Source organism: Podarcis erhardii (assembly GCF_964252035.2).
Source record: "Podarcis erhardii genome assembly, chromosome: 18".
In the NCBI taxonomy this organism is placed as follows: Eukaryota; Metazoa; Chordata; class Lepidosauria; order Squamata; family Lacertidae; genus Podarcis; species Podarcis erhardii.
The window spans coordinates 5,148,049-5,378,570 of record NC_138516.1 but is presented as its reverse complement, the minus strand read 5'-3'; the positions used below and the strand labels follow the sequence as shown (position 1 = coordinate 5,378,570).

At 45.3% G+C, this 230,522-nt stretch overlaps 11 protein-coding genes and 3 long non-coding RNA genes across 19 annotated transcripts; 8 read left to right on the top strand and 6 right to left on the bottom strand.

Moving 5' to 3' along the window:
- The first annotated feature begins 2,781 nt into the window (after positions 1 to 2,781).
- LOC309333045 (uncharacterized protein) lies at positions 2,782 to 21,720 on the top strand. The gene is made up of 6 exons (XM_081846490.1): positions 2,782 to 2,844; positions 10,501 to 10,637; positions 13,102 to 13,381; positions 15,321 to 15,503; positions 19,163 to 19,221; positions 21,499 to 21,720. Exons 2-4 carry the CDS (start codon positions 10,611 to 10,613, stop codon positions 15,500 to 15,502), a joined length of 489 nt encoding a protein of 162 aa, XP_081702616.1. The 5' UTR covers positions 2,782 to 2,844; positions 10,501 to 10,610; the 3' UTR covers position 15,503; positions 19,163 to 19,221; positions 21,499 to 21,720.
- A 2,692-nt stretch (positions 21,721 to 24,412) lies between these two features.
- LOC309332790 (bone morphogenetic protein 4-like) lies at positions 24,413 to 35,094 on the top strand (the record flags this gene model as incomplete). The annotated part of the gene is made up of 5 exons (XM_081845959.1): positions 24,413 to 24,707; positions 30,170 to 30,312; positions 31,632 to 31,754; positions 32,059 to 32,257; positions 34,647 to 35,094. 5 exons carry the CDS (start codon positions 24,413 to 24,415, stop codon positions 35,051 to 35,053), a joined length of 1,167 nt encoding a protein of 388 aa, XP_081702085.1. The 3' UTR covers positions 35,054 to 35,094.
- A 9,076-nt stretch (positions 35,095 to 44,170) lies between these two features.
- Positions 44,171 to 49,053, bottom strand: LOC309332893 (potassium voltage-gated channel subfamily V member 2-like). Its single transcript, XM_081846218.1, has 2 exons — positions 47,684 to 49,053; positions 44,171 to 44,807 (listed from the first exon to the last, which is right to left on the bottom strand). The coding sequence occupies exons 1-2, from the start codon at positions 48,932 to 48,934 to the stop codon at positions 44,277 to 44,279; spliced, it is 1,782 nt and encodes a 593-aa protein (XP_081702344.1). The 5' UTR covers positions 48,935 to 49,053; the 3' UTR covers positions 44,171 to 44,276.
- Positions 49,054 to 52,290: 3,237 nt separating this feature from the next.
- Positions 52,291 to 66,330, bottom strand: CD320 (CD320 molecule). Of its 2 annotated transcripts, XM_081846461.1 has the most exons (5): positions 66,092 to 66,330; positions 59,517 to 59,951; positions 56,340 to 56,399; positions 53,848 to 53,990; positions 52,291 to 53,149 (listed from the first exon to the last, which is right to left on the bottom strand). In XM_081846461.1, the coding sequence occupies exons 1-4, from the start codon at positions 66,144 to 66,146 to the stop codon at positions 53,866 to 53,868; spliced, it is 675 nt and encodes a 224-aa protein (XP_081702587.1). In that variant the 5' UTR covers positions 66,147 to 66,330; the 3' UTR covers positions 52,291 to 53,149; positions 53,848 to 53,865. The 2 variants fall into 2 exon arrangements, with proteins under 2 accessions (XP_081702587.1, XP_081702588.1); XM_081846462.1 differs by lacking the exon at positions 56,340 to 56,399.
- A 4,360-nt stretch (positions 66,331 to 70,690) lies between these two features.
- Positions 70,691 to 101,301, top strand: LOC309333085. Of its 3 annotated transcripts, none has more exons than XR_014152362.1 (4): positions 70,691 to 71,302; positions 78,073 to 78,253; positions 79,678 to 79,800; positions 101,169 to 101,301. It is a non-coding gene; the product is annotated as an uncharacterized lncRNA (long non-coding RNA). The 3 variants fall into 3 exon arrangements; XR_014152363.1 differs by lacking the exon at positions 101,169 to 101,301 and adding an exon at positions 87,016 to 87,109; XR_014152364.1 differs by lacking the exon at positions 101,169 to 101,301 and adding an exon at positions 86,895 to 86,976.
- Positions 74,317 to 81,370, bottom strand: LOC309332900 (vomeronasal type-2 receptor 26-like). Its single transcript, XM_081846236.1, has 6 exons — positions 80,329 to 81,370; positions 79,239 to 79,530; positions 78,137 to 78,946; positions 77,198 to 77,425; positions 76,077 to 76,203; positions 74,317 to 75,783 (listed from the first exon to the last, which is right to left on the bottom strand). Exons 1-6 carry the CDS (start codon positions 80,553 to 80,555, stop codon positions 74,885 to 74,887), a joined length of 2,583 nt encoding a protein of 860 aa, XP_081702362.1. The 5' UTR covers positions 80,556 to 81,370; the 3' UTR covers positions 74,317 to 74,884.
- On the bottom strand, positions 85,853 to 108,648 carry LOC309333076 (vomeronasal type-2 receptor 26-like; the record flags this gene model as incomplete). Its single annotated transcript, XM_081846531.1, has 6 exons — positions 107,759 to 108,648; positions 102,336 to 102,627; positions 101,233 to 102,042; positions 93,703 to 93,930; positions 87,044 to 87,170; positions 85,853 to 86,751 (listed from the first exon to the last, which is right to left on the bottom strand). Exons 1-6 carry the CDS (start codon positions 108,337 to 108,339, stop codon positions 85,853 to 85,855), a joined length of 2,937 nt encoding a protein of 978 aa, XP_081702657.1. The 5' UTR covers positions 108,340 to 108,648.
- Positions 108,649 to 112,744: 4,096 nt separating this feature from the next.
- LOC309333087 lies at positions 112,745 to 115,198 on the top strand. The gene is made up of 2 exons (XR_014152366.1): positions 112,745 to 112,921; positions 114,647 to 115,198. It is a non-coding gene; the product is annotated as an uncharacterized lncRNA (long non-coding RNA).
- Positions 115,199 to 116,333: 1,135 nt separating this feature from the next.
- On the bottom strand, positions 116,334 to 136,132 carry LOC309333075 (vomeronasal type-2 receptor 26-like). The gene is made up of 6 exons (XM_081846530.1): positions 134,848 to 136,132; positions 128,078 to 128,369; positions 126,975 to 127,784; positions 119,489 to 119,716; positions 118,397 to 118,523; positions 116,334 to 118,123 (listed from the first exon to the last, which is right to left on the bottom strand). Exons 1-6 carry the CDS (start codon positions 135,429 to 135,431, stop codon positions 117,225 to 117,227), a joined length of 2,940 nt encoding a protein of 979 aa, XP_081702656.1. The 5' UTR covers positions 135,432 to 136,132; the 3' UTR covers positions 116,334 to 117,224.
- A 7,993-nt stretch (positions 136,133 to 144,125) lies between these two features.
- Positions 144,126 to 199,340, bottom strand: LOC309333074 (vomeronasal type-2 receptor 26-like). The gene is made up of 7 exons (XM_081846529.1): positions 199,253 to 199,340; positions 161,997 to 162,695; positions 155,227 to 155,518; positions 154,124 to 154,933; positions 146,638 to 146,865; positions 145,546 to 145,672; positions 144,126 to 145,272 (listed from the first exon to the last, which is right to left on the bottom strand). The coding sequence occupies exons 2-7, from the start codon at positions 162,578 to 162,580 to the stop codon at positions 144,374 to 144,376; spliced, it is 2,940 nt and encodes a 979-aa protein (XP_081702655.1). The 5' UTR covers positions 162,581 to 162,695; positions 199,253 to 199,340; the 3' UTR covers positions 144,126 to 144,373.
- On the top strand, positions 154,339 to 200,978 carry LOC309332907 (vomeronasal type-2 receptor 26-like). 3 transcript variants are annotated; one of them, XM_081846249.1, is made up of 7 exons: positions 154,339 to 154,474; positions 155,652 to 155,772; positions 172,474 to 172,589; positions 195,985 to 196,276; positions 198,063 to 198,284; positions 199,246 to 199,372; positions 200,059 to 200,978. In XM_081846249.1, the coding sequence occupies exons 3-7, from the start codon at positions 172,570 to 172,572 to the stop codon at positions 200,955 to 200,957; spliced, it is 1,560 nt and encodes a 519-aa protein (XP_081702375.1). In that variant the 5' UTR covers positions 154,339 to 154,474; positions 155,652 to 155,772; positions 172,474 to 172,569; the 3' UTR covers positions 200,958 to 200,978. The 3 variants fall into 3 exon arrangements, with proteins under 3 accessions (XP_081702375.1, XP_081702374.1, XP_081702376.1); XM_081846248.1 differs by lacking the exons at positions 154,339 to 154,474; positions 155,652 to 155,772; positions 172,474 to 172,589 and having other exon boundaries at positions 195,897 to 196,276; XM_081846250.1 differs by lacking the exons at positions 154,339 to 154,474; positions 155,652 to 155,772; positions 172,474 to 172,589; positions 198,063 to 198,284 and having other exon boundaries at positions 195,897 to 196,276.
- LOC309333119 lies at positions 158,584 to 218,720 on the top strand. Its single transcript, XR_014152399.1, has 2 exons — positions 158,584 to 158,876; positions 218,388 to 218,720. It is a non-coding gene; the product is annotated as an uncharacterized lncRNA (long non-coding RNA).
- On the top strand, positions 196,383 to 197,456 carry LOC309332789 (vomeronasal type-2 receptor 26-like; the record flags this gene model as incomplete). Its single annotated transcript, XM_081845958.1, has 1 exon — positions 196,383 to 197,456. Exon 1 carries the CDS (start codon positions 196,632 to 196,634, stop codon positions 197,454 to 197,456), a length of 825 nt encoding a protein of 274 aa, XP_081702084.1. The 5' UTR covers positions 196,383 to 196,631.
- Positions 203,562 to 211,358, top strand: LOC309333077 (vomeronasal type-2 receptor 26-like). Its single transcript, XM_081846532.1, has 6 exons — positions 203,562 to 203,876; positions 205,381 to 205,672; positions 205,965 to 206,774; positions 207,493 to 207,720; positions 209,884 to 210,010; positions 210,283 to 211,358. Exons 1-6 carry the CDS (start codon positions 203,650 to 203,652, stop codon positions 211,179 to 211,181), a joined length of 2,583 nt encoding a protein of 860 aa, XP_081702658.1. The 5' UTR covers positions 203,562 to 203,649; the 3' UTR covers positions 211,182 to 211,358.
- Positions 218,721 to 230,522: the final 11,802 nt, after the last annotated feature.

Here is a 230,522-nt window from a genome sequence, read left to right as displayed (position 1 = left end):
CAAAGTTGCTGAACTTTTTTTTTTTTGCAATTTTACCCCAAAGTTGCTGAACTTTTTTTTTTTTTGCAATTTTACCCCAAAGTTGGATTAGGATTTTACCCCACAACATGTATTGCCACGGGAGCCGCATTAGGCCCCCAAAACAGACTTTGGACATGCCTGCTTTAATCTCCTTTCAAACCATCTACTACTTGAAAGCATCCCTCCAGGGACTTGAGAATTTAATGAGTTTTCAAGTGAGGGCTCCTGGAGAGAAGCTTGCCCTTTCCTCCTTTGATCTTCCCTCCAGACTTGTCTCCATCCCATCTCAGGTGCCTCAGAGGTGGTGCCTCCAGAGACAACACTTTCCTGCTACTTTCCAAGCCCCCTTTTGCCCTCTCTTGGCCGCCTCCTCCGCTTAACCCAGAAGACAGAGATCCCTATAGCAGAGAATCTCCCAACCCAGAAGGATGCTATTTCTCTCCTGGTTCGTTTGTCTCTCCAGCTCTTTCAGTAAGTCTTCTTTCCCCCTTCCTTTTGGGGTGTGCTGGGTTCAGGGAGCCTTGGGGGGACGCCTTCGCAAGTGACACATGCACAGGGCCGGATTTCGGTTTGATGAAGCCCTAAGCTGCTGAAGGGAATAGGGCCCTTTAAGAAGGCTGATCGCTGAAGAATGGATGCTTTTGAATTATGGTGCTGGAGGAGACTCTTGAGAGTCCCATGGACTGCAAGAAGATCAAACCGATCCATTCTGAAGGAAATCAGCCCTGAGTGCTCACTGGAAGGACAGATCGTGAAGCTGAGGCTCCAAGACTTTGGCCACCTCATGAGAAGAGAAGACTCCCTGGAAAAGACCCTGATGTTGGGAAAGATGGAGGGCGCAAGGAGAAGGGGACGACGGAGGACGAGATGGTGGGACAGTGTTCTCGAAGCCACGAACATGAGTCCGACCAAACTGCGGGAGGCAGTGGAGGACAGGAGGGCCTGGCGTGCTCTGGTCCAGGGGGTCACGAAGAGGCGGACAGGACTAAACAACAACAACAAATATGTCCAGCTGACCTTTGTCAACAACATATTGTCGCTGTTTTTCTCTTTGTTGAAAATAAGCTATATGGCAGTGGTGGCCAAACTCAGCCCTCCAGATGTTTTGGGACTACAATTCCCATCATCCCTGACCATTGGTTCTGTTAGCTAGGGATCATGGGAGGTGTAGTCCCAAAACATCTGGAGGGCCACCACTGCCATATGGTAATGTATGGACCTAAGCCATTTGCACATAACAAAATACGTATTTTACCAAAGTTCTTGTTGAACTGAAATACAATTAGAAGAAGTATATGAATAGTGAAATACAATTAAGAAGTATATGAACAGTGAAATAATTGTTAAGCTCTAACTTAAAATGATTTTTTTTATTCATAACAAACTTAATAATGCAAACACATTGGCATTTGGCAATAACAAAAGTTCCTTGAGAAACACAGTTTACAAAGGCCCATAATCTAGTCTCTAGAAACTTGCTAGAACATGAAATAATAATAGGTGTAAATATATGGTGCAAATTACTAATAATTATAAATAGCAGAATGTAGGCACCCTGTATATAGAAAGTAGCAAACCAGTGATGGAGCAGGCGGGGCCCATGACTTACATCATAGGAGCCTACACAACACAAAACACTGTTGCTGTATATATGTTTTATTTTATTAGTTTATTATCTTATATTTAGGAAATGTACAGGGACTGGTTGCATGGCAACATGTGTAAATGGCTTTAGATTCCTATGAGGTCCACAAATTACCATATAGCATATATTTAACACAAAAAGCAGCAGCAATTTGTTGTTGACAAAGGACAGCTGGACATATAAAGGGCCCCATTACCTTCAGTAGGGACGCGGGTGGCGCTGTGGTCTAAACCATGGAGACTAGGACTTGTTGATCAGAAGGTCGGCAGTTTGAATCGCGACGGGGTGAGCTCCCGTTGCTCGGTCCCTGCTCCTGCCAACCTAGCAGTTCGAAAGCACGTCAAAGTGCAAGTAGATAAATAGGTACTGCTCTGGCGGGAAGGTAAACGTGCGCTACTCTGGATCGCCGCTTTTCGTGCGCTACTCTGGATCGCCAGAAGCAGCTTAGTCCTGCTGGCCACATGACCCGGAAGCTGTACGCCGGCTCCCTCAGTCAGTAAAGCGAGATGAGCGCCGCAACCCCAGAGTCATCTGCGACTGGATCTAACGGTCAGGGGTCCCTTTACCTTTATTACCTTCAGTAGCTTAGGGCTCATCAAACCTAAATCCAGCCCTGTATGGAAGAGATCACAAGAATTGGAAGTTGGAAGGGATCATAAGGGTTCTCTAAGCCAGTGTTTCCCAACCTTGGGTCTCCAGCTGTTTTTGGACTACAACTCCCATCATCCCTAGCTAGCAAGACCAGTGGTCAGGGATGATGGGAACTGTAGTCCAAAAACAGCTGGAGGGCCGAGTTTGGGAAACACTGCTCTAAGCCAACTCTAAGCCTTGGGATTAAGAGTCTTGTGCTCTGCCGACTGAGCTGTTCGTTTAGTTTCCCTTAAGCAGCTGTTCTCAACCTGTGGGTCCCCAGATGTTGTTGGACTATGACTCCCATCACCCCTGAGCTCTGGCCTTGCTAGCTAGGGGTGATGGGAGTTGTAGTCCAACAACATCTGGGGACCCACAGGTTGAGAAAGGCTGCAAAGGCTTTCCTGGGGGTGAAGCTGGCGCAACCTGAGTGTTGTGATTTTTAACTCCAGGCATGAGAACCGCCAGCGAGCTCAACGAAGGAAGGAATCTATTTGCCAAGCACGGATGCTGCAAGAGGCGAGTGCGGTCCGTCTACATTGGACATGGTGAGTCGTCTGGAAAGCCAGGTTCTCCTCCAGCTGCTCTGTCTTCTGGTTCCCTCTGCTTGTTTTGTTTCAAACTTTCACATCCTACTTTTCACCTCACACCGTACACTTTGAAGGACGTGAATCCGTGGAGCTATAGCTCGCGCCTAGCGAAACTACAGTTCTCATTTTTTTCCGGGGGAAGAAGACTGTGTGCTTTAAATGCATAGTGTGGATTTGATCTCTGGCTTTAAAGAACATTGGAAGGCTTTGAGGTGGTCGCAACCAAGGAAACAGCCTTGAGAGAAAAATGGGTGAATGAATGAATGCCAACATTAAAAATATTGGGAGGTGGAAAAACAGAACAGGCAAGGAGGAGGCAAATATATCGCCCTAATTGTTACAAATTTAAAAATACAACAATTCATGAATCGGTGTCACTTTTAACGGCTGGGCGAACCGAAGTGGTACAGTAGTTGAACATGGAGGTGAGTTCGAATTCCCACTCTGCCCTTAAGCTTGGGCCAGTCACTCGCTCTATGCCTAAACCCCCTCACAGGGTTGATGTGGGAATTAACGAAGAAGGCGGACAACCATATAAACCACATTGAGCTCCATAGAGGAAAATTTGGCATGTTGTAGATGCAATCAAGGGACCCGGGTGGTGCTGTGGGTTAAACCACAGAGCCTAGGACTTTCCAATCAGAAGGTCGGCAGTTCGAATCCCCACAACAGGCTGAGCTCCCGTTGCTCAGTGCCAGCTCCTGCCCACCTAGCAGTTCGAAAGCACCTCAAAGTGCAAGTAGAAGGTAAATGGCATTTCCGTGCGCTGCTCTGGTTCGCCAGAAGCGGCTTAGTCCTGCTGGCCACATGACCCAGAAGCTGTACGCCGGCTCCCTCGGCCAGTAAAGCGAGATGAGCGCCGCAACCCCAGAGTCGGCCGTGACTGGACCTAATGGTCAGGGGTCCCTTTACCTTTTAGATGCAATCAAGTGATCGATGGACCTGCCAAATAAAGTCAAACCACTGGTTTAGATGCATACGATCTGTATATAAACTGTTTTCCACTTATATAAACCTCCCCCCCTTTTTTTCTACACTTTGTAGCAAGCTCCCCCCCCCCCCCGGCCTGTAGTCCTCTAGTCAGGGAAAGCTTACTTCTCAGAGCATGTCTACTCAGGAGTAAGCCCCACCGATTTCCCTGGGACTTACTCAAAGGTAAGTGCGCATAGGATCACGGCCTTGAACGATGGTGGCACGTGTAATCGCATCTCTTACACTCCCGCGCTTTAAATATGTGTGATATTCCGTTTGCTTCTCTGTTCCGGTACAGTATTTTTGTTTAGAATAAATGGAAGAAGAGCAAAAGAGCGATCAAATGCAGAAATAATAATAATAATAATAATAATAATAACAAAGTCCGAATCTTGACATTTTTAAGGCTTCGATCTTCCTTATCCAGAACCTATAGAAACATTTCCTGTATAAAGGTGAGAGCTGCCAGCTGTTGCTTTGACATCTGCATTGCAGATGTCAGAAATGCAAAAAACAATCAAAAACAGAAAAAAACACCAACCCCTCCAGGTCTTCTTAAGAATCAGGTGTGAATTCAGACCCTTTGGGTTTGTTTATGGGGGGTTTTGAGGCAGGGAGCAATCTTTGCATTTCCCTCATCCTATATTTGTGCGTTTCGTTCTTCCTGCCTAAGTGCAAGACCTTACGTTTGTCCCCGCTGAAATTCATTTTGCCAGCCTGAAAACGCAGGTCTCCCATCTGTTAATCATAGAATCATAGAATCCTAGAGTTGGAAGAGACCACAGGGGCCATCGAGTCCAACCCCCTGCCAAGCAGGAAACACCATCAGAGCACTCCTGACATATGGTTGTCAAGCCTCTGCTTAAAGACCTCCAAAGAAGGAGACTCCACCACACTCCTGGGCAGCAAATCCCACTGTCGAACAGCTCTTACTGTCAAGAAGTTCTTCCTAATGTTTAGGTGGAATCTTCTTTCTTGTAGTTTGGATCCATTGCTCCGTGTCTGCTTCTCTGGAGCAGCAGAAAACAACCTTTCTCCCTCCTCTATGTGACATCCTTTTATATATTTGAACATGGCTATCATATCACCCCTTAACCTCCTCTTCTCCAGGCTAAACATGCCCAGCTCCCTTAGCCGTTCCTCAATCAAGAGAAACTTTATGTGCCTCAGCCAACGGCCGTAGCAACAAGAGAACATTGTAATATACACGGAAGAAAATGGAAATTAAATATAAGAACACAGTTTAGGGTCCTGAGTCGACAGTCTGAAGATTCTGTCTGGAAGTTTCCTCCAGTTCAGAGTTGATCAGAGATGGGCTGTCATTCCTTTATGCCAGTGATGACCAGACTTGGCCCTCCAGCTGTTTAGGGACTACAACTCCCACCATCCCTAGCTAACAGGACCAGTGGTCAGGGATGATGGGAACTGTAGTCCCAAAACAGCTGGAGGGCCAAGTTTGGCCATCACTGCTTTATGTTGTGTATCTTTGCCACCAGAAGATGGAGCTAGCCCAAAGGATAAGGGCAGCCTTTGTACCTCTGTCTCCCAGCAGCCAAGATTTAACTACTACTTCTTTGGCGATCCCTAGTAGCTGAGTAAGATTGTCTTCCATGAACACGGTTTTAACAGTGAGTCTGTAAGTGACTGTGGAGGCCAATTCTGGATCCACACGTCCTTCCACAGTGGGGACATAGGTTTCTGGGCGGGAGTTGATCCCGATGAGGGTTTGCCAAGCGTGCCTTCCTCTTAGCACGTTTCTCCTTTGCGTTCTGAGTTTGAGTGTCTCCAAAGCCCATGACGCCTTTGGTAAAGGCTGTTCTCCAACTGGAGCGCTCACAGGCCAGTGTTTCCCAGTTGTCTGTGTTTATACTACATTTTAAAAGATTTGCCTTGAGAGAGTCTTTAAGCCTCTTTTGTTTACCACCAGCATTACGCTTTCCATTTTTAAGTTCAGAATAGAGTATTTGCTTTGGAGAATGATAATCGGGCATCCACCCAACATGACCAGTCCAACGAAGTTGATGTTGAAGAATCATTTCTTCAACACTGGTGATCTTTGCTTCTTCCAGTACACTGATATTAGTTTGCCTGTCTTCCCAAGTGATGTGATTTTTTCGATGAGTTGTGAAGTTGTTGTGCAAGTACAGTTCCACCAACTTTGAAGAATTTGGCAGGTATTCCATCAGACCCACTGGCTTTGTTGTTTTCCATTTGGTTAATAGCTGTACACAACTCTCCCAGATTTGGAGATACTGCAAGCTCATCTCTTAGCACGTTTCTCCCTCTTGTCCTGAGTTCGAGTTTCTTAAAAGCCCATGACACCTTTGGCAAAGGCTGTTCTCCAACTGGAGCGCTCACAGGCAAGTGTTTCCCAGTTGTCGGTGTTTATACTACATTTTGAAAGATTTGCCTTGAGACAGTCTTTAAACCTCTGTTGTTGACCACCAGCATTATGCTTCCCATTTCTAAGTTCGGAAGGGAGTACAGTGGTACCTCAGGTTGCATACGCTTCAGGTTACATACGCTTCAGGTTACAGACTCCGCTAACCCAGAAATAGTACCTCAGGTTAAGAACTTTGCTTCAGGATGAGAACAGAAATCGTGCTCCGGTGGTGTGGCAGCAACAGGTGCTTCAGGTTAAGAACAGTTTCAGGTTAAGAACGGACCTCCGGAACGAATTAAGTACTTAACCCGAGGTACCACTGTAGTTGCTTTGGAAGACGATAATCAGGCATCCGAACAACATGGCCAGTCCAACAAAGCTGATGTTGAAGTATCACTCTGGGGTTGCGGCGCTCATCTCGCTTTACTGGCCGAGGGAGCCGGCGTACACCTTCCGGGTCATGTGGCCAGCAGGACTAGGCCGCTTCTGGCAAACCAGAGCAGCGCACGGAAACGCCGTTTACCTTCCCGCCGGAGTGGTACCTATTTATCTACTTGCACTTTGACGTGCTTTCGAACTGCTAGGTTGGCAGGAGCAGGGACCGAGCAACGGGAGCTCACCCCGTCGTGGGGATTCGAACTGCTGACCTTCTGATCGGCAAGTCCTAGGCTCTGTGGTTTAACCCACAGCGCCACCCGCGTCCCCATTGGTAAAACACAGATAGATAAATTAAGGATCTTTACAATTTTATAATATGCAGAGAATAACATGTTGAGAAACCAGAGAGAGCAGTTGAGGGAAGTCCGGGGGGGGGTGATGGAGGGGGGGTTTTTTGGGGGGTGGGGAATGCGGTGGGGAAGGAGGATGATATATTTTTGATAAACTGTTATATTGAAATTCCTAATTAAAAATATTCACAAAAAGAAAAGATAACAACAGGGCAACTGACTTTTGGGTTTGGTGGCTGTGCGTCAGTAAACGAGGGGAATTAAGACTAAGAGAGCTGAGCGGGGGGGGGGGTGCTTGTGTAATCTCACTGTATACAAGTTGTACAAGTGACAATAACGTATTTCAATTTGCAGGGGGTTGGATTAGATGACCCTCGGGTCCCTTCCAACTCTACATGTTTACGATTCTTTTCCCCCCAATTTTTTTATTGATTTTCCAAATTTATAGCAGACATAACAACAAAGAAGAAAAACATTACAATATAGAAAAGCAAACAGACAGACAAACAAACATTTATCCTAACTGTTATAGTTCCATTTTTGTTATCATTGTTGGGTGACTTCCACAAATCCCCCTAACTGAGTTTCCATATAGCTCATTGTAGCAGTTTTCCAACACTATTTTCCTATAAGATTTACTTGTTCAATTAACATCTTTCTTTTCATTTTAACTTCTATCCGTAGTATTATACAATTTCCCATATTTAAATCCCAGGCCAATCTGTTACTCACAAGTAATTCTATTTAAGTTATCTTAACATATTTAACTAAATAATCTTTAAATTTCTTCCATTCTTCTTGATATTTCAAGAAGTATTTCAATCTGCTGGGGGGGTTGGACTAGATGACCCTCGGATCCCTTCCAATTCTACAAGCTTATGATTCTTCGAAAGAACGCGTCCCCCTCCCGAAGCTACACACCAGGCCCTTCAGAGGAGGTACAACCCCATCTAGAATAAGCGACTTGCCTATATCCCAGACACACACACACACACAAAAAGCACCTATCTTCCAAAGACTCCAGTACAGTTTATTTTCTCTGCTAACATCTGGTGGCCTCGCTCCAGCAGTTGCAAGCTCTTTTTAAAAAATCCACATTTTCAGCAGAAAGCAAAGCCACATATTCACGGCATTTCAGAACACCGTCTTTTATAGCGCTGCCCTGAATTGCTTAATCACTTTGTCAGATTTATGCCCCCCCCAAAAAAAAGGAGGATGAAAACTGTACATTCGCTTAGCTGGTATTTTTTGGCATTAGCCTCCTTCATAATAAACTGAAAGGGCAGCCTTAGAAGCAAGAAAACCTTTACTGAGAGATGTGCTTGCAAGGTCATATCTACTCCCCAGGGCCCCCCCCCCATCTGATCCTTTTGTCTATTTGACACTGCAGATTACGGTCTCCCACTGGTTTGCTAATCTAATACCCTGTACTGGTCTCACACCCTATTAACACAGCTAAGAGAGTGAAAGGAATGGTAAATAGTGATTGCAAACTGGTCTTAGGCGAAATGTCTGGATGTCTTTTGTTCGTTTGTTTTAATAACTATTTTTTATGTTTCAGTTACAGATAGGTAGCCGTGTTGGTCTGCCATAGTCAAAACAAAACAAATTCCTTCCAGTAGCACCTTAAAGACCAACTAAGTCAGTTCTTGGTATGAGCTTTCGTGTGCATGCATTCGTGTGTGTATCTGAAGAAGTGTGCATGCACACGAAAGCTCATACCAAGAACTGACTTAGTTGGTCTTTAAGGTGCCACTGGAAGGAATTTGTTTTGTTTTTATTTTTTATGTGTTGTACATCATTCTTTTTAACCTTGTCCTTCAATCGAAGTGCATTTCTTCCCCCAAGAAACCTGAGAACTATAGTTTCACCCTTGTTTAATAGGCGCAATTCGGGTATTGATGCAGCACTCAGTTGAACTACAGAACTTACTCACTCAGGAAGCAGTGGCTTGGGGCAGACCCTCCAAGTGTCCCTGTTTTCCAGCGACAGTCCCGGATTTACACAAGCCGCCCCGGTTTCTGATTTGATCCCAGAATGTCCCGCTTTTCCTTAAAGGTAAAGGTAAAGGGACCCCTGACCATTAGGTCCAGTCGTGGTCGACTCTGGGGTTGCGGCGCTCATCTCGCTTTATTGGCTGAGGGAGCCTGCGTACAGCTTCCGGGTCATGTGGCCAGCAGGACTAAGCCGCTTCTGGCGAACCAGAGCAGCGCACGGAAACGCCATTTACCTTCCCGCTGGAGCGGTACCTATTTATCTACTTGCACTTTGACGTGCTTTCGAACTGCTAGGTTGGCAGGAGCAGGGACCGAGCAACAGGAGCTCACCCCATCGCGGGGATTCGAACCGCCGACCTTCTGATCGGCAAGTCCTAGGCTCTGTGGTTTAACCCACAGCGCCACTTGAGGCCCCTGCTTTTCCTTAGGACGTTCCTATTTTCATTGGAAAAATGTTGGAGGGTGTGGAGTTATGCAATCTTCGAGCCAAGGAGATAAGTAATTATACAACCTTTAGAAGATATCTGGAAGCAGCCCTCTATAGGGAAGTTTTTAAAAGTTTAATGTTTTATTATGTTTTTATACGTTGAAAGTCGCCCAGAGTGGCTGGGGCAACCCAGTCATATGGGTGGGGAATTATTATTATTATTATTATTATTATTATTATTATTATTATTACCCCGCCCTCCCCAGCCAAGGCTGGGCTCAGGGCGGCTAATACCAAATATAAAAACAATTGATTAGAATACAGCTTAAAAACAAAATTAAAATACAACATTAAAGCATTAAAATGCAGCCTCATTTCAGTGGAACTCAATCAAAAACTTTTTGGGGGGATAAAAACATCAAGTCTTCACCAAGGCTAACTATCCAGACTGGTCCTACATGGGCTAGATGACATCACAAGGGATCGTTGCCTTAGGAGAGACGAGAAATTTTCAGGGACGATTCATCACACCCCGGCCAGCACCTCTTTAATTTTCTACCCCCGGGCAGGAGATATGGAAGTACAACCAGTTGTACCAACAGGCTAAAAAACAGTTTCTATCTGTGGGCTGTTAGGCTGCTGAACAGAAAAAAATATAGTGCAACTGACTTTCGGGGTTGGTGTGTTGTGCGACAAGCACACAGAGTACAATGAGATTGAGTGTTTGTGTTGGAATGAGGGAAGCTCGGTTAATTTCATTGTACACGGGTTGTACGTTGACAATAAAGGTATTACAGTGGTACCTCTGGTTGCGAACGGGATCCGTTCAGGAGGCCCGTTCGCAACATGAATAGAATGCAACCCAGAGCGGCGCATCTGCGCACGCACGGGTTGCAATTCGCCGCTTCTGCGCATGTGCGCGATGTCACTTTGCGCATCTGTGCATGTGTGAGTGGCGAAACCTGGAAGTAACCCTTTCGGGTACTTCTGGGTCGCCGTAGGACGCAACCTGAAAAAACGTATCATGAAGCAAACGTAACATGAGGTAAGACTGTGTTGTTGTTGTTGTTGTTATACAAACATCCTTTCCTTTGTTTTTCTACCCAGATCTCTCTGGCAGCCCGGTGAGCATCGACCTGGGCCTCTGCCAGCCGCACTGTGGTGGCACCCGAAGAAAGAGTGCAACAGGTTTCACCGGCATCTCCCGCCAATCCTCCATGCTGGACTTCCTCAAAAACAAAAAGGTACGGCGTCTGTTTTTGTTTTAAGAGCACAGGAAGCCAGTGGACACTGGTCCGTTTGGGCGACTTAACAACCAGAGCCCTGGCCGACATTTTCCTCCTCCTTAGTGGAAAACTCAGCAGGCAGCTCTGACACCACCTGGTGCTCTGCCGCTCTCGAAAAGAAACTAAAGGAAAATATCAGGGCAGGGGGTTGACCATCGCTGACACTCGGCAGCTGTATAAACGACGTACGTTTGAAGCACACCAAAGAACCCTGGGAACTCTAATTTGTTGGAAGGGAGTTAGGGCAGGTGGAAGGGAGCCCAACTACTGTAGGAAAAGGAAACTTCTGACCCTAAACCTCCGCTGACCCTAAACCTCTGACCCTAAACCTTGCGGGATATCTTTGGAAGATGCCCAGCACCTCACACTTTCTTCTTCTTCTTCTTCTTCTTCTTCTTCTTCTTCTTCTTCTTCTTCTTCTTCTTCTAAATTTATTTATTTGGTTTCTCAAATTAAAGTTTTACAATCACATATCCAACATGCAACATAAAAACAAGGTTCCATTGAATCTCCCGGACATCCCTCGTCCCCTTTGTGGGTCCTATTCTTTAGTCATTTCCTCCTGCGTCTTTTATAATACAATCCAAATCTTTTAGGTAAAGGTAAAGGGACCCCTGACCATTAGGTCCAGTTGTGGCCGACTCTGGGGTTGTGGCCCTCATCTCGCTTTACTGGCCGAGGGAGCCGGCGTACAGCTTCCGGGTCATGTGGCCAGCATGACTAAGCCGCTTCTGACGAACCAGAGCAGTGCACGGAAACGCCGTTTACCTTCCCGCTGGAGCGGTACCTATTTATCTACTTGCACTTTGACGTGCTTTCGAACTGCTAGGTTGGCAGGAGCTGGGACCGAGCAATGGGAGCTCACCCCGTCATGAGGTTTCGAACCACCGACTTTCTGATCAGCAAGTTCTAGGCTCTGTGGTTTAACCCACAGCGCCACCTGCGTCCCATTCCAAATCTTTTACATCTCTATTATATCCAAAATTCAAATTACAAGTGTTATTCCAATCCTATTAACGATTTTAACTGTTTACAGTGGTTTTTAATGTAAGCTATAAATTTCCCCCGTTCCTTATTAAAATTTTGTTCTTCCCGATTTCTGATTCTTCCGGTCATTTTAGCCATTTCAGCATAATCCATCAACTTGATCTGCCATTCTTCCCTGGTAGTGACTTTTATCTTCTTTCCATCTCTGGGCCAATAACATCCGTGCAGACGTGGTCACATACACAAATAATCTTTTCTGCTCCATTGGGATTTCAGCACCTGGAATTCCTAAAAGAAAGACTTCAGGTTTTAAAGCTAAAGTTATTTTAAACATTTTTTTCAGTTCATTATATATCATTTCCCAAAATTCTTTTACTGCCTTACACACCCACCACATATGATTAAAAGGTGCCTTCTTTTTTCTTATGTTTCCAACATATATTTGACCCTGTTTTATACCTCATATAGTTTTCTTTCAACGTATAACATGCTGTATGGGGATATGGGAGGCGCTGTGGTCTAAACCACAGAGCCTAGAAGGTCAGCGGTTCGAATCCCCGCGACGGGGTGAGCTCCTGTTGCTCGGTCCCTGCTCCTGCCAACCTAGCAGTTCGAAAGCACCTCAGAGTGCAAGTAGATAAATAGGTACCACTCCGGCAGGAAGGTAAATGGCGTTTCCGTTCACTGCTCTGGTTCGCCAGAAGCGGCTTAGTCCTGCTGGCTGCATGACCCAGAAGTTGTACGCCAGCTCCCTCGGCCAATAAAGCGAGATGAGTGCCGCAACCCCAGAGTTGGCCACGACTGGACCTATTGGTCAGGGGTCCCTTTACCTTTATAACATGCTGTAAATTTCAAATCCCAATTCCATAACTTCTCCCATGCTGTAAATTGTATATATAACCCGAAAAGCTTAGCTTTCCCTCTCTTCTTCTTCTTCTTCTTCTTCTTCTTCTTCTTCTTCTTCTTCTTCAAAATATATTTATTTATTTTTACAGAAAAAAAGAAGAAAGGTCAAAGAAATACATAACAACAAAACCAATCACAGACATACATCAAAATAAAAAAACAACAAATTAAAAAAAAACTCCAATTAAATTATTAATTATTAATTATTATTAAATTAATAATTATTATTATTAATTATTATTAATTATTATTAAAAAAAAACTCCAATTTTTAAATTCATGTTTACAAAATTTACTTTCTTGACTTCCTCACGCCTCCTTTTTTTGTGTTCCTCTTTGTCCAGTCAGATACAGCAAATCCTTACCCTCTTTCAAAACTCATTTCTAATTATTAAAATCACTTCTATTATGTCTCCGATCTTTCCGCTTTATGTTGAAACACCTTTAACATATTGTTTACTCTTGACATAATATAACTTTAATCTTTCACCCCTTTTCAATTACTTTCTTCTTCTTGCTCTTCCTTCCAGCTACAGGAGAGGGTCCCCAGCAATTTTTCAGGATTCGAACCCTCCACCAGGTTGGAGCATTCCTGCCCGGCGAATTACCGCTGCAAGCCCAGTAGCGTCCGGGTGCAAGAGCTCCTGCTTCTGGAAGGCGTTCGACAGGTGGAGGTCATTGAGGGCTGCCAGTGCATCGCTAGCCCATCTGAATGTCTCCGGCTGCCGTCCCTGAAAACCTTCTTCCCAGACTCCCCTCTGGAGCAGACCCTGGACGTCGGCAGGTGTTCCAATCCAGAACATCCCAAAGGTAACGCGAGGCAGAGGTGTTGTGGATTGGAGCTCCGGGACTTTTTTCATTATTATTTTTAAAATGATATTTATTAGAAGTTTCAAAAATTACAGAAAAAAGCAAAGGAGAGAACAACAAGAAATTAACAAAACATACATAACAGTACATCAATAAAGGAAAAAACACACACACATAAAAACCAATACACCAATAACAATTAAAAAAAACACATCCAATATTCCATATCTCCATCCTTCATTTACTTGTTTCATCGACCTCCCCACACCTCTCTTTTTGTATTCTAGTTTAGTTATTTGTTTCAGCAAATTCTTTCCATCTTTCTCAATTTTTATTGAGTGATTTGTCTTAACAATCTAACCTATTAGTTAACTCAGCAAATCCTTTCCATCTTTCACTATATTCTGTCATTCAATTTACCTTAATTTATTTTAACCTTATCTTACCATAAAATACCTTAAAGCTTAAAACTTAATATTTATTTGTACATAATTCCTTATATCATTTCTACTAAAGCCAAATATTTTCATTCCAACATTTTTACACTAATTTTACACTAATTCCCAAAATAATTTTTTTAAAAATTTTTCTTCCAATCTTCCTCCAGCGTCTCTTCTTCCTGGTCTCAGGTTATGTCAGTCCTTACTGTCCAAGAGCTCTGGGACTTTTTTCAGAGCAGGAGCAAGGATGTCATCTGTCGGGGAAACCAACAGGGCTTAATAATAATAATAATAACTTATTATTATTATTATTATTATTATTATTATTATTATTATTATCCCACCCATCTGCCTGGGTTTCCCCAGCTACTCTGGGCGGCTCCTAACAGAATTAAAAGCACAATAAAACATCAGACACTAAAAGCTTCCCTAAACAGGGCTGCCTTCAGATGTCTTCTAAAAGTCAGATAGTTGTTATTTCCTTGACATTTGCTGGGAGGGAGGTCCACAGGGCAGGTGCCACCACCGAGAAGGCCCTCTGCCTGGTTCCCTGTAACCTCACCTCTCGCAGTGAGGGATGGAGGGGTGGAGATGGAGGTGATCCGGAAATGACAACTAATCCAGAATGCGGCAGCTAGACTGGTGACTGGGGGCGGCCGTTGAGACCATATAACACTGGTCCTGAAAGACCTACATTGGCTCCCAGTACGTTTCCGAGCACAATTCAGAGTGTTGGTGCTGACCTTTCAAGCCCTAAACAGCCGAGTATACCTGAAGGAGCATCTCCACCCCCATTGTTCTGCCCGGACACTGAGGTCCAGCGCCGAGGGCCTTCTGGCGGTTCCCTCCCTGCGAGAAGCCAAGTTACAGGGAACCAGGCAGAGGGCCTTCTCGGTGGTGGCACCCGCCCTGTGGAACGCCCTCTCACCAGATGTCAAAGATAACAACAACTACCAGACTTTCAGAAGACATCTGAAGGCAGCCCTGTTTAAGGAAGCTTTTAATGTTTGATGCATTACTGTACAGTGGTACCTCGGGTTAAGTACTTAATTCATTCCGGAGGTCCATTCTTAACCTGAAACTGTTCTTCACCTGAAGCACCACTTTAGCTAATGGGGCCTCCTGCTGCTGCCACACCGCCGGAGCACGATTTCTGTTCTTATCCTGAAGCCAAGTTCTTAACCTGAAGCACTATTTCTGGGTTAGTGGAGTCTGTAACCTGAAGCGTATGTAACCTGAAGCATATGTAACCCGAGGTACCACTGTATTTTAATATTTTGTTGGAAGCCACCCAGATGGGCGTGGCATAAATAATTAATTATAATTATAATTATAATTATAATTATAATTATAATTATTATTTCCCTCTCGGATCTCTTTTCAGAGGGGCTTTTCTGCCTGCCCATGGATTTCGACTCTGTTCTGATAATTATAATTATATAATTATAATTATATAATTATAATTATAATTATTATTTCCCTCTCGGATCTCTTTTCAGAGGGGCTTTTCTGCCTGCCCATGGATTTCGACTCTGTTCTGATGAAGACCCCAAACGGGCACAGTGCGGTTCAGATCCTGGGGAGCTGCCGGCTGAGGGAGTCCTGTTACCGGGTCTCCCACATGGAATACTACTTTGAGGAGGTCCCTCAACTCTGTGGGAGAAAAACTGGAGCTGATTAAGGTGCGAATGCTGCTTCTTCCTGCTTCTATTGCAAAGCCCACTCACGTTAAAAGGGTGGACTCCAACTCCCATCCGGCCCGGCCAACCAACATGATGATGGAAAGCAAGTCTCCTCTTCTCTGGGCTAAGTCTATCCAACTCCCTCATCCGTTCCTCATATGGCTTGCTTTCCAGACCCTTGATCATCTCGGTCGCTCTCCTCTGAACACGTTCCAGCTTGTCAATATCCTTCTTAAATTGTGGTGCCTAGAATTGGACACAGTATTCCAGGTGTGGTTTGGCCAAGGCAAAAGAACAGCCTTAAGATATTTGGAGATGGCTATCACATCTGTCATGGTCTGGTTCATGGGCGATCGAAGTCCCAGCTGGGGGCATCGGGAACAGGGGTAAGATGGTGGGGTAGGAGCAGGAACAGGGGTCCAGAAGCTAAGTTAGAAAGCCAAGAATCCGAGGGTCAGAGAGCTGGGAGTCAAGAAGCCAAGGGTCCAAGGGTCAGGAAGCAAGGAGTCACAAAGTCAGGGGTTTGAGGATCAAGAAGCAAGGAGTCACGAAGTCAGGAGTTTGAGGATCAAGAAGCAAGGAGTCACGAAGTCAGGGGTTTGAGGATCAAGAAGCAAGGAGTCACGAAGTCAGGAGTTTGAGGATCAAGAAGCAAGGAGTCACGAAGTCAGGGGTTTGAGGATCAAGAAGCAAGGAGTCACGAAGTTAGGGGTCCAAGGATCAAGAAGCAAGGAGTCACGAAGTCAGGGGTTTGAGGATCAAGAAGCAAGGAGTCACGAAGTCAGGGGTTTGAGGATCAAGAAGCAAGGAGTCACGAAGTCAGGGGTTTGAGGATCAAGAAGCAAGGAGTCACGAAGTTAGGGGTCCAAGGATCAAGAAGCAAGGAGTCACGAAGTCAGGGGTTTGAGGAGCAAGAAGCAAGGAGTCACGAAGTTAGGGGTCCCAGGAGCAAGAAGCAAGGAGTCACGAAGTCAGGAGTTTGAGGATCAAGAAGCAAGGAGTCACGAAGTCAGGGGTTTGAGGATCAAGAAGCAAGGAGTCACGAAGTCAGGAGTTTGAGGATCAAGAAGCAGGGAGTCACGAAGTCAGGGGTTTGAGGATCAAGAAGCAAGGAGTCACGAAGTTAGGGGTCCAAGGATCAAGAAGCAAGGAGTCACGAAGTCAGGGGTTTGAGGATCAAGAAGCAAGGAGTCACGAAGTCAGGGGTTTGAGGATCAAGAAGCAAGGAGTCACAAAGTCAGGGGTTTGAGGATCAAGAAGCAAGGAGTCACGAAGTCAGGGGTTTGAGGATCAAGAAGCAAGGAGTCACGAAGTTAGGGGTCCAAGGATCAAGAAGCAAGGAGTCACGAAGTCAGGGGTTTGAGGAGCAAGAAGCAAGGAGTCACGAAGTTAGGGGTTTGAGGATCAAGAAGCAAGGAGTCACGAAGTTAGGGGTCCAAGGATCAAGAAGCAAGGAGTCACGAAGTCAGGGGTTTGAGGATCAAGAAGCAAGGAGTCACGAAGTCAGGGGTTTGAGGATCAAGAAGCAAGGAGTCACGAAGTTAGGGGTCCAAGGATCAAGAAGCAAGGAGTCACGAAGTCAGGGGTTTGAGGAGCAAGAAGCAAGGAGTCACGAAGTTAGGGGTTTGAGGAGCAAGAAGCAAGGAGTCACGAAGTTAGGGGTCCAAGGATCAAGAAGCAAGGAGTCACGAAGTTAGGGGTTTGAGGAGCAAGAAGCAAGGAGTCACGAAGTTAGGGGTCCAAGGATCAAGAAGCAAGGAGTCACGAAGTCAGGGGTTTGAGGAGCAAGAAGCAAGGAGTCACGAAGTCAGGGGTTTGAGGAGCAAGAAGCAAGGAGTCACGAAGTTAGGGGTCCAAGGATCAAGAAGCAAGCAGTCACAAAGTCAAGGGTCTGAGGACCTAGGAGCAAGGAGTCAAGGAGCCAAACGCAGCAAGCCAGGGAACGTGTTGCTGTGGCAAAGAGCTAAAGGGAAATGCTGACCTTATATCCCTTCCCGGCTCTTGCCACCAGGTGCTGTGAGTCACCAGTCAGCCTCACCTGTGTGGCTGCACCTTGCCTCTCCAGAACAAGCTTAGGAAGCCCCCAGTCCTGCGAAGCCCTACTGGTCACAGGGCCCGGCTCCTGCAAGCACTCCTGACAATATCTCCTCTCAGTCTACTGTTTTCTAGGCTAAACATACCCAGATCCTTCAACCGTTCCTCATATGGCTTGCTTTCCAGACCCTTGATCATCTTGGTTGCCCTCTTCTGCACACCTTCCAACTTGTAAATATCCCTCTTAAACTGGACAGCCCAGAATAGAGCGGGATACTTTTCATAGAATCATAGAATCCTAGAGTTGGAAGAGACCACAAGGGCCATCGAGTCCAACCCCCTGCCAAGCAGGAAACACCATCAGAGCACTCCTGACATATGGTTGTCAAGCCTCTGCTTAAAGACCTCCAAAGAAGGAGACTCCACCACACGCCTTGGCAGCAAATTCCACTGTCCAACAGCTCTTACTGTCAGGAAGTTCTTCCTAATGTTTAGGTGGAATCTTCTTTCTTGTAGTTTGGAGCCATTGCTCCGTGTCCGCTTATCTGGAGCAGCAGAAAACAACCTTTCTCCCTCCTCTATGTGACATCCTTTTATATATTTGAACATGGCTATCATATCACCCCTTAACCTCCTCTTCTCCAGGCTAAACATGCCCAGCTCCCTTAGCCGTTCCTCATAAGGCATCGTTTCCAGGCCTTTGACCATTTTGGTTGCCCTCCTCTGGACACGTTCCAGTTTGTCAGTGTCCTTCTTGAACTGTGGTGCCCAGAACTGGACACAGTACTCCAGGTGAGGTCTGACCAGAGCAGAATAAAGTGGCACTATTACTTCCCTTAATATTCCTTCTTATTCCTTCCCTCGATTTGGACGCCATGCTAGCCTAGACTTTCATTTGCCTTTTTTTGCTGCTGCATCTCACTGTTGGCTCACATTAAGCTCATGGTCGACTAAAACCCCTGGATCATTTCCACACGTCCTGCTGTCAAGCCAGGTTCCCCCAGCCCCTCACATCCTATTATTGTGCCTCTGTTTATTTCTAAGGACCTTACATTTGTCCCTGTTGAAATTCATTTTGTTAGCCTGGGCCCAGTCTCCCAATCCTTCTTTTTAAAAGACATCTGAAAGCAGCCCTGTTTAGGGAAGTTTTTAATATTTAATGCTGTATTGTTTTTAACACTTGATTGGAAGCCGCCCAGAGCGGCTGGGGAAACTCAGCCAGATGGGCGGGGTATAAATTATTATTATTATTATTATTATTATTATTATTATTATTATTATTATGTCAGCTTGTATCTGGATTTTATCTTCTGAGCTACCCCTCCCAGTTTCGTGTTATGCGCTCAGCTTTTAAGGACTCTCTTTTTCTGTGTGCTGTTTTCTGCAGCGATCAAACTCCAAAATAATAATTTCTCTGGGAATGATGTGTGGCAAAATGTGCCCCCCCCCAGTTTTCCTGTTGCAAAGACAAACTGTGTTTTCCTTCTTCCATGGTGTGGGTGGGTGATCCTAGGTAGTGTATTTGTGAATGACACATATCCTTTTGAATTCCCACCGCCCTGTCAAAGACAGTGGGAGACTGGCAAGTGATTTCCCCTTCTCCTTTTGTCTTTCAAATCTTCCAGGAAATTGATGTCGGAAGATGCTTAGGGCAATGTGACCATGGAAGTCCCTGCCTGCTAAGGTAAGCACAGCTGCCCCAAAGGTGTGAGCACAGGTGCTAGGTGCACAGCCAAAAAAAACATGACAAATGGCAACACCTGAGAGCTGAATCCAAATAGATTGTTCCTGTTAATTTCTGTGGATTGGGCTCAGCGACAGACGGGGGGGGGGGGGAGGTTTCTAGAGGTGTAAAATGGATCATTCATTCAGTACACACCCACCCACCCACCCAACCCAATGCTGGGCTCATCCACACTTGCGCTGGCCAGGGATTATGAACTAGGGACCCCAACACTGGGAACCCCTCCAAACCTGTGCCAAAGGTTTATATATGATTATACGATACGATAATCTTTATTGTCGTTGTCCCATACAGAACAACGAAACTGGAAAATATCTACATCAGACATTCAAAAACCAACAAGCCTGCTATCCCAGCCTGGTTAGCCCCCTAAAAACTCTGATACCCCATAATTAAATACAATATACTCAAACAGAGACTACCTTACACTGCGTTTAAAACCAGAATCGCATTTGGATAGAAACTGTTTCTCAGACGGCTAGTCCTAGTCTTTATAACCCTGTACCTTCTTCCAGAAGGCAGAAGCTGAAAGAGATCATTATAAAGCACATAAAGTATGTATAATTATAAAGTACATAATTATATGTGCGCTAAACATGGTGAGACGTAAAGAAAAGAGAGAGGAAAAGAAAAAGAGAAACGGAACCCGTGTGGAAAGGAAAATAAAGGGGGACGGACTCCCAAAACTGTATATACTTTGCAAGGTTTTAATTGTACCTCACCAGATCTTAACCTATTACAGTATTTGTAAGAATGGGTTCCAGATATCGTATAATTATTTGTCCATGGCAACTCTGTGGTTATATGCAAGTTGTTCGTATGTTGTGAGTTGGCAAAAGTCTTCAATCCAATTGAAGGGAGCTGCATTTTTTATTTTTCCAGTTCATCAGTATCCGTCTTTTTGCTGTGGAAAGGGCACCTGTGCTTGCCCGGGATTATGAACTATGGACCCCAACATTTAGGATCCCCTCTAAATCTGTGCCAAAGTTTTGCAGCCGTTTTGCAGCAAAACACACTCCCATATTTATTTATTTTTTGCAGTGTTCTGTAAGCCAAGTAATTGATACATGAAGCACAGGGTCCGTAGTTAACACCCCCCAAAATGCAGCAGTGTCCATATCACCTCAGACCTGTGTCAATGTTTTGCAGCGTGCTTTAGCACTGAATCAGAACAAGTGACAGGGTTTTTCATGGATTGCTGTTGAACGCTCCTGAGGCGGCACAATTCTGAGAGAAAACCCTGTTGAATTCAGCGGGGCTTGTGAATATAAATTGCCATCATCCCTGCGCCCTATGCTAACAAGCTATGGTTCCTGGGATTCTTTGGGGGTACGATACTGCTTAAAAATGCACAGTGCAGAGTGGGGGGCGCCACCACCGAGAAGGCCCTCTGCCTGGTTCCCTGTAACCTCACTTCTCGCAGGGAAGGAACTGCCAGAAGGCCCTTGGAGCTGGACCTCAGTGTCCAGGCTGGACAATGGGGGTGGAGATGCTCCTTCAGGTATACTGGTCCGAGGTCATTTAAGGCTTTAAAGGTCAGCACCAACACTTTGAATTGTGCTCGGAAACATACTGGGAGCCAATGTACAGCTCTTTCAGGACCAGTGCTATATGGTCTCGGCGGCTGCTCCCGGTCACCAGTCTAGCTGTCGCATTCTGGATTAGTTGTAGTTTCCGGGTCACCTTCGAAGGCAGCCCCACGTAGAGCGCATGGCAGTAGTCCAAGCGGGAGATAACCAGAGCATGCACCACTTTGGTGAGACAGTCTGTGGGCAGGGAGGGTCTCAGCCTCTGTACCAGACGGAGCCGGCGAGTTGCACGCCAGGGATTGCAGTCTGGACTTGGTTTTTTGCACCAGTGGGAGCCTCTGGATCGGGCCCCATGTAGAGTTGTAGCCTTACAACACCTGGAAGGAGCCAGGCTGGTTTAACAGGACGCCCTAGCCTGAAGTTGGCTCTCACAGCCAACTGTGTGGTGTAGTGGTTAAGAGCGGTGGACTCGTAATCTGGTGAACCGGGTTCGCTTCCCCGCTCCTCCACATGCAGCTGCTGGGTGACCTTGGGCCAGTCACACTTCTCCAAAGTCTCTCAGCCTCACTCACCTCACAGAGTGTTTGTTGTGAAGGAGGAAGGGAAAGGAGAATGTGAGCCGCTTTGAGACTCCTGAAGGGGAGTGATAAAGCGGGATATTAAATCCAAACTCTTCTTCTCAACGCAGGGACCCTCAAAGCCAAGGCATGTGCCTTGTCTGGCGCGAAGACACCTCCAGCTCCTGCATCCCTCACCAATACGAGACTAATACCTTCCGGAGCCAAAGAGGGGATCTGCGCACCGTCTTTGCCGTCCGAGCTTGCAAATGCGGGGTCTTAAAGGGTCTGGAACGGGCGCCCCCCGAACGAGGTTGAATTTAACAAGCCAAAGGGAGGAGGATTCCGCTAGCCAACGTCTCCCCCAGATGTAGTTTGTCAGGAGGCGGCGAATACATGAATAAATGGGGTTTTTTTGGGGGGGGGTAGGTTTCAGTTATTTCAGCCTTCAAGACTCAATAGTGCACCTGCTTATAAGTGGCTAGAATGATCATTGCACGTTTTGGGGAGAGGTTTAGACGGGGCCAAGTTTCCTGTTTGGGATATTGTCCTGCTGGGAAAACTAATAAGCTGGACCAAAGGAAAAAGGATGTTTTAGGACCTGTTTGGTCGACTTTATTTCCTCTCTAAGCAAGGAGGGACATAACCAAGGACAACCCCCCCCCCCTTGACCTATGATCAAATATGCCTGAAATAGTGACTCGGGGCATTTTAATACTTTAATAACAATCCTTTGGGTATAACTGGCTCCATGTTTTGTACTCTTTAACCATTGTTGTTGTTGTTTAGTCGTTTAGTCGTGTCCGCCTCTTCGTAACCCCCTGGACCAGAGCACACCAGGCACTCCTGTCTTCCACTGCCTCCCGCAGTTTGGTCAAACTCATGCTGGTAGCTTCGAGAACACTCCTTGTGCCCTCCATCTTTCCCAACATCAGGGTCTTTTCCAGGGAGTCTTCTCTTCTCATGAGGTGGCCAGAGTCTTGGAGCCTCAGCTTCAGGATCTGTCCTTCCAGTGAGCAATCAGGGCTGATTTCCTTCCGAATGGAGAGGTTTGATCTTCTTGCAGTCCATGGGACTCTCAAGAGTCTCCTCCAGCACCATAATTCAAAAGCAGCAATTCTTTGGCTGGTCTTCATGGTCCAGCTCTCACTTCTACACATCACTACTGGGAAAACCATAGCTTTAACCATACGGAGCCCATCTAGGAAAAGAAAAAACTCTGATATGAAACCTCTGCTGCCTTGTGGTACATTTTTGGGAGATGAAAAGGCTCAGGAGTGAACCCTACACAAATCTGGAGCGGAGTCCCTAAGGCGGTTTGTATGGTACCTTGCACCAGCAACTCCTGCAGCCAAGCTGGGGCCAAACGTCTTGCTCTGCTTTCCTTTGGACCCCAACAGTAAGGCCGAGAAAGGGGGGGGGGTCTTGTCGTTTGAGCAGCCCAAGACCACCATGCACACTGCCTAGGCTTCCACCCCGGGGGAGGCCACTGCTGTAAATGTATTTTAGATGCGCCGTTTGGATGCAGGGCTGGGATCAATTTCTGCCTGAAACGCTGGCGAGTCTCTGTCAGTCCACGCAGGCAATCTTGGACCTGGGTGGACACACAGCATCATTAGGCCTTGATCCAGGACCACGAGGACTAGGATGTCTGTGGAGACTAAAAGATACTGAGCTGTGTGTAGCGAGGCTAGCTTCCTCTGCTTCTATAATAACGCAACAATTGTGGGAATAATATTTTGCACATACAAAACTGTATTGCTCAGCCAAATTCAGGTTATAGGCAAAAAGCAGAAAAGGAAGAGAAGGAAAGCTGCGAGTGCACAATCTCAGAAGCATCTATATTTTTTTAAAAAAATCCTTATAATACGTCAGGTGGTTCTTATCTCTTATCTCTGGGAGCGTCTCCACCCCCATCGTTCTGCCCGGACACTGAGGTCCAGCGCCGAGGGCCTTCTGGCGGTTCCCTCATTGCAAGAAGCCAAGCTACAGGGAACCAGGCAGAGGACCTTCTTGGTAGTGGCGCCCGCCCTGTGGAACACCTTCCCATCAGATGTCAAAGCGATAAACGACTACCTGACATTCAGAAGACATCTTAAGGCAGCTCTATTCAGGGAATTAAAAGCACAATAAAACATCTTAAGGCAGCCCTGTTCACGGAAGTTTTTAATGTGTGATATTTTGGTGTTTTTTTGGTCTCTGTGGAAGCCGCCCAGAGTGGCTGTGGAAACCCAGCCAGATGGGCAGGGTACAAATAAATTATTATTATTACTACTACTACTAAGCGTAAGGGTGGACTCCTGAGGTTTTCCTGAGTTGGGAGGTTTCCGCCGCAAACTCTGCTCCCTTGAGACATGGCTGGTTTGACCAAGCAAGACAGCAAATACCTGATTTTGTTGATGTTGCTGAGGGTGACAAGCAATTTAAGTATCGATCCCTCGGCCTTTCATACAACTTTACAGGATAATGTAATAGTGTGTGGTGTTTTGATGGGATTGACAACTGGCTTTCAAGCATGTTTTCATTCTCTGTCGCTCTATGTGTCTCTGTGCATCTATATCGAAATCCATGATGTATGCTCTGTTTTGCGGGGAAATAAGGTTGCTTGGCTCCCCCTTTTTTTTTCTTGCTTGTGTATTAGCCTTCCCCCTCCTGCCTTCTTGCAGAAAGGCTGCCTTAATCCCCACCTTAATGGCCCCATTACACACCCGTTAGCCTCCCAGGGAGAGCAAACCCAGCCTTTGCCTACTGAATAAACTTTGGCAGCTGGTTTCCCTTCTCCTTCCTGCCAAGCCAGGTAAATCCTCCTCTTTTCTGGAAAGGGGTGTCAAAGGGAGAGAAACCACAACCCTCCCAGAAAAGGCTTGTGTGTTCCTTCGCACCTTGTTAGCGCCGCAATTAGCCCTTCCTGAGTGGCCCATTAGCAGGGGGACCTAATCCATGGAGCTCATTGTGGGGGCAAGAAATGGGCAGCAGCTTTGGTTATAAGTGCAGCCTTGTAGGGGAGCCAAATGTAAGGAGAGGTTAGAGGGAGAAGAATCAGCCATGTTCTACCCCCAGCAACTGCTTCTGCTTCTCCTGGCATGGATGCCCACCTTCCCTTGCAGACCCTCATCTCCTGCCCATCTGGAGGCAGGGGGCTCCGAGGGCACAAGAGCCCAGGCCCTCAAGAGGCTGCTGGAGGTCTTTGGCATTGGGGACCCCCCTCAATCTCCCCAGCACATCATCCGGCCTCCCCAGTACATGGTGGACCTCTACAACACGGTGGCCGATGACGATGGAGTCACCAAAGACCCGGACATCTTGGAAGGCAATACCGTGCGCAGCTTTCTGGACAAAAGTAAGAAGGGGCATTGGCAAGAGGGGTGCCAGGGTCTCTGGGGCACAAGGCAGGCTTTCTTGGAGGGGTTTACAGGAGGGAGGTGATGGGCGGTTGTTGTTAGGGACCCCACCAAGGGCTGCAAACTATACCTCCCACCCAACCCCTAAAAGCAGTGCCTTTAGGATGGCTATCTAAAGCCCAGCGTGGGGAACCTTGCACCCTCTGGATGTGATGAACTACAACTCCCATCACCACCATCCGTGGGTCTGTTGGAGCTGATTGAAGCTGCAACTGAGCAACATCTGGAAAAGCAAAGGTTCCCCACAGCTGGCCTAAAATCTGACACCTTTCCTTGTGATGAAGGCATTTGGCCTGTTTTATTTTATTTTATTTTTGCTTTTCAGGTTTATACATTCCATTAATTTTACAACCATTTTAACATTTCCAAACTCAACACTCTCCCCCCTCTTTCTGCGGTTCCTTAAATTTATTCTTAATATCTTTTCTGCATATCCAAATTAACTTAATTTGCCCATTTATTCATCTACTTTAAATATGTACTCTTATGAAACTGCAGGTTATTACAATAATCCTGCCAATGTCCTTATCTGTTTACAATTTATCTGTCAATATTCACTAACCAATTTCCATTCTTTTATAAATTTTTGTTGCCTTGATTTCTAATTCCTCCGCTAAGTATTTCTGCTTCTTCCATAAGTTTTTGTATCCATTCTTCTTTTGCTGAAACTTCTGATTCTTTCCATTTTTGGGTGAGTAACATTCTTGCCGCTGTGGTAGCATACATGAATAATTTTGTATATAGTTTAGGTAGTTCTGTCCCTGCTGGGTTTTGATCTTCGCACAAACCCCTCCTTCAGTTTTTCTGAAGGACTCCAAAGCTTGCACACTGTTTTGTAAAAATTCAGCACAGGTGTGCGGATGGTGGTATTCTTATGCAAAAAGCAGCACTGCCTTTCCTTGTTATTGTCAGTATCTTTATATTTTATCCAGATTAGGAAATGATTCCTTGGAGCCAGGATAGCTCACTTGGTTAGAGGGCTGCCGCTGATAAATGCCAAGATTGCAGATTTGATCCCCATATGGGAACGCTACATTTTCCTGCATTGCAAGGGACTTGGACCAGATCAGATCTTTCCAAACTTTTCACGTTGAGGACACGATTTTTTAGATGTGCATCATTTTGCAGCACAATAACTCAGTTTCACTAACGAACCAGTGATTCACTTACAATTGCAAACATGCATTTTAGCTTGCAGAGGGGGAACTGTGAGTCAGTTGCAGCAAAAATAACAGCCTTCTGGCACGTGTTATCTTTCCAAAATATTTCACATTTAACGCACCCTAAACGTATTGGGTTGTATCTACTCAGAGTCAACCTTTTAAAATTAATGGACCCAAGTAATTTGTATCTGTTAATTTCAGCAGGTCAGCTCTGACAGGGCTAACATCAGATGCAACACATTTCCTCTTATTTTTAGGAGTGGGGGTGAGGTTAACGTCAAAATAAGTGTTGAAACTCATTCTTTTAAATGTCCACTTTCTGCACTCAAGTTATGTCCAGGTAACACAAAAAATAAACGTAGTTGTGTTGGCCCCATCAAATAAATTCCATATTGGGACATTTCTTTACCAGGTCATCAAAAAATGTTACATGACCAGCATGCAAGCTTTTGAGTCCCACAGAGCTCTTCCTCAGGCGAGGTGAAGAGTTCTGGAGAACGTGAAAGCTTGCACACTATTCCTGTGTCAGCCTTTTCGTCAGCCTAATTTAGGAATTTTTATTATTATTATTTTTTTACCAACAACCAAAACACACTGAACCCCCCCCCCCAGGCGGCTGATACATTGGGTATACATAATCAATAATAACATATTCAAATCAACCGTATGTACAATTCTATATACCTTAACACTCCTCCCTCCACAAGGTTTATTTAACTTTTAACATTTTAGTTGCCCCAAATTGTTCAAACCTGTCCAAATAATTCAATATCTTCTCAAACCAATCCTCCTCACTGACCTTAAACCATTTCATTTTATGTATCTTCTCAGTTAGATATTCTAAGATTATAATATTATTCAGTTTTTCCCTACATTGGTTCACCCCTAGCTCTTCTGCATTTTTCCAATTACTCACTATAACCTATCTGGCTGCAATTACCATCAAATTTACCCATTTACATTCCTCTTTTCTTTCTAACTCGGTGCTACCTCAGGCTAATAAGAACCATTAATTTAGATATTTCCACCTTCCTACCCACAATTCCCAATATTTCTATACCAATCTGTTCCCAGAATTCATTAACTAACGGACAATCCCACCAAAAATGACTAATTTAGGAATTGCCCTAACATGGATTTTTTTTCCTCTGCAAACCACCCTTTAACGTGGAACGTAGGAGGCAATGCATGGCTTTGTTAGGTTTGTTTGTTTGTTTGTTAGGTTTGTTTGTTTGTTTGTTTGTTAGGTTTGCATGTTTCTGTAGCACCTGGAAAGAAAGGAGACTCTCAATATTCAAGTGCTGGATTAAACCTACTCAATTTTCCTTGCAGAAATTTGGGCATATGCTGCTCTCTCTCTCTCTCTCTCTCTCTCTCTCTCTCTCTCTCTCTCTCTCTCTCTCTCTGTTTTCTCTCCACAAGTGGCATTTTCTTTTTTTCAAATTAAATTTTATTAGTATTTTCCACACAACAACAACACAAAAGATAACAAAAAATAATACACAACACACAAAAATCAACATTCGAAAACTAAAAAAAGCAACAACAACAACAAATCCATATCTTACAAGTTAATATTATAAACACTAAAACAACAACAAGACATTGACTTCCACCAATCCCACAGCACCTCCTTTATCTCTCATTGTGTCTTCCTGTTTTCTTTATCATCTCTATCCTAACATCTAGATATAAATCCTTCTTTCATATCCTTTCACTTCACAAGGTTATTCCAGACTTAGCCAGATTTCTCCCCTCGAACCTTGACTTTTGAGGTATCCATTTAGGCACTCCCATTCTTTTTCAACTTCACTTTTCGGTTTTTGTCTTATTACGTCTGTCAATTTGGCTAATTCTAAGTATTCGGAGAGCTTACATAGCCCCTCTCCCCTAGTGGGTGACGGATTCCCTTTCCAGTACTTAGCCACCAGGATTCTTGCTGCAGACGTTGCGTATAAGAAAAATTTAGTTTTGTCTCTTGGAATATTGTCATTTTAAATTCCTAAAAGGAATGCCTCTGGTCTTTTACTATATGATATTCTTAATATACTCTGGTTTCTCTTCAGATCGTATAAATCTTTCGCCTTTCTTCACAAGTGGCATTTTCAAGGCTTAAAGCAGGCTTGGTCCCGACCTCAAACACACAAAAGCACTGGCACAATGAATCCACCTGGCTTTTGTTGTTTGACCTGGGATCAGGACCCTCGATACACTTCCTTTGGGAAAATCCTTTCCGTCTTGACATTCACTAGGGCTGATTGGAGCAATCCTTCTTTCCGTGCCATCTGCAAAGTGTTAACCTGTGCTTCGGAATGGTGGGGGTTCAGGGGAGCTGAGTTCGAATCTCGACTGAGCCCTTGATGCATTTACCAGTTGTCCTTTATTCAGTTTCTCTCTCATAGAATCATAGAATCATAGAGTTGGAAGAGACCACAAGGGCCATCGAGTCCAACCCCCTGCCAAGCAGGAAACACCATCAGAGCACTCCTGACATATGGTTGTCAAGCCTCTGCTTAAAGACCTCCAAAGAAGGAGACTCCACCACACTCCTGGGCAGCAAATTCCACTGTCAAACAGCTCTTACTGTCAGGAAGTTCTTCCTAATGTTTAGGTGGAATCTTCTTTCTTGTAGTTTGGATCCATTGCTCCGTGTCCGCTTCTCTGGAGCAGCAGAAAACAACCTTTCTCCCTCCTCTATGTGACATCCTTTTATATATTTGAACATGGCTATCATATCACCCCTTAACCTCCTCTTCTCCAGGCTAAACATGCCCAGCTCCCTTAGCCGTTCCTCATAAGGCATCGTTTCCAGGCCTTTGACCATTTTGGTTGCCCTCCTCTGGACACGTTCCAGTTTGTCCGTGTCCTTCTTGAACTGTGGTGCCCAGAACTGGACACAATACTCCAGGTGAGGTCTGACCAGAGCAGAATACAGTGGCACTATTACTTCCCTTGATCTAGATGCTATACTCCTATAGATGCAGCCCAGAATTGCATTGGCTTTTTTAGCTGCCGCGTCACACTGTTGGCTCATGTCAAATTTGTGGTCAACCAAGACTCCTAGATCCTTTTCACATGTACTGCTCTCAAGCCAGGTGTCACCCATCTTGTATTTGTGCCTCTCATTTTTTTTGCCAAAGTGCAATACTTTACATTTCTCTCTATTAAAATTCATCTTGTTTGTTTTGGCCCAGTTCTCTAATCCGTCAAGGTCGTTTTGAAGTGTGATCCTGTCCTCTGGGGTGTTAGCCACCCCTCCCAGTTTGGTGTCATCTGCAAATTTGATCAGGATGCCCTTGAGTCCATCATCCAAGTCATTGATAAAGATGTTGAATAAGACCGGGCCCAAGACAGAACCCTGTGGCACCCCACTAGTCACTCTTCTCTCTCTCTCTCTCACCCACTGCTTCCCTTTTCTGGTTTTGAGCCCTGAAATCCTGCCTATGAGCTACACCGAGAGAAAGGTGGACTTCACAGCTGAGCCGGGATCTGAACCCAGATCATCACGGCATCAGCAGGTTTGCGGGGTGACCTTAGCGGTTCCTGCTCAGCTAAGCCTCCGGCGGCTGCTATTTTATTTGCTGGAAAGCGCTGCAGAAAAAAAGGACTTTCCCAACATCTTTGTTTACCCCTGCTCTTTAGCACTGAATCTGAGCAAATGGCAGTTGAGTGTGGACGAGCCTTGAGAGCGACAAAAGGACATCCCCCCCCCAAAAAAAAATTATTAGTTTTCACAATATTATAAACAAACACACACAAAACAAACAAACAAAAATCATAGCCTTATTGAAAATTACAGTTATTAACTTTGTTAAGTGACTTCCTCGCTTCCCCTTGGTTGAATTTCATTGCATGTCCTTTTAACGGTTTTCCAAATCCCAATTTTTATGAAATTTAACTTAAACATTAACATCCTTAGATCTCCACCTTTTGGAATTAAACATATTAATTCATCACTTAATATAAATAAAATCCTAAGCCCACTAAGTAAGCAAGCTGTTTCCAGTTAGTTTAACTTAGCAAATTTAACTAAATAATCATTAAATTTATTCCACTCTTCCTGATACTCCTCTTCCTTCTGGTCGCGGACTCTTCCGGTTAGGTCGGCTAGCTCCGAAAAATCCATCATCTTCACCTGACATTCTTCTTTTGTTGGTAATTCTTGGGTTTTCCACTTTTTAGCTAACAAAATACGACAAAAGGACATTTTTAATAACCTTCCCTTTCGCCTTCTCCAGCTCACGGTGACCAGATGCGATTCCTCTTCATCCTGTCCAGCGTGGCAAAGAACGAGAGAGTCCTCACTGCTGAGCTACACCTCTTCAAGCTGCGGGCGAGGGCAGCCGATGGACCTCTTCCCAGAAGGCAACACTTCTGCCAGGTAAATGGCCAAAGCCTTCCCCGAGAGCTCCGCTCTTTCCATGCCCAGAGGCACTCTTGACTTCTGAAGACCCAGTTGCCGGGAATCGCACTCCCCATAGAATTTGGGACAATAATGGTCCAGTCTTCCTCGTGTGCTGAACTTTAGAAGCTTCCAAGTATCTAGAAAAACAAAAACCCTTCAAAATGTGCCCTCGTTAATTTTTGGCAGCGAGCTTGGACAATATTCATGATTTTTCACAGTACCTTTGCGCTTGCTTAAAAGTTGTTCCCTATATTTTTACTCCTTGCCTCGTTTTCTGTTAATAGCTGAAATTACTCGGCAGTCGAGCAGAAACAGGAAACTTATTTTTGTTTTGCTAATTTACTGTTTCAGCACTTTCCATCTTTAAATTCTGTTCTCTACAGTACCGCTGATATTCTTATTTGGTGTTTCATTTTGGTTGAAGGACTTTTCTGGCAGAAGTCAACATGGTACACTTAGCCCTTGAAATGAAAGGTCAAGTTGTCTGGTCTTTTAATAATCAACGCCTGTCAAGTGAGCAGACGCATTAATTGAAAAACATGGCGAAAGCCAATATTTTAAAATGTTTTTATTTTATTTTTTAAAAAAATCTCTTAGGCTGATTGGTCTGGCAGCCTAAGAGAAGTGTGGCTTTGGGTATCTATGGTCCGAAAAGCTTTGCAGAAAAAATATTCCAGACATGTTTATTGATTATGATAAGGAGGAGTAGGCAGTCCGTTCTCCCATATAAAATAAAAGAGACTAGGGCTCTGCGGGACTTGACATCTTTCCGCAGGGCCTGCAAGACAGAGCTGTTCCGCCTGGCCTTTGGTTTGGACTCAGTCTGACCCTTCTGTTTCCCTCCCCTTAGGGTCTTGATCTATGGGCTACTTTTAAAATGCAGCTGCATTTTAACCTATATTTTAAATCAGTTCCCCTCCCCCTTACATTTTTACTGTGATTTTATAGGTGTTAGCTGCCCTGAGCCCGGCTCTGGCCAGGGAGGGCGGGGTATAAGTAAATTATTATTATTATTATTATTATTATTATTATTATTATTAAACAACTGTTGACATCCGAATCTTCTTTCCAAGCCCTGGGGGCTGCCGCCGCTGCCCCACAGAGCTTTGAAAGAAGTTGCAAATGATGTTTCCAGAGAGCATGTGCAGAGTGCTTTTTCCCACTGCCGCACCTCGGGGTGGGATTTCCCGTGGGCTCGATTCGAAGGGACATTTACAAACTGGAGCACTCTGGGGCTGGTGTGAGCAAGTCCTGGTTCCTTTGGCTTACCTAGCTCTCTCTCTCCATCCTTTCAGGTGAGCATTTATCAGGTCCTTGACAAAGACAGCATGGATACCCCTGAAGGAAAGAAGCTACTGTCTGCTAAACTCCTTGCCGTGCAGGGAACGGGCTGGGAGGTCTTCGCTATCACGCAAGCGGTGAGTTTGTTTGTTTCTTTCTCTCTTTTTTTTTACTGTTTTATTAAATTTGCTTAGTAACACAACATTATTATATGTATTCTATAAAACAAAGAATGCAAGGGTTAGGGAGTGGTGCGACCGCATTGGGGGTACTGTGTGCAGTTCTGGTCTCAAAAGTGGAGACTGTAGAGTTGGGAAAGAGTTCAGAAAAGGACAGCTGAAATTATCCTCCCCTCTGCCACCGGGCGCGGCTTGGCTTGCTCTCTCGAGCCACACGGCTCTCTGCGTGCAAAACATTAACCGGTCTGACGTGACGTTGCAGGTCCGCTCCTGGATGGACGAGGAGAGCAGTAACCAGGGGCTGTTGGTCACTGTGCGGTCCCTCGGTGGAGCACCCCTAGACGATGGAGCCGTGCAGTTCGCGTCGGGCAGAGACCACCACGAGAGCAAAAGGCCCATGCTGGTTTTGTTCACCGACGACGGGCGTCGAGGGGCCCTGTTGCCCAGCATCCCCTTCCTAGGTGAGTAAAGAAAGATGTGTTTTGTCTATCGGTGTGGCAGGATCAAAGACATTGCTGTAATAAAAGGGGACATACAAGACTATAGCATCTGTAGTGAACTTGGAATAATGCACTCCCCCCCCCCAATTTTTTTTATTCATTTTATAACACAAATGAACAACACAAACAGAAAAGCCAACAATACAAACAAATTCTTGTCTTGTCCTTTCCTGCCTAAACATTGTTAGGTGGGCTTCCCCCAATCCCCCCTATCTGATTTTCATTTTACCTCATCTTTAGCAGTTACATATATCGTAATTTCTAACCATTTTTTTGTTTATCGCACTTACTTTAAGCATAAAAATCTTCACATTTTATTCCTTACAGATAATACTATTTTAAAATACACCATCTTCTGCTTCTAACCCTACTGCCTATATCCACTTCCAAAGCTATTCTAAGATTTAAATGTTAACATATTTTTTTCAAATATTCCTTAAACTTCTTCCAATCTTCTTCCACCGTCTCTTGTCTCTGGTCTCTGGAGTCAGTTCAGCAAGTTCCATATACAGTGGTGCCCCGCAAGACGAACGCCTCGCAAGACGGAAAACCCGCTAGACGAAAGGGTTTTCCGTTTTGGAGGCGCTTTGCAAAACGAATTCCCCTATGGGCTTGCTTCGCAAGACGAAATGTCTTGCGAGTTCCTGCGGGTTTCCCCCCCTTCCCCCCCTTTTCCTAAGCCGCTAAGCCGCTTATCAGGTGATCCGCTAAAAGCCGCTAAACCGCTAATAGCGCTAATCCGCTAAGCTGTCAATGGGCTTGCTTCGCAAGACGAAAAAACCGCTATACGAAGAGCCTCACGGAACGGATTAATTTCGTCTTGCGAGGCACCACTGTAGTCCAAGGAATAATGCACTTTTATCGCCTAGTTTCCATCGTACGCTCATGTCCTCCACACCCCTTGACACTTGAAATATCCATTTTCAGGACACACCTTATTCCCGTGACTGTGATTTTTCAGCACCCACCCAAGAGTGGCTCCGATGGTCAAGAAGGCAGTTTTCTGCATGCATTGTAGAGATAAGGGAGGGGAATGTCGGGTTCATCCACCTGGGAAGGTAGATCATCTAGAACAGCCTTTCTCAACCTGTGGGTCCCCAGATGTGGTTGGACTACAACTCCCATCATCCCTAGCTAGCAAGGCCAGAGGTCAGGGATGATGGGAGTTGTAGTCCAACCACATCTGGCACCCACAGGTTGAGAACCGCTGATCTAGAAGGAAAAGTCTGGTCCTAAATCTGTGCTGCAAGAAGAAAAAGCTCAGGTGTAAACCCTGGGCCTTCACAAATCCAGAGCAGAGTCCCTAAGAGGGTTGTACAGCTCCTTCTGGCAATTTCTGCAGCCAAACTGGCGCCAAAAGTCTTGCTCTGCTTTCCTTTGGTCCACATCAGGGAGTCCGAGGGGTGGTGGGGTCTTGTGCCCCAGGGAGGTCATTTTGATGTTTCACCTTCGGAGGTGCACTCCATTGTCTCTCAAGACAACACTTTAAACTTTATTTTGCAATGTGGCACTTTTAAATGATTGCCCAGCAGCTCTGTGAGAGGGTGGCATCTAAATGTTTCCGGAAAGATAAGCAAACATTGGTAATTTTCTCAACTGGCCGTTCATGGTACTCATGGCTGTTCATGGAGGCACAGGTTAATTCTGCGTCCAGGGCAGCTGTCTCCCAGCTCCATCTGGTACGCAGGATGAGACCCTTCCTGCCCGCAGACTGTCTCGCCAGAGTGGTGCATGGTCTGGTTATCTCCCGCTAGGGCCACTGCAATGCGCTCTACATGGGGCTACCCTTGAAGGTGACCCGGAAGCTACAATTAATCCAGAACGCAGTAGCTAGACTGGGGACTGGGAGTGGCCGCTGAGACCACATAACACCAGTTTTGAAAGACCTACATTGGCTCCCAGGACGTTTCCGAGTACAATTCGAAGTGTCGGTGCTGACCTTTAAAGCCCTAAATGGCCTTGGTCCAGTATACCCGAAGGAGCGTCTCCATCCCCATTGTTCAGCCCAGACACTGAGGTCCAGCGCTGAGGGCCTTCTGGCGGTTCCCTCCCTGCGAGAAGTCAAGTTACAGGGAAGCAGGCAGAGGGCCTTCTCGGTGGTGGCACCCACCCTGTGGAACGTCCTCCCATCAGATGTCAAGAAAATAAACAACTATCTGACTTCTAGAAGACTTCGGAAGGCAGTCCTGTTTGGGGAAGTTTTTAATGTTTGATGTTCTATTGTGCTTTTAATATTCTGTCGGGAGCCGCCCAGAGTGGCTGGGGAAACCCAGCCAGATGGGCGGGGTATGAATAAGTAATTATTGTTGTTGTTATTACTACTACTCCGATCTCGTTCTCTCCTGTTTAGAATCATCCGATCAGAACACGGCCCTCCCTGGACATCTGGCAGGCCCCAAATCCAACGGCACGCGGACCCCTCGCTCGGTGGACAACCAGCTGCCTTGCCAGAGGCTCCCGCTCTCGGTGGACTTTGAGGAAATCGGGTGGTCCGGCTGGATCATCTCCCCCCGGGGTTACAACGCCTACCATTGCAAAGGTTCCTGCCCCTTCCCGCTGGGGGAGAACATGAGGCCCACAAACCACGCCACCGTCCTCTCCATCATCAACGCCCTGAAGCTGAGCCAGGAAGTCAGCGGCCCCTGTTGCGTGCCGGACAAGCTGTTCTCCATCAACCTGCTATATTTCGACGACGACGAAAACGTGGTGCTCAAGCAGTACGACGACATGGTGGCGGGGAGCTGTGGCTGCCACTGAGCCACACGCCTCCGTCGTGTGGGAATGTTCAGGGAGGCAGGAGAGGATATGTTGTTTATTAATATCCTTCCTAACTTGGGCTAGCAGAGTTTGGGGGTTGTTGTTTAGTCCTTTAGTCGTGTCCGTCTCTTCGTGACCCTCTGGACCAGAGCACGTCAGGAACTCCTGTCTTCCACTGCCTCCCGCAGTTTGGTCAAACTCATGCTGGTAGCGTCGAGAGCACTGTCCCACCATCTCGTCCTCTGTCGTCCCCTTCTCCTTGCGCCCTCCATCTTTCCCAGTATCAGGGTCTTTTCCAGGGAGTCTTCTCTTCTCATGAGGTGGCCAAAGTCTTGGAGCCTCAGCTTCAGGATCTGTCCTTCCAGTGAGCACTCAGGGCTGATTTCCTTAAGAATGGATCGGTTTGATCTTCTTGCAGTCCATGGGACTCTCAAGAGTCTCCTCCAGCACCAGAATTCAAAAGCATCAATTCTTCTGCAATCAGTCTTCTTTATGGTCCAGCTCTCACTTCCATACATCACTACTGGGAAAACCATGGCTTTAACTATACGGACCTTTGTTGGCAAGGTGATGTCTCTGCTTTTTAAGACGATGTCTAGGTTTGTCATTGCTTTTCTCCCAAGAAGCAGGCGTCCTTTAATTTCATGGCTGCTGTCACCATCTGCAGTGATCATGGAGCCCAAGAAAGTAAAATCTCTCACTGCCTCCATTTCTCCCCCTTCTATTTGCCAGGAGGTGATGGGACCAGTGGCCATGATCTTCGTTTTTTTCGATGCTGAGCTTCAGACCATATTTTGCGCTCTAGCAGAGTTTTACATTCCCCTTTTAAATGCACAGTGGATAGCTGGTTGCAGGCTTGTTTAAGCCTCTCAATACCTCGGGTTACAGACGCTTCAGACTGCGTTTTTTCAGATTACGGACTGCCGAAACCCGAAAGTACTGGAACGGGTTACTTCCGGGTTTTGGCGGCCGCGCATGTGCAGAAGCGCCAAATCGTGTTTTGTGCATGCGCTGAATTGCCAAATCGCAACCTGTGCATGCACAGATGTGCAGACGCGGGTTGCGAACGCTGCGGGTTGCGAACGTGCATCCCGCACGGATTACGTTCACAACTTGAGCATCCATTGTATTAGGTTCCTGGTAAGTTCCCTTATATCCCTCTTAAAAGAATAAACGCGCCACAATCTTGTGTAACGTATACAAAAAAAGTTTACTCTCATCCTCAGTTCACAGCTGGATCCCTGAAGGCAGAGTTAGTTACAAATACGTACATGTGGATCTACCCCATTGGGGTTTAATCCTGGCAGTCACTGGAGTTCTCACAAGGAAAGGAAGATGGAAAAGGAGGAATCAAAGAGAGGGGGTGTGCCTTGCCCTTTTGTTACCTGGGCAGGTAAAGCCACGCCCACCTCTAGTCACATGCAAAGGAAGTATGTCCCAGCCAGGAGGAAACAGGAAGTTCTTGACTGGCTGGACCAAACTTTCCCCTGCATGGCCACTCTAGGAAAACAAGGAATGTCGTACTTGACTACTCCTTATGTATCACATCCCTCATGTTGCTCAGCATGGGCGGTGTCTCACCATTGGTGGCCCCATTAGAAACGCCTGTCCTCCAGGCCTGATGTGGTCCCGTCGCCAACCCCTGCATGCAACCTCCGTTCTCCCAGGCTTGTAGGGAAAGTCAGCATTCTGGAATTGAGGGTTGTGCATTGATAACCCTGCCATTGAATGGAATTTCCTTTTTTGGGGAGAGGTGAGGGAAAGCGAGGAAGGAGTGGGTGGGTATAAAGCAAAAAGAAGTTAGTTGGAAAACGTGGTCTCAGGCCAAAGGATCTTCTCAATACAGAATGTACTATACTGTAAATATCCAAAGTGTTAATATATAAATATATATGTTTGTTTGTGTGTGTGTATGTACAGATGATGTTGTTTTCAGCTACGTCAGACTCAAAAGAGTAGACCAGCTGAAGCCAAAGGAATTAAGCGAGTCACACCCAGATGGGTCTGGGTCTAGAATCATAGAGCTGGAAGGGTCCCGTGGTCATCTAGTCTGACCCCGACACGCGGGAATCTCTGCTAAAGAATCCTTGGCAGATGGCTAGCCAACCTCTGCTTGTTGACAACCGATGGAGGAGAGCCCATCATTTTCTGAGGGCCTACTCTGAGCAGGATTTAGTTGGATACAAATACTGGATGTTCCCTGTACAGAGACACTTGTAAATATTTGTAAAATATTTGTTATGGCTTTCATTATTATTTTGGCGTGTGCCGTGTTTCATGTGGTACTGTTTTCCTATTAAAGACCAAACTAGACTTTTTCTTCTTCCCTAAATAGTATTCTTGTCTTAAGTGGGGGTTGAGACAGGCGAGAAGGTGATTCACCAAGATTTGTGAAACTGCAAAGGTAAATTAAGATCTAAATCCAAACTGAGGGGTAAGGTAAAGGTAAAGGGACCCCTGACCATCAGGTCCAGTCGCGGACGACTCTGCGGTTGTGGCGCTCATCTCGCTTTATTGGCCGAGGGAGCTGGCGTACAGTTTGACTAAGCCGCTTCTGGCGAACCAGAACAGTGCATTGAAACGTCGTTTAGCTTCCCGCCGGAGTGGTACCTATTTATCTACTTGCACTTGGTGCTTTCGAACTGCTAGGTTGGCAGGAGCAGGGACCGAGCAACGGGAGCTCACCCCGTCATTGTGGGGATTCGAACTGCCGACCTTCTATTCAGCAAGTCCTAGGCTCTTGGTTTAACCCACAGCGCCACCCGCGTCCCTAAACTGAGGGGTAGTGTAATGGCATGTCAACAGCTGGTGTCCCGTGACTGATTTATGGCCAGCCCAGCCCTTTCGGTGAGCCCTATTTGCTCACCTAAATAAATTCAAACAGTGCAACAAACCAAAAAATACTAGAAACATAGAACTGTAAAGTTGGGTGGGGTCACCCCAGGTCATCTAGTCCAGCCCCTGCAATGCAGGGACCACAGCTAAAGAAACCCTGGCCGCCACCTTCTGAAAATGGTCAGGAAGTTCTCTGGAATCTCCTTTCTCGCAATTTGAACCCATTGGTTTGGGTCTAGTCCTCTGCAGCACAAGAGAACAAACTTGCCGCATCTTTCACTCAAAAGTCCTTTAGATATTAGAAGCTCTTTAGATATTAGAAGAGGGACGCGGGTGGCGCTGTGGGTTAAACCACAGAGTCTAGGACTTGCCGATTGGAAGGTCGGCGGTTCGAAACCCCGCGATGGGGTGAGCTCCCATTGCTCGGTCCCAGCTCCTGCCAACCTAGCAGTTCGAAAGCACCTCAAAGTGCAAGTAGATAAATAGGTACCACTCCGGCGGGAAGGTAAACGGCGTTTCCGTGCGCTGCTCTGGTTCGCCAGAAGTGGCTTAGTCATGCTGGCCACATGACCCAGAAGCTGTACGCCGGCTCCCTCGGCCAGTAAAGTGAGATGAGCGCCGCAACCCCAGAGTCGGTCACGACTGGACCTAATGGTCAGGGGTCCCTTTACCTTTACCTAGATATTAGAAGATGGCTTTCTGTATCACCTCTTTTGTGATGTTTCCCATTTAGGCTATCATATTACTGCTGCTCAGAGGGGCTTTCAGTGCAATGAAAGCTGGACAGAAATCAAACCAGAACATTTGTGGGATTTCCACTTAAAAAATATTACGGGGCTTTATTATTATTATTTTAGTAACTTATTACCCATAGGTCTCCAAGCAGCTAGCGACACATTTTAAAAAATGAATACATTATACCATTAAAAGAATTCATTCCAAAAACCTTCTGTTAAGAAAAGCACCCATAGCAGCCACAGGAGAGCTGAAGAAGATTTTTACAACACAACCCCAGGCATGTCTACTCAGAAGTAAGTCCCTCTGGGTTCAGCAGGGCTTACTCCCATGTAAGCGCAGCTGCAATCATTTCAAGTGTATTGTTTTGGGAAACATTCTCCTGAAGAGGATCAACTCCATGCTTGCTTACTTGAAACCATTGAATTAAATGGGATTGCTTTCTGAGTAGACCTCCTTTAGGTAGCATTGCTCTGAGCATCTTAAATATAGCCAAAGCAGGGTTGATGTTGTCTTTGTAAACTCCTTTGTAGGGGCAGTGTAAAAATATTTTAAATAAAATAAAATATATAATAACGCAGGCAGATAAGCAGTGCTGTGAATCTTGCTCCACCCACCCAGAATGATTCTTTCTTCTTTAGCAAGAAGTCTCTGTACATGCACAGATTGCAAATGAAGCAAAGATTTTGCAGGCGCTATAAATAGTTGAAAATGGGATAGCATCATGAGCAGAAATTGCCATGGATGCAGGGGGGGGAAAGGAAATCTGGAGGGACCCAATGTTCTGGCTTCTTATTCCACTCTTGGACTATAGCCCCTCAAAGACAGTACTGGGGAAGCTTCGCAGAACAAACTGAAGCAGAAAAAAGTGCAATGTTTTTGTGACAAGACTACACTGCAGAATTCACCCGCAATAAGTGGTTCTGGTGGGCACAGAGTCCCAGGCAACAGTGCAATAAAGATAAAGGTAAAGGGACCCCTGACCATTAGGTCCAGTCGTGACCGACTCTGGGGTTGCGGCGCTCATCTCGCTTTATTGGCGGAGGGAGCCGGCGTCCAGCTTCCCGGTCATGTGGCCAGCAGGACTAAGCCGCTTCTGGCGAACCAGAGCAGCGCACGGAAACGCCATTTACCTTCCCGCCAGAGCGGTACCTATTTATCTACTTGCACTTTTGGTGTGCTTTTGAACTGCTAGGTTGGCAGGAGCGGCAAGTCCTAGGCTCTGTGGTTTAACCCACAGCGCCACCCGCACCCCTAACAGTGCAATAAGGTTTACCATATTTCAAACAGCGAGAATCCGGACAGAAAAGTTGTTGCACTTTGGCACTGCCAACATGGGACTGCCGTACGTTTGGATTTTCCCAGAAATTTGACCAATTTCCGCCAGGACGCTACTGCAGTATTCTGGGTATATCCAGAAGATTCTGGGCGTATGACAACTTTAAATGAAACACTTGTCAAACAACAATACAAGCTTAATTTAGAAGAAATCTTTACGGCAGGAGCAGCAACAGAAAACAGTTAAAAAGAAGAGGGGGAGGGCAAGGAGGAAAATGAACAATTTTAAGAGAGACATAAAAGATCCTGGAATTGAACCCAGAGGATGTGACTTCTCCCCCCCCCCCCCCGATTCTTCTCCTTCACCTGGGAATTAAAAGATCCTGGCAACCTCATCGTGGTCAGGCTCTCCGGCTCAGAAACCCTGACCTGTCGAGACATTTAATCATTTAATCCTAGATTAGCATGCTTGCTCCAGCTTGCTCCTTCTCTCAGCCAATGCAGACTTTAGCTTGCTGCTGCGAAAGTTCCAAAATGTTTGTATTATCGAGACCAATCACTTTCGAGTCTGTTTCAGTGGCTCTCTGGGATGCAGAAGGTGATCAGAGTTCCTTGCTGGTTTGCATTTAGCGGCGATTCTAAGGTCGCACTGTGCGTATTGGGAAAAGTGCCATTTCCAGGACTAACAATGTGCCTATTAAGTGACTAGGTGAAAGGGGGTTAGATGTGGGTCTTGGGGGCTGGACGACCCCTGCAAGAGAGCATTGCCAAAGGGGTGAAATGCCACTATTTACATTTTAACTCCAGGGTTTCCCAAACTTGAGTCCCCAGCTTTTTGTGTGTGTACTACAATTCCCATCATGGGACGCGGGTGGCGCTGTGGATTAAACCACAAGAGCCTAGGACTTGCCGATCAGAAGGTCAGCGGTTCGAATCCCCGTTGCGGAGTGAGCTCCCGTTGCTCAGTCCCTGCTCCTGCCAACCTAGCAGTTCGAAAGCACGGATTGTAAGGTAAAGGTAAAGGAAACCCTGACCATTAGGTCCAGTCGTGGCCGACTCTTGGGTTGCGGCGCTCATCTCGCTTTATTGGCCAAGGGAGCCGGTGTACAGCTTCCGGGTCATGTGGCCAGCAGGACTAAGCCACTTCTGGCGAACCAGAGCAGCGCACGGAAACGCTGTTTACCTTCCCGTCGGAGTGGTACTTATTTATCTACTTGCACTTTGACGTGGCAGGAGCAGGGACCGAGCAATGGGAGCTCACCCTGTCGCGGGGATTCGAACCACCGACCTTCTGATCGGCAAGCCCTAGGCTCTGTGGTTTAACCCACAGCGCCACCCGCGTTCCTGCATTTTAAGTTAGAGCTTAATAATTATTTCACTATTAATATACTTCTTAATTGTATTTCACTATTAATATACTTCTTAAAAAAGGGACACGGGTGGCGCTGTGGTCTAAACCACTGAGCCTAGGGCTTGCTGATCGGAAGGTTTTTGGTTTGAATCCCCGCGACGGGGTGAGCTCCCATGGCTCTGTCCCAGCTCCTACCCACCTAGCAGTTCGAAAGCACGTCAAAGTGCAAGTAGATAAATAAGTACCACTCTGCTTTTGCCAGAAGCGGTTTAGTCATGCTGGCCACATGACCCGGAAGCTGTCTGCGGACAAACGCCAGCTCCCTTGGCCAGTAAAGCGAGATGAGCGCCGCAACCCCAGAGTTGTCCGCGACTGGACCTAACAGTCAGGGGTACCTTTACCTTTATACTTCTTAATTGTATTTCAGGTCAACAATTACTTTGATAGATTACATATTTTGTTTTGTGCAAATGGCTTTAGATACCTATTAGGTCCACAAATTACCATATAGCATATATTCAACACACAAAAAAGTGAGAATTTGTTGTTGACAAAGGACAGCTGAACATATAAAGGGCCCCGTTACCTTCAGTAGCTTAGGGCCACATCAAACCGAAATCTGGCCCTGAGCTCAGCCCATTCATTTTTCAATGAACTACAGGTCTCTGGGTCCGGCTGCCAGCAGACAAACCATTCCTCCTTAGTCCCTTTTATCATCCAGCCACTTTGCTGTGGTTCAACCACCATAGAATCATAGAATCATAGAGTTGGAAGAGACCACAAGGGCCATCGAGTCCAACCCCCTGCCAAGCAGGAAACACCATCAGAGCACTCCTGACATATGGTTGTCAAGCCTCTGCTTAAAGACCTCCAAAGAAGGAGACTCCACCACACTCCTTGGCAGCAAATTCCACTGTCAAACAGCTCTCACTGTCAGGACGTTCTTCCTAATGTTTAGGTGGAATCTTCCTTCTTGTAGTTTGGAGCCATTGCTCCGTGTCCGCTTCTCTGGAGCAGCAGAAAACAACCTTTCTCCCTCCTCTATGTGACATCCTTTTATATATTTGAACATGGCTATCATATCACCCCTTAATCTCCTCTTCTCCAGGCTATACATGCCCAGCTCCCTTAGCCCTTCCTCATGGCTGACTTCCTCAGCGGAACAAGGGGTGCTGTCGATTTTTGGGATGACGACCTATGCACAAAATTTGCTGTGGCCGCTTTTTTGGGGTGGCTGTCTATAAGCATCTTGTGTCCGTTCTAAGTCCTGTTGGCAGAGACCCCATGCCAAGTGAAAGGTCTTTTCATCCTTGATTTTATTTTTAGAAAGTTAAGACCCCCACCCTAGACACCTCTCTTCTCCAGACCCGTTTACATATCCATCTTAAGTTGTTGCGATACTCTCTCTCAGCTTTATATCTAAGCTTCTAGTCCCCAAGGACCTAAAAAAGTGAGATTGGCTCGGGAAACATAACATGCAAAATTAGTACCTGCTCCCTCACTGCTTGTGATGGAATTATGCATAACATATGGGTGCCTGCTTATGAGTTTGGAGGAATTATTTTCGGGTTCTGTGAGTGTATTTCATTGCAGAGGCAAGCAAGCCCCTCATCTGCACTGCACATTTTAATTTTTAAATTTCTGATTTATTTGCTTTTCTGATAACCTTCCACATCAAGAAAGCATAAACAAAAAAAGATGCAACAAAGAAAAACCTTTCAAAGATTTAACAAACAAAAAAAAATCAGAAAACATTCCTTGACTTCCTGTCCTCTCTTTCCATGGTTCTTTTGAACCCCTTTCTTCCTTGTGTTTTCTTAGTTCACCCTGTCTATCGCAACCGCTTTTATATACTTTATTTATTTCTTACCCTGCTGAAAATTTTACCATCCTGCTAGGTAAATTGTTTGCTTGTAATACTTTCCCCTATATTCTATAAATAGCACCCAGTCCTCTTTATATCTTTCATCATTTTGGTTTCTTATTCTAGAGGGCATCCCTGCCAACTCTGCATATTCTAACTGTTTAATATGCCAGTCTTCTTCGCTGGCACTTTATCTGTTTCCCATTTTTGCACTGATAATATGCGGCCGGCCGCTGTAGCATATAGAAACAAAATTTCTCTCTTTATTGGAAACTTACGTTGTTAATAACCCCAGCAATAATGCTTCTGGGTTTTTAAGCAAAATATTAAAACATTTTTTAAAATTCAGTATACGGCAAATCGTTTCCCAATAATTTTGAATTATTTGTGTTATTGGGTTGTTGTTTTTATTCCGATGGCATATGTTGTGATCTATTCTGTGAACCATTCTGAGACCTCCGGGTATAGGGCAGTATATAAACTCAAAATATAAGAAGAAGAGTTTGGATTTGATATCCCGCCTTTCACTCCCTTTAAGGAGTCTCAAAGCGGCTAACATTCTCCTTTCCCTTCCTCCCCCACAACAAACACTCTGTGAGGTGAGTGGGGCTGAGAGACTTCAGAGAAGTGTGAGTGGCCCAATGTCACCCAGCAGCTGCATGTGGAGGAGCGGGGAAGCGAACCCGGTTCACCAGATTACGAGTCCACCGCTCTTAACCACTACACCACACAGATGGCCATGAGAGCCAGATTCAGGCTAGGGCGTCCTGTTAAACCAGCCTGGCTCCTTCCATGCAAGCAGCCTGCAAAGGGGAGGAGAAGAAGAAGAGAAGGAGGAGTTTGGACTTGATATTCTGCCTTTCACTCCCTTTAAGGAGTCTCAAAGCGGCTAACATTCTCCTTTTCCTTCCTTCCCCACCACAAACACTCTGGGAGGTGAGTGGGGCTGAGAAACTTCAGAGAAGTGTGACTAGCCCAAGGTCACCCAGCAGCTGCAGGTGGAGGAGCGGGGAAGCGAACCCGGTTCCCCAGGATTACGAGTCCACCGCTCTTAACCACTACACCACACGGGCTCTAATAATAATAAATAAATGTGGCCCTTTGCAAACGGAGAATACCCTTCTAAAAAGACCACAAAACCCTCTCTCCGCCTGCTTCTTCTACTGGCTCCCTCGCCTGGCTTGAGAGGGCGGCCGCGGCGATGGCTGAGGGGTGGGCCGCCCTGACGGCGGAGCGAGGTGGGTGTTGAGAGCCTCTGGGTGGGCATGGTGAGGCTGCGGTTGGGGAGCGAGGTGGTCTGAGCAGTGGACGGGAGAATGGGGCATTTGGGGGTGAGGGTGCCCCGGCTGGCGGGTGACGGGGTGCCCCTGATGGACGGGATGGTACCCGTGGCGGGCATGGGCCTGATGCGAAGCTTGCTGGCCGGGGATGATGTACTCAGCACAGCAGCACTCGTTGAACTTCCTCCAGGCTCTGGCCCTGAGGTTGAGTTTCCGCGAGAGCTTGAGCGACAGGGTGGTCTCGTTCTCGTGGGACTTCAGCTTGGCGTAGTAGTCGGAGAACTTGTTGTAGAGGATGGAGATGGGCATCCCGTTCAAAATGATGCCAAAGGAGATGCAGCCAAAGGCCACCATGCGCCCCAGAAATGTGTCCGGAACAGTGTCCCCGTAGCCCACTGTAGAGAGGCTGACCTAGAGAGGAGGAAGAGAATGACACAGAACCGAAACAGGATTGGGCCTCGTTTGCAAGCAGTGAAGATGCACGCCTGCCTTGCGGCTCATCGAGAGCATGCCAGAAAGTCCCCGGATTCCTGCACTGCGAGGTGGTACCCTTGGGGACGCGGGTGGCGCTGTGGGTTAAACCACAGAGCCTAGGACTTGCCGATCACAAGGTCGGCGGTTCGAATCCCCGCAATGACGGGGTGAGCTCCCGTTGCTCGGTCCCTGCTCCTGCCAACCTAGCAGTTCGAAAGCACGTCAACGTGCAAGTAGATAAATAGGTACCACTCCAGCAGGAAGGTAAACGGCGTTTCCGTGCGCTGCTCTGGTTCGCCAGAAGCGGCTTAGTCATGCTGGCCACATGACCCGGAAGCTGTACGCCGGCTCCCTCAGCCAGTAAAGCGAGATGAGCGCCGCAACCCCAGAGTCGTTTGTGACTGGACCTAATGGTCAGGGGTCCCTTTACCTTTACCTTTACCCTTGGGGATCCGTTCCAAGCCTGCAATTCTATGAGACAATGCACCCTAATCAGCTTGGCTTGTTCCCTGCCATCTCGTGCCCTAAGCACCCAGTGAGCTAAGCCTTTTTATGCCCACACCGCTAGATAAAGGTAAAGGACCCCTGGGGTTGCGGCGCCCATCTGGCTTTCAGGTCAAGGGAGCCAGCATTTGTCCACAGATAGCTGTCCGGGTCATGTGGCCGGCATGACTAAACCGCTTCTGGCACAACGGGACACCGTGATGGAAACCGGAGCGCACAGAAACACCATTTATCTTCCCGCCGCGCAGTGGTACCTATTTATCTACTTGCACTGGTGTGCTTTCGAACTGCTAGGTTGGCAGGAGCTGGGACTGAGCAATGGGAGCTCACCCTGTTTGTGGACTCGAACTGCTGATCTTCTGATTGGCAAGCCCAACAGGCTCAGTGGTTTAGACCACAGCGCCACCTGCATCCCTAGACATTTTTTGCTCAGCATCCCTTAAGCACGAAGCAGATCGCTGGGGTCTGCAGGAGGCAGGGGCATAGCGTGCATTGCCCGTGCCCGGGGCAAGGCTGGGGGGGCTAATGGTCCGATTCCACACGATTAAATCAGGAGCAGGGGGAGCTGTGACGGGTGGGCAAGAGCTACTCATCCATCACCTGACTGACCCATGTCAAAGGTGACCCACAGGCTTAGGGTGTCAGGGACTGGTAGGCTGCAGAGGAATGCTGGGAGGAACCAGCTGGGACCCAGCAAGGGAAGAAGTTTCAGAGCCCGGGGAGTGGGGGTGAGTCAGCAATGAGTGGTCACAGAAGACTGTGAGAAGGTTTGGAAGCTGAAGGGGCAACAGGGCTTAGTGAGCTGGAAGAGTCTGTGACAGATATAAGTCCAAAATCAGAGGCAGAAGCTGAAGCAGGGGAGGAGGGACCCAAGAAGCAGAGATGAGTCAACCTGGTGAAAAGACACAGGTCTCTCTCCCTCCTCCTTTGTGTCCCAGAACCAGCAGAGGGATGAAGTGAGAGGAGCAAAGACAGGTACGCAGGCACAGTCTCTGATTGCTTGGGGGGGGGAAACCCTGGAGAGGAGGAGACTGATGGCTTGGGGGGGAGAGGCAGGGACCTTTAGCCTCTCCTTTAAATCAGAAGCAGTGAAGGTCCTGTGTGAGTGCCTGGAGGCGGTTGGAGGATGGATGGCGGCTAATAGATTGAGGTTGAATCCTGACAAGACAGAAGTACTATTTTGGGGGGACAGGGGGCGGGCAGGTGTGGGGGATTCCCTGGTCCTGAATGGGGTAACTGTGCCCCTGAAGGACCAGGTGCGCAGCCTGGGAATCATTTTGGACTCACAGCTGTCCATGGAGGCGCAGGTTAATTCTGTGTCCAGGGCAGCTGTCTACCAGCTCCATCTGGTACACAGGCTAAGACCCTACCTGCCTGCGGACTGTCTCGCCAGAGTGGTACATGCTCTGGTTATCTCCCGCTTGGACTACTGCAATGCGCTCTATGTGGGGCTACCTTTGAAGGTGACCCGGAAACTACAACTAATACAGAATGCGGCAGCTAGACTGGTGACTGGGAGCGGCCGCCGAGACCATATAACACCGGTCTTGAAAGACCTACATTGGCTCCCAGTACGTTTCCGAGCACAATTCAAAGTGTTGGTGCTGACCTTTAAAGCCCTAAATGGCCTCGGTCCAGTATATCTGAAGGAGCGTCTCCTCCCCCATCGTTCTGCCCGGACACTGAGGTCCAGGTCCGAGGGCCTTCTGGCGGTTCCCTCACTGCGAGAGGCCAAGTTGCAGGGAACCAGGCAGAGGGCCTTCTCGGTGGTGGCGCCCGCCCTGTGGAATGCCCTCCCATCGGATGTCAAGGCGATGGACAACTACCTGACATTCAGAAGACATCTGAAGGCAGCCCTGTTCAGGGAAGTTTTTAATATGTGACATTTTAGTGTATTTTTTATCTCTGTTGGAAGCCGCCCAGAGTGGCTGGGGAAACCCAGCCAGATGGGCGGGGTACAAATAATAAATTATTATTATTATTATTATTATTATTATTATTATTATTATTATAGGGCAGCTGTCTACCAGCTCCATCTGGTACACAGGCTAAGACCCTACCTGCCTGCGGACTGTCTTGCCAGAGTGGGGCATGCTCTAGTTATCTCCCGCTTGGACTACTGCAATGCGCTCTACATGGGGCTACCGTTGAAGCAGCACCCAGCAGGGTTAGACCCCGTGACCATCGGCTGACGCCACCCAGTGATTGGCAGCGGGGCGTAATTTGGGGGAAACGGCCAAACCGGAACCCCCTGCAAGAATGGAGGTTCCCCTAGCCGTGGGGCGGGTAACCAGAGGCACTCTACTCACCGCTGCCCACCACCAGGCACTAGGGATGCTGGTGAAGTTGGTGCCGGGGACGTCATGCTCCACGGAGTGCATTAGCGCCGAGAAGGTGAAGACGCCCATGGCAATAAAAAGGAGGAGACAGCAGACCTGCTGGTAGCACTGGCGGATGGTGAAGCCGAAAGCCCGCAGGCCCGTGGAGTGGCGCGCCAGCTTGAGGATGCGGAAGATGCGCATGAGCTTAATGAGCTTGAGGACCTTCCCCAGCTTCCCGACGCTGCGCATCTTGTGCAACTCCTCGTGGTATTCCGTGTCTCCCTCGCCCAGGTTCTCGAAGAGGAGCTGGATGTAGAAAGGGAGGATGGAGACCAGGTCGATGGCGCTGAAGGCCGCCCGCAGGAACTGCTGGCAAGAGGAGGCGGAGATGAGTCTCATCAGGTACTCGAGGGTGAAGAAGATGGCGCAGACGGTCTCCACACGCTCCATGCACTTCTTGCTGGTCTTGTGTTGCATCTCCTCCACCGTGCTGAGCGTCATGCCCACGATGGAGACCAGCACACAGACGCTGGACATGATGGCGATGATCTTGGCAGGAATGGAGGAGAAGGGGTTCTCCACCAGGTTCCAGATGGCCTTCCGGAACGTGCCCAGGAACATGCCCTCAAAGTTCACCTCGCTCTCCAGCGGCTCCAGCTCCGCTTCCAGCTCCCGTTGGACCTTCAGGTATTCGGCCATCTCATCCTGCTTCTCCTCAAAGAGGATACGGCAACACCTTTGGGCGTACTTTATGTGGACGCCCCAATACTCGATTTCCTCCACAAAGTTGGCCGGGCAGAGTTCCTGCATGATCCACATGACGCCACTGCGGTAGAAGTGGAAGACGTAGTGGAAGATGAGGGGGTCTCGGTCGAAGAAGTATTCATTCCTCGGGACCGAGTAGTCGTCGCAGAGCTGCAGCTTCTTCATGGGGTCGGTGGCGACGGCCAGCTGGCCGATCCTGGTGACAGGGTACCTGGCGGCCACTTTGCACGCGATCTGGAAGCACTTCCCGCCAACGTTGAGGTTCAGGAAGTAGCGGTTCCTCCGGGGAGGGATGCTCTGGCGTTCCTGGGCCCGGTCGGCCACATTGTGCATCGACCCCCATTGCTTGACCAGCCTCTCCTGAGCAAAGGGGATGTGGACTTCCTCCTCTTCGGGAGTCAGGCAGCATTTCTTGTAGTCGCCGATTTTCAAGTTGGCCGAAAGGCTGGATCGCCTGTTTATGGGCTTCCTCATGGCTGTCGAGTGGTGCTTACAGATTGCGGTCTCCAGGCTGCTAGGAGAAGTCCAGTTCTGGGGCTCCCTGGTCCTGCTCCCATTCAACGAGTGCTTGGGTCAAATGCCTCCTATCAGCTACTGTGTGTGCACAGTCTGGCTTAACCCCCTGAGCCTTCTCCAACCCCCCCCCCCCCGCCGCTTCTGCGACAGAGACGCTGGGTGTATCTGGAAGAAGCTATGCCCAAGCTTCTTAAAACGTTAATAAGCTTATGGGGTTAACCTTTCAAGTTAAGAGGCTATTTTTGGAAGCCGGGTCTTCCTTTGATTTATCAGACGTTCCCATCTCCCACGATGGGCACTCTATCCTTTAAGTGCTTTTGATCCTTGCAAAAACTTCCAGTACATAAAACCTGCCCCCCAACCTGTTGGACTTTAAAGCCAGGTGCAGAGAACCTCTTGCTCTCTGCAAACTTTTTCAGCAGGGGGCCGGTCCACTGTCCCTCAGACCTTGTGCGGGGCCAGACTATATTCTGAAAAAAATAAAATAAAAAATGAACGAATTCCTATGCCCCACAAATAACCCAGAGGTGCATTTTAAATAAAAGCACACATTCTGCTCATGTAAAAACACCAGGCAGGCCCCACAAATAACCCAGAGGTGCATTTTAAATCAAAGGACACATTCTACTCATGTAAAAACATGCTGATTTCTGGACCGTCCGCAGGCTGGATTTAGAAGGCGATTGGGCTGGATCCGGCCCCCGGGGCTTGGTTTGCCTACCCATGCTTTAGAACAGCCTTTCTCAACCCCAGATGTTGTTGAACTACGACTCCCCTCACCCCTAGCTAGCAAGGCCAGAGCTCAGGGATGATGGGAGTTGTACTCCAACAACATCTGGGGACCCACAGGTTGAGAACCGCTGCTCTAGATGCAACTTATCCCTGGCCATCCGCCATGCTAGCTGGAGCTCATGGGAGTTGGATTTCAACAGCACAGAGGCTTCTGCTGCCTGTCTGCCTTCAATCAATCAATCAATCAATCAATGCAGGAAGGGGCAGCAGTATGACAGCTGTCAGGTGTCAGGGATCTGCCCAACCAGTCACAATAGTTATGCGCGACTTCCAGTACCATAGAGTTGGAAGGGAACCCAAGGGTCATCCAGTCCCACCCCCTGCAATGCAGGAAGCTCCTGCAGCCAATGGGAAGCTGTGTGCGCCTCCTCCGTGCCAGAAGGAGCACCGGAAATGGCGCCTGCGCATGTGTGCGTGTGTGCTCCGGCCCACCGTGGAATCTGTGGGACCGTGAACTGGCCCAAGCCACAAAAACTTTGCAGACCCAGATGTAAAATATGAAAGGATTTATGGTATGCAAAATGAACCACGGAAAGAGAAGGGAATGAATTATTATTATTATTATTATTATTATTATTATTATTATTAACACCCCGCCCATCTGAGTTTCTCCCAAACAAGTGTTAAAAACAATACAGCACTGGCTGCCTTCAGATGTTTTTTAAAGATAGGATAGCTGCTTATTTCCTTCACATCTGAAGGGAGGGTGTTCCACAGGGTGGGCGCCACTATTGAGAAGGCCCTCTGTCTGGTTCCCTGTAACTTCACTTCTTGCAATGAGGGAACCGCCAGAAGGCCCTCAGAGCAGGACCTCAGTGTCCGGGCTGAACGATGGGGGTGGAGATGCTTCTTCAGGTATACAGGACTGAGGCCGTTTAGGGCTTTAAAGGTCAACACCAACACTTTGAATTGTGCTCGGAAACGTACTGGGAGCCAATGCAGATCTTTCAGGACCGGTGTTATGTGGTCCTGGCGGCCGCTCCCAGTCACCAGTCTAGCTGCCGCATTCTGGATCAATTGCAGTTTCTGGGTCACCTTCAAAGGTAGCCCCACGTCGAGCGCATTGCAGTAGTCCAAGCGGGAGATAACCAGAGCATGCACCACTCTGGCGAGATAGTCCGCGGGCAGGGAGGGTCTCAGCCTGCATACTGGGTGGAGCTGGTAGACAGCCGCCCTGGACACAGAACTGACCTGTGCCTCCATGGACAGCTGTGAGTCCAAAATGATTCCCAGGCTGCGCACCTGGTGCTTCAGGGGCACAGTCACCCCATTCAGGACCAGGGAATCCCCCACCCCCTGTCCCCCCAAAACAGTACTTCTGTCTTGTCAGGATTCACCTCAATCCTCCAACCACCTCCAGGCACTCACAGGGAAGTCATTGATTAATGTCTAAATGAATATTTTGATATGAATTATATCATCATATATGAGGTGAAGCTTAGAGGCTGGTCAAGGGGTTCTGTTGCACTGCAGCAACAATCCATCCCTAATCTGTCTTAGTCCGCTCCCTCTTTTCAAGCAAAACTCCTCCCCTCATCGTAGAAATAAGGGAAGAATTGCACGCTGAGGGGAAAGGTGTTTCGCATTATTTCCAAAATTATGCAGCAATCCCTCCCCCCACGCAATTCGGTCCTCACCTTATTATCATCAGACCCACATTTAAACAACAACTTTAAATTGCAGGGATTTAGTTTAGTGTTTGTAACCGTCAGCCCAATTAACGATAGCCCGATACTGGAAATCCTCACTGAAATCTGATTAAATAATATCTGGAATTCTCTCGGAATGCCTTAGTCGCCGCAGAAGGGTGATTAAAGGAACATCAGGGAGGGACACTTTTTTTGAGACTTGGTTTCCTTCCTTTATAAATGAGACGGAAGATAACTTGGATTCCACCTTCACAACACAAGAATCTCTGTGGATAGATCCCAGTCTCTCTTCTTCCTTCTTCTTCCCAGAACACCCTGCTAAAAACTGTTTTCCTGTCACCTCACACCCAGTTACCCTTACAGTGCCAGCACGTAGCCTGGCTAGAAGTACGACCATCCTCAAAACATCCTCAAAATGGATATTGTAGAATTGGAAAACACTGAGCAACATGGTATTATATCTTTGTTTTGCTGAGTTGTTATGAAATTGTTAATGTTTTGCTCTGTTTTACGCAAAAAATAATAATATTGTCGTTTCTTTGTTCTAAGCCATTTTGGGCATGGTTTATTTGTGAGAAAGCGGCATACAATTAAACCGAATGAATGGGGGGGGGGAAAGAATCTCTGTGGAGAGACTACCAGAAATAATAATAAATAATAATAATAATAATAATAATTTATTATTTATACCCCGTCCATCTGGCTGAGTTTCCCCAGCCACTGTATTCCTTGTGTACTTAATAATAAATCCCTGGGCAAGTTACTGCAGTTATATGTAGTTTAGCTCTTGTATTAAAGTGAAAAACAAAACAAAAAAATGTATTGGCAAGATGGGGAGAGAGAAATAAGAGAATAAAAGCCAAAACTCCCAAGTTATTTTTTCTCCAAAAAGTTTTTTTTTAATCTTTTACAAGTTTCCAGAGTTGATTCTGTGTCAAACGCTTAAGCAACGGAGTTGTTCCAGCTGGACATTTTAGAAGATCCTTTTGGGACATTTTAGGACAACCTATGGGGTTTTATCCCCAACAGCAAACTGGGCTCCCCCCCCCCTTTGGCCTGATTCTCACAAGAGACGGAGGCAGCCATGGAGATTTGTGCAAGGGAAAACACTGTGCTTGCACGAGGCAAGGTGACCGGGATGATTTAAAAAACCGTTTTTTGCCACACAAGGATGCTCGCTGCGGGCAAAACTAGCGTGGCAAAGGAATGTGCCATGGCGATTTTCTTCTGTTGCTTTTCACCACAATTGGTGGGAAAAGAGAAGCCGAGTGTACTGGGGAAAATGTAGGGAAAGGTTTTAGCCAAACGGCAAATTGCCCAGTATAGAGGAAAAACAACCTAAAACGGCAATTCAAATATGCATTTGATGCAGTTTCCACCAAAGCCTACTGGATAATAATGCTGTTTTTATTAATGCGTGCCCCACATTTTCCAGTACCCTTTTGAGCCTCTGTTCATAGCTGCAGTGGCTAAACTCAGCAGCTCTTTGCCATGGAAGATCAAGGAGCCAGAGAGCAGAAATAAATACGTTTTGAGATGATGAGGACCAGCGACAGGGAGGTCTCCCTTGAGAAAGCGATTGACCTTCTAACTCGGATGTGCACCTGAAGTTCTTGACTGAAGGCACCTCTTGAAAGGTGGCGGGAGCAGCAAGAGCAGCAACTAAAAGGTTGGCCGTTCTTCTCAGAGGATGTGTTGAATCAGACGCCACGCTTCAGAAGGCAGGCCAGCTCTGGAGATCATAAATGAAATTATCGGTAAGAGTCAGAATCCATGAAACACCAATCATTTCTTAATTGAGGGGAAATCTACCGTATTTTTCGCTCTATAGGACGCACTTCCCCCCTCCAAAAATGAAGGGGAAATGTGTGTGCGTTCTATGGAGCGAATGCAGACTTTCGCTGAAGCCTGGTGCTCACCGACCCCTCTCACTCTCCAGGCTTCAGGCAGCTATCCGCAAGCCTTCGGAGCAGGAGTTCCCGCCGGGCTCCGAAGGCTTGCGGATAGCAGCCTGTTCTGGGGGCCGGGGTCGGGGGAAGATCAGGCTTCCCCAGCCCCGCAAGCCCCGGGAGCGGCGGCGAGGTTGTGCGCAATCTCGCCGCTGCTCCTGGACCTGTTTTGGGGGCTTCCCCCGGCCCAGCCCCGTGGCTATAAACAAAGCCGCGCGCAGCAGCTCCCAGCTGGAGAGGTTGTGAGTGGCTAAAGAGGAAGCCAAGACAGCCAGCGGGATGGAAGAGTTGGAAGGCGCCACAAGGAATGCAAAAATCTGTTGCCCAACGTGGGCTCAAACCTACAATCTGAGATTAAGAGTCTCATGCTCTACTGGCTGAGCTGGGAAGAGGGTTCTAGGAAGAAGCAGGTTTAATAAGGGCACTGGCCTGCAGGTGAAGAGGGGGGGGGGAATGAGTCAAATGCGTAACTCAGGTGTACCTCGAAGGAAGGAGTCTCTCAAGGCTGCTGTTTTGCGATCAGCTGCTCTGAACCGTGATCCCACTTGAAGCTTACCAGATGTCTCGCTTTCGCACGGCTCCAGGCAGAGGCAAAAACAGCAGCCACCACAACAGCCAGGAATGCTACGGAATGAAGGAGAGAGGGGGATGATGATGATGATGATAATAATAATAATAATAATAATAATTTATTATTTATACCCCGCCCATCTGGCTGGGCCTCCCCAGCCACTCTGGGCGGCTTCCATAAAAACCAAAAATACAGTAAAATATCACACGTTAAAAACTTCCCTGAACAGGGAATTATATAATAATAATAATAATAATAATAATAATAATAATAATAATAATAATTTAATATTTATACACCGCCCATCTAGGCGGCTTCCAACGGAATATTAAAATATGAAATAATATGGCATCAGTGGTACAGTGTTAAAAAATATGTAAAAAATGTAATAGAAAAATGGTGGAAAAATAAGGTTATATTATGTCAAAGTAAACAATATGTTAAAGGTGTTTAATTATAAGGAGGAAAGATTGGAGACATAATAGAAGTGATTACAATAACCAGAAATGAGTTTTGAAGAAGGGTAAGGATTTGCTGTATCTGATTGGACAAAGAGGAATACAAAAAAGGGAGGCGTGAGGAGGTCAAGAAAGAAAGTTTTGTAAACATGAGTCTGAAAACTGGAGTTTTTGTTTTTAACTTTTTCTTTTCTTTTTACTTTTTTATGTGGTGTACTGTTTTTGCTGTTTTGTGTTGTTTTGATGTTTCCTTTGTTTTTGGAAAAATAAATAAATATATTTTTTTTAAAAAATGAAGGAAAATAAAATAAAATACAATACAATAACCTATTAAGCATTAAAAGCTTCCCTAAACAGGGCTGCCTTCAGACGTCTTCTAAAAATCTGGTAGTTGTTTTTCTCTTTGACATCTGGTGGGAGGGCGTTCCACAGGGCGGGTGCCACCACCGAGAAGGCCCTCTGCCTGGTTCCCTGTAACTTGGCTTCTCGTAGCGAGGGAACTGCCAGAAGGCCCTCAGCGCTGGACCTCAGCGTCCGGGCAGAACGACGGGGGTGGAGACGCTCCTTCAGGTATACTGGACCAAGGCCGTTTAGGGCTTTAATGGTCAGGACCAACGATTTGAATTGTGCTCGGAAACGTACTGGGAGCTTCAGTGCCAGGTGCAACTGCAGTAGTGGCCAACAACAGCTTTCCCCGGTGGACCAACTGTCCCCCACCCCAGTTTTCGGTGTGTGGATGTGCACAGCATCAGTAAGGATGGGGCAAAGGAACCAGGTGTACCCCACTCCCTTTAACAGCTCCCCCCCCCAAAAGGCAGCTGCATCACTATGGCCACGGTATGGCTTCCTGTGCAGGAAAGATCATTGCGAATAAAATATTCAAATGGCTGTTCTCCCTGCCTGAAACAGGACACACGGTTTCCGCTCTGTGGGTGTGCATGCGGTACGTTTGCAAACAAAGTGTCTGCATATGCAGGGTGCCAGCGATTTGGCCCCGAGAGGATTAGTCAATGATGGAGATGACAGAATATTTAGAATTAGCCAAACTGACAGATCTAATAACAGAAAAACCAATAAGCGAAGTGAAAAAGGAATGGGAGTGTCAAGCCAAGGTTCGAGGACAGAAATCTGGCTGAGTCTGGAATAACCTTGTGAAGTGGATAAGGATAAGAAAGAGGGATTTATATCTGGATGCTAGGATAGAGATGATAAGGAAAACAGGAAGACACAATGAGAGGTAAAGGAGGTGCTGTGGGATTGGTGGAAGTCAATGTTTGTTTTTCTTTTCAGTGTTTATCTTATTAACTTGTAAGATATGGATTATTATTATTTTTTGAATGTTGGTTTTTGGGTTTTGTGTTTTGTTATTTTTTGATATTTTTTGTGTTGTTATGTGGAAAATACTAATAAAATTTATAATTAAAAAAAATAATAATTAATAAATAAATAAAAATGATGGAGATGACACCCACCCCGCCAAGTCAAAAATGGTTAGCCACCTTTGGCACAGAGCAGGGCTGGGAAACCTACCGTATTTTTCCGTGTATAGGACTAGGTTTTTTTAACCAAAAAGTTAGGTTTAAAATTGGGGCTTGTTTTATACACAAGAAGCGCTGAGGGGTGTTTTCTTAATTTGGAGTCCCCCCAAAATAGGAGGGAGTCTTAGACATGGGGGCGTCTTATACACGGAAAAATATGGTATTTGGCTCTGCAGGCCAAATATTGATCAGGATTGGTGAAAGTTGACAGGAGGGTGGGCCTGACGCTGCAGAGGTTCAATCCTGTTATTGGCTGCAGAGAACAACCTGCAGGTGCGAGACTGGAATACGTGATTTGGGGGAAATGGCCTGGTGGGCCAAATCCGGCCATCTTAGGTTTCAATAAGAAATGGCTCACTATTAAACACCAAGCAGATAGAAGAATGCTTTTGCCATTACGACTCACCGATGATGGAAAGAACCACCAAATCCGCAGGCATCGCATTTCCAGGGATAGGCACGCCATCTTAGAAAGGCAGGCAAGAAGGGGAAGGGGAAAAACATACCATATGCAGGTTAATTTAAAAAAAAGAAGATTGAGTCTCATGTTGCAAGATGGGGTTTAAACGTGGGTTCTGAGACCCCAAATAGGACCCTCCAACTTCTAAGCTTCTAATGCAGTGGTACCTATTTATCTACTTGCACTTTGGCGTGCTTTTGAACTGCTAGGTTGGCAGGAGCAGGGACCGAGCAACAGGAGCTCACCCCGTCATTGTGGGGATTCAAACCGCTGACCTTCTAATCGGCAAGTCCTAGGCTCTGTGGTTTAACCCACAGCGCCACCCGCGTCCCCTTAACTATCTACCTGTTATGAAATAATAAATAATTTTGATCAAGCTAGAAAAACAATATACAGTGGTGCCCCGCAAGACGAATGCCTCGCAAGACGAAAAACTCGCTAGACGAAAGGGTTTTCTGTTTTTCAAGGTGCTTCGCAAGACGAATTTCCCTATGGGCTTGCTTCGCAAGACGAAAACGTCTTGCAAGTTTGCTTCCTTTTTCTTAAAGCCGTTAATACCCGGGGAATCCGCGCTCCGCAAGACGAAAAAATCGCAAGACGAAGCAACTCGCGGAACGAATTAATTTCGTCTTGTGAGACACCACTGTATATATACATCTAGGTATTACCGAAATGTATACCTACCGTTTCACTAAAGGACTTTCAACTTTGTGCGCTCACTTACCAAAGATGCGCTGCGCCAGTGGTGGCGCTTGTCATTCACAACGGCGCCGTGCACGTGAAATTAATTCTTACATCAAAATATTATGTTACGTATTGTAACTGCTATGCTATGCTTCAAGTGGCAGTGGACTCAGCGGCCCCTTTGACACATCTGATTTTCTCCTAAGTAGGTGCTAAACAATATTTATAAGTTTAAGTGTAATGGTGTTGTAAGTGTACAGTGGTACCTCGGGTTACATACGCTTCAGGTTACATACGCTTCAGGTTACAGACTCCGCTAACCCAGAACTATTACCTCTGGTTAAGAACTTTGCTTCAGGATGAGAACAGAAATCATGCTCCGGTGGCGCGGCAGCAGCGGGAGGCCCCATTAGCTAAAGTGGTGCTTCAGGTTAAGAACAGTTTCAGGTTAAGTGCGGACCTCCGGAATGAATTAAGTACTTAACCCAAGGTACCACTGTATTGTAAATAAATGAGCAAATAAAAAAAGTTTGTTTCTTCTTTCGTAAACAAGAGATAAGGCGTAAGCGTTGTGTCTGACATAAGCATAATAAAAGTTAATTTGGGGGCTAAACTAAATTTGGGGGCGCTGGGTGGATCTGTGCACCGCGGCGGCGCATATGCTAAAGACAGCGCTGCCCACACCCCTTTCCTTGAAACTCCAGGGAGAACTATGCCAGCAAAGAAGGTGCGGCGGTCATTCCCTTTTGGCAGAGGCAAGGCAGGGAGATAAATGGAAAGTACTCCCGGGCAGCACAGGAGCACCACAGACAATAAAAGGTCTCATCAAAACTTGGCAGCAACAGCAGCAACAGCAATACCAGCACATTGCACCCAACACAAGCTGCAGTTTTATAGCACCTGTAAAACAAGGCTAAGCAGGGTCTGCAAGAGCATTTTGCAGCGTGGAGCGATTCAGGTTCAGGGTGCCGGCCAGCCCCAACTTCTTCCAGGAGATTCCACTCCGAAAAAAGCTTGTTTTGCATTGAAATCCATTTTCATATTTTAACTGTTTTATGGGACGCGAGTGGCGCGGTGGGTTAAACCGCCAGAGCCTAGGACTTGCCGATCAGAAGGTTGGTGGTTTGAATCCCCGCGACGGAGTGAGCTCCCGTTGCTCGGTCCCTGCTCCTGCCAACCTAGCAGTTCGAAAGCATGTCATAGTGCAAAGTAGATAAATAGGTACAGCTCTGGCGGGAAGGTAAACGGCGTTTCTGTGCGCTGCTCTGGTTCGCCAGAAGCGGCTTAGTCATGCTGGCCACATGACCTGGAAGCTGTATGCTGGCTCCCTCGGCCAATAAAGCGAGATGAGCGTTGCAATCCCAGAGTCGGCCTCGACTGGACCTAAGGGTCAGGGGTCCCTTTTTATGTTTTAATGCATTGCATTCCTTGGTTTTACGGTTCTATTTCTCTGCAAACCACTTTGCGGTTTATGGTTACAATCAAGCAGCGTACAGATTTTGTGAAATAAATAACACGCATAAATAAATTTCTGTGCAGGTGGGGAATAAAGGCCCTAGGAATCAAAAAGAAGTTGATGACACATAGTGATAATAATCATTAGGAACTGTGAGCCTCAGAAATTCAGTGCATGGCCATGTGCCCAGTGTACTTCCCTCACAAAACTTTGTATTTAATAAGATCACGACACAATGGTGCTTCTTATTTAGGACACTTTTATGTTGCCAATACTAATATACAGTGGTAGCTTGGTACTCGAACGGCTTGGCTCCTGAACAAATCGGCTCCCGAACGCCGCAAACCCGGAAGTGAGTGTTCCAGTTTCCAAACGTTTTTTGGAAGCTGAACATCCGACACAGCTTCCGATTAAGAGCAGGAAGCTCCTGCAACCAATCAGAAGCTGCGCCTTGGTTTTCGAACGGTTTCAGGAGTTGAACGGACTCCTGGAACGGATTAAGTTCGAGAACCAAGGTACCACTGTACAGTGATATTTCCCCTACATTCCAAATACCGTATTTTTCGCTCTATAAGATGCACCAGACCACAAGACGCACCTAGTTTTTGGAGGAGGAAGCAAGAAAAAAAATATTCTTAATCTCAGAAGCCAGAACAGCAAGAGGGATCGCTGCGCAGCGAAAGCTGGGATAGCTTCTGGGATAGCAGCACAGCCTGCATTCGCTCCATAAGACGCACACACATTTCCCCTTACTTTTTAGGATGGAAAAAGTGAGTCTTATAGAGCAAAAAATACGGTAATTTGTGGTGGTGTTGGGGGAGTCAAGGACAACTTTATATTTAAAAAACCCTTTTAACGTGAAGCAAGCAGAGGCAAAGGGGAGAAAGCAAAAGTATTCTGGGTCAGCTAAAGGAGGGGGTTACGGTAGAGATGGTTGCCAGGATACCTGTTTGCCCCCTAAAGCAGACTGATGCACAACTTACCTGTCTGAGTGGCTGGTGGCGTTACCGAAACCGTTGGGAAGTCCAGAAGGCAGCCTCGTTCATCCCTCTCGTCCGGACAATCAGAATGGCCGTCGCACACAAACGCCAGGGGGAAGCACTCTGCCCCCGGTTCGCACCGAAACTCATCCTTCGGGCAGGCTGGCGAAGTCGTGTCTACCCAATGCCCGCAGGCGTCTAAGGATTCGTCGGAATTGTCTGGGCAATCGCCATGGCCGTCACAGATCCTCTCCAAGGGCAGGCAAGGGCCGTCGCTGCCGCACCGCCTCCCGCGGGGTCCGCACGAGACGTTGGCGGCTCGACAGCCTCTCTCATCGCTGCCGTCGCTGCAGTCCCGCTTCTCGTCGCACCGCTGGCATAGCGGAACCTGTCCGCCTTCCTTGCACCGGAAACTCCCGAGGGTGCAAAGGAAACGTTCTGAATTGTGAAGGGAGAGACACACAAACAAACACACACACAAGAGAGTCATTTGGGAGACCCAAAAGGATGGTCAAGAACATCGGAGCAACTCCACAGCTCAGCTATGAAAGAGGCAGGATTTTAAAAGGTAAAGGTCCATTAGGTCCAGTCGTGACCGACTCTGGGGTTGCGGCACTCATCTCGCTTTATTGGCCGAGGGAGCCGGCGTACAGCTTCCGGGTCATGTGGCCAGCAGGACCAAGCCGCTTCTGGCGAACCAGAGCAGCGCACGGAAACACCGTTTACCTTCCTGCCGGAGCGATACCCATTTATCTACTTGCACTTTGACGTGCTTTCGAACTGCTAGGTTGGCAGGAGCAGGGACCGAGCAATGGGAGCTCACCCCGTCGCGGGGATTCGAACCGCCGACCTTCTGATCGGCAAGTCCTAGGCTCTGTGGTTTAACGCACAGCGCCACCAGCGTCCTTTAGGCAGGATTTACAAACACTCAAAAGCCTGCTTGAGATCACTTTATTTTTCTCAGCGCCTGCTAAGAACGTCCTTGTTTAGTTCAGCCGCTTAGAAAAGCTGGTGTGCATTTCGGAAGAATGGCAAATGCAAGTAATGGACTATATGGAATTGGCAGAAATGACTGGCAGAATCCGAGACCTGGGAGAAGAAGCGGTGGAAGAGGACTGGAAGAAGTTTAAGACCTATCTGCAGAAATACTGCAAGGTTTATGAATGCTAAAATGATGCTGGATATAAAAATAATATGGCATTGGTGATACAGTGTTAAAAAGTATGCAAAAACGTAATAGAAAAAGGGTGAAAGATTAAAGTTATATTATGTCAAGAGTAAACAATATGTTAAAGGTGTTTAAACATAAGGAGGAAAGATCGGAGACATAATAGAAGTGATTTTAATAATTAGAAATGAGTTTTGAAAGAGGGTAAGGATTTGCTGTATCTGATTGGACAAAGAGGAACACAGAAAAGGGAGGCGGGAGGAAGTCAAGAAAGATTGCTATGTAAACATGAATTTAAAAATTGGAGTTTTTATTTTTAATTTGTTTTTTGTATTCTGATGTATGTTTGTGATTGGCTTTGTGGTTTTGAAATTCTTTTGTTCTTTTGTAAAATTAAATAAATATATTTTAAAAAAGAAAAGAAAAGCTGGTGTGCATTTCAATCTGCTTCAGCTTTTTAAACTTCTTGTTATGTTTTAATATATTGTAAATCCTTCCCATAACTGGACTGAGCTGGACCATCAAGAAGGCTGATCGCCGAAGAATGGATGCTTTTGAATTCTGGTGCTGGAGGAGACTCTTGAGAGTCCCATGGACTGCAAGAAGATCAAACCCCTCCATTCGGAAGGAAATCAGCCCTGAGTGCTCACTGGAAGGACAGATCGTGAAGCTGAGGCTCCAGTACTTTGGCCACCTCCTGAGAAGAGAAGACTCCCTGGAAAAGACCCTGATGTTGGGAAGGATGGAGGGCACAAGGAGAAGGGGACGACGGAGGACGAGATGGTGGGACAGTGTTCTCGAAGCTATGAACATGAGTTTGACCAAACTGCGGGAGGCAGTAGAAGACAGGAGTGCCTGGCGTGCTCTGGTCCAGGGGGTCACGAAGAGTCGGACACGACTAAACGACTCAACAACAACAACAACAAAATCCTTCCCGATCTTACCTTTTTTGCAGTCCTTAAAAAAAAACCCTATCAAGTGGCATGAAAGTTTTTGTGAATTAAATGAATAAATAAATAAATGGGTCACACCAAGGTAATTTGAGGCGACTTACCACATATAAATGAACGTACCTTGAAGCCGGCATAAAAGCGGGGGAAACACCCACACAAAGAAAAATAAAAAAGTAAAGGATGGCAATATTTCACCAAATCGAGGAGACAGATAATTGAGACCCAAAGGCCTGGTAAAAAAGAAATGTTTTGGCTTAAAGCCTCACTGGGGAGAGCGTTCCACAAATGGGGAGCCACCACTGAAAAGGCCCTGGGTCATGATAAAATAAAAGCACATAGAGGCTTTACTAATCATTTGGTGAGAAAGGCCCTATTCGAAGTTTGGGAAAGAAATAAAACAATAGTAACAGCCAAAGCTCCCTGGTGACTATCGCCTATAGAGTCATCAACCATGCATAGAAATAATATGAAAGACAGTTGGCTAACATATAGGGGACTCGTAGAACTGTTCTCATGTTGCCACTCTCTGGAATTCCTTATCACAGCTTATTTTTATGGGCGAAGAAAAAATATCACACGTTATTAGAACTGGACAAAAGTTTCAACCACAGTGGGGTGGGGTGGTTTTTTTTCTCTGGGTACAATCAGGATTATTTTTTTCCGACGCCCCTTGTTGGAATTTTCTTATCGAACAGGATTTTGGCTGCACATTCGTTCATAATAGGAGCAGCGGGGGTGCTTTTTGGTTCAGCATAATAAAGGTTATATATTCAGTACCCCTAGGTGGGATTTTTATTGGAACTGGGTTTGAATAGAGGGCTTTAGCTGCGCAGAAATAAAAATAAGCTCTGAAATATCACAGGAATGAAGAAATAGCAAGATTGTGGCTTAAGTGCCAAGTAGGTTTTTTTTTTGGCAGGAAAAGAAATATCAGTAAATGATGCCAATGAACAGGGAAGGGTCAGGAGACCTAAAACAAGCAGTGACCCACCCTTATGTATGTATGAATACACCGGGGGTTGGGATGGGTGTTGTCAGGTGGGCTGTACCCAGTAATTCCCAGTCAGAGTAGACCCACTGATAGACATAACATGAATTCCTGCATTGCAGGGGGTTGGACTAGATGTCCCTCGGGGTCCCAATTATTACAATTTCAGTTAAAATGGAACTGCTCTGAGCAGGTGTAACATAGGACCTAGCCTAAGGAGATGCAGGACCTGGGTTCAAATCTACACTTGGCTCCCCCCCCTCCACCTCTTTCCCCTTATTCTTCCTAACGTCTCAACAAATGAAACCGATTTGTTAAAAAGAAAAAGAAAAAAAGTGTAACGTGGAGAAAAAATACGAGAGAGAGAGACATTGCACATACCTTTGTAAATCAAGAAAATCTTTAATACAAATACATTTTTTTAAAAAAAATCAACACTTGGCCATGAAACTTGCTGAGTGACCTTGAGCCAAGTCACTCTTGCTAAGCCTAATCAGTCGTGCCAAAGAGCGGGGAGAAAAATCGTTTATTCGGCCTTGACCTCTCCCATGAGGGATAATTGCATTCATTAAATTAAAAAGACTGGCTGCAAGTTTGCTCAAACAGCATTTGAAGCAGGCAGCTTCAACCCAAAGACTCCCAGGATATATAGCACCTCCGAAACGGGTGAACTACAATTCCCAGTACCTCGACAAAGGTGCACTACAGTTCCCAGGGTATATATTTTGGGGGGGGGGGGAAGCCATGTGCTATAAGATGTACAATGTGGATGTGCCCAATTACTTCCTCTATAGCTTGATGGTTAATGCTTAAGGATGCATCTAGCTTCAGTTCTACTCTCGCTGAAATTAATGGAAAATATCGACGTGTGCCTGTTGTCTTTGTCCATGGAGTTTTCTTGGCAGGGATACTGGAGTGGCTTGCCGGTTCGTGCTCCAGGTGGATCACGTTTGAACAAAACTCTCCACTATGACCTGTCCATCTTGGGTGCCCTGCTCGGCATAGCTCATAGCTTCTCTGAGTTATTCAAGCCCCTTCGCCACGAAGGATAATATGGTCTGAAGCTCAACATCAAAAAAACCAAGATCATGGCCACTGGGCCCATCACCTCCTGGCAAACAGAAGGGGGAGAAATGGAGGCAGTGAGAGATTTTACTTTCTTGGGCTCCATGATCACTGCAGATGGTGACAGCAGTCACGAAATTAAAAGACGCCTGCTCCTTGGGAGGAAGGCAATGGCAAACCTAGACAGCGTCTTAAAAAGCAGAGACATCACCTTGCCAACAAAGGTCCATATAGTTAAAGCTATGGTTTCCCCAGTAGTGAGGTATGGAAGTGAGAACTGGACCATAAAGAAGGCTGATCGCCGAAGAATGGATGCTTTTGAATTCTGGTGCTGGAGGAGACTCTTGAGAGTCCCATGGACTGCAAGAAGATCAAACCGATCCATTCGGAAGGAAATCAGCCCTGAGTGCTCACTGGAAGGACAGATCCTGAAGCTGAGGCTCCAATTCTTTGGCCACCTCATGAGAAGAGAAGACTCCCTGGAAAAGACCCTGATGTTGGGAAAGATGGAGGGCACAAGGAGAAGGGGACGACAGAGGACAGGATGGTGGGACGGTGTTCTTGAAGCTACCAGCATGAGTTTGACCAAACTGCGGGAGGCAGGGGAAGACAGGAGTGCCTGGCGTGCTCTGGTCCAGGGGGTCACGAAGAGTCGGACATGACTAAACGACTAAACAACAAATTCAAAAGACTGGCTGCAAGTTTCCTCAGACAGCATTTGAAGCACGCAGCTTCAACCCAAAGACTCCCAGGATCTATAGCACCTCTGAAACGGGTGAACTACAATTCCCAGTACCTCGACAAAGGTGAACTACAGCTCCCAGGGTAATTTTTTTTAGGGGGGGAAAGCCATGTGCTATAAGATGTACGATACGTATGTGCCCAATTACTGCCTGTATAACTTGATGGTTAATGCTTAAGGATGCATCTAGCTTCAGTCCTAACCTCGCTGAAATTACAGTATAATAATAATAATAATAATAATTTTTAAAAAAAATTATTTATACTCCGCCCTCCCCGGCCAGAGGCGGGCTCAGGGCGGCTAACAACAGTAAAATTACAGTAAAAACATTGCGGGGGGGGGGGACCAATTTAAAATACGGGTCAAAATGCAATTTAAAATGCAGTTCTGAATTCACTCCACAAATATCTCAACAATAAAACGTCATTGTTTGACTTGCTTCCATCGAGCAAATTTGGAGAGAATTCTTCCAATTTTTCTTCTTTTTGCAATTTTCCTTTTTCTTTTCTTCCTTTTTTCTTTTTTTTTATGTGTGTGCTTATCTGAAAAAATATGTATTTTGCTTGTATTTTGTAATACAGTGGTGCCCCGCAAGACGAAAAGAATCCGTTCCGCGATTCTCTTCGTCTAGCGGTTTTTTCGTCTTGCGAAGCAAGCCCATTGACGGCTTAGCGGATTAGCGCTATTAGCGGCTTTTAGCGGCTTATCGGATCAGCTGATAAGCAGCTTAGCGGCTTAGAAAAAGGGGGGGGGAAGGAAAAAAACCCTGCAGGAACTCGCAAGACATTTTCCTCTTGCGAAGCAAGCCCATAGGGAAATTCGTTTTGCGAAGCACCTCCAAAACGGAAAACCCTTTCGTCTAGCGGGTTTTCCGTCTTGCGAGGCGTTCGTCTTGCGGGGCACCACTGTAGTTGGTAAATATTGACGTGTGACCATTATGTTCTCCTCTTGGTAGAACTTAAGTTGGCTAGGCCCCTGACGGTGGGAGTTCTGTTCTCCATTCATCCATGAAGCTGACTGGGGCCCATTTGGGCTTTACTAGCTTAATAATAATAATAATAATAATAATAATAAAATGAATAAAAATATTTTTTTTATTTATATCCTGCCCTTCCCAGCCGAAGCCGGGCTCAGGGCGGCTAGCAACAATAAAATAATATATAATAATAATAATAATAATAATAATAATAATAATAATAATAATATGTGGCCAACCTCACAGGGTTGTTGTGAGGGGGTGGGAAACAAAAATGGGGCAAAAGCAGAAAAAGTTACCCCACCCATGGAGGGAGAGTGGGGTATAAACACATAACACGTGCCCCCAAATTCTAGCATTATAATTCCCGTGTATTAATAACAAAAACGCTTTATTCTTGTTTATTTCTCTCCTCAGCCTGAAGGTACAGGCCCCGTCTCCATGGCAACCCCAACGAGGCCCCGCCCACTCCCCCGCAACCAATAAAAGGGCGGGGTCACAGGGAGAGGGGCGGGCTCAAGCGAGCGTCCAATCGGCGCCTTTCCGAGAGCCGAGGAGCGCCTGGCCAATCGGCGCAGGCGGTGGAGGTGGGCGTGGCCTGAGTGGAGCCCCCCACCACCACCACCACGTGCGCCGGCATTCCAGCCCAGAACGGGGCTCCTCGCGCATGCGCGGGTTGTGCTCACCTGCGTCTATAGCGGCGACCGTGAGGAGCAGCGAGAAGAGCAGCGCCCGCTCCATGCCGAGAGTGTCCTCTGCGCCTGCATTGGAGTCCGCCGGGGGAAAGAAATACCGCCTGGGGAGTGACGTCACCCGGGCGGGTCAGCTCGCCCCGCCTTCTCGCGCATGCGCACGCGGGCGGCGGGCCAAAAGGGAGCGGCTAAAACTACATCTCCCGTCAGCCCCTTCGGGCAGGGACAATGGCAGGGGGAGATGGGAGTTGGCCGTGGAGCCGCTTCCGGGTTCCTTGGCACGTGCTGTCGGATATTTGTTTTAGCCTTCCATTTATTGATTGATTGATTTTATTTTATTGCATGTATAGATTTGATTGATCGATTATTGCATATATAAATATATAAATAGATAAATAGATTTCCTCCCCCTTTTTCTTTTTCCTTTCTCCTCCTGTGATGAGGCTGCATTTTAATTGTTGTAATGTTGTAATGTATTTTAATGTTGTAATGTATTTTAATGTAATGTATTTTAATCTTGTTTTTATTTTATTTTTTATTGATTTTGATTCATTATATCACATCATACAATTAAAACAAAGACAACATACAAAACAGTCACACAGAGAAAAAATACATAAAAAAGGAAATAATAATAAAGAAAAGAAAAAAGAAAAAAAGCATCATCTGACATAAGACACCAACAAATTAACTTACATTAACTCACACAACACTAATTGACTTCCCCCTTTTTCTTTTTCCCTTCTCCTCCTGTGATGAGGCTGCATTATAATTGTTTAATTGTTGTAATGTTGTATTTTAATCTTGTTTTTAAGTTGTATTCATTCAACTCGTTTTTATTATTGGTTGTTTGCCGCCCTGAGCCTGACCTTGGCTGGGGAGGGCAGGGTATAAATAAAATTTATTATTATTATTATTATTAATTATTTGTTTTATTTATTTCACTAATTATTGCATTTATAATCCTACTTTTCCTGCAAGGAGCTCACGGCGGCGTGGATCAGGCATAGGCAAACTGTGGCCCTCCAGATGTTTGGGACTACAATTCCCATCATCCCTGACCGCTGGTCCTGTTAGCTAGGGATGATGGGAGTTGTAGTCCCAAACATCTGGAGGGCCGGAGTTTGCTTATGCCTGGCGTGGATGGTTTATCTGCAAGCAGGTGAAGGAAAAGTGCAACCGGATGGTCGCCCTGCAGGTTTTTGGTTTTTCTTTGCGAGTGGGGGGAGTGTTGACATAGAAGTAGATCACTCTCGCGGCATTCCGAAATGGAACCAGGGGAAATATTGTTTTGTTTATTGGGTGTTGCATTCAACTTCAGACCCACTCAGAACCAGACTGACTGAAATGAATGGATCTGACTGGACTTAAATGCTACTGGTTTCAGTTATTCCACTCCGGGACTGATTGAGTGAAAAAAACACAATGGAATAATCTTATGATCAAAGCCGCCTCTGTTTTTGTACTCAAGATCACTCTACCTGTTAAGTTAACCATTGTTTCCAACACAATAGCTGTATTATGATGTGAATTTCATAGGAAAAAATACAATCTGACAGGAACAAAAGCAGTTGAAAAAATAAAATACACATCCCAGAATACTTGGCTGAAGGTTACAAACCAGTCTCTGAAGCCCTGTAAATGATTACAAGAAATTCAGATTACGTTTACATGTCAAATAGTGGCAGGTCCCGGTGAAACATGGGTTCATTTGGTGGCATTCACAACCTTTGTTTTGCATTCTCTTTGTTTTGCAGGTCAGTTCCCTTGCAACATCTAATTCATTGTGTAGCCTCTTGAGAATGTATTTTATGTGAGGAACCCTTTAAATTAGACTTGGACTTAGACTTGGTACACCCCCCCCCTTTTTGTCATATTTTTTTCTTGTTGTTTAGTCGTTTAGTCGTGTCCGACTCTTCGTGACCCCCTGGACCAGAGCACGCCAGGCCCTCCTGTCTTCCACTGCCTCCCGCAGTTGGGTCAAACTCATCCTCTGTCGTCCCCTTCTCCTTGCGCCCTCCATCTTTCCCAACTTTAGGGTCTTTTCCAGGGAGTCTTCTCTTCTCATGAGGTGGCCAAAGTCTTGGAGCCTCAGCTTCAGGATCTGTCCTTCCAGTGAGCACTCAGGGCTGATTTCCTTCAGAATGGAGAGGTTTGATCTTGCAGTCCATGGGACTCTCAAGAGTCTCCTCCAGCACCAGAATTCAAAAGCATCCATTCTCCGGCCATCAGCCTTCTTTATAGTCCAGCTCTCACTTCCAAACAACTACCTGACATTCAGAAGAGATCTTAAGGCAGCCCTGTTCAGGGAAGTTTTTAACGTGTGATATTTTACTGTATTTTTGGTTTCTATGGAAGCCGCCCAGAGTGGCTGGGGAGTCCCAGCCAGATGGGCGGGGTAAATAAGAAATTATTATTATTATTATTATTATTATTATTATTATTATTATTATTATTATTGCGGAAACCATAGCTTTAACCATACGGACCTTTGTTGGCAAGGTGATGTCTCTGCTTTTTAAGATGCTGTCTAGGTTTGCCATCGCCTTTCTCCCAAGGATTCAGGCGTCTTTTAATTTCGTGACTGCTTTCACCATCTGCAGTGATCATGGAGCCCAAGAAAGTAAAATCTCTCCCTGCCTCCATTTCTTCCCCTTCTATTTGCCAGGAGGTGATGGGACCAGTGGCCATGATCTTAGTTTTTTGGATGTTGAGCTTCAGACCAATAGCTTAGGGGACTGAAAATCTGTGGCTCTGACCCCTCCCCATTTTAAAGGCCCCTTCCAGCTGAGGGGAGGGGGCGGCTTGCTTCCTGGCCTCTCCTCCCCTCTGGGTTGAAATTGGTGGGGGGCCTGATGCCCTTACTGATCCATGGGGGGGGGGCTTATAAATGTGACTCTCCCCCCCATTCTGAAATCAGGGAGGTTGTAAGCGGAGAAAAGAAAGGAGGACTGACTTCGCCGGCGGCGCCCTGAATTTTGATCCTGTGTTTTGTTCGCCGACTCTTTGCACATGTTGCAGACCTGCACGTCTGTAGCTCAACCCCGTGCAGCGTAGCGTACAGCGATCCCCTTCGTTTCCTCCTTTTCCCCATTCATAAAGTGCTTGACCAATCAACAAGCGCCCTTCCTGACAGCGCCCTCTTTCCTTTGCCAATCCGAAGCGCGGGATCAGGAGAGGTTGCGAAACATCGCCCTCTAGCGACGACTGCGCTGGTACTGCAGCTGCCAAAGCAGGGAAGGGCGAAGAAGCCATGGACACCAACGGGCTGCATTGGAGCGACCCTCCATTGAGGAGGAATCTGGAGAAAGAAATCAGCAGAAATCCTTCCCGGGACGGGTTGGCATCCTGCCCAGGCTGCTTCTTCAGGGGGAAGGTGGCCATCCGAGGAGGGGCTTGGGGCTGAGCCTGGCATTGCCCTAATCTCTGAAGCTTATGGTCACGTCCCCACCTGCCCTATTGCATAAGGGTTAAGCCCTCCATCCTGACTTTGGAGGGTCGGACACAAACCCATCCAGGAAACAATGTCCTCCTGGTCTCAGTGTACAGTGGCACCTCAGGTTACATACGCTTCAGGTTACAGACTCCGCTAACCCAGAAATAGTGCTTCAGGTTAAGAACTTTGCTTCAGGATAAGAACAGAAATCGGGTTACGGCGGTGCGGCGGCAGCGGGAGGCCCCATTAGCTAAAGTGGTGCTTCAGGTTAAGAACAGACTCAGGTTAAGGACGGACCTCCAGAACGAATTAAGTACTTAACCCGAGGTACCACTGTATTGGAATGCCTGGAAAGACAAAGGGGGGGGGGGGTACTTGACATGGTCTGGAAGGTCCGAGATGGCAGGTATTTCTCTTTATCTTACATTTTTGATTGACACAGCATCAGTTTTCACCCCAGTACCACACCTGTTCTATGCCATGTTCACGGCATGTGTGTGATGCTTCCAAGAAGGTGTTGGGGGTAACCTGGAGAAACTTTTAAAAAGGAGGAGTCCCCATTGTTCGGGGCTTCTCTCTGCATCTTCTATGTTTTATTCGGGAGTCATTGTTATCAGAAAGTTTTTCCTGATGTTGGTTTGGAAGCTCCTTTCTTGTACCTTTACAATAATGTTCTAAATTTATATACATACAGTGGTACCTCGGGTTACAGACGCTTCAGGTTACAGACTCTGCTAACCCAGAAATAGTACCTTGGGTTTAGAACGTTTCTTCAGGATGAGAACAGAAATCGTGCTCCGGCGGTGCAGCGGCAGCAGGAGGCCCCATTAGCTAAAGTGGTGCTTCAGGTTAAGAACAGTTTCAGGTTAAGAACGGACCTCCAGAACAAATTAAGTTCTTAACCCGAGGTACCACTGCATATATAAACCAATAGCAAAAGATTCAGATGACGTTAAAGAATGAGTTTATCAATCAGAACAAAGTGAATGGTCAGAAATAACGTCTCAACTGCGAAAAGAAGAATGGTTGGTGTAAACCCGAAACCAAGTTAATAATTGCATTTCAGTGGGTCTTCTGCTTTAGGTTTCATTCCAATCAAGGTGAACACAACCCACACTACGCCACTGAAGAACACACACACACAAAAAGGGAACTTGTTAATTTAACATTTATTTCTATGAGGAGGAGTAATTCTGAGGGGTCAAACAAAGAAATAATAAAAACAAGTGACAAAAAAGTTATTTTTATAATGACGAGTTTTGTGGCTCCCAGTTTTTTTTCCTTCGGAAACGGGTCCAAGTGGCTCTTTTTGTCGTAAATGTTGCAGACCCCTGCACTAGATTTAATGAACACTCATATCAGAGTGCCCTGTAAATGGATAGCCATAGTCTTTATATACTAACCTTTTATGCTCTTCCACATCCATTTAATGCTCTGAAACCCTTCTTTTAGCTTCTTTTAGACTTTTATATATACTTTGTGTTTTAATACTTTTAAGCTTTCCAAAACATTTTACAGATTGGAAATGACTGTACCCCACCCTACTGAATGCTGGTCTACTACCGTAATAAAGATTTGATTGATTGAAATGAAGTATCCTATAGTAATGCAGTGATTGGACACCAAAACAATATAATACAGGGTGATTCATAATGAAATATACAGTTTCCAGATCCTGTAAGACAGGCACCGACACGGAAAACAGCTGCGAACCGTGAGGTAGATGTACTCATAAAGTTAGTGTCCCGCGACTGAGGGAAGTGATGGAGGTGAGAGTGCGCGTGTCACATGACTAGTCAGGCGAAATGGCTGCGTCTGCAGTGGAGAAGGCGTTTTGTGTTCTTGAATTGAGCAAAACGGAGTTTGTTGTGCAACGGCACTTGCAATTGTGATGTGTGTCATGTGACAAAGGGTGCACACATAGAACATCTGTGACTGTTTCTAAAAAAAGTTAAACATTCCCCTACAATCCTGTTACAGATAACAAAAGATATTACATTCTTCTTTTTTGTAGTGTGTTGAAACTGTATACTTCATTATGAGTCACCCTGTATTATAATATAATATAATATAATATAATATAATATAATATAATATAATATAATATAATATAATATAATATTAAATATGTCATACTTTTTCGTGTTTAAAACGAGGAAAATGGGATCCCTCCCATTTTCTTAATATGGGGTGTCTTATGCACGGGGGCATGTACTACTACATGGGAAAATACAGTAATATGTAATAGAATAATATAATGTAATATAATAGGTAAAGGTAAAGGGATCCCTGACCATTAGGTCCAGTCGTGGCCGACTCTGGGGTTGCGGCGCTCATCTCGCTTTATTGGCCGAGGGAGCCGGCGTACAGCTTCTGGGTCATGTGGCCAGCAGGACTAAGCCGCTTCTGGCGAACCAGAGCAGCGCACGGAAACGCCGTTTACCTTCCCGCTGGAGCAGTACCTATGTATCTACTTGCACTTTGACTTGCTTTCGAACTGCTAGGTTGGCAGGAGAAGGGACCGAGCAACAGGAGCTCACCCCGTCTTGGGGATTCAAACCACCAACCTTCTGATCGGCAAGCCCTAGGCTCTGTGGTTTATTGCCTTCTCCAGCTCTACTCTCCCCACCTCCTTTCACAATGACTCTGCCAGATTGGCGTAGGCAGCCTGCCACTCCCGTGAGCGCCGGAGTTCCCTCTCCCCTCTTTCCCCGCCTGCCTCGCCCGCCCCTAACCCTATTCCTTTTTTAAAAAAATAATTTTTATTAAATTTCATATTTCCAAATTAAACACATCAAATCAATTAGTCCAAATTATAACAATACATATCATATAATCCAATTGTTTTCCAAATTGTAAATTTTTGTGGGGGGTACCCATGCTTCTTGATTGGCAGGAGTCCAATCCTCGAATATTTGTTCTGCTTCCATATTAAGAATGATGTTTCCAGTCTCCTCTTCTCAATACTTGTCATTACTCATTTTCCTTTCCATTTTTCTCCGATATGCTCCGCAAGTGGGTTGAAAAAGACAGTCTTATTTGTATTTCTGTGTGGGCTTTGTGCTGCTCTCTCGTAAATCACTCTCCTCCAACAGTCCTTTCCGTTCGAGCAAGTAATCGCCATTTTTATTGTTCCGATGAAATACAGTCTAGAAACTCGCTCTTTAGCTTTTCCGACCTATTGCATCGTAAATTAGTCTTTTTGCAGGAGGGCTGCCCCTTCCAGTTCGCAATCTCCTCGAAAATAATATATCTTCGGCTCGCCCTCCCCAAAACCAACTCCAACAACACAGGTCTCTTATCAAGTTTCCATTCTTACTGCGTCACAAGAGAGAGCCCTTCTTTCTTTCCAAATCCTTCACAGAGTAAAACCTTTAAGTTCATAATTATTCGCACACAATTCATTTTTAGTCCCATTTGCAATTTATTTCTGTGACAGATCTTCAGAGGGAGGGTTATTAGTAATCACATAGAGCAAAAGAAATAAAAAGTCATCCCCCCCCCTTAGTTCCGGCATTCCAATCCACATACCATATTTGTAGTACTTGGATGTAATCTTCCTTCTCAGTCCGTCTCAGTCTTCTTCCTTTCAGTGGTAAAATTGTTAGCAGATAAAAACCTCCTGCCTCTCTTGAAGCATGTACGTTATCTTTCCCATTTTTTTTTCCTTCTAAGCAACGCAACTAGTTTCGCTCCTGGAAGCAGCTTCGGAGGAGTTCTGAGGCCCGCCAAGGGTTAGGCACCTCCTTCTTCCGAACTCGGGGGTGATTTATGGCAACAGCGGGTGAAAACGGCATCTCTCCCCCCTGGAGAGATGAAGGGAGACTGATATACTCCCCATAATCAGCCTCTAATTACCTCGTGTGAGCTGGATAGATATTACCGTATTTTTCGCTCTATAACACGCACCCGACCATAGCACGCACATAGTTTTTAGAGGAGGAAAACAAGAAAAAAAATATTCTAAACGAAACAGTGGATATATGATTTTTGTGGTTCATGCTGTGACCACAGACATGTGATCTGACGGTGAGTTTGGGGTAGCCCAATGCAAAAATCCTGAGGATCCATGTGGATCCATGCTTTGTAACCACGTTTTAAGTGGGGAGGGAAGGAAAAGCACTCAAGGGACAAGGAACACGTGTGGGATGAGTGGAGAAGGATGCTGTTAATAATGCAGAAGAGGGGTATAAGAGGAGAAGGCTCCTCTCCTCTCCCGCTTTGCTCCTTTAAAGCAAGCAGGCTCTGCTTCTCTCCCTCCTCCCCAGCTCGCTGAAAAACTTTGCTGCTATTTAGCCAGCTGAGTGGGGAGAAGAGAGGGACAGAGAGCCTGCTTGCTTTAAAGGAGTCAACCGGACAGGAGCCGCTTACACTCGTGTAAGCGGCTCTTCTCCTCTCCCGCTTTGCTCCTTTAAAGCAAGCAGGCTCTCTGTCCCTCTCTCCTCCCCACTCCGCGGCTCTTCTCCCGCTTTGCTGTTTAAAAGCGAGCCACGGAGGAGGGAAGGAAGGGGAACCATGGATCCTCTGCTCACGACTGCAGCAGATCCCCCCGCCATCCGTAGGCATTCGCTCCATAACACGCACAGACATTTCCCCTTACTTTCTAGGAGGAAAAAAGTGAGTGTTATGGTGCAAAAAATACGGTAATATCCGCCATCTTCCAAGGCGCCCCCTAGCGGCACCCCGCCCCTAACCCTATTCCTAACCCTGGTCAATGCAATAAATTCATTGGATCCCAGTCACGGCTTGGCTAAGGTCAGTTGCTAGTCTTTGGAACAGGGAGCAGAGCTTACACAGTACAGAAATTAAACCAACAGACTACGGAAGATGTCTTAAATGAATTTCTCCGTTTATTGATATACAAAGCTTAGGAGAACGAAATGATGTGAAGTGAGCTTATGAATGATAGCGCATAAATGCGGGAAATGGAGCATAGAAAATTGAATACATAGAACTAGCATAACCAAACAATATTGTGGAATATTAGAATTGATATGGTTAATAGGTAGTCATGAGAAAGCAAACAGACTCAAAAACCTAACTCCTCTCCCTCCAGCCTATCTTGTTGTGAGATAAATGTAAGTTCCCAAAACACAAAATTATTAAAAGATAATAGTTTACAAACTAAGGGCAGTAGACCAGGACTCATTGTAGTCCTTGGCAAAGCAAGGTATCAAAACATTTCCTCCCATCTTACGGTTCATGTGAACAGGACTACACAAAACCTGGGCTAAGAAGGAACATAATCTCTTTCAGAGATGGAAAAGGAGGAACATGGAGGAGTAGCTGTGTTTCCTTTAGGCACTTCTGTGCATCGGGAACATGGAATGTTTTAAGAATCAGATGTCCCCTTAATTTCTGGTTGTCAGGTGCTCCTTTGTGTTCAGATCAGGCCTCAGCACAATCATGTAGCACTTGGGAAGGAAGATGCAGCCCAGAAGCCCAGCACTGGAGGCCAACATAGAGAAGATCTGAACGGCCACCATGTACTTGCCCTTGGTGCTCAGGTAGGTGGGCACAAAAGACACCCAAACACTGCAGAAGACCAGCATGCTGAAGGTGATCAGCTTGGCTTCGTTGAAGGAGCCAGGCAGCTTCCTGGCTAGGAAAGCCACCGTGAAGCAGGTGGCAGCCAAGAAGCCCAGGTAGCCGAGGGCAACGTAGAACATGGCCACAGACCCTTCGTTGCATTGCAGGATGATCTCTTCCACCTGGGAGCGCATGTCGGGCTCTGGGAATGGGGGAGAAGAGCCCAGCCAGATGGTGCAGATGAGAACTTGCCCCCCAGAACAGGAGATGACAATGGAGTTGGCCAGACTCTTGCCCAGCCATCTCCTCACCCTGTTCCCGGGCTTTGTGGCCAGGAAGGCCAGCACCACCGTGATGGTCTTTGCCAAGACAGAAGAAACAGCAACTGAGAAGATGATGCTGAAGGCTGTTTGTCGGAGAAGGCAGGTCTCTTTCCTTGGGCGCCCGATGAAGAGGAAGGAGGACCAAAAGGAAAGCAGGAGGGAGACGAGCAGGATGTAGGAGAGGTCCCGGTTGTTGGCTTTGACTATGGGAGTGTCCTTGTATTTAATGAAGATTCCCAACACAATGCCTGCTGTTAAGGACAAGAAGAGGGCAACGGAAGCTAACACCATTCCCAAATATTCTTCATAAGCCAGGAAGGTGATAATCTTGGGGACACATTGATCTCTGTCCTTGTTTGAATGGTGATCTTCTGAGCATTTGTTGCAATGTTCTGCATCTGGGGAAGAGGAAAAAGAATGGCTGCAGCATCAGTTACATCCCTAATGATCGGTGCTCTATTACGTTTTGAAGAACTCTATTAAGTTTTGAAAAAATCCTAGAGATTTCTTCCTTATGATCTTTCCTTTCAACTCTCTTCCAGGATGTAATGAAGGCGATTTATCCTAAAGAAGTTGAGGAAGGAGCCCCATTCCACAATGTCTGCAGAAATGTCACAAAAAGTGGGTGAGACTGGATTTCTGCCCTGTGTTTACTCTCTCCAGGAATTCCTTCCCCCTTGGCGTCACCCACCTTCCTGGGCGGAGAAGGTCCCTTCCGCACACCGAGCACAAGCATAGCAGCAAATGGGCTTTCCTTCCAGAACCATCTTGGCATATCCAGGCTGACATCTTTCTGTACACCTGGAACGAGGCACGGCCTGACCAGAAAGAGAAGAAGGTGCAACAAAGAGGAACAGTTAGGAGTATTTGTGCGTGTGTGTAGTTCACACATAGAGTGAATTCAAACGGATCTCTGGACTGCAGCCTTTGACGCCCTCATCAGGGTCCTTTCCACCCCCCACTGACCATTGGGGTGACCAGAATATCTTGTTCTTCATAATTAGTTCAGGACAACTGAGGTTTGCGCCACAGAACTCCGTTTCTTCTTCTCTGTTTACCTGCTTCCCTGCTTAATAAATCTTCAAAGAAAATGGCAATGGAGTCTGAAATGTGATTTCCCCAAATTTCATGATTCTGATAATCTCTCAACCACTAATTAAGACACATTTAATATGACTTTTCCAAATATTGGTTTCCCTCACTCTGTTCTTGAGGCATGCAAGGTTTCCTCTTATTGCTGATGAATGTCCTAGTTATTTCTAGTTCATGTGCCATTCCTTAACATTAACCTTATATTACAATAGGGTTTTTTTTTTAACTTCTCATCCTTCACCAACAGCTGTGCACTTCTCAATTTCTGCACATACAATAGTTTAACATTTGCAACATCTACAAGTGAGCTTACTCCATAAATTTAAAATATCCACAATAAATCAGTAATTATCATTTCTAAAATAAATTACTTTCCATCCTTCGGCATGTATGAAAACCCAATAGTTCACTTTTACTAGGGGCTTTCCCTTTTCTTCTTATCTACGTAGTCCTTTCTGTCGAAGATTCTGTCCAGAATTCTTAAATTCTCAGTCTGGCTCGGAAATAGATAGTGTTTTTCTAAGGACCTCTGGGCTCTATCCTTTCTTTGAGCATCCCAAATTCCCCTTCTAGCTTAGCTGCTGTGGAAAGAAGGAGTGTCAGTTGCAGCTGTTATTGGACGGTCAAGACACCATTGGTCAACCTGATTTAGTTATTTTGCAGCAGTTGTTCAAGGAAAGCTGGAATCTCCTAGCCTCCCATTTCCGTGATTCCCCTTACCTTGTTGAATTTATTGGGCCACTCAATGGCTTCTGGGTTAATGGTGAACTTTATGCTAGCAGATGTCTCTCTCCTTATATTCCCAATTTTCACAATGTAATGAGACTTATTGGGAAACATCACCCAGTTCACAATATCAAAGTCTGCTGGCAGCTCCCAGTTCTCATCCAAGCACAGCCTTCCTCTGGATGTATTCAGACACCGGATTTCTCTTAAGAAAGGGTGAAGCTGGAATGGCAGGGGAAAACATCAGCATTAAGAAACCTGGAAGCCAAGATGGATATCTCAGTCCTACTCACTTCAACCTCTTATGATTTGGGGCTGCGTGTATCTCATGTAGACTGGAATTCCTATTCAGCCATTTTTATTACTACAGACCCTGCAAGTGCCCCAATTTTCCAGGGATGTCCCTGAATTAGAGACAGTTTTTCATTTGATCCTGGAATGTCCCACTTTTCCTTAGAATGTCCCTTTGTTCATTGGAGAAATGTTGGTGGATGTGGAGTTATCCAACCTGCAAGCCATCCAATTCTGTATCAGAAATTTTAATATGTTTAATATTTTAGTATGAATTTCTTTATTTTGGGAGCTGCCCAGAGTGCTGAGGCAACCCAAAAAGATGTGTGGGGTATAAACAGTGATATATTTCTAGCAAAAAAGGTGCCGAAACTCACCAGGAATACCTCCGCTGCGAATGGCAACTGTATCCACCTGAAAGGTGCCAGAACTGAGTTTGAGTGAGTCCCAAGCCCCAGAAAAAAAGCCCTGGGTATCTACAGTAAAATTTTCATTATGGAATGGGATGTCCCTATCAGAGAAATGTTGGGCAGTATGCTACTATTACTAATACCAATACTAACTATGATATTTTACAGGTCTATCCCCAGTCAAGATCAGCATCTGTGTGGACTGCAGTTTGCAAAAAGGGGAAGGAAATACCTGCCACGGCTGTAGCCTTTGGGGTCCCCATTGCTCTCCTTCCTCCACCATCAGCCTCCTCTGGGATCTCGATGAAAGTGAAGCATGCAAGGCCTGAGCCACAGCCTGAACATTGATGTAAGTGCCATAGCTGTCTTGGGACAGGGCTCTCTCACGCTCCTCTTGGGGCAATGGCTGCAGTTTCTCCTCCTCTTTGCATCTTACCCTGCCTTTCACGGACGACAGATGCTTTGAATATGAACACTGAAACGCTTGATTAAAATAGTCCCCAAGACTGGTCTGCAATTTATAGTTGTCACCTTTGCTGCTCCTTATTCCAGTCTGAATTGCAAAGGACAGAGAACCATGGAGGTACTGGAATAAATTTGGAGGGATGTAAATGCCAGTTCTGATTTCTAGCAAAGCTGTTGTGATCCAGACTTTTGCCCCTATTTCCTTCTCATATACGATGTTTATTGACAGGAGTAGAATGATGCCCATTACATTGGTTACATAGTAAAAAAATACCCCAACTTGTCTCCATAGGAAAAAAGGTTCCCCAGGCCTCATAAATTGATTTAGCTCATTTTCTGATACTCTTTTTGATAAAGCAATGCAGATCCCTCTGCTGAGCATCAGAGGTTTCACAGCGCTCACAAATCTTTCTCCACTGTCATTGTCTGGAGCGAAGAGGCCAATCCACGTCCATCCAAAATACAGGAGCAATTCAACAATCCCCTGGTACTGACTTTCCTCTTTGGGAGTCATCCGGTAGACAAAAGGGAACAGGGTTTTACCTTCGAGAAACTGGGCAGTGAAGCCATAACTGATCTAGCAAGGAAAGCAAAAGATCACCAATTTATTTTAGTTTCATCATAACGGGTATTTAATCATATGAAATGACTGGTATCTAAATCTCTGCTGGCTGAGGCTGATGGGAGTTTTAGTCTGAAACATCTGGAGGTGTCAAGTTGGTGAAGGCTCAGTTTTGAAAAAGTGATGTTGGATCCATAGCTCAGGATTTTCCCATTTTGAAAAATATCCCCACTTGACCCCTCCAAAGAGAAAATAGAATTTTACGAAGTTGAAATTCTCTTTCCCTCCATGCTCTCCCACTACTTACCTGTGGGATTTTGTAGATGCCTGACAAGGCTGAAATCACTCTTGAGATGAAAGTGTTGCCTCCTTCAAGAACAGCCAGCGGGTGATTCTGTTCTCCACAGTGATAATTGGGAATATTGCATCCACTGCCTGCAAGCAGCTCTAGCATGGCGTCCGAAGTCATCCTTGCATCGAAATAGTTCTCATAGAGGTTGTAGCCCAGGGTGATGTTGGGTAAGAGCCTGAGATCCTGGTTGATCTCTTGGATGGTGAGAAGGAAAGACAACATGTACCAGTAGATCCTAGATGACTTCCTGCAATAAATGAATCCTTTAAAAAGAGTGAAACTGGTGTTCATATTAATGGGGGTGGGGACATTATATGATCCAAAAAGATTAATATTTGTTTGTTTCATTGTTTATCCATCCTTTTGCATTGACATCAAACCTTTTCCTCACTAGCATAAAATAAAAATTTGGAAATCTCTGCTCCATAACCGGAGCTTTGATGCAGACAGCACATAGAACTGTTCAACAGTGGAACAGACTCCCTCCGAAGGTGACCATGTGTCATGGATGCTTCAGGTGAGATCCCTCTGGGTTCCTTCCATCTTTGCAATCTATGATTCTTTTCTACTATGGTTTTATGAGTAAGAAATGAAGGTGCCCCTCAAAAATTGTGATATACTGGGAAGTTGCTGCAAAGGCTGCTTTTTTTGCAGTGGTCTTTGGCTTCTTCCAAGGGGCTAGACTATAGGTAGATAAGAGACAATTTTATTGACGGTAGAGAAGCACCAAATACCTCAGTCCCCTTTTAGTTACATATGTTGCCTGGTGGCTTGCAGGTTTGAGTGTGTGGTAAAATTATAATTTTGTCCATATTCTGGATCAGAAACTACACGAATGAGCACCCCCCCCTTTACTAGAATCTTTTATTAGACACCTCTCCCCAGCTCCCAGCTCCTCGAACAGCAAGCCCAATGGTCAGGGCAGGGTAGTCCTGCAACACCAGCCCTTGGCTCCCCAGCCCTGAGAAAGGGGCTGTTTCCTTGATAAATAGGAACCATTACAAGGACTGGAGGACCATGAAACCATCTGCATATAAGTACATACACTTCATTCCTGGCGAAGGGTGCCTGAGAAAAGTTGTATGGAGTGTTCCTATAAAAGCGTTTTGGAGATATGATCCCACTGATGAAAAAGTGTCCAGGCCGGTAGTAATTGCGAGCATCTGTTTGATCCCTGACCAGATTCAAGGGGCATTTCGCCTTGTGGTTCCCGCAGACTCCAAAGGGCATCATGAGTAGCAGAAGCTGCAACAGAAGGAGCAGGGATCTCATTCTGGCTCTGCCTCCTCCTCTCTCCTCTTACCTGCCAAGGAGGCAAAGCAGAAGAACCCAAACACTCTTTCAAGGCCAGACTGGGTGGGCTTTCCCAATCTGGGTGGTTGTCAACTCTACCTTCAGAACTTGGAAGCACAAGGCAGGCACACCCCTCTTTCTCCAGCTCTGCATCTTCACTCAGTCTGTCTCCAACACAGGAAATATTCTCAGCACCAACGTTTTCTTTCGCAGTCACAGCGCAATTAATATTGTCATGCTGCTGTTTCTTTCCAAGGCTCATGCAATCTCCCGAAATATCTCCTGAGCTTTCACCAGATGAGATGACTATAATTTTGATTATTCCAAGTGGAATAAGTTTCATCACAATAACTTTCTGGAGTCTTGAATGGCTCAAGCAGCAGGTGCAGAGCTGGAGAAAAACATGGTGCACAGAAGTCAAGGGGTGTGTTTGGAAGTTGGAAGTTTGGCCTGAACTTTGCTCAAGACCACAAAGAAGGAGCTGGATCCGACCATGGACTCTCCTTCCTTGGATGTTTTGAAGCAGAGGTTGGATGGCCATCTGTTGGGATTCTTTAGCTGAGATTCCTGCATTGCAGAGGGTTGGACTAGAGGACCTTGGGGTCCCTTTCCAAGTCTCCCATTCTATGATTCATTGGGGGGTTTTAAGAAGAGGTCGGACAGTCAGGGATGGACAGCAGCCAGATGAAGAAGTCCTAGCGTCGTATCCCAGGCATCCAAACCCTTTTAAAATGTAGGGTTTTTGGGGGAGGGCAGAGGCTGTTATTGGGTTGTAGTTTTTATTTGATTATATATATTGTGGTTTTTTTATTTTGATTTTGCTCTCTGAACCACCCTGAGGCCTCCAGGCATAGGGCGGTATATAGATTCAACAAGTAAATAAATATGAAGGAATAAATGGAGAATGCTGAGAATCCTCTGTACTGTGAACGGGATACATGGTGGTGGGATCTTGCTTCCTGGAGGCTGCTAGAGACAGAGACTGGTGGAGCCTGCGATGGGGAGGGTTTTCTCAAGCCCATCTCTGGCCACTTTGGGTGGGTCTGGGCTGCTAGATTCCTGCCGCTCCCTTCTGGTTCTCCCCCGGAAGGGAAGTAGCGCCTTGGTGGCTTCGAAGCCACTTCAAGTGAATTTCCACCCCATCTTTGAAAGGCTTCTCCAACAGAGGGGAGCTCCCTGGGGTTGGTTGAGGGGAGAAAGGTTGCTTTGAACTTTCGACTCTCCCTTCCCCTTTGACATGTTTGGGGGAAGGTGAGCTTCTGTTGCTCCTCATCTTTGAGCAGAGACTTCTCTACTTATAAACAATTGTGTGTGCAGAAGCCAGGTGTGATCGAAAAGTTGGTTCCATAAGTATTTCTTTTTTACTTTTATCTCCTGCCGGCAAATGGTGAAAGAACGGCAGCCTCTGATTGGCTGAGGTTCCAGGAGGGAGAGTTTAAAAAGAGAGGCGTTGGAGGGAGACAGGGAGTTGGAACCAAACTATAAAGCTGAAACCTCTGAAAACAAATTGAACTACCGTATTATTATTGAAGTAACCTAAGTTTCTCCACTTGTATTATACTACCTTGTTTTAAAATAAATCTTTATTGTTATTTTAAAAACATCTGCTTGAGACTCCAGCTCTCTGGTTATCCCCCACACCCAGGTCCCCTACAGAATACTCCGGGATAGTTAGTGTGATGGGATAATGAGCTGCTTGTGCGTAAAAGCTTGATCCCTCTGGGGTTTGGCTGGTCATCCAAACCGATGCACTAACGGAGCCCCCAAAGCATGACTCCGTCAGTCGCTGGTAGAATCTGACAGTGGGAGTCTACGGAATTTACGCCAACATAAAAGCTGTTTGACGGACATGCGCCTTCGTGACTCTCTGCGTGACAGTTTCCGGCGAAGGGTGGGAGTTCCCAACGGGGGTCCCGTTACCTCTCCACTACTCTCACTGGAAGCATCCCAGAGCCTCCCCTCCGCTGTGACTCCTGCACTCCCCCTGCTGGTTCCCTCTTCTGCTGCAGATTCTCTCCTATTCTCCTGGAGCCTGTCCACCACCTGTCTCTCCGATGGCAGTTCCCTGACAGTTAGCATTTGTTTTAAGGGTTGTTCAGTGAGGTGGGGGCAATATATGTAAGAAAGAGCAGGCATTTCGGCGCGAGCGACAACTGAGGCGCCAAGCCTGTTGCACCAGGCTAGCATTCTAGCAGTTTTATTATTCTTTATCAATTTATTTATTAATAGATATATTTTTAAATATTTATTTAAGTTTCCAATTTATACAAACATAAAAACCACAAAAAGAACAAAAAGAACAAGTAATACACAGAAAAAAATAGAAAAATAGAAAAATACCTAAAATACACAATTAAAACAAAACAAAACAAATATAATTCCCATCACTTATTTCCATTACCTTATATCTCGGACCTCCTCTCACCTCCCCCTTCTGTATTCCAGTTCAAGTCTTATTTCAGCAAATTCTTATTTCAGTCCCCAACAAGTGTTCATCAATTCAATATCTTATTGTAACTTAATATAAATTATTTTAACCTATTACTCAACCTTTGCATTACAGCTGGTAACCACTTAATTTCAGTCCAACATCATTCTAACATTCATTAATTTTGCAATATTTCTGTAAATAGTCTTTAAATTTCCTCCAGTCCTCTTCCGCTGACTCTTTTCCCTGGTCTCGGATTCTGCCGGTCATTTCTGCCAATCCCATATAATCGATCATCTTCATCTGCCATTCTTCCAGAGTGGGTAAATCTTGTGTCTTCCAATATTTTGCGATGAGAATTCTTGCTGCAGTTGTCGCATACATAAAAAAAGTTTTGTCCTTCTTTGGCACCAATTGGCCAACCATGCCCAGAAGAAAGGCCTCTGTTTTTTTCAAGAAGGTATACTTAAATACCTTTTTCATTTCATTATAAACCATCTCCCAGAAAGCCTTAATCCTTGGGCATGTCCACCAAAGGTGAAAGAATGTACCTTCAGTCTCCTTACATTTCCAACATTTGTTATCGGGCAAATGATATATTTTTGCAAGCTTGACTGGGGTCATGTACCACCTATAAATCATTTTCATAATATTCTCTCGTAAGGCATTACATGCCATAAACTTCAAACCGGTGGTCCATAACTGTTCCCAGTCAGCAAACAACATCTTGTGCCCATTTAATCATAGCTGACTTCACTGCTTCGTCCTGAGTATTCCATTTCAGCAGCAAATTATACATCTTTGACAAATTCTTTGTTTTAGGTTCTAACAATTCTGTTTCTAATTTCGATTTTTCCACCTGGAATCCAATTTTTTTATCCAATTTATAAGCCTCCATTATCTGATAATAATGAAGCCAGTCTCGTACTTTACTTTTTAATTTCTCAAAACTCTGCAGTTCAATTTATTTATTAATATTTACTTCTTTCTTACTTACTCATTTCATCTGTTTCATAAAATCCACGTACACAGGGCTAGGCCAATAACTCCCAAAGCGCTTTACGTAAAGATAAGGCAGGACAATCCTAAAAAAGTTTACAAACTTACTTCAGAACATACAAAAAGTTAAAATAATAAAACAAACTCAAATTACCTCAACTTCCTAAGAATCTGGGTGGATCCTTAATAAAAATATATTTTTAAAAACAATAAATTTAATAAAGTCCCCATAGATATTCTAAAACACCTTTCTTCTTATACAATTGGGAAAAATAAGTACATAATTTATTCTTGACTCCCCACCTCTCCTTTCTCGATGTTTGTTTTTATTACTCCTTTTTATCAGATGTTTTAAAATATATATGCTTTTATTATGTAAGCCCTGATGTCATATTTCAATAATCCTCTGCCTTTGACTACATGTATGGATGATGGTTTGACAGATAATATATCCGTGGTCTGCATTCTTCCTTAAACAATCCATCATTTTGGATGGTAATTTTAGCAGGTAATTTCGCCACTTCAGCATATTCCCCCAGTTTCATAAGCCATTCCTCTTTGGTGGGGAACTCTTTCCATTTCTGTGCATATAAAGTTCTAGCTGCTGTGTTTGCAGACATACATAAACTAGTCAGCTTTCTCTGGACCTTTATTTATTAATTTTATATTGCACCCTTCACTGGAATTCTACAGGTTGAATTGCTATAAGACTGAGAGCTTAGTGAGCTTTCCACCAATTTGAAGTGTTGAAAGTTTAAGTAGGATGCAATCTTGACTTATTAACCTATTCTAAATGCTTCATCAGTGGCTGTTCTGCCAATTATTTTCACTTCCCATCTGATCTTGGTTTTCCTCTATAAATGGGGACCTGAATGGGAGGAACCTGAGTTGGAGGAGGAGGAGGCCTCTCGCTCTTCCTTCCTTACTGAGCATAAGATGCCACCTCTTAAAAGGTTTGGCAGGCAGGGAATACAACTATTTGGCATCGTCTCATTGATTCCCTCCAATGCTAAACTTGTTGCTGGCTCATTCGTAATCTGGTGATCCACTCAACATCAGTGCACAATGTGTCATATCCTGGACAACACAATAAAATCCATTGTACTCCAGTCAAGGCTTGGCTAAGGTCAGTTGCTACTCTTTGGAACAGGGAGCAGAGCTTACAGAATACAGAAATTAAACCAGCAGACTACGGAAGAGAACTTAAATGATTTTCTCAATTTATTAATATACAAAGTTTAGGAGAATGAAATGATGTGAAGTGAACTTCTGAATGATGCAGCATCCCTTTACAAAATGGAGCACAGGTATTTGAATATCTAGCAATGACATAACTGTAAAGTATGGTTGAATATCAGAATTGATATGGTTAATAGGAAAGCAAACAGACTAAAAAACCTAACTCCTGTCTCCCTCTAGACTATCTTGTTGTGAGATAAATATAAGTTCCCAAAACACAATATTATTAAAAGATAGTAGTTTACAAACTAAGGGCACTAAACCAGGACGCAAAGCAAGGTGGCAAAACATTTCCTCCCATCTTCCTGTTCATGTGAACAGGACTACATAAAAGTTGGGCTAAGAATGAACATAATCTCTATTAAAATATAATAGTTTACAAACTACGGGCAGTACACCAGGACTCATTGTAATCCTTGGCAAAGTAAGGAACCAAGAACTTTCCTCCCATCTTACGGTTCATGTGAACAGGACTACATAAAACCTGGGCTAAGAAGGAACACAATCTCTTTCAGAGATGGAGAATAAACAGCATGGGTGAGTAGCTGTGTTTCCTTTATGCACTTCTGGACATCAGGAACATGGACTATTTTAAGAATCAGATGTCCCCTTAATTCCTTGTTGTCAGGTGCTCCTTTGTGTTCAGATCAGGCCTCAGCACAATCATGTAGCACTTGGGAAGGAAGATGCAGCCCAGAAGCCCAGCGCTGGAGGCCAACATAGAGAAGATCTGCACAGCCACCATGTACTTGCCCTTGGTGCTCAGGTAGGTGGGCACAAAAGACACCCAAACACTGCAGAAGACCAGCATGCTGAAGGTGATCAGCTTGGCTTCGTTGAAGGAGCCGGGCAGCTTCCTGGCTAGGAAAGCCACCGTGAAGCAGGTGGCAGCCAAGAAGCCCAGGTAGCCGAGGGCAACGTAAAACATGGCCACGGACCCTTCGTTGCATTGCAGGATGATCTCTTCCACCTGGGAGCGCATGTCGGGCTCTGGGAATGGGGGAGAAGAGCCCAGCCAGATGGTGCAGATGAGAACTTGCCCCCCAGAACAGGAGATGACAATGGAGTTGGCCAGACTCTTGCCCAGCCATCTCCTCACCCTGTTCCCGGGCTTTGTGGCCAGGAAGGCCAGCACCACCGTGATGGTCTTTGCCAAGACAGAAGATACAGCAACTGAGAAGATGATGCTGAAGGCCGTTTGTCGGAGAAAGCAGGTCTCTTTCCTTGGGCGCCCAATGAAGAGGAAGGAGGACAAAAAGGAAAGCAGGAGGGAGACGAGGAGGATGTAGGAGAGGTCCCGGTTGTTGGCTTTGACTATGGGAGTGTCCTTGTATTTAATGAAGATTCCCAACACAATGCCTGCTGTTAAGGACAAGAAGAGGGCAACGGAAGCTAACACCATTCCCAAATATTCTTCATAAGCCAGGAAGGTGATAATCTTGGGGACACATTGATCTCTGTGCTTGTTTGAATGGTGATCTTCTGAGCATTTGGTGCAATATTCTGCATCTGGGGGAGAGAAAAAGAGTAGCTGCAGCATTACTTACATCCCTAATGATCTATGTTCTATTACGTTTTGAAGAACTCTATTACGTTTTGAAGAAATCCTAGAGATTACTTCCTTATGATCATTCCTTTCAACTCTCTTCCAGGATGTAATGAAGGCGATTTATCCTAAACAAATTGAGGAAGGAGCCACATTCCACAAAGTCTGCAGAATTCTCACAAAAAGTGTGTGAGACTGGATTACTGCCCTGCGTTTACTCTCTCCAGAAATACCTTCCCCCTTGGCGTCACCCACCTTCCTGGGCGGAGAAGGTCCCTTCCGCACACCGAGCACAAGCATAGCAGCAAATGGGCTTTCCTTCCAGAACCATTTTGGCATATCCAGGTCGACATCTTTCTGTACACCTAGAACGAGGCACGGCCTAACCAGGAAGACAAGAAGGTGCAAGAAAGAGGAACAGTTAGGAGTATTTGTTGGTATGTAATTCACTCATAGAGTGAATTGAAACGGATCTCTGGACTGCAGTCTTTGACCCCCTCATCAGGGTCCTTTCAACCCCCCACTGACTATTGGGGCGACCAGAATATCTTGTTCTTCATAATTAGTTCAGGACAAGTGAGGTTTGCACCACAGAACTCTGTTTGCTCTTCTCCGTTTACCTGCTTCCTTGCTTAATAAATCTTCAAAAAAAATGGCAATGGAGTCTGAAACGTGATTTCCTCAAAGTTCAGGATTCTGATAAACTCTCAGTCACTAATTAAGACAAATTTAATATGACTTTTCCAAATATTGGTTTCCCTCACTCTGTTCTTGAGGCATGCAAGGTTTCCTCTTGTCACTGATCTATTTCCCTAGTTGTTTCTAGTTCATATGCCATTCCTTAATGTAACGGTATAGGGTGGTTACTCGTGTGTAAACTGCCTCCACTTCAATTAGATCGATTGCTCAACCATGTTTAGGGTTAGAGCTCGCCCTCCGTGACCTGCTAGTCACTTGCAGAATCCGTCAGTGGGCTTTTCTTGAACCTCTTCCAGCATAAAAGCTGCTTGACCCCAAGTCTCTGCCTATGTTCTCTGCGCGGAACGCGTCTGCGCAAGTAAGGGGAAGGCAGGGGCGTGCCAGCACTCTCTCTGCTACTTTCGCTTGAAGGGTCTTGGAGCCCTGACACTGCTTCCTCCATCTCCCTCTCCTCTCTATTGGTGTCATGCTGAAACCCTTCCCCTCTGCTGGTTCCCTCCCCGGCGTCGCTCTGGTGCCCTGCCTCCGTTTCTCCCTTTGATGTCAGTTCCCTGACATCCACCTCCCCCCCAGGACCCCCTCCACCCCCGGCCTGACCCGGAGACGTGACCTTGTCCCCATCTTCCGCCGACGATGCAGGGAAACCTCGAAAGGAGCTGCCGTTATCGTCCGAGGACTCAAACCCCGCTTCCCACCCGCTCCGATTTCTAATGGGAGGGGCTTCCCAGTCTGATTCCTCCTCCCCTGACGATTCTCCTCCTTCCTCTTGGGATGCTGGAAAACCCACAAAGTCCTCCTCCTCATCGGTGGTGGCAAATTGTTCCTCACAGAATCTCTCCAGGGGTTTGGGCTTCCTCGGATACCTGTTGTGGAACTCTTCCACCAGATACTCATCCTCTATTTCCCCTTCTGGAACCCACGTGTTTTCTGACTCGGGTTCACCCTCCCAAGCCACTAGGTACTCCACCTGCCGTCCCCGCCATCGTGAGTCCAGGATCTCCATTACCTGGTGGTGGTGTTCCCTTTCTTCCAGTGGTGGGTGTGTGAATCCCTCTCCTCCTACCCCCCGGATCCCCCGCTCCCCCCTGTACGGCGAGAGTAGTGACCTATGAAATACCGGGTGGATTTTCATGCTGTCCGGCAACTTGAGCCTGAATGCCACCGGGTTGACTTGGTGTGTCACCTCAAATGGTCCCAGCCGCTTCGGCCTGAGTTTCTTACATCCCCCCTTGAAGGGCAATCCTTGAGTGGATAACCACACCCGGTCCCCCACCCTAATGGTCTCCCCTTCCCGGCGACGCTTATCTGCTTGCCTCTTGTACTCCTCCTTGGCCCTGTCTAGATTCATCTTAAGCTGCCAGTGCAGTGCTTCCATTTCTTCCACAAACTGCTCTGCTGCGGGCACGCTCCACCCTTCCTCCCCCCTCCCGGGAAAGGCCCTGGGGTGACACCCATAATTAGCCAAGAACGGGCTCATCTCCGTGGACACATGCTCCGCATTGTTATACGCAAACTCGGCCAGAGCTAGCTTATCTACCCAATCGTTCTGTCTCTCGTTGACGTAACAGCAGAGATATTGCTGTAATATGCCGTTCGCTCTCTCTGCTTGCCCGTTAGTCTCCGGGTGCCTTGCCGTCGAGAATCCCACCTCCACCTGCAATAAGTTCATGAGCCTCCTCCAGAACCTCGAGGTAAATTGTTTCCCCCGATCGGAGATAACCCTCGAAGGAGTCCCATGCAACCTGAATATGTGATTGACGAACAGCTGTGCGGTTTCCTCTGCTGTCACCACATGAGAGCATGCTATAAAATGGCACATTTTGGTTAGCAGATCTACTACTACCATGACTGCTGTCTTACCTCTGGATTTGGGTAAATCTGTCATGAAATCTATCGACACCACCTCCCAGGGTCTTCCCGGTGTGGGCAAGGGTTCTAGTAACCCTGCCGGGGCTGCCCGCTCTCCTTTGGCTCTTTGGCAGCGGTCACACTTCCGTACATACTCTCGTACATCTTCCCTCACCTTCGGCCACCAAAACTCCCTAGTGACCAGTAACATAGTTTTGTGTTGCCCAAAGCGCCCCGCTGTAGGGTTGTTGTGAAGCTGTTTGAGCACCCTTTCCCGTAGCCCCCCCCCCCCGGGCACATACATTGCTCCCTTGTAATACAGTAACCCTTCCCTTACCTCGAAGTTCCCCCGGTCTCTGCCATTTTCCCTTAATTCTCGGATTCTGGTTTGGGCAAATTCGTCCTGGCGAATCAACTCGGTCAGTTCCCATTTCCCAACCAACGCCCCCCCCCCACAAACCCATCGTTCCTCAGGGAACACATGTCGAGCGTCTGGTGGTCTTTCTCCTTCCGTGTACTCCGGTTTCCGTGAAAGCGCGTCTGCTCTCATGTTCTCTTGTCCTGGCACGTACTTGATCTCAAAGAAGAACTTGGAGAACTCCTGTGCCCACCGAATCCGTCGCTGGTTTAGTACTCGCGCTGTTCTCCAGTATTCCAAGTTCTTGTGGTCAGTGCAAACCTGGATCTTGTGCTGAGCCCCTATCAGGAGATGTCTCCACTGGCGAAACGCGGCATAAATAGCTAACAGTTCACGATCATACACCGTGTAGTTCTGTTCCGATTCGTTCAGCTTCCTTGAGAAGAAGGCGCACGGCCTCCATGTGTGTTGGGCCGGTCCCGGCTGGAGCAACACCGCTCCTATCGCTCTGTCCAATGCGTTGGTCTCTAGCCTCATCGGTTTCTGCAGATCCACGTGCAGGAGCTGTTCCTCCGAGGCGAACGCCTGCTTTAGCCCCTCGAAGGCACGTTGGGCACCTTCCGTCCAGACAAACTTCTTTTTGCTACTGAGACAATCCGTTATGGGGGCGGATAAGTGGGCGAAGTACTTGATGAACTTCCGGTAGAAGTTGCTGAACCCAAGGAACCTCTGCACATCCTTCCAGGTTTTGGGGGCCTTCCATTCCAGCACCGCCTGCACCTTGCCGGGGTCCATGGCTAGGCCTCTGTCTGACAACCTGTATCCCAGAAATTCCACTTCCTTGGCGTGAAACTGGCACTTTTCCAGCTTGACCCACAGTTGGTGCTCTTGTAGCCTTTTCAGCACTTCCCTGACGTCCTGGACATGCTGTTTTTCATTGTCCAAATAGATCAGGACGTCATCCAGAAATGCTACGCAGTTCTTGTACAGCAGGGGACCCAGCACATGGTGCATGAAGCTTTGAAAACAGGCGGAGCCTGACTGTAATCCAAATGGCATAACTAAGTACTCAAAGGCCCCCAGGGGGGTGAACATGGTGGTTTTCCATTTGTCCCCCTCTCTCATCCTAATCAAATTGTAGGCTCCCCTAAGGTCCAGCTTGGTAAAAATCTTACCCTTCCTTACCCTGGTCAGAATATCATCAATTCTAGGCATTGGGAAGGTCACGGGTTCCAATACGAGGTTCAATTTTCTATAGTCCACGACAAGCCTCGGCTGATCTGTGTTTTTCTTGTCCACAAAAAACACAGGGCTGCCCCCTACTGCCTTCGATTCTCTTATAAACCCCCTTTTCAAGTTCTTGTCTATAAAGTCTCACAACTCCTGCACCTCTCTGTCGGACATGGCATACAGCTTACCCACCGGCAGCTGCGCCCCCGGGAGAAGGTTGATTTGGCAGTCGAAGGGCCTACGTGGCGGTAGCCTGTCCACTTCCCTCTCGCTGAAGACCTCTTGTAAGTCTGCGTACTGTGGCGGCACCTTCGCTTTCTGCTTCAGCGTGTTTGCTGCCACTCTGGCCAATCTCACCCTGGGCTTCTCCCCTCCTAGACAGTGTTCCAAACAGTGGGCTGACCCAAATGTGACTGTGCGTTGGTGCCACGCCACCACTGGCTCATGTAGCACTAGCCAGCTCATCCCCAGTATTATCGGGGGTCCCGCCAGTGTGGCCACGTGAAAGGCAATGGTCTCTGTGTGCCTGGACACACTCATTCTCATTGGCGGGGTTTGGTGGGTCACCTCCCCCCCTAGTAACTCCCTGCCATCTATCGTGGTCACTTGGAGCGGGAAATCCAGTGGCAGCAAGTGGATCTGGTGCTCCAGCACAAACTCCTTATTAAAAAAATTACAGGAGCTGCCTGAGTCCAACATTGCCTTCACCTTGATTGGGTGTCCATTTGGGAGTTCTAGCGCCACCTCTATCGCTATAGAAACCTTGGGTGGGTCCGGTTGGGGCACTTCAATTAGTTGTTCGCTTGGCTGCTGCGCCCCCCTGTGGGCAGTCAAGCGCTGGCGTTTTCCTACACCTATGCCTCTGCCCCCTCCTCCTCGTTTCCAGCGGCCCCCACCATCCCTTGCCAAGCCTTTCTTTGTGGGCAGACCCTGGCAAAGTGTCCTGGCCTCTGGCAGAGGAAACATTTCTTGGAGTTTTTCCCAGTCTTTGCCTCCCTTTTGACTACTTGGTGGGCGCTCGGAACCTCGCGTGCGCGCGCCCCATCAATTTCCATTGGCACCACGTCATCGGAAGGCTGCCTTGGCATCTCAGGAATGCGGTAGTCGTGGCAACGCTCCCCTCTCCCTTCCCGCCTTTCCAAAGCGCGCGCTTCCTGGCGAGCGCCTATCGCCAGCGCAGCTTTCGTCAGCTGATCCATAGTCTCCGGGCGGGGCGCACGGGAGAGCTCATCCTTAACGGCTGGGGACAACCCTTCCTCAAACAGCATCCGTATGGGCGAGCTGTCCATATCCCATTCGAGCCTGTGTATCAGCATCGCAAAGCGGGACCAATAGTCTCTAACGGAAAGGTCCCCCTGCTTACATCTCATCAGCTCCCGTTGGGTCACGCTCTCCCCCAATTGGCTGGAATACATCGCGTCCATCGCCTGAAAAAACTTCCGGACGTCCTTCATGGTGGGGTTATGCGCGGCCATTAGGGGTCTAACCCATTCCCTCGCACTGCCCTCAAGGTGCCCCACGATATAAGCCACTTGCACCGCCTCGTCAGCAAAATCATCATGCTGCAGCTGCAGTGCGTATTCAATTTCTGTCCAGAATCCATTATATTCTTGGGGTTTTCCCCCAAATTAGTGTACCAGTCCGGGTACCTTCTTTGCTACTGGGGTGGGTCTCACCTGCGCGTTCTGGGTGCGCCTCTCGTCCAGCCGCACCATCAGCAATGCTACATGCCGTTCCAGCTCCTGGTTCCTCTTCACCAGGTCCTGCGCCCCCGCAGCCGGCTCCGCTGCCCCGGCGCCTCCAGTCTGGCTCATGTTTCCACTGCTTACTCATGAGTAACAGCAAGAGACTGGCGGATTGCTGTAACGGTGTAGGGTGGTTACTCGTGTGTAAACTGCCTCCACTTCAATTAGATCGATTGCTCAACCATGTTTAGGGTTAGAGCTCGCCCTCCGTGACCTGCTAGTCACTTGCAGAATCCGTCAGTGGGCGTTTCTTGAACCTCTTCCAGCATAAAAGCTGCTTGACCCCAAGTCTCCTCCTATGTTCCCTGCGCGGAACGCGTCTGCGCAAGTAAGGGGAAGGCAGGGGCGTGCCAGCACTCTCTCCGCTAGTTCCGCTTGAAGGGTCTTGGAGCCCTGACACCGATTCCTCCATCTCCCTCTCCTCTCTATTGGTGTCACGCTGAAACCCTTCCCCTCTGCTGGTTCCCTCCCCGGCGTCGCTCTGGTGCCCTGCCTCCGTTTCTCCCTTTGATGTCAGTTCCCTGACACTTAACATTAACCTTATATTACAATAGGGTTTTTTTTTTAACTTCTCATCCTTCACCAACAGCTGTGCACTTCTCAATTCCTGCACATACAATAGTTTAACATTTGCAACATCTACAAGTGAGCTTACTCCATAAATTTAAAAATCCACAATAAATCAGTAATTATCATTTCTAAAATAAATAACTTTCCATCCTTCTGCATGTATGAAAACCCAATAGTTCACTTTTACTAGGGGCTTTCCCTTTTCTTCTTATCAACGTAGTCCTTTCTGTCAAAGATTCTGGTGTCTTCATTGAGGACCTCTGTGCTCTATCCTTTCTTTGAGCACCCCAAATTCCCCTCCTATCTCAGCTGCTGTGGAAAGAAGGAGTGGTGGTTGCAGCTGTTATTGATTGTCAAGACACCATTGGTCAACCTGATATCCTGATATGGTCATTTTTCAGCAGTTGTTTAAGGAAAAACATACTAAGCATCTCCTAGCCGTCTCCCTCTGTGATTCTTCCTACCTTATTGAATTTCTTGTTCCACTCAATGGCTTCTGGGTTAATGGTGAACTTTATGCTAGCAGACGTCTCTCTCCTTATATTCCCAATTTTCACAAGGTCACGAGACTGATTGGGAAACATCACCCAGTTCCCAATATCAAAGTCCGCTGGTAGCTCCCAGTTCTCATCCAAGCACAGCCTGCCCCTGGAAGTATTCAGACACCGGATTTCTCTCAAGAAAGGGTGAAGCTGGAATGACAGGGGAAAACATCAGCATTAAGGAAATGGGAAGCCAAGATGGATATCTCAGTCCTACTCACTTCAACCTCTTATGATTTGGGGCTGCGTGTATCTCATGTAGACTGGAATTCCTATTCAGCCATTTTTCTTACCACAGACCCTGCAAGTGCTCCAATTTTCCATGTCCCTGAATTAGAGACAGTTTTTCATTTGATCCTGGAATTTCCCAACTTTGCTTAGAATGTCCCTATTTTCATTGGAGAAATGTTGGCAGATGTGGAGTTATCCAACCCACAAGCTGTCCAATCCTGTATCGGGAATTTTAATATGTTTAATATTTTAGTATGAATTTCTTTATGTTGGGAGCTGCCCAGAGTGCTGAGGCAACCCAAGAAGACGTGTGGGTTATAAACAGTGCTATTTTTCTAGGGAAAAAAGGTCCCGGAACTCACCATGAACACCTCCCTCTAAGAATGGCAATGGCACCCACCTGAAAGGGGCCAAAACTGAGTTTCAATGAGTTCCGCCTTTAAAAAGCTCTGGATATCAACAGTAAACACTGGTCAACAACAAAATTTGTTGTCTGCATTTTTTCAGTTGATTTAGAACGAATCTGATGCACTGAATCCAAAAATCACATTGGTTTTGCTCAATCAGGTCAAGTTTTTGAGCTATGTCCACATGTCATTTTTTTTACGTTTTTGTTCACATGTACGCTTGTCTGGAGCATTTTAGAAGAAGTTGGTGGGGGTAAAATGCCATGTCAAATAATTATTTTGATTGGAAATGATTATTTTAATGACAAGAAGTATTCAGGTCCAATAGTTCTGGGTGATTATGTTGAAAAGGGATCAGTTTGAACTCATAAAACCTTGAAATCTTCCATAAATCGGTGCGGCAAAGCATAAAGTTATTTTGGTATTAAACTTGGTGACCAGGATAAAGCTTGGGCGCCACACATGGTGTGCAAGGCATGCACCGAGACTCTACATGGATGGACCAATGGCAAGAGAGTCTGAACTTTGGAATTCCCATGGTTTGGAGGGAGCCGACAAACCATGTCACTGTCTGCTACTTCTGCACTGTTGATGTGACTGGGATCAACAGAAAGAACCGGAGCAGCCTCAAGTATCCTGATCTTCAATCAGCACGTCGTCCTGTAGCTCATTGTGATGAAATTCCAGTGCCTATCTTCGGAGAACTTCCTGACATTAGTGACGAAGATGCCTCCAGTGTTGAAGGACATGAAGAAGTGGTTCTTGAAGATGATGCTCCACATCCATTTTCCCAAAAGGAGTTGAATGATCTAGTTCGCGACCTCAGCTTGTCAAAGGACTCTGCTGAACTGTTGGCATCCAGATTGAAGGAAAAAAGCCTCCTCTCTGACAGTGCTCGCATCAGCTTCTTCCACAATAGGCATCAAGAGTACCTCCATTTTTTCTCGGAAGAGAAGGACTTGGTGTACTGTGCAGATATTGTGCAGCTTCTTCTCAAGCTTGGAGTGCCACAGTATGAACCCAAAGATTGGAGACTGTTCACTGACAGCAGCAAGCGATCACTGAAATGTGTTCTGCTAAACAACGGCAACCAGTACCGATGTTTTCTGTGCATGTGGGATAGTAGGGACCGTGCTCAGCATTACACGAAGAAAGACTGGCCTGTGCGGGAGGAATTGGTGCCTTGCAAAGAAAGGAACGTCATCAATGACCCTCTGGTGGACAGAGACAGAATACTCTTCCCACCGCTGCACATCAAGCTTGGCTTAATCAAGCAGTTCACCAAGGCTCTGGACAAGGATGGTGACTGATTCACTTACTTGTGCCAGGCTTTTCCAGGATTGACCATGGAGAAGTTGAAAGCTGGCACCTCAGATCCATCACCTCATCAGAGATCCAGAGTTTGGAAACTCAATGAACGAAGTGGAACTGGAAGCGTGGAAGGCATTTGTTCTGGTAGTGAAGAACTTTCTTGGCAACAATAAGGCCAGAAACTACGCAGAACTTGTCAACAACATGCTGACAGCTTTCAGAAACCTGGGCTGCAACATGAGCGTCAAGATGCACTACCTATTTTCACATATGGACCGGTTTCCTGAGAACCTGGGTTCAATGAGTGACGAGCAGGGGGAGAGATTCCATCAGGACATGAAAGAGATGGAGACCAGGTATCAGGGTCGCTGCGACGCAGTCATGATGGCTGACTACTGTTGGACTCTGAAGAGAGACCTCCCTGCCGCTGAGCATTCCAGGAGTTCCAAGAAGTTCAAGCCCTGAAGTTTGAAAAATGGTGAAGCAACATGCAATTTGCGTGTACTTACCTTTATCAATGCCCACCATTCAGTTTACAGTAATCGATGTTTCTATGAGGTAATCAATATATGTTGTTGGAAGAACATTTTTTTCTCTTAAAAACATATTTAGGATGATATGTGTTGACAAAAATCAGCCGATAATGCCACAAAAATGTAATCGATTTTGTCACAAGATCTGATTTTCGTTCAAATCAACATAGCACAAAAACCTGACCTGATGGAGATAAACTGTCAGGGAACTGCCATCGGAAAGGCAGGTGGTGGAAGGGCTCTCGGAAGCTAGGAGAGACTCGGCAGCGGAGGAAAGCACCAGCAGGGGGAGAGAGGGAGTCCCGAGAGATTAAGGGAGTCATGTTTAAGGGGCTCCGCTAAAGACAGAGTGTTGAGAACCATGCCCAAGCTCTGAGGGATCTAGCTTTACGCACAAGCAGCTCATCATCCCATCACAGCAATCCGACAGTCCTTGAAAGCCGCTTGTGCAAGGAGAGGCATCATGAGAACCCAACAGGAGCCGGAGTAGCAGGAGGAGCTGGAGCGGGTCCAAGCCTGGAAGAAAGGTACAGGGTGTTGGAACTCCAGCTAGCGCTGCAAACGGCGAGGCTCGAAGAGAGGCGGGCTCAGGATGCAGACAAGGGGAAAACCACCCCACTCACCAGGAAGGTGCCAGGGTTGGTGCAAAAGTTTGGGGGTGATCCCAGAAATTATCAAGCCTTTAGGACAGAGATGCAATATGCCCTCAATCTGCAGTTTGATGACTTTCCCGATGAGGAATCCAGAGTGGCGTTTGTCATTGGGCATCTCGAAGGGGGGGCAAAGGACTGGGTGAGGCCCCTGATGGCAGCGAATAATGACGCTCTAAAGGACTCGAGAAAGTTTTTTCGCGCCATGGATCTGATGTTTTCCAGCGAGATTGAGCAAGGGGTGGTGCGCAGACAGTTGATGGCGTGTAAACAGGGGAACCGATCCGTCCGAGAGTACTGGACAGAGTTTACCATGTTGATCCATAAATTGGGGTGGGACCTGTCTGCGGACCCGATACAAATGCTGTTCGAAGAAGGGCTATCCTCGGCGGTGAAGAATGAACTCTCCTGCGCGCCCAGGGCGGAGTCTATGGACCAGCTGACTAAATCCGCACTTGCCATAGGAGCGCGCCAGGAGGTGAGAGCCTTGGAGAAGCGGGAAGGGAAAGGGGAACGTTGGAGTGATTTCCGCATTCCAGTGATGCCAGAGCAGCATTCCCCGCCAGTAGAACTGATGGAGATTGGAACAGCGCGCGCGCGCGGAGTTTCAAACACCAACGAAGGGCGGAAGAAGGAGGGAAAGAGCGCCAAGAAATGTTTCCTCTGCCAACAGCCAGGTCACTTTGCCAGAGTCTGCCCTCAAAGGAAGGGATGGCAAGGAATGGCGGGAGCTGTTGGGGGGGGGAAGAGGAGGGGTTAAGGAGCAGGTAAAAGCCAACGCCTGGTTGCCAGCATCGGGGCACAGCAGCCAGGCCAAAGATCAGTGAATGTGCCCAAGCCTGAACCCCCAAGACCGGCGCTTGTCGTAGAGGTGGTGCTAGAACTACCAAACTGGACCTGAGGGGGGCGTATAACCTGATACGAATGAGAAAGGGAGACGAATGGAAAACTACCATATTCACCCCCTTGGGGGCCTTTGAGTACCTCGTTATGCCCTTCGGTCTACAGGCGGGCTCAGCCTGTTTTCAATCATTCATGAATCACGTCCTGGGACCTTTACTTTACAAAAACTGTGTAGCATTCTTAGATGACGTATTGGTGTACTCAGAGAATGAGGAGCAGCATGTGCGGGACGTAAGAGAGGTACTGAGCAGGCTGCAAGCAAACCAGCTGTGGGTGAAACTGGAGAAGTGTCAGTTTCATACCAGAGAGGTGGAATTCCTGGGGTACCGTTTGTCAGACAAGGGATTGGCCATGGATCCCGGCAAGGTTCAAGCGGTACTGGAATGGAAGACACCGAGAACAAAGAAGGACGTGCAAAGGTTCCTGGGGTTTGGAAACTTCTATCAGAAGTTCATCAAGAACTTCGCCCACTTAACGGCGCCCATCACTGACTGTCTCAGTAGCAAGAAAAAATTTGTCTGGACGGAAGAGGCGCAGCGAGCGTTCGAAAGGTTAAAGAAAGCGTTCGCGTCGGAAGAACAGCTTTTGCATGTGGATCTACAGAAACCGATGAGAGTAGAGACGGACGCCTCAGACCGAGCGCTAGGGGCGGTGCTTCTCCAGCCGGGGAAGGATGCGTCGGAATGGAGACCGTGCGCCTTCTTCTCACGGAAGTTGAATAAATCCGAGAGGAACTACACTGTGTACGACCGAGAACTGCTCGCCATTCATGAAGCGTTCCGGAGGTGGCGACACTTGCTGATTGGAGCTCAACACAAGGTCCAAGTGTGCACTGACCACAAAAACCTAGAATATTGGAGAACGGCCCGAGTACTGAACCAGAGACAAGTGAGATGGGCCCAGGAGTTCTCCAAATTCCATTTTGAGATTCGTTATGTACCAGGACCAGAGAACGTCAGGGCGGACGCTCTCTCCCGAAAACCTGAGTATTTAGAGGGGGAGGGAGTGCCTGAGAAAAGACATATCATTCCCGAGGACCACTGGGTGTGTGGGGCGGCATTGGTGGGGCAAAGGGAACTGGTAGAGGGTACCGAGAACGATGAATACGCCCAAGAGAAACTCAGAGAACTCAGGGGGACAGGAGAGAACACAGGGGGGTTTGAGGAAAAGAACGGGGCGTTGTATTACAAAGGGGCACTGTACATACCCGATGGGGAACTGAGGGGCAGAGTGCTCAAGCAGTTACACGACAGCCCCACAGCAGGGCATTTTGGGCAGCACAAAACCATGTGGTTGGTTACAAGGGAGTTCTGGTGGCCCAAAGTGAGGGAAGATGTACGCAAGTATGTAAGGGGGTGCGACCGCTGTCAGCGGGCAAAAGGGGAGAGGTTGGCACCTGCGGGGTTGCTAGAACCATTACCCACGCCAGAACGACCATGGGAGGCAGTATCCATAGATTTTATGACGGATCTGCCACGATCCAAAGAGAAAACAGCTGTCATGGTAGTGGTAGACCTATTAACCAAGATGTGCCACTTTGTAGCCTGCTCACATGCGGTCACGGCCGAGGAAACTGCCAAGTTGTTTGTAGAACACATTTTTAGGTTGCATGGCGCCCCCTTGAGGGTGGTTTCCTACCGTGGGAAACAATTTACCTCCAGGTTCTGGAAGAAGCTTATGAGCTTACTGCACGTAGAGGTCAACTTTTCGACTGCCCGACACCCAGAAACAAATGGGCAGGCAGAAAGGGCAAACGGTATCCTACAACAATACCTGAGGTGTTATGTTAATGACAGGGAAAATGATTGGGTCGAGAAATTAGCTCTGGCCGAATTTGCCTACAATAACACAGAGAATGTGTCCACAGGGATGAGTCCCTTCTTAGCTAATTATGGATGTCATCCAAGAGCATTTCTGGGGGAAGGAGGGGAAAGATGGAGTGTCCCGGCAGCGGAACACTTTGTGGAAGAAATGGAAGCCATCCATAGGCAGCTCCAACTTAACTTAGAGAGGGCCAAAGAAGAATACAAGAAGAATGCAGACAGGAGAAGAAGGGAAGGCGAAACCATAAGGGTGGGGGACCGGGTGTGGTTATCCACCCAAGGCTTGCCGTTCAAAGGGGGTTGTAAGAAATTGAGGCCCAAACGACTGGGGCCATTTGAGGTCATACAACAGGTCAATCCGGTGGCCTTCAAACTCAGGTTGCCTAACCATATGAAACTGCACCCAGTATTTCACAGGTCCTTACTGTCACCGTACCGAGAGGGGCGGGAGTTTGGGGGACGTGAGCGGGAGAGCCCTCAGGGACCAATCGTAGAAGAAAGGGAACGCAGCAATCATGTGGCAGAAATCGTTGATTCCAGGTGGAAAGGCAATTAGGTGGAGTATTTGGCAGAATGGGAAGGGGAACCGGAGTCAGAAAACACATGGGTACCGGCAGAGGAGGTAGATGACGAGGTTTTAATAGAAACGTTTCCCAAGGAAACCGCAGCCTGTGACACGGTTCGGGAGGGAACACTTCGGCACCACCGACGAGGAAGAGGAGTTCGAAGGGTTCCCAGAATCAGGGCTGGAAGAGGGAGTAGACTCCGACGAGGAGGAGTACTCAGGGAGAAGAGACGGTAGTCGGTGGAGAGAGGTGTTCGAGTCTTCTGACGATGAGGGAGGTTCTTTCCGGGGTTTTCCATCCTCACCACCCGTAGAGGAGGGGGCGGGAGGGGGTGAAGGGGGCCCTGGAGGGGAGGTGGATGTCAGGGAACTGCCATCGGAAAGGCAGGTGGTGGAAGGGCTCTCGGAAGCTAGGAGAGACTCGGCAGCGGAGGAAAGCACCAGCAGGGGGAGAGAGGGAGTCCCGAGAGAAAGTGAGTCAGAGGGATGGCTCAAGGAGTCTTCCAGCGAAAACAGCGGCGAGGTCTCAGGACCTCCATTAGGTACACCCACTCCTCGCCGGAAACTGTCGCGCCGAGAATCCCGAAGACGCGTTTCCGTCAAGGAACTTTTATGTTGGAGTAGATTCCGTAAACGCCCACTGTCGGATTCTGCCAGCGATTAAGGGAGTCATGTTTAAGGGGCTCCGCTAAAGACAGAGTGTTGAGAACCATGCCCAAGCTCTGAGGGATCAAGCTTTACGCACAAGCAGCTCATCATCCCATCACATAAACGCATGCCATTCCCTGATTCAGCAGTGCAAAAATACCCTAAAGCAGTTGTAGAAATCTAGACAACATTCAAAAAGTAAAAAATTGTCGCCCAGTGATTATCGTTATGGAGTGGGACGTCTCTATTTTCATCAGAGAAATGTTGGGCTGTATGCTACTATTACTAGTACTAATAGTAACTATGTTATTTTACAGGTCTATCCCCAGTCAAGATCAGCATCTGTGTGGACTGCAGTTTGCAAAAAGGGGAAGGAAATACCTGCCACGGCTGTAGCCTTTGGGGTCCCCATTGCTCTCCTTCCTCCACCATCAGCCTCCTCTGGGATCTAGATGAAAGTGAAGCATGCAAGGCCTGAGCCACAGCCTGAATATTCATGTACGTGCCATAGCTGTCTTCGGACAGGGCTCTCTCACGGTCCTCTTGGGGCAATGGCTGCAGTTTCTCCTCCTCTCTGCATCTTACCCTGCCTTTCACGGACAACAGATGCTTTGAATATGAACACTGAAATGCTTGATTGAAATAATCCACAAGATTGGTCTGCCCTATATATGTTTTACCTTTGCTGCTCCTTATACCAGTCTGAATTGCAAAGGACAGAGAACCATGGAGGTGATGGAATAAATTTGGAGGGAGGTAAATGCCAGTTCTGATTTCTAGCAAAGCTGTTGTGATCCAGACTTTCGCCCCTATTTCCTTCTCATAGAAATGATGTATTACCACGATTTCTATGATACTCACTGCATTGGTTAAATAGGAAACAAAGACCCCAACTTGTCTCCATAGGAAAAAAGGTTTCCCAGGCCTGATAAATTGATTTAGCTCATTTTCTGGTACTCTTTTTGAGAAAGCAATGCAGATCCCTTTGCTGAGCACCAGAGGTTTCACAGCGCTCACAAATCTTTCTCCACTGTCATTGTCTGGAGTGAAGAGGCCAATCCACGTCCATCCAAAATGCAGGAGCAATTCAACAATCCCCTGGTACTGACTTTCCTCTTTGGGAGTCATCCGGTAGACAAAAGGGAACAGGGTTTTACCTTCGAGAACCTGGGCAGTGAAGCCATAACTGATCTAGGAAGCAAAGCAAAGATCAGCAATTTATTTTACTTTCATCATAAGATTTTTAATTATCTAAAATGACTGATATCTATCTAAATCTCTGCTGGCTGAGGCTGATGGGAGTTTTAGTTGGAAACATCTGGAGGTGTCAAGTTGGTGAAGGCTCAGTTTTGAAAAAGGGATGTTGAATCCATAGCTCAGGATCTTCCCATTTTTTAAAATATCCCTGCTTGACGTATCCAAAGAGAAAGTAGAATTTTATGCAGTTGAAATTCTCTTTCTCTCCATGCTCTCCCACTACTTACCTGTGGGATTTTGTAGATGCCTGACAAGGCTGAAATCACTCTTGAGATGAAAGTGTTGCTTCTTTCAAGAATAGCCAGCAGGTGATTCTGTTCTCCACAGTGATAATTGGGAATATTGCATCCACTGCCTGCAAGCAGCTCTAGCATGGCGTCCGAAGTCATCCTTGCATCAAAATGGTTCTCATAGAGGCTGTAGCCCAGGGTGATGTTGGGTAAGAGCCTGAGATCCTGGTTGATCTCTAGGATGGTGAGTGGGAAAGGCAACATGTGCCAGTAGAACCTAGGTGCCTCCCTGCAATAAATGAATTCTTTAAAAAGAGTGAAACTGATATTCATATGAATGGGATGGAGGAAACATTATATGATCCACACAGATTGGTATTTATTTATCCTTTTGCATTAATATCAAACCTTTTCCTGTCTAGCATAGAACAAAAATTTGGAGATCTGCTCCATGACCGGAGCTTTGATGCAAACAGCACACAGAGCTGTTCAGCAGTGGAAGAGACTCCCTCCGAAGGTGACCATGTGTCATGGATGCTTCAGGTAAGATTCTTCCGGGTTCCTTCCATCTCTACAACTCTATGATTCTATTATATAGCGGTTCTATGAGTAAGAAATGAAGGCGCCCCTCAAAATGTGTGATATACTGGGAAGTTGCTGCAAGGGCTGCTTTTGCTGCAGTGGTCTTTGGCTTCTTCCAAGGGGCTAGACTATAGGTAGATAAGAGACCATTTGATTGAAGGAGGAAAAGCACCAAATACCTCAGTCCCCTTTTAGTTACATATGAGGCCTGGTGGCTTTCAGGTTTGAGTGCATGGTAAAACCTATAATTTTGCCCATGTTTGGATCAGTGACTCCACCAATGAGGACACACCCTGGTCTGTGTTATTCCATATAATCATTTTATTTGAAGCATATCGTTCCACCCATAAAAATCCACCCATTTTCAAGTGTTTCTTAAAACACTTCTAATTATTTTTTTAAAAAAAGTGACAGAAAGGCAAAAGTGCTGGGACTGGAGGAGGAAACCTTTAATGTAGCCCATGGTGGGCTGTAGGTCTCCTGTGGTCTTGCGTCAAGAGAACTGGGCTAAGGTTGTTCACAAATGATCCAAAAAGAATAAACATAAACTAATTTTGGCAGCTTGGAAATTGCTTGAGTTTCAGGATAAAGAACCCCCTGGGAAGAGAGGGAACATTCTTTTCTGAAGCCCAACTGACATGGACAGGAATTGACCAAATATGGATAACTAGAGGTCTGGCACCTAAGACGAGAAAGGTGGAAATCTGCCCAAAGACCTGCTCCGACCATAATGCTGTAAAGATGGACATGAGACTAATACCAACCGGCTCCTTTAGATGGAAGATGAATGACAATTTGTTTAGAGATCAGGAGATTATTAAGAAGGCCCAAAAAGCTTTGAAGGATTATTTTGAGATAAATTTGAACACCACGGTGGAAAAAAGAATTATCTGGGACGCAAGCAAGGCGGTTATGAGGGGGTTTCTGATACAACAGAACGCTGTAAAGAAAAGGGTACAAAATGAGAAAAATATAAGATTTTGGAGAAAATTAAAGAATGTGAGAAGAAGTTAAGATCGAGACCGAAGTCACAGCCGATTCTGAGAGAAATTAAACTTTATCAAGCACAATATTCTAAATTGATAAATCAGGAAGTAGAATGGAAAATTAAACTAATGAAACAAAGATCATTTGAATCGGCTAATAAATGTGGAAAACTGTTAGCATGGCAGTTGAAAAAGAGACAAAAATTAAATACAGTTACAAATCTAGAGATTGAAGGAAGAAATATTCAGAAACCTGTGGAGATCAGAAAATGTTTCCAGAGATATTTCAAACAACTGTACACTCAAGGGCCGCAAAATGAGGTTGAGATAGAACAATTCTTGATAAAGAATGGACTACCAAAGTTGTCACAAGAAAATAGATCAATCCTGAATTGTAAAATAACACGACAAGAAATTGAAGAAGCCATTCAGAATATGCAATTGGGCAAATCTCCAGGGCCAGATGGGCTTACCTCCAAATACTATAAGATATTGAAAGATTATTTGATACATCCATCGATGGAGGTTTGCAATGAAATTATGGAGGGGAGGAAGGCACCGGAATCGTGGAAAGAAGCTTTCATCACGTTGATACCCAAATTGGAAACTGAAAAGACACAACTTAAGAATTACCGTCCCATCTCCCTCCTAAATGTGGATTACAAAATATTTGCAGACATTTTAGCAAGTAGATTTAAAAAAGTTTTAAATGATGTAATTCATAAGGACCAGGCAGGCTTTCTTCCAGGTAGACATTTGTTTGCCAACACAAGGAACATTATTGATATTTTGGAACTTTTGCAAACAAATATCAATATAAAAGCTGTGTTAATTTTTATAGATGCGGAGAAGGCCTTTGATAATATTTCATGGAAATTTATGAAGAAAAATCTGGAAGGGATGGGAGTGGGACGGGGATTTGAAAATGGGATAGATGCAATCTATTCAGAACAAAAGGCTAAATTGATAGTTAACAATGTGGTGACAGAAGAGTTTAAAATCGAAAAAGGAACACGACAAGGTTGCCCTATCTCTCCCCTGTTATTCATTTCGGTCCTGGAGGTGCTCTTGAATATGATTAGAGGGGACCGGTTGGTTGAAGGAATTCAGGTTGGAGCGAAACAGTATAAACTTAAAGCTTTTGCAGATGACCTGGTTTTGACTCTACAGGAGCCAGAATCTAGTACGAAAAGGGTGTTACAACTGATTTATGAGTTTGGTTGGGTGGCGGGATTTAAATTAAACAAGCAAAAAACTAAGGTATTGGGAAAAAAATTGACAGTTACAGAGTCAGAAAGGTTTCAGAAAGAGACAGAGTTAAATGTGGTTAAAAAAGTAAAATATCTAGGGGTGAACATAACAGCAAAAAATCTGAGTTTATTCAAGGACAATTATGAGAAGTGTTGGTCAGAAATTAAGAGAGATCTAGAAAGTTGGTCAAGACTGAAACTTTCCTTGTTAGGCCGAATTGCTGCTATAAAAATGAATGTATTGCCAAAAATGTTGTTTCTGTTTCAGACTTTACAGATTGTGGATAAAACGGAGTGCTTTGGGAGGTGGCAAAGAGATATTTCCAAATTTGTCTGGCAGGGCAAAAAGCCCAGAATTAAGTTTAAGATATTAACTGATGCTAAAGAAAGAGGGGGCTTTGCCCTGCCAGACTTAAAGTTGTATTATGAATCAGGAGCTTTTTGCTGGTTGAAAGACTGGCTGCTTCTCGAAAACACTGATGTATTGGATTTGGAAGGTTTTAACAATGCTTTTGGTTGGCATGCATATTTGTGGTACGACAAGGTTAAAAGTCACAAGGCTTTCAAGAACCATATTGTCAGAAAAGCAGTGTTTAATGTCTGGACAAAATATAAAGACTTACTGGAAAACAAAACCCCAAGGTGGCTATCACCATTGGAGGCTAAGGCCTGGAAAAGACTCAATATGGAGGCCGAATGGCTGAAGTATTGGGAAATATTAGAAAAAGATGGAGATAATTGGAAATTGCAGAGTCTGGAGAAAATGAAGGATAAAGTGCGAGATTGGTTACATTATGCTCAGATTAAAGAGGTTTTTAAACTTGATAAAAAGTTAGGATTCCAGGTGGAAAAATCGAAGTTGGAAACAGAATTGTTAGAACCTAAGACTAAGGTACTTTCAAGAATGTATAACTTGCTGTTAAAATGGAACACACAAGATGAAACGGTCAAATCGGTTATGATAAAATGGGCACAGGACATTGGGTATAATATCATGTTTGCTGACTGGGAAAGGTTGTGGACCATCGGGCTGAAGTTCACTGCATGTAATGCTTTGAAAGAAAATGTTATAAAAATGATATACAGATGGTACATGACCCCAGTCAAACTTGCAAAAATATACCATTTGTCTGACAATAAATGTTGGAAATGTAAAGAAACTGAAGGAACGTTCTTTCACCTCTGGTGGACCTGCCCTAGAGTTAAGGCTTTCTGGGAAATGATATATAATGAGTTGAAAAAGGTACTTAAGTATACCTTCCCTAAGAAACCAGAGGCCTTTCTTCTGGGTATTGTCGGCCAGAAGGTGTTAAAGAAGGACCGAATATTTTTCATGTATGCAACAACAGCAGCAAGGATACTTGTCGCCAAGCACTGGAAAACCCAAGATTTACCCACGCTGGAAGAATGGCAGATGCAACTGATAGATTATATGGAATTAGCAGAAATGACCGGCAGAATCTGAGACCTGGGAGAGGAGGCAGTGGAAGAGGACTGGAAGAAATTCAAGGCTTATCTACAAAAATATTGTAAATTGTATGAATGTTAAGAAGGATGCTGGATTATAAACAACATGGCACCATTAAGCTAGTTGAAATGAATTTGAAGATAAGTGAAATTTATGAAAAGACAAATTTTGGATGAATATTAGGTTAAAATTAAGTTTTTAAGGTTTGGATAATGGTATCTAAAATTAGGGACACAACATTGGAAAATTAGAAAATAAGAATTCAAATAAGGTGATAAATTGCTGGCTAAATTTTTATAAATTAGGAACGCAGGAACGGGAGATGTGAGGGAGTCCAAAGAAGTGAAGGAAATATGCTTATTGTATGTTATATGTTATTTTGTTTTTTTCTCTTTTATTGTATTAAGAAAATCTTTAATAAATATTTATATATAAAAAAAGGAAATTGCTTGAGTTTCATGCCTCCCTCTGGGATAGGAAACAGGTACCTATGGATTCTAAGTGAAGAAATATCAACATCTCACTACTTAGAAATGAGGTCAGTTGTGTTTGTGAAAAAAGGAATAATTCCTTTTCACATTTTAGAGACCTGACTCCACGAACAAGGAAGTCTCCTGATTCATATTATTTTATTCACCATTCCAATTAATCAGCCACCAAACGTCACCCAGAGGATCTTAAATTCCATTTGTAAAACTGTAGCATTCCCTAACGACAGTTTCTGAATTGTCCAAATGGAATAATATTGATTGAAACCCTTGAGCCTTGGAAATTGCCTGAGTTCCATGCCATCCTGCAGGTGGGAAAATTCAGTGCATCCTTTTGACTCCTGACCAGATTGATTGGCATCCTTGCATTCTACTAAAAGCAACACAGAATCAAAGGTAGGAGAGTGTTTCACTAAGGAAGACCCAGGGAACAAGGAAATGGGAGAGGTTTGGGTGGAATCTTTTAGTGGACCCCCCAGCTCCCATCAGCCCAGCCAGCAGAACCAATGGTCAGGGCAGGGTAGACCTGCAACATGAGGACAGCCTTGGCTCCCTAGCCCTGAGAAAGGCACTCTTTCCTTGATATATAGGAACCATTACAAGGACTGGAGGACCATGAAACCTATCCACATAGGATTTTATATACCTCTCAGCCCTGGCGAAGGGTGTCTGAGAAAAGACGTATGGAGTTTCCTTATAAAAGGATTTTGGAGATATGATTCCAGTGATGAGAAAGTGTTCAGGCCAGTAGTAATTGCGATCATCCGTTTGATCCCTGACCAGATTCAAGGGGCATTTCGCCTTGTGGTTCCCGCAGACTCCAAAGGGCATCATGAGCAGCAGAACCAGCAACAGAAGGAGCAGGGATCTCATTCTGGCTCTGCCTCCTCCTCGACTTACCTGCCAAGGAGGCAAAGCAGAAAAACCCAAAGACTCTTTCAAGGCCAGACTGGGTGGGCTTTCCCAATCTGGGTGGTTTTCAACTCTACCTTCAGAGCTTGGAAGCACAAGGCAGGCACACCCCTCTTTCGCCAGCTCTGCATCTTCACTCAGTCTGTCTCCAACACAGGAAATATTCTCTACACCAACTTTTTCTTTCCCAGACACAGCGCAATTATTATTGTCATGCTTCTTTCCGAGGCACATGCAATCTCCCGAAATATCTCCTGAGCTTTCACCAGATGAGATGACTATAATTTTGATTATTCCAAGTGGAATAAGTTTCATCACAAAAACTTTCTGGAGTCCTGAATGGCTCAAGCAGCAGGTGCAGAGCTGGAGAAAAACATGCTTGATTCTAGCCGATCCCTTCTGATGAAACTGATGGAATATGATGAAATGTCTAGACTCAGAGGACAAAATTATTGATTGTTTTTTTACGATCTTTATCTACTCATTCAGAAATACACAAACATATTGTTCTGTAATGAAAGAAACACTTTACACAAAAAGAAAATAGAAAATAGAAAAGGGGGAAAAGAAGAGAAAGGATATCGAGAAATAGAAAAAATAGAAAGAAAGTTAAATGAAGAATCTTAAAAACTTCAGGGAAGTTTTTAATCTGTGATATTTTAGTGTATTTTTGTCTTTTATGGAAGCCGCCCAGAGTGGCTGGGGAAACCCAGCCAGATGGGCGGGGTACAAATAATAAATTATTATTATTATTATTATTATTATTATTATTATTATTATTATTATATAACAAAGACATACAGTTTTTTAAGAACTACAAACCATCAGCGACATTATTATAAACATATATTTCCATCAAGAAGTCCTTTTATCTCCACCTTATCTATTTCTCCTTGCTACTCTTACTTTTCTCATTTATGTCTAATCTCTGGTTTTATTCCCAGATTTGTTAATGACTTCCTTCTACCTCTATAAGGTTCTTAATTCCTCATTTCTTAAAATTTCTGTGTCTGTTCTTATTCTACAAAAGACCATTCTCTTAACTCTGTGGAATTTAGTCTATGCTCCACCAAGAGTAATCATGGGAAACATATTTCATCATGTAATTTTAATAAATTTCCCATTCTTTTTCCTGAATGATTTCTTATTGATTTTCTTAGTTTTGCTAATTCCAGATATAAGTTTCATCACACTAACTTTCTGGATTCTTGACTGGCTCAAGCAGCAGGTGCAGAGCAGGAGAAAAACAGGATGGACAGAAGTCAAGGGGTGTGTTTGGGAGTTGGAAGTTGGCCTGAACTTTGCTGACAAGGACCAAAGAAGAGACCTGCAGTTGGATCCGACCATGGACTCTCCTTCCTTGGAGGTTTTGAAGCAGAGGTCGGACAGTCATCTTTTTTTTGGGGGGGGGGGGTGGAGCGTGTTATTGGGTTGGTGTTTTTATTTTGATTATATATATTGTGGTTTTATATTTTGATTTTGTTCTGTGAACCACCCTGAGGCCTCCGGGCATAGGGCAATATATAGATTCAAGAAATGAAGAAATAAAAATCAATCAATGGAGAATGCGGAGAAATACCATCCTCATTAATGTGAACGGGATACATGGTGGTGGGATCTTGTTTCTTTGAGGCTTCTAGAGACAGAGACTGGTGGAGCCAGTGATGGGGAGGGTTTTCTCAAGCCCACCCTCTGGCCACTTTGGGTGGGTCTGGGCTGCTAGATTCCTGCCGCTCCCTTCTGGTTCTCCCCCTGAAGGGAAGTAGCGCCTTGGTGGCTTTGAAGCAACTAAAAGTGAATTTCCACCCCATCTTTGAAAGGCTTCTCCAACAGAGGGAAGCTCTCTGGGGTTGGTTGAGGGGAGAAAGGTTGCTCTGAACTTTCGACTCTCCCTTCCCCTTCGACACGTTCTGCGGAAGGAGAGCTTCTGTTGCACATGGAGCCAACTCGCTCCTCATCTTTGAGCAGAAACTTCTCTACTTGTAAACAATTGCGTGTGCAGAAGCCAGGTGTGACGAAAAAGTTGGTTCCATAAGTATTTCTTTTTTTACTTTTATCTGCTGCCAGCAAATGGTGAAAGGGAGTTGGGCTGTTGAGGTTGGTGTGGTTGGTTGAGTTGAGCTGGTTGAGGAAGGAGGTTGGGAGTTAGGTAGGGAGATAGGATAGGAGTCAGGTTGAAATACAACGAGTGTTGAGGAGGCAGAGTTGGCTCTGGAGAAAAGGTCCCCTCCACTGTACAGTGAAGGACTGAGTGTAGTGTCTGAGTGTAGTGTCCTGCGGGAGTGATAGGACCAGATCTTGCTGGGAGACTGAGGGTGAGACAGAAGTAGGAGCTGAGGTCTACTTAGGTCAAACTCGTCTGGAGGGGAGAGACTCTTCTGAGGAAAGAAGAGACTTCCAAAACCCAATGAAGGAAGGGTGTGTGTGTGGTGAACCCTTAAGACTATTACTGAAAGTCCCTCAGGGGCTGGATTTGTTAAAGGGGTGGGTAACTGAAGGAAAAGAGGGACGCGGGTGGTGCTGTGGTCTAAACCACAGAGACTAGGGCTTGCCTAGGTCGGCGGTTCGAATCCCCACGATTGGGTGAGCTCTCGTTGCTCGGTCCATGCTCCTGCCAACCTAGCAGTTTGAAAGCACGTCAAAGTGCAAGTAGATAAATAGGTACCACTCCGGCGGGAAGTAAACGGCGTTTCCATGCACTGCTCTGGTTCGCCAGAAGCGGCTTAGTCATGCTGGCCACATGACCCAGACATGCTGGTGACATGACCTGCGGACAAACGTTGGCTCCCTCGGCCAATAAAGCGAGATGAGTGCCGCAACCCCAGAGTCGTCTGCGACTGGACTTAACTGTTAGGGGTCCCTTTACCTTTAACTGAAGGAAAGTACCGCCTTAGAAAGGAACCAAACTATAAAGCTGAAACCTGTGAAAACGAATTGAAGTACCATATTATTATTGAAGTAACCTAAGTTTCTCCACTTCTATTATACTACCTTGTTTTAAAATAAATCTTTATTGTTATTTTAAAAACATCTGCTTGAGACTCCAGCTCACTGGTTATCCCCCACACCCAGGTCCCCTACAGAATACTCTGAGATAGTTAGCATTGGTATTAAGGGTTGTTCAGTTAGGTGGGGGCAATATATGTAAGAAAGAGCAGGCACATTGAGGCGCCAAGCCCGTTGCACCAGGCTAGCATTCTAGCAGTTTGATTATTCTGTATCAATTTATTTATTAATATTTACTTCTTTCTTACTTACTCATTTCATCTCTTGCATAAAATCCACGTACCGCAGGGTTAGGCCAATAACTCCCAAAGCGCTTTATGTAAAGATAAGGCAGGACAATCATTAAAAAGTTTACAAACTTACTTCAGAACATACAAAAAGTTAAAATAATAAAACAGACTCATAGTACCTCAACTTCCTAAGAATCTGGGTGGATCATTGTTATCAGAAAGTTTTTCCTGATGTTGGTTTGGAATCTCCTTTCTTGTAACTTTGCAATAATGTTCTGAAGTTATATACATACAGTGGTGCCTCGGGTTACAGACGCTGCAGGTTACAGACTCCCCTAACCCAGAAATAGTGGTTCAGGTTAAGAACTTTGCTTCAGGATGAGAACAGAAATTATGCTCCGGTGGCGCAGCAGCAGTGGGAGGCCCCATTAGCTAAAGTGGAGCTTCAGGTTAAGAACAGTTTCAGGTTAAGAACAAACCTCCAGAACGAATTAAGTTCTTAACCCAAGGTACCACTGTGTATATAAACCAATAGCAAGAGATTCAGATGACGTTAAAGAATGAGTTTATCAATCAGGTACCAATCAGAAGAAAGTGAATGGTCAGAAATAACGTCTCAACTGCGAAAAGAAGAATGGTTGGTGTAAACCCCCGAAACCAAGTTAATAATTGCATTTCAGTGGGTCTGCTTTAGGTTTCATTGCAATCAAGGCGGTGAAATAATAATAATAATAATAATAATAATAATAATAATAATAATAATAATAAATATTGGTTTCCCTGGCCACTCTGGGCAGCTCCCAACAGAATATTAAAAGCACTATAAAAATCACAGCCACAACATGCATTTAAAGCATTTTGGGAGCTCTAAATTGCAAGTAAAACAAGTGGCGGGTGGCCAACGCCATTTTGGCGACAGTTGTCCAGGGCGCAGGAGCCGCTGGAGGTCGGGAAAAGGGGGAAGCCGTTCTAGGTGCCTCCAAGGGAATGAGGAAAAGGACGAGGTCTCTTTGCGACTTCCTTGGTTATGCGGGTTTATTAGTATAATAATTGGTTATTATCAGTTTATTAGCAGGCCAGGAGGAAGGTTGCGCAGGGCAGCCTGGGAAGGGCGAGGGAAAGGCTGGGAGGAAAAGCCTTCTCTCTTTCTCCCTCAAGTTTATATGGAAGAATCCAAATACGTTTAGAGAAAAATAAAATGATAAGAAACAGGATCCTTGTTTGTGAGAAGAAGGGGCAGGAAAGCATGCTGGGAAGAAGGACATGAGGGAAATGAAATGAAACTTAACAAAGCACAATTTATCATTAAAGCTAATAAGTGAAACCTAACAAAAGACACCTTCAAATTTATTTATTCAGTTATATATTGGAAAATGGGTAAATTTCAATTATAGGAAGCTGGATCCATGTTTGTGAGAAGAAGGGGCAGCAAAGCATGCTGGGAAGAAGGATGTGAGGGAAATGAAACCTAATAAAGGGTAATTTACCAATAAAGCTAATGAGTGAAACCAAACAAAAGACAATTTGGGATTAATTTATTGAGTTATACATTGGAAAATGAGTAAATTTCAACTACAGGACGCAGGGTATTTGTCTGTGAGAAGATGGGGCAGCAAAGCATGCTGGGAAGAAGGACGTGAGGGAAATGAAACCTAATAGAGGTTAATTTATCCATAAAGCTAATAAGCGAAACCGAACAAAAGACACCTTGAGATTGATTTATTTGGTTATACACTGGGAAAACGAGTAAATTTCAATTTTATTCATGCTGGGATTCAACCATTGGCCTGACGGAGCTGGCAATGCATGCTGGGAAGTCTGCCCCCCCCCCAGTGTGGACCGTGCTGGCGGAGGCTGGCAGGAGTTGCAGGGCCTTTTGAGGGTGGCCCCTTCCCCTCTGAGCCTGGCTCCATGGCCCTTCTGCCTCTGCCTCCGCGAGGGACACCAGCCGCCTGCAGCCCATCCAGCTGCACTCTGCACGCCCTCAGAGGCCGGAGAGGCTGGCAGGGGCAGGGCCCCCAGGAGAGAGAGGGGCCCCTGGGGGGATCTGCACTCTGCACGCCCTCAGAGGCCGGAGAGGCTGGCAGGGACGGGGCTCCCAGGTGAGCCCGGGAGAGAGAGAGAGGGGCCCCTGGGGGGATCTGCACTCTGCACGCCCTCAGAGGCCGGAGAGGCTGGCAGGGACGGGGCTCCCAGGTGAGCCCGGGAGAGAGAGAGAGGGGCCCCTGGGGGATTTGCACTCTGCACGCCCTCAGAGGCCGGAGAGGCTGGCAGGGACGGGGCCCCCAGGTGAGCCCGGGAGAGAGAGAGAGGGGCCCCTGGGGGGATCTGCACTCTGCACGCCCTCAGAGGCCGGAGAGGCTGGCAGGGGCAGGGCCCCCAGGCGAGCCCGGGAGAGAGAGGGGCCCCTGGGGGATCTGCACTCTGCACGCCCTCAGAGGCCGGAGAGGCTGGCAGGGACGGGGCCCCCAGGTGAGCCCGGGAGAGAGAGAGAGGGGCCCCTGGGGGGATCTGCACTCTGCACGCCCTCAGAGGCCGGGGAGGCTGGCAGGGACGGGGCCCCCAGGTGAGCCCGGAAGAGAGAGAGAGGGGCCCCTGGGGGGATCTGCACTCTGCACGCCCTCAGAGGCCGGAGAGGCTGGCAGGGACGGGGCCCCCAGGTGAGCCCGGGAGAGAGAGACAGGGGCCCCTGGGGGGATCTGCACTCTGCACGCCCTCAGAGGCCGGAGAGGCTGGCAGGGACGGGGCCCCCAGGTGAGCCCGGGAGAGAGAGACAGGGGCCCCTGGGGGGATCTGCACTCTGCACGCCCTCAGAGGCCGGAGAGGCTGGCAGGGGCAGGGCCCCCAGGAGAGAGAGGGGCCCCTGGGGGGATCTGCACTCTGCACGCCCTCAGAGGCCAGAGAGGCTGGAAGTGGCAGGGCCCCCGGGTGGGCCCGGGACAGAGAGGGGCCCCTGGGGGGATTTGCACTCTGCACGCCCTCAGAGGCTTCGTAGTCTAAGCTCAGGGGGCTCTCTGAGCCGGCATCTCTCTGGGGGATGAGGGGTTTCTTCCCATGGGTCAACATCCTTCTTAAATAGTGGTGCCCAGAACTGGACACAGTATTCCAGGTGGGGACTGACCAAGGCAGAATGGAGCTCAATCTTGTAAGCCACTGGGATTAGTAGCAATAAAAGTAACAATAATCACAATAAGAAACATAGTAATATTAGACTTGATTAACGAATGTTTTTAAGAACATTGTTCACACATATTTGTACTGCTTAGCTCTGTGTGCATTGCAATCACTTATTCATTGTTGTTCGTAGTAATTTTAAGTGCATTCTTAATATTACAATCAAGATGCGATACTTTTAAAATGCATATTTTCTTTAAATATAAACACAGAAATACGGTAAATGAAGCTCTCAATTCATCGGATGATGACCTGTGCCACAAAGAGGGAACCAGGCAGAGGGACTTCTTGGTGGTGGCGCCCGCCCTGTGGAACGCCCTCCCAGCAGATGTCAAGGAAATAAACAACTACCTGACTTTTAGAAGACATCTGAAGGTAGCCCTGTTCAGGGAAGTTTGTAATGTTTGATGTATTTATTGTCTTTTTAATATTCTATTGGGAGCCACCCTGAGTGGCTGGGGAAACCAAGCCAGATGGTGGGGTATAAATAAATTGTTGTTGTTGTTACACTAGATTTAATGAACACTCATATCAGAGTGCCCTGGAAATTGAGAGCCAGAGTCTTTTATATACTAACCTTTTATGCTCTTCCACATCCGTTTAATGCTCCGAAACCCCTCTTTTAGCTTCTTTTAGACTTTTATGTATACTTTGTGTTTTAATATTTTTTAGCTTTACGTTTTACAGATTGGAAATGACTGTACCCCACCCTACTGATGCTGGTCTACTACCGTAATAAAGATTTGATTGATTGAAATGAAAAATCCTTTAGTAATGCTGTGATTGGACACCGAAATAATATAATACAGGGTGATTCATAATGAAATATACAGTTTCCAGATCCTGTAAGACCGGCGCCGACACGGAAAACAGCTGCGAACCGTGAGGTAGATGTACTCATAAAGTGATGGAGGTGATAGTGCGCGTGTCACGTGACTAGTCAGGCGAAATGGCTGCGTCTGCAGTGGAGAAGACGTTTTGTGTTCTTGAATTGAGCAAAACGGAGTTTGTTGTGCAACGGCATTTGCGATTGCGATGTGTGTTGTGTGACAAACGGTGCATACATAGAACATCTGTGACTGTTTCGAAACTACTTTAAACATTCCCCTACAATTCTGTCACAGGTAACATGAGATATATTATATATTTTTTATAGTGTGTTGAAACTGTGTACTTCATTATGAATCACGCTGTATAATAATATAATATAATATAATATAATATAATATAATATAATATAATAATATAAATAACATACATACATCGTACTTTTCCGTGTATAAGACGGGGAAAATGGGATCCCCCATTTTCTTAATATTGAGTCCCCCAAAATAGGGGGTGTCTTATACACGGGGGCATCTTCTACACGGGAAAATACAGTAATATGTAATTACTATAATATAATATGATAGCTAAAGGTAAAGGGACCCCTGACGATTAGGTCCAGTTGTGGCCAACTCTGAGGTTGCGGCGCTCATCTAGCTTTATTGGCCGAGGGAGCCGGCGTACAGCTTCTGGGTCATGTGGCCAGCAGGACTAAGCCGCTTCTGGCGAACCAGAGCAGCGCACAGAAACGCTGTTTACTTTCCCGCTGGAGCGGTACCTATGTATCTACTTGCACTTTGACTTGCTTTTGAACTGCTAGGTTGGTAGGAGCAGGGACCGAGCAATGGGAGCTCACCCCGTCTTGGGGATTCAAACCGCCGACCTTCTGATCAGCAAGCCCTAGGCTCAGTGGTTTAACCCACAGCGCCACCCGCGTCCCAATATTATATAATATAAAATAAAATATAATATAATATAATATAATATAATATAATATAATATAATATAATATAATATAATATAATATAATATAATATAATATAATATAATATAATATAATATACCTTCCCCCAAATTAATATTTCATTATAATTAATATTAGTAATAATAATGAAATAAGTCAAGCCAGAGGCTCCTCCCAGCTCTGCCTTGCCCTGCCTAGTGGGCGTGACCACTCTCCACTAAATCCCGCCCCGCCTCTCCCCGCTTTCCACTGCTGCCTTTCGTGACCCATTGCCTTCCCCAGCTCTACTCGCCCCACCTCCTTTCACAATGACTCGCCCAGATTGGCGTAGGCGGCCTGCCACTCTCGTGAGCAGTTCCCTCTCCCCTCTCTTCCCGGCTGCCTCGCCCGCCCCTAACCCTGGCCAGTGCAATAAAATTCATTGGATCCCAGTCAAGGCTTGGCTAAGATCAGTTGCTACTTGTTGGATCAGGGAGCAGAGCTTACACAATACAGAAATTAAACCAACAGACTATGGAAGATGTCTTAAATGAATTTCTCAGTTTATTGATTTACAAAGCTTAGGAGAATGAAATGATGTGAAGTGAGCTTATGAATGGTAGTGCATAAATGTGGGAAATGGAGAATAGAAAAGTGAATACATAGAACTGGCATAACCAAACAGTATTGTGGAATATTAGAATTGATATGCTTAATAGGTAGTCATGACAAAGCAAACAGACTCAAAAACCTTTTAAATCTTTTAAAAATTATTAAAAGATAATAGTTTACAAACTAAGGGCAGTACACCAGGACTCATTGTAATCCTTGGCAAAGTAAGGAACCAAGGACGTTCCTCCCATCTTACGGTTCATGTGAACAGGACTACATAAAACCGGGGCTAAGAATAAACATAATCTCTTTCACAGATGAAGAATGAGCAACATGGATGAGCAAGTGTGTTTCCTTTATGCACTTCTGGACATCAGGAACATGGACTATTTTAAGAATCAGATGTCCCCTTAATTTCTGGTTGTCAGGTGCTCCTTTGTGTTCAGATCAGGCCTCAGCACAATAATGTAGCACTTGGGAAGGAAGATGCAGCCCAGAAGCCCAGCACTGGAGGCCAACATAGAGAAGATCTGCACGGCCACCATGTACTTGCCCTTGGTGCTCAGGTAGGTGGGCACAAAAGACACCCAAACACTGCAGAAGACCAGCATGCTGAAGGTGATCAGCTTGGCTTCGTTGAAGGAGCCAGGCAGCTTCCTGGCTAAGAAAGCCACCGTGAAGCAGGTGGCAGCCAAGAAGCCCAGGTAGCCGAGGGCAACGTAAAACATGGCCACAGACCCTTCGTTGCATTGCAGGATGATCTCTTCCACCTGGGAGCGCATGTCGGACTCTGGGAATGGGGGAGAAGAGCCCAGCCAGATGGTGCAGATGAGAGCTTGCCCCCCAGAACAGGAGATGACAATGGAGTTGGCCAGACTCTTGCCCAGCCATCTCCTCACCCCGTTCCCGGGCTTTGTGGCCAGGAAGGCCAGCACCACCGTGATGGTCTTTGCCAAGACAGAAGAAACAGCAACTGAGAAGATGATGCTGAAGGCCGTTTGTCGGAGAAGGCAGGTCTCTTTCCTTGGGCGCCCGATGAAGAGGAAGGAGGACCAAAAGGAAAGCAGGAGGGAGACGAGGAGGATGTAGGAGAGGTCCCGGTTGTTGGCTTTGACTATGGGAGTTTCCTTGTATTTAATGAAGATTCCCAACACAGTGCCTGCTGTTATAGATAAGATGAGGGCAACGGAAGCTAAAAACATTCCTAAATATTCTCCATAAGCCAGGAAGGTGGTAATCTTGGGGACACATTGATCTCTGTCCTTGTTTGAATGGTGATCTTCTGAGCATTTGGTGCAATGTTCTGCATCTGGGGAAGAGGAAAAAGAGTGGCTGCAACATCACTTACATCCCTGATGATCTGAACTCGATTACATTTTGAAGAAATCCTAGAGATTTATTCCTTATGGTCATTCCTTTCAACTCTCTTCCAGGATGTAATGAAGGTGATTAATACTAAGGAAGTTGAGGAAGGAGCCACATTCCACAATGTCTGCAGAAATCTCACAAAAAGTGGGTGAGACTGGGTTTCTGCCCTGTGTTTACTCTCTCCAGAAATTCCTTCCCCCTTGGAGTCACCCACCTTCCTGGGCGGAGAAGGTCCCTTCCGCACACCGAGCACAAGCATAGCAGCAAATGGGCTTTCCTTCTAGAACCACCTTGGCATATCCAGGTCGACATTTTTCTGTACACCTGGAACGAGGCACGGCCTAACCAGTAAGACAAGAAGGTGCAACAAAGAGGAACAGTTAGGAGTATTTGTTTATATGTAACTCCCTCATAGAGTGAATTCAAACGGATCTCTGGACTGCAGCCTTTGACCCCTCATCAGGGTCCTTTCAACCCCCCACTGACCATTGGGGTGACCAGAATATCTTGTTCTTCATAATTCGTTCAGGACAACTGAGGTTTGCGCCACAGAACTCTGATTCCTCTTCTCCATTTACCTGCTTCCCTGCTTAATAAATCTTCAAAGAAAATGGCAATGGAGTCTAAAATGTGATTTCCCCAAAGTTCAGGATTCGGATAATCTCTCAATCACTAATTAAGACAAATTTAATATAACTTTTCCAAATATTGGTTTCCCTCACTCTGTTTTTGAGGCATGCAAGGTTTCCTCTTATTGCTGATGAATGCCCTAGTTATTTCTAGTTCATATGCCATTCCTTAACATTAACCTTATATTACAATAGGGTTTTTTTTTTTAACTTCTCATCCTTCACCAACAGCTGTGCACTTCTCAATTTCTGCACATACAATAGTTTAACATTTGCAACATCTACAAGTGAGCTTACTCCATAAATTTAAAATATCCACAATAAATCAGTAATTATCATTTCTAAAATAAATTACTTTCCATCCTTCTGCATGTATGAAAACCCAATAGTTCACTTTTACTAGGGGCTTTCCCTTTTCTTCTTATCTATGTAGTCCTTTCTGTCGAAGATTCTGGTGTCTTCTCTGAGGACCTCTGTGCTCTATCCTTTCTTTGAGCACCCCAAATTTACCTCCTATCTCAGCTGCTGTAAAAAGAAAGAGTGGTGGTTGCAGCTGTTATTGACGGTCAAGACACCATTGGTCAACCTGATATCCTGATATGGTCATTTTTCAGCGGTTGTTTAAGGAAAAACATAGTAATCATCTCCTAGCCTTCTCCCTTTGTGATTTACCCTACCTTATTGAATTTCTTGGGCCACTCAATGGCTTCTGGGTTAATGGTGAACTTTATTCCAGCAGACGTCTCTCTCCTTATATTCCCAATTTTCACAAGGTCATAAGAGATATTGGGAAACATCACCCAGTTCACAATATCAAAGTCCGCTGGTAGCTCCCAGTTCTCATCCAAGCACAGCCTGCCTCTGGAAGTATTCAGACACCGGATTTCTCTTAGGAAAGGGTGAAGCTGGAATGGCAGGGGGAAACACCAGTGTTAAGAAATCTGAAAGCCAAGATGGATATCTCAGTCCTACTCACTTCAACCTCTTATGATTTGGGGCCTGCGTGTATCTCATGTAGACTGGAATTCCTATTCAGCCATTTTTATTACTACAGACCCTGCAAGTGCTCCAATTTTCCAGGGATGTCCCTGAATTAGAGACAGTTTTTCATTTGATCCTGGAATTTCCCAACTTTGCTTAGAATGTCCCTATTTTCATTGGAGAAATGTTGGCAGATGTGGAGTTATCCAACCCACAAGGCGTCCAATCCTATATCGGGAATTTTTATTATGTTTAATATTTTAGTATGAATTTCTTTATGTTGGAAGCTGCCCAGAGTGCTGAGGCAACCCAAAAAGACGTGTGGGGTATAAAGAGTGCTATTTTTCTATGGCACCCACCTGAGAGGTGCCAAAACTGAGTTTCAATGAGTTCCGCCTTTAAAAAGCTCTGGATATCAACAGTAAACACTGGTCAACAACAAATTTGTTGTCTGCGTTTTTTCAGTTGATTTAGAACGTATCTGATGCACTGAATCCAAAAATCACATTGGTTTTGTTCAATCAGGTCAAGTTTTTGAGCTATGGCCACATGTCATTTTTTTACGTTTTTGTTCACATGTACGCTTGTGTGGAGCATTTTAGAAGAAGTTGGTGGGGGTAAAATGCCATGTCAAATAATTGTTTTGATTGGAAATGATTATTTTAATGACAAGAAGTATTCAGGTCCAATAGTTCTGGGTGATTATGTCGAAAAGGGATCAGTTTGAAGTCATAAAACCTTGAAATCTTCCATAAATTGGTGCGGCAAAGCATAAAGTTATTTTGGTATTAAACTTGGTGACCAGGATAAAGCTTGGGCGCCACACATGGTGTGCAAGGCATGCACCGAGACTCTTCGTGGGTGGACCAATGGCAAGAGTAGTCTGAACTTTGGAATTCCCGTGGTTTGGAACGAGCCGACAAACCATGTCACTGACTGCTACTTCTGTGCTGTTGATGTGACTGGGATCAACAGAAAGAACTGGAGCAGCCTCAAGTATCCTGATCTTCAATCAGCACATCGTCCTGTAGCTCATTGTGATGAAATTCCAGTGCCTATCTTCGGAGAACTTCCTGACATTAGTGACGAAGATGCCTCCAGTGTTGAAGGACATGAAGAAGAAGTGGTTCTTGAAGATGATGCTCCACATCCATTTTCCCAAAAGGAGTTGAATGATCTAGTTCGCGACCTCAGCTTGTCAAAGGACTCTGCTGAACTGTTGGCATCCAGATTGAAGGAAAAAAACCTCCTCTCTGACAGTGCTTGCATCAGCTTCTTCCACAACAGGCATCAAGAGTACCTCCATTTTTTCTCGGAAGAGAAGGACTTGGTGTACTGTGCAGATATTGTGCAGCTTCTTCTCAAGCGTGGAGTGCCACAGTATGAACCCAAAGATTGGAGACTGTTCACTGACAGCAGCAAGCGATCACTGAAATGTGTTCTGCTAAACAACGGCAACCAGTACCGATGTTTTCTGTGCATGTGGGATAGTAGGGACCGTGCTCAGCATTACACGAAGAAGGACTGGCCTGTGCGGGAGGAATTGGTGCCTTGCAAAGAAAGGAACGTCATCAATGACCCTCTGATGGACAGAGACAGAATACTCTTCCCACCGCTGCACATCAAGCTTGGCTTAATCAAGCAGTTCACCAAGGCTCTGGACAAGGATGGTGACTGATTCACTTACTTGTGCCAGGCTTTTCCAGGATTGACCATGAGAAGTTGAAAGCTGGCACGTCAGATCCGTCAGCTCATCAGAGATCCAGAGTTTGGAAACTCAATGAACGAAGTGGAACTGGAAGCGTGGAAGGCATTTGTTCTGGTAGTGAAGAACTTTCTTGGCAACAATAAGGCCAGAAACTACGCAGAACTTGTCAACAACATGCTGACAGCTTTCAGAAACCTGGGCTGCAACATGAGCGTCAAGATGCACTACCTATTTTCACATATGGACCGGTTTCCTGAGAACCTGGGTTCAATGAGTGACGAGCAGGGGGAGAGATTCCATCAGGACATGAAAGAGATGGAGACCAGGTATCAGGGTCGCTGCGACGCAGTCATGATGGCTGACTACTGTTGGACTCTGAAGAGAGACCTCCCTGCCGCTGAGCATTCCAGGAGTTCCAAGAAGTTCAAGCCCTGAAGTTTGAAAAATGGTGAAGCAACATGCAATTTGCGTGTACTTACCTTTATCAATGCCCACCATTCAGTTTACAGTAATCGATGTTTCTATGAGGTAATCAATATATGTTGTTGGAAGAACATTTTTTTCTCTTAAAAACATATTTAGGATGATATGTGTTGACAAAAATCAGCCGATAATGCCACAAAAATGTAATCGATTTTGTCACAAGATCTGATTTTCGTTCAAATCAACATAGCACAAAAACCTGACCTGATGGAGATAAACTGTCAGGGAACTGCCATCGGAAAGGCAGGTGGTGGAAGGGCTCTCGGAAGCTAGGAGAGACTCGGCAGCGGAGGAAAGCACCAGCAGGGGGAGAGAGGGAGTCCCGAGAGATTAAGGGAGTCATGTTTAAGGGGCTCCGCTAAAGACAGAGTGTTGAGAACCATGCCCAAGCTCTGAGGGATCTAGCTTTACGCACAAGCAGCTCATCATCCCATCACAGCAATCCGACAGTCCTTGAAAGCCGCTTGTGCAAGGAGAGGCATCATGAGAACCCAACAGGAGCCGGAGTAGCAGGAGGAGCTGGAGCGGGTCCAAGCCTGGAAGAAAGGTACAGGGTGTTGGAACTCCAGCTAGCGCTGCAAACGGCGAGGCTCGAAGAGAGGCGGGCTCAGGATGCAGACAAGGGGAAAACCACCCCACTCACCAGGAAGGTGCCAGGGTTGGTGCAAAAGTTTGGGGGTGATCCCAGAAATTATCAAGCCTTTAGGACAGAGATGCAATACGCCCTCAATCTGCAGTTTGATGACTTTCCCGATGAGGAATCCAGAGTGGCGTTTGTCATTGGGCATCTCGAAGGGGGGGGCAAAGGACTGGGTGAGGCCCCTGATGGCAGCGAATAATGACGCTCTAAAGGACTCGAGAAAGTTTTTTCGCGCCATGGATCTGATGTTTTCCAGCGAGATTGAGCAAGGGGTGGTGCGCAGACAGTTGATGGCGTGTAAACAGGGGAACCGATCCGTCCGAGAGTACTGGACAGAGTTTACCATGTTGATCCATAAATTGGGGTGGGACCTGTCTGCGGACCCGATACAAATGCTGTTCGAAGAAGGGCTATCCTCGGCGGTGAAGAATGAACTCTCCTGCGCGCCCAGGGTGGAGTCTATGGACCAGCTGACTAAATCCGCACTTGCCATAGGAGCGCGCCAGGAGGTGAGAGCCTTGGAGAAGCGGGAAGGGAAAGGGGAACGTTGGAGTGATTTCCGCATTCCAGAGATGCCAGAGCAGCATTCCCCGCCAGTAGAACTGATGGAGATTGGAACAGCGCGCGCGCGCGGAGTTTCAAACACCAACGAAGGGCGGAAGAAGGAGGGAAAGAGCGCCAAGAAATGTTTCCTCTGCCAACGGCCAGGTCACTTTGCCAGAGTCTGCCCTCAAAGGAAGGGATGGCAAGGAATGGCGGGAGCTGTTGGGGGGGGGAAGAGGAGGGGTTAAGGAGCAGGTAAAAGCCAACGCCTGGTTGCCAGCATCGGGGCACAGCAGCCAGGCCAAAGATCAGTGAATGTGCCCAAGCCTGAACCCCCAAGACCGGCGCTTGTCGTAGAGGTGGTGCTAGAACTACCAAACTGGACCTGAGGGGGGCGTATAACCTGATACGAATGAGAAAGGGAGACAAATGGAAAACTACCATGTTCACCCCCTTGGGGGCCTTTGAGTACCTCGTTATGCCCTTCGGTCTACAGGCGGGCTCAGCCTGTTTTCAATCATTCATGAATCACGTCCTGGGACCTTTACTTTACAAAAACTGTGTAGCATTCTTAGATGACGTATTGGTGTACTCAGAGAATGAGGAGCAGCATGTGCGGGACGTAAGAGAGGTACTGAGCAGGCTGCAAGCAAACCAGCTGTGGGTGAAACTGGAGAAGTGTCAGTTTCATACCAGAGAGGTGGAATTCCTGGGGTACCATTTGTCAGACAAGGGATTGGCCATGGATCCCGGCAAGGTTCAAGCGGTACTGGAATGGAAGACACCGAGAACAAAGAAGGACGTGCAAAGGTTCCTGGGGTTTGGAAACTTCTATCGGAAGTTCATCAAGAACTTCGCCCACTTAACGGCGCCCATCACTGACTGTCTCAGTAGCAAGAAAAAATTTGTCTGGACGGAAGAGGCGCAGCGAGCGTTCGAAAGGTTAAAGAAAGTGTTCGCGTCGGAAGAACAGCTTTTGCATGTGGATCTACAGAAACCGATGAGAGTAGAGACGGACGCCTCAGACCGAGCGCTAGGGGCGGTGCTTCTCCAGCCGGGGAAGGATGCGTCGGAATGGAGACCGTGCACCTTCTTCTCACGGAAGTTGAATAAATCCGAGAGGAACTACACTGTGTACGACCGAGAACTGCTCGCCATTCATGAAGCGTTCCGGAGGTGGCGACACTTGCTGATTGGAGCGCAACACAAGGTCCAAGTGTGCACTGACCACAAAAACCTAGAATATTGGAGAACGGCCCGAGTACTGAACCAGAGACAAGTGAGATGGGCCCAGGAGTTCTCCAAATTCCATTTTGAGATTCGTTACGTACCAGGACCAGAGAACGTCAGGGCGGACGCTCTCTCCCGAAAACCTGAGTATTTAGAGGGGGAGGGAGTGCCTGAGGAAAGACATATCATTCCCGAGGACCACTGGGTGTGTGGGGCGGCATTGGTGGGGCAAAGGGAACTGGTAGAGGGTACCGAGAACGATGAATACGCCTAAGAGAAACTCAGAGAACTCAGGGGGACAGGAGAGAACACAGGGGGGTTTGAGGAAAAGAACGGGGCGTTGTATTACAAAGGGGCACTGTACATACCCGATGGGGAACTGAGGGGCAGAGTGCTCAAGCAGTTACACGACAGCCCCACAGCAGGGCATTTTGGGCAGCACAAAACCATGTGGTTGGTTACAAGGGAGTTCTGGTGGCCCAAAGTGAGGGAAGATGTACGCAAGTATGTAAGGGGGTGCAACCGCTGTCAGCGGGCAAAAGGGGAGAGGTTGGCACCTGCGGGGTTGCTAGAACCATTACCCACGCCAGAACGACCATGGGAGGCAGTATCCATAGATTTTATGACGGATCTGCCACGATCCAAAGGGAAAACAGCTGTCATGGTAGTGGTAGACCTATTAACCAAGATGTGCCACTTTATAGCCTGCTCACATGCGGTCACGGCCGAGGAAACTGCCAAGTTGTTTGTAGAACACATTTTTAGGTTGCATGGCGTCCCCTTGAGGGTGGTTTCCTACCGTGGGAAACAATTTACCTCCAGGTTCTGGAAGAAGCTTATGAGCTTACTGCACGTAGAGGTCAACTTTTCGACTGCCCGACACCCAGAAACAAATGGGCAGGCGGAAAGGGCAAACGGTATCCTACAACAATACCTGAGGTGTTATGTTAATGACAGGGAAAATGATTGGGTCGAGAAATTAGCTCTGGCCGAATTTGCCTACAATAACACAGAGAATGTGTTCACAGGGATGAGTCCCTTCTTAGCTAATTATGAATGTCATCCAAGAGCATTTCTGGGGGAAGGAGGGGAAAGATGGAGTGTCCCGGCAGCGGAACACTTTGTGGAAGAAATGGAAGCCATCCATAGGCAGCTCCAACTTAACTTAGAGAGGGCCAAAGAAGAATACAAGAAGAATGCAGACAGGAGAAGAAGGGAAGGCGAAACCATAAGGGTGGGGGACCGGGTGTGGTTATCCACCCAAGGCTTGCCGTTCAAAGGGGGTTGTAAGAAATTGAGGCCCAAACAACTGGGGCCATTTGAGGTCATACAACAGGTCAATCCGGTGGCCTTCAAACTCAGGTTGCCTAACCATATGAAACTGCACACAGTATTTCACAGGTCCTTACTGTCACCGTACCGAGAGGGGCGGGAGTTTGGGGGACGTGAGCGGGAGAGCCCTCAGGGACCAATCGTAGAAGAAAGGGAACGCAGCAATCATGTGGCAGAAATCGTTGATTCCAGGTGGAAAGGCAATTAGGTGGAGTATTTGGCAGAATGGGAAGGGGAACCGGAGTCAGAAAACACATGGGTACCGGCAGAGGAGGTAGATGACGAGGTTTTAATAGAAACGTTTCCCAAGGAAACCGCAGCCTGTGACACGGTTCGGGAGGGAACACTTCGGCACCACCGACGAGGAAGAGGAGTTCGAAGGGTTCCCAGAATCAGGGCTGGAAGAGGGAGTAGACTCCGACGAGGAGGAGTACTCAGGGAGAAGAGACGGTAGTCGGTGGAGAGAGGTGTTCGAGTCTTCTGACGATGAGGGAGGTTCTTTCCGGGGTTTTCCATCCTCACCACCCGTAGAGGAGGGGGCGGGAGGGGGTGAAGGGGGCCCTGGAGGGGAGGTGGATGTCAGGGAACTGCCATCGGAAAGGCAGGTGGTGGAAGGGCTCTCGGAAGCTAGGAGAGACTCGGCAGCGGAGGAAAGCACCAGCAGGGGGAGAGAGGGAGTCCCGAGAGAAAGTGAGTCGGAGGGATGGCTCAAGGAGTCTTCCAGCGAAAACAGCGGCAAGGTCTCAGGACCTCCATTAGGTACACCCACTCCTCGCCGGAAACTGTCGCGCCGAGAATCCCGAAGACGCGTTTCCGTCAAGGAACTTTTATGTTGGAGTAGATTCCGTAAACGCCCACTGTCGGATTCTGCCAGAGATTAAGGGAGTCATGTTTAAGGGGCTCCGCTAAAGACAGAGTGTTGAGAACCATGCCCAAGCTCTGAGGGATCAAGCTTTACGCACAAGCAGCTCATCATCCCTTCACATAAACGCATGCCATTCCCTGATTCAGCAGTGCAAAAATACCCTAAAGCAGTTGTAGAAATCTAGACAACATTCAAAAAGTAAAAAATTGTCGCCCAGTGATTATCGTTATGGAATGGGACGTCTCTATTTTCATCAGAGAAATGTTGGGCTGTATGCTACTATTACTAGTACTAATAGTAACTATGTTATTTTACAGGTCTATCCCCAGTCAAGATCAGCATCTGTGTGGACTGCAGTTTGCAAAAAGGGGAAGGAAATACCTGCCACGGCTGTAGCCTTTGGGGTCCCCATTGCTCTCCTTCCTCCACCATCAGCCTCCTCTGGGATCTAGATGAAAGTGAAGCATGCAAGGCCTGAGCCACAGCCTGAATATTCATGTACGTGCCATAGCTGTCTTCGGACAGGGCTCTCTCACGGTCCTCTTGGGGCAATGGCTGCAGTTTCTCCTCCTCTCTGCATCTTACCCTGCCTTTCACGGACAACAGATGCTTTGAATATGAACACTGAAATGCTTGATTGAAATAATCCACAAGATTGGTCTGCCATATATATGTTTCACCTTTGCTGCTCCTTATTCCAGTCTGAATTGCAAAGGACAGAGAACCATGGAGGTGATGGAATAAATTTGGAGGGAGGTAAATGCCAGTTCTGATTTCTAGCAAAGCTGTTGTGATCCAGACTTTCGCCCCTATTTCCTTCTCATAGAAATGATGTATTACCACGATTTCTATGATACTCACTGCATTGGTTAAATAGGAAACAAAGACCCCAACTTGTCTCCATAGGAAAAAAGGTTCCCCAGGCCTGATAAATTGATCCATATCATTTTCTGGTACTCTTTTTGATAAAGGAATGCAGATCCCTTTGCTGAGCATCAGAGGTTTCACAGCGCTCACAAATCTTTCTCCATTGTCATTGTCTGGAGTGAAGAGGCCAATCCACGTCCATCCAAAATACAGGAGCAATTCAACAATCCCCTGGTACTGATTTTCCTCTTTGGGAGTCATCCGGTAGACAAAAGGGAACAGGGTTTTATCTTCGAGAACCTGGGCAGTGAAGCCATAACTGATCTAGGAAGCAAAGCAAAGATCAGCAATTTATTTTACTTTCAGCATAAGATTTTTAATTATCTGAAATGACTGATATCTATCTAAATCTCTGCTGGCTGAGGCTGATGGGAGTTTTAGCCGGAAACATCTGGGGTTGTCAAGTTGGTGAAGGCTCAGTTTTGAAAAAGGGATGTTGAATCCATAGCGGAGGATCTTCCTGTTTTTAAAAATATCCCTGCTTGACCTATCCAAAGAGAAAGTAGAATTTTATGCAGTTGAAATTCTCTGTCCTTCCATGCTGTCCCACTACTTACCTGTGGGATTTTGTAGATCCCTGACAAGGCAGAAATCACTCTTGAGATGAAAGTGTTGCTTCTTTCAAGAATAGCCAGCAGGTGATTCTGTTCTCCACAGTGATAATTGGGAATATTGCATCCACTGCCTGCAAGCAGCTCTAGCATGGCGTCCGAAGTCATCCTTGCATCAAAATGGTTCTCATAGAGGCTGTAGCCCAGGGTGATGTTGGGTAAGAGCCTGAGATCCTGGTTGATCTCTAGGATGGTGAGTGGGAAAGGCAACATGTGCCAGTAGAACCTAGGTGCCTCCCTGCAATAAATGAATTCTTTAAAAAGAGTGAAACTGATATTCATATGAATGGGATGGAGGAAACATTATATGATCCACACAGATTGGTATTTATTTATCCTTTTGCATTAATATCAAACCTTTTCCTGTCTAGCATAGAACAAAAATTTGGAGATCTGCTCCATGACCGGAGCTTTGATGCAAACAGCACACAGAGCTGTTCAACAGTGGAAGAGACTCCCTCCGAAGGTGACCATGTGTCATGGATGCTTCAGGTAAGATTCTTCCGGGTTCCTTCCATCTCTACAACTCTATGATTCTATTATATAGCGGTTCTATGAGTAAGAAATGAAGGCGCCCCTCAAAATGTGTGATATACTGGGAAGTTGCTGCAAGGGCTGCTTTTGCTGCAGTGGTCTTTGGCTTCTTCCAAGGGGCTAGACTATAGGTAGATAAGAGACCATTTGATTGAAGGAGGAAAAGCACCAAATACCTCAGTCCCCTTTTAGTTACATATGAGGCCTGGTGGCTTTCAGGTTTGAGTGCATGGTAAAACCTATAATTTTGCCCATGTTTGGATCAGTGACTCCACCAATGAGGACACACCCTGGTCTGTGTTATTCCATATAATCATTTTATTTGAAGCATATCGTTCCACCCATAAAAATCCACCCATTTTCAAATGTTTCTTAAAACACTTCTAATTATTTTTTTTAAAAAAGTGACAGAAAGGAAAAAGTGCTAAGATTGGAGGAGGAAACCTTTAATGTAGCCCATGGTGGGCTGTAGGTCTCCTGTGGTATTGTGTCAAGAGAACTGGGCTAAGGTTGTTCACAAATGATCCAAAAAGAATAAACATAAACTAATTTTGGCAGCTTGGAAATTGCTTGAGTTTCAGGATAAAGAACCCCCTGGGAAGAGAGGGAACATTCTTTTCTGAAGCCCAACTGACATGGACAGGAATTGACCAAATATGGATAACTAGAGGTCTGGCACCTAAGACGAGAAAGGTGGAAATCTGCCCAAAGACCTGCTCCGACCATAACGCTGTAAAGATGGACATGAGACTAATACCAACCGGCTCCTTTAGATGGAAGATGAATGACAATTTGTTTAGAGATCAGGAGATTATTAAGAAGGCCCAAAAAGCTTTGAAGGATTATTTTGAGATAAATTTGAACACCACGGTGGAAAAAAGAATTATCTGGGACGCAAGCAAGGCGGTTATGAGGGGGTTTCTGATACAACAGAACGCTGTAAAGAAAAGGGTACAAAATGAGAAAAATATAAGATTTTGGAGAAAATTAAAGAATGTGAGAAGAAGTTAAGATCGAGACCGAAGTCACAGCCGATTCTGAGAGAAATTAAACTTTATCAAGCACAATATTCTAAATTGATAAATCAGGAAGTAGAATGGAAAATTAAACTAATGAAACAAAGATCATTTGAATCGGCTAATAAATGTGGAAAACTGTTAGCATGGCAGTTGAAAAAGAGACAAAAATTAAATACAGTTACAAATCTAGAGATTGAAGGAAGAAATATTCAGAAACCTGTGGAGATCAGAAAATGTTTCCAGAGATATTTCAAACAACTGTACACTCAAGGGTCGCAAAATGAGGTTGAGATAGAACAATTCTTGATAAAGAATGGACTACTAAAGTTGTCACAAGAAAATAGATCAATCCTGAATTGTAAAATAACACGACAAGAAATTGAAGAAGCCATTCAGAATATGCAATTGGGCAAATCTCCAGGGCCAGATGGGCTTACCTCCAAATACTATAAGATATTGAAAGATTATTTGATACATCCATTGATGGAGGTTTGCAATGAAATTATGGAGGGGAGGAAGGCACCGGAATCGTGGAAAGAAGCTTTCATCATGTTGATACACAAATTGGAAACTGAAAAGACACAACTTAAGAATTACCGTCCCATCTCCCTCCTAAATGTGGATTACAAAATATTTGCAGACATTTTAGCAAGTAGATTTAAAAAAGTTTTAAATGATGTAATTCATAAGGACCAGGCAGGCTTTCTTCCAGGTAGACATTTGTTTGCCAACACAAGGAACATTATTGATATTTTGGAACTTTTGCAAACAAATATCAATACAAAAGCTGTGTTAATTTTTATAGATGCGGAGAAGGCCTTTGATAATATTTCATGGAAATTTATGAAGAAAAATCTGGAAGGGATGGGAGTGGGACGGGGATTTTAAAATGGGATAGATGCAATCTATTCAGAACAAAAGGCTAAATTGATAGTTAACAATGTGGAGACAGAAGAGTTTAAAATTGAAAAAGGAACACGACAAGGTTGCCATATCTCTCCCCTGTTATTCATTTCGGTCCTGGAGGTGCTCTTGAATATGATTAGAGGGGACCGGTTGGTTGAAGGAATTCAGGTCAGAGCGAAACTGAGGCATCTAATCATAAGCCTGCATTTTTATCAAAGCTTCTATATATTTCAATCAAGGCTTGTATTTAAAAATGAGCTTAAAAAAAAAGGATTTTCAAATGTTTCATGCCAGGCAAAAGACCAGCTGCCTAAAAGAACCTTGGCAAGATGTTTTTCCTCCTAAGACAAGAAGGGCCCCATTGATTTATAGTAGAAAAACAATTCTCAAAGTCATAAAAAGGGAGAATTACATATGCTGCCCCAAGGCTGAGAAAACACCATTAGGAATGGGGAAAGATAATACTAATGTGCCTCCCAGTAAAATGAGCCAGATCTTCTTTCTAAGGTTAAAAGGCCAGGAGCAATGGGGAGAAACATTTAGCTGGAAAGAGAACATTTTTGGGGGAAGTCTTTTTCTAAAGCTGTTTCTTAAACTAAGAGAGTTAAAAAAAGGTTAAAATGTGTTAAATGTTGGAAAGGCAACTGGCTTGGCAGAAGAAGCAGCTTCTTCCTATTTTATTTTGAGGCTGGAGAGGAGGGGGAAAGGGGGAGGTGCAAACTGAAGAGGCTTCTTTTAAAAGCTGTGTTTTATTGAGTTCCTTCCTTTTTACTTTGAAAAGCTTTATTCTTTTAAGAGGCTACCTATGATAAATGTATGAAATATATTAGCTTAAATATATTGGCTTAAATGTAATTATGCAAAGGATTTAAGGAATGCTAGATTCTTATTTCATATGGTTGTAAGAGTTGTATTTATCCTGAAATTAAGTCAGCCACCAGCCTAGCCCCCCTGCCAGACAGAAGACGCCATCCGGGCAGTCTTGATATATAGTTGTCAGGCATTTTGTTTAGAAACATTAAATGAAGGAAATCTTTCAATGTTGATGTGAAACTCAAGATCCTTGACATCTGTTGAACATAAAATGTAAGATTAAACCATTTGTTTTAGAAGGCAATAGGGCAAGAAGGGCAAAAGGTGAGCTGGTAATTAAGATTCCATGTAAGATATATTATTACTTATTTGTCATTTATATATAGCTCTTTGTCTCCCATATAAGGGCAAGGAAATGGGTGTATCTTTTGTGGGTGTATCTTTTGTGATTGGTTCTACCAAACAGCCAATAGGAATTTCAACCAGGCTGATTGGACAGAGGCAGCCACAGGAGGAGCAAAGGGGGCTGGATTAAGGGAATATAAGTGCTGGCCAGAATGGCAGGAGGCCAGGCCAGAGCTTGGTAACCACGTACCACTGAGCCTCTTATTTATTTGTCTGACAAATAAATTACTATTTTAATTTCTCTATTGCTGCGTTGAATATTTCATTCCAGCTAAGCGTTAACCACAAGCAGGGTGCTACAAAACAGTATAAACTTAAAGCTTTTGCAGATGACCTGGTTTTGACTCTACAGGAGCCAGAATCTAGTACGAAAAGGGTGTTACAACTGATTTATGAGTTTGGTCGGGTGGCGGGATTTAAATTAAACAAGCAAAAAACTAAGGTATTGGGGAAAAAATTGACAGTTACAGAGTCAGAAAGGTTTCAGAAAGAGACAGAGTTAAATGTGGTTAAAAAAGTAAAATATCTAGGGGTGAACATAACAGCAAAAAATCTGAGTTTATTCAAGGACAATTATGAGAAGTGTTGGTCAGAAATTAAGAGAGATCTAGAAAGTTGGTCAAGACTGAAACTTTCCTTGTTAGGCCGAATTGCTGCTATAAAAATGAATGTATTGCCAAAAATGTTGTTTCTGTTTCTGACTTTACAGATTGTGGATAAAACGGAGTGCTTTGGGAGGTGGCAAAGAGATATTTCCAAATTTGTCTGGCAGGGCAAAAAGCCCAGAATTAAGTTTAAGATATTAACTGATGCTAAAGAAAGAGGGGGCTTTGCCCTGCCAGACTTAAAGTTGTATTATGAATCAGCAGCTTTTTGCTGGTTGAAAGATTGGCTGCTTCTCGAAAGATTGGCTGCTTCTCGAAAATTGGATTTGGAAGGTTTTAACAATGCTTTTGGTTGGCATGCATATTTGTGGTACGACAAGGTTAAAAGTCACAAGGCTTTCAAGAACCATATTGTCAGAAAAGCAGTGTTTAATGTCTGGACAAAATATAAAGACTTACTGGAAAACAAAACCCCAAGGTGGCTATCACCATTGGAGGCTAAGGCCTGGAAAAGACTCAATATGGAGGCCGAATGGCCGAAGTATTGGGAAATATTAGAAAAAGATGGAGATAATTGGAAATTGCAGAGTCTGGAGAAAATGAAGGATAAAGTGCGAGATTGGTTACATTATGCTCAGATTAAAGAGGTTTTTAAACTTGATAAAAAGTTAGGATTCCAGGTGGAAAAATCGAAGTTGGAAACAGAATTGTTAGAACCTAAGACTAAGGTACTTTCAAGAATGTATAACTTGCTGTTAAAATGGAACACACAAGATGAAACGGTCAAATCGGCTATGATAAAATGGGCACAGGACATTGGGTATAATATCATGTTTGCTGACTGGGAAAGGTTGTGGACCATCGGGCTGATGTTCACTGCATGTAATGCTTTGAAAGAAAATGTTATGAAAATGATATACAGATGGTACATGACCCCAGTCAAACTTGCAAAAATATACCATTTGTCTGACAATAAATGTTGGAAATGTAAAGAAACTGAAGGAACGTTCTTTCACCTCTGGTGGACTTGCCCTAGAGTTAAGGCTTTCTGGGAAATGATATATAATGAGTTGAAAAAGGTACTTAAGTATACCTTCCCTAAGAAACCAGAGGCCTTTCTTCTGGGTATTGTCGGCCAGAAGGTGTTAAAGAAGGACCGAATATTTTTCATGTATGCAACAACAGCAGCAAGGATACTTGTCGCCAAGCACTGGAAAACCCAAGATTTACCCACGCTGGAAGAATGGCAGATGCAACTGATAGATTATATGGAATTAGCAGAAATGACCGGCAGAATCTGAGACCTGGGAGAGGAGGCAGTGGATGAGGACTGGAAGAAATTCAAGGCTTATCTACAAAAATATTGTAAATTGTATGAATGTTAAGAAGGATGCTGGATTATAAACAACATGGCACCATTAAGCTAGTTGAAATGAATTTGAAGATAAGTGAAATTTATGAAAAGACAAATTTTGGATAAATATTAGGTTAAAATTAAGTTTTTAAGGTTTGGATAATGGTATCTAAAATTAGGGACACAACATTGGAAAATTAGAAAATAAGAATTCAAATAAGGTGATAAATTGCTGGCTAAATTTTTATAAATTAGGAACGCAGGAACGGGAGATGTGAGGGAGTCCAAAGAAGTGAAGGAAATATGCTTATTGTATGTTATATGTTATTTTGTTTTTTCTCTTTTATTGTATTAAGAAAATCTTTAATAAATATTTATATATATAAAAAGGAAATTGCTTGAGTTTCATGCCTCCCTCCGGGATAGGAAACAGGTACCTATGGATTCTAAGTGAAGAAATATCAAACATCTCACTACTTAGAAATGAGGCCAGTTGTGTATGTGAAAAAAGGAATAATTCCTTTTCACATTTTAGAGACCTGACTCCACGAACAAGGAAGTCTGCTGATTCATATTATTTTATTCACCATTCCAATTAATCAGCCACCAAACGTCACCCAGAGGATCTTAAATTCCATTTGTAAAACTGTAGCATTCCCTAACGACAGTTTCTGAATTGTCCAAATGGAATAATATTGATTGAAACCCTTGAGCCTTGGAAATTGCCTGAGTTCCATGGAGGTGGGAAAATTCAGCGCATCCTTTTGACTCCTGACCAGATTGATTGGCATCCTTGCATTCTACTAGAAGCAACACAGAATCAAAGGTAGGAGAGTGTTTCACTAAGGAAGACCCAGAGAACATTGAAATAGGAGAGGTTTGGGTGGAATATTTTAGTGGACTTCCAACTCCCATCAGCCCAGCCAGCAGGACCAATGGTCAGGGCAGGGTAGACCTGCAACATGAGGACAGCCTTGGCTCCCTAGCCCTGAGAAAGGGGCTCTTTCCTTGATATATAGGAACCATTACCAGGACTGGAGGACCATGAAACCTATCCACATATGATTCACATCCACATACCTCTCAGTCCTGGCGAAGGGTGTCTGAGAAAAGACGTATGGAGTTTCCTTACAAAAGGATTTTGGAGATATGATTCCAGTGATGAGAAAGTGTTCAGGCCAGTAGTAATTGCGATCATCCGTTTGATCCCTGACCAGATTCAAGGGGCATTTCACCTTGTGGTTCCCGCAGACTCCAAAGGGCATCATGAGCAGCAGAAGCAGCAACAGAAGCAGCAGGGATCTCATTCTGGCTCTGCCTCCTCCTCCTCCTCTTACCTGCCAAGGAGGCAAAGCAGAAGAACCCAAAGACTCTTGCAAGGCCAGACTGGGTGGGCTTTCCCAATCTGGGTGGTTTTCAACTCTACCTTCAGAGCTCGGAAGCACAAGGCAGGCACACCCCTCTTTCGCCAGCTCTGCATCTTGACTCAGTCTGTCTCCAACACAGGAAATATTCTCTGCACCAACTTTTTCTTTCCGAGACACAGCGCAATTAATATTGTCATGCTTCTTTCTGAGGCTCATGCAATCTCCCGAAATATCTCCTGAGCTTTCAGAAGATGAGATGACTATAATTTTGATTATTCCAAGTGGAATAAGTTTCATCACAAAAACTTTCTGGAGTCCTGAATGGCTCAAGCGGCAGGTGCAGAGTTGGAGAAAAACACGCTTGATTCTAGCCGATCCCTTCTGATGAAACTGGTGGAATATGATGAAATGTCTAAACTCAGAGGACAAAATGATGGATTGTTTTTTTCACGATCTTTATCTACTCATTAAGAAATACACAAAAGAAACATATTGTTCTGTAATGAAATAAACACTTTACACAAAAAGAAAATAGAAAATAGAAAAGGGGGAAAAGAAGAGAAAGAATATCGAGAAATAGAAAAAATAGAAAGAAAGTTAAATGAAGAATCTTACCAAAGACATACAGTTTTTTAAGAACTACAAACCATCAGTGACATTATTATAAACATATATTTCCATCATGAAGTCCTTTTATCTCCACGTTATCAATTTTCCCTTGCTACTCTTACTTTTCTTATTTATGTCTAATCTCTGGTTCTATTCCCTGATTTGTAAATGACTTCCTTCCACCTCTATACGGTTCCTAATTCCTCATTTCTTAAAATTTCTGTTTCTGTTCTTACTGTACAAAAGATCATTCTCTTAACTCTGTGGAATTTAGTCTATGCTCCACCAAGAGTAATCATGGGAAACATATTTCATCATGTAATTTTAATAAACATCCCATTCTTTTTCCTGAATGATTTCTTATTGATTCTCTTAGTTTGGCTAATTCCAGATATAAGTTTCATCACACTAACTTTCTGGATTCTTGACTGGCTCAAGCAGCAGGTGCAGAGCGGGAGAAAAACAGGATGGACAGAAGTCAAGGGGTGTGTTTGGGAGTTGGAAGTTTGGCCTGAACTTTGCTCACAAGGACCAAAGAAGAGACCTGCAGTTGGATCCGACCATTAACTCTCCTTCCTTGGAGGTTTTGAAGCAGAGGACGGACAGTCATATTTTTTTTGGGGGGGGGGTGGAGCGTGTTATTGGGTTGGTGTTTTTATTTTGATTATATATATTGTGGCTTTATATTTTGATTTTGTTCTGTGAACAACCATGAGGCCTCTGGGATAGGGCAGTATATAGATTCAAGAAATAAAAAGCAACCAGTGGAGAATGCAGAGAAATACCATCCTCAGTACTGTGAACGGGATACATGGTGGTGGGATCTTGTTTCCTGGAGGCTGCTAGAGACAGAGACAGGTGGAGCCTGCGATGGGGAGGGTTTTCTCAAGCCCATCTCTGGCCACTTTGGGTGGGTCTGGGCTGCTAGATTCCTGCCGCTCCCTTCTGGTTCTCCCCCTGAAGGGAAGTAGTGCCTTGGTGGCTTCAAAGCCACTTCAAGTGAATTTCCACCCCATCTTTGAAAGGCTTCTCCAACAGAGGGAAGCTCTCTGGGGTTGGTTGAGGGGAGAAATGTTGCTTTGAGCTTTTGACTCTCCCTTCCCCTTCAACACGTTCTGTGGAAGGAGAGCTTCTGTTGCACATGGAGCCAACTTGCTCCTCGTCAAACTCGTCTGGAGGGGAGAGACTCTTCTGAGGAAAGAAGAGATTGTGGTTCGAGGACCCGACCCCCACGTAGTGAAATAAATACACTGGGACACGTGATATAAGGTTAATGGGCTATAAAAGGCCACAACTTTATTGATTACAGCAATGAAAAGGTATTGGCTTAGGCATTGGATCACAAAACAAGTGGGTTTATTCACCAGAGTTTCATCACCTGTTGATGCTAATCCAACTTTAGGCTCACCCCTGATGTCACCGAGGGTCGTGCCATGGCCTCCCGCCAAGCAGGCATCAGACAGAATACACGACCGCCAGATTCCTTTAACGGAATACCCCTAAAAATTGAAGGCATAGGCGATGGCCACACCTAGCACTTCAACACACCACAACACATTATTCCAATGCCTAACCTACCCACCAATACCACAAAAGGTTGTGACGATTGCTACGAGGTAGACGAAAAAACCCAAAAGCCTAATGCCAAATGGAAAAACTCCTACCAGGCCCCGCGGGCAACCGGGACGACCAACCTAAGGTCCATAGCAAGGCCAATGACCTAAGCCCTAACTCAAAGGGAGTGGAGGGTGGGTGACTTGCATAGGACGACGAGGAGAAATGAGGCCGGGGAGAGGCTGGCACTGCAGCATCAAGGCTGCTGGACACGCCCCCCTGAGGCACCTGGTTGGACGGCCACCGGGGGGGGGGGCGTGAGCGCCAGCCAGGTGAGCTGGAGGCAGGGGGCAACACCCCCTGCAGGAGCAGAGTTCGGGCTCCCGACCACAACCACTCCCCTCTCTTTCAGGGAGGAGAGTCTATCCCAAAACCCAGTGAAGGAAGGGTGTGTGTGGTGAACCCTTAAGACTGTTACTGAAAGTCCCTCAGGAGCTGGATTTGTTAAAGGGGTGGGTAACTGAAGGAAAAGAGGGACGCGGGTGGTGCTGTGGTCTAAACCACAGAGCCTAGGGCTTGCCTAGGTTGGCGCTTCAAATCTCTGCGATGGGGTGAGCTCCCGTTGCTCGGTCCATGCTCCCGCCAACCTAGCAGTTTGAAAGAACATCAGAGTGCAAGTAGATAAATAGGTACTTCTCCAGTGGGAAGGTAAACGATGTTTCCGTGCACTGCTCTGGTTCGCCAGAAGCGGTTTAGTCATGCTGGCCACATGACCTGCAGACAAACGCTGGCTCCCTCGGCCAATAAAGCGAGATGAGTGCCGCAACCCCAGAGTCGCCCGCGACTGGACTTAACTCTTAGGGGTCCCTTTATCTTTAACTGAAGGAAAGTACCGCCTTAGAACAGAACCAAACTATAAAGCTGAAACCTGTGAAAATGAATTGAACTAGCATATTATTATTGCAGTAACCTAAGTTTCTCCACTTGTATTATACTACCTTGTTTTAAAATAAATCTTTATTGTTATTTTCAAAACATCTGCTTGAGACTCCAGCTCACTGGTTATCCCCCACACCTAGGTCCCCCACAGAATATTCTGGGATAGTTAGCATTAGTTTTAGTGTATTTCTGGTCTCTGTGGAAGCCACCCAGAGTGGCTGGGGAAACCCAGCCAGATGGGCGGGGTACAAATTATTATTATTATTATTATTATTATTATTATTAGGGTTGTTCAGTGAGGTGGGGGCAATATATGTAAGAAAGAGCAGGCACTTCGGCGCGAGCGGTAACTGAGGCGCCAAGCCCGTTGCACCAGGCTAGCATTCTACCAGTTTTATTATTCTTTATCAATTTATTTATTAATATTTACTTCTTTCTTACTTACTCATTTCATCTCTTGCATAAAATCCACGTACCACATGGTTAAGCCAATAACTCCCAAAGTGCTTTACGTAAAGATAAGGCAGGACAATCATTAAAAAGTTTACAAACTTACTTCAGAACATACAAAAAGTTAAAATAATAAAACAGACTCATATTACCTCAACTTCCTAAGAATCTGGGTGGATCATTGTTATCAGAAAGTTTTTCCTGATGTTGGTTTGGAATCTCCTTTCTTGTAACTTTGCAATAATGTTCTGAAGTTATATACATACAGTGGTGCCTCGGGTTACAGACGCTGCAGGTTACAGACTCCCCTAACCCAGAAATAGTGGTTCAGGTTAAGAACTTTGCTTCAGGATGAGAACAGAAATTATGCTCCGGTGGCGCAGCAGCAGTGGGAGGCCCCATTAGCTAAAGTGGAGCTTCAGGTTAAGAACAGTTTCAGGTTAAGAACAAACCTCCAGAACGAATTAAGTTCTTAACCCAAGGTACCACTGTGTATATAAACCAATAGCAAGAGATTCAGATGACGTTAAAGAATGAGTTTATCAATCAGGTACCAATCAGAACAAAGTGAATGGTCAGAAATAACATCTCTATTGCGAAAAGAAGAATGGTTGGTGTAAACCCCCGAAACCAAGTTAATAATTGCATTTCAGTGGGTCTGCTTTAGGTTTCATTGCAATCAAGGCGGTGAAATAATAATAATAATAATAATAATAATAATAATAATAATAATAATAATAAATATTGGTTTCCCTGGCCACTCTGGGCAGCTCCCAACAGAATATTAAAAGCACTATAAAAATCACAGCCACAACATGCATTTAAAGCATTTTGGGAGCTCTAAATTGCAAGTAAAACAAGTGGCGGGTGGCCAACGCCATTTTGGCGACAGTTGTCCAGGGCGCAGGAGCCGCTGGAGGTCGGGAAAAGGGGGAAGCCGTTCTAGGTGCCTCCAAGGGAATGAGGAAAAGGACGAGGTCTCTTTGCGACTTCCTTGGTTATGCGGGTTTATTAGTATAATAATTGGTTATTATCAGTTTATTAGCAGGCCAGGAGGAAGGTTGCGCAGGGCAGCCTGGGAAGGGTGAGGGAAAGGCTGTGAGGAAAAGCCTTCTCTCTTTCTCCCTCAAGTTTATATGGAAGAATCCAAATACGTTTAGAGAAAAATAAAATGATAAGAAACAGGATCCTTGTTTGTGAGAAGAAGGGGCAGCAAAGCATGCTGGGAAGAAGGACATGAGGGAAATGAAATGAAACTTAACAAAGCACAATTTATCATTAAAGCTAATAAGTGAAACCTAACAAAAGACACCTTCAAATTTATTTATTCAGTTATATATTGGAAAATGGGTAAATTTCAATTATAGGAAGCTGGATCCATGTTTGTGAGAAGAAGGGGCAGCAAAGCATGCTGGGAAGAAGGATGTGAGGGAAATGAAACCTAATAAAGGGTAATTTACCAATAAAGCTAATGAGTGAAACCAAACAAAAGACAATTTGGGATTAATTTATTGAGTTATACATTGGAAAATGAGTAAATTTCAACTACAGGACGCAGGGTATTTGTCTGTGAGAAGATGGGGCAGCAAAGCATGCTGGGAAGAAGGACGTGAGGGAAATGAAACCTAATAGAGGTTAATTTATCCATAAAGCTAATAAGCGAAACCGAACAAAAGACACCTTGAGATTGATTTATTTGGTTATACACTGGGAAAACGAGTAAATTTCAATTTTATTCATGCTGGGATTCAACCATTGGCCTGACGGAGCTGGCAATGCATGCTGGGAAGTCTGCCCCCCCCCCCCCCCAGTGTGGACCGTGCTGGCGGAGGCTGGCAGGAGTTGCAGGGCCTTTTGAGGGTGGCCCCTTCCCCTCTGAGCCTGGCTCCATGGCCCTTCTGCCTCTGCCTCCGCGAGGGACACCAGCCGCCTGCAGCCCATCCAGCTGCACTCTGCACGCCCTCAGAGGCCGGAGAGGCTGGCAGGGGCAGGGCCCCCAGGAGAGAGAGGGGCCCCTGGGGGGATCTGCACTCTGCACGCCCTCAGAGGCCGGAGAGGCTGGCAGGGGCAGGGCCCCCAGGAGAGAGAGGGGCCCCTGGGGGGATCTGCACTCTGCACGCCCTCAGAGGCCGGAGAGGCTGGCAGGGACGGGGCCCCCATGTTAGCCCGGGAGAGAGAGGGGCCCCTAGGGGGATCTGCACTCTGCATACCCTCAGAGGCCGGAGAGGCTGGCAGGGGCAGGGCCCCCAGGAGAGAGAGGGGCCCCTGGGGGGATCTGCACTCTGCACGCCCTCAGAGGCCGGAGAGGCTGGCAGGGGCAGGGCCCCCAGGAGAGAGAGGGGCCCCTGGGGGGATCTGCACTCTGCACGCCCTCAGAGGCCGGAGAGGCTGGCAGGGGCAGGGCCCCCAGGAGAGAGAGGGGCCCCTGGGGGGATCTGCACTCTGCACGCCCTCAGAGGCCGGAGAGGCTGGCAGGGGCAGGGCCCCCAGGAGAGAGAGGGGCCCCTGGGGGGATCTGCACTCTGCACGCCCTCAGAGGCCGGAGAGGCTGGCAGGGGCAGGGCCCCCAGGAGAGAGAGGGGCCCCTGGGGGGATCTGCACTCTGCACGCCCTCAGAGGCCGGAGAGGCTGGAAGTGGCAGGGCCCCCGGGTGGGCCCGGGACAGAGAGGGGCCCCTGGGGGGATTTGCACTCTGCACGCCCTCAGAGGCTTCGTAGTCTAAGCTCAGGGGGCTCTCTGAGCCGGCATCTCTCTGGGGGATGAGGGGTTTCTTCCCATGGGTCAACATCCTTCTTAAATAGTGGTGCCCAGAACTGGACACAGTATTCCAGGTGGGGACTGACCAAGGCAGAATGGAGCTCAATCTTGTAAGCCACTGGGATTAGTAGCAATAAAAGTAACAATAATCACAATAAGAAACATAGTAATATTAGACTTGATTAACGAATGTTTTTAAGAACATTGTTCACACATATTTGTACTGCTTAGCTCTGTGTGCATTGCAATCACTTATTCATTGTTGTTCGTAGTAATTTTAAGTGCATTCTTAATATTACAATCAAGATGCGATACTTTTAAAATGCATATTTTCTTTAAATATAAACACAGAAATACGGTAAATGAAGCTCTCAATTCATCGGATGATGACCTGTGCCACAAAGAGGGAACCAGGCAGAGGGACTTCTTGGTGGTGGCGCCCGCCCTGTGGAACGCCCTCCCAGCAGATGTCAAGGAAATAAACAACTACCTGACTTTTAGAAGACATCTGAAGGTAGCCCTGTTCAGGGAAGTTTGTAATGTTTGATGTATTTATTGTGTTTTTCATATTCTATTGGGAGCCACCCTGAGTGGCTGGGGAAACCAAGCCAGATGGGTGGGGTATAAATAAATGGTTGTTGTTGTTACACTAGATTTAATGAACACTCATATCAGAGTGCCCTGGAAATTGAGAGCCAGAGTCTTTTATATACTAACCTTTTATGCTCTTCCACATCCGTTTAATGCTCCGAAACCCCTCTTTTAGCTTCTTTTAGACTTTTATGTATACTTTGTGTTTTAATATTTTTTAGCTTTACGTTTTACAGATTGGAAATGACTGTACCCCACCCTACTGATGCTGGTCTACTACCGTAATAAAGATTTGATTGATTGAAATGAAAAATCCTTTAGTAATGCTGTGATTGGACACCGAAATAATATAATACAGGGTGATTCATAATGAAATATACAGTTTCCAGATCCTGTAAGACAGGCGCAGACACGGAAAACAGCTGCGAACCGTGAGGTAGATGTACTCATAAAGTGATGGAGGTGAGAGTGCGCGTGTCATGTGACTAGTCAGGCGAAATGGCTGCGTCTGCAGTGGAGAAGACGTTTTGTGTTCTTGAATTGAGCAAAACGGAGTTTGTTGTGCAACGGCATTTGCGATTGCGATGTGTGTTGTGTGACAAACGGTGCATACATAGAACATCTGTGACTGTTTCGAAACTACTTTAAACATTCCCCTACAATTCTGTCACAGGTAACATGAGATATATTATATATTTTTTATAGTGTGTTGAAACTGTGTACTTCATTATGAATCACGCTGTATAATAATATAATATAATATAATATAATATAATATAATATAATATAATATAATATAATATAATAATATAAATAACATACATACATCGTACTTTTCCGTGTATAAGACGGGGAAAATGGGATCCCCCATTTTCTTAATATTGAGTCCCCCAAAATAGGGGGTGTCTTATACACGGGGGCATCTTCTACACGGGAAAATACAGTAATATGTAATTACTATAATATAATATGATAGCTAAAGGTAAAGGGACCCCTGACGATTAGGTCCAGTTGTGGCCAACTCTGAGGTTGTGGTGCTCATCTTGCTTTATTGGCCGAGGGAGCCGGCGTACAGCTTCTGGGTCATGTGGCCAGCAGGACTAAGCCGCTTCTGGCGAACCAGAGCAGCGCACGGAAACGCTGTTTACTTTCCCGCTGGAGCGGTACCTATGTATCTACTTGCACTTTGACTTGCTTTTGAACTGCTAGGTTGGTAGGAGCAGGGACCGAGCAATGGGAGCTCACCCCGTCTTGGGGATTCAAACCGCCGACCTTCTGATCAGCAAGCCCTAGGCTCAGTGGTTTAACCCACAGCGCCACCCGCGTCCCAATATTATATAATATAAAATATAATATAATATAATATAATATAATATAATATAATATAATATAATATAATATAATATAATATAATATAATATAATATAATATAATATACCTTCCCCCAAATTAATATTTCATTATAATTAATATTAGTAATAATAATGAAATAAGTCAAGCCAGAGGCTCCTCCCAGCTCTGCCTTGCCCTGCCTAGTGGGCGTGACCACTCTCCACTAAATCCCGCCCCGCCTCTCCCCGCTTTCCACTGCTGCCTTTCGTGACCCATTGCCTTCCCCAGCTCTACTCGCCCCACCTCCTTTCACAATGACTCGCCCAGATTGGCGTAGGCGGCCTGCCACTCTCGTGAGCAGTTCCCTCTCCCCTCTCTTCCCGGCTGCCTCGCCCGCCCCTAACCCTGGCCAGTGCAATAAAATTCATTGGATCCCAGTCAAGGCTTGGCTAAGATCAGTTGCTACTTGTTGGATCAGGGAGCAGAGCTTACACAATACAGAAATTAAACCAACAGACTATGGAAGATGTCTTAAATGAATTTCTCAGTTTATTGATTTACAAAGCTTAGGAGAATGAAATGATGTGAAGTGAGCTTATGAATGGTAGTGCATAAATGTGGGAAATGGAGAATAGAAAAGTGAATACATAGAACTGGCATAACCAAACAGTATTGTGGAATATTAGAATTGATATGCTTAATAGGTAGTCATGACAAAGCAAACAGACTCAAAAACCTTTTAAATCTTTTAAAAATTATTAAAAGATAATAGTTTACAAACTAAGGGCAGTACACCAGGACTCATTGTAATCCTTGGCAAAGTAAGGAACCAAGGACGTTCCTCCCATCTTACGGTTCATGTGAACAGGACTACATAAAACCGGGGCTAAGAATAAACATAATCTCTTTCACAGATGAAGAATGAGCAACATGGATGAGCAAGTGTGTTTCCTTTATGCACTTCTGGACATCAGGAACATGGACTATTTTAAGAATCAGATGTCCCCTTAATTTCTGGTTGTCAGGTGCTCCTTTGTGTTCAGATCAGGCCTCAGCACAATAATGTAGCACTTGGGAAGGAAGATGCAGCCCAGAAGCCCAGCACTGGAGGCCAACATAGAGAAGATCTGCACGGCCACCATGTACTTGCCCCTGGTGCTCAGGTAGGTGGGCACAAAAGACACCCAAACACTGCAGAAGACCAGCATGCTGAAGGTGATCAGCTTGGCTTCGTTGAAGGAGCCAGGCAGCTTCCTGGCTAAGAAAGCCACCGTGAAGCAGGTGGCAGCCAAGAAGCCCAGGTAGCCGAGGGCAACGTAAAACATGGCCACAGACCCTTCGTTGCATTGCAGGATGATCTCTTCCACCTGGGAGCGCATGTCGGACTCTGGGAATGGGGGAGAAGAGCCCAGCCAGATGGTGCAGATGAGAGCTTGCCCCCCAGAACAGGAGATGACAATGGAGTTGGCCAGACTCTTGCCCAGCCATCTCCTCACCCCGTTCCCGGGCTTTGTGGCCAGGAAGGCCAGCACCACCGTGATGGTCTTTGCCAAGACAGAAGAAACAGCAACTGAGAAGATGATGCTGAAGGCCGTTTGTCGGAGAAGGCAGGTCTCTTTCCTTGGGCGCCCGATGAAGAGGAAGGAGGACCAAAAGGAAAGCAGGAGGGAGACGAGGAGGATGTAGGAGAGGTCCCGGTTGTTGGCTTTGACTATGGGAGTTTCCTTGTATTTAATGAAGATTCCCAACACAGTGCCTGCTGTTATAGATAAGATGAGGGCAACGGAAGCTAAAAACATTCCTAAATATTCTCCATAAGCCAGGAAGGTGGTAATCTTGGGGACACATTGATCTCTGTCCTTGTTTGAATGGTGATCTTCTGAGCATTTGGTGCAATGTTCTGCATCTGGGGAAGAGGAAAAAGAGTGGCTGCAACATCACTTACATCCCTGATGATCTGAACTCGATTACATTTTGAAGAAATCCTAGAGATTTATTCCTTATGGTCATTCCTTTCAACTCTCTTCCAGGATGTAATGAAGGTGATTAATACTAAGGAAGTTGAGGAAGGAGCCACATTCCACAATGTCTGCAGAAATCTCACAAAAAGTGGGTGAGACTGGGTTTCTGCCCTGTGTTTACTCTCTCCAGAAATTCCTTCCCCCTTGGAGTCACCCACCTTCCTGGGCGGAGAAGGTCCCTTCCGCACACCGAGCACAAGCATAGCAGCAAATGGGCTTTCCTTCTAGAACCACCTTGGCATATCCAGGTCGACATTTTTCTGTACACCTGGAACGAGGCACGGCCTAACCAGTAAGACAAGAAGGTGCAACAAAGAGGAACAGTTAGGAGTATTTGTTTATATGTAACTCCCTCATAGAGTGAATTCAAACGGATCTCTGGACTGCAGCCTTTGACCCCTCATCAGGGTCCTTTCAACCCCCCACTGACCATTGGGGTGACCAGAATATCTTGTTCTTCATAATTCGTTCAGGACAACTGAGGTTTGCGCCACAGAACTCTGATTCCTCTTCTCCATTTACCTGCTTCCCTGCTTAATAAATCTTCAAAGAAAATGGCAATGGAGTCTAAAATGTGATTTCCCCAAAGTTCAGGATTCGGATAATCTCTCAATCACTAATTAAGACAAATTTAATATAACTTTTCCAAATATTGGTTTCCCTCACTCTGTTTTTGAGGCATGCAAGGTTTCCTCTTATTGCTGATGAATGCCCTAGTTATTTCTAGTTCATATGCCATTCCTTAACATTAACCTTATATTACAATAGGGTTTTTTTTTTTAACTTCTCATCCTTCACCAACAGCTGTGCACTTCTCAATTTCTGCACATACAATAGTTTAACATTTGCAACATCTACAAGTGAGCTTACTCCATAAATTTAAAATATCCACAATAAATCAGTAATTATCATTTCTAAAATAAATTACTTTCCATCCTTCTGCATGTATGAAAACCCAATAGTTCACTTTTACTAGGGGCTTTCCCTTTTCTTCTTATCTATGTAGTCCTTTCTGTCGAAGATTCTGGTGTCTTCTCTGAGGACCTCTGTGCTCTATCCTTTCTTTGAGCACCCCAAATTTACCTCCTATCTCAGCTGCTGTAAAAAGAAAGAGTGGTGGTTGCAGCTGTTATTGACGGTCAAGACACCATTGGTCAACCTGATATCCTGATATGGTCATTTTTCAGCGGTTGTTTAAGGAAAAACATAGTAATCATCTCCTAGCCTTCTCCCTTTGTGATTTACCCTACCTTATTGAATTTCTTGGGCCACTCAATGGCTTCTGGGTTAATGGTGAACTTTATTCCAGCAGACGTCTCTCTCCTTATATTCCCAATTTTCACAAGGTCATAAGAGATATTGGGAAACATCACCCAGTTCACAATATCAAAGTCCGCTGGTAGCTCCCAGTTCTCATCCAAGCACAGTCTGCCTCTGGAAGTATTCAGGCACTGGATTTCTCTTAGGAAAGGGTGAAGCTGGAATGGCAGGGGGAAACACCAGTGTTAAGAAATCTGAAAGCCAAGATGGATATCTCAGTCCTACTCACTTCAACCTCTTATGATTTGGGGCCTGCGTGTATCTCATGTAGACTGGAATTCCTATTCAGCCATTTTTATTACTACAGACCCTGCAAGTGCTCCAATTTTCCAGGGATGTCCCTGAATTAGAGACAGTTTTTCATTTGATCCTGGAATTTCCCAACTTTGCTTAGAATGTCCCTATTTTCATTGGAGAAATGTTGGCAGATGTGGAGTTATCCAACCCACAAGGCGTCCAATCCTATATCGGGAATTTTTATTATGTTTAATATTTTAGTATGAATTTCTTTATGTTGGAAGCTGCCCAGAGTGCTGAGGCAACCCAAAAAGACGTGTGGGGTATAAAGAGTGCTATTTTTCTATGGCACCCACCTGAGAGGTGCCAAAACTGAGTTTCAATGAGTTCCGCCTTTAAAAAGCTCTGGATATCAACAGTAAACACTGGTCAACAACAAATTTGTTGTCTGCGTTTTTTCAGTTGATTTAGAACGTATCTGATGCACTGAATCCAAAAATCACATTGGTTTTGTTCAATCAGGTCAAGTTTTTGAGCTATGGCCACATGTCATTTTTTTACGTTTTTGTTCACATGTACGCTTGTGTGGAGCATTTTAGAAGAAGTTGGTGGGGGTAAAATGCCATGTCAAATAATTGTTTTGATTGGAAATGATTATTTTAATGACAAGAAGTATTCAGGTCCAATAGTTCTGGGTGATTATGTCGAAAAGGGATCAGTTTGAAGTCATAAAACCTTGAAATCTTCCATAAATTGGTGCGGCAAAGCATAAAGTTATTTTGGTATTAAACTTGGTGACCAGGATAAAGCTTGGGCGCCACACATGGTGTGCAAGGCATGCACCGAGACTCTTCGTGGGTGGACCAATGGCAAGAGTAGTCTGAACTTTGGAATTCCCGTGGTTTGGAACGAGCCGACAAACCATGTCACTGACTGCTACTTCTGTGCTGTTGATGTGACTGGGATCAACAGAAAGAACTGGAGCAGCCTCAAGTATCCTGATCTTCAATCAGCACATCGTCCTGTAGCTCATTGTGATGAAATTCCAGTGCCTATCTTCGGAGAACTTCCTGACATTAGTGACGAAGATGCCTCCAGTGTTGAAGGACATGAAGAAGAAGTGGTTCTTGAAGATGATGCTCCACATCCATTTTCCCAAAAGGAGTTGAATGATCTAGTTCGCGACCTCAGCTTGTCAAAGGACTCTGCTGAACTGTTGGCATCCAGATTGAAGGAAAAAAACCTCCTCTCTGACAGTGCTTGCATCAGCTTCTTCCACAACAGGCATCAAGAGTACCTCCATTTTTTCTCGGAAGAGAAGGACTTGGTGTACTGTGCAGATATTGTGCAGCTTCTTCTCAAGCGTGGAGTGCCACAGTATGAACCCAAAGATTGGAGACTGTTCACTGACAGCAGCAAGCGATCACTGAAATGTGTTCTGCTAAACAACGGCAACCAGTACCGATGTTTTCTGTGCATGTGGGATAGTAGGGACCGTGCTCAGCATTACACGAAGAAGGACTGGCCTGTGCGGGAGGAATTGGTGCCTTGCAAAGAAAGGAACGTCATCAATGACCCTCTGATGGACAGAGACAGAATACTCTTCCCACCGCTGCACATCAAGCTTGGCTTAATCAAGCAGTTCACCAAGGCTCTGGACAAGGATGGTGACTGATTCACTTACTTGTGCCAGGCTTTTCCAGGATTGACCATGAGAAGTTGAAAGCTGGCACGTCAGATCCGTCAGCTCATCAGAGATCCAGAGTTTGGAAACTCAATGAACGAAGTGGAACTGGAAGCGTGGAAGGCATTTGTTCTGGTAGTGAAGAACTTTCTTGGCAACAATAAGGCCAGAAACTACGCAGAACTTGTCAACAACATGCTGACAGCTTTCAGAAACCTGGGCTGCAACATGAGCGTCAAGATGCACTACCTATTTTCACATATGGACCGGTTTCCTGAGAACCTGGGTTCAATGAGTGACGAGCAGGGGGAGAGATTCCATCAGGACATGAAAGAGATGGAGACCAGGTATCAGGGTCGCTGCGACGCAGTCATGATGGCTGACTACTGTTGGACTCTGAAGAGAGACCTCCCTGCCGCTGAGCATTCCAGGAGTTCCAAGAAGTTCAAGCCCTGAAGTTTGAAAAATGGTGAAGCAACATGCAATTTGCGTGTACTTACCTTTATCAATGCCCACCATTCAGTTTACAGTAATCGATGTTTCTATGAGGTAATCAATATATGTTGTTGGAAGAACATTTTTTTCTCTTAAAAACATATTTAGGATGATATGTGTTGACAAAAATCAGCCGATAATGCCACAAAAATGTAATCGATTTTGTCACAAGATCTGATTTTCGTTCAAATCAACATAGCACAAAAACCTGACCTGATGGAGATAAACTGTCAGGGAACTGCCATCGGAAAGGCAGGTGGTGGAAGGGCTCTCGGAAGCTAGGAGAGACTCGGCAGCGGAGGAAAGCACCAGCAGGGGGAGAGAGGGAGTCCCGAGAGATTAAGGGAGTCATGTTTAAGGGGCTCCGCTAAAGACAGAGTGTTGAGAACCATGCCCAAGCTCTGCGGGATCTAGCTTTACGCACAAGCAGCTCATCATCCCATCACAGCAATCCGACAGTCCTTGAAAGCCGCTTGTGCAAGGAGAGGCATCATGAGAACCCAACAGGAGCCGGAGTAGCAGGAGGAGCTGGAGCGGGTCCAAGCCTGGAAGAAAGGTACAGGGTGTTGGAACTCCAGCTAGCGCTGCAAACGGCGAGGCTCGAAGAGAGGCGGGCTCAGGATGCAGACAAGGGGAAAACCACCCCACTCACCAGGAAGGTGCCAGGGTTGGTGCAAAAGTTTGGGGGTGATCCCAGAAATTATCAAGCCTTTAGGACAGAGATGCAATACGCCCTCAATCTGCAGTTTGATGACTTTCCCGATGAGGAATCCAGAGTGGCGTTTGTCATTGGGCATCTCGAAGGGGGGGGCAAAGGACTGGGTGAGGCCCCTGATGGCAGCGAATAATGACGCTCTAAAGGACTCGAGAAAGTTTTTTCGCGCCATGGATCTGATGTTTTCCAGCGAGATTGAGCAAGGGGTGGTGCGCAGACAGTTGATGGCGTGTAAACAGGGGAACCGATCCGTCCGAGAGTACTGGACAGAGTTTACCATGTTGATCCATAAATTGGGGTGGGACCTGTCTGCGGACCCGATACAAATGCTGTTCGAAGAAGGGCTATCCTCGGCGGTGAAGAATGAACTCTCCTGCGCGCCCAGGGTGGAGTCTATGGACCAGCTGACTAAATCCGCACTTGCCATAGGAGCGCGCCAGGAGGTGAGAGCCTTGGAGAAGCGGGAAGGGAAAGGGGAACGTTGGAGTGATTTCCGCATTCCAGAGATGCCAGAGCAGCATTCCCCGCCAGTAGAACTGATGGAGATTGGAACAGCGCGCGCGCGCGGAGTTTCAAACACCAACGAAGGGCGGAAGAAGGAGGGAAAGAGCGCCAAGAAATGTTTCCTCTGCCAACGGCCAGGTCACTTTGCCAGAGTCTGCCCTCAAAGGAAGGGATGGCAAGGAATGGCGGGAGCTGTTGGGGGGGGGAAGAGGAGGGGTTAAGGAGCAGGTAAAAGCCAACGCCTGGTTGCCAGCATCGGGGCACAGCAGCCAGGCCAAAGATCAGTGAATGTGCCCAAGCCTGAACCCCCAAGACCGGCGCTTGTCGTAGAGGTGGTGCTAGAACTACCAAACTGGACCTGAGGGGGGCGTATAACCTGATACGAATGAGAAAGGGAGACAAATGGAAAACTACCATGTTCACCCCCTTGGGGGCCTTTGAGTACCTCGTTATGCCCTTCGGTCTACAGGCGGGCTCAGCCTGTTTTCAATCATTCATGAATCACGTCCTGGGACCTTTACTTTACAAAAACTGTGTAGCATTCTTAGATGACGTATTGGTGTACTCAGAGAATGAGGAGCAGCATGTGCGGGACGTAAGAGAGGTACTGAGCAGGCTGCAAGCAAACCAGCTGTGGGTGAAACTGGAGAAGTGTCAGTTTCATACCAGAGAGGTGGAATTCCTGGGGTACCATTTGTCAGACAAGGGATTGGCCATGGATCCCGGCAAGGTTCAAGCGGTACTGGAATGGAAGACACCGAGAACAAAGAAGGACGTGCAAAGGTTCCTGGGGTTTGGAAACTTCTATCGGAAGTTCATCAAGAACTTCGCCCACTTAACGGCGCCCATCACTGACTGTCTCAGTAGCAAGAAAAAATTTGTCTGGACGGAAGAGGCGCAGCGAGCGTTCGAAAGGTTAAAGAAAGTGTTCGCGTCGGAAGAACAGCTTTTGCATGTGGATCTACAGAAACCGATGAGAGTAGAGACGGACGCCTCAGACCGAGCGCTAGGGGCGGTGCTTCTCCAGCCGGGGAAGGATGCGTCGGAATGGAGACCGTGCACCTTCTTCTCACGGAAGTTGAATAAATCCGAGAGGAACTACACTGTGTACGACCGAGAACTGCTCGCCATTCATGAAGCGTTCCGGAGGTGGCGACACTTGCTGATTGGAGCGCAACACAAGGTCCAAGTGTGCACTGACCACAAAAACCTAGAATATTGGAGAACGGCCCGAGTACTGAACCAGAGACAAGTGAGATGGGCCCAGGAGTTCTCCAAATTCCATTTTGAGATTCGTTACGTACCAGGACCAGAGAACGTCAGGGCGGACGCTCTCTCCCGAAAACCTGAGTATTTAGAGGGGGAGGGAGTGCCTGAGGAAAGACATATCATTCCCGAGGACCACTGGGTGTGTGGGGCGGCATTGGTGGGGCAAAGGGAACTGGTAGAGGGTACCGAGAACGATGAATACGCCTAAGAGAAACTCAGAGAACTCAGGGGGACAGGAGAGAACACAGGGGGGTTTGAGGAAAAGAACGGGGCGTTGTATTACAAAGGGGCACTGTACATACCCGATGGGGAACTGAGGGGCAGAGTGCTCAAGCAGTTACACGACAGCCCCACAGCAGGGCATTTTGGGCAGCACAAAACCATGTGGTTGGTTACAAGGGAGTTCTGGTGGCCCAAAGTGAGGGAAGATGTACGCAAGTATGTAAGGGGGTGCAACCGCTGTCAGCGGGCAAAAGGGGAGAGGTTGGCACCTGCGGGGTTGCTAGAACCATTACCCACGCCAGAACGACCATGGGAGGCAGTATCCATAGATTTTATGACGGATCTGCCACGATCCAAAGGGAAAACAGCTGTCATGGTAGTGGTAGACCTATTAACCAAGATGTGCCACTTTATAGCCTGCTCACATGCGGTCACGGCCGAGGAAACTGCCAAGTTGTTTGTAGAACACATTTTTAGGTTGCATGGCGTCCCCTTGAGGGTGGTTTCCTACCGTGGGAAACAATTTACCTCCAGGTTCTGGAAGAAGCTTATGAGCTTACTGCACGTAGAGGTCAACTTTTCGACTGCCCGACACCCAGAAACAAATGGGCAGGCGGAAAGGGCAAACGGTATCCTACAACAATACCTGAGGTGTTATGTTAATGACAGGGAAAATGATTGGGTCGAGAAATTAGCTCTGGCCGAATTTGCCTACAATAACACAGAGAATGTGTTCACAGGGATGAGTCCCTTCTTAGCTAATTATGAATGTCATCCAAGAGCATTTCTGGGGGAAGGAGGGGAAAGATGGAGTGTCCCGGCAGCGGAACACTTTGTGGAAGAAATGGAAGCCATCCATAGGCAGCTCCAACTTAACTTAGAGAGGGCCAAAGAAGAATACAAGAAGAATGCAGACAGGAGAAGAAGGGAAGGCGAAACCATAAGGGTGGGGGACCGGGTGTGGTTATCCACCCAAGGCTTGCCGTTCAAAGGGGGTTGTAAGAAATTGAGGCCCAAACAACTGGGGCCATTTGAGGTCATACAACAGGTCAATCCGGTGGCCTTCAAACTCAGGTTGCCTAACCATATGAAACTGCACACAGTATTTCACAGGTCCTTACTGTCACCGTACCGAGAGGGGCGGGAGTTTGGGGGACGTGAGCGGGAGAGCCCTCAGGGACCAATCGTAGAAGAAAGGGAACGCAGCAATCATGTGGCAGAAATCGTTGATTCCAGGTGGAAAGGCAATTAGGTGGAGTATTTGGCAGAATGGGAAGGGGAACCGGAGTCAGAAAACACATGGGTACCGGCAGAGGAGGTAGATGACGAGGTTTTAATAGAAACGTTTCCCAAGGAAACCGCAGCCTGTGACACGGTTCGGGAGGGAACACTTCGGCACCACCGACGAGGAAGAGGAGTTCGAAGGGTTCCCAGAATCAGGGCTGGAAGAGGGAGTAGACTCCGACGAGGAGGAGTACTCAGGGAGAAGAGACGGTAGTCGGTGGAGAGAGGTGTTCGAGTCTTCTGACGATGAGGGAGGTTCTTTCCGGGGTTTTCCATCCTCACCACCCGTAGAGGAGGGGGCGGGAGGGGGTGAAGGGGGCCCTGGAGGGGAGGTGGATGTCAGGGAACTGCCATCGGAAAGGCAGGTGGTGGAAGGGCTCTCGGAAGCTAGGAGAGACTCGGCAGCGGAGGAAAGCACCAGCAGGGGGAGAGAGGGAGTCCCGAGAGAAAGTGAGTCGGAGGGATGGCTCAAGGAGTCTTCCAGCGAAAACAGCGGCAAGGTCTCAGGACCTCCATTAGGTACACCCACTCCTCGCCGGAAACTGTCGCGCCGAGAATCCCGAAGACGCGTTTCCGTCAAGGAACTTTTATGTTGGAGTAGATTCCGTAAACGCCCACTGTCGGATTCTGCCAGAGATTAAGGGAGTCATGTTTAAGGGGCTCCGCTAAAGACAGAGTGTTGAGAACCATGCCCAAGCTCTGAGGGATCAAGCTTTACGCACAAGCAGCTCATCATCCCTTCACATAAACGCATGCCATTCCCTGATTCAGCAGTGCAAAAATACCCTAAAGCAGTTGTAGAAATCTAGACAACATTCAAAAAGTAAAAAATTGTCGCCCAGTGATTATCGTTATGGAATGGGACGTCTCTATTTTCATCAGAGAAATGTTGGGCTGTATGCTACTATTACTAGTACTAATAGTAACTATGTTATTTTACAGGTCTATCCCCAGTCAAGATCAGCATCTGTGTGGACTGCAGTTTGCAAAAAGGGGAAGGAAATACCTGCCACGGCTGTAGCCTTTGGGGTCCCCATTGCTCTCCTTCCTCCACCATCAGCCTCCTCTGGGATCTAGATGAAAGTGAAGCATGCAAGGCCTGAGCCACAGCCTGAATATTCATGTACGTGCCATAGCTGTCTTCGGACAGGGCTCTCTCACGGTCCTCTTGGGGCAATGGCTGCAGTTTCTCCTCCTCTCTGCATCTTACCCTGCCTTTCACGGACAACAGATGCTTTGAATATGAACACTGAAATGCTTGATTGAAATAATCCACAAGATTGGTCTGCCATATATATGTTTCACCTTTGCTGCTCCTTATTCCAGTCTGAATTGCAAAGGACAGAGAACCATGGAGGTGATGGAATAAATTTGGAGGGAGGTAAATGCCAGTTCTGATTTCTAGCAAAGCTGTTGTGATCCAGACTTTCGCCCCTATTTCCTTCTCATAGAAATGATGTATTACCACGATTTCTATGATACTCACTGCATTGGTTAAATAGGAAACAAAGACCCCAACTTGTCTCCATAGGAAAAAAGGTTCCCCAGGCCTGATAAATTGATCCATATCATTTTCTGGTACTCTTTTTGATAAAGGAATGCAGATCCCTTTGCTGAGCATCAGAGGTTTCACAGCGCTCACAAATCTTTCTCCATTGTCATTGTCTGGAGTGAAGAGGCCAATCCACGTCCATCCAAAATACAGGAGCAATTCAACAATCCCCTGGTACTGATTTTCCTCTTTGGGAGTCATCCGGTAGACAAAAGGGAACAGGGTTTTATCTTCGAGAACCTGGGCAGTGAAGCCATAACTGATCTAGGAAGCAAAGCAAAGATCAGCAATTTATTTTACTTTCAGCATAAGATTTTTAATTATCTGAAATGACTGATATCTATCTAAATCTCTGCTGGCTGAGGCTGATGGGAGTTTTAGCCGGAAACATCTGGGGTTGTCAAGTTGGTGAAGGCTCAGTTTTGAAAAAGGGATGTTGAATCCATAGCGGAGGATCTTCCTGTTTTTAAAAATATCCCTGCTTGACCTATCCAAAGGGAAAGTAGAATTTTATGCAGTTGAAATTCTCTGTCCTTCCATGCTGTCCCACTACTTACCTGTGGGATTTTGTAGATCCCTGACAAGGCAGAAATCACTCTTGAGATGAAAGTGTTGCTTCTTTCAAGAATAGCCAGCAGGTGATTCTGTTCTCCACAGTGATAATTGGGAATATTGCATCCACTGCCTGCAAGCAGCTCTAGCATGGCGTCCGAAGTCATCCTTGCATCAAAATGGTTCTCATAGAGGCTGTAGCCCAGGGTGATGTTGGGTAAGAGCCTGAGATCCTGGTTGATCTCTAGGATGGTGAGTGGGAAAGGCAACATGTGCCAGTAGAACCTAGGTGCCTCCCTGCAATAAATGAATTCTTTAAAAAGAGTGAAACTGATATTCATATGAATGGGATGGAGGAAACATTATATGATCCACACAGATTGGTATTTATTTATCCTTTTGCATTAATATCAAACCTTTTCCTGTCTAGCATAGAACAAAAATTTGGAGATCTGCTCCATGACCGGAGCTTTGATGCAAACAGCACACAGAGCTGTTCAACAGTGGAAGAGACTCCCTCCGAAGGTGACCATGTGTCATGGATGCTTCAGGTAAGATTCTTCCGGATTCCTTCCATCTCTACAACTCTATGATTCTATTATATAGCGGTTCTATGAGTAAGAAATGAAGGCGCCCCTCAAAATGTGTGATATACTGGGAAGTTGCTGCAAGGGCTGCTTTTGCTGCAGTGGTCTTTGGCTTCTTCCAAGGGGCTAGACTATAGGTAGATAAGAGACCATTTGATTGAAGGAGGAAAAGCACCAAATACCTCAGTCCCCTTTTAGTTACATATGAGGCCTGGTGGCTTTCAGGTTTGAGTGCATGGTAAAACCTATAATTTTGCCCATGTTTGGATCAGTGACTCCACCAATGAGGACACACCCTGGTCTGTGTTATTCCATATAATCATTTTATTTGAAGCATATCGTTCCACCCATAAAAATCCACCCATTTTCAAATGTTTCTTAAAACACTTCTAATTATTTTTTTTAAAAAAGTGACAGAAAGGAAAAAGTGCTAAGATTGGAGGAGGAAACCTTTAATGTAGCCCATGGTGGGCTGTAGGTCTCCTGTGGTATTGTGTCAAGAGAACTGGGCTAAGGTTGTTCACAAATGATCCAAAAAGAATAAACATAAACTAATTTTGGCAGCTTGGAAATTGCTTGAGTTTCAGGATAAAGAACCCCCTGGGAAGAGAGGGAACATTCTTTTCTGAAGCCCAACTGACATGGACAGGAATTGACCAAATATGGATAACTAGAGGTCTGGCACCTAAGACGAGAAAGGTGGAAATCTGCCCAAAGACCTGCTCCGACCATAACGCTGTAAAGATGGACATGAGACTAATACCAACCGGCTCCTTTAGATGGAAGATGAATGACAATTTGTTTAGAGATCAGGAGATTATTAAGAAGGCCCAAAAAGCTTTGAAGGATTATTTTGAGATAAATTTGAACACCACGGTGGAAAAAAGAATTATCTGGGACGCAAGCAAGGCGGTTATGAGGGGGTTTCTGATACAACAGAACGCTGTAAAGAAAAGGGTACAAAATGAGAAAAATATAAGATTTTGGAGAAAATTAAAGAATGTGAGAAGAAGTTAAGATCGAGACCGAAGTCACAGCCGATTCTGAGAGAAATTAAACTTTATCAAGCACAATATTCTAAATTGATAAATCAGGAAGTAGAATGGAAAATTAAACTAATGAAACAAAGATCATTTGAATCGGCTAATAAATGTGGAAAACTGTTAGCATGGCAGTTGAAAAAGAGACAAAAATTAAATACAGTTACAAATCTAGAGATTGAAGGAAGAAATATTCAGAAACCTGTGGAGATCAGAAAATGTTTCCAGAGATATTTCAAACAACTGTACACTCAAGGGTCGCAAAATGAGGTTGAGATAGAACAATTCTTGATAAAGAATGGACTACTAAAGTTGTCACAAGAAAATAGATCAATCCTGAATTGTAAAATAACACGACAAGAAATTGAAGAAGCCATTCAGAATATGCAATTGGGCAAATCTCCAGGGCCAGATGGGCTTACCTCCAAATACTATAAGATATTGAAAGATTATTTGATACATCCATTGATGGAGGTTTGCAATGAAATTATGGAGGGGAGGAAGGCACCGGAATCGTGGAAAGAAGCTTTCATCATGTTGATACACAAATTGGAAACTGAAAAGACACAACTTAAGAATTACCGTCCCATCTCCCTCCTAAATGTGGATTACAAAATATTTGCAGACATTTTAGCAAGTAGATTTAAAAAAGTTTTAAATGATGTAATTCATAAGGACCAGGCAGGCTTTCTTCCAGGTAGACATTTGTTTGCCAACACAAGGAACATTATTGATATTTTGGAACTTTTGCAAACAAATATCAATACAAAAGCTGTGTTAATTTTTATAGATGCGGAGAAGGCCTTTGATAATATTTCATGGAAATTTATGAAGAAAAATCTGGAAGGGATGGGAGTGGGACGGGGATTTTAAAATGGGATAGATGCAATCTATTCAGAACAAAAGGCTAAATTGATAGTTAACAATGTGGAGACAGAAGAGTTTAAAATTGAAAAAGGAACACGACAAGGTTGCCATATCTCTCCCCTGTTATTCATTTCGGTCCTGGAGGTGCTCTTGAATATGATTAGAGGGGACCGGTTGGTTGAAGGAATTCAGGTCAGAGCGAAACTGAGGCATCTAATCATAAGCCTGCATTTTTATCAAAGCTTCTATATATTTCAATCAAGGCTTGTATTTAAAAATGAGCTTAAAAAAAAAGGATTTTCAAATGTTTCATGCCAGGCAAAAGACCAGCTGCCTAAAAGAACCTTGGCAAGATGTTTTTCCTCCTAAGACAAGAAGGGCCCCATTGATTTATAGTAGAAAAACAATTCTCAAAGTCATAAAAAGGGAGAATTACATATGCTGCCCCAAGGCTGAGAAAACACCATTAGGAATGGGGAAAGATAATACTAATGTGCCTCCCAGTAAAATGAGCCAGATCTTCTTTCTAAGGTTAAAAGGCCAGGAGCAATGGGGAGAAACATTTAGCTGGAAAGAGAACATTTTTGGGGGAAGTCTTTTTCTAAAGCTGTTTCTTAAACTAAGAGAGTTAAAAAAAGGTTAAAATGTGTTAAATGTTGGAAAGGCAACTGGCTTGGCAGAAGAAGCAGCTTCTTCCTATTTTATTTTGAGGCTGGAGAGGAGGGGGAAAGGGGGAGGTGCAAACTGAAGAGGCTTCTTTTAAAAGCTGTGTTTTATTGAGTTCCTTCCTTTTTACTTTGAAAAGCTTTATTCTTTTAAGAGGCTACCTATGATAAATGTATGAAATATATTAGCTTAAATATATTGGCTTAAATGTAATTATGCAAAGGATTTAAGGAATGCTAGATTCTTATTTCATATGGTTGTAAGAGTTGTATTTATCCTGAAATTAAGTCAGCCACCAGCCTAGCCCCCCTGCCAGACAGAAGACGCCATCCGGGCAGTCTTGATATATAGTTGTCAGGCATTTTGTTTAGAAACATTAAATGAAGGAAATCTTTCAATGTTGATGTGAAACTCAAGATCCTTGACATCTGTTGAACATAAAATGTAAGATTAAACCATTTGTTTTAGAAGGCAATAGGGCAAGAAGGGCAAAAGGTGAGCTGGTAATTAAGATTCCATGTAAGATATATTATTACTTATTTGTCATTTATATATAGCTCTTTGTCTCCCATATAAGGGCAAGGAAATGGGTGTATCTTTTGTGGGTGTATCTTTTGTGATTGGTTCTACCAAACAGCCAATAGGAATTTCAACCAGGCTGATTGGACAGAGGCAGCCACAGGAGGAGCAAAGGGGGCTGGATTAAGGGAATATAAGTGCTGGCCAGAATGGCAGGAGGCCAGGCCAGAGCTTGGTAACCACGTACCACTGAGCCTCTTATTTATTTGTCTGACAAATAAATTACTATTTTAATTTCTCTATTGCTGCGTTGAATATTTCATTCCAGCTAAGCGTTAACCACAAGCAGGGTGCTACAAAACAGTATAAACTTAAAGCTTTTGCAGATGACCTGGTTTTGACTCTACAGGAGCCAGAATCTAGTACGAAAAGGGTGTTACAACTGATTTATGAGTTTGGTCGGGTGGCGGGATTTAAATTAAACAAGCAAAAAACTAAGGTATTGGGGAAAAAATTGACAGTTACAGAGTCAGAAAGGTTTCAGAAAGAGACAGAGTTAAATGTGGTTAAAAAAGTAAAATATCTAGGGGTGAACATAACAGCAAAAAATCTGAGTTTATTCAAGGACAATTATGAGAAGTGTTGGTCAGAAATTAAGAGAGATCTAGAAAGTTGGTCAAGACTGAAACTTTCCTTGTTAGGCCGAATTGCTGCTATAAAAATGAATGTATTGCCAAAAATGTTGTTTCTGTTTCTGACTTTACAGATTGTGGATAAAACGGAGTGCTTTGGGAGGTGGCAAAGAGATATTTCCAAATTTGTCTGGCAGGGCAAAAAGCCCAGAATTAAGTTTAAGATATTAACTGATGCTAAAGAAAGAGGGGGCTTTGCCCTGCCAGACTTAAAGTTGTATTATGAATCAGCAGCTTTTTGCTGGTTGAAAGATTGGCTGCTTCTCGAAAGATTGGCTGCTTCTCGAAAATTGGATTTGGAAGGTTTTAACAATGCTTTTGGTTGGCATGCATATTTGTGGTACGACAAGGTTAAAAGTCACAAGGCTTTCAAGAACCATATTGTCAGAAAAGCAGTGTTTAATGTCTGGACAAAATATAAAGACTTACTGGAAAACAAAACCCCAAGGTGGCTATCACCATTGGAGGCTAAGGCCTGGAAAAGACTCAATATAGAGGCCGAATGGCCGAAGTATTGGGAAATATTAGAAAAAGATGGAGATAATTGGAAATTGCAGAGTCTGGAGAAAATGAAGGATAAAGTGCGAGATTGGTTACATTATGCTCAGATTAAAGAGGTTTTTAAACTTGATAAAAAGTTAGGATTCCAGGTGGAAAAATCGAAGTTGGAAACAGAATTGTTAGAACCTAAGACTAAGGTACTTTCAAGAATGTATAACTTGCTGTTAAAATGGAACACACAAGATGAAACGGTCAAATCGGCTATGATAAAATGGGCACAGGACATTGGGTATAATATCATGTTTGCTGACTGGGAAAGGTTGTGGACCATCGGGCTGATGTTCACTGCATGTAATGCTTTGAAAGAAAATGTTATGAAAATGATATACAGATGGTACATGACCCCAGTCAAACTTGCAAAAATATACCATTTGTCTGACAATAAATGTTGGAAATGTAAAGAAACTGAAGGAACGTTCTTTCACCTCTGGTGGACTTGCCCTAGAGTTAAGGCTTTCTGGGAAATGATATATAATGAGTTGAAAAAGGTACTTAAGTATACCTTCCCTAAGAAACCAGAGGCCTTTCTTCTGGGTATTGTCGGCCAGAAGGTGTTAAAGAAGGACCGAATATTTTTCATGTATGCAACAACAGCAGCAAGGATACTTGTCGCCAAGCACTGGAAAACCCAAGATTTACCCACGCTGGAAGAATGGCAGATGCAACTGATAGATTATATGGAATTAGCAGAAATGACCGGCAGAATCTGAGACCTGGGAGAGGAGGCAGTGGATGAGGACTGGAAGAAATTCAAGGCTTATCTACAAAAATATTGTAAATTGTATGAATGTTAAGAAGGATGCTGGATTATAAACAACATGGCACCATTAAGCTAGTTGAAATGAATTTGAAGATAAGTGAAATTTATGAAAAGACAAATTTTGGATAAATATTAGGTTAAAATTAAGTTTTTAAGGTTTGGATAATGGTATCTAAAATTAGGGACACAACATTGGAAAATTAGAAAATAAGAATTCAAATAAGGTGATAAATTGCTGGCTAAATTTTTATAAATTAGGAACGCAGGAACGGGAGATGTGAGGGAGTCCAAAGAAGTGAAGGAAATATGCTTATTGTATGTTATATGTTATTTTGTTTTTTCTCTTTTATTGTATTAAGAAAATCTTTAATAAATATTTATATATATAAAAAGGAAATTGCTTGAGTTTCATGCCTCCCTCCGGGATAGGAAACAGGTACCTATGGATTCTAAGTGAAGAAATATCAAACATCTCACTACTTAGAAATGAGGCCAGTTGTGTATGTGAAAAAAGGAATAATTCCTTTTCACATTTTAGAGACCTGACTCCACGAACAAGGAAGTCTGCTGATTCATATTATTTTATTCACCATTCCAATTAATCAGCCACCAAACGTCACCCAGAGGATCTTAAATTCCATTTGTAAAACTGTAGCATTCCCTAACGACAGTTTCTGAATTGTCCAAATGGAATAATATTGATTGAAACCCTTGAGCCTTGGAAATTGCCTGAGTTCCATGGAGGTGGGAAAATTCAGCGCATCCTTTTGACTCCTGACCAGATTGATTGGCATCCTTGCATTCTACTAGAAGCAACACAGAATCAAAGGTAGGAGAGTGTTTCACTAAGGAAGACCCAGAGAACATTGAAATAGGAGAGGTTTGGGTGGAATATTTTAGTGGACTTCCAACTCCCATCAGCCCAGCCAGCAGGACCAATGGTCAGGGCAGGGTAGACCTGCAACATGAGGACAGCCTTGGCTCCCTAGCCCTGAGAAAGGGGCTCTTTCCTTGATATATAGGAACCATTACCAGGACTGGAGGACCATGAAACCTATCCACATATGATTCACATCCACATACCTCTCAGTCCTGGCGAAGGGTGTCTGAGAAAAGACGTATGGAGTTTCCTTACAAAAGGATTTTGGAGATATGATTCCAGTGATGAGAAAGTGTTCAGGCCAGTAGTAATTGCGATCATCCGTTTGATCCCTGACCAGATTCAAGGGGCATTTCACCTTGTGGTTCCCGCAGACTCCAAAGGGCATCATGAGCAGCAGAAGCAGCAACAGAAGCAGCAGGGATCTCATTCTGGCTCTGCCTCCTCCTCCTCCTCTTACCTGCCAAGGAGGCAAAGCAGAAGAACCCAAAGACTCTTGCAAGGCCAGACTGGGTGGGCTTTCCCAATCTGGGTGGTTTTCAACTCTACCTTCAGAGCTCGGAAGCACAAGGCAGGCACACCCCTCTTTCGCCAGCTCTGCATCTTGACTCAGTCTGTCTCCAACACAGGAAATATTCTCTGCACCAACTTTTTCTTTCCGAGACACAGCGCAATTAATATTGTCATGCTTCTTTCTGAGGCTCATGCAATCTCCCGAAATATCTCCTGAGCTTTCAGAAGATGAGATGACTATAATTTTGATTATTCCAAGTGGAATAAGTTTCATCACAAAAACTTTCTGGAGTCCTGAATGGCTCAAGCGGCAGGTGCAGAGTTGGAGAAAAACACGCTTGATTCTAGCCGATCCCTTCTGATGAAACTGGTGGAATATGATGAAATGTCTAAACTCAGAGGACAAAATGATGGATTGTTTTTTTCACGATCTTTATCTACTCATTAAGAAATACACAAAAGAAACATATTGTTCTGTAATGAAATAAACACTTTACACAAAAAGAAAATAGAAAATAGAAAAGGGGGAAAAGAAGAGAAAGAATATCGAGAAATAGAAAAAATAGAAAGAAAGTTAAATGAAGAATCTTACCAAAGACATACAGTTTTTTAAGAACTACAAACCATCAGTGACATTATTATAAACATATATTTCCATCATGAAGTCCTTTTATCTCCACGTTATCAATTTTCCCTTGCTACTCTTACTTTTCTTATTTATGTCTAATCTCTGGTTCTATTCCCTGATTTGTAAATGACTTCCTTCCACCTCTATACGGTTCCTAATTCCTCATTTCTTAAAATTTCTGTTTCTGTTCTTACTGTACAAAAGATCATTCTCTTAACTCTGTGGAATTTAGTCTATGCTCCACCAAGAGTAATCATGGGAAACATATTTCATCATGTAATTTTAATAAACATCCCATTCTTTTTCCTGAATGATTTCTTATTGATTCTCTTAGTTTGGCTAATTCCAGATATAAGTTTCATCACACTAACTTTCTGGATTCTTGACTGGCTCAAGCAGCAGGTGCAGAGCGGGAGAAAAACAGGATGGACAGAAGTCAAGGGGTGTGTTTGGGAGTTGGAAGTTTGGCCTGAACTTTGCTCACAAGGACCAAAGAAGAGACCTGCAGTTGGATCCGACCATTAACTCTCCTTCCTTGGAGGTTTTGAAGCAGAGGACGGACAGTCATATTTTTTGGGGGGGGGGGTGGAGCGTGTTATTGGGTTGGTGTTTTTATTTTGATTATATATATTGTGGCTTTATATTTTGATTTTGTTCTGTGAACAACCATGAGGCCTCTGGGATAGGGCAGTATATAGATTCAAGAAATAAAAAGCAACCAGTGGAGAATGCAGAGAAATACCATCCTCAGTACTGTGAACGGGATACATGGTGGTGGGATCTTGTTTCCTGGAGGCTGCTAGAGACAGAGACAGGTGGAGCCTGCGATGGGGAGGGTTTTCTCAAGCCCATCTCTGGCCACTTTGGGTGGGTCTGGGCTGCTAGATTCCTGCCGCTCCCTTCTGGTTCTCCCCCTGAAGGGAAGTAGTGCCTTGGTGGCTTCAAAGCCACTTCAAGTGAATTTCCACCCCATCTTTGAAAGGCTTCTCCAACAGAGGGAAGCTCTCTGGGGTTGGTTGAGGGGAGAAATGTTGCTTTGAGCTTTTGACTCTCCCTTCCCCTTCAACACGTTCTGTGGAAGGAGAGCTTCTGTTGCACATGGAGCCAACTTGCTCCTCGTCAAACTCGTCTGGAGGGGAGAGACTCTTCTGAGGAAAGAAGAGATTGTGGTTCGAGGACCCGACCCCCACGTAGTGAAATAAATACACTGGGACACGTGATATAAGGTTAATGGGCTATAAAAGGCCACAACTTTATTGATTACAGCAATGAAAAGGTATTGGCTTAGGCATTGGATCACAAAACAAGTGGGTTTATTCACCAGAGTTTCATCACCTGTTGATGCTAATCCAACTTTAGGCTCACCCCTGATGTCACCGAGGGTCGTGCCATGGCCTCCCGCCAAGCAGGCATCAGACAGAATACACGACCGCCAGATTCCTTTAACGGAATACCCCTAAAAATTGAAGGCATAGGCGATGGCCACACCTAGCACTTCAACACACCACAACACATTATTCCAATGCCTAACCTACCCACCAATACCACAAAAGGTTGTGACGATTGCTACGAGGTAGACGAAAAAACCCAAAAGCCTAATGCCAAATGGAAAAACTCCTACCAGGCCCCGCGGGCAACCGGGACGACCAACCTAAGGTCCATAGCAAGGCCAATGACCTAAGCCCTAACTCAAAGGGAGTGGAGGGTGGGTGACTTGCATAGGACGACGAGGAGAAATGAGGCCGGGGAGAGGCTGGCACTGCAGCATCAAGGCTGCTGGACACGCCCCCCTGAGGCACCTGGTTGGACGGCCACCGGGGGGGGGGGGCGTGAGCGCCAGCCAGGTGAGCTGGAGGCAGGGGGCAACACCCCCTGCAGGAGCAGAGTTCGGGCTCCCGACCACAACCACTCCCCTCTCTTTCAGGGAGGAGAGTCTATCCCAAAACCCAGTGAAGGAAGGGTGTGTGTGGTGAACCCTTAAGACTGTTACTGAAAGTCCCTCAGGAGCTGGATTTGTTAAAGGGGTGGGTAACTGAAGGAAAAGAGGGACGCGGGTGGTGCTGTGGTCTAAACCACAGAGCCTAGGGCTTGCCTAGGTTGGCGCTTCAAATCTCTGCGATGGGGTGAGCTCCCGTTGCTCGGTCCATGCTCCCGCCAACCTAGCAGTTTGAAAGAACATCAGAGTGCAAGTAGATAAATAGGTACTTCTCCAGTGGGAAGGTAAACAATGTTTCCGTGCACTGCTCTGGTTCGCCAGAAGCGGTTTAGTCATGCTGGCCACATGACCTGCAGACAAACGCTGGCTCCCTCGGCCAATAAAGCGAGATGAGTGCCGCAACCCCAGAGTCGCCCGCGACTGGACTTAACTCTTAGGGGTCCCTTTATCTTTAACTGAAGGAAAGTACCGCCTTAGAACAGAACCAAACTATAAAGCTGAAACCTGTGAAAATGAATTGAACTAGCATATTATTATTGCAGTAACCTAAGTTTCTCCACTTGTATTATACTACCTTGTTTTAAAATAAATCTTTATTGTTATTTTCAAAACATCTGCTTGAGACTCCAGCTCACTGGTTATCCCCCACACCTAGGTCCCCCACAGAATATTCTGGGATAGTTAGCATTAGTTTTAGTGTATTTCTGGTCTCTGTGGAAGCCACCCAGAGTGGCTGGGGAAACCCAGCCAGATGGGCGGGGTACAAATTATTATTATTATTATTATTATTATTATTATTATTAGGGTTGTTCAGTGAGGTGGGGGCAATATATGTAAGAAAGAGCAGGCACTTCGGCGCGAGCGGTAACTGAGGCGCCAAGCCCGTTGCACCAGGCTAGCATTCTACCAGTTTTATTATTCTTTATCAATTTATTTATTAATATTTACTTCTTTCTTACTTACTCATTTCATCTCTTGCATAAAATCCACGTACCACATGGTTAGGCCAATAACTCCCAAAGCGCTTTACGTAAAGATAAGGCAGGACAATCATAAAAAAGTTTACAAACTTACTTCAGAACATACAAAAAGTTAAAATAATAAAACAAACTCAAATTACTTCAACTTCCTAAGAATCTGGGTGGATCCTTAATAAAAATATATTTTTAAAAACAATAAATTTAATAAAGTCCCCACAGATATTCCAAAACACCTTTCTTCTTATACAATTTGTAAAAATAAATACATAATTTCTTCTTGACTTCCCACCTCTCCTTTCTCGATGTTTGTTTTTATTACTCCTTTTTATCAGATGTTTTAATATATATATATGTTTTTATTATGTAAGCCCTGATGTCATATTTCAATAATCCTCTGCCTTTGACTTCATGTATGGATGATGGTTTGACAGATAATATATCCGTGGTCTCCATTCTTCCTTAAACAATCCATCATTTTGGATGGTCATTTTAGCAGGTAATTTCACCATTTCAGCATATTCCCCCAGTTTCATAAGCCATTCCTCTTTGGTGGGGAACTCTTTCCATTTCTGTGCATAGAAAGTGGTAGCTGCTGTGGTTGCTTGCATACATACATAAACTAGTCAGCTTTCTCTGGACCTTTATTTATAAATTTTATATTGCACCCTTCATTGGAATTCTACAGGTTGAATTGCTATAAGACTGAGAGCTTAGTGAGCTTACCACCAATTTGAAGTGTTGAAAGATTAAGTAGGGTGCAATCTTGGCTAATAATCCTATTGTAAATGCTTCATCAGTGGCTGTTCTGCCAATGATTTTCACTTCCCATCTGATCTTGGTTTTGCTCTATAAATGGGGACCTGAATGGGAGGAACCTGAGTTGGAGGAGGAGGAGGCCTCTCGCTCTTCCTTCCGGACTGAGCATAAGATGCCTCCTCTGAAAAGGTTTGGCAGGCAGGGAATACAACTATCTGGCATCGTCTCATTGCTTTCCTCCAATGCTAAACTTGTTGCTGGCTCACTTGTAATCTGGTGATCCACTCAACATCAGTGCACAATGTGTCATATCCTGGACAACGCAATAAAATCCATTGTACTCCAGTCAAGGCTTGGCTAAGGTCAGCTGCTACTCTTTGGAACAGGGAGCAGAGCTTACACAATACAGAAATTAAACCAGCTGACTACGGAACAGAATTTAAATGAATTTCTCTATTTATTAATATACAAAGTTTTGGAGAATGAAATGATGTGACGTGAACTTCTGAATAATACAGCATACCTGTAGAAAAAGGAGCATAGGTATTTGAATATCTAGCAATGACATAACTGTAAAGTATGGTTGAATATCAGAATTGATGTGGTTAATAGCAAAGGAAAAAGACTAAAAAACCTAACTCCTATCTCCCCCTAGACTATCTTGTTGTGAGATAAATATAAGTTCCCCAAACACAAAATTATTAAAAGATAATAGTTTACAAACTACGGGCAGTACACCAGGACTCATAGTCATGGACAAAGCAAGGAACGAAGAACTTTCCTTCCATCTTACTGTTCATGTCAACAGGACTACATAAAAGTTGGGCTAAGAATGAACATAATCTCTTTCAGAGGTGGAAAAGGAACAACATGGGTGAGTAGCTGTGTTTCCTTTATGCACTTCTGGACATCAGGAACATGGACAATTTAAAGAATCAGATGTCCCTTTAATTTCTGGTTGTCAGGTGCTCCTTTGTGTTCAGATCAGGCCTCAGCACAATAAGGTAGCACTTGGGAAGGAAGATGCAGCCCAGAAGCCCAGCACTGGAGGCCAACATAGAGAAGATCTGCACGGCCACCATGTACTTGCCCTTGGTGCTCAGGTAGGTGGGCACAAAAGACACCCAAACACTGCAGAAGACCAGCATGCTGAAGGTGATCAGCTTGGCTTCGTTGAAGGAGCCAGGCAGCTTCCTGGCTAAGAAAGCCACCGTGAAGCAGGTGGCAGCCAAGAAGCCCAGGTAGCCGAGGGGAACGTAATACATGGCCACAGACCCTTCGTTGCATTGCAAGACGATCTCTTCCAGCTGGGAGTGCATGTCGGGCTCTGGGAATGGGGGAGAAGAGCCCAGCCAGATGATGCAGATGAGAACTTGCCCCCCAGAACAGGAGATGACAATGGAGTTGGCCAGACTCTTGCCCAGCCATCTCCTCAGCCTGTTCCCGGGCTTTGTGGCCAGGAAGGCCAGCACCACCGTGATGGTCTTTGCCAAGACAGAAGAAACAGCAACTGAGAAGATGATGCTGAAGGCCGTTTGTCGGAGAAGGCAGGTCTCTTTCTTTGGGCGCCCGATGAAGAGGAAGGAGGACCAAAAGGAAAGCAGGAGGGAGACGAGGAGGATTTAGGGGAGGTCCCGGTTGTTGGCTTTGACTATGGGAGTGTCCTTGTATTTAATGAAGATTCCCAACACAATGCCTGCTGTTAAGGACAAGAAGAGGGTAATGGAAGCTAACACCATTCCCAAATATTCTTCATAAGCCAGGAAGGTGATAATCTTGGGGACACATTGATCTCTGTCCTTGTTTGAATGGTGATCTTCTGAGCATTTGGTGCAATATTCTGCATCTGGGGAAGAGAATAAGAGTGGCTTCAGCATCAGTTACATCCCTAATGATCTGTGCTCTTTTACGCTTTGAATAACTCTGTGGTGGACCTCAGGAAATAAGAATGTTAAAATAGGTAAAGCAACATTGTGATCTAGGATAAACTGAGTAGCAATGAGCACTCCACTTCTGTTAACTGCATTGTTTGGATCCTGCCTAGTCCTGAAGAAACAGCTCTTTAACTTGACATTTGAAATGGAGTTTTCTGTTGCTTCCATGCAATGTTCATAGTAGTGAGATCAAAACAGTCTATTGATTATATTGTAATAATTTTCATATGAAGTATTTTTTATTTTTTATTGTGCTTTTTCTATTAAAAATTGGCTGATTTGCATCACCTGTGCATTTTTTATAACTGTCAAAATGATTTCCTTTTTGGGATAAAAAATAAAAAAGAATGCTTTATGGGCATTCCTGTCACAGCTGCCCACTTTCAACCCCAGAGATTTCTTCCTTATGATCATTCCTTTCAACTCCCTTCCTGGATGTAATAAAGTTGATTAATCCTATGGAAGTCGAGGAAGAATCCACATTCCCCAATGTCTGCAGAAATCTCACAAAAAGTGGGTGAGACTGGATTTCTGCCCTGTGTTTACTCTCTCCAGGAATTCCTTCCCCCTTGGAGTCACCCACCTTCCTGGGCGGAGAAGGTCCCTTCCGCACACCGAGCACAAGCATAGCAGCAAATGGGCTTTCCTTCTAGAACCAGCTTGGCATATCCAGGTCAACATCTTTCTGTACACCTGGAACAAGGCACGGCCTAATCACAAAGACAAGAAGGTGCAAGAAAGAGGAACAGTTAGGAGTTTTTGTGGGTATGCAATTCACACATAGAGTGAGTTTAAACGGATCTCTGGACTGCAGCCTTTGACCCCTCATCAGGGTCCTTTCAACCCCCCACTGACCATTGGGGTGGCCAGAATATCATGTTCTTCATAATTCGTTCAGGACAACTGAGGTTTGCATCACAGAACTCTCTTTCCTCTTCTCCATTTACCTGATTCCCTGCTTGATAAACCTTCAAAGAAAATGGCAATGTATTCTGAAATGTGATTTCCCCAAATTTCAGGATTCTGATAATCTCTCAACCACTCATTTAGATAAATTTAATATGACTTTTCCAAATATTGGTTTCCCTCACTCTGTTCTTGAGGCATGCAAGGTTTCCTCTTGTTGCTGATGTATTTCCCTAGTTATTTCTAGTTTATGTGCCATTTCTTAACGTTAGCCTTATATTACAATAGGGTTTTTTTAAAAAAAAAATTATCATACTTCACCAACAACTGTGCACTTCTCTTTTTTTTTTTTAAATGAATATTTATTGGCATTTTCAGGAAAGAAAAAAACACACACAAAAACAACAATTAAACAAAGAATAACAAAAATACAAAAATCCAACTTTTTTTAAAAAAGCAGTTAAAAAACACATATAGTTCCAGTTTCTTATTTTCATATAACTTATTTCTCAGACCTCCTCATGCCTCCCCTTCTTGTATTCCAATTTAAATTATTAATTCAGCAATCCTTATTATCCAGATTTAGACATCAACACTTAAACATCGTTGCTCATTCTTAAACATTTTTCCTAAAGTCGACCAAAATTTCCCTTCCACGGCTTTCCCCAGTTCCAAACAAGTAGCAAGGCAAAATAACAACAAATCAAATCATAGTTATATACCCTTTGGATTCCCAGACTCCACCCACCCCTTTCCCGGTTTCTGTCCCCAACAAATGTTTATCAATTCAGTATCTTGTCTAGCTTGGAGATCTCACGTCCGAGGCTTTTAAGTCTCTTTCAGTTCCTCTCTGCCGGCCTTTTTGGTAGTCCTTACTGTTGAACCCCAGATTTCGGAGAAGCTTCGGCCCAAAGGGATCCATATTTTTTCCAGCCAGCCCTCCTTCCTTTAAAAAAGAGCCTATGGGGTATTCCAACATTCTCCTTTCAAGTCCAAATGTCCCCAAAGCTCCAACTTCCACCTTGATCAAATTTGTAATCCTTCGGTCTTCAGATCTCCACATAGGGGGATCTCTCAATTTTAGGCTCACCAATTCAGGCCAGGCTTTCCACATCAAATTGTTATCCTCCTTCATGTCAGGCCACAAATTGCAACTCTCATTCAGCATCTGGGAAATTACAACTCCTCCTTCCTTCTTTTCAGGAACAGCACATATCTCCTTTTCCATATTCTTATAACACTCAAATTTCAATTGTTCAGTTGTATGAGCTTCCTGCTTCAAGTCCTTATCAACTTCAACAGAATAGTTTACTGCTGAGACCAGAGTTGTGACACTTGTAGCCAAAACATTGATTCACATTGTAACTTTCCCAAGAGAACAAATGTTCTATCCAGTTCAGTCTGAATTTTCCCTCCTCCAGCCATCCTTGTAATGTCCAAAAACCCCTCTAGGGGGATTTTAGTTTCTTAACGTTTTTCAGCTCAAGTCTAATAGTCAATTTATTGTATCAGTCTTTCCTTATTCTCCACACATTGTAACAAATATAACCAGCAGAAGCAACAGAAACAAAGTTATTTTTTCCCCTCTGACAGGAGGGTAATAAACTGAAACTGCAGAGTTTCAAGAAATTAAAAGATAAAGTGCGAGATCGGCTTCACTATTATCAAATATTGGAGGTCTATAAGATGGACAGGAAAATTGGCTTCCAGGTGGAGAAATCCAAATTGGAAACAGAGCTGTTAGAATCCAAAACTAAGAATTTGTCAAAAATGTATAACTTGCTGCTGAAATGGAACACGCAGGATGAAACGGTTAAATCAGCTATGATTAAGTGGGCGCAAGATATTGGACATAACATTATGTTTGCTGAATGGGAAAGGTTGTGGACCACCGGTATGAAATTCACGGCGTTGTTGAAGCCCCTATTTCCTTCTCATATACCATGTTTATTGCCAGGAGTAGAGTAATGCCCATTACATTGGTTGCATAGTAAAAAAATACCCCAACTTGTCTCCATAGGAAAAAAGGTTCCCCAGGCCTCATAAATTGATTTAGCTCATTTTCTGGCACTCTTTTTGAGAAAGCAATGCAGATCCCTTTGCTGAGCATCAGAGGTTTCACAGCGCTCACAAATCTTTCTCCATTGTCATTGTCTGGAGCGAAGAGGCCAATCCACGTCCATCCAAAATGCAGGAGCAATTCAACAATCCCCTGGTACTGACTTTCCTCTTTGGGAGTCATCCGGTAGACAAAAGGGAACAGGGTTTTACCTTCGAGAACCTGGGCAGTGAAGCCATAACTGATCTAGCAAGGAAAGCAAAAGATCACCAATTTATTTTACTTTCAGCATAACGGGTATTTAATCATATGAAATGACTGGTATCTAAATCTCTGCTGGCTGAGGCTGATGGGAGTTTTAGTCTGAAACATCTGGGGGTGTCAAGTTGGTGAAGGCTCAGTTTTGAATAAGGGATGTTGGATCCATAGCTCAGGATTTCCCCATTTTTAAAAATATCCCTGCTTAACCTATCCAAAGAGAAAGCAGAATTTTACGCAGTTGAAATTCTCTTTCCCTCCATGCTGTCTCACTACTTACCTGTGGGATTTTGTAGATGCCTGACAAGGCTGAAATCACTCTTGAGATGAAAGTGTTGCTTCTTTCAAGAACAGCCAGCAGGTGATTCTGTTCTCCACAGTGATAATTGGGAATATTGCATCCACTGCCTGCAAGCAGCTCTAGCATGGCGTCCGAAGTCATCCTTGCATCAAAATGGTTCTCATTGAGGCTGTAGCCCAGGGTGATGTTGAGTAAGAGCCTGAGATCCTGGTTGATCTCCTGGATGGTGAACGGGAAAGACAACATGTACCAGAAGATCCTAGGTGTGTCTCTGCAATAAATGAATCCTTTAAAAAGAGTGAAACTGGTATTCATATTAATGGGGGTGGGGACATTATATGATCCAAAAAGATTAGTATTTATTTATCCTTTTACATTAATATCAAACCTTTTCCTGTTTCCTGCATAGAACGAAAATTTGGAAATCTCTGCTCCATGACCGGAGCTTTGATGCAAACAGCACAGAGCTGTTCAACAGTGGAACGCACTCCCTCCGAAGGTGACCATGTGTCATGGATGCTTCAGGTGAGATTCCTCCGGGTCCCTTCCATCTCTGCAATCTATGATTCTATTATATAGTGGTTCTATGAGTAAGAAATGAAGGCGCCCCTCAAAGTGTGTGATATACTGGGAAGTTGCTGCAATGGCTGCTTTTCCTGCATTGGTCTTTGGCTTCTTCCAATGGGCTAGACTATAGGTAGATAAGAGACCATTTGATTGAAGGAGGGGAAGCACCAAATACCTCAGTACAATTTTACTTAGAAATGAGGCCTGGTGGCTTTCAGGTTTGAGTGTGTGGTAAAACCTATAATTTTGCCCATGTTTGGATCAGTGACTCCACCAATGAGGACACACCCTGATCCGTATTATTACATATAATCATTTTATTTGAAGCGTATCATTCCTGCTCTTCACCCATAGAAATACAACCATTTTCAAGAGTTTCTTAAAACGCTTCTGATTTTTTTAAAAAACAGTGACAGAAAGGGAAACGTGATGGGATTGGAGGAGGAAACCTTTAATGTAGCTCAGACAGATTTCCCCATGTTGAGCTGTAGGCCTCCTGTTCCATCGTGTTAATAGAACTGTGATAGGTTGGGATAGGAAACAGGTACCTATGGATTCCAAGTGAAGAAATATCAAACATCTCACTACTTAGAAATGAGGCCAGTTGTTTGTGTGTGAAAAAAGGAATAATTCCTTTTCACATTTTAGAGACCTGACTCCACGAAAAGGAAGGCTCCTGATTCATATTATTTTATTGATCATTTCCATTAAAGCACATCTTTTCTGCTCTTCAGCCACCAAACATCACCGAGAGGATCTTAAAATTCCATTTGTAAAACTGTAGCATTCCTTAAGAACAGTTTCTGAATTTTCCAAATGTAAGAATATTGAATGAAATAGCCTTGGAAATTGCCTGACTTTCATGCCATCCTGCAGGTGGGGAAATTCAGTGGATCCTTTTGACTCCTGACCAGATTGATTGGCATCCTTGCATTCTACTAGAAGCAACACAGAATCAAAGGTAGGAGAGTGTTTCACTAAGGAAGACCAAGGGAACATTGAAATAGGAGAGGTTTGTGTGGAAACTTTTACTGGACTCCCCAGCTCCCATCCGCCCCAGCCAGCAAGACCAATGGTTAGGGCAGGGTAGTCCTGCAACACCAGCCCTTGGCTCCCCAGCCCTGAGAAAGGGGCTCTTTCCTTGATAAATGGGAACCATTACAAGGACTGGAGGACCGCGAAACTGTGAAGTACATACACTTCACTCCTGGCGAAGGGTGTCTGAGAAAAGTTGTATGGAGTTTCCTTATAAAAGTGTTTTGGAGATATGATCCCAGTGATGAGAAAGTGTCCAGGCCGGTAGTAATTGCGAGGATCCGTTTCATCCCTGACCAGATTCAAGGGGCATTTCGCCTTGTGGTTCCCGCAGACTCCAAAGGGCATCATGAGCAGCAGAAGCAGCAACAGAAGGAGCAGGGATCTCATTCTGGCTCTGCCTCCTCCTCCTCCTCTTACCTGCCAAGGAGGCAAAGCAGAAGAACCGAAAGACTCTTTCAAGGCCAGACTGGGTGGGGTTTCCCAATCTGGGTGGTTTTCAACTCTACCTTCAGAGCTAGGAGCACAAGGCAGGCACACCCCTCTGTCACCAGCTCTGCATCTTCACTCAGTCTGTCTCCAACACAGGAAATATTCTCTGCACCAACTTTTTCTTTCCCAGACACAGCGCAATTAAGATTGTCATGCTACTTTCTGAGGCTGATGTAACCTCCAGAAATATCTCCTGAGCACTTAGAAAATGAGATGACTATAATTTTGATTATTCCAAGTGGAATAAGTTTCATCACACTGACTTTCTGGAGTCTTGAATGGCTTAAGCAGCAGGTGCAGAGCTGGAGAAAAACATGACAGAGAAAAGTCAGAAGGTGTTTTGGGGAACTGGAAGTTTGGCCTGAACTTTGCTCACAAGGATCAAAGAAGGAGCTGGATCTGACCATGGACTCTCCTTCCTTGGAGGTTTTTAAGCAGAGTTTGGATGGCTATCTGTTAGGGATGCTTTAGAGAGCCAGTGTGGTGTAGTGGTTAAGAGTGGTGGACTCGTAATCTGGTGAACCGGGTTCGCTTCCCCACTCCTCCACCTGCAGCTGCTGGGTGACCTTGGGCCAGTCACCCTTCTCTGAAGTCTCTCAGCCTCACTCACCTCACAGAGTGTTTGTGGTGGGGAAGGAAGGAAAAGGAGATTGTGAGCCCCTTTGAGACTCCTTAGGGTAGTGATAAAGCAGGATATGAAATCCAAACTCTTCTTCTTCTTCTAGTTGGCCACTTTGGGTGGATTTGATTCCTGCCAATCCCTTCTGGTTCTGCCCCTGAAGGGAAGTAGCATGTTGGTGGTTTTGAAGCCACTTCAAGTGAATTTCCACCCCATCTTTGAAAGGCTTCTCCAACAGAGGGAGGCTCTCTGGGGTTGGATGAGGGGAGAAGGTTTGCTCTGAGCCTTAGGCTCTCCCTTCCCCTTCGACATGTTCTGCGGAAGGAGAGCTTCTTGCTCCTCAACTTTGAGCAGAAGCTTCTCTACTCATAAACAAATTGTGTGTGCAGAAGCCAGGCTAGCATTCTTGCAGCTTTGTTATTCTTTATCAATACAGTGCATGTATGTATGTATGTATGTATGTGTGTATATATATATATATGTCAGGGGCTCAGGAGCAGAGGCACAGGGGAAAGAGGAAATGGAGAGCGAAGGGGAAGAATCGGAGGGCAGCGTAGGGGAATATGACAGTGTCCCGAGAGATTCCATGAGCCTCTCCAGCGAATCAGAAGATTCCCAGAAGGGGGCGCCGATGGCCAGGGCAAGGGGGGTCCCAGGGGGGACGCACCAGAAGCAAGGGGCCAGCGGGGACTCCCAAAGCAGCAGCGAGAGATCAGGGCCAGCTCCCCCACCAGAGCCTAGTGGGGGGGAAGAGTCCCATGTATCAGGGCCAGTGTCTCCTCCAGGGGGGAGAGAAGATGAGTCAGGGCTGACCACGCCTCTGTTGGAGAGTGAGGGAACGGAAGTGAGGTCAGGCCCAGCTAGCCCCCCCGAAGGGGGAAGCAGTGACAGGAGCAGTGTAACGGTCAGGAGGAAGGTTGCTGGCTGGGCGCGGGCACCAAGTTCAAATGTACAGGCGCGCGGGACAGCAGAAGGCCCGGATTGGGAACCAGGTCCTAAAGCCCGCCGGAGGCAGGGGGAAGACTCAGGGGAGTCAGCGTCAGAAGAGTCCAGAAAGGACAAGACCCCAGCGGACAGGCGGACCCAGAGGAGGAAAGAGCAGAGGAAGAGGTGGAGCAGGGCTAGAGTCTTAAACTGGTGCCTGGGGGGAGGAGATTCAGACGGAGCTTCAGCGGTCTAGAGTTCAAGACGTAGAGCTGCGCGCCGCGGCTTTGAAATCGAAACTGAACTTCAATAAAGACTTTTGTATATAACAAGAACTGGCGTTGGTCCTTTGTGAGCTGGGACCTAGGGCAGCTCTGACAATATATAATCTATTTCCTAAAATCCATGCACCACTTGATTAGTGAAATAACTCTTGCTTATCTCCCTTTGCTAAGCAAGGTTTGGAGCATGTGGCCCCACACCAGATGGTGGTGCTGGTTCCAGTCCTACTTTGATGGTCATTCCCAGACGGTGTTACTTGGGGAATGCTTTTCAGCACTGGGAACCTTGAATGTGGGGTTCCGCAGGGCTCAGTCCTATCCTCCACATTGTTTAACATCTACATGAAATCGCTGGGTGGGGTTATCTGGAGGTTTGGAGTATGTTGTCAGAATTATGCTGATGACACTCAGCTCTATTTCTCCTTCACATCTGCAGGTGATGCAGTGGAAGTGCTGGACCAGTGTTTTGCCTCGGCAATGGACTGGATGAGAGCCAACCAACTGAAGCTCAATCCAGATAAGACTGGGGCACTGTTAGTGGGAGGTTCCCTAGATCAGATGGCTGGGAGGTCGCCTGCTCTTGGTGGGGTTACGCTTCCTCTGAAGGAGCAAGCTCATAGGGTCCTCCAGGACCCTTTGCTGTTGCGCGAGGCTCAGGTGGCCTCAGTGGCCCTGAATGCCTTCCATCAGCTTCGGCTGGTGGCCCAGCTACACCCCTATCTGGACAGGGATAGCCTGACTACTGTTGTCTATGCTCTGGCAATCTCAAGGCTAGATTACTGCAATGCGTTATACGTAGGGCTGCCTCTGAAGACTGTTCGGAAACTTCAGCTAGTGCACAATACGCTGATCCTGGTCTGACTGCGCTGGCTACCAATTCATTTCTGGGCCCGATTCAAAGTGCTGGTTTTGACCTATAAAGCCTTAAATGGCTCAGGACCGGAAAAACTTAACATCAATTGAAAAAGAAAGGTTTCAGAATGAGACTGGTCTGACTGTGGTTAAGAAAGTGAAATATTTGGGGATTAATATGACAGCAAAAAATGTGAACTTAAAATAAGATAATTATGAAAAATGTTGGACAGAAGTGAAAAAAGATTTAGAAATATGGTCAAATTTGAAGCTTTCCTTGTTGGGTCGAATTGAAGTTATAAAGATGAATGTATTGCCTAGAATGTTGTTTTTGTTTCAAACATTGCAGATTGTGGACAAGATGGACTGTTTCAAGAAGTGGCAGAAAGATATTTCTAGATTTGTCTGGCAGGGCAAGAAGCCCAGAATAAAATTTAAGATTTTAACTGATGCTAAAGGAAGAGGGGGATTTGCCCTGCCAGACCTTAAACTTTACTAAGAATCAGCAGCATTTTGCTGGCTGAAAGACTGGCTGCTTCTTGAGAACACAGACATTTTGGACCTAGAAGGATTTAATAATGCTTTTGGCTGGCATGCATATTTGTGGTACATAAAGCATTTAAAAACCACATTGTCAGGAAAGCATTGTTTAATGTTTGGATAAGATACAAAGACTTATTGGAAAACAAAACTCCAAGGTGGTTGTCACCAATGGAAGCGAAAGCTTTTAAAAGACTCAATATGGAGTCCAAATGGCCAAAATATTGGGAAATTTTGGAACAAGAGGGAGACAAATTGAAATTGCAGAGTTTTGAGAAATTAAAAAACAAAGTGCGAGACTGGCTTCATTATTGTCAGATAATGGAGGCTTATAAATTGGACAAGAAAATTGGATTCCAGGTGGAAAAATCTAAATTAGAAACAGAATTGTTAGAACCCAAAACTAAGATTTTGTCAAAGATGTACAACTTGCTGCTGAAATGGAATACCCAGGATGAAACGGTGAAGTCTGTTATGATTAAATGGGCACAGGATGTTGGACACAACATTATGTTTGCTGACTGGGAACAGTTATGGACCACCGGTTTGAAATTTACGGCATGTAATGCCTTAAGAGAGAATATTATGAAAATGATTTACAGGTGGTACATGACCCCAGTCAAGCTTGCAAAAATTTATCACTTGCCTGATAATAAATGTTGGAAATGTAAAGAGACTGAAGGTACATTCCTTCACCTTTGGTGGACGTGCCCAAGGATTAAGGCTTTCTGGGAGATGATTTATAATGAAATGAAAAAGGTATTTAAGTATACCTTCCTGAAGAAACCAGAGGCCTTTCTCCTGGGCATGGTCAGCCAATTGGTGTTAAAGAAGGACAGGACTTTATTTTTGTATGCAACAACAGCAGCAAGAATACTCATCGCAAAATATTGGAAGACACAAGATCTACCCACTCTGGAAGAATGGCAGATGAAGATGATCGACTATATGGGACTGGCAGAAATGACCGGCAGAATCCGAGACCAGGGAAAAGAGTCGGCGGAAGAAGACTGGAAGAAGTTTAAAGACTATTTGCAGAAATATTGTAAAATTAAGAAATGTTAGAATGATGTTGGACAGTAATTAAGTGGTTTTCAGCTGTAATGCTTAAGAGATAGAAAATAAGGTTCTGAAATAAGTAAAAGACCTAATGGTGAGGATTTGCTGATCAAACAATTTGAACTGGAATATAAGAAAGGGTGGTATGAGGAGGTCTGGAAAGTAAGTTAAAAGAAAATAAGTAAATGGAATTTATATGTTGTTGTTTTTTAAATTGTTTTTATTTCTGTATTTCTGTATTTTTGTTTTTTCTTTTCTTTTTGCTTTAATGTATTAATTTTGAAAACTTTAATAAATATCTTATAAAAATAAATAAATAAATAAATGGCTCAGGACCGCAATACCTCAAGGACCGCCTCTTTCCATATGATCCTACCCAGACCCTGAGATCATCTTCTGAGGCCCTTCTTCGTGTGCCTCCTCCTCGAGAGGTGCGGAGGGTGGAAACATGAGAACGGGGCCTTCTCTGCAGCCGCTCCCCCCCATCTGTGGAATGCTCTCCCCAGGGAAGTTCATCTGGCGCCTTCATTATACACCTTTAGGCACCAGGCAAAAACATTCATTTTGGGTTGATTTGATTGACATCCTTTGCCCTTTTAAAATGTGGTTCTTTTTTGGGGTGTTATTGGGTTGTTGTTTTTATTTTGATTATATATCTTCTGGTTTTATATATTAATTTTGTTCTGTGACCCGCCCTGAGACCTCCGCGTATAGGGCAGTATATAGATTCAACAAACAAACAAACAAACAAACAAACAAACAAACAAACAAACAAACAAGTCAGCTTTCTCAGGACCTTGATTTATTAAATTTATATAGCACCTTTCATTGGAATTCTACAGGTTGAATTGCTATAAGACTGAGAGTCTAGTAAGCTTTCCACTTGTATGGAGTGATGAAAGTTTAGGTAGGATGTAATCTTGGGTAATTAATGTAAATGCTTTATCAGTGACTCATAAAGCATTTATATCAATGGAGGATGTAGGAGAAGTCCCGGTTCTTCGCTTTGACTATGGGAGTTTTCTTGTATTTAATGAAGATTCCCAACATGATGCCTGCTGTTAAGGACAAGAAGAGGGCAATGGAAGCTAAAATGATTCCCAAATGTTCTTCATAACCCCAGAAGGTGGTAATCTTGGGGACACATTGATCTCTGTCCTGGTTTGGGTATTCGGTGCAATGTTCTGCATCTGGAGATGAGTTTCTTCAGCATCTCTTACATCCAGAACCAGCTGTGTACAACTATATTTTGAAAATCTATGCTGCTGTGGGGGAGATCATGAGATGATAATGTGTAACAGGGAAAGAGGGGCAAAAATAGTTTGCTCATTGCTTTTTAAAGTTGTTTATGTGTTGTGCAGGTGTTCTCTCACTTTTGTTCACCAGAGCAACCTTGTGATTTAGGGCATAACTGAGGGGCTCTACGCTGTCGTCTTTATTGTATAATTGCTGCTGAATGCTGAAGAGACGCCTCTTTGCCTTGACCCCCGACACTTCGTTTCTTATCATTTTATCCTATATTTCTTTCATTGACGTACCAACTTCCTCCACTGAGCTTCAACTAGCGACCATGCTTCTCCCTTTCTCTTTCCATCTTCATAACAATATTGTGAGGCATGCTCAGGATGCCCCTCTTTGCACCAGAGAAATGTTGGAGGGTATGCTGTTATCCGACCCCCGAGATGCCTGAAGGCAGCCCTGTATAGGGAAGTTTTCTTAATGTTTAATGCTTTCTTCTGCTTTTATCTCTGCTGGAAGCCACCCAGAGTGGTGGGTGAGGTATAAATAATAAAGTTATGATTATGGAATCGGACGTCCCTATTTTCATTGGGGAAATGTTGGAGGGTATGTGTGGATGATTATTTACATCTCAGTCTTGGGGAAGGGTGTCTGTGTAAAGACATATAGAACTTGCTTGTGCAAATGTTTTGGAGACAAAGGTAAAGGGACCCCTGACCATTAGGTCCAGTCGTGACCGACTCTGGGGTTGCAGCGCTCATCTCGCTTTACTGGCCGAGGGAGCCGGCGTACAGCTTCCGGGTCATGTAGCCAGCATGACTAAGCCGCTTCTGGCGAACCAGAGCAGCGCACGGAAACGCCGTTTACCTTCCCACCAGAGCGGTACCTATTTATCTACTTGCACTTTGACATGCTTTCGCTTTTGAACTGCTAGGTTGGCAGGAGCAGGGTCCGAGGAACGGGAGCTCACCCCGTCGCGTGGATTCGAACCGCTGACCTTCTGATCAGCAAGTCCTAGGCTCTGTGGTTTAACCCACAGCGCCACCCGCGTCCCTGTTTTGGAGATATGATCCCACTAATAAGAAGGTCTCCAGGCTGGTAGTAATTTTGTACATCTGTTTCATCCCTGATCAGATTCAAGGGGCATCTTGCCTTCCGGTTCCCACAGAGTCCATGGGGCATCTTTAGCAGCCGAAATAGCCAGAGAAGCAGCAAAGGTTTCATTCTGGCTCCACCTCCTCGCAAGAATTGCGGAACGAATTCTTTTCGTCTAGCGAGGCACCACTGTAATTGAAATACTCATGCAAGACGAAAGCTGCAGTGGCTTTCCCAATCTGGGCAATGTGTTAAGCACATCAGCCTTTCACCTGCACCAAATCTTGGAGAAATCTGTTGGTTTCTGGCACAGGAAATATTCTCTGAACCAAAGTTCTTTTCCAGCCACTGTGCAATTAACAACATCACACTGTTGTTGCGCCTGGTGATTAGGCAATCTCCAGAAATATCTCTTGAGCTTCTGGAAGAGGAAATCACTATGATTTCGATAATTGGAAGTGGAAGAAGTCTCACCTTGATAACTTCTGGGAGCCTTGAGTGGCTCAAACAGCAGATGCGGAGTTAAATCTGGGATGGTCCCTGGAAAATAGGGGCATTTGGAGGGTCTGTACATCACGTGTGTTGTCTTGGCAAAACAGGACACCTTTTTGGACTGCTAAGCTCAGGGGAATCCCCAGAGCTGAGGGCCAAATCCATACTCGCAAGTGAAAATGAGAGCAGGAGTATCAAATGGGTCGCCCAGGAATGCTGGCTTCAGGACCAAGGCAATTTCTAAATAACGCCCAACAAATGAGATGGAAGTTGGGTCTATTAAGATAGTAAAATAGCAGCAATACACAGATCCTTTTACCCAGTAAGAATTCAATCAATCAATCAATCAATCAATCAATCTTTATTGGCATGCAGGGAGGACAGGAATATGTAAATCGACACATACAATTGGCACCTGTTCACAGGAGGAGATGCTTTGAGATAAAACTTGACAGGCCTAGTAAGGTTAGAAAGTACCACTCAAGTCTTTTGCCCATGTAGTTTCATGGCTTTTCTCAGATATTCTGCTACTTTCTCCGTATTCTCATGCCCACAGCTATTCAATAAAAAGGAAACGGTGGGAATCAGAACAATTGAATCTCTCCTTCAGCACGGGGCTCAAACATTTGATGACTGCATAAAACGGACAGTGGAGTAGGGTTGCCATATCTTTTTAGAGCAAAAAAGAAGACAGCCTGAGCTGTTGCCACCCCCCCAATAATATTTATTATTTTCAGTAAATAAGCATAATACAAGAGAATTAACAGTAACAAAAACAAACAAAAGATAACAGTATCAAAAACAAACAAAAGATAAAACGGAAAAAAGATAGAAAAAAGGGGAAAAAATAAAAATATACAATACAGCATAGTGCCACTTGATTAATTACAATTAAGTACCATCCATCTTCATAATCATAGTATTTGACTTCCTCGAGTCTCTTCGCTCTGAATTTCTTAGTAATTATCTGTAGCAGTTTCCAATATCAATATTTCTAAAAACCAAATCACAGTCATAATCATATTACATCACTTTCCTTATCGTGCATTTTCTTATTTATAAATTTAATCCCAATTTAATCCTAGGCCTAATTGATTCTTTCAATTGGTTACATATCTTTAATATTACAATATTTATTCAAATAAATAAAGGCTTCGATTATCTCACATAAAGAGGTAGAAAATAAAATCGGATGGCTTGAACAAAAATCCTTTGAATCTGCTAATAAACCCGGTAAGCTACTAGCATGGTTATTTAAAAAAGGACAAAGGGACAAAATAATAGGGGAAATTACAGATAAAGGGGGCACAATTAATGAACCAGGAAAGATTAAAGAATGTTTTGTAATTTACTATAAAGATCTACCGTATTTTGTGTCCCATAGGACGCTCCGTCCCATAGGACGCACCTACTTTTTTTGGGGGGGGGAATAAAGGGGGGAAAATTCCCTTTATTCCCCCCCCAAAAAACCAGGTCGGGGAACAGTGGGATGGCGGCGCTGCGCCTCCTCGCTGTCCCCCGAGCTTGTGGGGCTGGCCAATGTCTGTCCGGCGCACGGGGTGCTCTGCTTCAGGGCGCTACGTGCGCTGGGCAGGCTGCTATCCGCAGGGTGGGGAGCCCTGCGGGGAACTCCTGCAGGGCTCCCCACGCTGCGGATGTTTGTCCGGCGCGCGGGGCGCTCTGCTTCAGGGCACCCCGCCCACCGGGTGGCAGGCTGCGGACATCTGCGCGAAGCACGGGGCATCCTCCCAAGGGCGCCCCTTGCTCCGCGCTGCAGGCTGCCGCCCGCAAGCCCTGCGCACCGGGGGGGTTCCCCCGGGCGCGCAAGGCTTGCGGACACCTGCGCGAAGCACGGGGCGTCCTCCAAAGGGCGCCCCTTGCTCCGCGCTGCAGGCTGCCGCCCGCAAGCCTTGCGCACCCGGGGGGAGTTCCCCCGGGCACGCAAGGCTTGTGGATAGCTTCCTGGAGCCTGGAGAGCGAGAGGTGTCGGTGCGCACCGACGCCTCTCGCTCTCCAGGCTTCAGCGAAAGCCTGCATTCACCCCATAGGACGCACACACATTTCCCCTTCATTTTTGGAGGGGAAAAAGTGCGTCCTATAGGGCGAAAAATACGGTATATAAAATGGAAGAAAATGATGAGGGCAAAATGGAAGAATTCCTTACTCGTAATACTTGACCTACAATAACAGAAGAAGAATATGAGCAACTAAATGCCCCGATAACTATTACTTGTCAGGGACTCAAGAGCGGGAGCACAGGGAAGGGAGGAGATGGAGAGCGAGGGGGAGCAATCCGAGGGCAGCGTAGGAGAAGATGACAGTAGCCCGAGAGATTCCATGAGCCTCTCCAGCGAATCGGAAGATTCACAGAAGGGGGCGCCGGTGGCCAGGGCAAGGGGGGCCCCAAGGGGGACACTCCAGAAACAAGGGGCCAGCGGGGACTCCCAGAGCAGCAGTTGGAGATCAGGACCAGCTTCCCCACCAGAGCGTAGTGGGGGGGAGGAGTCCCAGGTATCGGGGCCAGCGTATTCACCACCAGGGAGAGAAGATGAGTCAGGGTTGACAACGCATACATCGGAGAGTCAGGCAACGGAGGGGAGGTCACGCCCAGCCAGCTTCCAGGAGGAAGGAAGCAGTGATAGAAGCAGTGTAATGGTCAGGAGGAGGATCACGGGGTTGGCGCGAGAGCCAAGTTCAAATGTACAGGAGCGCGGGACAGCAGAGAACGAGGATTGGGAACCAGGTCCTAAAGCCCGCAGGAGGCAGGGGGAGGAGTCAGGCGACTCAGCGTCAGAAGAGTCCAGAATGGTGAATGCCCCAGCGGGCAGGAGGACCCAGAGGAGGAGAGAGGAGAGGAAGAGGTGGAGCAGGGCTAGGATCTTAAACTGGTGTCAGAGGGGAGGAGATTCAGACGGAGCTTCGCCGGTCTAGGGTTTAGGACGTAGAGCTGCGCGCTGCGGCTTTGAAATGGAAACTGAACTTCAATAAATACTTTTGTACATAACGACAGCCTGGCGTTGGTCCTCTGTGAGCTGGGACCTAGGGGCAGCTCTGACATTACTGAATTACGGGAAGGAATTGCCAAATCCAAAATGGGAAAAGCACCTGGTCCAGATGGAATTTCATTAATGTATTAGAAGAAATTAGAAGAAATAATTTTACCCGTATTAGAAAGCATTATGAATAAGACTTCCGGTCGGCGCCATTGTTTAATGGCGGTTCTAGCCTCGAGTTCCAAGGCAGGACTGCTCCGCAAGTTCGGGTCCGACCCGCTACAGCGAGCGGGGGACCCCTAAAATTACAGGCGCGGAAGCCTGTAAACAAGGAGACTCGGCGGGCAACTTTTGCGCCCCCTGGTACTGTAAAGGAGCCTTTTTAAAGGCTCCGGAGCGGCATCGGGGTGAGCGCGGTGCTGAGAGTCGCAACCCAGCTTGTGGAGTGAAGCCGCGTCGCCATGAACGGAGAGCGCCGATTCCTTCCTGAAATAAAGAATTGACTGCAACACCCGTGAGTAAGATTGAGGGACTTAACGGGACATTAAATTTTGAAAATTGGCTGAAAACGGGGAAGGCACTAAACAAGGAAGTCTGCCCCCCCGAACTGCATGATTAGTAAAGCAACGAAAATAGCAAGCCGTATTTGAAGGAAAAATCTTTTGTAAACTGTCAAACCTGACATCGGACTTAAATATTCCCCCCAATTGGCAGGAGAAGGGGGGAAGATAAAATTGGACATTGTTCCTGCGCAGAAATAATCGCAGAAAAAAGACCTTTCACTGCCAAACTCCCCCAGATCGGGCTGCCTGAGCAAGGCACCGGGAAAGGAGAACTGTCAGTTTAAATTGGATACAAAGTAAAGTTTTGTTGGAAACTAAGTTGTTGGACTTTAACAAATCTGTTGAACTGCTGGTCAAATTGAAACATTTGTGGATTTACAGGATCGACTCTTGAACTTTTGGCTCATTGCTCTATGTTTCCCTTGCTTCTTTGTTACCCATCTCCTTTTGGACATTGAAAGCTCCCTCTAGAGGGTTTAAAGAGAAACTTTTACATTAAAAAAAAAGAAACAGTGGGATTTTCCACTTGCAAGTCTACTCTGTGAGAATGACCTTGAGGCCATGAGTGGCCCTGTGGATGAGATAGTAACTAGACATAAATCAAAACAAGCGCAAGCACAAGCACAAAAGAAAAGGAGCTCAATACCAGACATAACACCAGCTGCACAGGAAAAGACAGTAACAGCTTCTATGGAATCTATGACTCAGGCACTGGTTAAAATAAATCAATCTTTGGAAGCTCTGACAAAGCAATCCATAGAACTGACAAAGCAGTCCACAGAAAATTCTAAAAAATTGACAGAATTGACAGCAAGATTGGACTTGAACACGGCAAGCGTGTCATCTAATACAGATTCTATAAATAAATTAATTCAAGAAAGTTCTGAAACACGAAGGATTGCTGAGAGTGCAAAAAATACTGCAGAGGAAACAAGGGGAAGATTTGAGCCGATTGAAAAAAAGGTAAATGAACATGCTGCAACCCTCTCTTTATGGGAATTACAGAGAAAGGAGAAGAATTTAAAACTTAGACTGGTTCCTGAAAGTGAGGGCGACAACCTTGTGGGATTCCTTAAAAACAACTTTGCAGAATTTTGGCATGAGGAATGGGGAGAAGGAGAAGGAGTAGAGATTGAAATAACAACAGCCTTTCGGCTAGGCAGGAGGCAGACAAAGAAACCAAGGGATTGCTTAATCACATTGGGATCCAAGGAACAGAGAGATAAAATATTGAATCTACACTATCAAAAAGCCTTGGTGATCCAGAATTCTCAGGTACAGATTTTCAAAGATATTCCTAAATATATTTTGGAGGTGAGAACCCTCTTTAAAGAATTGGTTGACCTGCTGAAGAAAAACGCCATCCCTTTTAGATGGGAATTTCCACAGGGCCTGTCCTTTAACTTCAAAGGAAAGAAGATCAAAATAAGAACAACCCAAGATAAAGAACAATTTTTGGGGAGACACCGGGAAGACTTGCAGAAAGGAACTGTAGACGAGGAAGAACCAACTGATATTGCTAATTTGTCATTTGGACTTTTGTTACCACCATCAGAAGAAGAACAGAAACTTGGAGCAGTTGGAGGAACAGGTACTTAGTAACAAAATGTCTCTGCAACTTCTTAGTTGGAACTGTAACGGTTTGAACCTTTCCCGAAAAAGACGTCAAGTTTTTCATGTTTTGAGGAGAGAGCAGTTAGATTTAATATGTTTGCAAGAAACCCATATTGCCAGGACACACAGGAAATTATTGATAAATAAGAGATTGGGACAGGAATTTATCTCATCAGACAAAGTGAAGAAAAGAGGAGTGGTGATCTATGCAAAAGAAAAACTGGCTCCAAAAATGATATTTAAAGACGAACAAGGAAGATACCTGGCAATTGAAATACAAATTCAAGGGGGAAAAAATTTTGATAGTTGGAGTTTATGCACCAAATGAAGGGAAGGCTGAATTTTTTAAGAAGTTGCATGAGACTTTAATGGACTTTCTGGATTATAAAATCGTATTGATGGGAGATATGAATGGAGTCGTCTCCACGAACATGGATAAAGCACAGAGACAAGTGATCTCAAAGGAGGGGAGACTACCAAAGACTTTTTTTGAAATGACTGAAACTATGGACTTGATTGACATTTGGAGAATAAGGAATCCTCTTGAAAGAGAGGGAACCTTCTTTTCTGAAGCAAAAATGACACGGACAAGGATTGACCAAATCTGGATTACTAGTAGCCTGGCGCCAAGAACCAAAAAAATAGAAATCTGCCCAAAAACCTGCTCCGACCACAACGCTGTCAAGATGGAGATGAAACTAACAACAACTGGATCCTTTAGATGGAGAATGAATGACACCCTATTTAAAGATGAAGAGATTTACAAAAAGGCCCAAAAAACATTGAAAGATTACTTTGAGATAAATCTGAGAACAGATGTGGAGAAAAGAATAATCTGGGATGCTAGCAAAGCCGTGATGCGAGGTTTCCTAATTCAACAGAACTCTATAAAGAGGAAAAGACAAAATGAGAGGAAAGAAAATTTTTTAGAAAAAATGAAAGAAGGAGAAAAGAAATTGAGGTCCAAACCAAAGTCCCAAGAGATCTTGAGAGAGATAAAGTATTATCAGATGCAATATATGGAACTGATGAATCAAGAAGTAGAATGGAAAATAAAGCAAATGAGACAAAAAACATTTGAATCTGCAGATAAATGTGGGAAACTTTTGTCATGGCAACTAAAAAAGAGGCAGAAACTGAATACAGTGACGAGTTTAGAGATGGAGGGAAAGACTATCTACAAACCCAATGAGATAAGTAATTGTTTTCAAAGTTTTTTTAGGAAATTATATACACAAGGGCCAGTAAATGAACAAGAAATTGAAGAATTCCTTAGAAATTACGGATTACCAAAAATTTCAGAACAAAATAAAAGGATCCTGAATGAGAAAATAACAGAACAAGAGATAGAGGGTGCCATCCAGAATATGCAACTGGGAAAATCACCAGGACCAGATGGCTTGACTGCCAGTTACTACAAAATGCTGAAGGATTGGTTAATACAACCATTAAAGGAAGTTTGCAATGAAATTATGGAGGGGAAAAAGGCACCTGAATCGTGGAAAGAGGCTTTCATCTCGCTTATACCGAAAACAGAGACTGAAAAAAACCAGGTTAAAAACTACCGCCCTATATCTTTACTCAATGTGGATTACAAAATTTTTGCAGACATTTTAGCAAAAAGATTGAAGAGAGTGTTACTAGGGGAGATTCATAAGGACCAAACTGGCTTTCTCCCAGGGAGACATATGTCAGCTAATGTGAGGAACATTATTGATATTTTGGAGCTGTTAGAAGTTGACATTAATAGAAAGGCTGTTTTAATTTTCGTGGATGCGGAGAAAGCTTTTGACAACATTTGCTGGAGTTTTATGAAAAAGAATCTCCAAGGGATGGGGGTAGGCCAAGGTTTTGAAAACGGTATAGGTGCAATATATTCAGAACAAAAAGCAAAGTTAATTGTAAATAATGTGGTAACGGAAGAAATATCTATAGAAAAAGGTACACGACAGGGTTGCCCAATATCCCCTCTACTCTTTATATCAGTCCTGGAGGTTTTGTTAAATATGATTAGAAGGGATCAGTTGGTTAAAGGAATTCAGGTCGGAGCTAGATACTATAAATTAAGAGCATTTGCAGATGACCTAGTTTTGACTCTGCAACAGCCAGATACCAGTACTAAAAGAGTGTTAGAACTAATTGAAATATTTGGTCAAGTAGCAGGATTTAAACTGAATAAACAGAAAACAAAGGTTTTGGAAAAAAACTTAACAATGGAAGAAAGAGAGAGGTTTCAGAGTGAAACAGGTTTGGAGATAACAAAGAAAGTGAAATACCTGGGGGTAAACTTAACATCTAAGAATGTGAATTTATTTAAAGACAATTATGAAAAATGTTGGTCAGAAGTAAAGAAAGATTTAGAAACATGGTCAAGGTTGAAACTGTCCTTGTTAGGTCGAATTGCTACTATCAAGATGAATGTATTGCCTAGAATGTTATTTTTGTTTCAGACCTTACAAATTCTGGACAAGATGGATTGTTTCAAGAGGTGGCAGAAAGATATATCAAAATTTGTCTGGCAGGGCAAAAAGCCCAGAATAAAGTTTAAGATTTTAACTGATGCAAAAGATAGAGGGGGGTTTGCTCTGCCGGACTTAAGATTATATTACGAAGCAGCAGCTTTTTGCTGGCTGAAAGACTGGCTACTTCTTGAGAACACAGACATCTTAGATTTGGAAGGATATGATAATTGTTTTGGTTGGCATGCATACTTATGGTATAACAAGGCAGTGGTGTACAAAGGTTTTAAAAATCATATTGTTAGAAAAGCATTATATAATGTTTGGAGCAGATACAAAGACCTACTGGAAACTAAAACTCCCAGGTGGTTGTCACCAATGGAAGCCAAGGGAGTGAAAAAACTTAATATGGATTCCAAATGGCCAAAATATTGTGAAATCTTAGAATATGAAGGTGAAAGGGTCAAGCTTCAGAGTTATGAAAAACTAAAGTCCAAAGTTCGAGATTGGTTGCATTACTACCAGATAAATGAGACATTTAAAGAGGACAGGAAAATAGGATTCCAGAAGGAGAGGTCAAAGTTAGAAACGGAACTGTTAGAACCCAATACTAAGAATCTGTCAAGAATGTATAATTTGCTGCTTAAGTGGAATACACAGGAGGAAACGGTGAAATCAGCCATGATTAAATGGGCACAGGATATCGGTCATGACATTATGTTTGCTGACTGGGAACAGTTATGGACCACTGGTGTTAAGTTCACGGCATGTAATGCCTTAAAAGAAAATATAATGAAAATGATTTACAGGTGGTACATGACCCCAGTCAAGCTTGCAAAAATTTACCATTTGCCCAATAATAAATGCTGGAAATGTAATGAGAATGAAGGTACCTTTTATCACCTATGGTGGACCTGCCCGAGGGTGAAAGCATTCTGGGAAATGATCTATAATGAAATTAAGAAAGTCCTTAAATGGACATTTACTAAGAAACCAGAGGCTTTTCTCCTGGGCATGGTTGGCCAATTGGTGCCAAAGAAGGATAGGATTTTCTTTATGTATGCTACCACTGCAGCAAGAATTATTCTGGCAAAGTATTGGAAGATGCAAGAACTACCTACTCTTGAAGAATGGCAGACAAAGGTGATTGACTTCATGGGACTGGCAGAGATGACCGGCAGAATTCGTGACCAGGGGAAAGAGGCAGTGGAAGAAGACTGGAAGAAATTTAAAATATATCTTAAAAACTGTTGTAAAATTGATGAGTGTTAAGATGTCAAGGGGTAAGAAGCAGAGAATTACAGCTGTAATCAACAAATTTATGGGAATGTAATGAAGGGATTTAAATGGGTAATTTGACCAAAGGGTTGCTATAAAATTCTTTTTAAAATAAGGATGCAGCGAAAGGGAGGTATGGGGAAGTCGATTGAAAGAAGTTACAGGAAAATAAGATTATGAAATTATATATGTTTAAATGTTTTGTATGTTTTTGTCTTGTGTTTTGTTTGTTCTTATTATGTGTTTGAAAAATGAATAAAAATTATTTAAAAAAAAAAATGAATAAGATCTTAGCAGAAGGGAAAGTTCCAGAATCCTGGCAGGAGGCCCTCATAACTTTATTACCAAAACAAGGATCTGATTTGACCAAAACCAAAAATTATAGACCAATTTCTTTGCTAGATTCGGATTACAAATTATGTGCAAGAGTTTTATGGCTTTAATCTATTATGGCTAATAGATTAAAGAAGATATTGGTATGAGATCAAACTGGTTTTCTACCAGGGAGACAAATACAGAATAACACAAGGCTATTAATAGACATTTTGGAATACCTAAAGATGAGGCTGGATAAAAAGGCAGTTCTGATGCTAGTGGATGCCAAAAAGGCCTTTGATAGTGTATCTTGGAAATTTGTGCAAAAAACTATGGAGAAAATGAATCTAGGAGGAAAATGAATCTAGGAGGAAAAATGAGTTGTGGAATTCAAGCAATATATAAAACAATATATCCAAAATGGGAAAAGCACCTGGTCCAGATGGAATTTCATTAATGTATTAGAAGAAATTAGAAGAAATAATTTTACCCGTATTAGAAAGCATTATGAATAAGATCTTAGCAGAAGGGAAAGTTCCAGAATCCTGGCAGGAGGCCCTCATAACTTTATTACCAAAACAAGGATCTGATTTGACCAAAACCAAAAATTATAGACCAATTTCTTTGCTAGATTCGGATTACAAATTATGTGCAAGAGTTTTATGGCTTTAATCTATTATGGCTAATAGATTAAAGAAGATATTGGTATGAGATCAAACTGGTTTTCTACCAGGGAGACAAATACAGAATAACACAAGGCTATTAATAGACATTTTGGAATACCTAATGATGAGGCTGGATAAAAAGGCAGTTCTGATGCTAGTGGATGCCAAAAAGGCCTTTGATAGTGTATCTTGGAAATTTGTGCAAAAAACTATGGAGAAAATGAATCTAGGAGGAAAATGAATCTAGGAGGAAAAATGAGTTGTGGAATTCAAGCAATATATAAAACACAAAATGCAAGGTTGATTATAAATAACAAAGTATCAGAATTATTTAACATCTCAAAGGGCACAAGACAAGGTTGCCCATTATCGCCACTGTTATTTATCACAGTCCTAGAAATACATCTAAAAGCAATAAGGGATGATCCAAAAATAGAAGGAATAAAATTGGGGGAAAGAGTATATAAAGAGAAGGCCTTTGCTGATGATCTGATAATTACAATATCATCTCCCAGAAAGCCTTAATCTTTGGGCACGTCCACCAAAGGTGAAAGAATGTGCCTTCAGTCTCTTTACATTTCCAACATTTATTATCGGGCAAATGATAATTTTTTGCAAGCTTGACTGGGGTTATGTACCACCTGTATATAATTTTCATTATATTCTCTCTTAAGGCATTACATGCCGTAAATTTCATACCTGTGGTCCACAACTGTTCCCAGTCAGCAAACATAATGTTATGACCAACATCTTGTGCCCATTTAATCATAGCAGACTTCACCGTTTCATCTTGGGTATTCCATTTCAACAGCAAGTTATACATCCTTGACAAATTCTTAGTTTTAGGATCTAACAATTCTATTTCCAGTTTTGATTTTTCCATCTGGAAGCCAGTTTTCCTATCCAGTTTAAAAGCCTCCATTATCTGATGGTAATGAAGCCAGTCTCGCACTTTATCTTTCAAACTAAACAAAAATTTTAAGGCAGATAAAAATAGGAATGGAATTAACACTATATTATCAGATTTCGAAAGTGAACCTCTACTAAATAGTAAAAAGAAAACCTCTCTAAAATGTACAGGTTATTATTGGATTGGAATTTAAAAGACGAACAAGTTAAAGATGTGATGGTAAATGGGCCCAGGATTTCGGCTACCCTACAGAATTAGAGAAATTGGAAAAACGATATGAAATTCACAGCATGCTACCTGATTAAAGAAAATTTTATGAAGATGGTATACAGGTGGTATTTGATTCCATCAAAATTAGCAAAGATTAATAACAAAAAGCAGTAAATGTTGGAGGTGCCAGCATGAAAATGGAAACCTTTTCCACATGTGGTGGATGTGTCCAAAAATTAAAGTATTTTGTGACACGATATATGATGAATTCAAGAAAATGTTAAAATACACATTTCCTTAAAAAACAGAATTATTTTATTGGGTATTTTCACAACAAACATCCCATAGGCTAATAAGAGAGTTTTTTCTTTATGCTACTATGGCTGCTTGGATTCTTGTAGCAAAATATTAGAAGAGTAATGTACCGAAAAAAGAAGAATGGCATTTAAAGCTATGTGAATATCTGGAATTAGCAAAACTAAGAGAATAAGAAATCATTCAGGAAAAAGAATGGGATGTTTTTTAAAAGATGAAATATATTTCCCATGATTACTCTTGGTGGAGCATAGACTAAATTCCACAGAGTTAAGAGAATGGTCTTTTGTAGAATAAGAACAGACACAAAAATTTTAAGAAATGAGGAATTAGGAACCATATAGAGGTAGAAGGAAGTCATTAACAAATCAGGGAATAAAACCAGAGATTAGACATAAATAAGAAAAGTAAGAGTAGCGAGGAGAAATTGATAAGGTGAAGATAAAAGGACTTCTTGATGGAAATACGTGTTTATAGTAATGTTGCTGATGGTTTGTATTTCTTAAAAAACTGTATGTCTTTGATAAGATTCTTCATTTAACTTTCTATTTTTTCTATTTCTTGATATTCTTTCTCTCCTTTTCACCCTTCATTTCTATTTTCTATTTCCTTTTTGTGTAAAGTGTTTCTTTCATTACAGAACAGTATGTTTGATTTTTGTATTTTTTAATGTGCAAATAAAGATCGTAAAAAACAAAACAAAAAACAATCCATCATTTTGTCCTCTGAGTTAAGACATTTCATCATATTCCACCAGCTTCATCAGAAGGGATCGGCTAGAATCAAGCATGTTTTTCTCCAGCTCTGCACCTGCCGCCTGAGCCATTCAAGACTCCAGAAAGTTTTTGTGATGAAACTTATTCCACTTGGAATAATCAAAATTATAGTCATCTCATCTTCTGAAAGCTCAGGAGATATTTCGGGAGATTGCATGAGCCTTGGAAAGCAACATGGCAATATTAATTGCGCTGTGTCTGGGAAAGAAAAAGTTGGTGCAGAGAATATTTCCTGTGTTGGAGACAGACGTGAGTCAAGATGCAGAGCTGGCAAAAGAGGGGTGTGCCTGCCTTGTGCTTCCTAGTTCCGAAGGTAGAGTTGAAAACCACCCAGATTGGGAAAGCCCAAGCAGTCTGGCCTTGAAAGAGTCTTTGGGTTTTTCTGCTTTGCCTCCTTGGTAGGTAAGAGGAGGAGGAGGCAGAGGCAGAATGAGATCCCTGCTGCTTCTGTTGCTGCTTCTGCTGCTCATGATGCCCTTTGGAGTCTGCGGGAACCACAAGGCGAAATGCCCCTTGAATCTGGTCAGGGATGAAATGGAAGCTTGCAATTACTACCGGCCTGGATACTTTCTCATCAGTGGGATCATATCTCCAAAACGCTTTCATACAGAAACTCCATACAACTTTTCTCAGACACCCTTCGCCAGCCTTGAAGAGTATGTACTTCACAGTTTCACGGTCCTCCAGTCCCTCTAGTGGTTCCTATTTATCAAGGAAAGAGCCCCTTTCTCAGGGCTGGGGAGCCAAGGCTGTCCTCATGTTGCAGGTCTATCCTGCCCTGACCATTGGTCTTGCTGGCTGGGCTGGTGGGAGCTGGGGGGTCCACTAAAAGATTCCACCCAAACCTCTCCCATTTCCTTGTTCTCTGGGTCTTCCTTAGTGAAACACTCTCCTACCTTTGATTCTGCGTTGCTTTTAGTAAAATGCAAGGATGCCAATCAATCTGGTCAGGAGTCAAAAGGAGGCAATGAATTTTCCCACCTCCATGAAACTCAGGCAATTTCCCAGGCTCAAGGGTTTTATTCAATATTATTCCATTTGGACAATTCAGAAACTGTTGTTAGGGAATGCTACAGTTTTTCAAATGGAATTTAAGATCCTCTGGGTGACGTTTGGTGGCTGAAGAGCAGAAAAGATGTGCTTTAATTGAAATGATGAATAAAATAATATGAATCAGGAGACTTCCTTGTTCGTGGAGTCAGGTCTCTAAAATGTGAAAAGGAATTATCCCTTTTTTCACATACACAACTGGCCTCATTTCTAAGTAGTGAGATGTTTGATGTTGCTTCACTTGGAATCCATAGGTACCTGTTTCCTATCCTGGGGAGGAGGTGGATGTCAGGGAACTGCCATCGGAGCCAGAGGGAGAGAGGGGGCTCCAGAGGGATTCCGGAGAGCGTCCCGGGATGGGGAGAAGCAGCCCATCTTCTGGGGAAGGGAATCAGCGTAGCACCAGTGGAGAAGGGGGGCAGATGGGGGAAGCGGCGAGGCGGTCCCATGACTCCTTGCCAGGAACCAGCGGGGAGAGTAGGGGTCCTCCGCTGCCCACACCCTCCCTGCGCAGAAGGCTTTCGCGCAGGGAGAGTAGGAGGAGACTAGGCGTCAAAGAGCTTCTTTGCTGGAAGAAGTTCAAGAAACGCCCACTGACGGATTCTGCCAGCGATTGAGACAGCCACAGGCGAGTGGCTGTCCGGACAGAAAAGGTTCACTCAGGCAACCCAGCCAGGTGTGGCGTAGGTTTACGCACGAGCAACCCCTAGAACCATTACACTCAAGCAATTTCCAAGCTGCTAAAATTATTGTATGTTTATTCTATTCGGATCATTTGTGAACAACCTTAGCCCAGTTCTCTTGACACAAGACCACAGGAGACCTACAGCCCACCATGGGCTACATTAAAGGTTTCCTCCTCCAGTCCCAGCACTTTTTCCTTTTGTCACTGTCTTTTTAAAAATAATTAGAAGCGTATTTAAGAAACTCTTGAAAATGGGTGGATTTTTATGGGTGGAACGATATGCTTCAAATAAAACGATTATATAAAATAATTCAGACCAGGGTGTGTTCTCATTAGTGGAGTCACTGATCCAAACATGGGCAAAATTATAGATTTTACCACACACTCAAACATGAAAGCCACCAGGCCTCAATTGTAACTAAAAGGGGACTGAGGTATTTGGTGCTTCTCTTCCGTCAATAAAATTGTCTCTTATCTACCTATAGTCTAGCCCCTTGGAAGAAGCCAAAGACCAATGCAGGAAAAGCAGGCTTTGCAGCAACTTCCCATAATATCACACATTTTGAGGGGCGCCTTCATTTCTTACTCATAAAACCATAGTAGAATAGAATCATAGAGCTGTAGAGATGGAAGGGACCTGGAGGAAGCTCACCTGAAGCATCCATGACACATGGTCACCTTCGGAGGGAGTCTGTTCCACTGTTGAACAGCTCTGTGTGCGGTTTGCATCAGGGAGCAGAGATCTCCAAATTTTTGTTCTATGCTAGATAGGAAAAGGTTTTATATTAATGCAAAAGGATAAATACTAATCTGTGTGGATCATATAATGTTTCCTCCCTCCCATTAATATGAATATCATTTTCACTCTTTTTAAAGAATTCATTTATTGCAGGGAGTCAACTACGTCCTACTTTCAAACTTTGTCTTTCCTGTTCACCATTCAAGAGATCAACCAGGATCTCAGGCTCTTACCCAACATCACCCTGGGCTACAACATCTATGAGAACTATTTCGATGCAAGGATGACTTCGGACGCCATGCTAGAGCTGCTTGCAGGCAGTGGATACAATATTCCCAATTATCACTGTGGAGAACAGAATCACCTGCTGACTGTTCTTGAAGGAGGCAACACTGTCATCTCAAGAGTGATTTCAGCCTTGTCAGGCATCTACAAAATCCCACAGGTAAGTAATGGGAGAGCATGGAGGGAAAGAGAATTTCAACTGCGTAAAATACTACTTTCTCTTTGGATAGGTCAAGCAAGGATATTTTTTAAAATGGGAAAATCCTGAGCTATGGATTCAACATCCCTTTTTCAAAACTGAGCCTTCACCAACTTGACACCTCCAGATGTTTCAGACTAAAACTCCCATCAGCCTCAGCCAGCAGAGATTGAGATATCAGGCATTTCAGATAAGTAAAAATCTGTTATGCTGAAAGTAAAATAAATTGCTGATCTTTTGCTTTCCTTGCTAGATCAGTTATGGCTTCACTGCCCAGGTTCTCGAAGGTAAAACCCTGTTCCCTTTTGTCTACCGGATGACTCCCAAAGAGGAAAGTCAGTACCAGGGGATTGTTGAATTGCTCCTGCATTTTGGATGGACGTGGATTGGCCTCTTCGCTCCAGACAATGACAGTGGAGAAAGATTTGTCAGCGCTGTGAAACCTCTGATGCTCAGCAGAGGGATCTGCATTGCTTTTTCAAAAAGACTACCAGAAAGTGATATGGATCAATTTTTCAGGCCTGGACAACCTTTTTTCCTATGGAGACAAGTTGGGGTATTTGTTTCCTATATAACCAATGCACTGAGTATCATAATACTCATGGCAATAAACATGGTATATGAGAAGGAAATAGGGGCGAATGTCTGGATAACAACAGCTTTGCTAGAAATCAGAACTGACTTTTACATCCCTCCAAATTACTTCCAGCACCTCCATGGTTCTCTGTCCTTTGCAATTCAGACTGGAATAAGGAGCAGCAAAGGTGGCAAATTGCAGACCAATCTTCTGGATTATTTGAATCAAGCATTTCAGTGTTCATATTCAAAGCATCTGTTGTCCGTGAAAGGCAGGGTAAGATGCAGAGAGGAGGAGAAACTGCAGCCATTGCTCCAAGAGGAGCGTGAGAGAACCCTGTCTTTTGACAGCTATAGCATTTACATCCATGTTCAAGCTGTGGCTCAGGCCTTGCATGCTTCGCTTTCATCGAGATCCCAGAGGAGGCTGATGGTGGAGGAAGGAGAGCAATGGGGACCCCAAAGGCTACAGCCGTGGCAGGTATTTCCTTCCCCTTTTTGCAAACTGCAGTCCATACAGATGCTGGTCTTGACTGTGGATAGACCTGCAAAATGTCATAGTTAGTATTAGTAATAGTAGCAGACTGCCCAATATTTCTCTGATGAAAATAGAAACATCCCATTCCATAATGATAATCTTACTGTTTTTAGCCAGGGCTTTTTTCGGGGGGAACTCAATGGAACTCAGTTCTGGCACCTCTCAGGTGGGTGCCATTGCCATTCTCAGAGGGAGGTGTTCATGGTGAGTTCCGGCACCTTCTTTTCTAGAAAAAGAGCACTGTTTATACATCTTCTTCAGTTGACTCAGCACTCAGGGCACATCTCAACATAAAGAAATTCAGACTAAAATATTAAACATATTAAGAATTCCCGATATAGGATTAGACGGGTTGTGGGTTGAATAACTCCACATCTGCCAACATTTCTCCAACGAAAATAGGGACATTCTAAGGAAAAGTGGGAAATTCTGGGATCAAATGAAAATCTGTCTCTAATCCAGGGACTTCCCTGGAAAATTGGGGCACTAATAATAGAAATGGCTGAATAGGAATTACAGTCTACATGAGATACATCCAGGCCCCAAATCAGAAGAGGTTGAAGTGAGTAGGACTGAGATGTCCATCTTGGCTTCAAGCTTTCTCAGTGCTGATGTTTTCCCCTGTCATTCCAGTTTCACCCTTTCTTAAGAGAAATCTGGTGTCTGAATACTTCCAGAGGCAGGCTGTGCTTGGATGAGAACTGGGAGCTGCCAGTGGACTTTGATATTGTGAACTGGGTGATCTCTCCCAATAAGTCTTGTGTCGTTATTGGGAATATAAGGAGAGAGACATCTGCTAGCATAAAGTTCACCATTAACCCAGAAGCCATTGAGTGGCCCAAGAAATTCACCAAGGTAGGGTGAATCACAGAGAGGGGAGGCTAGGAGATCCCAGCTTTCCTTGAACAACTGCTGCAAAATGGCTATATCAGGTTGACCAATGATGTCTTGACCGCCCAATAACAGCTGCAACGGCCACTCCTTCTTTCCAAAGCAGCTGAGATAGGAGGGAAATTTGGGATGCTCACAGAAAGCATAGAGCCCAGAGGTCCTTAGAAAAGACACTATCTATTTCCGAGCCAGACTGAGAATTTAAGAATTCTGGACAGAATCTTTAACCAAATGGACTACATAGATAAGAAGAAAAGGGAAAGCCCCTAGTAAAAGGGAACTATTGGGTTTTCAACATGCAGAAGGATGGAAAGCGATTTATTTTTGAAATGATAATTACTGATTTATTGTGGATTTCTTAAATTTGTGGAGTAAGCTCACTTGTAGATGTTGCAAATGTTAAACTATTGTATGTGCAGGAATAGAGAAGTGCACAGTTGTTGGTGAAGGATGAGAAGTTAAAAAAACGTTAAGAAATGGCATGTAAACTAGAAATAACTAGGGAAAGAGATCAGCGACAAGAGGAAACCTTGCATGCCTCAAGAACAGAATAAGGGAAATCAATATTTGGAAAAGTCATATTAAATGTGTCTTAATTAGTGGTTGAGAGATTATCAGAATTCTGAAATCTGGGGAAATCTAATTTCAGACTCCATTGCTATTTTCTTTGAAGATTTTTTAAGCGGGGAAGCAGGTAAACGGAGAAGAGGAATCAGAGTTCTGTGGTGCAAACCTCAGTTGTCCTGAACGAAGAACAAGATATTCTGGTCACCCCAATGGTCAGTGGGGGGTTGAAAGGACCCTGATGAGGGGGTCAAACGCTGCAGTCCAGAGATCAGTTTCAATTCACCCTATGAGTGAATTACACACCCACAAATACTCCTAACTGTTCCTCTTTCTTGCACCTTCTTGTCTTTCTGCTTAGGCTGTGCCTCGTTCCAGGTGTACAGAAAGATGTCGACCTGGATATGCCAAGGTGGTTCTGGAAGGAAAGCCCATTTGCTGCTATGCTTGTGCTCGGTGTGCGGAAGGGACCTTCTCCGCCCAGGAAGGTGGGTGACTCCAAGGGGGAAGGTATTTCTGGAGAGAGTAAACACAGGGCAGAAATCCAGTCTCACCCACTTTTTGCGAGAATTCTGCAGACATTGGGGAATGTGGATTCTTCCTCGACTTCCATAGAATTAATCAACTTTATTACATCCAGGAAGGGAGTTGAAAAGAGTGGCCATAAGGAATAAATCTCTGGTGTTGAAAGTGGGCAGCTGTGAGAGGAATGCCCATAAAGCATTCCTTTTTTATTTTTTTATACCAAGTCACACCAAAAAGGAAATCATTTTGACATTCATAAGGAGTAATGGACAGGTGATGCAAACCAGCAATTTTTTAATAGCAAAAGCACAATAAAAAATAAAATATTTCATATGAAAATTATTACAATATAATCACTGGACTGTTTTGATCTCACTACTATGAACATTGCATGGAAGCAACAGAAAACTGCATTTCAAATGTCAAGTTAAAGAGCTGTTTCTTCAGGATTAGGCAGGATCCAAACAATGCAGTTAACAGAAGTGGAGTGCTCATTGCTACTCAGTTTATCCTACATCACAATTTTTGCTTTACCTATTTTAAGATTCTTATTTCCTGAGGTCCACCACAGAGTTTTTCAAAACGTAAAAGAGCACAGATCATGAGGGATGTAACTGATGCTGCAGCCACTCTTTTTCCTCTTCTTCAGATGCAGAACATTGCACCAAATGCTCAGAAGATCAGTATCCAAAGAAGGAGAGAGATCAATGTGTCCCCAAGATTATCACCTTCCTGGCTTATGAAGAATATTTGGGAATTGTTTTAGCTTCCGTTGCCCTCTTCTTCTCCTTAACAGCAGGCATTGTGTTGGGAATCTTCATTAAATACAAGGACACTCCCATAGTCAAAGCCAACAACCGGGACCTATCCTACATCCTGCTCGTCTCCCTCCTGCTTTCCTTTCTGTCCTCCTTCCTCTTCATTGGGCGCCCAAGGAAAGAGACCTGCCTTCTCCGACAAACGGCCTTCAGCATCATCTTCTCAGTTGCTGTTTCTTCTGTCTTGGCAAAGACCATCACGGTGGTGCTGGCCTTCCTGGCCACAAAGCCCGGGAACAGGCTGAGGAGATGGCTGGGCAAGAGTCTGGCCAACTCCATTGTCATCTCCTGTTCTGGGGGGCAAGTTCTCATCTGCATCATCTGGCTGGGCTCTTCTCCCCCATTCCCAGAGCCCGACATGCACTCCCAGGTGGAAGAGATCATCCTGCAATGCAACGAAGGGTCTGTGGCCATGTTCTACGTTGCCCTTGGCTACCTGGGCTTCTTGGCTGCCACCTGCTTCACGGTGGCTTTCCTAGCCAGGAAGCTGCCTGGCTCCTTCAACGAAGCCAAGCTGATCACCTTCAGCATGCTGGTCTTCTGCAGTGTTTGGGTGTCTTTTGTGCCAACCTACCTGAGCACCAAGGGCAAGTACATGGTGGCCGTGCAGATCTTCTCTATGTTGGCCTCCAGTGCTGGGCTTCTGGGCTGCATCTTCCTGCCCAAGTGCTACATGATTGTGCTGAGGCCTGATCTGAACACAAAGGAGCACCTGACAACCAGAAATTAAGGGGACATATGATTCTTAAAATAGTCCATGTTCCCAGTGTCCAGAAGGCAACACAGCTACTCATCTATTGGAGGAAAGCAATGAGACGATGCCAAATAGTTGTATTCCCTGCCTGCCAAACCTTTTCAGAGGAGGCATCTTATGCTCAGTCCGGAAGGAAGAGCGAGAGGCCTCCTCCTCCTCCAACTCAGGTTCCTCCCATTCAGGCCCCCATTTATAGAGCAAAACCAAGATCAGATGGGAAGTGAAAATAATTGGCAGAACAGCCGCTGATGAAGCACTTAGAATAGGTTAATAAGAGTTGGGGAGTCAAGAAGAAATTATGTATTTATTTTTACAAATTGTATAAGAAGAAAGGTGTTTCAGAATATCTATGGAGACTTTATTAAAAAAGTTGTTTTAAAAAATATATTTTTATTAAGGATCCACCCAGATTCTTAGGAAGTTGAGGTAATTTGAGTTACACTCAGACACTACACTCAGACACTACACTCAGTCCTTCACTTTACAGTGGAGGGGACCTTTTCTCCAGAACCATCTCTGCCACCTCAACACTCGTTGTATTTCAACCTGACTCCTATCCTATCTCCCTATCTAACTCCCAACCTCCTTCCTCAACCAGCTCAACTCAACCAACCACAACACCCTCAACAGCCCAACTCCCTGTCTCCCTCCAACGCCTCTCTTTTTAAACTCTCCCTCCTAGAACCTCAGCCAATCAGAGGCTGCCGTTCTTTCACCATTTGCTGGCAGGAGATAAAAGTAAAAAAGAAATACTTATGGAACCAACTTTTCCGTCATATATGGCTTCTGCACACACAATTGTTTAGAAGTAGAGAAGTTTCTGCTCAAAGACCAGGAGCAAGTTGGCTCCATGTGCAACAGAAGCTCTCCTTCCGCAGAACGTGTCGAAGGGGAAGGGAGAGTCGAAAGTTCAGAGCAACCTTTCTCCCCTCAACCAACCCCAGAGAGCTTCCCTCTGTTGGAGAAGCCTTTCAAAGATGGGGTGGAAATTCACTTGAAGTGGCTTTGAAGCCACCAAGGCGCTACTTCCCTTCAGGGGGAGAACCAGAAGGGATTGGCAGGAATCAAGCAGCCCAGACCCACCCAAAGTGGCCAGAGGGTGGGCTTGAGAAAACCCTCCCCATCGCAGGCTCCACCAGTCTCTGTCTCTAGCAGCCTCCAGGAAGCAAGATCCCACCACCATGTATCCCGTTCACAGTAATAAGGATGGTATTTCTCTGCATTCTCCACTGGTTGATTTTTATTTCTTCATTTCTTGAATCTATATACTGCCCTATCCCAGAGGCCTCATGGTTGTTCACAGAACAGAATCAAAATATAATGCCACAATATATATAATCAAAATAAAAATACGAACCCAATAACACGCTCCACCCCCACCCCCCTAAATGATGACTGTCTGACCTCTGCTTCAAAACCTCCAAGGAAGGAGAGTCCATGGTCGGATCCAACTGCAGGTCTCTTCTTTGGTCCTTGTGAGCAAAGTTCAGGCCAAACTTCCAACTCCCAAACACACCCCTTGACTTCTGTCCATCCTGTTTTTCTCCCGCTCTGCACCTGCTGCTTGAGCCATTCAAGAATCCAGAAAGTTAGTGTGATGAAACTTATATCTGGAATTAGCGAAACTAAGAGAATCAATAAGAAATCATTCAGGAAAAAGAATGGGATGTTTATTAAAATTACATGATGAAATATGTTTCCCATGATTACTCTTGGTGGAGCATAGACTAAATTCCACAGAGGTAAGAGAATGGTCTTTTGTACAATAAGAACAGACACAGAAATTTTAAGAAATGAGGAATTAGGAACCGTATAGAGGTGGAAGGAAGTCATTAACAAATCAAAGGATATAAAACCAGAGATTAGACATAAATAAGAAAAGTAAGAGTAGCAAGGAGAAATTGATAAGGTGGAGATAAAAGGACTTCTTGATGGAAATATATATTTATAATAATGTCGCTGATGGTTTGTAGTTCTTAAAAAACTGTATGTCTTTCGTAAGATTCTTCATTTAACTTTCTTTCTATGTTTTCTATTTCTCGATATTCTTTCTCTTCTTTCCCCCCTTTTCTATTTTCTATTTTCTTTTTGTGTAAAGTGTTTATTTCATTACAGAACAATACGTTTGTTTTGTGTATTTCTTAATGAGTAGATAAAGATCATAAAAAAACAATCCATCATTTTGTCCTCTGAGTTTATACATTTCATCATATTACACCAGTTTCACCAGAAGGGATCGGCTAGAATCAAGCGTGTTTTTCTCCAACTCTGCACCTGCCGCTTGAGCCATTCAGGACTCCAGAAAGTTTTTGTGATGAAACTTATTCCACTTGGAATAATCAAAATTATAGTCATCTCATCTTCTGAAAGCTCAGGAGATATTTTGGGAGATTGCATGAGCCTCAGAAAGAAGCATGACAATATTAATTGCGCTGTGTCTGGGAAAGAAAAAGTTGGTGTAGAGAATATTTCCTGTGTTGGAGACAGACTGAGTCAAGATGCAGAGCTGGTGACAGAGGGGTGTGCCTGCCTTGTGCTTCCAAGCTCTGAAGGTAGAGTTGAAAACCACACAGATTGGGGAAGCCCACCCAGGTTGGTCTTCCAAGAGTCATTGGGTTCTTCTGCTTCGCCTCCTTGGCAGGTAAGAGGAGGAGGAGGCAGAGCCAGAATGAGATCCCTGCTCCTTCTGTTGCTGCTTCTGCTGTTCATGATACCCTTTGGAGTCTGCGGGAACCACAAGGCGAAATGCCCCTTGAATCTGGTCAGGGATGAAATGGAAGCTCACAATTACTACCGGCCTGGACACTTTTTCATCAGTGGGATCATCTCTCCAAAACGCTTTTATAAGGAAACTCCATACATCTTTTCTCAGACACCCTTGACCAGGCATGAGGGGTATGTAAAATCATATGTGGATGGGTTTCATGGTCCTTCAGTCCTTCTAATGGTTCCCATTTATCAAGGAAATGGCGCCTCTCTCAGGGCTGGGGAGCCAAGGCTGTCCTCATGTTGCAGGTCTACCCTGCCCTGACCATTGGTCCTGCTGGCTGGGCTGGGGGGAGCTGGGGGGTCCACTAAAAGATTCCACCCAAACCTCTCCCATTTCCTTGTTCCCTGGGTCTTCCTTAGTGAAACACTCTCCTACCTATGAATGCACTGAATTTCCCCACCTACAGGATGCCATGAAACTTAGGCAATTCAGCCTTTGAGCTCTGGAAACTGTCTGAGTTCCATGGCATCCTGTAGGTGGGGAAATTCAGTGCCAACTTTTGAACCCTGACCAGATTCATTGGCATTCTTGTATTCTTCTATTATACCCTTATACTGATATAATATTATAAATGACCATCAACAAACTGTCCTTAAAGAATGCTATAGTTTTAAAAATGGATTTTTAAAATCCTACAGATTAACGTTTGGTGGCTGGAGAGCAGGAAATATGTGCTTTAACTGAAATGATAAATAAAATAATATTAGTCAGGAGACTTCCTTGTTAGTGGAGTCTAAAATGTGAAAAGAAATTATTCCTTTTCTTCACACACACACAACTGGTCTCATTTCTAACTATTGCAGTGGTTGACACAGTAGGTACCTGTTTCCTAATCCAGAGGGTGGCATGAAACCCAAACAACTGAGATTCATTATTTTATGTTTATTCTATTTGGATCACAGTTCTCTTTATACAACACAACAGGACACCTACATCTCAGAATGAAAAAATCTCTCTTGAACATGGGTGGGTTTTTATGGGAGAAGAGCCGGAATGATATGCTTCAAATAAAATGATTATATAAAATAATACAGACCAGGGGGTGTCCTCATTGGTGGAGTCACTGATGAAAAACATGTGCAAAATTATAGGTTTTACCACGCACTCAAAGCTGTGAGCCACCAGGCCCCATATGTAACTAAAAGGGGACTGAGGTATTTGGTGCTTCCCCTCCTTCAATTGAATGGTCTCTTATTTACCTATAGTCTAGCCCATTGGAAGAAGCCAAAGACCAATGCAGGAAAAGCAGCCTTTGCAGCAACTTCCCAGTATATCACACATTTTGAGGGGCGCCTTCATTTCTTACTCATACAACCACGTTAGAATAGAATCATAGATTGCAGAGATGGAAGGAACCCGGAAGAATCTCACCTGAAGCATCCCTGACACATGGTCACCTTCGGAGGGAGTCTGTTCCACTGTTGAACAGCTCTGTGTGCTGTTTGCATCAAAGCTCCGGTCAGGGAGCAGAGATCTCCAAATTTTTATTCTATACTAGGCTGTAAATGGTTTGATATTAATGCAATAGGATTAATCAATAAATACTAATCTTTTTGGATGATATAATGGCTCCACCCCCATTAATATGAACACCAGTTTCACTGTTTTTAAAGAATTCATTTATTGCAGGGACGGAACTAGGTTCTACTGGCACATGTTGTCTTTTCCGTTCACCATCCAAGAGATCAACCAGGATCTCAGGCTCTTACCCAACATCACCCTGGGCTACAGCCTCTATGAGAACTATTTTGATGCAAGGATGACTTCGGACGCCATGCTAGAGCTGCTTGCACGCAGTGGATGCAATATTCCCAATTATCAGTGTGGAGAACAGAATCACCTGCTAGCTGTTCTTGAAAGAAGCAACAGTGTCATCTCAAGAGTGATTTCAGCCTTGTCAGGCATCTACAAAATCCCACAGGTAAGTAGTGGGAGAGCATGGAGGGAAAGAGAATTTCAACTGCATAAAATTCTATTTTCTTTTTGGAGGGGTCAAGTGGGGATATTTTTAAAAATGGGAAAATCCTGAGCTATGGATCCAACATCCCTTTTTCAAAACTGAGCCTTCACCAACTTGACACCTCCAGATGTTTCAGACTAAAACTCCCATCAGCCTCAGCCAGCAGAGATTTAGATATCAGGCATTTCATATGATTAAATACCCGTTATGATGAAAGTAAAATAAATTGGTGATCTTTTGCTTTCCTTCCTAGATCAGTTATGGCTTCACTGCCCAGGTTCTCAAAGGTAAAACCCTGTTCCCTTTTGTCTACCGGATGACTCCCAAAGAGGAAAGTCAGTACCAGGGGATTGTTGAATTGCTCCTGCATTTTGGATGGACGTGGATTGGCCTCTTCGCTCCAGACAATGACAGTGGAGAAAGATTTGTCAGCGCTGTGAAACCTCTGATGCTCAGCAGAGGGATCTGCATTGCTTTATCAAAAAGAGTACCAGAAAATGATCTAAATCAATTTATCAGGCCTGGACAACCTTTTTTCCTATGGAGACAAGTTGGGGTATTTGTTTCCTATATAACCAATTCACCGACTATCATAATACTCATGGTAATACACTATATCTATGAGAAGGAAATAGGGGCAAAAGTCTGGATCACAACAGCTTTGCTAGAAATCAGAACTGGCATTTACCTCCCTCCAAATTTATTCCAGCACCTCCATGGTTCTCTGTCCTTTGCAATTCAGACTGGAATAAGGAGCAGCAAAGGTGACAACTATATATGGCAGACCAATCTTGTGTATTTTTTCAATCAAGCATTTCAGTGTTCATATTCAAAGCATCTGTTGTCCGTGAAAGGCAGGGTAAGATGCAGAGAGGAGGAGAAACTGCATCCATTGCCCCAAGAGGAGCGTGAGACCGTCCTGTCTCATGACAGCTATGGCACTTACATCAATGTTCAAGCTGTGGCTCAGGCCTTGCATGCTTCGCTTTCATCTAGATCCCAGAGGAGGCTGATGGTGGAGGAAGGAGAGCAATGGGGACCCCAAAGGCTACAGCCGTGGCAGGTATTTCCTTCCCCTTTTTGCAACCTGCAGTCCACACAGATGCTGATCTTGACTGGGGATAGACCTGCAAAATGTCATAGTTAGTATTGGTATTAGTAATAGTAGCATACCGCCAAAAATTTCTCTGTTGAAAATAGAGATGGCCCATTCCATAACAATAATTTTACTGTAGATACCCAGGGCTTTTTTCTGGGGCTTGGGACTCACTCAAACTCAGTTATGGCACCTTTCAGGTGGGTACCGTTGCCATTCGCAGTGGGAGGTATTCCTGGTGAGTTTCGGCACCTTTTTTGCTAGAAATATATCACTGTTTATAACCCACACATCTTTTTGGGTTGCCTCAGCACTCTGGGCAGCTCCCAAAATAAAGAAATTCATACTAAAATATTAAACATATTAAAATTTCCGATAAAGAACTGGACGGCTTGCGGGTTGGATAACTCCACATCCGCCAACATTTCTCCAATGAACAAAGGGACATTCTAAGGAAAAGTGGGACATTCCAGGATCAAATGAAAAACTGTCTCTAATTCAGGGACATCCCTGGAAAATTGGGGCACTTGCAGGGTCTGTAGTAATAAAAATGGCTGAATAGGAATTCCAGTCTACATGAGATACACGCAGGCCCCAAATCATAAGAGGTTGAAGTGAGTAGGACTGAGATATCCATCTTGGCTTCAAGCTTTCTCAGTGCTGGTGTTTCCCCCTGCCATTCCAGCTTCACCCTTTCCTAAGAGAAATCCGGTGTCTGAATACTTCCAGAGGCAGGCTGTGCTTGGATGAGAACTGGGAGCTGCCAGCGGACTTTGATATTGTGAACTGGGTGATGTTTCCCAATAAGTCTCGTGCCATTGTGAAAATTGGGAATATAAGGAGAGAGACGTTTGCTGGCATAAATTTCACCATTAACCCAGAAGCCATTGAGTGGCCCAAGAAATTCAATAAGGTAGGGTAAATCACGGAGGGAAAAGGCCAGGAGATCCTTATTATGTTTTTCCTTAAACAACCTCTGCAAAATGACCATATAAGGTTGACCAATGGTGTCTTGACCGTGTGGTGTAGTGCTTAAGAGTGGTAGTCTTGTAATTTGGGGTAGTGATAAAGCGGGATATCGAATCCAAACTCTTCTTCTCTTCTTCTTATAACAGCTGCAACCACCACTCCTTCTTTCCACAGCAGCTGAGATAGGAGGGGAAGTTGGGGTGCTCAAAGAAAGGATAGAGCCCAGAGGTCCTTAGAAAACACACCATCTATTTCCGAGCCAGACTGAGAATTAAGAATTCTGGACAGAATCTTTAACCGAATGGACTACGTAGATAAGAAGAAAAGGGAAAGCCCCTAGTAAAAGTGAACTATTGGGCTTTCATACATGCAGAAAGATGGAAAGTAATTTATTTTAGAAATGATAATTACTGATTTATAGTGGATTTTTTAATTTGTGGAGTAAGCTCACTTGTAGATTGTCAGGGAACTGACATCAGAGCGAGAGGCGGAGGCAGGGCTCCAGAGCGATGCCGGAGAGGGGACCAGCAGGGGGGAAGGAATTCAGCGTAACACCAGTAGAGAATAGGGGGAGATGGAGGAAGTGGAGACAGCTCTCCAAGACCCTTCACCAGAGACTAGTGGGGAGAGCGCTGACACACCCCTGCCTTCCCCGTACTTGCGTAGACGAGTTACGCGCAGGGAAAGTAGGAGGAGACTAGGCGTCAAACAGCTCTTATGCTGGAAGAGGTTCAAGAAACGCCCACTGACGGATTCTGCAAGTGACTGACCGGTCACGGAGTGTGAGCTGTCAGCCAAGGCATGGTTGGCCAGGCAATATAACTAAAACTGAAGGCAACTTACGCACAAGTAACCCCCTTACAACCATTACATAGATGTTGCAAATCTTAAACTATTGGCAGAATCCGAGACCAAGGAGAAGAGTTCGTGGAAGAAGATTGGAAAAAATTTAAAGTTTATCTTCAGAAATATTGTAAAATTAAGGAATGTTAGAAAGATGTTGGAATAAATTATGTGGTTTTAGCAGAAAAGATATAAAGGATTAAGTAAAAATGAATTGGTGAAAGAAGAGAATGCAAAATTACAATATATTAAGATAAATTATTAAGATAAAAACTAAGCTGGAAAGGATTTGCTGAAATAGCTAATTGAACTAGAATACAAAAATGGGAGGTGTGAGGAGGTCAAGGAAGTAAGTGAATGAAAGCAAGTGATGTAAAGGTTTGATTTGGTTTTTTTTTCTCTCTTTTCTTTTCTGTTTTTGGATGATGTTTGTTTTATATGTATTGTTCTTTCTTTTTCTTTTTTGATTGTTACTTATATTTTTTCTTTTCTTTCTGTAACCTTCTTAAAAAAATCCTAATAAAAATCTATTAAAAAAAAAAAAAAAAAAGGAATTGAGAAGTGCACAGCTGTTGCTGAAGGAAGAGAAGTTAAAAAAATACCCCTATTGTAAAGTAAGGTTAATGTTAAGGAATGGCATGTGAACGAGAAATAACTAGGGAAATAGATCAGCGACAAGAGGAAACCTTGCATGCCTCAAGAACAGAGTGAGGTTGCGGTGCTCGTCTTGCTTTATTGGCCGAGGGAGCCGGCGTACAGCTTCTGGGTCATGTGGGCAGCATGACTGGTGAACCAGAGCAGTGCACGGAAACGCCATTTACCTTCCCGACGGAGCGGTACCTATTCATCTACTTGCACTTTTGACGTGCTCTTGAACTGCTAGGTTGGCAAGAGCAGGGACCGAGCAACGGGAGCTCACCCCGTTGTGGGGATTCAAACCACCGACCTTCTGATCAGCAAGTCCAAGGCTCTGTGGTTTAACCCACAGCGCCACCCGCGTCCCTATGAGTGAATTACATACCCACAAATACAGGTAAACGGAGAAGAGGAATCAGAGTTCTGTGGTGCAAACCTCAGTTGTCCTGAACGAAGAACAAGATATTCTGGTCACCCCAATGGTCAGTGGGGGGTTGAAAGGACCCTGATGAGGGGGTCAAACGCTGCAGTCCAGAGATCAGTTTCAATTCACCCTATGAGTGAATTACACACCCACAAATACTCCTAACTTTTCCTCTTTCTTGCACCTTCTTGTCTTTCTGATTAGGCTGTGCCTCGTTCCAGGTGTACAGAAAGATGTCGACCTGGATATGCCAAGGTGGTTCTAGAAGGAAAGCCCATTTGCTGCTATGCTTGTGCTCGGTGTGCGGAAGGGACCTTCTCCGCCCAGGAAGGTGGGTGACTCAAAGGGGGAAGGAATTTCTGGAGAGAGTAAACACAGGGCAGAAATCCAGTCTCACCCACTTTTTGTGAGAATTCCGCAGACATTGTGGAATGGGGCTCCTTCCTCAACTTCTTTAGGATAAATCGCCTTCATTACATCCTGGAAGAGATTTGAAATGAATGATCATAAGGAAGAAATCTCTATGATTTCTTCAAAACGTAACAGAGCACAGATCATTAGGGATGTAACTGATGCTGTAGCTACTCTTTTTCTCTTCCCTAGATGCAGAACATTGCAGCAAATGCTCAGAAGATCACCATTCAAACAAAGACAGAGATCAATGTGTCCCCAAGATTACCACCTTCCTGGCTTATGAAGAATATTTAGGAATGTTTTTAGCTTCAGTTGCCCTCTTCTTTTCTATAACAGCAGGCATTGTGTTGGGAATCTTCATTAAATACAAGGACACTCCCATAGTCAAAGCCAACAACCGGGACCTCTCCTACATCCTGCTCGTCTCCCTCCTGCTTTCCTTTTGGTCCTCCTTCCTCTTCATCGGGCGCCCAAGGAAAGAGACCTGCTTTCTCCGACAAACGGCCTTCAGCATCATCTTCTCAGTTGCTGTTTCTTCTGTCTTGGCAAAGACCATCACGGTGGTGCTGGCCTTCCTGGCCACAAAGCCCGGGAACAGGGTGAGGAGATGGCTGGGCAAGAGGCTGGCCAACTCCATTGTCATCTCCTGTTCTGGGGGGCAAGTTCTCATCTGCATCATCTGGCTGGGCTCTTCTCCCCCATTCCCAGAGCCCGACATGCGCTCCCAGGTGGAAGAGATCATCCTGCAATGCAACGAAGGGTCCGTGGCCATGTTTTACGTTGCCCTCGGCTACCTGGGCTTCTTGGCTGCCACCTGCTTCACGGTGGCTTTCCTAGCCAGGAAGCTGCCCGGCTCCTTCAACGAAGCCAAGCTGATCACCTTCAGCATGCTGGTCTTCTGCAGTGTTTGGGTGTCTTTTGTGCCAACCTACCTGAGCACCAAGGGCAAGTACATGGTGGCCGTGCAGATCTTCTCTATGTTGGCCTCCAGTGCTGGGCTTCTGGGCTGCATCTTCCTTCCCAAGTGCTACATGATTGTGCTGAGGCCTGATCTGAACACAAAGGAGCACCTGACAACCAGAAATTAAGGGGACATCTGATTCTTAAAACATTCCATGTTCCTGATGTCCAGAAGTGCCTAAAGGAAACACAGCTACTCATCTGTGTTGCTTATTTTCGACCTCTGAAAGAGATTATGTTCCTTCTTAGCCCAGGTTTTGTGTAGTCCTGTTCACATGAACCGTAAGATGGGAGGAAATGTTTTGCTACCTCCTGGTCTACTGCCCTTAGTTTGTAAACTATTATCTTTTTAAAAAATTGTGTTTTGGGAACTTATATTTATCTCACAACAATAGAGGCTGGAGGGAGAGAGGAGTTAGGTTTTTGAGTCTGTTTGCTTTGTCATGACTACCTATTAACCATATCAATTCTAATATTCCACAATACTGTTTGGTTATGCCAGTTCTATGTATTCAGTTTTCTATGCTCCATTTCCCGCATTTATGTGCTATCATTCATAAGCTCACTTCACATCATTTCGTTCTCCTAAGCTTTGTATATCAATAAACTGAGAAATTCATTTAAGACATCTTCCATAGACTGTTGGTTTAATTTCCGTATTGTGTAAGCCCTGCTCCCTGTTCCAAAGAGTAGCAGCTGACCTTAGCCAAGCCTTGACTGGGATCCAATGAATTTTATTGCACTGGCCAGGGTTAGGAATAGGGTTAGGGGCGGGCGAGGAAGGCGGGGAGAGAGGGGAGAGGGAACTTTGGCGCTCATGGGAGTGGCAGGCCGCCTACGCCAATCTGGAAGAGTCATTGTGAAAGGAGGTGGGGAGAGTAGAGCTGGAGAAGGCAATGGTCACGAAAGGCAGCAGTGGAAAGCGGGGAGAGCTGGGGCGGGGTTTAGTCGGGAGTGGTCACGCCCACTAGGCTGGGCAAGGCAAAGCTGGGAGGAGCCTCTGGCTTGACTTATTTCATTATTATTACTAATATTAATTAGTATGGAAATATTAATTTGGGGGAATATATATTATATTATATTATATTATATTATATTATATTATATTATATTATATTATATTATATTATATTATATTATATTATATATAACATTACATTACATTGGGACGCGGGTGGCGCTGTGGGTTAAAGCACAGAGCCTAGGGCTTGCCGATCAGAAGGTTGGCGGTTTGAATCCCCACAACGGGGTGAGCTCCCGTTGCTCGGTCCCTGCTCCTACCAACCTAGCAGTTCAAAAGCAAGTCAAAGTGCAAGTAGATACATAGGTACTGCTCCAGCGGGAAGGTAAACAGCGTTTCCGTGCACTGCTCTGGTTCGCCAGAAGCGGCTTAGTCCTGCTGCCCACATGACCCAGAAGCTGTACCAATAAAGTGAGATGAGCACTGCAACCCCAGAGTTGGCCACGACTGGACCTAATCGTCAGGGGTCCCTTTACCTTTACCTATCATATATTATATTATATTATATTATATTATATTATATTATATTATATTATATTATATTATATATTATATATTATATTATATTACATATTACTGTATTTTCCTGTGTTGAACATGCTCCCGTGTATAAGACACCCCTATTTTGGGGGACTCAATATTAAGAAAATGGGGGAATCCCATTTTCCGTGTGTTAGACACGGAAAAGTATGATGTATGTATGTTATATTATATTATATTATATTATATTATATTATATTATATTATATTATATTATATTATATTATATTATATTATATTATATTATATTATATTATATTATATTATATTATATTATTATACAGCGTGATTCATAATGAAGTATACAGTTTCAACAACTATAAAAAAGAATATAATATATATCATGTTACCTGTGACAGAATTATAGGGGAATGTTTAAAGTAGTTTCGAAACAGTCACAGATGTTCTATGTGTGCACCCTTTGTCACACGACACACATCACAATTGCAAGTGCCGTTGCACAACAAACTCCGTTTTGCTCAATTCAAGAACACAAAACGCCTTCTCCACTGCAGACGCAGCCATTTCGCCTGACTAGTCACGTGACACGCGCACTCTCACCTCCATCATTTTATGAGTACATCTACCTCACGGTTCGCATCTGTTTTCCGTGTCTGCGCCTGTCTTACAGGATCTGGAAACTGTACATTTCATTATGAATCACCCTGTATTATATTATTTCGGTGTCCAATCACAGCATTACTATAGGATTTTTCATTTCAATCAATCAAATCTTTATTACGGTAGTAGACCAGCATTCAGTAGGGTGGGGTACAGTCATTTCCAATCTGTAAAACGTAAAGCTAAAAAATATTAAAACACAAAGTATACATAAAAGTCTAAAAGAAGATAAAAGAGGGTTTTCGGAGCATTAAACGGATGTGGAAGAGCATAAAAGGTTAGTATATAAAAGACTATGGCTCTCAATTTCCAGGGCACTCTGATATGAGTGTTCATTAAATCTAGTTTAACAACAACAACCATTTATTTATACCCCACCCATCTGGCTTGGTTTCCCCAGCCACTCAGGGTGGCTCCCAATAGAATATTAAAAAGACGATAAATACATCAAACATTAAAAACTTCCCTGAACAGGACTACCTTCAGATGTCTTCTAAAAGTCAGGTAGTTGTTTATTTCCTTGACATCTGCTGGGAGGGCGTTCCACAGGGCGGGCGCCACCACCAAGAAGGCCCTCTGCCTGGTTCCCTCTTTGTGGCACAGGTCATCATCCGGTGAATTTGGAGCTTCATTTATTTCTGTGTTTATAATTAAAGAAAATATGCATTTTAAAAGTACCGCACCTTGATTGTAATATTAAGAATGCACTTAAAATTACTACTGACAACAATGAATAAGTGATTGCAATGCACACATAGTTAAGCAGTATAAATATGTGTGAACAATGTTCTTAAAAACATTTGTTAACCAAGTCTAATATTACTATCTTGTTGTGATTATTATTACTTTTATTGCTACTAATACCAGCGGCTTACAAGATTGAGCTCCATTCTGCCTTGGTCAGTCCCCACCTGGAATACTGTGTCCAATTCCGGGCACCACTATTTAAGAAGGATGTTGACCAATGGGAAGAAACCCCTCACCCCCCAGAGAGATGCTGGTTCAGGCAGCCCCCTGAACTTAGACTACGAAGCCTCTGAGGGCGTGCAGAGTGCAAATCCCCCCAGGGGCCCCTCTCTCTCTCTCCCGGGCTCACCTGGGGGCCCCGTCCCTGCCAGCCTCTAGGGCCTCTGAGGGTGTGCAGAGTGCAGATCCCCCCAGGGCCCCTCTCTCTCTCTCCCGGGCTCACCTGGGGGCCCCGTCCCTGCCAGCCTCTCCGGCCTCTGAGGGCGTGCAGAGTGCAGATCCCCCAGGGGCCCCTCTCTCTCTCGGGTTCGCCTGGGGGCCCCGTCCCTGCCAGCCTCTCCGGCCTCTGAGGGCGTGCAGAGTGCAGATCCCCCCCGGGGTCCCTCTCTCTCCCGGGCTCGCCTGGGGGCCCCGTCCCTGCCAGCCTCTCCGGCCTCTGAGGGCGTGCAGAGTGCAAATCCCCCGGGGTCCCTCTCTCTCCCGGGCTCGCCTGGGGGCCCTGCCCCTGCCAGCCTCTCCGGCCTCTGAGGGCATGCAGAGTGCAGATCCCCCCCCCGGGGTCCCTCTCTCTCCCGGGCTCGCCTGGGGGCCCCGTCCCTGCCAGCCTCTCCGGCCTCTGAGGGCGTGCAGAGTGCAGATCCCCCCAGGGGCCCCTCTCTCTCTCTCCCGGGCTCGCCTGGGGGCCCCGTCCCTGCCAGCCTCTCCGGCCTCTGAGGGCGTGCAGAGTGCAGATCCCCCCAGGGGCCCCTCTCTCTCTCTCCCGGGCTCACCTGGGGGCCCCGTCCCTGCCAGCCTCTCCGGCCTCTGAGGGCGTGCAGAGTGCAGATCCCCCAGGGGCCCCTCTCTCTCTCTCCCGGGCTCACCTGGGGGCCCCGTCCCTGCCAGCCTCTCTCGCCTCTGAGGGCGTGCAGAGTGCAGATCCCCCCAGAGGCCCCTCTCTCTCCTGGGCTCACCTGGGGGCCCCGTCCCTGCCAGCCTCTCCGGCCTCTGAGGGTGTGCAGAGTGCAGATCCCCCAGGGGCCCCTCTCTCTCTCTCCCGGGCTCACCTGGGGGCCCCGTCCCTGCCAGCCTCTCTGGCCTCTGAGGGCGTGCAGAGTGCAGATCCCCCAGGGGCCCCTCTCTCTCTCTCCCGGGCTCACCTGGGGGCCCTGCCCCTGCCAGCCTCTCCGGCCTCTGAGGGCGTGCAGAGTGCAGATCCCCCCCCCGGGGTCCCTCTCTCTCCCGGGCTCGCCTGGGGGCCCCGTCCCTGCCAGCCTCTCCGGCCTCTGAGGGCGTGCAGAGTGCAAATCCCCCGGGGTCCCTCTCTCTTCCGGGCCCACCTGGGGGCCCCGTCCCTGCCAGCCTCTCTGGCCCTTGGGGGACTCTGACCAGCTGGACGGGCTGCAGGCGCTGGTGTCCCTGGCGGACGAGGAGGGTCACTTGGCCGGGCCTTTCTATGCCCTCGGAGGGGAAGGGGCCACCTCCAAAAGGCCCTGTGACTCCCGCCAGCCTCCGCCAGCACAGTAAATTCTTGGGGGGGGGGCAGATTTCCCAGCATGCACTGCCAGCTCCATCGGGCCAAGAGTCGGTCCCCAGCATGATTAAATTTGAAATTTACTCGTTTTTCCAGTGTATAACCAAATACAGTGGTGCCCCGCAAGACGAACGCCTCGCAAGACGGAAAACCTGCTAGACGAAAGAGTTTTCCGTTTCGGAGGTGCTTTGCAAAACGAATTTCCTATGGGCTTGCTTCGCAAGACGAAAATGTCTTGCGAGTTCCTGCGGGTTTTTTTCCTTTCCCCCACCTTTTTCTAAGCCGCTAAACCGCTTATTGCTTATCCGCTAAGCCGATAAAAGCCGATAAAAGCCGCTAAACCACTAATAGCGCTAATCCGCTAAGCCGTCAATGGGCTTGCTTCGCAAGACAAAAAAACTGCTAGACGAAGAGACTCGCGGAACGGATTCTTTTCGTCTTGCGAGGCACCACTGTAAATCACTCTCAAGGTGTCTTTTGTTCGGTTTCACTTATTAGCTTTATGGATAAATTAACCTCTCTTAGGTTTCATTTCCCTCATGTCCTTCTTCCCAGCATGCTTTGCTGCCCCTTCTTCTCCAAACAAGGATCCTGTTTCCTATAATTGAAATTTACCCATTTTCCAATGTATAACTGAATAAATAAATCTGAAGGTGTCTTTCGTTAGGTTTCACTTATTGGCTTTATTGATAAATTAACCTCTATCAGGTTTCATTTCCCTCACATCCTTCTTCCCAGCATGCTTTGCTACCCCATCTTCTCACAAACAAAGATTCTGTGTCCCATAATTGAAATTTACTCGTTTTTACAATGTATAACTAAATAAATGAATCCCAAATTGTCTTTTGTTATCTTTCACTGATTAGCTTTATGCATGAATTATCCTCTATTGGGTTTCATTTCATCTCCCTCACATCCTTCTTCCCAGCATGCTTTGCTACCCCATCTCACAAACAAGAATCCTGTGTCCTATAATTGAAATTTCCCCCTTTTTCCAATGTATAACTAAATCAATCAATCTCAAGGTGTCTTTTATTAAGTGTCACATCTTAGCTTTATTGATAAATTATGCTTTATTAGGTGTCATGTCAGTTCCCTCACGTCCTTCTTTCCAGCATGCTTTGCTACCCCATCTTCTCACAAGTATCCTGTTTCCTGTCATTGAAATTTATTCATTTTCTAATGTATAACGAAATAAATAAATCCCAAGGTGTCTTTTGTTTGATTTCACTTATTAGCTTTATGGATAAATTAATCAGGTTTCATTTCATTTCCCTCACATCCTTCTTCCCAGCATGCTTTGCTGCTCACTCTTCTCACAAACAAGGATCCTCAATTATAGAATTGAAATTTACTTGTTTTCCAATGTATAACTAAATAAATTAATCCTAAGGTGTCTTTTGTTAGGTGTCACATATTTGCTTTATTGATAAATTATCCTTTAGTAGGTGTTATTTCAGTTCCCTCACGTCCTTCTTCCCAGCATCCTTTGCTACTCCATCTTCTCACAACTATACTGTTTCCTATAATTTTATTTTTCTCTAGACATATTTGGATTCTTCCGTTTAGACTTGACGAAGGGGCAGAGTGATGGAGAAAGAGAGAAGGCTTTTCCTCACAGCCTTTCCCTCGCCATTCCCAGGCACTCATAAACCCACAAAACAAAGGTTGTGAATGCCACCAAATGAAGCCATGTTTCACCGGGACCTTATAACTTCGAGTGTGGAGGTCAAGCAAGCGTATGATCCTCGGATGAAGGGTGTCATAGAAATTTAATACAATTAAGTTACTTTAATACATGTAATAATAATAATAATATTGCCTGGGGGGCACATCTGGCCCATTGTCCCAGGCCAGGTGAGCCAGAAGTCTCCTTGCCACTGACATCATTTTACCCATGATGATGTCATCAATAATCCTGTGACCTCATATCTCCAGGGGCTTGGAGCAACACTGGCGAGGGGAGCTTTCATTTCCTTATCCCCGCCGAGGGTTAGAAAAATTTGAAAGAGATGGAGGCGATGAAGGTCAGGAAAGATCATTCAAACTGGCTGCCTCTGGTTGCTAACCTTCATTCTGGCAGATTATTATCGAACTGCCCTGCCTTCTTTTTCGATGGGGGGCGGGGAGCCTCAAAGTGGTTTACAAAATAATAATAATAATAATAATAATAATAATAATAATAATAATAAAAAAGCAGTATAGAAATTGAATAAATAATAAATTGTATACCACCCTATACCCATAAATCTCAGGGCGGTTCACAGCATCAAATAAACAAAATAAAAAACACAAAATACGTAATAAAAACAAAGACAACCCAATAATCTACGGCCAGTAAAAGCTTTGCTTTCTGATATTGAGGCATCTGATCAAGGCCTGTATTTTAAAATGAGCTTAAAGATTTGCAAATGTTTTTAGTACTTTGGCAGATGTTTATCTTCCTGATTTATAGCAGGAGCCAAAATTCTCATAGTTGTAAAAGGGAATTACAGGCTGGGAGCAAAGGTTACACTGACCCTACATATTACAGAATACAATCAAGCTGCAAAAACACTAATTAAGAGTTGGTAAATAGTAAGATCTCTGTTTAGATAGAACTTAATACCACGAGCCATCTGTTTTAGCCATTTGTTTTGGAAAGTAGGGGCAACAGGGCAAAAGGGGCAAAAGGTGATCTGGTAATTAAGGTGCCTTGTTGAGGCAAATGTAAGATATATGGCTACTTGTCTGCCATTTATGGATAGAAGGAAATATAGCTCTTTGTCTCCCATAAAAGGTAATAGGAAATGGGCGTATCTTTTATGATTGGTTCTAGCAAACAGCCAATAGGAATTTCAACCAGGCTGATTGGACAGAGGCAGCCAAAGGAGGAGCAAGGGGGCTGGGCTGAGGAAATATAAGTGCTGGCCATCAGGGCTGGAGTGGGCAGAGCTTTGGTAACCATATACCACTGTGTCTCTCATTTATTTGTCTGACAAATAAATTATTATTTTAATTTCTCTATTGCTGCGTTGAATATTTCATTCCAGCTAAGCGTTAACCACAAGCAGGGTGCTACAATATCTGCAGATCGGGCTGCTATTAGAGGGACAGGAGCAGGCCCGGCCACTTTCCTGATCAGTTGGCAACACTATAAAGAAGTATTACAGAAGGTCTCATCCTGGCATGATTTCATAGAATCCTAGAATCCTAGAGTTGGAAGAGACCACAAGGGCCATCGAGTCCAACCCCCTGCCAAGCAGGAAACACCATCAGAGCACTCCTGACATATGGTTGTCAAGCCTCTGCTTAAAGACCTCCAAAGAAGGAGACTCCACCACACTCCTTGGCAGCAAATTCCACTGTCGAACAGCTCTCACTGTCAGGAAGTTCTTCCTAATGTTTAGGTGGAATCTTTTTTCTTGTAGTTTGGAACCATTGCTCCGTGTCCGCTTCTCTGGAGCAGCAGAAAACAACCTTTCTCCCTCCTCTATGTGACATCCTTTTATATATTTGAACATGGCTATCATATCACCCCTTAACCTCCTCTTCTCCAGGCTAAACAGCTCCCTTAGCTGTTCCTCATAAGGCATCGTTTCCAGGCCTTTGACCATTTTGGTTGCCCTCCTCTGGACACGTTCCAGTTTGTCCGTGTCCTTCTTGAACTGTGGTGCCCAGAACTGGACACAGTACTCCAGGTGAGGTCTGACCAGAGCAGAATACAGTGGCACTATTACTTCCCTTGATCTAGATTTGCTATATTTGCCTTGATTTGCTATCTTGCCAATCCCAAGGCCTGAAGGGACCCTGGTGCCCTGCTCTTCCTTGGCTGAGTTTTCCTCTGAAGGAGGGGGTCTCTAGCTTGGGGGTCCTCCCTGGCCTTCCCTCAGCTTCAGCTGGGGACCCAGCTGCCCCCCCTCTCTGGACAGGGACAGCCTGACTTCTGTGGTCTCCGCTCTGGTAGCCTCAAGGTCCGCATCCTGCAATGCATGGGCTGCCTCTGAAGATGCAGAAGTTGGCAGCCAGGTTGCCCACCGGGGCAAGACAGGATCTGACCCTGATCCTGGCCTGACTGCCCAGCTGGGCCCAATGCATTGTGCTGCTTTTAATTGAGAAAGCCTTCAACGGCTCTGGAGCACAGGGAGAATTGCCCTGTGCTTGGATCCTGCTTGCGGGTTTCCCACAGGCATCAGGTCGGCCCCTTTGAGAGCAGGATCCTACTCCGGGCTGTTGGCCGTATCCAGCCGGATTCTTCTGATGTCCAAAGGGGCTCCAAATGAGCAAACCAGCCAGTGGGCCATTTCCTCTTTTGCAGGATGAAACTCCAGGATCTGGAGTACAACCAGGGCTGGCGCCTCCAACTGAGCGGCGCCCAGGACCCTGCCAGCTGTTGCCACTGCTGGGGAAGTCTTCTCCTGCGCCTGCAGAGGCCAGGAGGAAACAGCAGTGGCAGGTTTCTGTGGGGATGCTGAGACCGAGGACTCTGGGAGAGAGGGAGGTCCCTCCAGGATCTCTTTCTACCTCTCCAGGTGGGTGTGATGTTATGCAGCGAGAACCAGAATTCCCCAACCTGGTGCCCTCTCAATGTTCTGGGCTGTATGGTAGTTGTGGCTGGTGGCTGCTGAGATCCCCTTCACTCTGGCAACTCAGACTTCAGCAAAAGGAACTCACTGTGAGGTCTGGAGAATCGTATGTTGTCTCTGGTGATGATCATGCTTTACATTGAAATTTGCAATTGGTACCAGATGTAGAGCTCAGCCCTATCCGTATTTACCCAAGGCCAGAACTGACCCAGGTTGCCTGCACTTAATTGGGTTACACTACCCTCTGGCTACGGCTGAGCTCTACAACTGGTACCGATTGCACGTTTCAGTGTAAAGCATGACCATCACCCACGACAAAATTCAGTTTCTTTTGCTGAGTTGCTCTTCTGATGCCCTTATGTCCAAAGGGGCTCCAAATGAGCTAAGCAACCAGCAGGCCATTTCCTCTTTTGCAGGATAATAATAATAATAATAATAATAATAATTATTAATTTTTTATTTATACCCCGCCCTCCCCAGCCAAGGCCGGGCTCAGAGCGGCTTACAAGCAATAATAAAAACAAGATGAATGATTAGAACTTAAAAACAAAAATAAAATACAACATTAAAATAATGGAACATTAAAATATTAAAATGTAGCCTCATCGCAGGAGGAGAAGGAAAAGAAAGAAAAAGAGAGAGGGAGGGAGGGAATCAAATTGGCTCCAAGCCAAAGGCCAGGCGGAACAACTCTGTCTTACAGGCCCTGCGGAAAGAAATCAGATCCCGCAGGGCCCTGGTCTCATGAGGCAGAGCGTTCCACCAGACCGGAGCCAGAGTTGAAAAGGCCCTGGCTCTGGTCGAAGCCAATCTAACTTCCTTAGGGCCCGGGACCACTAGGGGGTTGTTATTTATGGACCTTGAGGCTCTCCGTGGGGCATATCGGGAGAGGCAGTCCCGTAGGTACGAGGATCCCAGGCCGTGAAGGGCTTTCAAGGTCAAAAGCAGCACCTTAAATCTGACCCTGTACTCCACCGGGAGCCAGTGCAGCTTGAAAAGCACTGGGTGAATATGCTCCCATGGCAGAGACCCCGTGAGGAGCCTCGCTGCAGCATTCTGCACCCGCCGGAGTTTCTGGCACTGCTTCAAGGGCTGACAGGATGGCTTCCTTAATAAAGAAGCTCCGGAGAAGAACATCAAAGGTCTTTCCGCTGCTGGTGAAGCCATCACCATCACCCGCGGAGGCCAGGCAGAACACTCAGTGAGAACCTGGATTCCCCACCTTGGTGCCCTCTTAATGTTCTGGGCTATATGCTGGCTGGGGCTGGTGAGAGCATGTAGAGGAGTTCAAGTTGAGGGTACCTGGCATGAGCTATCGGGAGCCCAGCTTGGAGGAAGGTCCTGTTTCAGATACAAGAGATGACTTTCCCCTGTGGGGAGGCTTGTGAGAAGCAGTGGCGTAGCGTGGGGGGTGCAGGGGGGGACGGGCGCACCGGGCGCAACATCTGGGGTTAGGGCAAATCCACGGGTTAGGGGGCGCAAATCCATGGGTTAGGGGGCGCAAATCCATGGGTTAGGGGGCGCAAATTACTTGCCTTGCCCCGGGTGCTGACAACCCATGCTACGCCACTGGTGAGAAGAAGTGGTGACCGCCAGCCTGGGTGGCTGTAAAAGAGAACCAGGCAAATTTGAGGAAACAGAGAAGGCAATCAGTGCAGGATCTGCAAACCTTCCCTCTTGTCAGCCTCCGACTGTAGCTTCCTTGGGGCAGAGACCTGCCTGCATGGCAGATGCCACACATTCTCTCCCCTCTTCCAGGCACTGCTGACAAGGCTTCTCTCTCTTCCTCCGTTCCTTCTTCCCTGCATGCTTTGCTGCCCATTCTTCTCACAAACAAGTATCCTGTTTCCTATAAATCGGGTCCTCCCTTAAAAAGGGCACGTATTGCGGTGAGACCTGGTAAACCGAAACCCTGTGTTGTGGGTGGGTAAGATGGGTCAGCCACAACACCCAATTGGTAGGTCCCTCGAAGCTGGGTACAATCTGGCCAATGGGATGCAGTCCAAACGGTTTGGGGGACCTATTTATGCCCATGCATGTGACCCAGAGTTTCCTCTTTCGGCACATGCATTCGGAACACCCACCCACCTCTCCCCACTTTTAGGGCTTTGTGCTTGACCTTGCTATGCCGTCGTGTGTCGTCTGTCATTGGGACAGGGGCATGGCAGGAAATTCCCCCACTTGGCTGATTGGCTGTTGCCATTTGGGTTTCGCCTGCTGCGTAGCAAATCGTCACAACTTGTAAGGTTGCAGATAGGCTCTGGTTCAGGTGATAGGGATGGGAGAACGCTCTCGCCATCCCTATGTGAAGGGTATTCCGTTAAAGGAATCCAGGGACTCGATGGTTTGGTCAACCCCTGAGAGGGGGTTGTGCCCGTGCCTGAGTCCAGGGGGAGATTTGGGTGGCGGAGTTAGTCCGTTCCCGGCTTTCCACTTATCCAGGTGTTTACCCTTGGCTGACCTATGCTGGAACCCTGGGTCAGCGCTACCTGCATGGCAGGGAGCTAGTCGAACCAGAGCCTATGCAACCAGTCACTCTCGGTAATCAATAAAGTTGTGGCCTAAATTCTGCCAAAAACCAAACCAAAAAATTTGAGTCAAGTGTGAATTTATTTAGGGGGGGAGGTTTCTGGGTCTGAACACACAATTGAAAATTACCCATTTTCCAATGTACAACTAAATAAAGAAATCTGAAGGTGTTGTGGAAGTGTTCAGGATTCATTTGAAATTTACTCTTTTTTCCAGTGTATAACCAAATAAATAAATCTCAAGCTGTCTTTTGTTGCGTTTCACTTATTAGCTTTATTGATAAATTATACTTTCTTAGGTTTCATTTCATTTCCCTCACCTCCTTATTCCCAGCATGCTTTGCTGTCCATTCTTCTCACAATCACTTCTACCCCCCTCTTCAGTAAAAAGGCTCCCAGAGCAGCTTGCAGCTCAGTAAAATGCAAGACACTTCGCCTGCCCTCAGCCTGTCAAACTGAAAGATGCAACACAAAGGGAAAGAGGGATGAGGAGGGAAGAGGCTGGACTAGGCAGATCTTTCCTACGAGTTATTTAGGAAATAGAGAGCCTCTGAGGACATCTTGGCCTGCTCTGTCCTTCAGACGTCTTCACATTGTGATTTTTGTTGTTTTTGTCCCATAGCTTCAGGAAATGGAAGAGGAAGAGGGGGTCTCTCCAGGAATGGCCTGGAAGAGACGCCTAAATTGGAGGCGGTGGGCCCTTAACCAGGGTTCCCATATTTCAAAAAGTAAAAAAACGGACAGCCATGCCAGTGGCGCACCTAGTCCAGAATCCTGTACTCACTGTGTCCAGCCAGATGCTCAAAGGGGGAAGCCCCAAGCAGGATCCAACCTCTCCATAGATTTCAGAATAAGGAATGAAATTTAAATGGAAAGACAAGCCATCACTCCACATTCAGGAGGACTGAGAACTAACAATATAAGTTGTTACTTATAAAGTCAAATAAATCCACAAATAAATGCAGAGATGCGGATGTGCATGCCCCTATCTCCCAGGGTTCCAGGCGCTGAGGCAGTTTCAGTTTCCTTGGAATGAAGGACAGCGGAGACCATGGTGTCTTCAGGAGGCATGGTTTGACTTGCACAAGTACAACCTGAGCAGAGGATCGACGACCCAACAGATCTTGCTTCTCCATTCAGTCCTTCTTTTATTCTGTTGCAGTGGCAGAGGAAGGGGGTGCGGAGGTTGGAGATTGGGGGCCGGGGCACATGACTAAGCAGTGTACAAATTAACCCAACAATCCTTTGTGGTAGCCGTATCCGCGTTTCAACCAGCCAGTTGGATATTGGGGACTCTGACGTTGTGTACTGGAGGACCCCAAGCTGGAAGAAAATCCTTGCTCCGCAGAGAGACGCCGAAGTCAACTACGGAGCCTACGAGAGCGACTCCGACTGTAGCTTCCTTGGGGCAGAGACCTGCCTGCAGGGCTGATGCCACACATTCTCGCCCATCCTCCCAGCTAGCAAGGAGGACAAAAGCAAAGGCAAGGGAGGAGACCCCAAGACGGCTGGATCTCCTCGGTCCTGACTGGGTAGGTGGCCGTGGCCTAAGCAGTGATTGGCAGAAGGGGAGGGGGGCATATCAACCGCAGAATGAAACTGTTGTTTCAGTTATGGGTGCCTTGAGTTTTAATGTTTGGTTGTGTTTTTTAATGGCTCGTTTTTTGCATCTTTTCCTTGCAGGTTCCAAGTATGTCACCATTTTCTAGTGTGTCCTCCCTGTCCTCCCTGGATTCCCTTTGGGACTCCCTCAATGAGGTACATAGCAGACAGAGCAGAAGAGAAGCCCTGCTGAGCTGGGCAACCCTGAGGCTGGGGAGGAGGAGGAAGCTGGCCGGTCAGGCCACCTTCTGGACGGTTGTGAGCAAGGGGGCAGACAGGCAGGGGGCTGCTGGGGGCAGGCTGTGCTTGCTGCCCCACTTGTCCTGATGGACCAGCCCCCCATGGCGCCAGGGCTGTAGGGCTTCCCTGGCTAGCGACTCAATGTGGGTTCCTCTCTCATTTTGGGCTGCTCTCTTTCTCCCCTCTCCCCACCACCACTGCCACCACTTCTGGGGTCCTGTCTCTGCCAGCAGTCAGCCTCTGAAGTGGCTATCAAGGAGGAAGAGCCACAAGAACAACCAGGGAGCCCCCCAGAGGAGGACGGGGAAGACCAGGAGGACGGGGAGGCCCTGATGGTTTCTATTTCCCTCACTGAGCAGCAGCTGCAGTCACAAGGCTTTGTTTTGCATTCCACTGTCAGAGTTACTGTTGGGTTCCCACGGGAATGGGAGACTGGATGTGACATTCACTGGTTTCCTGTTTTTCACTGTTCTCTCGGTGTTCTTTGTTTCCAAGAGGAGTGGCTTCTCTGCTCTCGCAGAGGCAAGATGCATGTTTGTATTCTCTCAGCATAGAAGTGTAAATAAAGTTAAGAATGTGGCACATACTGCTTATCTTCCGCTGTGTGTGACGACGCTCTGCTTTGGGCTCCAGATAAGACGAGCCTGTATCAGCTTCAGCTTCAGATGCGCAGAAGCTGGTCAAAATCTCACAGGGCCTTGATTTGCTGTGCCCCCCACCTGGAGAACACCTGGAGGCAAGCGTAATCGAGGTCAGACGAAACATACACTCATTCATGACATATGAAAAGCTTCCCTGAACAGGGCTGCCTTCAGATGTCTTCTAAAAGTCAGATATCGACTCAATGCGGGCAGGAGAGTTTGGCTTCTGGGTTCCTGCCTGTTTCATTTTGGGCTGCTCTCTTTCTCACCTCTCCCCTGCCCCACCACTGCCACCACTTCTGGGATGGTTCCTCCATCCTATCTGGGCCAACAGTCATCCTCTGAGGATGAAATATCCCATGACAAAATGACAGAGGAGGAGGGAAGCCAGAGAGTGGCCAGAGAGACCCTTGTAGCGTCAGGCCAGGTTGCAGAGGGTTCTGGGATGTCTGTCCCCTTTTCCCAGCGCTGCCGATAAGGCTTCTCCCTCTTCCTCCGCAGTTCCCCGAAATGGATATCGGCTCAGACAGCTCCCTGAGCTTAGACCACGATGCCAAAGAGAGCGACACCTTCTGGGACTCCGTAGACCTCAAGGAGGGAGGTGGCAGACAGAGGAGGCAACCTGTAAAGAGCTGTTAACAGAAGAAGAAGATCAGTTAAAGTTGAAAAAGTCTGAATATATCAGAGATTTACTAACAGATTGGTTACAGTATTATCAATTAAATGATGTTTTCAAACTTGATTAAGAAATATGTCTTAAAACGGGGATATCAAAATTCGAAAGAGATCCGTTGGGAAATACGGTAATGTGAAATTGCTATCTAAAATGTATAAATTGATTTTGGAATGGTATACTAACGATGAAGAAGTTATATCTGTAATGATACACTGGGCAAGAGATTTTGGTTATAGTTTTCACAATGGGAATAGTTATGGAAGAAATTTACAGCTTGCTGTGCGCTGAAGGGAAATTACATGAAAATGATGAATTGTTGGTACCCGGCAGCCAGTAAACTAGCAAAAATGTACAGAACAGGTTGAAACATGTGTTGGAAATGTAAGAAGAAGGAAGGTACACTTTATTACATGTGGTGGACATGTGGGGTGGTAAAAGAATTCTGGGAAATGATATATAATGAAATGAAAAAAAATGTTTGAGATAACTTTTGTTAAAAAAACCAGAAGCTTTATTATTAGGGATGGCAGGTGCTGAACTTGTTGTTGTTTAGTCGTTTAGTCGTGTCCGACTCTTTGTGACCCCCTGGACCAGAGCACGCCAGGCACTTCTGTCTTCCACTGCCTCCCGCAGTTTGGCCAGACCCATGTCTGTAGCTTCGAAGACACTGTCCAACCACCTCGTCCTCTGTCATCCCCTTCTCCTTGTGCCCTCCATCTTTCCCAACATCAGGGTCTTTTCCAGGGAGTCTTTTCTTCTCATGAGGTGGCCAAAATATTGGTGCCTCAGCTTCAGGATCTGTCCTTCCAGTGAGCACTCAGGGCTGATTTCCTTCCGAATGGAGAGGTTTGATCTTCTTGCAGTCCATGGGACTCTCAAGAGTCTCCTCCAGCACCAGAATTCAAAAGCATCCATTCTCCGGCGATCAGCCTTCTTGATGGTCCAGCTCTCACTTCCATACATCACTACTGGGAAAACCATGGTTTTAACTATACGGACATTTGTCGGCAAGGTGATGTCTCTACTTTTTAAGATGCTGTCTAGGTTTGCCATCGCCTTCCTCCCAAGGAGCAGGTGTCTTTTAATTTCGTGACTGCTGTCACCATCTGCAGTGATCATGGAGCCCAAGAAAGTAAAATCTCTCACTGCCTCCATTTCTTCTCCTTCTATTTGCCAGGAGGTGATGGGACCAGTGGCCATAATCTTCGTTGTTGTTGTTTTGTTTTTGGTTTTTTTTTGTGTGTGTGTGTGTGCTGAACTACCAAGAGATAAGAAAAGAGTGTTTATGGATGTGGCGACAGCAGCATGGATGCTCCTGGCCCAGAGGTGGAAAGAAAACAGAGGACCGGCCAGAGAAAAAGCGCAGACCAAAGCAAAGCAATAAGGAAGATCATATTTTTACAAGGGACTGGAATGATTTTTTTTTTTAAATATATAATTTTTAATTATTTTTTACCATATCATTTTCAACAGTAATTAAACATACTTTTACATCTTATTCAAATTTTTGACTTCCATCAATTTGCAAAGCAATGTGAACTTTGGAAATTGTGGATAAATACTAGATAGATTACAATGAAAGATGCAGGAATGATATCTATCTATCTATCTATCTATCTATCTATCTATCTATCAGAACCCAGGGAGGGAGGTCCGAAGGTTTGGGTAACCTTTTATCTTGTTTTTAATTGATTGGAATAATTGTTATGTATACATGTTGTGTAAAACCAAATATATACTGTACTGTTAAGAGTACCTAACATAAACATACACACACACACACATACACACAAATGGGAAGAAACCCCTCGCCCCCCAGCTTAGACTACGAAGCCTCTGAGGGCGTACAGAGTGCAAATCCCCCCAGGGGCCCCTCTCTCTCTCTCCCAGGCTCACCTGGGGGCCCCGTCCCTGCCAGCCTCTCTGGCCTCTGAGGGCGTGCAGAGTGCAGATCCCCCCAGGGGCCCCTCTCTCTCCCGGGCTCGCCTGGGGGCCCCGTCCCTGCCAGCCTCTCCGGCCTCTGAGGGCGTGCAGAGTGCAGATCCCCCCAGGGGCCCCTCTCTCTCTCTCCCGGGCTCACCTGGGGGCCCCGTCCCTGCCAGCCTCTCCGGCCTCTGAGGGCGTGCAGAGTGCAAATCCCCCCAGGGGCCCCTCTCTCTCTCTCCCAGGCTCACCTGGGGGCCCCGTCCCTGCCAGCCTCTCCGGCCTCTGAGGGCGTGCAGAGTGCAGATCCCCCCAGGGGCCCCTCTCTCTCTCTCCCGGGCTCACCTGGGGGCCCCGTCCCTGCCAGCCTCTCTGGCCTCTGAGGGCGTGCAGAGTGCAGATCCCCCCAGGGGCCCCTCTCTCTCTCTCCCGGGCTCACCTGGGGGCCCCGTCCCTGCCAGCCTCTCCGGCCTCTGAGGGCGTGCAGAGTGCAGATCCCCCCAGGGGCCCCTCTCTCTCCCGGGCTCGCCTGGGGGCCCCGTCCCTGCCAGCCTCTCTGGCCTCTGAGGGCGTGCAGAGTGCAGATCCCCCCAGGGGCCCCTCTCTCTCTCTCCCGGGCTCACCTGGGGGCCCCGTCCCTGCCAGCCTCTCCGGCCTCTGAGGGCGTGCAGAGTGCAGATCCCCCCAGGGGCCCCTCTCTCGCCTGGGGGCCCCGTCCCTGCCAGCCTCTCTGGCCTCTGAGGGCGTGCAGAGTGCAGATCCCCCCAGGGGCCCCTCTCTCTCTCTCCCGGGCTCACCTGGGGGCCCCGTCCCTGCCAGCCTCTCCGGCCTCTGAGGGCGTGCAGAGTGCAGATCCCCCCAGGGGCCCCTCTCTCTCCTGGGGGCCCCGTCCCTGCCAGCCTCTCTGGCCTCTGAGGGCGTGCAGAGTGCAGATCCCCCCAGGGGCCCCTCTCTCTCTCTCCCGGGCTCGCCTGGGGGCCCCGTCCCTGCCAGCCTCTCCGGCCTCTGAGGGCGTGCAGAGTGCAGATCCCCCCCGGGGTCCCTCTCTCTCTCGGGTTCGCCTGGGGGCCCCGTCCCTGCCAGCCTCTCTGGCCTCTGAGGGCGTGCAGAGTGCAGATCCCCCCAGGGGCCCCTCTCTCTCTCTCCCGGGCTCACCTGGGGGCCCCGTCCCTGCCAGCCTCTCCGGCCTCTGAGGGCGTGCAGAGTGCAGATCCCCCCAGGGGCCCCTCTCTCTCCTGGGGGCCCCGTCCCTGCCAGCCTCTCCGGCCTCTGAGGGCGTGCAGAGTGCAGCTGGATGGGCTGCAGGCGGCTGGTGTCCCTGGCGGAGGAGGAGGGGAAGGGGCCACCCCCAAAAGGCCCTGCGACTCCCGCCAGCCTCCGCCGTGGGCGCCGTCCAGGCTGCTGAGCGGTGGCAGTTGCAGTCGAGTTCCCAGCATGCACTGCCAGCTCCCTCAGGCCAACGGTCGATTCCCAGCATGCCCCAAACTGTGGTTTTGGATTAATTTGAAATTTAACCGTTTTTTCCAGTGTATAACCAAATAAATAAATCCCAAGGTGTCTTTTGTTCGGTTTCACATATTAGCTTTATTGATAAATTATACTTTCTTAGGTTTCATTTCCCTCACGTCCTTCTTCCCAGCATGCTTTGCTACCCCTTCTTCTCACAATCAAGGATCCTGTTTCCTATAATTGAAATTTACCCATTTTCCAATATATAACTGAATAAATAAGCCCCAAGATGTCTTCTATTAGGCTTCACTTATTAGCTTTATTGATAAATTATCCTTTGTTAGGTTTCATTTCATTTCCCTCACGTCCTTCTTCCCAGCATGCTTTGCTACCCCTTCTTCTCACAATCAAGGATCCTGTGTCCTATAATTGAAATTTACCCGTTTTCCAATGTATAACTGAATAAATAAATCTGAAGGTGTCTTTCGTTAGGTTTCACTTATTGGTTTTATTGATAAATTATCCTTTGTTAGGTTTGATTTCATTTCCCTCACGTCCTTCCCAGCATGCTTTGCTGCCCATTCTTCCCACAAACAAGGATCCTGTTTCCTATCATTGAAATTTACTTGTTTTCCAATGTATAACTAAACAAATTAATCCCAAATTGTCCTTTGTTAGGTTTCACTTATTAGCTTTATGGATAAATTATCCTTTATTAGTTCCATTTCATTTCCATCACATCCAGCATGCTTTGCTACCCCATCTTCTCACAAGTATCCTGTTTCCTATTTTATTTTTCACTAGACATATTTGGATTCTTCCATTTAGACTTGAAGGAGGGGCAGCATTTGGAAATCCCTGTGAATGATTATAACAACAAGAGATTCAGATTATGTTTATATGTGAAATCCTTCATAAGGGTGGCAGGTCCCGGTGAAACATAGCTTCATTTGGTGGTATTCACAGCCTTTTTTTTGTATTCTCTTTGTATCAGGTCAGTTCTGTTGGAACATCCAATTCATTGTGTAGTCTCTTGAGAATGTATTTTATGCTATGAACCCCTTAAACTAGACGACTTGGTGCATTTTTTTTCATTTTGGTTATTTTATATTTCTTACTGGAATGTTATTTTAACTTTACATTTTATATATATAAAGCTCAACATCAAATAAAACAAAGATCAT

Excerpts from the sequence above, each read along its gene's own strand:
- LOC309333045 (XM_081846490.1), top strand. The coding sequence starts at position 10,611 with ATGCTGGACTTCCTCAAAAACAAAAAG. Across the intron at positions 10,638-13,101 it reads ACTTCCTCAAAAACAAAAAG|CTACAGGAGAGGGTCCCCAG; the intron begins GTACGGCGTCTG and ends TCTTCCTTCCAG. Across the intron at positions 13,382-15,320 it reads CAATCCAGAACATCCCAAAG|AGGGGCTTTTCTGCCTGCCC; the intron begins GTAACGCGAGGC and ends ATCTCTTTTCAG.
- LOC309332893 (XM_081846218.1), bottom strand. The coding sequence starts at position 48,934 with ATGAGGAAGCCCATAAACAGGCGATCCAGCCTTTCGGCCAACTTGAAA. Across the intron at positions 44,808-47,683 it reads GTGCCTGGTGGTGGGCAGCG|GTCAGCCTCTCTACAGTGGG; the intron begins GTGAGTAGAGTG and ends CCTCCTCTCTAG.
- CD320 (XM_081846461.1), bottom strand. The coding sequence starts at position 66,146 with ATGGAGCGGGCGCTGCTCTTCTCGCTGCTCCTCACGGTCGCCGCTATA. Across the intron at positions 59,952-66,091 it reads GGTCGCCGCTATAGACGCAG|AACGTTTCCTTTGCACCCTC; the intron begins GTGAGCACAACC and ends TTCACAATTCAG. Across the intron at positions 53,991-56,339 it reads GGTGGTTCTTTCCATCATCG|CATTCCTGGCTGTTGTGGTG; the intron begins GTGAGTCGTAAT and ends TTCATTCCGTAG.
- LOC309332900 (XM_081846236.1), bottom strand. The coding sequence starts at position 80,555 with ATGAGATCCCTGCTCCTTCTGTTGCAGCTTCTGCTACTCATGATGCCC. Across the intron at positions 76,204-77,197 it reads GGCCCAATAAATTCAACAAG|GCCGTGCCTCGTTCCAGGTG; the intron begins GTAAGGGGAATC and ends CTTTCTGGTCAG. Across the intron at positions 75,784-76,076 it reads GACCTTCTCCGCCCAGGAAG|ATGCAGAACATTGCAACAAA; the intron begins GTGGGTGACGCC and ends CCTCTTCCCCAG.
- LOC309333075 (XM_081846530.1), bottom strand. The coding sequence starts at position 135,431 with ATGAAACTTATTCCACTTGGAATAATCAAAATTATAGTCATCTCATCT. Across the intron at positions 128,370-134,847 it reads CCCTTCGCCAGGACTGAGAG|GGAGGCACCTAGGTTCTACT; the intron begins GTATGTGGATGT and ends CATTTATTGCAG. Across the intron at positions 127,785-128,077 it reads GGATCTACAAAATCCCACAG|ATCAGTTATGGCTTCACTGC; the intron begins GTAAGTAGTGGG and ends TTTGCTTCCTAG.
- LOC309333074 (XM_081846529.1), bottom strand. The coding sequence starts at position 162,580 with ATGAAACTTATTCCACTTGGAATAATCAAAATTATAGTCATCTCATCT. Across the intron at positions 155,519-161,996 it reads CCCTTCGCCAGGACTGAGAG|GGAGGCACCTAGGTTCTACT; the intron begins GTATGTGGATGT and ends CATTTATTGCAG. Across the intron at positions 145,673-146,637 it reads GGCCCAAGAAATTCAATAAG|GCCGTGCCTCGTTCCAGGTG; the intron begins GTAGGGTAAATC and ends CTTACTGGTTAG.
- LOC309332907 (XM_081846248.1), top strand. The coding sequence starts at position 195,941 with ATGAATATCATTTTCACTCTTTTTAAAGAATTCATTTATTGCAGGGAG. Across the intron at positions 196,277-198,062 it reads GCATCTACAAAATCCCACAG|TTTCACCCTTTCTTAAGAGA; the intron begins GTAAGTAATGGG and ends CTGTCATTCCAG. Across the intron at positions 199,373-200,058 it reads GACCTTCTCCGCCCAGGAAG|ATGCAGAACATTGCACCAAA; the intron begins GTGGGTGACTCC and ends CCTCTTCTTCAG.
- LOC309333077 (XM_081846532.1), top strand. The coding sequence starts at position 203,650 with ATGAGATCCCTGCTCCTTCTGTTGCTGCTTCTGCTGTTCATGATACCC. Across the intron at positions 207,721-209,883 it reads GGCCCAAGAAATTCAATAAG|GCTGTGCCTCGTTCCAGGTG; the intron begins GTAGGGTAAATC and ends CTTTCTGATTAG. Across the intron at positions 210,011-210,282 it reads GACCTTCTCCGCCCAGGAAG|ATGCAGAACATTGCAGCAAA; the intron begins GTGGGTGACTCA and ends TCTCTTCCCTAG.